General features: G+C 44.1%; 4 protein-coding genes across 8 annotated transcripts; 2 read left to right on the forward strand and 2 right to left on the reverse strand.

The window, feature by feature from the left end:
- Positions 1-1,146: 1,146 nt before the first annotated feature.
- Tra2a (transformer 2 alpha homolog) lies at positions 1,147-24,453 on the forward strand. Of its 4 annotated transcripts, none has more exons than XM_048440302.3 (8): positions 1,147-1,349; positions 13,800-13,933; positions 15,885-16,044; positions 18,497-18,685; positions 20,794-20,909; positions 22,768-22,902; positions 23,406-23,473; positions 23,627-24,453. In XM_048440302.3, the coding sequence occupies exons 1-8, from the start codon at positions 1,314-1,316 to the stop codon at positions 23,635-23,637; spliced, it is 849 nt and encodes a 282-aa protein (XP_048296259.1). In that variant the 5' UTR covers positions 1,147-1,313; the 3' UTR covers positions 23,638-24,453. The 4 variants fall into 4 exon arrangements, with proteins under 4 accessions (XP_048296259.1, XP_087763619.1, XP_087763620.1 ...); XM_087907493.1 differs by having other exon boundaries at positions 23,409-23,473; XM_087907494.1 differs by having other exon boundaries at positions 22,768-22,896.
- Positions 24,454-54,231: 29,778 nt separating this feature from the next.
- On the forward strand, positions 54,232-192,697 carry Igf2bp3 (insulin like growth factor 2 mRNA binding protein 3). The gene is made up of 15 exons (XM_085691173.2): positions 54,232-55,047; positions 55,979-56,039; positions 102,710-102,758; positions 145,978-146,029; positions 146,116-146,179; positions 158,518-158,799; positions 164,850-164,984; positions 166,301-166,423; positions 169,051-169,186; positions 170,202-170,327; positions 183,847-183,963; positions 186,890-186,964; positions 189,568-189,699; positions 190,152-190,265; positions 190,636-192,697. Exons 1-15 carry the CDS (start codon positions 54,873-54,875, stop codon positions 190,732-190,734), a joined length of 1,740 nt encoding a protein of 579 aa, XP_085547299.1. The 5' UTR covers positions 54,232-54,872; the 3' UTR covers positions 190,735-192,697.
- On the reverse strand, positions 192,249-202,766 carry Malsu1 (mitochondrial assembly of ribosomal large subunit 1). The gene is made up of 4 exons (XM_048440300.3): positions 202,496-202,766; positions 201,024-201,202; positions 194,627-194,708; positions 192,249-193,422 (listed from the first exon to the last, which is right to left on the reverse strand). Exons 1-4 carry the CDS (start codon positions 202,731-202,733, stop codon positions 193,235-193,237), a joined length of 687 nt encoding a protein of 228 aa, XP_048296257.3. The 5' UTR covers positions 202,734-202,766; the 3' UTR covers positions 192,249-193,234.
- Positions 202,767-215,316: 12,550 nt separating this feature from the next.
- Gpnmb (glycoprotein nmb) lies at positions 215,317-249,998 on the reverse strand. Of its 2 annotated transcripts, XM_048440298.3 has the most exons (11): positions 249,783-249,991; positions 237,397-237,549; positions 235,852-235,995; positions 232,974-233,147; positions 231,168-231,326; positions 230,411-230,902; positions 222,943-223,041; positions 221,543-221,645; positions 220,446-220,654; positions 216,894-216,987; positions 215,317-216,449 (listed from the first exon to the last, which is right to left on the reverse strand). In XM_048440298.3, the coding sequence occupies exons 1-11, from the start codon at positions 249,850-249,852 to the stop codon at positions 216,296-216,298; spliced, it is 1,851 nt and encodes a 616-aa protein (XP_048296255.3). In that variant the 5' UTR covers positions 249,853-249,991; the 3' UTR covers positions 215,317-216,295. The 2 variants fall into 2 exon arrangements, with proteins under 2 accessions (XP_048296255.3, XP_085547298.2); XM_085691172.2 differs by lacking the exon at positions 220,446-220,654 and having other exon boundaries at positions 249,783-249,998.
- Between the last annotated feature and the right edge of the window lie 38,360 nt (positions 249,999-288,358).

Here is a 288,358-nt window from a genome sequence, read left to right on the forward strand (position 1 = left end):
TAAACTTCTTCTTCTTCTTTTTTTTTCCAAGACAGGGTTTCTCTGTAGCTTTGGAGTCTGTCCTGGAACTAGCTCTTGTAGACCAGGCTGGTCTCGAACTCCTGGCTGTGATAAACTTCTTTGAAAATTGTATATGTATGTGTATACATGTATACATGTTTGCATATGTTCAGCTGCGCATGTGTGGAAGTATCACAGGTATCTTCGAGTATCTGCCTTGTCCAGGTGGTGGCTGCATACACCTTTAATCCCAGCATCTCAGAAAGGCAGGTGGGTGGATCTCTGAGTTGAGGCCAGCCTGATCTACAGAGTGAGTTCCAGGACAACCAGAGCTACATAGAGAAACCCTGCATGGAAAAATCGAACAAAAGCATCATCTTTGTTTGAGCTGTATCTTATATATTAAGACAGGGAGAGCTCACCAATTTCGATAAACACCTTGCTATAGGAATCTCCTGTCCCTGTCTCCCCAGTCTGAGATTACAGGCGGGCAGCCGTGCTCATCTGGCATTTATAGGTTCTGGAGATCAAACTCCACTCCTCACACATGTTTCTTTACCCACGGACCCATCTCACCAGGTTCAGTAAATATCATTTTTAATAAGGAGTCCATTCTAAAATAATGTACACAAGAACCGGTGAGGAACTAAGCATTATAAAAAACAAATAACTAGCCGGGCGGTGGTGGCTCCCGCCTGTAATTGCAGCCCTTTGGAGGCAGAGACAGGAAGATCTCAGTGAGTTTGAGGCCAGTCTGGACTACGAAGTGAGTTCCAGAACAGCCAGGACTGTTACAGAGAGAAACCCTGTCTCGAAAAACCAATAAATAAATAAATAATACATAATAAATAAATAAATAAAAGACTAGGAGGGAGACTGGAATCAGGGAAGACCAAGGACCTCCCTGCATTTCCGTATATCCCCAACTGTGTACGTACAGCTATTTCAACGTTAAAAACAGCGAATATTCACGCACGCCTTAATTCCAGCAAGTGGGGTACAAACAGACCAGACTCCCCGAAGCCCGCCAATCTCCCGCGCTAGGACAGGTGGACACAAAGCCTCCCGGGGTGGGAGGCGGAGCTGGTGACGCACGCGTCCCGCCCCCTGACGTCAGACGTCGGGGACACCGGGAGGTTTGTGGCGGTGCCGGCGCCATTTTGCCCGAGCGTGCGAGCTAGTGGGAGTGGAGCGCCCCGGCCGTTGTTGCCGTCGCCTTCCTCCTCCCCACAGTCCAGACAGCGGGTGACTAGGACGTCGGCCCTCGAGCCGAGACTTGTCTCTTGTCTAGTTCTCGGGAGCTCCTGGCCGACATGAGTGATGTAGAGGAGAACAACTTCGAGGGCAGAGTGAGTACAAAGCCGCGGGAGCCGTCTTCGGCGGCGGCCCGATGCTCCGGGGCTCGGGGACGAGCGCGGTCGGTCGGGCGAGGTTCCTTGACCCGCGGGAGCAGCCCGCAGGGCCACCGCGAGCGCGTCCTCACGTCTCAAGATGGCTTCGGGGTCCCCCTGGCTGCCCAGATGCCCCGCTAGCCCGCAGCGCTCGATTCTGGCGGCTGATGGTACCTGGCCTGGTCCTATCCTCTCCTGTCGCTCCCTTTCCTCTCAGCTTCCCATCTCTGCTCCGAGGTGCGGGTCCCCGGCGCGGTGGGGCAGGAGGCGGCGGGGCGCTCCCTCCGGCCGGATAGTGGTAGGTGCTTCCCGCGGTGGCATCTCCGGCCACTCCGGCCATCGCAGCGGGGGCTCGGGGTCGGAAGCGCGCGGGGCTGTTGTCCGGGCGGGGTGGCGCTGCTGGCGCGGGACTAGCTGGGGCCTGTGTCTCCTTGGCTCTCTGTTGCAGTGAGCGGCCGCGTCTCCGGCGGAACCGGCGGCGTGGCGTCTCTAAGGCGAGAGCCTTGAGGTTGGAGGTGGGACGAGTCCAGTGGAGTGGTTAGCCAACGACCGCGGCGACCCTTAGGAGTTCTTAAGACGAGAGCTGTGAAGGGAAAACTACGCCAGGACCTTGTCCCTTAATGTCCTCTTTCCTTTCACCTCGGGATGAGCGTGGCAACGCAGTAACGCCTGGCCTTCTGACTACTCCATGTTGGCTTCCTTGTGTCTCAACTCTTAATGCTTTCTTTCCTTGGCCTTTCTTCTGAAAACTCCTTTACAGGTTCTTAACGATTAAACTTGTCAAGGCATCGTACTTTAGCCTTACGTAACTGAACGAATCTCGTGGCTCAGTTTTGAAAGGGGGGAAATAGCTCATCAGTGTTAAGTCCAGGTTACCTGAGGTTTACAGGCTCTCCCCCATCTCCCAGGAAAGGGTTCGAGGTGTTTTTTTGTTTGTTTGGTTTTTTTTGAAGTCCTGTGACTGTAGCAGCGCAAAGACTACGTTATCCTCAGCTTGAGTGTATTAGAACGTTTATTACCGGCTTTTGGACTTTCTTTCCGAAGTTGCCCTAGTAGAAACTGATGGACGTGAGTCCTGGTGAGACCCTGTAAGAAGAAAAAAGGGAACAAAAAGTCCCAGACTACGAGTTTTCCAGCTGTTGTATTGGTATTTATTTTAGTGAGGAGAGGACGGGTGAGGAAGGAAAAAAACACTGGAGGGCTTTGTTGGAAGGAAAGAATTTGTCCCTTTTAGAAAAAGCTCAAGATACAGACGCCTGTAATCTGTCCTTCAAGTCAGGTTGAGGAAAAGAGGGGTTTTCGATCTTTTGTGGGATTATGCACTAGGACTGCATCAGAATTGTTTATCTTTGAAATATTTGAATGAATTTGTAGACTGAACATGGTTTTTAACTGCCCGGTTTGGTTTCTAGAACTTGCACCAATGCTACTAATTGTTGTGATTCTTTTCTGATTTGTTGTCTAGTGGAAGGAGTAGTAGATAATTATCGCCTTACCCAAAAATATTTAATATTTCCAAATCCAGTTTTCAGTTAAAATTTATTTAGGCCTTAACAGCCAAGTTAACAAAAAAGGTTATTCTAGCTCCCCCTCTTCTGCCATTTGTAAAGACATTTTTAAAATGGTACTCATGGCTCAATAGGTTGACACATCTTATATAAAGAAGTAGAAGACTGGGAGCTGGAGAGATGGCTCATTGACTTCCAGAGGACCTGGATTCAATTCCCAGCACCCGCATGGCAGCTCACAGCTGTTTGTAACTCTATGATCTGACACCCTCACACAAATATACATGTAAGCAAAACACCAGTTATAAATTTTTTACAAAAGAATTAGAAGGCTAGAGGCTTTTCTGAAGGTTCACCTGGATTTGTTGTTTGTTTTGCTGGAGTTTAGCCCAGGGCTTGCAGGTGCTAGGCAACTGCTCTGCTACTCCTTTTTCTTAAAATAATTTGGTATTTAATATGGTAGTTTTTGTTTGCGTTCTGCTGGCCATAAATCAGCAGTGAAGTTTCATATAACACAGCAGTTGTGCCCCCTTCTCATGTATTTGTTGAAGTTATTTATGATAATCACACTTCAAACTTTTCTCAATACAATACAGTATGTTAGGGAAAGCTTTGACAGATCAGTAGCCAGATGTTGGGTTTATCGCTTGTTATTTTTTAAAGATTATTAATCTAGGTTTTTTATTGCTTTAGTTTCTATAGGAATTTTTGAGAAGAGTGTATCTGATAAATAAAGTGAATGATTGTACTTTATCTTCAGGATGTCACAGGGAACATGATAGTTCCATCTCAGGAAAAGTATTTAAAATTAGGTGGAAACCTTTTTGTTGTTGTTGTTTTGTTTGTTTTTGTTTTTCAAGACGGTTTCTCTGTAGCTTTGGAGCCTGTCCTGGAACTAGCTCTTGTAACCCAGACTGGCCTCGACAGGAGACCGCCTGCCTCTGCCTCCCAAGTGCTGGAATTAAAGGTGTGTGCCAGCACTGCCTGGCTAAGTGGAGACTTTCTAAGGTCTACCAAACACTGAAGGCAAAAATATTTACATATAGTAAATATATCTACATTTACAGTATTTTAGAATTCAGACCCCAAAGTTACTTTGAGATGCTTTTATGAATTTATTTTTTGTGATAATCTAGCAATGGCTTAGAGTACTGTCAACATTATAGAAATGAACCACCCAAACCATACTAGGGCATACCTTTAACCCCAATACTCAGGAGGCAAAGGTAGGTAGAGCTCTGAGTTTGAGGCCAACCTAGCTACTGAGAACAGCTGGGGTTACACAGAGAAATACCAAAAGAAAAAGAAAGAACCAAGACCCAGAAGACCATATAAGCTCCAGTTAACTGCTCGTTGTATATCCATAATTTCTTCTCTCCCCCCTCCCTTAATTTTATTGTATGTGTGTGTTTTGCTTGCTTGCATATCTTACAAAACAATAGGTGCAGTACCTGAGGAAGCCAAAAGAGAAAGTTACATCCTCTGAGACTAGGGTTACAGATGATGGCAGGTTACTATGTGGGTACTGGGAATTGAACCAGGGTCCTCTAGAAGAGTAGCCGGTTAGTTCTCTTAACTGTCGCAACATCTCTCCAGCCCATACTTCAGGTTATTAATCTAACAAGGACTTGCAGTCCTAGTTTGACAATCCAAATCTGGGTTTAAAGCTGTTATCAAGTATATGAGGTTAAGTGTTGAAATGTGTCAGATAAGTTTGATTAAATGTGTGGTCGGGGGACTGCAGAGATGATGGCACTGACTGCTCTTGCAAAGGTCCTGAATTCAATTCCCAGCAACCACATGGTGACTCAACCATCTGTGCCCTCTTCTGGCTTGCCAACATATATACAGTCAGAACACTGTATACGTAATAAATAAATAAATCTTTTAATTAAAAAAATGTACAAGTCAGATAATTGAATTCTAGAATCTGGTGGTAGGAAAGAATCCTGAAAGGAAATATAAGACCAAAACGACTGATACAAGAACAACAGAATGCCGCTTGAATTATTTAAGACTAGAAATCCTTTTCAAGGAAGACAGGAGAGTGATTGTGCCATCAGAACACCATTAGTTTCCAGCACTGAAAGGCAGAGGCAGGCAGATACCTCTGAATTCCAAGTCAGCCAGGGTACACAGTAAGGCCCTGTCTTTGGGAGGGGGGGGCAAATAGGTCCATAAGCACTTCATTTAGTGTGTGTGTATATCAATTTAACAAGCACTGGAAAATTGACGGGGGTAGTGTGGGGGGTGTGGATGGATGGCCAGGGAACTGAAGCTCGTGGCTTATTTTAATTCAAGATCCTGTTGCTTCAACTTCTCCTAGGTGCTGAAATTTATAGCCAGGTGCCACCACACCCAGTTTTACCCAGTGTTCTTTTGGAGCTGGGAATGAGGGAAGGTGGCTCAACTTGTCTGGCTGACTTTTTCTCTAAGTTTTCCTGTGTAAGCCTGGCTGACCTCAAACTCAGAGTGCTGTAGTCTATTTGTCCCTTTAATTAATTAATTATAAAACTTATCCAAAGTTAGAGTTTTGATCTTAATTAATATCCTTTGTAGAATTAAGAGGAATGGACACAAAACTTTTTAAGTCTTGCTTCTTTTTCAGTTGCTGTTCTAGTCTCTTGAAAACAGAATTTTTTTTTCCAGGATAGTCTCCAAAGCTACAGAAAAGAAAAGAAAGAATGAAAAAATTAGCAAATTTACCTGTACTAATTGAAATTAAAAGTTTTTTTTAAGTTTTTATTTATTTATTTTTATTTTTTATATTTATTTATTTATTATGTATACAATATTCTGTCTGCATGTATGCCTGCAGGCCAGAAGAGAGCACCAAACCTCATTACAGGTGGTTGTGAGCCACCATGTGGTTGCCGGGAATTGAACTCGGGACCTTTGGAAGAGCAGGCAATGCTCTTAACCACTGAGCCATCTCTCCAGCCCGAAATTAAAAGTTTTTATTATGAACTGTAGAATATGGCTCAGTAGGAAAAGTGCTTGCAGTTTGTGAACCAAATGCTGGCACCTGTTGTAAAAAAACAGGCTTGACAGACCATGTGTCTTACTTATTTCCAGTGCTAGGAGATAGAGGAAGGAGGATCGCCAGCACTCTTTAGGCAGTTCAGCTAACCAATAGATGAGAGCACTGGGTTCAATAAGAAGCCCTATCTCAAACAATAAGGTGTAGGGTAATAGAGCAAGATACTTGACTTCAACCTCTGACCTTCCTTCACAGGTATGTAAGCATGCAGACATACACAAATGCATATGTATTAATATCTTAACCCGTGGAAGAGATAGTCATGCTGGCCTAGGCTTCTAATCCCATCACTCAGGACATGATGTCAAGAGGATAACCACCAGTTTGAAGTCAGCCAGAGATCCACAGCAAAACCCTGTCTCCCAGTGTTGGAAAATTGGCTCAGAGGTTAGGAACACTGATTGCTTTTGAAGAGGACCCAATTTCAATACCCAGCACTCATGGAAGCTCACAATCTGTAACTCTACACACACATACACGTACATGTATAAAGAAATGAGGGGGGCTGTCAGAATAAGGGAAGAGATGAGAAGGGTTTCTTTCCTCTCCCTTCTCTGGAATTGATTTAATGACTAGTTTTTAAAAGTTTTCATTTTGGACTTAAGTTGTTGGTGGTGGATTTTTGTTTTGTTTTTGGACTTAAGTTTCTCTAGCTTTGGAGCCTCCCCTGGCTGGAATTAGACCAGACTGGCCTTGAATTCAAAGAGATCTGTTTGCCTGGGATTAAAGGTGTGTGCCACCTCCTGGCTTGATTTAAGATTTTTATGAGGACTGGAGAGGTGGCACAGTTGTTAAGAGCACTTGTTGATGATGAAAAGGATCCAGGTTTGTTCCTAGCACTGGCATCAAGTACCCACAACACCTTTAATTTGAGTTTCCAAATGATCCAGTGCTCTCTTCTAGCCTCTAGCACCTGGATGCAAGTGGTGCACATCAATATATGCAACACAGAAATTTTTTTAGCTTTATTATGTGTGCAGGGTTCTATCTGCATGTCTGCCTTCAGGCGAGAAGGAGGGCACCAGTTCTCATTACAAGTGGTTGTGAACCATCATATGGTTGCTGGGAATTGAACTCAGGACCTTTGGAAGAGCAGGCAGTGCTCTTAACCACTGAATCATCTCTCCAACTCAGCAACACAGAATTTTAATGAAAATTTGTATGTGTGAAATTTAAAAATGATATGATTTGTCATACCTCTTAGACTAAATTAAGCTTCTGCAACTTAATTTTAATCATTTCCTTAGATTAATTTGCTTAAGGGGGCAGGTAGAGTGGAAGTGAGAGAAACAGTTGAGTTTTCATGATGTCTTCCAGAGGACCTGAGTTGGTCTCTCCCAGCAACCACATTAGGTAGCTCACAACTGTCTGTAACTCCAGCTCCAAGAAACCCCAACACACTCTTCTGGCCTCTGCAGACACTAATACAGACATGTGCACATAAAATCTTTTTTTAAAGCAGGGTATGATGTTGCATGCCTTTAATTCCAGCACTCTGGTGGTAGAGTCAGGCCTGGTCCACATAATGAAATTCGGGATAGCCAGAGCAACACAGAGAGAGATACCATGAATAAAAGAATGAAATCAGCCTTCCTTTATAAGCGTCTACTGAGGTTGTTCAGTGGTTAAAGGCACTTGCCACCAAACCTGACAAACTGATTTCAGTCCCTCCAACATACATGGTGAAGAACAGACTCCTACATGCCTGCCAGTGCACACAAACCACCCTCCCAGTAGATGCATGATTTTTTTTTTTTTTTAAAAAAAAAAAAGGGTAAAGCCGGGCAGTGGTGGCACACACCTTAATCCCAGCACCCAGGAGGCAGAGGCAGGCAGAGGAGGCAGAGTTCGAGGCCAACATGGTCTACAGAGTGAGTTCCAAGGCAGCCAAAGATAACACGGAGAAACTCTGTCTTGAAAAACCATGGGTTAAAGCAACCAGGCATTGTGGAACCTGCCTATAATCAATCCCTCTTGAAAGGGATAGGAGGATCAGGAGTTGGGCTGTGTGGAATTGGGTCAGGCTAACCAAATGTGGTGGCTCAGACCTGTAATCTGCACTTAAGGGGAATTGCTGTAGATCCAGCCCATAGTGAGTTCCAGATAGCCCGAACTACCAGAAAATCAAGTAGAAGGAAAGATAAAGCTGTTACTTTGTAGGAATAGTGCTAACCCTGAATTTAGTGTTGGATTTATTTTGCAGTGTGTTTAAATGCTATCATTAAACCAGGTAGTTGAATGTTTTACTGTTCTTTCTCCACCCTATCCCTACTTTCTTGTAAGAGGCAGACTTTTGAAAAGAAGCGGTGCCTGTAATTCATGTACAATGCATTGCTATAATTTTATAAATGTAAGGCGTTTGCACTATGTACTACTAAAATGGGAATTAAAAAACCATGAAGTGATAACACATGGTAGTACTTTGGAAGTGGTGAGAATTTGCCGCAGCTTCCTGTCCTCACCCCCAGCCTTGAGATCTAAGAGACTTACAGAACAAATATTATAGATGAGTCTTTTTTTTTAAAGCAAATTGTCTTATAAATTAATAGCAAGTTTAACAAGGGAAAAATGGCTTGACTAATTAGCATAGTAGTTTCCTTGAGCCCAGCTGACTAGAAAATGTTTGATATTGTCAGTAGGTGCTCAGGCATCATGATCTTTGTAAAAGGTATATATTTCTGTGCTAAGTGAATTGATGCTGTTATTTCACAAGTCTTAGCAGGTTTTAGGACAGAAGTGGAGGTGAAAAAATAGCAATCACATTGAAGAAGAGATTGTTAAATACTAGGAAATGTAGAAGGCCAGCAGTAAAAGAAAATGTGAGCTGTACATATACTTGTCTATAGTCTTTGTTGTGGTATTCATCAGAGGTATGAGTAGGTAGGCCTAATAAAAGAAAATTTACTTTTGCCCCTTGAAATAAAGACCCTGTTGTGTGATTAATACCTTCTTCATGAAAGATGAAGATGAAACTTTCATCAGAAGATGAAGCTATGAATGAAGAATTTTGTGGTTGGTTTTTACCTTGGTTTTAGTTGTTATTTATTGGCTTTGACATACCCAAGCCAATTCAGCCGCATAAACTTGAGAGAAGCCAGTAGCTCAGGTGACCTTGAACATGAAGTGTCACGAGCTAAGAGTAAGTGCTTGCTACCTACCACACCAAGTCTGGGGCCTCAGCTCAGCTTAGGAGAGCTCTTAAGCAATTGTGCTACATTCCAGCCCTTTGCAGTCATTTTTTATACCAGCTTTTGAACGTGACATTTTATCAAAACACATAAGTTGTCAGGGTTATAGGCAACCTTAAACATTCTTACCAAAAGATTTAAGTTTTGCAGACAACCTGACATCTGTGGCATGAGTTTAAAGATTGGTTATATTGCTAGACACTAAGCCATTTATGATAAAAAGTTTTTTAAATTATACCAAACGTTTAGAATACAAGCATATGTCATGTGAGTTGTCCATGAGCCTTTGTAGTTAGAGACCGCGTTGACTTCATAGTGTATCAGACAAATAGAATGCTAAGAGATAGCTTCACATCCTAATTTCTGTTAAGGAACTACGCTAATGGGGCTGGAGAGATGGCTCAGAGGTTAAAAGCACTGACTGCTCTCCCAGAGGTCCTGAGTTCAATTCCCAGCAACCACATGATGGCTCACAGCCATCTATAATGAGATCTGGTGCCCACATGAAAGGAATGTTGTATTCATAATAAATAAATAAATCTTTTTTTTAAAAAAAAACTACCCTATTGTATCCCAGAGGAAAAAAGCATAAGTGTCTCTACTGTAGACTGATAAGTAGAATAAATATAATATTTGGACAGCCAAAGTGCATTTTCTTCTTGGGGCATTTAAATCCACTAGTTTATTTCTGTGTAAATTCCTACTTTAAATTACTAGGGAAATAACAGGAAGTTTGTTCACGTGATGTACAGTCTTGAATATATTTAAGTTTGTCCCTATAATCTGGTGGCATTGCCTGGACCTAGTATTTAAAAGGGTTATTATAATGTTTATATAAGTTTACTCATATTTACTGAATATTAAGTATTTAAGTTTTATGTTTTGCATCTGCAATACTGAGCTTCTATTGCTTGCTTATGTTCTATAACAGTTTGTCCATATAGCAAACTCCAGAACCTGTTTGGGTGAGTTGTGCTTTGAAAGCCTTATGCCTGGCTTCTTTGTGGTTTGTTGTATCTAAGGTAGATGGAATTCTATTTTGTAAAGGAAACTTAATATCCCTTCAATAAGACAGCTTTAAGAAATGCTTAGTCTCTTGAGACAAGACAGAGAACCACCTTACCTGCATTTTTTTTCTTCCTTGCAATTTGTTTCCAAATTCTAAATAAGCGTATGGATTTCTCTTTTGGAATTTAAAATTAGTCAGATGTGGTCACACATGATTGTATAGTTCCAGTTTCTTAGACTGGGGAGGAGAGAATCATTTGATACAAGTTTGAAATCAGCCTAGGCAACGTAATGAAATCTCAATTCAGAAACAAAAGGGAAAAAAAGTTAAGTTCCAGCAATGGTGATCTTTAATCACAGCACTTGAGAGGCAGAGGCAGACAGATCTCTGAGTAGGAGGCCATTCTTGTCTACAGAGTGAGTTCTAGGACAGCCAGGACTACATAGAAACCCTGTCTCGAAAAAACAAGAGAAAAGGTAAAGTTCACTGAAAAGTTGAAATTGTTTCATTTAAAAAGATGGGTCAGAGGGTTTTTAAAAAAAAATATCTTGCATCTGTCTTCCGTAAGTGACTACTGTAACCTGGTATCTAATGCAGTCTTTAGTGAAAGTGGCATTTATCTAGTTAGTGTTTGAGAAATAAGATTTTTTAAGCGATAAGCATTAGTATGATCTGCTTTCTGTATCACCTACTGTTAGAACAATAGGCCATATTCTGTAACATCTGATTTGTTCTTAGTTTGAGTCTGTGACATTTATGGTAGGTGTTAACAGACAGACAGTTAAGAGGACTACTCTAGAAAGTTGTTTATAGAAGATTCCTGAAGATAAGAGGTCAAATAAAACATCTGTAGATATTGTGACCCCATGGGTGTTTGTTTTTTTGTTTTTTTTTAAATGATGCTTTTGGACAGGGTTTGTAAGTCAGTATTACAGCGCTTGCCTAGCATGCAACAACCTTGGGTTCAATCCCTAGCAGTGCCAGAAAGAAGAGAGAGCACCTTTAAAATGTCTTTTAAAAGATACTCTGGGAAACTGATATTTTGTTGTGACTCTAGATCTGGGATTTAAGTTCATATGTATTGCATACATATAGGTATTTAATATTATATATTATTACTATATTATATATGTGTAAATATAAATAATTGAATTATTAGATTTTCCAGAAGTAATTTTTGGAGCCAGCAAGTTGGCTCAGTGGATAAGACTTGCTACCACATTTCATAACCCAACTTCCGAATAGACTCTTAACAAGTTGCTTTCTGGCCATATGCACACAAAATAAATTTAAAATGTAATCTTTTTTTTTTTTTTAAAGAAGTCATTTTTTGAAAACAGTGTTTATGAGGAGAGACTTGGAAATTAATTTTAGGTTTATCTAGGGTTTTTTTTAATTCATAGTAAAACTAAAGGTTTATAGTATCTCAGCAAAACCTGCTATTTATGTATAAAGAGGCTGTGGTGCATGTGTAAACACTGCTGCCACCACTGTGCTTCCACAGCAGCGAACTTGAATGCTATGCTAGTGGTCTGTCTCAGAGGAAGGAAAGGAAGACATTCTCTTGGTTCAGATTTTGAACCAGCCCCTTGCAGTTTCAATTACAAGCAAATTTAAATTTCTTTAAGCACTAAGTATTTTGCTCCAGGCAGCTGTCTAGAAATTTAGAGTCTAAGATATGAAAGACTAAACACTGGAAAGGTTGGCGAGGTCATGGTGATACATACCTTGAAGCCTAGCATTCCGGAGGTGGGCAGGAAGATTTCTGTGGGTTCAAGGCCAGCCTGATCTACAGAGCAAGTTCCAGGATAGCCAGGACTACACAGAGAAACCCTGTTTCTGGGGAAAGGAAAGGGGGGGAAAACCACTGGAAAGATTATCATTGAATTAAACTTCAAGGAAAGGGTCCAAGGATATAGCCCAGTTGAAGTGCTTACCTACCACCAGGCCCTTTTTAGTCCTCAGCACTACATAGAACCATGTTTGATGTGAGATATCTTACTGTGTAAATGAAAATTGATATGAATACGTGTTTTTGTAAGAGTGGGCTAATTCTTTGCATTAATAACTGAGTCTTAAGTGGATGGAGAAACCAAATTTTGGTTTCTATTTTGGTTGTATGGGTCTCAACATCAATCAAGTAAGTTACTGTGCTTTTTAATCAGTTATAAATTATTTGGTAAGTTTTTATGTAGAACTAACTTCAGAAACCAGTTGGCGTGAAGGAGAGTCCGTTTCTCATCAGGAGTATCACAGATGCCACTGCAAGGAGTGCAGATGTGCATAAATGCAAAACGCAGTGGAATCAAGCAAGGGCAAGCATATTTTGTTTGTGTTTTATGGTATTTAAGTGGTACAAGAGTCAGGGATGTTCAGGAAGTCTGAACCATAGTCCATCCTGAGTTATAAAATGCAAATTTGTGTCTCCTGAAACAACATACATTTCAGGAATTTACAAGCCAAAGTGAAAGACTGTTAGAAACTTTGTGCTCTTTTCCTTTAGTTTTTTATATGCTTGTCTTCAAAACACATCTTTCTGGTTGATCTGAATGGGTGAAAATGGTAGTCAAAATTGGGAGGTATAATTTTACAAATTTGTTATGTTTTTTTATCTCTGGCATGTGTGCCATCATGTGAGTTCAGGTGGTGTGTATGGCCATTTTGGCCTGGGATGCTTTGCTTCAGCTGTACCTGAATTTCTTAGTGTGGCTTATTGAAAGTTAATTCTAAGATCAGTAAGATCCTTCAGCCTGTAAAAGTGGAAAATGAGTATTTAGGTGGGGGGAATTGTAGTTTATGTTTGAATTACATTTATATTAAAATTAGGAACTAGAATGGACTTGGGAGGAGGGTAAAGAGTATGGTTAAAAACTTAGAAATTCAGTAAATTATGTTAGACTACACATTTGAACATTTTTAAATACTATAAAAATTGTTTTTTAATTTATTTTTAAATAAACTAGTTATTTGCACTTTCCTGCTGGCCTTTCCATATGGTAGATAACATTCTGAACTCCAGCAGAGTTTTATAATCCCCACGTGCTTAAATATACTAAATGTTCTTTTTCCATTAAGGTTAATGTTCGTGAAGAAATTGAAGAGTTTTTTCCAAGAATGTGGAAGATAAATCAAGATAAAAGAAGGCTAATGAAAAGTATTAAAGATCAGAAAATTAAAATTGAATGGGGGAAAAAATTGAACAGAAGATTGGTCAGATAGAAGCACTTGAATATTTTTTTAAGGCTATTTTGAATTGTTTGGGGAAGAATACACGAAGTATGAAAAATGAAAAACTCAATGAAGAATGAAGAGAAGTAGAAAGCAAGAGTGAAGTAGAATTAAAAGAATCTGGAAGAATGAATGGGTCCTAGGTTAAGTAAATGTATGGTTTATGTTCCAGTGTCTGTATGATCAAGTTGTAGATGAATTTGCATGATTACTTAGTTAATAGAAAATTGGTGATCTGGTTCAAGTAGGGAATTATTGAGGACAGTTAGCAGTATTAACAATGGGATATTAATGAGCTGAAATTTTTTTCTGGAGGGTGTTGCCTAACCATTTGTTTTCCAGGAGCAATCAATATAAATAATTATGGTACTTTAAATGTTAGGTGGTAGGCATCTACGTGACCAGTGCCATTTGTAATACTGTCTTCTTTGTTAGGAGTCTCGCTCTCAGTCAAAATCTCCAACGGGAACTCCTGCTCGTGTAAAATCAGAGAGCAGGTCAGGATCTCGTAGTCCATCACGGGTTTCCAAACATTCTGAATCCCATTCTCGATCAAGATCAAAATCCAGGTAAGTTTAGAGTGTGTAAACTGCTTTTTCACAGCAAGGGGCTTGTCCTGGGTCTGCTTTTAGCTGCATTTCATACAGAAAGTTCACTGATAGCTCAGACTACAGAATTTAGAATCATTCCTTGGCACATCTGTTAGTTACTGCCCATTGAGTAAGGGCACCTGTCACCACACTTAATTCTCTGAGTTTAATCCTTGGAAGCCAAATAGTGGAACAGACTACTGCAGTTGTCCTCTGACCTACCCATGTGCTCACACAAGTACATTGTACATATACAGTTTAAAACAAAAATGCTAGATACACACATCTTTAATCCACTTTACTGTCTGAAGCAGAAAATTTTGGTCAGTCTAGAGCTTGCCAGTGTGCCTGTTCTAGCCAGACATCTTGTTTTGAGAGTCCCTAGTCTCTCTACCTTCCACAACTGGAGTTACAGGCCAGTAGCCACACCTGGCCAACATACACAGGACTTCTGAAGGGCTGTACTCCTAGTTCTCTGCCTGATGGTGATCTCCCATAAGCTATCTGCCCAAGCCAAAAAAACTGATTCTTTTTATTAGTGGTGATGGATTGCACTAAAATTAGTATTAAGGAGAATAGGAATTTCTTCATTAGTATTCTTCCCACTCAAATGATTTTTCTCTGGTAGTATGCCATTAGATTTATTTCATTCCTCTCTTAGGAGTCTGTTTACTCAAGAACTTAATACCAGGTTACCTCAATACTCTTTGCTCTTCACTAATTCCTTTATCGTTTCCTATTCTCTAAGTGCATCTCTATCACTTTCTATTTTCTTTCTTTTTTTTCAATTTAGACATGGTCTTACTGTCTAGCCCTAGCTGGCCTGGAACACTGAGATCATTATCCCTCTTGGGTAGTAAAGGCATGCACACCATGCCCTGTTGCTGCTTTTCTTTTTCTTTTTTGAAATAATATATGGGGGCTGGAGAGATGGCTTAGAAGTTAAGAGCATTACCTGCTCTTCCAAAGGTCCTGAGTTCAATTCCCAGCAACCACATGGTAGCTCACCACCATCTGTAATGAGGTTTAGTACCCTCTTCTGGCCTGTAGGCATGCACGCAGACATAATTAATTAATTAATTTTTTAAAAAAGGAAAGAAATAAGATCTGACTAGCTCTGGAGATACTCCTGTTTCTGTCTCCTGAGTTACTGAGATTACTGTTCGTATGTCTTTCCTTTAAGTATGCTTTAACTTTTTTAGTGGAAGATGAAATGGGAGTGAAGGGATGAGCTAAATAGAAATTTGAAAAATAATAAGAGCTTGGAAGATGGCATAGTCAGTGGCTAAGAATGTTTGTTGTTCATCCACGGGACCCACATTTGATTCTTGATTCTCAGCACATGGTTAACAGCCTACAACCAACCATCTGCAACATCACCTTCAGGGGGTCTGCAGTCCACTTCTGGCAGGCATCTACAGACACGTATACATACACATAAATAACAATACATGGGCTTGTGTGTGTGTGCACACGCGCATGCACAAGCAGGTGCCAATGGAGTCCAAAAGAGGGCATCAAATCCCTTACAGAAAGTTGTGTTGAAAACCAAAGTCAGGTCCTCTGCAAGTGCAGTCTATATTCTCAACAACCAAGTCATCTTTCAGACGCCGCCACCCCCATCTTTTTTTTAAAAAACAAAACTTTTTCTGAGGTCAAATAAAGGGTTGGTACAAAAAGCAGCACAACAAGAATTAAAAGTTGTTTTTTAATTAAGTATTTTTGCATCTCTGTATTATGTGTACCACATGCATGCAGTTCCCTCAGAGACCTGAAGAGTGAGTCATCCCCTGGAACTGGAGTTACAGGGGGTTAATGAGCCTCTGTAAACTAAACCTGGGTTCTCTTGGAGAGCAACAAATGCTCTTAACCGCTGAGCTGTCTTCAGCCTTGTGATCCAGTATTTTACCTGAGTTTATTTCTTTCAAAGGTCAAGGTCAAGGAGGCATTCTCATAGACGCTACAGTCGGTCCAGGTCCCACTCTCATAGAAGACGATCTCGAAGTAGATCCTATACGCCAGAGTATCGTCGACGAAGAAGCCGGAGTCACTCTCCAATGTCTAATCGCAGAAGACATACAGGCAGCAGGGTGTGTATATAAGAGTTAATGGAAACTTGGTGTTCTCTTTCTCCGGTGTGTAGCCATGGCATAATACCTTTTATGAAAGAAGTGGTGCTCTAGAAAGAATATATATTTTAGTTACATGTGGTGATGCTTTAATCTCAGTACTCAGGAAGCAAAGGTAGGCAGATCCTGAGTCCCAGGCCAACCAGGACTTACATAGTGAAGTGCTATCTCAAAAAATAAAAAAGTGAATTATTTTATGTTGTGCATTTGCTAATAAAGAAAATACTACCATCTGAACAAGTCTACATAATTTCATAAGCTTACTACAAATAAAGTACATTTTCTTGACTTTGTATGAACAGGTTTTTGCCATGTAGATAAGGTTAACTTTGGCAGTCCTGCTTTATCCTTGTAAGTGTTGTGATCACTTCCCAAGGAAGCCAGAAAGGACACTGATTCCTCTGGAGCTAAAGTAATGAACAGTCACTTGGGAACCTAACATGGGTGCTAGAAACATGGTATGAGATCTTAACCATCAAGCCATCTCTCCAGCTCTTTGAGTCTTTAGTCTGTATGTGTGTCTGCATAGACGTGCATGTATAGACAGGAGGTTGTGTCCATTATCTTCCTTAGTTATTTCCCACCTATCTTTTGAGATAGAGCCTCACTGAACCTGGTGCACACCTATGGCTATGCTGGCTGTACAACAAGCGCCAGGAATCCTTATGTCTGTATTTTGCTGAGATTTTGGGTATGCACAATTGCACCCAGCCCTTTTCCATGGGCTTAAAAAAAATGGGATATGTTCACCAATTAAAATGAAATTCATAAACAGATGTGAGACAATCAAGTTTTGTTGTATGTTTCTTTTACAGTCAAGTTTTATTATTACAGGGAAGAAGAAAATACCAAAAATCTGTGTAATAACTTATACTCTTATTGAATGCACGTGATACTCTTTATATGCAGTTTATTTGGATGTGAAACACTGAAGTATTTTGTTTTGGGTTAAGAGTAGCAGAGGGGGGGCTGGAGAGATGGCTTAGAAGTTAAGAGCATTGCCTGCTCTTCCAAAGGTCCTGAGTTCAATTCCCAGCAATCACATGGTGGCTCACAACCATCTGTAATGGGGTCTGGTGCCCTCTTCTGGCCTGCAGGCATACACACAGACAGAATATTGTATACATAATAAATAAATAAATATTTTTAAAAAAGAGTAGCAGAGAGACCAGCAGGATAGCTCAGTGAGTGGATCAGGGCACTTGACTGCAAAGTCTGACCTGTGTTTAAACCTAGGACCCACATTGTAGAAAGAATTGTCCTGGCCTCCATATTTGCTTTATGAAGCATATATGTGTCCAGATGTACATGCCCTAAATAAATGTAGTTTTTGGTTTTGGTGGTGGTGGTTGTTTTAAGTGAGTGACAGTGCCCAGGTTTCCAACAGGTTGGTTTATTCTAAAGTTTTGTAGGTTTTTTTGTTTTGGTTTTGTTTTTTCGAGACTGAGTTTCTTTGTGTAACAGCTCTGGCTGTCCTAGAACTTGCTCTGTAGACCAGGCTGGCCTCAAACTCATAAAGATCATCTGCCTCCTGAGTGCTGGGATTAAAGGTATGTGCCGCCGCCACCCTGTTTACTTCTTTCTTGTCTGCTGTGCTTGCCCTATATGATAGCAGTATTGCTGACAACCATGGTAGACTATGTATCAGTATTTAATAATCTTAAAGTCTGGATCCTGAAAGCATTTGAAGGATGTCCTGCTACAGAATGAAAATGGTGACTGGAGGCCCAGTGACTAAGAATATTGACTACTTTGCCAGAGGACCAGAGTTGGGACCCACTGCCCCTATACTATATGTCCTCTGTGGACATGTGGATAGACATAGGGCTAAGGAATGGTTTATAAAGTTTTTTTAAATATGTTTGTGAGTGCCTGCCTGTCTTTATGTGTATGCACCACATGTTTGCCTGGGGAAGTCAGAAGGTGTTGGATCCCCTGGAAATAAAGTTATTATTATGTTGGTGCTGGGAACTGAACGGGATCCTTTGCAAGAGCAGCAAGTACCCTTAACCACTACTCAGCCCCTAAAATAAAAATAAATAAATAAATCTTTAAAAGAATGAAAATAGAAGGCTGGGAATGTGTCTGAATGGGAAGAATACTTAGCTATTGTGCATGAGGCCCTGGGTTCAGTCTCCAGCACCACATAAAATTGGGTGTGTATAGTGCATGGATAATCACAGCACTGAGGTGACTGGAAAAGTGGAAATGAGTCAGATTAAGTAGTAACAACCAGGCATGCGAAAGGTGAATTCTTTCGGTGCACTCTGAAAATTGTTGAGCTAGACTAAAGAGAGGATGGTTTTGTACGGACTGTAACTATAAAGCCCATTCCAAAAAAGGTCTTTATGTGTTTAGATCTTTTTTTATATTGAAGTTTTAATGAAAACTTATGTCTATCTTTATTTAACAGGCAAATCCAGATCCCAATACTTGCCTGGGAGTGTTTGGCCTCAGTTTGTACACAACAGAAAGAGATCTTCGTGAAGTATTTTCTCGATATGGACCGTTGAGTGGTGTCAATGTAGTTTATGATCAGCGAACTGGCAGGTCACGTGGATTTGCTTTTGTGTATTTTGAGAGGATAGATGACTCTAAGGAGGTAAATCTTGTTTTATAATTTTCATTTGAAAGAATTTTTGGTGTGCATAATAATGATGCAGCATTACTACTAAAAGTCTGTTATTAACATTTCCATAAACATGCCTCCTGACTGTCGGACCTGATTGGAACTCAGTTCACAGTGTTACAATTAAAAAGCCAGTTTTGCTTTTCGGCTCATGCTTTCTGGTATAATTACATGCTAATTGAAATCTGACCTCATAAAGTGAGCTATTGGAATTAATGTTAAAAACCACGGTGTGTAAGGGTTCTTTTAGATTAGATGACCCCAGAGCCCAAGTCTTAATGATGCTGAAGTTAAGAAACTATATGATTCTTAGTTTGTAAGTTATTTATCCTATAGGCATACCAATGTCTTAATTTCTCAATTATCACAACTTTTTTATTGGTGTGGTTTTGTGGCTTGCTTATTCCTGTTTTTTTCTGTGTTAATATTTATGTATTTATGTACTTTGGTTTTTTGTCTGTATGCATGTCTGTGTGAAGGTGCCAGATTCCCTGGAACTTGAGTTACAGACACCTGTGAGCTGCCATGTGCCTGCTGGGAATTGAATTTGGGTTCTCGGGAAAAGCAGCCAGTATTCTTAACCACTGAGCCATCTCTCCAGCTCCTTTGGGTGGGGTTGGTTTTTATTTATTTATTTATTTATTTATTGGGTCAGGGTCTCATTGTGCAGCTCTGACTGTCCTCAGCCTCAAGCTCGCAGAGATCTGCCTGCCTGTACATCGCAAGTGCTGAGATGAAAGGTGTTATTATTCCTGTTTTTGGTTAGGATGAGCCAGGCTTGGTGGTATATGCCTGTAATTTCAGCACTTGGGATGGAGGCGGGCATAGACTAATGATGGCTGGGAGAGTGGCTGGGTGGATGGATCTAAACAAGCAGAATAGGGGAAATAGAAGAAAGTTAACCTATTTTGATGCCAGGCCTTGTTTTCCATACCTGCTGTTAAGTGAGGCTAGGTAGAAATACAATCTGAGACGCTTGTGTCCACACACTTTTTTACATTTACTTGTTTGTCTTAGCTTAATTCTTTCAACAATATTCTTTAAGGCATAAAATGGCAACTTAAATACTTGCCAATTTTTCCATTTACTGAAATAGTTAAACTATCATACATTATTACAGCTTTTTAAAAAAAAAGTGAGTGGAAGCTGGTTCGTGGTGGCGCATGCCTTTAATTGCAGCACTCAGAAAGCAGAAGCAGGTTGATCTCTGTGAGTTTAAGGCTCGCCTGGTCTGCAGAGTGAGTTCCAAGACAGCCAGGGCTACGCAAAGAGTGGGATGATGCATGCAAGCAGGTTGTGTTTTACACTTGGAGATTGCTAGGGCAGTGCTGACTTAAAATTATGTGTAGTTCTCAACAAGCGAGTATAAGCTAGTACAATTGTTGTCGTCATTGTCGTGTGTCCTTCTCCGCCCCTCCACCCCCCATCCCCCGTTTCCCGTTTTTCGAGACAAGGTTTCTCTGGCTTTGGAGCCTGTCCTAGAACTAGCTCTTGTAGACCAGGCTGTCCTCGAACTCAGAGATCCACCTGCCTCTGCCTCCTGAGTGCTGAGACTAAAGGTGTGTGCCACCACCACCCAGCCACAGTTGTTCTCTTGCATCCCTTTAAATCATCACTTCTTGACTACTTAGTGAATTTTACCAACAAATACTGAAGTGAAAAGCATGAATAGAGGTAGGTTAGGGTGTGCATGTTGGTGTATACCTGTATTTCTAGCACTTGTGAGACAAAGACACAACTATAATTTCTAAACCATTCAGAGTGACATTAATATCTAGTCTTAAAGTGGGTGGGGGATTATAAGTTTTAATTAAAATAATTCTTAGCTAGCTCATCTTATATTTTTGGTGTGAGCTATCTATTCTGAATATCTGAGATCTTTATAAGTAAAGCAGATCTTAGTGGCATTATCTGGGCAACTTAAGTATGTTCTGGACAATACTTAGCTCTGGAAATGCTGACAGTCTGCTATGCAAGCTGAATTGCTATGCTATTTTCAAAAGTTCATACTTAATTTAAACTAAAAATGACTTGAAGATCAGTAAATTATGAATAATTTTCTTTTTCTTTTTCTTTTATAGGCTATGGAAAGGGCAAATGGAATGGAGCTGGATGGTAGAAGAATTCGTGTGGATTATTCTATAACCAAGAGAGCTCACACACCTACACCAGGCATTTACATGGGCAGACCAACTCAGTAAGATTTCATGTTTTATAGGGATTGAGGACTTGTTACCATGTTCAGGACTTGGGTATAGGGCCCAGACTGTAAAGCAAATCTAACTTCCAACATATCTAAGATTAAACTGCATTCCAGAAATGTAGAAATATGGGCTGGAGAGATGACTCAGAGGTTAAGAGCACTGGCTGTTCTTCCAGAGGGCCTGAGTTCAATTCCCAGCAACCACATGGTGGCTCAAAACTGGCTGTAGTGAGATCTGGTGCCCTCTTCTGGCTTGGAGGTATATAGGCAGGAGAAACATTGTATACATAATAAGTAAATAAATCTTTTTTTTTAAAAAAGAAATGTAGAAATATATCCCATATATATCCTATCCTTCCTTTATCAATATATATCGTTTAGGGTACTGGAAAGGTAACTGGCTCATCAGTTAAGAATACATGCTCCTTGTAATAGGAGGAGCAGGCTGCTTGTCCCAGCCACCTGGCTATCTTACACCCGAAATAATCACACAGAAACTGTATTAATTTAAACACTGCCTGGCCTGTTAGCTCTAACTTATTGGCTAATTTTCCATCTTAATTTAACCCATTTCTGTTAATCTGTATATATCCTCGTGACTGTGTGGCTTACCGGCAAGATTCTAACCAGCGTCTGTCTCGTGCAGGAGATCCATGGCGTCTTCCACTCTGCCCTTCCTCCCAGCATTTGGTTCTGTCTACTTTGCCTACCTAAGTTCTCTCCTATCAACAAGGCCAAGGCATTTTCTTTATTCATTGTCCAATGAAAGCAACCACAAACAGAAGGAACTCCTATACCAGTTGCTCCTGTAGAAAACCTGAGTTTGAACATACCTAATTTGATCACACTATTTCATGCATTATTTACACAAGTGAATGAAATATCTATGTATGTTCTTTGCTTTTAATGATATACAGATAGAAAAAATAAGTATTGCTGGGTGTGGTGGCTTGCCTCTAATACCACCATTTAGTAGGCTGGCAAAGGAGAATTGCCACTACTTTTGAAGTCAACCATGGCTACATGTATTGTGAGACCCTGTCTTGATAAGATCAAAATAATTATTTCTTGGAGGCCTCTTTGTAGGACAAATTATATTGATTAAACCCTGATGTAGTTTTAGTGGAATCATTCTTATTTTTTGGTGTTCTGGACTTGTTACATTAAGCTAATGTTAGGGAGAAAGTATATAGCTTGCAGGAGTTGGTTCTCGCCATCCATGTAGAGTCTATGGGTAAAGTTGTCGGGCTTAGCAGCAAATGCGTTTGCCCACTGACCCATCTTTCCAGCCTCTACAGTTGCTGTTTCTTAATTTCCTTTCTTTCAGTTCTTAGGTATAGTTTAATAGACTTTGTTCCTATTTCCCATGCTTTGTTTCTTTGTTTGATTGAGATAGGGTCTCTATAGAGTGTTGGCTGTCTGGGAACTCACTTTTGTAGACAGGCTGGCCTCACAGATCCTCCCGTATCTGCCTTCCGAGTGCCAGCATTAAAGACATGTGCCACCACACTGGGTTTAAAAGTTGGTTTTTGTCTTCATGTATTTTGGTAAGGGGTATATGCACATGAGTACAGTGCCCTTAGAGGCCAAAATTGGTTCAGTTCCCCTGCTAGAATGGCAGGCAGGAGTGGCCACACTAAGTGGGTGGTGGGAAGTGAACTGAATCTTGGAAGAGTAGCAAGTATGCTCTTAACTGCTGGGCTGTATCGCCGGAGAGTTCTCTTAGAGCATAAGGGGCCAGAACAGAACACCATGTAAGTCAGCAAGATGAGATGGGAGGGTATTTGCTATGCAAGGGAGGTTTCCTCGTATTAAATAATCCTGGATAATTTTTTTTTTCATTTTTCTATAGTAGTGGTGGTGGAGGTGGTGGTGGTGGAGGAGGAGGTGGTGGAGGTGGCGGCGGCGGTAGACGACGAGATTCTTACTATGATAGAGGATATGATCGAGGCTATGACAGATATGAAGATTACGATTACCGGTACAGGTAATGTTTTAATCTGGGATGTCTAGTCTGTGCTGGATGGTAATCCTATTTAGCACTTTGATATTGGCACATATAAGTAAAAACTGGATGTTTGACTTTGAGTATGGTGGCTGGGGGTCCTTTGTGCTTGGGATCACAAAGATAAGAGGATCACTTGAGCCCAAATCCATCAACACGGCGACTTTACATATTTTGGGGTGGGATGGGTAAGAATGAAGAAAATTTTAGAGCTGAGAGTGTCACTTGGAGGTACTTCTCTAGTATGTGCTAGGTCCTGGGCCCAATCCTCAGTTGCTTGTTTTATTTTTTTGAAGACAAGAGTTTTGAGTTGTAGCCCTGGCTGGCTTGGAACAGCATGTCCTCCATTCACTGAAATCTGTCTTCTCGGTTAGGGAATTAAGTCTGAACTACCACAATGGCTAGGGGTTTTGTTTGTTTTTTCCCTTCATCTGAGTGAGTGAAGTGATTATGTGGTGTATTGATTCATCTCTCATTTCTTACAGAAGAAGGTCGCCTTCTCCTTATTACAGTCGATACAGGTCACGGTCAAGATCTCGTTCCTATAGCCCAAGTACGTAAAATTTGCTGGTTTTTGTAGCATTGAAACCATCTTTCTAACCAGTAATTTATTTTGAGATATTTGGATATGTGGTGGGTGTTAATAGTTGGAAAAATGTTTTAGGCAGGTCAAACTATAATTATAATTGTTTTTGTTCTCTTTCAGGACGCTATTGATAATGGTAATGGAGTGGTTGTGGCTAAGGACTTTTTTTTTCCTCCTTTTTCTTTTTGATTCTGGATTTCCAAGCTTCCAATGCTTCCTAGTCCTAAAAACAAAACAAAACCCTGGTTTATTTAATCTGTACTGTGGCCAGTTGTGTTGCCATTTTCCATCCTTTGTTACTCTCTTAATGGTGTGATTGTCATTTAAGTTGTTCAACATCTGAGTAAAAAAGGAGCCCAGTGTTACACTGTGTGGTTCTTTCTGCATTTATGGAGATCAACTCATTACTACCAAGAAAGAAATGATCTTTGAAAGCTTTTGTAATGGATATTGTAGAATACATCCTATTAGTAAAAATCTGCAGTCATGACAAACTGCTTTTTAACCTTCTTTGGGGGACGATAAATAACACTTTAAGTAGATCCGTCATGTCAAGTTTGTCTGGAGTGGCATGGAACAGTTGATTAGTTGAGTGTAGAAAGTTTGAAGTTGTAGGAGAAAATACGAAGAATGTAACTTTGAACCTAAAAAAATTAAGTCACCTTTTAGGAATTAAAAGCTTGTAGATTCCTATAAAACATGCTATATTTGAAGTTACATGTTAAACCTTATGAACTTAAAGTGTGATTTTTATGTTAAATTTACAGAAACTTAAGTATTCCCTTAATCATTGAAGGAAAACCTTTATTTATTACCTAGAAAATTGTATAACTTGCTGTTAGAAATTTTGGTATTGGGTTATTGGTTTTGTGGGTTATTGTATAGTATAGAATTCTAAAATACATGTGGGAAAGAGTAATTTCAAATAAAAGTTAATTTGAAAATGGGGTTGTCTCTTTATTTGATAATAGAAAATACAACTTGATTGAAAGCTATTCTTTTAGATTTGTTTTTAGTTTATGAATGTCTGCTTGCTTGTCTGTGTAGTATGTGCATGCACTGCCTACCTTGGACTCTAGAAGAGACTGTATTATCCTGGAATTGTTAGAGTTGACTATGTGGGTGCTAGGAATGGAACCGGGCCTCTGGAAGAACATCTCTTCAGCCCTTAGAAGCCAGTTGGGTTTTTGTTTTTCTCACATTCCTGCAATATAATTATACAACATTTTGTCCATCCTGAGTCAATTTAGTATTTCCTCACTTCTTGGGACTTGAGTCAGTTATTACTTTGCGCTTTAAGATCCCTAGTTTGGGACCTGGATCAATTCTGGTTTGTTGTTGTCGTTTTGGTTTTGTGTTTGGGGGTGGTAGCAACATGTTGAAAGAACAGCCAGCTCTTGTCTCAAAGCCTACATTCTGGGGGAAGTTTTTTGGGGTTTTCAAGACAGAAACATAGAAATATGGCCTCGGCTGCTCTGGAACTTACTCTGTAGACCAGGCTGGCCTTGAACTCAACAGAGATCCACCTCCTCTGCTTAAAGGCGTGCAGGGCACATTCTAATTACTTAATATTTTCTTTTTTAAAAAAAGATTTTTATTATGGATACAGTATTCTCAGTATTCTGCCTGCATGCATGGCCAGAAGAGGCACCAGATCTCATTACAGATGGTTGACAGCCACCATGTGGTTGCTGGGAATTGAACTCAGGACCTTTGGAAGAGCAGGCAGTGTTCTTAACCACTGAGCCATCTCTCCAGCCCCCATTGCTTAATATTTTCTTAAAAGGTGCTGGACAGTGGTGGTGCACACCTTTAATGCCAACACTCCAGAGTCAGATACATCTTTGTGAATTTAAGGCCAGCCTAGTCTAGAGCAAGTTTCAAGACAGTTTAAATAATGTAAAAATTTTTTTATTTTATGTGCATTGATGTTTTACCTGCATGTATGTTTATATGAGGGTGTTGTATCCCCTGGAACTGGAGTTACAGTTGTGTGCTGCCATTTGGATGCTGGGGATTGGACCTGGGTCCTTTGGAAGAACTGTTAAGTGCCTTACTGTTAAAGCCTCTCCCCAGACTTCATGACCCACTTAAGATGAACTAGAGTCATCTATGTGACCGTAGGTTTGGGGCAATTCATTGAAGCCTAGGGTACTCTGCAGCGCTTTACACAACGTAAGAGTGATTTTCCCTCTTTCAGCAAGAGCAGCCAAAAATAAAGAACCCCATGAGTCCCCTCTTCCTTGACTATATATCCATGTGGCTGAGCTTAAGCAAATGAGATATATTTGTATAATTGACTTAGACTACAATTCAGGTAGAATAATATGAATTCCATTTGGGTTAAATATAAAGGTAGAGGCTGTGGAGATGGTTCAGTAGAGTGCTTGGCATGCTGGGTGGTGGTGGCACATGGCCTTTAATCCCAGCACTTGCGAGTCAGAAGCAAGTGAATCTGAGATCTAGGCCAGCCTGGTTTCAGAGTGAGTTCCAGGCCTGGCTCCACAGTACACAGAGAAAACATTTTTGGTTTCATAGGTGTATGTATGCACACATCTTTAATACACCACACATAAAGTTATAGCTATGTGCAGTACACGCCTTTAACCCCAGTGGAGGTAGGTAGAGCCTGGGGTAAGGCCAGCCTGGTTTACATGTGGGAGTTTCAGGTCAGCCAGTGTTAAATAGACCCTGTCTCAAACTGCAAAGCTATAAATTATAAATTTTACTGTCCTGAGAGTCAAGGTGAGCAGTGATGATGTACATGCTGAGAATGTCCCACTCAGTATTAACTACAAAGGGAAAAATCTTTAGAATTTTAGACTTAAAAAACCTGGCTTTGGGACGCTTTTTGTTTTATTTTTCAAGATGGTTTCTCTGTAGCTTTGGGGCCTGTCCTGGAACTGGCTCTTGTAGACCAGGCTTGCCTCGAACTCATAGATCCACCTGCCTCTGCCTCCTGAGTGCTGGGATTAAAGGCATGCACCTCCACCTCCCTGCTATGTGTGAAAACCTGTTACACAATTTAGTGGTTAAGTGCTGAGACCAACTTATGAAGTTTGTTTCAGAAACCCTTGGGACAGCATCGCTGGTTCTCCACACCAGAGAATCTTGAAAAGTCAGGTGCACAGTCCTGGAAGCTGTAAACTTCAATTCCATTGGAAGGTGAAGGGAAAATAGAGGGGTATTCTAGCATATAGCATAGTGCCTCCACTCACCTTATGCAGGAAGCTGGGTGGAGTGAGGAAGAAAGCGGCTTGCAGGGCAACAGGACCATTTCATAAAGAAGAATGGGGGGGGGTTGAACAGTCCAAATAAAGGAGACTAAAGGAACATGACAACTGAATGCAAACCATGGTCTCCTAAATGGTTGCAGTTTTCACTGGGGTCTAGCTACATAAATGAATGGAACAAGGAGGATAGTAGTGAGGTAACCCAGACCCAGAAAGACATCACATTTCCTTCACTTGCAGCTTCAAGTCTTCAGATAGGAATATATAACTTGCAGTAAAAAGGAGCCATGGGAGGAGAGGGAAGCAATAGAGGGAAATACCTGAAAGGGGAAAGTGGGAAAATGCAATGGTTTTAATTATGGGGGATAAATACAGAAGAAAGGATTGATTAAAAAGAAAAATACGATTATACATTTAAAAATCCATATGCATGCGAGTATACGCATATATAGTTTAAATGAAATTTCCTACCAAGGCTGTCAGTGCTCCCCCAAGAGCCATAAATTCAACCAAAACCCCACCATGCATGAAAAGCTGATTTGAGTTGATCAGGGTTGTCCAAGGGATTCCCAAAACATACCATGTAATTTGGGCACAGGACCAAGAGGACCTGAGCTGAATCTGACCTGAAAGTCTGCTCTGTGAGGACTGCCTTTCATGGTACCATGCAAGCTTCCAAGGGAGGAAAATAACCAAGTCCTACTAGTTGCAATGCTTATGGGCTACCACAACAGAATATCATGATAACCCTAAGAGTGCAGTAGTGGCATGCATACCTTGGCAGCAATCAGCAGCTCTCTAATTGGTTTTAAGGCCCACTCAACAGGGGAACTATGCCTGGTACCACTACTCCATGATCTTGGAGGTGAAGCTACAACCACCACCTTACTAAGCCAGCATAATTCCTAACTATGATTTTTGTTTCTTTTTCAGGATAGGGTTTTTCTGTGTAGCTTTGGAGCCTGTCCTGGAACTCACTCTGTAGTCCAGGCTGGCCTCGAACTCACAGAGATCCTCCTGCCTCTGCTAGGGCTAGGATTAAGTACTTATTTTTTGTTTTTTGAGACAGGGTTTCCCTGTGTAACAGTCCTAGCTGACCTGGAACCAGCTCTTCTAGACCAGGCTGGCTTTGAGCTCACAGGGATTCACCTGCCTCTGCCTCCCGAGTGCTGGGATTAAAGGCATGCGCCAACACTGACCAAAGATTTATTTATTATATATACAGTGTTCTGCCTGCGTGTATACCTGCAGGCCAGAAGAGGGCACCAGATCTCATTGTAGGTGGTTGTGAGCCACCATGTGAATGCTGGGAATTGAACTCTGGACCTCTGGAAGAGCAGCCAGAGCTCTTAACCTCTCTACAGTCCGTAAGTACTTATTCTTTTTTTAAAAAATATTTATTCATTTATTATGCATTCAATATCTGCCTGCAGGCCAGAGAGGACACCAGATCTCATTACAGATGGTTGTGAGCCACCATATGGTTGCTGGGAATTGAACTCAAGACCTTTGGAAGAGCAGGCAATGCTCTTAACCACTGAGCCATCTCTCCAGCCCCCATAAGTACTTATTCTTATACCTATAGATAAATATAGTTCTTGTCACTCATTGAAGGTGGAAACCATTACAAGGAACCACAACTGATGAAAAAGATGAGATCATGTGGTACCCAGTCAACTGAGAAATCTACAATTCCTGCACCTAAGGCTCAGGAATCATTGTGAAACAGGTGTGCAAGTTTGAGGCCAGCCTGGTCTACAGAACAAATTCCAGGACAGGTTTCAAAGGTACATAGAGGAACCCTGTCTCGAAAAACCAAAAACAAACAAGAAAACCTAGCCAGCATAGATGTCTCTTCCAGAGCACCAGAGTTGATTCCTAGCATCTACATGGTGATTCACAACCATCTGTAACTCTAGTTCCAGGGGATCCTATGACCTTTCTAGCCCTTTCAGGCATCAGATACACAAGTGGTGCACAGACATATATGCAGGCAAAACACCCATCTTTAGAAACTAAACTGTTGGGGCTAATGAGATGACTCAGCAGTTAAGAATACTGACTGCTCTTCCAGAGGTCCTGAGTTCAATTCCCAGTAACCACATGGTGGCTCACAGCCATCTGTAATGAGATCTGGTGCCCTCTTCTGGTGTGCAGGCAGACAGATACTGTATACATAATAAATAAATATTTTAAAAAAATAAAATAAAAAACCGAAATAAATAATAATTAAGTCACCTTTCAGCAAAGGCTCCATGACTCAAGAGTTGGAGAACTGATCTTGTAGAACCATCTGTATTGAAGTAAAATTTATTAATACAAAAGTCACCATTTAGGACCAACATGATGGTTCAGCAGGTAAGGGCACTTGTCACCAAGCCCATGACCTGAGTTCAAGTCCTGGAACACACGTGTTCTGTTACACACATATACACACAGACAAATGGGGAAGGAGCTTCTTGTGAGGTTTTGCTGAAGTTTTCTTTGAGTAGGGTTTTGCTGTGTAGCACAGGAAATCCTGCTTCCCCCACAGAAGTGCTGGGAATACAGATATGCGCCATCACACCCTGACCTCCTTTAAATATTTTGGCGAATTTTGGTGAAATGTTTACAGCTGGGGTTTCCATTGATTTTAGTCTATTCCGGTGTTTGCGTTGGCAGAAATTGTCTCACATTATTCTTAGAACTTCTGTAATACGTACTACATTTGAATTGAATTAATTCTGTGAATTTTTTTTTCCTTAGTTTTTCGAGACAGGGTTTCTTTTACTCTTTAGCTCTGGCTGTCCTGGATCTTCCTTTGTAGACCAGACTGGCCTCGAACTCATAGAGATTCCCCTGCCTCTACCTCCTGAGTGCTGGGCTTAAAGGCTTGAGCCACCACCGCCCGGCTACTTCTGTGAATTTTAAGATCAACTGAATTGGTGGGGAAAAGAATGTTATTCTATTTTAAGTGAAGGTTACTTAAGCTTTGGTAAGGTGAGAGTTCTTATACTTTAGGTGATAGATGAGTCCCAGAGAAAATGAGTTGGAGCTAAGCATGGCGGCTCATACCTGCAAGCCTTGCACTTGGAAGGTAGAATTTGGGTAACTACAGTGTTTTCGAGGCCAGCCTGACCTGAAGAATGAAATGTTGTCTCAAACACAAAGGAAAGGGTCACAGAGAACCAGAGTTTAATTCACAGCCTCACATGGTGCTTCAAAACTGAGGCCACTGGTATGCAGCTGATGCAGGCACACATACATACAGGCAAAGCACTCATAAGATGATCTTTTAGAATTAGCAAACGGGGCAAATGCAAAGTGCATGCTTTTGTTGTTATTGTTTTGTTTTTTGAGACAGCGTTTATATACTTGTGACTGTTTTGGAACTGACTATGTAGACCAAACTAGCCTTGAACTCACAATGATCCAAAGCATAGCACATGCTTTGAATCCCAGCCTTAATCTGGTGTCTGAAACAGGCCACAGAGTTCTAGGGAGTTCTAGGGCAACCAAGGTTACCTAGTGAGAGAGACCCCGTCTAGAAAAAGAAAAAGGGAAAAGAGAAAGAAAAAAAGAAAAGGAAGAAAAGAAAAAAGAAAAAGGCTAATAAGGGGGAGAAGGGCCAGAAAGAGTAGCTGGGGTGCCTTCCAGACCTGGAGACCTAGCACCCATCTACCTGGGGACTTTCACTGTGCATGTGACTGAGCTGATCCAAAAGAAGCTGCAGGGAGACATGGAGAGTAAACAGAGCAGGACTTGACCAAATTCTTGTCCGGCGGCAGAAGCCTGAGGTACAGCTAATAGAAAATATCATAAAGGAGGAACGGGTGTTCAAACTTGTGAGTCCTGTGCTTGTCAAACAGGAGTTGAGGGAGCCTCGGGCCACCTTAGGGAAGAGGCTAGATTGTATCACAGCTTAAACTGGCTGAATCTCAGCTTCCGGACCTTGAGCCTAAGTCAGAGCAACCAACAGAGGGAGTTAAAAACCCTTGCTCAGCGGCAACAGGAGTTCCAGAGACACGCAGCAAGGCGAGGGGTGCTACGAAGGCTTGACCACACCATAGGAGGAGGGGAGCGAGGGCTGGGAAGTTGGTTCAGCAAATAGTGAGAGTACTTGCCTTTCAAACCTTATAATCAGAGTTCCATCCCCCAACCCAAGTAAAAGCCGGGTTCCGTGGTGCGTTTCCGCAATCCCGGCGTTGCTGTGTCGGAGATCTGAGTGTGGATACAGCGGCACAGCAACAGAAGGAAGAGAGACCCTGTGTCAACAAGGTGAAAAGCGAGATCCGCCGCCTGGGAAAGTTGTTCTCTGATCTCCACAAGTGCGCTATGGCGCTCATGAGCCTGCACACACACACAATCTTAAAAATTAAAAGAATTAGCGAGCAAGGTGATTAACAATATTATTTAGAGAAGTTTTATTCTATGACCTTTAGCCTGCAAAAATTGACTAAGGTTCAGCAATTTCCGAAGTAAAATACAATTAGGCTGATTTTAAGGTGTGTGGAGTTTATTAAAATGTTTGATTTTTTTATTTAAAAAGTTAAATTATAATAAAAATAGTTTTGTTACCATGCTTATATCATTGTAACTTGTTCATGTGTGCCTCTCTCCCACTGTCCTTTCCCCATCCACCCACATCCGTCTGTCTCTTTGCTACACTTAGTGCCTCTTCTGCTTTCCTGTCACGTGTGTGTAAGATATATGTATGTATAGATTCAGATATTTTCAAGTGTGGATATTTGCCTTGCCTTCTTTGCTTATTCACTACTTGGTGAACAGCTGGACAAGTTCTTTATCTTGGCCATAAACACAGATGTGCAGGTATCTCTGGTATGCTTACTCAGAGTTCTTTGGGCATATACTCAGAAGTCACATATCAGGATCACATGGTAGTTCTAGTTTAGATTTTTTGAGGAACCTCCATGCTGATTTCCACAGTGGTGCACCAGTTTACACCCCACCAGCAATGTAGGTTGTTTCCTCTTTCTTTGAATTCTCGGATTTTTTTTTTTTTTCCCTTATGATAGTCATTCTGACCGGGGCAAGACAGAATCTCAATGCAGTTTGTTGTTATCCTTTAAGACAGCCTTTGCTTAAATGTATTTATTTATCTATGTATTTGGTTTTTTGAGACAGGTTTTCTCTGTGTCACCCTGGCTGTCCTGGAACTGGATCTGTAGACCTGACTAGGCTCTGCCTCCCACGTGCTGGAATTAAACCCTCCTGGCCTTAAATTTATTTATTTTTATTCCATATGTCTGGGTGTTTTGCCTGGGTTTATGCCTGTGCATTTGTATGCAGTACTGGCAGAGGACAGACAAGGCTGTCTGGCCCCTTGGAACTGGAGTACAGAGGGTTGTAAGCTACCATGTAGGTCCTGGGACTCAAACCTGGGAAGCCAGATCTCTTAACCACTGAGCCATCTCTCCAGCTCCCCTCAATGCCATTTTAATTTACATTTACCTGATGGCTAAGGATGATGAACAAGTTTTCAAGTATTTATTGGCATTTCTTCTTTTGAGAACTTTTGAGTATCTTAGCTCATTTATTATTGATTATAAGTTTTTGTTTCCTTATTTATTTTTCTTTTTTAAGCAGGCTTTCTCAATCCGTAGCCCTGCCTGTCTGGAACTTGCTATGTAGACCAGGCTAGCCTTCAACTCAGAGATCCCCCTGCTGCTGCTTCCTGAGCGCTGGTATTAAAGGCATCACACTCAGTGTATAAAAAATGCTTTAATTTCAGGTAACTCTGCTTGTTAATTCGTGGGATTATTTACTGTGCTTTTTGGAAAGTCTTTATCTCTACCTGTATTTTTGGTTTCGATGCTTTGAGACATGGTCTTATAATGTAGTTCTGGCTGGCCTAGAATTCTCTATGTAGACCAGGCTGGCTTCAAACTCATAGAGATCTGCCTGCCTCTGTCTGTAATTAAAGGCATGTGTCACCCTGTTCAGCTTACCTGTGTCTTAGATGTTTTCCTCTGAGAGTTTTGGGTCTTACACTAAGGTCTTTGATCCATTTTGAATTGACTTTTGTGTAGGCTGACACATATGAACCCCATTTTATTCTACATGTTGGAATCCAGGTTTTCTCTGTTCATTTGTTAAGGAGGGTTGTCTTGTCTCCAATGTATGCTTCTGGATCTTCTCTTCCGTTACACCAGTCTATAAGTCTTACTTGTTTGTTTGAGACAGAGCCTCACTATGTAGCCCTGACTGTCCTAGAACTAACTATGTAGACCTGGCTGCCCTCTACAGTCTGCCTGCCCCTGTACCCAGAGTGCTGGGATTAAAGGTGTATGCCATTGTGCCTGCCCTACATGTCTATTTTGTGCCAGTGCCACACTGGTTTTATTTTTATAGCTCTATAATGTAACTTGAGAATCAAATACTGTGCAGCCACCCCGACTCAACACTCCCCAGCATTGCTATCTGCTTAGAATGCTTTTGCCTATTTGGTGACATTAATTCTTTCCTGTGAAATTTTTTTATGAAAGATTTATTTATTAAAGATTTATTTATTAAAGATTTATTTATTTATTATGTATACAGTGTTCTGCCTGCATGTATACCTGCACACCAGAAGAGGGCACCAGATTTCATTATAGATGGTTGTGAGCCACCATGTGGTTGGTGGTAACTAAATTTAGGACCTCTGGAAGAAAAATCAATGTTCTTAACTTCTGAGCCATCTCTTCAGCCCCACTTTCCGGTGAACTTTAGGATTTTTTTTCTAACATTGAAAAGAATGTCATTGGAATTTTTATAAGGATTGCACGAATCTATAGATTGTTGTCAGAAATATAGCCATTTTCACAGTGTTTTGCCAGTCTGTGAGCATGGAACATCTTTCTTCTACTTTTTATTGTCTTCTCAACTTTTCAGATGAATGTGATCCCAGCACTGGAGGTTGAGGCTGGAGACTCATTCTTAGCTACTTGGCAAACTTGAGATCAGTTTGGGGCTACATTATGAGCCCATGTCTCAACAAAACAAAACAACTAAAGAAACAATTTCTTCTTTCAATGTGAAACTTTTTAAGCTGAGTTTAGTAGCTCATGACTAATATCAGCCCTCAACTGTGATTGCCTTGTGTTGCTCACCAAGACTCCCATCTCAGTCCTGCAAGGTAGTATCTGGGGAATGCCAACTATGAGATACTAAATTTACTTCCCACCCAGGATTCTCCAGGATGCGAGTCACCTTCCTCTACGAGACTTGATTTCACAGAAGGCTGTCACTACCTTGCCGTAGGTTTGCAGACAGATCAACAAGGAGAGAGAAATTGTAATAGCCCACATGGGCTACAGAGCAAGACTTAGTCCCAAAATAGCCAAAAAATCTGACCAGTGGCATAGACCTATAATCAGAGATACTTGGGAGACTGGGGTAGAATAATTGAAAGTTCAAAGCCTGCCTGGGTTACATACAGGGTTCAAGACTAGTATATGGCTGCTCTTCCAGAAGACCAGGGTTCAATTCCCAGTACCCACAAGGTTCTGTAACTGCAGTTCTAGGGGATCTGAGTCCCTCTTCTGGCCTCCAAGGGTACTTCATGCATGGTGTGCACAGACACACATAAGCAAAACACCTATGGACATAGGATCAAAATTGAAAAAAATTAAACATATAAAAGCAATTCTGGTTGCAGGAATGGAAAGATGACTCAGTGGTTAAGAACACTGGTTACTCTTCCAGAGGAATTAGTTTTGGCTCCCAAAGCCTACATGCTATCTCAGAAACATCTGTGACTCTAGTTCTAGGGGATCTGATACCCTCTTCTGGCCCTGTCTTAGTTACTGTTCTATTGCTATAAAGAAACACCATGACCAAGTCAACTTTTACAAGAAAACATTTAATTAAGGGCTTACTTACAGTTTCAGTAGGTTAGTCCATGATCATCGTGGCAGAGAACAGTGACAGGCAGGCCAGCATGGTGCTGGAATAGTAGCTGAGTGCTTACATCCTGATCCACAGGCAGGAGGTAGAGAGTAGGAGAGAGGCAGAGAGACTGGGCCTAACTTGGGCTTTTGAAATCTCAAAGGCCACCCCCAGTGACATACCTCCTCCAACAACACCACACCTTCTAATCCTTCCTAAACAGTCTACCAACTGGGGATTAAGCATTCAAATATATGAGCCTATGGGGGTCATTCTCATCCAAACCACCACAGACTCTTAGGGACACCAGGCACACACATGGTACACAGATATACATGTAGTCAAAACATTCACACACATAAATTAATCTAAAAAGAATTGTTTTAAATCATTGTCAGTTGGTTTGGAGACTCAGCTCAGTGCTAGAGGTTAGAAGAGGGCATTGATTCTCATGGGACTGAAGTTACAGACATGTTGGTGGCTGGGAATTGAACCTAGGTCAAGACATGCTTTCTCTGTGCTGTGGGACAATGGTCTGTACCCTTCACTTGTATTTTAAATAAATGATAATTGGCCAGTAGCCCAGGCAGGAAGTAGAGGCGGAACAATGAGAACAGGAGAATTCTGGGAAGAGAGAGAGTCAGTCTGCAGCTATCACCCAGACACAGAGCAAGCAAGATGTGACTGCTTCACCGAAAAATGTACCAAGCCACGTGGCTAACACAAACAAGCATTATGGGCTAATATAAGTTATAAGAGTTAATTAGAAGCCTGAACTATTAGGCCAATGAGTTTATAATTAATGTAGATCTCTGTGTGTTTCTTTGGGGCTAAATCACTGCGGAACCAGGCAGGACAGAAAACTCAGTCAACATCTCTGTGTAGCCCTAGCTGTCCTGGAACTCACTTGGTAGACCAGACTGGCCTCAAACTCAGATTCACCTGCCTCTGCCTTTCAAGTGCTGGGATTACAGGCATGCATGTGCCACCACAGTAATGGATTAATTTGACACCAATGTAATGGATTAATTAAAAATGCTGCGGGATCCACGGCAGCTGCAGCAGAAATGCTGCAGGTCCCTAAGTGGTGGCAGTGGGTAGCAGGTCCTGAGAGCAGCCAGTTCTAGGCAGGGACTGCGCAGGAGACCATGCTGCAGGTCTCCGTAGGTGGCTAGTCTGTAGGTGGAAACCACACGGCTGGCGAGAGACAGAAATATGGATAGGCACGCCATGCCGTAGGCACGCCATGCCGGGTGAGGTTGGACATTTAGTAGGTTATGGAAGGGAAGCGGAAAAGAGAGAAGAGCAGAGAGAAGGATAGAGAGAGGGGGGGGTGGGAGAGAAGGGAGAGACGACGGGAATCCCTCAAGAGGAGAGGGAAGCTGAAGATCAGCTTGCCTCAGTGGAGGGGGATGGGGCGTAGCTTGTCTCTTAAATAGATAGGACAAACCATTGCAACCACCATCTATCATCTTTTCTTTTTTTTTTTGAGTCAGGGTTTGTAGTCCTGGCTGCCCTGAAACTCCCTATGTAGACTAGGTTGGCCTCAAACTCAGAGATCAGCCTGCTTCTGCCTCCCGGGTAATGGGATGCTAGGATTAAAGGTATAAACTGGTATACTCAATGTAGCAAGTGCTCTTAACTCTCCAGTCTATGAGGCAAATTTTTTAATCCTGTTGTGATTAAAAAATCTAAATGAAAATTTAATTCTTTAACATTCTTTTCTTTTCCCAGCAGAATCTCTCTCTCTCTCTCTCTCTCTCTCTCTCTCTCTCTCTCTCTCTCTCTCTCACACACACACACACACACACACACACACACACACGTTGACTCTGACAGTAATTTCTTGAAATTTGACTATTCTCTGGCAAAAACAAACAAAATTAATCCTTTCAAGAAAGTCATTCTTGGGTCAGTAAGAAGATGGCTCAGCAGTTAAAATCATTTGCCATTAAGCCTGATGATTGAGTTGACTACCCATGACCCACATGAGCTAGAGGGACAAGCATAAGATAAGGCCAAGCATTCATAATCAATAAGTCTCCATGTCATGATTTGAGAGCTGGCTGGTGGTCCAAAAGAAAGCTTGCAACAACACACACACACACACACACACACACACACACAGTGTTCTTAACCATTGAGTCATCTCTCCAGTCCCAAAGAATTTTTTTTTTCTGAGACAGGTTTTCTTTATAGAACAGCTCTGGCTGTCCTGGGACTCACTTTGTAGACCAGGCTGGTCTCAAACCTACACAGAGATCTACCTGCTTCTGACTCCTGAGTGCTGGAATTAAAGAGGATTTTTTTTTAAGATTTACTTATTTATTATGTATACAGCATTCTGTCTGGATATGTGCCTGCAGGTCAGAAGAGGGAGCCCGATCTCATTATAGATGATTGTGAGCCATCATGTGGTTGCTGGGAATTGAACTCAGGACCTCTGGAAGAGCAGCCAGTGCTCTTAACCTCTGAGTCATCTCTCCAGCCCCGAGGATCTGTTTTTATATGTACAAATATCTCGCTTCATGTATGTTTGTGCACTGTATGTATACCACTGTATGTATACCTACTGTGTGAGAAGGTCAAAGAAAGTGGAGTCCCTGGAAGTAGAGTTACTGGCCACTGTTAGCCTCCATGTGGGCACTGGGAACCAGACACAGGGTATTTGCAAGGGCAGTAAGTGCTGAACCATCTCTCCAGCCCCAGGAGACTCATTAAATATGTATGAAAGGAGATGGGCTGGAGAGATTACTCAGTGTTTAGGGGTCATATTGATCTTGCTGAGGACCCAAGTTCAGTTCCCAAAACCCACATGGAACTATTAACAACCAAATTCCAACTCTAGAGGCACAAAGGGCAACTTCCAACACATACACACAGACACACACACACACCTGTTTTAAAAAAAGAGCATTAGATATAGGGGCTGGGAAATGGCTCAGTGGGTGAAGTGCTTGATGTACAAGCATGAGGACCTGAGTTCAGATCCCAGCCCCCACCTAAAAAAATGCAGTGCAAGTCAAAGTGCATGCCTGTCATTCCAACACTGACTGGAGGAATCTGGAGGATCCCAGGTGTAATGGTTGTTCTGTCTCTTTAAGAGACAAGCCACGCCCACTCCGCTCACTCTCTTTTCTGTCTTCCTCTCAGAGAGGCAGCTTCTCTTCTGCCTCTCTCTCCACTTCTCCGCTTCCCCCCTTCTCTGTCTCTTTCTCCTCTCTCTCTCTCTCTCTCTCTCTCTCTCTCTCTCTCTCTCTCCCTGCCTCCCTCTTCCTTTCCCCTCCATAACCCCCTGAATAAATATTCAACCTCACTCTGCATGTCATGTCTATCCATGTCTCTGTCTCCTGCCTGCCCGCCATGTGTCTCTTTGCCTGGGACCAGCCACTGCTCAGGGACCAGCAGCTGTCTCTGCCTGGGACTGGCTGCTCCCAGGGCCTGTTGTCTGCCACCACACAGCCCGCTACCACCATTTGGGACCTAGAGCATTTCTGCTGCCTACTGCCGCCAGGGATCTTGCAGCATTTTTTAAAAGATCATAAAACCAGGGTCTTGCTGGTCAGACAGTCTAGTTAATCATTAAGCTCCAGGTTCACTGAGAGTCTCTGTCTCAAATGATTAGGTAGAGAGAGATAGAAGAGAATACTGGGTGCCCATCCCTGGTTTGTTCCCCATTCCCTCTCCCCGCTGAGGTCAGACAGACACAGTGGTTCATGCTTATAATCTTAACTGGGAAGTTGAGAAAGGAAGATTGAGACTCTGAGGCCAGCCAGGGCAACACAACTAGCTAGATCCTGTTTAAATATTTCAAAGGCAGCAGCTGGATCATGGTAACACATGCTTGCAGGCCCAGGACTTGGGAGGTAGAGGTAGAAGGATCAGAAATACAAGGCTACCCCAGGCTCCACGAAATCCTATCTCAAAATAAAATGAAAACCTAGGGCTGTGGAGATGACTCGGCAGGTAAAGGGCCTGCTGTGCGAGACTGAGGATGGGCGGCGTTCGGATCCCCAGCTCCTGTTTAACCACTGGGATGTGACAGGCTACCTACAACTCCTGCACTCAGAAGACAGAGATGGGACTTCTAGAACAAGCTAGCCAGCTACGTTAATCATATTGGTCTACAGGTTAACTGAGATACCTTACTTCAATGAATAAGACAGAGACTGACCAAGAAAGAGTCTCAAAGTCAGCCTTTGACCCTCCACAGGCACCTACCCACATACATACGTGCACACACTCCACAAAAGAGTATCTCCTAGGTAACAAATTCAGAAGAAGTATCCAAATTTTCAAGCTGGAAAGAGTTTTTTTTTTTTTGTTTTGTTTTGTTTTTTAGATAAAAGAAAAGAAAGACACTCAGTGGGTACACCCCACAGGGCAGCTGGCAGGACAGTGACTATCGTGTGTTAGCAGTGCTTTCCTATCATTTCTGCATGAGTGTGGTGGCATATGCTATCACCCCAGTGCTCGGGAAGTCAAGGCAGGAAGACTGTGAGTTTGAGGCCAAGATGACCCTTCATAAACGGTCACTCCACATCAGATTAAATGTCCACTGCTAGCCAAGTGTGGTGGCACTAGACTGTTTTAGTTCCAGCCCTCAGAGGCAGGTGGGTCTCTGTGAATTTGAGGTCAGCCTGGTCTACAAATCAAGTTCCAGGATAGCCAGGGCTATATAGAGGAACATCCTTTTAAAACTTATGATAAATAACAAATAATAAACAAGCAAACAAATATCCATTGCCATATTTGTATGTTACATTTCCTGAGTCTAGTGTATCATCTATCAGTAGATAAGAATATTCTAGCAACTGGAGAGGTATTCAGTAGTAGAACAAACAAGGACAAGGCTTACTTTTTTTTTAAAATTTAAGCTCTGCTAAAAGGAAAATAATTCTATTGGTGGAAACAGGACTGGGTTAACTGGGCGCAATGGCATATACTTGTATTCTCAGGGCTTGGGAGGTAACAGCAGGAGGGTTCACTACAAGCTCAAGGCCAGTCAGGGCTCTCTGTAGTGAACCTTGTCTAAACAACAAACCAAAACAAAAACTAAGAACAAGAAAAATAACAGTGGCCGGGCGGTGGTGGCACACGCTTTTAATCCCAGCACTCAGGAGGCAGAGGCAGGCGGATCTCTGTGAGTTCGAGGCCAGTCTGATCTACAAGAGCTAGTTCCAGGACAGGCTCCAAAGCCACAGAGAAACCCTGTCTTGAAAAACCAAACCAAACCAAACCAAAACAATACAATAATTTCTATTTATTGCTTTAATACACTTGCTGCCAGCGTATATTGATGTTCCCAAGAAAATAACAAATGCAAAACAAATTTAAAGTTAGGAAGTGTGCCGGGCGGTGGTGGCGGCGCACGCCTTTAATCCCAGCACTCGGGAGACAGAGGCAGGCGAATCCTTGTGAGTTCGAGGCCAGCCTGGTCTACAAGAGCTAGTTCCAGGACAGGCACCAAAAACAACAGAGAAACCCTGTCTCGAAAAAATCAAAAACAAACAAACAAACAAACAAACAAACAAAAAATAAAGTTAGGAAGTGAAGATGGAAAAAAAGGGGGAAGGTTCTACTCTGAGCCATTCAATCCCCTGGAGAGACTGCCTGGTATGGGGGTGCCCACCTTTAATTCCAGCCTTTAAGTCCAACAGGAGGCAGAAGGGGGCAGATCTCTGTGAATTGGAGGCCAGCTGGGTGTATAAAACAAATTCCAGGACAGCAGCGAGGGCAACACACCCCTGAAAAAAGCCAGGTGCTGACACAGCACCCTTTACTGACCTCCATGTGCAAACTGGCATGCACCTGCCCCACAAATTTGGGGAGGGGAGGAGGATTTAGATAAATTGCCCCAAACAAAAGCTTTAAAATGGGCCATTAGAGAAAGCTAAGGGCCTCTTGGGTACATCACTGATGTCTTTAAAGGTAGTGTGCAAGGTGGAGTGCTTCCTTGTATGAGCATTGGGCTCCTACCAAACCTACCCATTCCTTACCCCCAAAGTTCTGCACTTTGGGGACACAAATATTTGTTGAACAAGTAAGTAAACACTATATCATTTTTTATTACATCAGAGAGAGAGAGAGAGAGAGAGAGAGAGAGAGAGAGCTGTAAACTTGAAATACAGTCTGAATTACACCCAATACATAAAAAAAAAAAAAGTATTTCTGCATTCTCTAAGTGTGGTGAGGTCTTCTACATTGTCCCGTCCTTCAGATCAGTTCTGACTTCAGTCCTCAGAAGGTGCTTGACTCAGGAAACGCTGAAATTCCGTGATGCTCTGGGTGCCACTATTAGGACTAAGGTTTTCAGGAACTTTGAGAGGGAAGAAAAAACTTAAGGATATTTCAAGTTGGAAAAAAAGTTGGTGTGTTCTCAATCCTAAAGGGGAAAAAGCTCCCCCCGCCCCCCAATCAGGGTTTGTCTGTGCGGCTCAGTATCTGGTGCACAAGCGCCTCCTCTTTCAGTCTCCTGAGTAGCTGGGCTGTAGATAGGCGCCACTCCGTGGCTTGCATTTTAAAAGGCACCATACAGCGTTTAGAGGGCGGGGATATGCTGTTACTATACTCCAACACACAGCAGCATTAGAAGTTCAACCGCTTTTAATGAAAAGCTATACACCGAAGGGCGACACCACACATCATCCAACAAACATTTGTTAGGCATGTACTTTTCGTAAAGCACCATTTCAAATGCTAGGTATGTAGGAGTTAACATAGACGGGAAAACATCTCTCATGGAGTTTACTTTCATATGAAATAAATGAGGCAGTGTAGGCTCGAGAAGAATGCCTCAGGTGAGACGCTCCTACAAACGGAGGCTGAGCAGTACTGGGGCTTACCGGCTTCACAGTCCTTTGCTACAAAATAAAAATAGCAAAGAAAGAACGGTGAGTTTAAAACTGCAGTGCGCCATCTGTCTGTGTCAGGGATTTGAGAGATTTTCAGTTTGAAATATCTAGCAAGTCAAAAGTTAACAACTCTAAAAAATAAGAAGTAAATACAAGTTTGTTTGTTGTCTTTTTCTTAATTAGTTCTGATTTTTGATGATAATGACTCTTACGAATTGTATGTAAAGGGCTACATAGCAAGATCCAGTCTCAAAATAAAAAAAAAAAAAAAGCAGCCAAGTCTTTAAGTTTTTGAAGTGAATAAAAGTTTTATATAATAATTTTATTTTGCTGTTTGTTACCAATAACTCCAAGAAAGCAGAGCTAGGTGTCTCATTTTTACTTGGCATTTGGAGTTATAAACTACTTAAGCTTTTCTACTAATTTACCGTTTTTGTTGTCATTTGCATAATAAAATTTGCGTTAACGAAATCTCTTCCCAGCCTGCCTAAACTCTGCAAATTTTAGTGCCTCTAAAAATGTTAAATAGCCTAGGTGGAACCAGCAGTTAAATCACTTCCGGTAAATTCCAACAGCTGCTCCCCCCCACCCCCCTTTTAGTTTTAGGTGAGAAAGAAGAGTTGGCTCCTAAGCCGTCCGATTTACTTCATCAAGCCGGGCTGTCATCCTGAGAACGAATTACCTGGGCCCTGCGCCCGGGACGCCTCCAACAGAGCGCTGAGAATTGCCCACACCGGGAGTCTGAGGCCCCCTGCAGGACCTCCTCCCTCACCGCGCCCTTCTAGTTCCGATGCTTTCGCAATTCTCAAGAGCCCCATTGACGAAACTCATTCAGAAGCAGCGACTATGTCGAAATTCTTTAATTCTATGAAAAATGTCTTGACTCTTAAATGCTGCCCACTTGAATGTTTCAGTTTTATGGGGGGGTGTGGTGTGGTGGGGAGGGTAAGCCAGAACTGATTCACAGGTGAACCCTTTTGTTTGTTTGTTTGAAGACAATGTTTCCCTGGGCTGGAGAGAAGGCTCAGTAGTTAAAGGTTAGGGTCACAATCAAAAACATAAAACAATGTTTCTCTTTGTAACAGTCCTGGTTGCCCTGGAACTCGATTTGTAGACCAGGCTGGTCTCAAACTGGCTGCCTCTGCCTACTGAGTACTGGGATTAAAACAAGAACTTTCTATATCTGTTTTTCTTAGCAAGTTGTGCTTAAGAAAAGAGCAATAATAGAAGTGAACACAGGTATCTCTCCTGAGCACTGTAATGTTTTAATACCTACAGTCTAAATCTAATGACACAAAAACCAACAACAAAATAAAGTGTACAATGAGACTTGTTTTGGCTAGAATATCTTTCAACTGGTTTCAACAGGTTACATTTTTTTTCAATGATCTATAGTTTCTACAGAATCAAGATATAAAAAGAGGTATGTCTTTTACAACCTAATGGAAAATAGGGTTTGGTGGCATACTCGGGAGGCAGAAGCAGGCAGATCTCTGAGTTTGAGGGCAACCCGATCCATAGAGTGAGTTTCAGGACAGTAAGGGCTAAATAGAGAAATCCTGTCTCAAAACGAACAAACAACAAAACAAACAAATAAAAAATACCCTAACGGAAACAGAAAAGCAACTTTAAACATAGCAGGCACTAAACGCTCAAGCTTTGGCCACCTAGTCATTTGCCATTTGACTCATTATTATTGTTTTTGTGTGGTTTTATCTCCGTTCACAATTGTTCTACGGCAGTAACTTACTTTCTCGGTGTGAATGAAACACAGAGGGAGTTCTGTGAAGACGACTTGTAGGTCTGGGAGAGCGAAGATGTTTTTACAGCTTTCTCTCGGGACAGTGACCTGTGACAGGCTGGCACCAGAGAAGGTGCTTCAGAGGGGACTGCTTCTGTTTCTTTGCTTCCCTCACAAACCCTTACTTCTCTTTCCTCTATATCTACCCAGCACGGTCTTCCAGTGTCAACCCATAGCAATCCCTCCCTCTTGCATTTTTTTTTAGGACATTCTATAAAATGTCTTGATTGCAAAAAGTGAGTGATATGAGAACCAATTTCTCATTTATTTAAAATGAGGGGAAAAAATTCTATTCACTGTCCCCTCCTCCAACTGGGGGTGCACCTAGCCTTGCTGCAGAGCTGGGCAAGCTCTGGGATTCACTGGAGGAAACGTGGCTGCTGTTTCCACCTGTGATATTCGCAGGTTTTACAGAGACTAGTATTTCCAGATCCTGCGCTGTGCAGCGTCCATAAACCTTCCTTAAAGTGCAGTGGTCCATAATCGTAGTCCCCATCTTAGCTTCCTCGCTGAAAACTGAATCCCGCAAATATTTGCTGACGGTTATTCTGGCCTCGTGCTGTAAAAAAGGCAGAGGGCTGTAGAAATCGTTGAACTCTTTTTACAGCCGTGGAAACAAAGGCCTAGGAGATGGGGAAAATATAGACCTGGGGTCACAGCAGGGTCAGTGTTGACAGCTGAGGACGGCCGTATGATTTATAGGTAGATGAAGTTATGGAAGAATCTTCCCAACAGGGGCACAGCCAAGCCCTTGAGTCATCAGCCTGGGTCACTTCATGCTTCTAGTCGGGGTGAAAGCCAAGAGTGCTTGTGACCAGGGCCACCATCTCCCAAGGTTTCTGCCAATTGCCCTCCAACTAATTCTCCAGGAGATGAGACCAGAGGGGACTCTCTGAATCACACACTGGACACACACACTCACGCGTTCACATGCGCGCACACACGAGTAAATAGTAATGTATACCCACTCCCTCTCACTCCCTGAAAGAACACTAAACCAAGAGTGAAGACTCAAGGAAGTGAGGTAGGAGCAAATATAAACATTACATTTTTTTCCAGTTTGATGTGGGGAGGACTGGTTTAGCTCACCATCATAAGCGTGCAAGGCAGCTGTTTGTAAAGCCCTGTTTCTTGGTCCATGAGACTGACACAGCTGTGCACAGAAGCAAGCTTTTCGAGAGATGAGTGAGATCATAGGACCTTCTTACCCCAGCTCTTCACATCTGATGTCACCAGTCGGGCAGAGTCTGGGGGTCAAAGCAAGGGCTAGCACATTAGGCAGGCATCCCACCTCTGGGCGGCACTTCCAGAGCCCCAGAGTTTAGATCAGATCCCGACTGAAATTCCTGAGGCGAAGCAGATGATTTTGTTTTCAAGAACCCATTGCGTTTTCAGCAGTATCTGTCAACGACGGCCAAGACCTCTGTCCAAGAAATATGAAGGTGCCGGGCGGTGGTGGTGCATGCCCTTAATCCCAGCACTTGGGAGGCAGAGACAGGTGGCTCTCTGTGAATTTGAGGCCAGTTTGGTCTAGAGAGTGAGATCCAGAACAGCCAGGGTTGTTACACAGGGAAACTCTGTCTGGAAACAAAACAAAACAAAACAAAACAAAAAAAAAAAAAAAAAAAGAAAGGAAGGAAGGAAAGAAGAAAAATATGCAGGTATTTTAAAAAGGGTAATGATACTGGGTTTGGACAAATCTTGCTCTTGACTATCTTTCCCTGATAATATAAATGGAAAAAAAAAAGACAGCACCATGATCTGAGTTAGGTTGTCAGATGACGCCAATGATGCCATCTTGGTCACCTCGTGGTCATCACCCAGTATGTCTGCCTGCCTGCACTGACCTTACTTCGTCTTAGTTTCCCCAACTGGAAGAGGATCACTAATCTTGCAGCCCCTGAAACTCCCTTATGAAATAGGTTCAATCTTGAGTCATAAGTCATGTAAGAGACAAGCTCTGTGTAACTCACCAGCTACTCAACAGTTTCTTTACATAGAACGTTTGACAAATACATGTAGACATTTGTTTTCCCATTTGGAAGCTTCTAGTACTAGGACCTAAGACATACTAGTCTTATTTCTTGGTTTTTCATTCACTCTAGCTTGGATTATTAAATATAAAGTTATAAAAAGAAAATGTTGTTATACACACCAGGATTCAAAGCGTGGAATTTACAATTTCATATTATACTGCAGCATATTTTTTATTTTTACTTTTGAAACAGGGTTTCTGTGTAGTTCTAGCTGTCCTGGAACTTGCTCTGTTGACCAGGCAGACCTCAAACTCAGAGATCAACCTGCCTCTGACTCCTGAATGCTGGGATTAAAGGCGTGCACCATCACTGCCTGGCTTTGGTATAATATTGTGTTGTGTGACAACTGTGTACTATGTGCCTCAAAAATCTAGAAGAAAGGACTTTGGGTGTTTTCATCACAAAGAAATGATACATGCTTTAGGAGCTAAGTAAATTAAATCTGATTTAAACAGATATTAAGTATGTTAATATTATGTATTGAAATTATATAGAATAATCATTATATTTGTAATTTTTGTTATTTATAACAGCTAAAATTAAAAAAAACAACAAAATCAGTCTTAGGAGTTGGTAAGTGCTGTTAAATCTGGCTTTTAGGTTATATATCACAAATTAATCCTCAGATGATAGATTTTTATAATAATTCCAAGTCTAGATAACCTTCAGTAAACAAGCAATTGTTTTTGATTTCACACATAAAGTTACATGAACTGGAAAGTCAAAACCAAAACAAGAAGCTGAAACCACAAACCATTATACGATTGATTCTTCCTGAAATTAGCAATAATTGTGTATTAACTGCACACCCAAATTTTTATTCTTACCAATTTGTAAATAGTACACTAAAGTTGACTAGTGGATTTTTAAGACATTTAAGAGTTAAAAGAATTCCATAAATCAGATTTTGATCTTTTTTTTCCCTTGTTATCTTTTTGCTTGACTATAGCAAATTTATTTCTGTTGATTGTCCACACTAAGAGAGTGCTTTAGGCTCATACTGAATTAGTAGCCCAAGGTTGTGTGTAAAGAGAAGGAATTCGTAGCTGGGTGTGGTGGAACGCACCCTTGGTGGAACGCACCCTTCATCACAGCACTCTGATCTCTGAACTCGAGGACAGCCTGGTCTACAGAGTGAATTCTAGGACAGCCAGGGATACACAGAAGAGCATTGTCTCAAAAAGCCAAAAAGAAAAGAAAAAAAAAAGAAAGAAAGAAAAACAAATTTACTTACTAAAACAAAAGCAGTTTGGTTTGCTTAAAAGCAGTGGTCATTTATCTGCTTACACGCTCCTTGTGCAGAATGCTTGTTATCCTCGTGGCGTGGACTGTCCCCCCACACTTTTAATGAAGTAATATAGGAATCCCTAGTAACTAAAGGAGCTTTATAACAATACTCGGAGGGGCTATCACTGGATTGAAACATCAATCTTCATTCCTAACTGCTCAAAACTTTATTACTCATCTTCCTGGAAACAACATTAAAGTTTATTCCCAACTCCCTCAACACAGTAAAATCATAACAAACCAAGACAAAAATAAATTACAGGACGCAGATTTTACTTAAAACGTTTTCTCTATTATTTCAAAAATTGTTTTCACAAAAGTAGATAAATATCTTTGGCTCTTTTTTCATAAGGGTATTTTCTATAATTCTATGTACTTTATTAGACTGTTCACACGTGGATTATGTACACATAGCCAAGAGAACAGAATTATGATGACTGTGGTTAAACTTAACATTTATCAAAAAATGTAGTCAGGATTGCTTTTATTGGTCTTAAAGTTAATTATATTTATGCTTTAATATTATTGGCTATTTTACACATATAAACTAATATTTAAACAAAACAGGTCTAGGAAGCTACAAACTTGAAAAGATGTTTGCATTACTTTAGTGGTTATACATTGGATGTACTAACAGCCTCTAATTCCAGTTCAGTCTGCCCTGGTAGCCTTATCCCCCCAGCTTTCAAAACATCCCCAAGAATTCTGATGACTGAGGAAAAATCCTTTGAAAATGGTGCCTAGCCACCTGTTTTAACCTGCAGTCTCACTTGAACACAAGTTCCAGCTTGCTTTACCCCACACCTTCTCAGACCTCTCCAGAGGGCTTCTCAGCAGATGTGCAGAGGAATCTCAGTGTTCAGTGCAATACTGACTGCAGCCCATCCCCAGATAAAACTGCCTCCAGCAGGAAGATTTGTTCCTGAGGGAACAGAGACACGCTGCCTTTAGCTTGGATGTCTCTGTCACTGGAAGCTCAGCTTGTCTTTATGTTTTATTAGTATTTAAAACAAAACTCAGTTTAATTAGAAAGTTTCAACATTGGCTCTGGCTTAAGCTAAAATTTGAATGTATTTTTATGGTTGCTGGAGATAAGCACCTTTAGTTTACCTATTGATATTTGATTTTTAAAAATTTATTTTCTCTTTGTCTTTTTAATACATGGCCATGCATTTCAGTGAAAAACAAAGATCAATTTGAATTGTGGCAGTACATAATTATAAAAACAAAGAAACTGAGCCAAGGCACAAAATTCTAAGTAGCTTTCAAAAAAACAAAAGCTGTGACATCTCTCTGACTTAGTCCATCATCAATGTGAAAACAGTATGACAGAAACCATGCCTGTTTCTGGTGTTTGTCCTGACTTTGATGTCTGGTATTTGTTCCTGTCCCTTCTATGAATGAGGCTTAGTGACTGGGCTAGAATTAGGGTGCTCGGAAGAGAAGTCAGAGTTACTTTAGGAAATGGGGGATTTTCAACAGTAACATGTTTTATTTTTGTTTATATCAGATACACATTTTAAAAAATCCTCATGAGTTTTATAGAATAAGATCTAGTTGCTTCTAAATTTATGAAAAAAATATTTTTCAAGTCTATGGAAATTCTAGGAAAAACATTTCAGATTTTAAGTAGATAAGAAATCTACCTTACTATGGAAAAATAATTTTTTTGAGAAAAATGATTGACACTAGACCTCCAAAAATTAAACTAAATAAAACTTCCATAAAACAGTTCCAGTTATTGATATTAAATAAAACCTCCATACAGACACAATTTTCTCTTTAGGAAGACTGGGGTATACTTTAACTGCTTACTCGTATATGCCTGTAAACTCAGCACTGGGGAGGCTGAGGCAGGAGAATCACGAGTCAAAATCAGCCTGGGCTACAAAACAAAACAAAAATCACTAAACTTAGTTAATAAAAACCAAACAAAAAAAAACCACTTTTATATTATTAAACAATATTAGAAAATAGTGTTTTACCAGTGTCCTAGGTCAATTTTGATAAAGATCCCAGATTAGTTTGTCTTTAATGATATCTGATGGTGCCAGGATCTTTATGAGCTTCAGCTGTAAAGTTCTGACATCAACTCACAGGCTCAAATTTGCACGTAGCATGGGCTTGCCCTTTAAACCTGGGGTCATCAGGCAGAAGCTCAGTTGCAAAACACGACTGAGCTTAAGAAGGAGTGAATTTCACTGAGCAAAGTGGACATGGTAATGAGACACCATTATTTTGGCAAGCAAGGACTTAGAAAACGTCTGCTTTATTAAATCTAAAAATGACCTCTTTGTGTACTGAGAGATTCATCTACTGGCCTCAAGGGCTATCTAGGAGGGTCTCTGTGTTGTTTCATTAAGGAAACTTTAATTCCTAAGGTTTGGGGACTTTGTTTCTGGGATGGGACAGTCCAACTGTGAACACAGTGACTCAAGATGTGTCTTTGAATTGCAGAAGTCAGGAAATGCTGAGCAGTGGTGAGAGCCCCACTTGCCCCAGCTCTCCCGTATTTAGTGAGGAAGCCTAGGTTTGGACTGGTTTGGACTGCAGTAGATTTTTCACGTTGGTTTCTGGCTCATTTCACCTTGTAGTTAATACATTCTTCTCAACCCTTCCTTGCACTTTTGTTGTGCAAGGGAACATGCACAATAAATGAATTGCAACCGATCAATAAGCTTAAATACCAGACCCTCTCCAGCCTTTTCAGGCCCCTCCCCCTACAAACAAATGCCTAGCTCTTTTGTTTTCTATGGTTGGTCTGGAAATACGTACGAACTCGGCAGTCCCCACCGAGTCTTTTCATGAAAGGTCTCATTCTCCCGTTGCACAGAAGAATGAGCACTCTACAGTTTTCACCATGGGAAGCAGTATAGAACAAGATACAGTTGCAGAAAATGGAATTTGCTATCTACTATACTTAGCATAAAGTTTACAGGCAGATGAAATTTCAATTTCTGACTTAAAGGTGAAAAGTTAAAACAGTAAATTTCTCAATCAGATTAAAGAAAAGTACTGTTTGTATAAACCTTTGTTTTTGAGAAAACATTTGAAAATAATCTCAGGTTTTGGAGTTTTGGCTTGTCTAGATTAATCTTGGAATTTATTTTACAAATGCAACTTTCTCTTTAAAATTCTTAATTTTTTTTGTATATTGCATTCTTTTAAAGTTTCTCAGATATGGGCTTTTTAAGATTTTTACCAAGGTTTTTTTTAAGCTTTGTACTTTAAATTCAGTCTCTAAGTTTTAATCAGTTTGTTCATCTCAAACCATTTGTGACTTTCTGAGTGACTTTACATAAAAAACACCATTATTAGCCACATTAGTGACATGTAGCTGAATTAAACAAAATCTGAAATAATTACTTCTAAGTTCTTGACCAACTCAATTATTTCAAATTTCTTTTTAAAAGCTGCTTAAATAACTGCTACAAGACCATGGCACATGGTAGTTTGTTAGTCTGTTATTTTAATTCGGTTTTAGATTCTAGATCTAAACAGTAAAGAACTAAACAGTTTTCTCAAAAGCACATGAAGATAATGTGACCCACACAGCAACTGAAAGCTCACAATACACAGAAAATTCTTTGATCGTTCTGATTTAAACCGATTTCTTCAAAGTCTTGAATATTTGCTGAAGAATAATCTTTTACCGGTTTCTAACTAAACCGAGCCACCCCCCTTGCCAAGACCATAAAATAATTAAAATTATCTGCGGATAAATTTGTTATTTTTACAATTGGTTCGCTTTTTTTTCCCAGATAAAGGTTGGTAAGGTACTTTATGAATGTAGACACATCAAGCAAAATTATACTTCCTTCTTTTTTGTCACAACCAGAGTTTTGATCGTTGTATTTTTTGAGAAAAAAAATAGAAATTTATAAACACAAACCCACCAGCACCTAACTCACACATTGTGTATGTTTACCTTCTCGGCTACTGAAGTTATTTATGATTATTTCGTTTGTTTCGTATTTTTCCAAGCCAATTTCGTTTTTATTTTTTCTCACCGTCTCCACCAAACGTCAGTGAAATTAGTACATTTCAGCTACAGAAATCGTTACTCTTTCAAGGTCGTTCTCAACTTCCCCGGTCTTAGGGCAGCTTCAACGTGGTCCTGGCAGAGCTGATGATTTTACCCGGAATTTTTCGTTTGCTTTTTTCCCCTTTTTGCAGGTTGTTTGGTTTTGCTTAAAACAACCCTGCGGACCACAATGGGAGTTGGGCAGGGAGGGGGCTGGACGAGGTCTCTAGATTAGTTAAGTTCAGGCACCTGGGAACGTTTGGTTGCGGTTCTTTGAAATGAGAAAAAAAGGGAGGCGGTGGGGGGGACACGGCTACATTCGAAGACCTAAAGGAAGAGTCCAGCGGCACTGCACGTGCGGACCTAGGCCCTCCAGGTTAGCCCGCGCACCACGCGCTGCGGGGCCCGGGCGAGCAGTTAAAGAGCAGGGCGCTGCGAGCGGAAGCCCACCCCTCACCCACAGCACAACCAACAAGGGAGCAAAGGGTTATTTTCGCGCCACAAAATATGCAAATACAGGGGCGGCCCGAGGGCCAATGGGTGGAGACCAGCGAAGACTTCGGAGGCGGCCGCTATCGACGATAGGCTCGCTGCCTCCACCAATGGGCGAGCGGCCCCGGCAAGGGCGGGGCCTCCCTCGGCGGTGGGTGCGGGTCTGGCTTCTGCGGGGCGGCGGGTCAGTCTGCTCCCTGCGGAGCAGTCGTTGCGTTCGTTCCCCCTCGGTGGGGACCGAGCATCCTCGAGCGCGCGCCTTCCTGGCGCGTCACTCGCAGGCCCCACGGGTGGATGCGGCCGGATGGACAGGGTTTCAGGGCGGGCAGCGGCCGACGAGGACCTTCCCCAGTGTGCGATTCGAGGGGCTCGCCCGCTCTGCGCGGAGCTGGAGAAAGGAAACAAACCATCCCATCTTTTCTGTTCCCGGACACCATGTTTAATACAAGATAGGAGTGACAGATTCTGGAGCGAGAGCAGGCAGGTCCCTGATCTCGCCGCTGGTTTCAACAGAGTGAGTTCAGGGGAGCGGTTCTCGTGAAGAGTGAAATGTGCCCACCGGCGAGAATATCAGGCCGGGGCCAGGGAGCCCCAGGGCCGCCCTCTGCCTTGCCTCCCCAGCTCAGCTCACAACCTGTGGATACAGCAACCATAGCGAACCTTCTAGGCATATCAACCATTTTTCCTTTTCCAGACCAGTAGAAGAGATGCAGCTGTTGAATGAGTAAACAGATGGGTGGGAATCCTTCCTCCGTGGAATTGATATTAATTAGGGACTTACAACTGCTGAAGAGTCTGGAATAGTCTACACACAAGCAATGTGAGAAAATTCTTTAAAGCATCTACATAATTTACGAATTTAAAGTCACACTGACTGACTTCATATTACTTCATAAAGTAATCAAAGATGTTTTTTGGTTGTTTTTTTTGTTTTATTTTGGTTTCTTTTTTGCGCTCGAAAAGCTAACAATTAGCCAGTTTTTGTTTTTTTTTTTTTTTTAAATTTTGCCACGGAGTATATACTTACCCCTCAAATGCTTAGAGAATTGAAATTGGGCTGTATCCACCTCTTTTTGATGCTTGAACTCTATTACTGGAGTGTTAAGGTCCTAGGCAGAGTATATCCAGTTTGTTACAATAGTGACATTAAATTCACAGGAGCCAGGGAACATATTCTTTAAAACACCACACACTTGGTTTAAATTCCAGCTATTAGGATTTGTTTGACAGTGACAGTCAACCTTGGGCTAATATTTATAGAAAAATAATTTATCCCATGCTTTTAAAGCAGTTATTTCGTTAGGTCTCATTTTTAAAAAAATAAGACCAAACACAGTTAATCCAGAAAAAGCCAGTACAATTTGATAGCAAGCTGATCAATTTGTTGTTAAGAAAGATTACTAAGCTATGCGATCAGACTCTTAAAGTGATTTCAGAAAAGCTAACATTACGAATAAAAACATTTCTCCAACTAGGCTTTGGACACAGGATGAAGTACTACAAAAATAAATTCACAAATTTTATACTGATACTTTTGAATGCCACAGAAGCTAAAAGGAATACATATTTTCCTTGAGATCCGTTTTTCTTTCAAAAAATATGAAGGCAAAGAATAACTCTTTAGGTAACTAAAGTTAGCCATAAAAAATTTCACCTCCAAAGGGTTCTTTCCAGATTTCCAATAATTTTAAACACCATGTCAAAGTACACGTTTGCCCCATCTCACAAAGCCCATTTTACTGAATTAAGCTTAGGTGAAAATACTGATTAAGTGTGTTTACATTTATACAGTTGGGTTGGGTTTACTTGGCAGGAAAGAAAAACCTGTTAGAAAGAACAGTTGCATTTAAAATGGATGATCTGACATCTTCCGGTTACTTGACACAAAATTGTAAGTTCCTTTTAAAAGACAAAATGCAAATAATCTAGCTCGTACAATAATCCCACGTTTGAAAATAAACTGCTACTCGTGCTATCTTTGAGAGGAACACTTTAAAGTGTTCATAAGGTTTTTGACAGAGAAGCACACCATATCAAGTAATCAATTGCTGAAGACGTTTAAAGTATGAAGCACACATTTTCTCTATTCACATGTTTCTACCAGTAAGAGTAGCAAAACATTAGATTTTTGTCTATTTCCAGGCTACACAGAACTTAATTTTGGTCATCAAAATCCATCAATTTATCTTTTCCATAAAATACCTGCTGAAAATATATCACAAGTTTTCTTGTGAAAATCTTTGAGTAGAGCACACAACCATTAAACCACAGTCGAAGGTGCCCACAAGGACAGGGACACTGCCTTTTTTCCTCATTCTTGTTCTCCGGCGCACATTTTCTAGGCTCAGGAAGGCTCCACCGGGCCCAGACACCCCCCCACCCCAACCACCATTGTGCTCATTACCTACAGGGAAAATAATGAATGGCTCGCACGGTCAAAGGAAGGCAGAAAGAGCCGAGGAACAGTTCCCTAGCGCGGCCACCATCGAGGGCTGACGCTGAGCGGGGTTCCATGAGAGTCCCAAGTTCTCAAACTAAAATTATTTAAATAAAAGTAGCAATACTCCCCGACCCTCCCCCTTCAAAAAACCACAGGAAGCGAGGGTTTCCCTTTAAGTACCGACTTTTCCCACTCGGCCACCCCTAGCCCCGCAGCCTCCGCCCCGCGCCCCTCCCCCACGCGGCCAGCCCGCCCCCGGCCTCATTTATCCAGAGCCTTCTCGCAGCCGAGCAGCCAATGAACGGCGAGGCGGAGAGCCACCCGGAGCGCAGGCGGAGGAGGTGTCGCGCAGACACCCGCCCAGGACGCCGGCTCCCCTCCCCCACGCCGGCCCGGGCCGCCCCGTTCGCTCGGTGCCCGGGGCCCGCGAGGGGAGCGGCGCACGGCCCCGGGGTTCCACTTTCCCTCGTCACCAAAGCCACCGCTTGAGAGTTCGAGATTGTCATTCAGGTTTCGTTGTTAAGTGACCCATTTTTCAAAAATCGGATGGTTAAAACTACGGTAACTGCAACGGCGGGACCCCTTAACCGTTTCCTCGTCTTAAGAAAAACGAATCGACCGCCTGGCCCGCCCGAGACTCGGACCCTTTCGAAACTCGCCGTGCCAACCGCGACCTGCGCCGGCTGCTGCGGCTCGCTGCTCTCCGCCCCCTCCCCAGCTCGGGGTCCCTGGGCCAAGCTCGAGTCCCCTCCCCCTCTCGTTCTCTCGCTTTTTTTTCCCTTTCCTCCGAAACCCACTCTAATTGAGGCGCTGGGATTCCTCACGTGAGACGTTGATTTGTAGTTTGAACACGTGGCTCATTCAAAAAGCCGGACACTCGGAGCGGCTGCCCCCGCCCCACTCCCTCCGCCGCTGCCAGTCACCCCTCGGGGTTTTTTACGGGGAGGCGGCGCCTGCCCCACGTAGTGTGATATTTTCACAGCCCGCTGGCCGCTGCCGAAGGGGTTGGGGAGGAAGAGACAAAAAGTAGTTTCCCCCCCGCGCCTCCTCCTTTCTCTCCCTAATCCCGCCTCCTCCCCAGAGTTAGGAAGACTCGACGCTGGGCTCGTCGCTAGGCTTTTTTCTTTCTCTCTCTCTCTCTTTTTTTAATACCCAGAAGAGGAAAAAAGGACCCTGGGATCTGGTTTTCGCCCGCCGCTCCGGTGCCCGGGTCACTGTGTGTGGGTTTGAAAGGCCAGACGAGAGGAACAAAACCCACCGACTCCATCCACCGCCGTGGGTGCTTTTAATTTAGCATTTTCCTCGGTTTTTAAAACAACCTCTCTTCACAATGAACAAATTGTACATCGGGAATCTAAGCGACCACGCCGGACCCGCGGACCTGGAAAGTGTCTTCAAGGACGCCAAGATCCCAGTGGCTGGCCCCTTCCTGGTGAAGACGGGTTACGCGTTCGTGGACTGCCCGGACGAGGGCTGGGCCCTCAAGGCCATCGAGGCGCTTTCAGGTGGGGCCCGAGCGCGTGGTCTGGGCGTCCTCGTCGCCGCAGCTGCCATCCCGGGCCGGGATTGCTGGTGTGTGTGTGGGGGGGGGGAGGTAGACGCGCTGTCAGCCTTCCGGGCGCGGCGCGTGCTGCAGGCCGGGCCAGGCGGGCCTCGGGGCCCAGCGTGGACGCCCGCTGGGCCCTCTCTCTACCCGCTGTCCCCCGGCGGTGGAGAACAGAAAGTGGCCTCAGCCCCACGTCCGAGGGAGGCCGCGTCCAGGCGGTCCCGCTCCACCCCGCCTAGTCCACCTCGCGGGGTCGGTGGAGCGAAAGGGGCAGGTGGGCGGCGGCGGCCGGCTGTCGCCAGAACTGCAGCCCTGCCACGCGCGGCGCCGCGGTCCGGGCCCGGGCGCGCTCTGCCGGGATGCCCGAGGGGAGAGCCGCTGCGGGTGCCTTTCGGTTTCCCAGCTGGACTCGAGGCCGGCGCCTTGCCTGGCCAGCGCGTATTGACCGGCACCCCGGCCGCCCCAGCTCCTCCTGGCACCCTGGCTTCTCAATCCCACCGCCCAGTGTTCCAGGCCAGCCTGGACGTGGACCAGGAAGAAGGCCGCGCGCCCCCATCGCAGGCTGTCTGTTGGGGGTGTCTCTTTTGCAGACCGTGGGTTGCTGGGTGGCCCTCTGAGGGGGTCAGGAAGCGAAAATGCAACCCAAGTGGTGAGAGTCTGACTATTGGTCTCCCTCCTTAGCCTTCTGCAAGTTAAAAAGCCACACCCACCCGAGGGGTCAGCTCCGCACCCTTGCGGTGCCCCGAGCCTCCCTTGTCCTTGAGCCTGGTGGGAATCTTGGAGCCCTCCGGAGGTCCCCGAAGCGGGCTGTGTTTTCTCTTAAAAGACTGCAAGTTTCAAGGCGGAGAGAGCCGCTAAATTCCTTCGTCTCGCCTCTTGTGTGTCCACAGGTAAAATGGAACTGCACGGGAAACCGATGGAAGTTGAGCACTCGGTGCCCAAACGGCAGAGGTGAGCCGAGTTACCCTTTTCTCACCGATTTGTAGGGAGAAAGCGCTGAATACAGATGAAAACTAGGTTACACTCTAGCTTACACGCTGGGGGCCGCGGTTCTGCTTGCTGGTTTCCCTCTTGCATTTAAGTTTATGGCAGGTGTGTGTGTGCGCGTTGATAATTCTGGGAAGTAATCGAGGGCTTGTCAGCGGCCCCTGCTTCTGGGTTATTGTTGTTCTTATAAAAGCCTGTCAGGACGCTCTCGCAGCTCACATTTTCTTGTCAGAGCAGGTCTAGTCGCTTCAACTGGAAACCCGCCTTTCAAAGGGCTAAACAGTCTTTGGGAACCGAGGGGATTTAGACTGGGCCTGGACGGATGTGGGGGGCTGGTTCGCGGGTGGTGGGCGCTTCTGAGAGGGGAGGAACACAGTTGCCTTTGCCCTGATTCACTGGCCAGCCAGCGGCCATTGGAGTACAGAGAGTGAATGCCGGGGTCCTGCAGCCTTTCAAACACTTCTAAGTTTTTGCAAACAGTACCTTTGTTCAGCTCCTCCTGCCTTTGGTGTGTTTTTGCTTACAAATAACCGCCATGGTAAAGGCTAGGAGATCTGTGCTACTCCAGTGGGATTTCTGTGAGAGCGTCTGTAGCTGTCACTTTACAAAATATTTGCAGGCTGTTTTAACTGCTGAAGCTTTTTGGAGAAGTGGCTCTTTTTTTTTTTTTTCCCCTGGCACAGGCCGTGGATTCTAACTCTTAACTGGAAAGACCGAGGCATTATGGCCTTCTGGGTTTTGCAAGGTGGGGTTAGGGTTTCTGTCTTGCCCTTCTGCCCTCCACCCCCTCTTTCCTAACCTGGGCCAAACAATAAGCTTGAAGTTAATTCAAACCAGGGCTGTGTGTATCTGATGAAGTATTTGTTAGCGTGTGCTCTGGGGGACAGAAGGGAATTGCCGGTAGAGACAGGGCAGGAAGAATGCTATATGCTACAATCAGATGCCTTATGTGCTATGTTTTGAATGAAGTTCTCTTCCCTGGATCATTTCACATTTCTGGTTTTCGGAATAAACTGGTGTGGATATTTGTAGATTATATAAGCACTTGCTTAATTTTCCTTAAGATAATTAGAAAGATAGTTGAGAAACCTGATTTAGTTCCAGTTAAGGAATTTCGGTAGGGGTCAAGTTATTTCATATAGTAGAATGTAATCAAGTTTTTTTTTTATCTTCTAAAATAGATGTGGATAAAAAGTATTAAGTTGATCTTGGTTTTGTAGAAATGTAAACAGTTGAGGGACAAAGCATGTGCCCTTCGGAAGTTTAGAGACCTAGTTTGTGCTTTGAAAAATGAAATGTAGTGTACACATGCTAGTCGGTTTAATGCTTAGTCCGTGTATCTTGGTTCTTAATTGATTTTTCTCTGCCTTGTGCTTGGGATCAATCCAGGCCTTCATTTTTGCAGGCAGGAACTCTACACTTGGGCTACATCCCCAATTCTTGGTTTTTATCAATTGTTGAATTAAAAGTAAGCAAAAAAAAAAAAAAAAAGAAAGAAAGAAAAAGAAAAGAAAAAAGAAAGAACGAACGAAAGAAAGAAAAATTGGTGTAGCTTGGTGCTTGCTTAGCATATCAGAGGCCTTGGATTTCAGTGCCAGGAAGGGCAAATGATTATAATCAAAGAAACCTTTTGGAACTTAAAATATTAGATGTTTCGAGTTTTTCCAGGTACAGTTAATAGATTGACCTCCGTTTACTGTGCCTTCCGCTTTTTCTTTTAGGAATTAATGTCTCCCCAGGTGTGGAGAATTAATTTAGGGACTTTGGTAACAACTGCTAGTCTTCTAAAAGTTTTGCTTAGCTTGAAAACAGTTACTTGTTACTTTTGGATGGACAGGCTTCCTCTTTTGGAAAGCTAGCAGACAGATGTAGCAAGTGGAAGCAAATGTTTACTGGAAGCTTCTTCAGTTTATTAACAATGTAATAATAATAAGCTTTTCCAGCTTTTTTTTGTTTTCACTACTAAAATGCTTAGGATTTTAAATGCTGTCTTGCTAGCAGAACAAAGTAAACTGAGTACATTTTGTTTCTGACTTGAGAGCAGTTGAGTGCTGGAAATCCTTTACTGAAATGTCTTTTAAGTAGAGCCTTCTTTAGCTGCCTGGGAAATTTACTGTTCATCTATATGACGATTCAGTTTTAACTGGGCCTTTAAGTTGTGCCGTTTTCCTTATCTGGATTCTTCCATCATTTCCATGGGCTCTGGAAGAAGGCCAAGAGTTGACCTGGCAACCATATACTCACATACCTATGGCTAGGTTAAGAGGTAACTCTGGGGTGGATTACTTCGATAGGAGCTGATTGCACAACTCAGTCAGATCAATAGATTGCCAAGATAGTCTGCTGAACTTTGAGACAGAGTTTGTTTTGCTTAGCAGTCATTTTTCCACCATGATGTGGGCATCTGAGGCAGGCACGCCCACTTGTAAGGTACTGACCTTTATACCTGTTTGCAAGGCATGCTGGGAAGCGGGTGCTGGGGAATGCTTCTGGCAGAACTCTGAGCTGGACGACCAGGGAAGCAGGAACAGAGGTGATTGGATGGTTTGCAGGCTAGCCTAGCTGCTCTCACTGCAAGCTGAGCTGGGCGGGACCCTTTCAGGAAGGGGTATTGTTGAGTTTGGTTCAAACCAAGCTTAGTTCCCCATTACTGAAGTCTCAAGGGAATGTGGAAGGAATGTGGCTTTTCTGCATTCAGATGCCCCTCTGTTGTAGATTACAGCAGTGTGCACAGGGCCTGAGGATGCCTGTGTCCCTCAGTCCCAAATTCAAAGGATACAGCATAAGAAGGCTTGATAGCTTCCAGATCAGGGCTAATTTTTTTTCCTCTTGGACATAAGGTGAGTGAGGAAATAGTTTCACCTAGGAAGGACTGTAGAAGAGAGTGGTTGGAAGAGCCACTGGTGTCTGTAGGGCTTCTGGACGCCCTGTGTGCTTATGTAAACGGTACCGCTGCCCTGTTTTTGTTATGTTGTGGGCTCTTGGGCATGGGAGAGGGAATGGCAAAGTTGCTGACACTGCAGAACTGAGACATGGTGGTTTCAGTTAAATTTCCATGCCTTACAGATTCTTGATTTTTTTTTCATATTTTCAGTTTTTCACAATCTACTCATATTTGATCAAACTTGTGATTTAGTTCTTAACCTTTGTTATGAATATTTGAATAAAGGAGAGAAATTATAGGATGTTATAGTTAATGTGTACAAAGAAGGATCCTTGAAAATAGTTTGTGGTCCTAAAACTCAAGTACTTCATGTTCTTAATAAGAAGATAAAGGGAACAACTTGCTTTGATACTGGAATCTTGTCTCATGATGTCAGTTGAGTAGAACATTACAGAAATGACTGGGGTTTCATCCATTGTAAGTGGCCATTTAAAAGCTAGCGTGTTGCTTCAGTGGCTGTTTAGTGTGGAACAATGAAGCCAGGGGAATGGTAGCTACAGACTGTGGGCCAGCTTCAGAGTCTTAGGATGGCAAAGCTGTTTTCAATGCTGGCCATTTAGACACAGATATAGTTCTTCCTTAGTGCTGTGGGGCAGATGAAGCTCACGTCTGAATTGTGGAATTTCTCACACATGCAGATGGTTGAGGTTTAAGGTTAGGGAACTTGGTTGGGAAAGAACTTGGAGCAAAGTTACCTTTGAGTGCATAACTTAGGATCGTCTGTGTGACTGTCAGTCAAAGTGGTTGTGGCTGGGGGATTTTTTTTTCTTTTTTAATTTCCTATTTGCTTGATACAGTTCGAATTTGTGAGATTTCTTACTTTAGCCTTAATAGACTTTTTAGAAAGGAAATGCTAAGTAGCTTTTACCATGTTAGCTTCTACCATGTTTTGCTCATAGCAACCCGAGGAAAATATTACTGAAATATGATATCTCTGCGGAGCCAGTGGGAATTGGGAACCTGGCTTCTGATTTTGGCTCTTGCTTTTGACCTGTGTGGTTGCTGAGAGTCTGCTCAGGCCAGATGCCGTTGTGACAACTCCACAGAGCGTAATTTGTTCTGAGGTTTTGCCACTTTCCTGGAAGCAAATGGGTTCTTGGAGAGGCTAAAATTTAAAAGTATCTTAGGGATTATAGAGATCTGATGCTTTTTCTCTAAGGACCCTGGCTTGAAATCTTCTGTAGTTCAGTAGTTCAGTAGCTTTCCCCGCCTTTTTCCTGTGTACCACTTTCAGGCAGTCAGTGAGTGGAATATTATCTTTGCTATGCTTTGAAAGCCTTTGTGAGCCCTGCTGCCGTGATCTTGTTGTCTCAGGACTGGGATCTTGAATTAAGTGACGCTGCTGAACCACCTCCATCTTTGTGAGAGACTCTTTTGCAATTGTCCTTAGCAGCATCCAAGCAACAGCTTTCCTAAAACTAACTAATTTTTGAAAGGTATGAATTATCCATTCACTAACTCTGGCAGTTAGTTGGTTTGGTCTGGGAGGAAGGAGAGGCGGAAAGATGGTTTAGCTGTGCTATTCTTAGCTGTTTCCTTTATCGACTGTTGCCTCTGATTCAAGCTTCCAAAGTCACAAGACAGGAGGTGGCACTGTGGTAGCAGTGACCAAAGGGTTGGCATTCTTAGTTAGGATTTCTGCCCCACACATCTGATGTTTACAAATGGCTTGTACTGCCAGGATTTGCTTGAAGGCTGGGCTGATGGTCGGCATACTTTGGAGAGCTCTGTTAAAATTGAGGGTGTAATTTATCATGACCTGAAGTCCTGTCTGGTAACTGCTTGGTACTGGTAAATAAATAGTAGCAAACATTAACATGGTGTGTGAATTTTGTTGTCACGAAGGGGGGGAGGGAGACGATGACTCATACTGCAACAACTCTACACGTTTTAGAGAATTATCCAGAGACCATTTAACTTAAGAAATACTTTAAACTTATCAAGAAAAGTGTAGTAGCTAAGATGATAAAGGACCAAGTGTCGTGTTTTTCTTTTGAAGCTAGAGCTTGCTATATAACCCAGGCTGGCCGCAAACTCTTAGTTCTCCTACCTTGGGTTCCTGGGGGCTGTGATTACTGAGGTATTACCACACACCAGGCTCAAAGTTCTTAGAATATCCGGCATCATTATCACTGAAAAGTTGTCTAAGGAGTAGAGTATGTTGCAGTCATGGTATTACATATTCTGCCCAGCAAACTATAGGCAACTTAACTGGTTCAAATAACTTTTTTTTTTTTTTTTTTTTTTTTTTTTTGGAGACAGGGTCTGTTTCTCAGGCTGGACCCAGATTTACTGTGTAAATCCCGAATTTCTGATCCTGAGTGCTGGGTGTAGGCATCTGCCACCATGCCCTGTGTGTGTTGAGGGCTGAACCCACGGCTTTGTGCGTGCTTGGCAGGCAGTGCTCTAATGGGTGTCACATCCCCAGCCTTTCTTAGTTTCTTACCTTTGAGGGAGGATCTCACCATATAATGCAGGCTGACTAGGAGAGCCTTCTGCCTCAGGTCTCGGCATAGCTCGCTCTTCCTCCTGTTTCTACAGATCTGTTAGGTGGTTGGTTCTCTCCCACATGATGTCATTTTGGGTGATTTATTAAAGCTGGATTAAAGAGTCCTAGAGGAGTCACTCCCACAACTGGCCCCTGGGTGCTTATCCCTGTAAGATCTTTGTCCAGGCGTATCTCTGTATCTCGTGCAGTTAGTAGCCAAAGTGTGCCCCCCACCCAGTGATTGGCACATTGTTATCTTTGTCCCAATCCATTAATTAAGGCAGTTCACCTGGTCAGACTAGATGCATGAAAGATAAGGCTACCTCTCTGTCAGCAGACTGTAGAATTGTGTGCACGCTCATCAAGGGAGGAGTTGATGGGCGTGGCAGTCTTTACATTATTGTTCTGCTGTTGGGGATTACAGTCAGTCTAGGGAGCTCTCTATCTACCTCAGGGCTACATCTCAGGCCTTTGTTTTTTGGATAGGGTCTCTCCATGAAGCCCAAGGCTGGCTTTGAAATTGCTGTGTAATCCAGGATTTTCTTGGGTCTTAATTTATATTTGGGAAATTGTTTGAATTTGATGCTATTTCTACTAAAGGGGGTTGTTGGCCTCAAATGTTTGGCGCATAGAATACTGGACCAAAGGTGTACCTAGTAATAGCTTTTCTGTCATATAAAAGGCCAGGGTTCAGTTTCCAGCACTGAGAATGTTTTTTATTGCTCTTATCAATAGGAATGGAGAGTCTTTCTCTACTTTTATTTTCTTGAAAGAGATGCATTGGTGTTAGTAGAGGCTCTCTCTGTAAATTTCTAAGAAGCAGCCCCAGTAACTGCTGATGAATTAGAGAATTGAGAACCAAGGATGACCGAGCAACGGGGTGTAAAATGGTGACATTCACCAGAAGGGGGCATTATTAGTGAAGGGGCAGATTCTGGGGTGGGAGGTAGGAACTTTCCTTTTGTCAAGTTTTTTTTTTCTTTTTTTTTTCTTTTTACAAAGAAACCCAGTTTTGAAACATTCCCCCAAAGTCTTTTTTTTTAAAAAACAGTTTATTTATTATGTATACAATATTCTGTGTGTATGCCTGTAGGCCAGACCTCATTACAGATGGTTGTGAGCCACCATGTGGTTGCCGGGAATTGAACTCAGGACCTTTGGAAGAGCAGGCAATGCTCTTAATCACTGAGCCATCTTTCCAGCCCCAAGTTTTTTTTTTCTTTTAAAAAATTTTTATTTCGGGGCTGGAGAGATGGCTCAGTGGTAAAGAGCACTGACTCCTCTTCCAGAGGACCAGGGTTCAATTACCAGCACCCACATGGCAGCTCACAATTTTCTGAAGATCCAGTTCCAGGGGATCTGACACCTTCATACCAATGCACATAAAATAAAAGTTAAATAAACTATAAGAAATGTTAAAAAAAATTATTTAAACATTTTTTTTTCATTTTACTAAAGATTTATTTTTTTATTATATATAGTGTTCTGGCTGCATATATATATGCATATATGCACCAGAAGAGGGCATCAGACCTCATTACAAATGGTTGTGTGGTTGCTGGGAATTGAACTCAGGACCTCTGGAAGAGCAGCCAGAAGCCAGTGCTCTTAACCTCTGAGCCATCTCTCCAGCTCATTGTCAAGTTTTAGTGCTTAGAAATACAAAAGAAGTGGAGAAGATGGTTGTGTGCTTTAGTCTGGAGCTCAAGGGAAGGTAGGCGGTAGAGAAGAAAATTAGACTCCTTCGATGTGTTCACCATCAGAGTGGAAGTAAGTTGGTAAAGTAGTTTCTTTGTGTAAAAAGTGTGTGCCAGAGGGGCTGGAGAGACACGCTAGTGTTTACTAGCACTGGCTGCTCTTCCAGAGGATCCAGTTCTATTTCTAGCACCCATGTGGCAGCACACAACTGTCTGTAACTCCAGTCCCAGTGGCCATGCCTCTTTAGCACCCATATGTGCCCATACATATAGACAGGTTGTGTGTCTCTGTGTCTCGGTCTAGACCAGGCTGGCCTCGAACTCTGAGATCTGCCTGCCTCTGCCTCCTGAGTGCTGGGATTAAGGGCATGTGCCATCATGCCCAGCTTTCAGAGGTTCTTATTAGACTTAGTATCTTTGATAGAGGTACTGAGGCTGGAGAATAGCTCTGAGGTTAAGAGCACTGACTGCTTTTCCAAAGCAGTCAATTCCCAGCAACCACATGGTGGCTCACAACCATCTATAATGAGATCCAATGACCTTTTCTAACATTGTATACGTAATAAATAAATAAATGTTAAAAAAAAGAAAAATACCCCTTTCTTCACAATGGTCAGGTAGAGGGAGTGTTTTGAGGAAAAGTAAGCTAGACTGTGGCAAAGGCGGTGTAGTCACCTGTGTTGGGTGCTGCAGAAGAGTTTGTGACGTAAATGAACACATGAGTAGAGGTGGGGGTAAATCCCAGCCTTTGGGGCCGAAGAGATGGCTCTCCAGCTAAGCACATTTGCTGCTCTTACAGAAGACCTGGGTTTTCTCAGCACATGACTCCATCACCCCATTCTGACCAATAGGCACAATTACGCACATGATGCACATAGACACATGTGGGCAAAACACTCATGCATAAAATAAAACTAAAAACAAAATTTTAAAAGCTTTGTGTAAGATGGTTGTGAGCCACCATATGAACCATTTCTTTGGCCCAAAACAAATCTTTTTTCCCTTATCTCCAAGACAGGGTCTTTCTGGGTAGCTCTGACCGTCCTGGAACTCACTTTGTTGACCAGTTTAGAGATCCACCAGCCTTTGCCTTCAGAGTGCTGGGATTAAAGACATTAATACCATGCCCAGTTAACCAAAATAAATAAATCTTAAAGAAAAACAACTAACTGAACCTTCTAGCACTGCTGTAAGTGGATGGATTTATGACAGTGACCTGGAATATTGCCTTTCTTCCAGATTTCATTTATTGGCTCTTGGATTGTCTTCTAATTTCTAGAAACATTTATGAGTTTGTTGTTTCTAATCTTTTAGAGCTGGAGGAGTCCCCTAATTCTAGTAGATCATCTTGTTCAACATTCAAGACCTGTCTGTAACTTCTGGTCAAGACCTGTTGCCTGGTGTATTTCATCATTTCTGGTGACTGTGAGCTCAGTTCCTTAAACAAATCGTATGCTTTTTATTAACATAAATTTGGGAAATCCTCCAGAAACTATCTTAAGTTGCAAAAGAGTGAGGTCCAGTTCAGATCTTCTGTAGAGCTTACCTGACAAGCGGGGGTTGAAACTGTTGGTCAGTTCATTATGGCTAGCATAGGCTGCTCAGGCTGGCCTAGACCTCTAAATTCTCTAGTCACAGCCTCCCCTTCTGCTGGGCTTACTTTAATCATTTGATTATTTTGGATGCTGGGAGAGGTTAAGCATTCTTTTCATTTTACTCATAAAACTTATGCCACAAGAAATATGGTCTTTTGAAAGTGCCTAAATTCCTCCTTAGTTTTGCTTCCTTGAAAATCTCTTCCTAGATAAGAGCAGGCTCCTCAGTTGTGAATTCCGCCTTTAATGGCCTCCTTACCTGCTGGCATGAAGTGCTTCTTTCGCTCAGCTGATCTTGAGGGACTTGGCTTTCTGTCAAGACTTGTGTTTTTCTTCTGTACGTTCTTTCGTCAGTAGTGTGTTGTTTGGGGCTGAAGAGCAGTCTTGGGAGTTAAAAGGTTAAGAGCAGGCATCGCTCTTCCAAAGGACCAGAGTTCGATTCTACTCTCTCATAACTGCTGCCCTCATGACTCCAGTCCTCCGGGGGATCTGACTCCTCCTGCCTCCACGGACACTTGTATACATGCTACTCACACACACACACACACACACACACACACACACAATTAAAAGAAAGATCTTTTTTAAAAAGTTGCTACTTTCTTGGTGTATTAGACACTGTTTTTAGGAAGGAAATTTAAAGAGACACAACAGTAAATTCTGTGATATTAGTTGCTTTACTAAGAGATTCTCCATAGAGCCTTGGGTGAGGAGACCAGCCAACCGCACCACTGCTGGCTCCATTGCCCTGTCTAGCCTGACTTCACTCTCCCCATTAAGTTGCTCAAATCCTCAAGTGGCTTACTTGAGAATCTACGGCAGCCCTGTTGTATTTGCGGGGACAAGTCAGGGCAGAGACAGCTGCTGTCTTGCTGTCTCTGAAGTTTGGAAGTCTTTGAAGGGTTGACTTATTACAGTCTTCCTTTACAAAAGAGCCCAAAGGACAGCCCAAAGTGGTGGGCAGTCACGGTTTATTACAGAGTGAAACCGGTCAGGGAGTCTAGTTTTGTTTGGTTTTGGAGACCGGTCTCCTGGAGTGGAGGCTGGCCTTGAGTGCCTGGCGCTGCTGCGTCACTCCGGTGCGAGTGCTGTCATGCCCAGCTCGGACATCAGTTTGAAGAAGGAAACCAAAGCCTGGTGTGATGGCTCATGCCTTTAATTCCAGCAGAAGCAGGTGGATCCCTGAGTTCTAGGGAAGCCTGATCTAGAAAGCAAGTTCCAGGACAGCCAGGGATATACAGAGAAATCCTGTCTCCAAAACCCCCAAACAAGAAACCAAGACCTTTAACTGATACATTTTTAGCAGCTTCACCTAACTATGAATGAATTGTGGGGTGGGGTGGGGTGGGCCTGGTGGCAGCAGAGAGAGTGTGAGAGGTAAATAGAGAAGCCCCAGCCTTTTCTCTTGAGTGTGACTACGGGAATACGTCCTTATAGCCTATAAAATGATCTGTTTGTCCTGGCTTGTTTGTAAGGGCCCTGCCTTGCAGAGGGAAGTCTCTTTAATTACTACTATTGTTGAAGATTGGGAGGCTTGGAGGTAAGGACTCCTTCTGTGTCCTTACTGTGTGTTCTGCCTGCACCTGTCCATGCAGGCCAGAGGAGGGCACCAAATCTCATTACAGATGGTTGTGAGCTATCATCTGGTTGCTGGGAATTGAACTCAGGACCTCTGGAAGACCAGCCAGTGCTCTTAACCTCTGAACCATTTCTCTAGCCCTCTTTTTTTTTTTTTTAAATAAAGATCTATTATTTGTGTGTGTGTGCATGTAAATGTTTTGCTTGCATATATGCATGTGTACCATGTGTGTGCCTTGTGCCCCTAGAGGCCAGAAAAGGGCATTGGACTCCCTGAAACTAAAGTTACAGGCAATTGTGAAGGTGGGCACTGAACCCAGGTTGTGCTCTGAGCCTAACTCTGTAGCTAACGTGCTAGCTCTGCCATGCTGATGTTTTAGGGTAGGGAGGTGATGGCAAATGTTGAAGAGCTTTGTGTTGTGTCCTGACATCTGCTCATTTAAGTAGAAATCTGTGCATCTGGGTGTGTGGTCCTGGCACTCTGGAGGTGTGGCCAGCCTGGGATACATGATGATATCCTATCAGAAAAATAAACCCAAAGTCTTGTTGCTCTCCTCTCTTTCTCTCTTATCCTCCTCCTCTCTTCTCTTTTTGTTTTTTGTTTTGTTTGTGGTAGAGTCTCTAAAGTACTCCAGGCTAGCCGTGAACCTGTTTCTGACCTCCCTCTGACCTTGTGAATGTTCAGCACTGGGGGTACAGACTTTCTGGGTGTGTTGTTTATATGTGTTAATTTTTTTTCTCACAGTTTGACATATAATAGACTATCAGTAAACAGTGTAAGTATTGAACATGTGAACTTTACTTTTTTTCGGTGTACATTTAAATCAACTTAAAACATAAGGGTGAGGACAGAGAGATGACCAAATAGTTCAGAACACTTCCTGCTCTTCCTGAAGGCCTGGCTTCTATTCTCAGCACCCACATAGCAGCTAACAATCATTTTGTAATTCCAACTTCATGGGCTCAGTGTCCTCTCCTGGCTTCCAAGGGCACCAGGCATGCATATAGCAAATAGACCTACGTGAAAGACAAAATACTCACCATAAAATAAAGATAAAAGTAGAAACATCTTCATTTGAAACTAATAGCAATACATAAGAGCATATGAACTGCCTCAGTGGATAAAGAGTCACAAAGGCTGCCACCAAGCCTTGTGACCCAAGTTTGATCAGGAACCGTATGATGGAAGGAGAGAACTGTTTTCCGTAAGTGTTCTCTGACCTCCATGTGTGTGCTACTCAAGGGAATGAATAAATGATTAAAAAGCAGCCACAAGGTAAAATAAATCTCAATCTCTCTCTCTTTGGATTTATTTTCAAAGAGACATGGTGGAAATTCATTTATTCCAGCACTTAAGTAGAGACCACTGGATCTCTGAATTTGAGGCCATTTTGGTCTACATAGTGCGTTCTGGGCCATTCAGGGCTTCACAGTGAGATTTTGTGTAAAAAAATGTTCTTACATTTAATTGTGTGTGTGTGCGCACGCATGTGTGCATTCTGGAGGGGACATGTGTATACGAATATGTGAGTGCCGGTCCTCCCTAGTCAAGAAGTCGCAGCATCTCTGGAGTTGGAGTTATAGGTGGCTATGAAGCATCCAGTATGAGCTGGAGCAGTGTTTTGGCTCCCAGCTTGCTTCAGGAATGCCTTGTCTTCATCCCTTGTGTATGGGGATTATAGGCAGGTGGCCATGCCCACCGACACTTTATGTAGGTTCTGGGTTTCCATGCTTGTGTAGTCACTTCAGCCACAGGTCTTAGCCCTGTCCCTTCACAAATGTTTAATGTGTGTTATATATTTACATATATATTATGTTTTAAGTATTTTTTCCAAAACGGGGTGTCTCTGTGTATCTCTGTTTTAGAACTCACTTTGGAGACCAGACTGGCCTTGAACTCAAGAGATCTGCCTATCTTTGTGTCCTGAGTGCTGGGAATAATGAAATGCACCACCACTACCTAGCTATAAAAAGCTGTTTATAATATGATCTTATCTAGTGCTTTTACTATATGTTTTGAAGGATTTTAAGTGTGTAGTATGGGTAGATTTAATCATTAGCTTGCTGTGCTGTGAAGTATATTATGCAATAATTTAATTTTTTATTATAACATGTCAAATATTCTTACATATGTACTCCCCAGAAAAATTTCAAGGTGTATTGTTGTGCTGGGGGCTCAAACTCAGGACTTCCTTTGTGCCAGGCAACCACTAATGTACCTATGACTCAGGAATTTTTTTTTTTTAAAGATTATATCTTACTGTGTAGCTCAGTCTGGTCTCCAACATTCTAACCCCCAGCCTTAGTCTCTGAGAGCTGGGGTATGGGTATGTACCACCATGTCCGTTTGTAGTCTAGAAAACTGTATAACCCAAATTCTTAGATTGGAAATTGTTGTACCAAACATATATATTTAGCTGGGTGTGGTGATGTATGCCTGAAATCTGGTACTTGGGAGCCTGAGGCAGGCAAATTTCTGTGGGTTTCAGACCAGTCAGGGTTATACAGTGAGACCCTGTCTCAAAATAAAATAACAAAAATTAAATTTGTAAATGCAGTGGAGGGGGAACTATGAAATTTCTGTTATTGACAGGATTCACCATGGGCTGACAGCAAAGGAGGGCCTCTTGTGGCCGTGTGCAGTGAGACTCTGGGGTCAGGAGCTGCGGGGACCGAGGGTCACCCTGGAGGCAGTGCTGGATGTGAGCCCGAGGCTGAGGGTCAGGAGCTGCGGGGACGCTAGGGTCACCCTGGAGGCAGTGCAGGATGTGAGCCTGAAGCTGACCTATGTTTCCTAGTGAGGTCCTCTCTGCAACCAAACACAATACAAATAAAAACCAAACTTGTATTTTCAAGTCTCTGTGATTTTAGAAATGTTTTCCTTCTCATTCAGAGATGATGGCCTCACTCTAATAAGCTTGCATTCTCTTCATTTTTGTCGTGTGTGTGTGTGTGTGTGTGTGTGTGTGTATCCCGATAGTGGGAGCTGTATTAAATCATCTCCCAAGGGGGAGACAGTGCTGCTTGTGTTCTGCTGCCTTTTTTATGTTACTCTTTGGTGGTACAAGTGTCTCAATAGCCACTTCTCAGCTAACCCAACTTTGGACCTCGAAGTGCATCTTTTCTGCTGGATATTTAGCTTGTGAAGTTCTATTTGTAGTATATTTGTGTATTTTAAGAAGCAGTCTCACAATGTTAAAGTAAAACCCAGGGATTTCTTGGACCAACAGAAAAGAAGGTAGTATCCAAGTGGGTGGATAATGGACAAGAAGCTGAGTTACAAGAGCCCGTGACATTAAATCTGAGAAGTTATTGAGTTCCCCCTAGAGACTCCCAAATGTTTATTTTAATTTAACTTAATTAACTTAGCAAGAGTTCTCCATCTCAAAAATTAACTATGTTGCCCAGGCTGGCCTCAGGTTGTCGGGTTTGGGGGATCGGCAGAGCTCAGCCTCCTGCGTAGCTGGGACTATAGGTTTGCGCCGTTGCGCTCCACTGCAGTTTTAAAGAAGTCTAACTTTTATTTGTAATAATAATTATTTTTTATAAATAGTATGAATGTTTTGCCTGTGTGTGTCTCTACGTCATGTGATGCCTGGTGCCCAAGGAGGTCAGAAGAGGGCATCAGGTTCTTGGGACTGGAGTTACAGATGGTGTGAGCCACCATGTGTGTGCTGGGATTGAACATGGGTCCTCTGGAAGAACAGTAAGGGCTCTTAATCACTGAACTATCTCTAGCCCCTATTTTTATTTCTTAAAATATGTTTTTTAATTTATGTGTAGGTGTGTTTAGTGTCTTCCACCTATGTTCAGGTATCCACAGAGACCAGAAAAGGGTGTTGGATCCCCAGTAACTGCAGTTACAAATGTTTGTGAGCCTCCTAATGTAGGCGCTAGGGATAAAACTGAGGTTCCCTGGAAGAGCAGCCAGTGCTCTTAACTGCTGAGCCATCTAAGAGTCCAAAGTGTGCCACCATGCCTGGCTTATTTCTGTGTTTTTTAATTTCAGAAATGAATTGTTCAGGCCACATACAGATGGAACAACAGCATAACAATTCTGTTTTAGTTTTTCCTTTTTTTTTTTTTTGTTTGTTTGTTTTTCCAGATAGGGTTTTTCTGTAGCTTTGGAGCCTGCCTGATAACAACTCTTGTAGACCAGGCGGGCCTTGAACTCACAGAGATTCGCCTGTCTCTGCCTCCCGAGTGCTGGGATTAAAGTCATGCTCCACCACCACCCGGCTCTGTTTTAGTTTCACGGGTTAGAAAGAGCACACCCGTGTCTGAGGAGAAGTGCTGGCAATACAGCTGCTCTCATTTTCTCGCTAAACTGCTTACGTAATGTTTATACTTTTCAATTTTTTTTTTTTTTTGAGCCAGGCTTTCTTTGTATGGCTCTGGTTGTCCTGGAACTCGCTCTGTAGACCAGGCTGGCCTCCCAAGTGCTAGAATTAAAGGCGTGCGCTGCCACCAGTCAGCTCCAAGATTTATTTTTTTATTATTTCTAGTTACATGAAGATGTGTCTGCATATGGGGTTGTGCAAGTGACTCTAGGTGCCTATGGAGACCAGAGGCATCAGATCTCCTTGACCTGGAGTTAGAAACAGCTGTGAGCTTCCTAACTAGTACTGGTAACCAAACTTAGGTCCCCTGGAAGAGCAGCAGGTGTCCTAACCACTCAGCCATCTCTCCGTTCTTAGTTTTTACTCAGTAACTTTAGTGGTTTGTTGTAACAGTGATCTTGAAAGTTGACTGACATTCTTGTAAGAAGTTGTAATGTGTCAGGTACCTAGGACCCCAAGAGGGATGGGAAGAGCAGCAGAAACTGGTCCACCCATGGATGGAAGAGACAGAGGGGACAGCAGGAGCAAAGGCATTTAAGTGTGCAGTATTCTGGTGTGTGCATGCGTGTGTGTAAGGGAAGGGGGAGACAAACTACAAACTGTTCAGGTGTGAGGAAGATGACCTTGACTCAGACTTGGAAGCAGTAGGTGGAACTGTGTGATGTCTCTCCTAGTGACTTCTCGTGTGACTTCAGGTGCTCTCAGTTTAGCTAATGCTGTTTGGTTGATGGTGATTTGGGATTGTTGTGGAAGACTTGGTGTCTGGTTCTGTTTTGGGATCTGTTCCCCTGAGAGTCTGTTGAACTGCTTTTGCCTCCTTAAAGCTTCATGGGAATGGCTGTGCCCCATAACTTTCTATGGCTTTCATAGCCGTGCTCGGGTAACCTTCTGACAGGGTAATTAGGGTAAGGTATGATTAGGGCTACCAAACCTGTAATAAGGATGACTGTGCTCATGTTATTAACATTGGTTATGGAAAGACAATTGTCAATGGTGATGATTAAAGCTCCTGGTATTATTTGATTTTTATTAAAGACATTACAAATGATGTAATGAGCCTTTAAAGAAAAACATGGCTGGTCCTTTTATGTGCACATACTACTAATAGTGAAGTTAGGGACAGCAGCTCAGCACAGGGAGGAGGACCAGAGTCACCTTGATTGGAGCTGCATGAGCCCTTGCTAGTAGCTCTATGGTTGTCGGCAGACTGATGGGATTCTCTCTCCAGTTTTTACTGGTTTGGTTGTCTATGAAAAGGAGAGATGACACTCATACACAGGGTGTTCAGCAGTCAGTGCTGTCTGCAGAGGACTTCCCGGGTTAGCTGGTGTCTCTATGGAGTCGATACAGTCAAGCTTGTGAGTGTACCACACGGCAATAGAGGAGGACCTGCACAATCCCGTTGTCTAGGTTTGGATGTGTACGGTGACATAGGGTGTTTTAAATTGCTTTGTAGAATATTGATTTTGCATAGGAAAGCATAAGAAACTGTACTCTGTATCCAGATACATAGATTATTGAATCCTCAGATGTATTTAGTCATGAAATTATCCTGACAAAAGGTAAGAAGTAGAGGTTCTGAGGTGCATATCTGGAAGGCCGTCTGTATATCAGACACCCAGTCTTACTAGTTACGGATGCCGGTTATCGTGGCATTTTCTGTTTTACCACCTTGTAGAAGAACGAGGAGGATCAAGTGTCTGGTGCTGGCAGGAGTATGGGGGAAGTGCTGCTCATACAGCCAGTGCCTGCTGACAGACGGCTGGCATGCGCTCCACTTGGCAGTACAGGTTGTATCTGTTACCTAAAATACTTGGGACCAGAAGTATATCAGATTTGGGATTTGTGGGATTTGGGAACATTTATATGAACTTTTTGAGCATTCCTAATCTGAAAATTCCAAAACCAAGTCTTTAAACTATGATCTCAATAGTTAGAACTTACAAAATTTTTGGACAAGGGCAGGAAGCAGCCACATTCTTTGCCAAAATTTGGGAGTGGCCAACTGCTAGTGTTCTTCCGCTCTGACACCTGTTGACATAGACCCACATTGCTTTCAGCACCACTCTCTTCCAAACTCTACTGGGGTGGCCCATTAAACCCAACTTAAAGAGTTTAACTGCTTTTCTAGCCCAGCATCCCGAAGTCTTCCATATTCTGGCAACAAGCATCATGGTCAGGCCTTTCACAGTAATGCCCAGTCCTGGTACCAGCTTTCTTAATTACAGTTCTGTTGCTACAAAGAGGCACCATGACCAAGGCACCTGTGCTGGATAGTTTTATGTCAGCTGGACACAAGCTCAAGCTATGTGAAAGGAGGGAGTCTCGATTGAGAGAATGCCTCCATAGGACCCAGATGTAGGTTTACTTACAGGGCATTTTCTTGATACGGGAGGGCCCAGCCCATTGTGGGTGAAGACACCTGTGGGCTGGTGGTCCTGGGTTCTTTAAGAAAGCAGACAGTTTACTCAGCTGTGGGGAGTGAGCCAGTAATCAGCATCCCTCCATGACCTCTGCTTCAGCTCTGCCTCCAGGTTCCTATGCTGGGCAGTGATGGCCTTCCTTCCATCAATGATGGATTATGATGTAGAAGTGTAAGCCAAATAAATCCCTTCTTTCCCAAATTGCTTTTGGTCATGATGTTTCACTGCAGCAATAGAAACCCAATGAAAACAGCACTTCATGATGAAGACAACATTTAATTGGAGGATTACAGTTTCAGAGGGAGTTATCATGGTCGGGAGTGTGGTGGCACACAGATAGACATGGTGCTGGAGCAGTAACAGAGCTTTATGTCCTGATCCATAGACAGCAGGCAGAGAGAAAGGGAGAAGGAGAGAGAACTGGGCCTAGAGTGGCCCACAGCCATTGCTACACTTTCCCCAATAAGGCCACACCTCCAAATCCTTCTCACACAGTTCCACTAATTTGGACCAAGCATTTAAACATGAGCCTATGGGGGACCATTCTCTTTCAAACCACCCACTTCTCACTTTTTTTTTTTTTTTTGATTTTGTTTTTCAAGATGGGTTTCTTTGTAGCTCTTGTTGTCCTGGAACTCTGTAGACCAAACTGACCTCCAGCTCAGATTGGCTTGTCTCTGTCTCCCGAATACTGGAATTAAAGGTGTATGCCATTATCACCTGTCTTCACATTTTATTTTTTTAAATAAAAATACTTTGTGTATAAATGTTTTGTCTGCATATTTGTATGTATGCTACATGTATACATGGTGCCCATGAAGTTCAGAAGAGGTGTCAGATCCCTTAGATCTAGAGTTACAGATGGTTGTGACTCCATCATGTGGTTGATAGGGCCCAAACCCAGGTCATCGACAAGAGCAATATATGTTCTTAACCACTGAGCCATTTCTCTAGCCCCTTACATCATACTAACAGGCTTTAGATTATTCAGAAAGGCTGCTGGCTGAAATCTGAAATGTCGGTGAACTCTGGACACCATGACATTCAGGCCCCTTGTGTTTTGAGTGGATATTTATTTGTGAATATTGAGGAACTAAGTGAAGTCATGGTAATAGGTAGAAGTTTTTTCAAAAATTCTAGTTTTTACTTAAAGTTCAAATTCAATCATTTGGAAATAAATATGCGAGGAGAAACCATTTTCTAAATAAATGTTTACCTGATTCCTTTTTGAGACTGTCAGGCACTCAAGCATAAATATTTCTCCTGAAGTGTCTTCAGGTAGGCATGGTACTTTCTAAAGAGAGACTGACCCAGGATGGTGTGTGACTGTGGTCCCAACATTCGGAACTGGGAGTTCCAGGCCAGCTCTGGGTCTGAAGACTACTTCACCTGGTACTTGGAGCAGTTACCTGGCCTCTGGATAGAATCAAAAGCCACGGGAGACAGCTGAAGCGTTTGTGTGCACCTCTGTCTCAGTTCAGTTCAGAGATGAACAAAGGGATGTGTGCTCATGAATTGAGGCTGGCTAAAACTTGTTTTCACCACTTTTATATAAGACAAAACACCTAATTTTTTATTGCAGATATCAGGGAGTCACACAGGGACTAGACAGTTGAGAGCCCCTGCATTGCTGCATGCTCGCAGTTAGCAGCACTGTTAACCCTGAAAGGGGTGGAGTGCCATCTTAGAAATGTTGTAATGATAGTTTTGGCTCCTTGGGCCTTTGAAAGCATCTGGGGAACTCCAGGATGCTCAGGCTGTACTTTGGGAATTACTGCTCCACTCTAATGTGTACTTTGTCTACTTGGATCAGGTGTTTTTGGGAATGTGTATTTACACCATAGTGGCAGATGGTCAGAGAAAGTGAGTTTCTATACAACTGCCTGGCAGGGGATTTCATACAAAAAACAGATGTGGAAGACAGAAATGTAAAACAATAAACACAAAAAGGCAAAGTCTAAATGCATAAAAATATTTAGACTAATTAAAAAGAACTTAAAACCAAGTGTGAGAGTTGGAACCATGGCTCTGTGTTAAGAGAATTCACTGCTGCTGCACAGGACCCAGGTTTGGTTCCCAGCACCCACATGGCAGCTCACAGCTGTCTGTAACTCCAGTTCTAGGAGATCCAAAGCCCTCTTCTGACCTCCTTGGACACTAGTGACACACATGGTGTACATTCATACATGTAGACAAAAAAAAAAAAAACCCAAAAAACCAAAGCAAAATGAAGCAACAACAAAAACAAACCCCAAAACACTTGTCCCAATGTGGTGGTTTGAATGAGAATAGTTCCATTGGCTCATATACTGAATGCTTAGTCACCAGGAGTGGAACTGTTTGGGAAGGATTAGAAGGTGTGACCTTGTTGGAGGAGGTGCATCACTGTGGGTGGGCTTTGAGATCTCAAACACTCCCGCCATTCAGTTAGCTCTCTGTCTCCTGCGAATCAGGTGTGAGCTCCTAGCTACTGTTCCAGTCCTGCCTTTCTTTTTCTTCCCTGGCATGATAATGGACTGACCTTCTGAAACTGTAAACGAACCTCCAGTGAAATGCTTTCTTCTCTAAGTTGCCTTGATCATTTCACAGCAATAGAACATGAAGACAGACATAAAAATAAATCTTCAGAAAAACAAAGTGGGGGCTGGAGAGATGGCTCAGTGGTTAAGAGCGTTGCCTGCTCTTCCAAAGGTCCTGAGTTCAATTCCCAACAATCACATGGTGGTTCACAACCATCTGTAATGAGGCATACACACAGACAGAATGTTGTATACATAATAAATAAATATATAAAAAAAAGAAAAACAAAAGTGTGAGCAAAATGTAGGTTTGGGCATTTGGGCACTCAGACGGGCTTCAAGCTCAGTGGACCGAAGCCTCCAGGCCCAGGACAATGAGCAGACCTGTTAGTACTAGTTAGTCTTTCAGGACATAAACAGGTTGACAGTTACAGTGATTTGAAGCTGAAGACTGTGGAGGTGTATCATAAGGAAAGTAAGGTCCAGCTGCTGGTGTACCCCAGCCAGCCTTTCCAGTCCCTGTGTAGCTGTCAGCTAATGTCAGAAAATAACTAGTGTTGCTCCTGCCAGGGAAGATGCTTTCTTAAGTAAAGGGTTTCTTCTTTGGGAATCACAGCAGTGACATTTCTCCAAAGCCCTGCGTGGTGTGTATCTTCCCACCGCAGGACACTGGGTAGCTAGCCAGTAAGTTTGCTTTTCTTTCTCTTTTTCTTTTTCTTTTTTCTCCTATGGCCTCTCTGTGTAGCCCTAACTGTCCTGGAATCTGGTATGTAGACCAGGTTGGGCTTGGCCTCTCTGTGTAGCCCTGGCTGTCTTGGAATCTGGTACATAGACCAGGTTGGCCTCTCTGTGTAGCCGTGGCTGTCCTGGAATCTGGTATATAGACCAGGTTGGCCTCTCTGTGTAGCCCTGGCTGTCTTGGAATCTGGTATATAGACCAGGTTGGCCTCTCTGTGTAGCCCTGGCTGTCTTGGAATCTGGTATATAGACCAGGTTGGCCTCTCTGTGTAGCCCTGGCTGTCCTGGAATCTGGTATGTAGACCAGGTTGGCCTCTCTGTGTAGCCCTGGCTGTCCTGGAATCTGGTATGTAGACCAGGGTGGCCTCACTCTAGAGACCTACCTGCTTGGCCTTAAACCTTCTTTTTTTACATAGTTTTATTAGATTCAGCCTCAGCAGATTTTATGTGATTTATTCAACAGGTAGGAAAACAGTACTTTTCTTTAAGTAAAAAGCCTATAAGCAGGTATTTTGAGACAATGTAGAGGGCTAGTTTCTTACAATATTATCACCAACTTTAGCGTGAATTGACAGTTCCTGTCCGAAGCTACATTTCATGACTAGCGCCGCCAGTTGGTGAGTGCAGCTCTGTCTCGGCTCTCCCCTGAGCTGCCTTTGTTTCTGATGTGGTCTGTGGCTGCTTCTCTTCACTTACTGTCCTGACTTTAAGGTGAAGATTTTTGTTTTGTTGGATATACTTATTTTATGTGTTTGAGTGTTTTTCCTGTGTATGTATGTGTGTGTCTGGTGCCCATGAAGGACAGAATAGGAGGTCAGAGCCCCTGGAGCTGGAGTTACAGATGGTAATGAGCTGCCATGCGAGAGCTGGGAATCGAATCTGGGTCCTCTGAAGAGCAGCAGACGAACTGCTGAACCATCTCTGGAGTATTTAAGATCAATTGTTTATTGAAAAAGGGTCTCACTGTGTAGCCTGGACTGATATTTAACTTGTGGTGACCCCACTACCCCCAACTTGGCCTCCAGAGTATCTGTGTAATAGTCCTGGCTGTCCTAGAACTCCCTCTGTAGACCAGGTTGCCCTCAGACTCACTCAATTATGGGGATCAAATTTAGTTGTCAGGTGCCTTTTCCTGCTGAGCCGTTTGGATGACTCTCCTCCTCATCTCTGAACCTGGAGGTCACCAGTTGGCTAGGGAACTGCCAGTCAGGATGCTCCCATCACAGACTGTCCCTGCTCCTGCCAGGACTGGGGTTAGTACCCAGCTGCCTCTCCGTGGTTCTGGGGTGGCAAACTCAGGTCTCCATGCATGGCAAGCACTTACCTATCCAGCCATCTCCCCAAACCCTTCAAAAGAAATTTAAGCCCCCCCTCTAAAGTTATTTGTATTTCATTTTATTATTGTTTTCCTTTGTTTGAGACAAGATCTCACTATGCAGGCCAGCCCAGGCTGGACTGGAACTCAGAGATCTACTCAGAGGCCTCTCCAGTGTTGGGATTCTTCTCTTCTCTTCTCTTCTCTTCTCTTCTCTTCTCTTCTCTTCTCTTCTCTTCTCTTCTCTTCTCTTCTCTTCTCTTCTCTTCCCTTCCCTTCCCTTCCCTTCCCTTCCCTTCCCTTCCCTTCCCCCTTCTCCCTTCCCCCTTCCCCCTTCCCCCTTCCCCCTTCCCCCTTCCCCCCTCCCCCCTCCCCCCCTCCCCCCTCCCCCCTCCCCCCTCCCCCCTCCCCCTTCCCCCTTCCCCCTTCCCCCCCTCCCCCTCCCTCCCCCCCTCCCCTCCCCTCCCCTCCCCTACCCTATGGGTCTCAACCCCTATGGGTCTCTATTATGTAGAGAGAGATCCTGGAACTCCGTTTGTAGCTAGGTTGGCATTGAGCTCACAGAAATCCTATCTGGATTAAAGACATGTGCGAACATTTCCAGATTTTTTTTAATGATTTATTTTATGTGTTTGGATGTTTTGCCTGCATATATGTCTTTGTGAGGGTATTGGATCCCCTGGAACTGGAGTTACAGACAGTTGTGGGCTGCCATGTGAGTGCTGGGAATTGAACCAAGGGCCTTTGGAAGAACACCCAGTGCTCTTAACCTCTGAGCCATCTCTCCAGCTGTTTTTTTAAGTGGTATTTTCAAACTTATTTTTGGGTGCTAAGTCTGCTGTTTAATGCTTAAATTACTAGTTTGTTAGAAAAATTTGTGATTTCTTTTTCGCAGAAAGAGCTAAAATACTAAAATTTGACTTGTAAGCGTAAATGAAGTCATGATTTTTTTTTAATATTTATTTATTTGTTTATTATGTATACAGTATTCTGTCTGTAGGCCAGAAGAGGACACCAGGCTTCATTACAGATGGTTGTGAGCCACCATGTGGTTGCTGGGAATTGAACTCAGGACCTTTGGAAGAGCAGGCAATGCTCTTAACTGCTGAGCCATCTCTCCAGCCCCCTGAAGTCATGATTTTAAAGAAAAATTATGAGTCTTAAAATATTAGTAATGTGCTTTTTTCATTTATGATGTGTGTAAGATGGTGTAATATGTAAAGGTCAGAGGTCAACTTTGAATCTGGGTCTCACCATGGGTTCTGAGGGCTGAACTCAGGTTGTCAGGTTTGCATGGCAAGAGCCTTTGCTTACTGTTCCATCTTGACTGCCTCATGAACTTTATTTTCAAAATGAATGTAAATAACAGATTTTGCAGCAGTGAAGCCATAATGTGTTCAGTCTTAGACGGAGACCAAAACACTCACTCAGTATACATTGGTTTGAGTGATTCTGCATTTATGGACTTGTTTAACAGTGCTAAAATAAAATTTGTAATTAAATGTAATTAGGAACCTCATGATAGAATCCTAGGTAGTAATTTAATGCTTTAGTCTGTCCAAGATTAGTTGTATGTCTTTAACATTAAGCATTGAGTTCATTTTGAGCTCTCAACATTTTATGAGCTGCTTTATAATTTATTCATTATTGTATGTTGGATCTGTGTGCAAATGTGAGGTCAGAAGATGGCTTTATGGAGTCCGTTCCCTTTTCCTAATTTACTTGTGTTTTGGAGTTGAACTCAGGTCACCAGGTTTGTGTGACAAATGTTTTTACCCATGAGTTGAATTACTGGTGACTACTAAGTGCTTAACTATGTAGAACAAAAAAACAGAGGGGGGGGTGAAATAAAGATCCAACTGATGCATTTTACTTTAACTAAGATAACTTTGAGTATTTGTATCAGTATGTAATGTTTTTAAAAACAAGTTTCTAAAACTAATTTATTTAAGGTGTATGGGTGGTTTGCCTGCATGTGTATTGGTATATATATGTTCCAGGTACCATGGAACTGGAGTTACAGGCAATTGTGAGCTGCCATGTGGGTGCTGGGAATTGAACCCGGGTCCTCTGGAAGAACAGCCAACACTCTTAATTTTATGATAATCTAAGTAACAAACAAAGGTGAGTTTTTCCAAATGATTTAGTTAAACACAAAGTTTTAGCTGCCTAAGAACTTTTAGTGAATTTTAATTTGGTTTGCATACTTATTTGCTTTTCTATTGCTGTGATAAAGCATTATGACCAAGGGCAACTTATCAAAGAAAGTATTTAATTTGGGACTTACACTTTCAGAGGGTTAGAGTCTTATGATGAACAAAGGCAGGAAGAGCCGAGAGGTCACACCTTGACCCACAGGCAGGAGCAGATGTGAATCTTCTAAACTGTCAAAGAGTCCAGTGACACACCTCCTCCAATAAGGCCACACCTCCTAATCCTTTCCAAACAGTTCCCCAACTGGGGACTATGGGGCCACTCTCATTCACACCACTGCACGTCCTGTCACCCTAGTTCTCTGAATTCATTAAAAGACTGTTATGGGAATTGTGATAAAGTAGCATCAAAATAGCTAAGCTTAATACGTGAGTTCTTCAATTAAATTTGAAATGCTACAACTTCTTAAAATCTGAAGTATAAATTTGAGTATATTTATGTATTTCTAGTTTAAAAATGAAAGATTATTTTCTTACTGAACTTGAACAAAGCATACATCATCAATACACCATCATCTAGAAAGGGACTGAATTTTAAAGTTACTGATACTGATATTTGCAGTGTGGACCTAATGCTTATTTTCAGTTTTGTGGCTTTTTTGTGGATATATATATATATATATATATATATATATATATATATATATATATTTTGGAGACAGGATTTCTTTGTGTAACCGTCCTAGCTGTTTCTGGAACTAGCTCTTGTAGACCAGTGATCTCAAACTCACAAAGATCCACTTGCCTCTGCCTCTCCAGTGCTGGGATTAAAGGTGTGCGCTACTGCTGCCTGGTTTATATTTATTTTTGAGACAGTCTCATTATGTAGCTTTTGACTGTCTCACTATGTAGCCCAGGTTGTCCTTGCACTCACTTTAATCCTGCCTGGAATTAAACTGTGCACAGCCATGCCTGGCTCATTTTCTTTTAGCTTATCCATTGAGTCCAGCCATTGACGACTACTATGTCCAGATACTAGGGAGAGAGAAAACATGAACTTAAAAACTTTGAAAGAGAAACATTAACATTTTACTAAGTGATTTTGTTCAATTAGGAAGGCAGATCTATGTGGTTGAGAAGAGCAACAACGTATCTGTCACCACTGTTGTAATTGATGGGAACTTTGAATGCATAGTTCTGTTGGGCTCTTCAGACCAAACAGATAATGCGCAGTTTCTGGAAGAGGAGGAAGCTCTCCAGGTTCCATAGACTCTGGTTAGAATCATTAGAATTTTAAGATTGCTTGGTGTAAGTAAATCAGATTTTCCTGCTTGTTTTGTTCAGTTTTATAACAATATCTGAATTCATATGCTCTTGAAGTATATACGAAGCCTTTTTTGTAAAATTCATCGGTGATTTTTTTTAAAAAAAATCTTTATATTAAAAACCATCTCAAGGTTCTATACTTATACGCTAAATGTCAAATGATGTTTAGTCATTAGAGAAGAAATTTAGAATCACAAATGCTTGCTTATCTTGAAGATTGTATTCTTAAATTTAAGATGTATTTGAGTTTTACTTATCAGTAGATTCAATTTAAGTCTGTTTCATATGATGCAGGCTTCTTGGGAAAAGAGATGTATAACTTGTATTCAGGCACTCTTCCAGCTCCCAAAGAGTGTCTGGGAAAACATGAGTGCCCCTGAGGATGACTGGTTAGGAGCAAGCTGGTGTCCTGCTGTACTGCGCCCGCCCCCATGGACAGACTGTTCTGGTAGCTTCCTTTTTGCCCTTGTTTCTTGCAAGCCAATCTTGAGGATGTCATTATACTGCTTGGCCATTTAACACATTCTTAACCGCCTATACCTTTCCGAAACACTTACTTGAACGTTTTACAAGGTGTTAAGGTCTAAAGCCCAGCCTACTAAAGTTTAATGTCCTGTACAGATTGTTAATTACAGATTTAGTTTATGATCCTTTTTCTAATTGTAAAGCTTTAAAAAGGGTTAGAACACTTGGCAATGAGGAAATGATCATTTTAAATGCTTGGTGTCTGTTAGGAGGAAGCCCAAGGGCAGGTGGCTATGGCTGGGTGCCTGAGGGTAAGAGCTGTAAAGGACAGCTAAGTCCTTCTGCCTTTATTCTCAGTCTTGGTAGCCCTCTCCCAGTTCTGAAGTCAGTATTGCAAGGGAGACCAAGAGTTTCTTTGAGAGAATTGTGCCCTTCTGGGTGTGCTAGTTAGGTTTTAAAAATGTGTTTGTTTTCAGCTTGACACACTCTAGGGTTATCTGAGAACGCAGACTAAGACAATGGACTTGAAGGTGTAAGCTCACTTGTAATCATATTGATTGTAAGCATGCTGTGAGGTGGGATTGTTATAAGAGGCATTTTCAAAATGTATCTGTGTGGAAGGTGGTATGCATGCCACAGTAAATGTGGGAGTCAGAGGGTAACTTTCAGGAGTGTGTTCCCTCCTCCAAACTTCCTGAAGGATGGCTGGCCTCCAAATTTGTGGGAGATTTTCCTGTCTCTGCCTCACATCTTGATATAGATAAAATGGGATACACCCTCCTTGCCTCTGGCTTCTGTGTAGGCTCCGGGGCTGTCACAAAGGTTGCCAGGCTTGTGGGACAGCACCATCTCCAAGACTCAAGAGATGGAGTGTTAGTGTGAATTAACATCGTGTGTGTGTGTGTTTGTGTGTGTGTGTGTGTGTGTGTGTGTGTGTTGAGAGCAGTGAGCAAGCAACCTGGGGAAATGCCAACTCTATCTCTAGTTCTCTTTTTACTTTTTGAGAAAAGCTCTTGCTAAATTGCTAAGTGCCTTGATTTGTAATTTCCTCTCCTTAGCCTTCCCATTGGCTAGGATTATAGGCCCACTAGGCTGCTTTCATTGGAAGGGAGGGTTTTTCTGTGTAGTCCTGACTGTCCTGGAACACACTGTGTAGATCAGGCTAACCTCAAATTTAGAACTCCACGTGCCTCTGCCTCCTGGTGCTGGGATTAAAGATGCGTGCCACTGTAACATGAGGGCCGGCTTGTTGGGGTTTCTGTCCCTCCTGGTACCCCAACAGCCAGCAAGCAACAAAGAAAATCACACACAGGACTCCATAAGGTTATAAACTGATTGGCCCATTAGGTCAGGCTACTCATTAGCTCTTATAACTTATGTTACCCCATTATCCTTATCTATGTTAGCACATGGCTCCATACCTTTCTCAGCTGGGCAAGTTACATGCTGTCTCTTCAGTGGTCTGCACAGGAATGGCAGAGGAACTTCTCTGCTTCCCAGAATTCTCCTGTTCTCATTGCTCCACCCCTACTTCCTGTCTGGCTTTCCCGCCTATATTGCCTGCCTGGCCAATCAGCATTTTATTAAAATATGATTGACAGAATACAGATAATTCTCCCGCATCATGCCACTGATGTCCAGCCATTTTATTGTTTTATTTTGTGTTTATCATTTTTGAGACAGGGTTTCCCTTTGTAATATCCTTGAGTGTGCCTGGATTCACTTTGTAAAATAGGCTGACCTCCATCCAATTCACAGAGATCCACCTGCCTCTGCCTCCCAAGTGCTGGGATTAAATGCATGGTTTATTGTGTCTGACCAGTTTTTTAAGACAACACCAACAACTTCCTCTTCCTTTTCTTCCTTCCTTCCTTCCTTCTTCTTTCTTCCTCCTCCTCCTCTCCTCCTCCTCTTCTTCTTCTCCTTCTCCTCTCCTTCTCTTTTTCTTCTTCCTCCTTTTTTCTTCCTTCTTCTTCTCCTCCTCCTTCCTTCTCCTCCTTCTCTTCTCCTCCTTCTTCCCTCCTCCTCCTTCTCCTTCTCCCTTCTCCTTCTCCTCCTCCTTCTCCTTCTCCTCCTTCTTCACTTTAGATAATAACTTTAGATAAGGTCTTACTATGTATCCAAGGCTGGCCTGGAACTGGATTCTTTTTCTGCCTCAGCCTCACAACACACACTATTGTTACCTTTTAAATTGAATGGTATGGTCTAGCCCTGATGCATGCTTTTTATCGCAGCAGCAGAAACTGACATAGAGGGAATCCAAGTTCAGGGCCAGAGTGGCCTACTAGTGAGACCCTGTCTCTAAATAACAATACATTAACTAGAGCAATAGGTAACTTGTTTTTGGATACAATGTAGGACCTCCAGTGGTAGGAGGAGCTATGGAGCCACAGCTTCATTCTTCAACAGTGTCTACTTCCTGTGTGACTCTTTTCTGAAGGTAAATTGGAAAGGTAAAAGACATCCTGGGATAGACAGCTGAAAGACAAATGATACATTTATGTATGTATGTATGTATGTATGTTTTGTGTGGTCCTGGTTGGCAGAACTCAGCACCTCTTGTGCCTTGGTCCTGATTGTGTCATGGAATACAACCTGTGTCCGCCGATGCTGTGTTTTAAGATGAAACATGAAATGGTTGAAGATGTAAGTGAAATGGATTAGTGGTCGAGGCGCTCATTGTTTAGCTGGATGACCTGAACAACATGGTGGAGGGAAAGAACCAGCCCTTGTGCCTTGTCTTGTGATTTTCACAGATGTGCAAACACACAATAAATACATATAATAAAAATCAAAAAGAAGGGATTGGTGAGATGGCTTAGCAAATGTGTTAGTTTTTGTTAGTTTGACTCAAACTACAGTCGGTCACCTATTAGTTTTTGTCAATTTGACTCAAACTACGGTCACCTAGGAAGAAAGTCAATAGAGGACTTTTCCTCCATCAGATTGGCCTGTAGGCATGTCTGAGGGCTATCCTGGAATGCACAATGTATGTAGACCAGGCTGGCCTCAAACTCACAGAGATCCACCTGCATCTGCCTCTTAAGTGCAGGAACTAAAGACATTTGCCAGCACTGCCTGGCTGAGGGGGACTTTCTTAATTGCTAGTTGATTTGAGAGGGTCCAGCTTACTGTGGGCTGTGCCATCCCTAGGCAGGTGGGCTTGGACTGTACAAGAAAGGGTAAAACAATTGAAAACAATGTTTTCAATCTGTGAAGTGAGAGTCTTTGTGTTTGCCTGCAAAGTAAAATGCTTGGCACAGCTATCACCATTAAGAGTCCTTGAGTAAATGCTAACTTATTACAGGATTTTTTATTCCATGTATTGATGAAACTTTAAAGTTTATTCTTATTTTTATCTTTTTATTTTAATTTTCTCAGAGCTCAGGCTGAATGTCCTAAATAACGTAGACTGGCTTTACGCTTGTGGTCTTCCTGCCTCAGTATCTTTGAGTACTGGGATTAAAATTTATTCTTCTTAAATATTCTATTACATTTATTATTTGTGTGGATGAGGACAGCTTTTAAAATCTGGCAGCAAATACCTTGACCTGCTGAACTATCTCATTAGCCCACAATTTATTCTTTTTTAAAATTATTTATTATGTGAATGAATGTTTTGCCTGCGTGTATGTATGTATTTGTACCACCTGTGTGTCTGGTGTCCTTGGAGGCCGGAAGAGGGCATCAGATCCTTAACACTGGAGTTAGACAGTTGTGAGCTGCCAAGCAGTCGCCAAGAATCGAAACCTGGTCCTTTGGAGGAACATCTAGTACTTTTAAGCACTGAGCTGTCTCTCCAGCTCCTCACACTTTATTGAGAAGTGGGTGCATGGGACTGGGGAGGTGGCTCAGTGGTTAAGAGCTCTGGTTGCTCTTCCAGAGGTCCTGAGTTCAATTCCCAACACCCACATGGTGGCTCATGACCATCTACAACGGGATCTGATGCCCCCTTCCAGCATGCAGGTGTACATGCCGGGAGCACTCATACATAAAATTAAATAAAAAAAAGTTAAAAAAAAAAGTGGGTGCTAAGATCAGATGGTCTGGAGGTGGCCGGTCTTCTGCTGATTTTGGGGGTTGGGGGGAGGCAGCAGCTCGCTCACAGGACCTCCTGTAATCGTAAGTCCTGCAGAACTGTCCGAATACCCAAATTCTGTTGAAGTGAATGGTGCAGATGATACTTGTATATCATTATAGAACATTTTTGTTTTGGATACAGGGTGTCACTATTAGCCCTGACTGGCCTGAACTCGATGTGTAGGCCAGTAGACCAGGCTGGCCCGGAACTCACAAGTTCCTCCTGAGTGCTGAGATTACAAGCACATGTCACCACATCCACTTGGGATAATATTTTTTGTGACTATGCTGTTTGAAGTTCTGAGCAAGAGAAGGAGCTGGGATTGGTCATCTCAGGAGTAGCTAATGTCTTTTACAGAATGGGAAATGATACCTGGATTGCAGTTTTGTGATGAACAGCTTCAGGACTCTTTCCAGATAGTGACAGAAATTGTATTTTCTTCTGAAACTTTCTTTACTTGTGCCACCAACAAGCTTAGAACATTTTTTCTTTTTTTTTTTGCATGGGGGAGGGATAGGAGACTTACTGTGCCTAGATTGGCCAAAAATTCACAATACTTTTTCCCTCAGCTTCTGGGCTCCAGGATTACAGCACACACCACCACAGTCAGCTGAGAAGTTGGTTTTGACTGATTTTATTGTTTGTGAAATAATGGTTTGTACTACTTTTCTCACTTAGCCCAACCTGGCTGAGAACTTGCTATGTAGCCAAGACTGGTCTTGAACTCCCGAGCCTATTTCCTCTACCTCCCAAGTATTGGGGTTACAGCCATGTGCTGCCAAAGTCTCATCAGCTTGTATGTAGGTATTTTTGTGGGTCTTTTGTTTGTTTTTCAAGACAGGGTTTCTTTGTGTATCCCTGGTTGTTCTAGAACTGGCTTTGTAGATCAGCCTAGCCTTGAACTCAGAACTCCATCAAGTGCTGGGGTTAAAGGCATGCGACACTGTCACCTATCGAGAACGTTTCCGTTGTTTAAGTCTTTAAGTTCAGTGTGTTTTATACTTCCATAGTCTTGTTTGTACTAGCTATATTTCGTTGCTAATACCCACACAGTAGAAGAGATAGCCTTTGAAAGAGAAAAGTTTAGTACTATTTCTTTTTAGTTTGTGTATACAGGCACGCACATGTCAGAGTCCAGCCTGCGGGACTCTCCACCACTGTAGGTTCTGGTGGACTTAGGCTCGCAGCAAGTGTCTGTATCCCTTCAGCCACCTCCCCAGCCCCTGCAGTGTTATTTGAAAGGTGAATGTTAACTACAGAAGACTAAGGAACATTTTTTTTATTAAATAAAAAATATGTATGATGTCTAAACATGCTTACTCTCAGGGGCTGGATGTTTAGCCGCGAGGTATGCGTGAGGCCCTGGAGGAAGCTGTGCGATTCGCTGTGTTGTGTTGGTACTGTACTTCTGAAGGAGCTTGTTTTGGATTCACATAGACGGCAAAGTGTTAAATAGTAGTGTTGGTGTTCGACTGAGCATCTGTGGTTCCTTGACATACTGGTGGCCACTCATTTAGAGCCACATCCTGAGCTCTGTCAGTAGACAGCTGCAGAGTTTTTGGTTATGAAGGTATCAAGGGTCATTTGTACCCTCTTCAACTATTGTCTTCTAAATTAACTTTTAGTTGCTTGGTTTTGTTTTTGAGACAGGTCTCACTGTGGCTGGTCTGGCCAGGAGCTGACTCTAGCTCTGGTTGACTTGGACATTGCAAGCTGCCATCCTTAGCCCCCCCCCCCCCCCCCGCAAGTTGTTGGAATTGTTGCTGTATTCATTTGCCAGCTACAAACCCTTACTGGATTAATCTCTTTCTGAAATCATTCATTTATGTGTTCATATGGTGTGTGTGTGTGTGTGTGTGATTGTGCATTCAGATCAGCAGGACGACAGGTTTCTTGCTCCTTCACATTCTGCATTATTCCTTTGAGACAGGCCCTGTCACTGAGCCTGCACCTAGGCTGGTGTCCCTAAGCCCCAGTGTCTTCCTGGTTCCAGCTCCCCACACCTTGGGGTTATGAGGTACTACAGCTACACTTGGCTTTTTATATGGGTGCTGGGATTTGAACTTGGGTCCTCAGCAAACATACCTACCAACTTTTTTTGGTGGTTCTGGGAATTAAACCCAGGGTTAAATTAAACCTACATCTTTAGTGCCTCAAACTCATTTAAACTGATAACATAAAAACTTAAAAATTGCGGGCTGGAGAGATGGCTCAGTGGTTAAGAGCATTGCCTGCTCTTCCAAAGGTCCTGAGTTCAATTCCCGGCAACCACATGGTGGCTCACAACCATCTGTAATGAGGTCTTGTGCCCTCTTCTGGCCTGCAGACATACACACAGACAGAATATTGTATACATAATAAATAAATAAATAAATATTTAAAAAAACTTAAAAATCGCATGAATAAGATGTTCATTCCAGGCATATGTATCTATTGTGCGTAGCATGAGGGACCGGCTTGTTGGTGTATCTGTCCTGCCTGGCACCCCACAACCAGCATACCCCAAAGAAAATCATACAGAGGACTCCCATAAGATTATAAAACAGATTGGCCCATTAGCTCAATCTTCTTATTATCTCTTGTAGCTTATATTAACCCATTATTCTTATCTATGTTAGCCATGTGGCTCAGTACCTTTTCCGGCGGGGCAGGTTACATCTTGCTTCTCTGTGGTCTGGGCAGGAATGCGGAGGGAGCTTCCTGCTTCCCAGAATACTCCCGTTCTTTTTGCTCCACCTCTACTTCCTGTCTGGTTTTCCCTCCTATACTTTCTACCTGGCCAATCAGCATTTATTTAAAACATGGTTGACAGAATACAGACAATTCTCCCACACCAATCGTGTGATGGTCATATCAGCTTAATCTATTATCTTCTCAAACATTTGTCATTTCTATGTAGTACTTGTAATATCCTTCTTGGAGCTGTTTGAATGCAGGGTGTGTTACCTCTGATCGTCCTGCTGTTCCCGAGTAACTTTCTGAGTCCCACTTTGCATGTATCAGAAGGAAGAATGAGCACGTACTCTGCCCCTACTTTGAGAGAACATTTAGTCTGACCAAAGAAAGGCATGATAATTAAGAATGTAGATCATTTCAGGAGTGTGGACCTGATGCGTTCAAGGCTCTGGGTTTGATTTCCAGCACCATCTTTTTTGTTTTATTTTGTTTTTAATGTGTGGGTTCTAGAGGCCAAACTTTGGTCCTCATGCTTGCCAGGCAAGTGCTTTCCTGACTGAGGTTTTCTTTCACCTCGGATGTGCAGTGTTCAGACAGGTGGGAGGTGGGTTTTAGGGGGAGGTGAGGGTGACATTGGTCTTTTGCTAAGTCTTTCGATTAGCTTTCCCCTCCCATCTCCTCCTTCCCTTCTTTCCCCCTCTCTCCTTCCCTTCTTTCCCCCTCTCTCCTTCCCTTCCCTCCCCTCCCACCCAAGACTAAGTCTCGTGAAATCTCGACTGACACTACTGTTCACTACTTGAACTCTTGCTCCTCCTGTCTTCTGCTAGGTTCATAGGCAAGTGTCACCAGGCCTGGATTATTCTATGTGGTACTAGGGATCAAATTTAGGGCCTCGTGTATGCTGGGCAAGCAATCTGCCAACTGAGCTATATCCCCAGCTAAGTACCCTTTTCTCCTAGGTGCCCGTGTTGCCCTGTCAATCCAGTGGATGATGCTTTTCCAGCCTGGGCTGTTCTTCCCCTCCTTGCTCTCAAGGGGGCGCTGTCCTTTGCATTTTACTGGCCTTCTTTAAGACTGTCGTAAGAAGCCTGGTTTTTTCTGCTAGGTTTAAAATTGTGGGGCTGATGTTATAATGCTAGTTTGAACTCTCATCTGGTTTTTTTCTGGGTTCCTGCTAATGTCTCGTTGCTGGCTGGACAAGGCTTATTTTCCTCCTACCAATTAGAAGCTTTTACTGTAAATTGCAAGTAAGTTGAAAATTGCCCATGATTATAGTAGCCAGGACTTTCTGTGGTTAGTGTTTGTGTTAAAACTGTCTTCCTCGTCTCTAGTAGTGTCCGTGTGTCATCTGTTTGCTCTTGGAGAAGTTTTTATTGGTAAGTGCATACTTTGTTTTTATAATGTGCTTTCTTCATGAGTTTGATTTGTTGTTTTGAGACAGAGTCTCTCTATGTAGCCCTGGCTGTCCTAGAACTCACTCTGTAGCCTAGGCTTCCTGCCTCAGCCTCTTGAATGCTGGTATTGCAGGCACTGGATTGTGTTTGCCGCCTTGTTTGGCATATGGTGTGATTTGTTTAGTGAATCTCTTGTCTGGACCTCTGGGCCCTTCCTAAAAGTTCAGCTAAGTCTTTGATCATATCTTAACTTTCCCCAAGGAAGTGATGTAAAACTGAAGTCTTGTGGGGGAGACCACACCTTTGTGAGAGGAGAGGGCAAAGAACCGTCCTGGCAGCCGTACGGTGGCTGTGCTGGTCATTTCCCCAGGTTTTTACCTATGTGCAGAACTAGTACCTTTTTTTTTTAAATATTTATTCATTTATTATGCATTCAATATCTGTCTGCAGGCCAGAGAGGGCACCAGATCTCATTACAGATGGTTGTGAGCCACCATATGGTTGCTGGGAATTGAACTCAAGACCTTTGGAAGAGCAGGCAATGCTCTTAACCACTGAGCCATCTCTCCAGCCTCCAGAACTAGTACCTTTAAAAGCTGAGGATTGCCTCTTAAAAGATCTGGATAACTTAATGAAAGATGTAAATAAAAAAAGCTCATCTTTCAATAGACTCTCAAAAAATACACGGCAAAGCATGTACTACTTAGCACCATCTTGTCCTTGTGCACTCCTGCATGCAGATGTGAACACCTTTGCATGCAGGGGAGAGAAGGACTTTGGGTGTCCTACTGTGTCATCTGCTTTATTTGCATGGGGCTGGATAGGCTGACTTGCCAGTGATTTTCCATGATCCATCTGAGTCCACCCCTAATGCTAAGGTAGGAGACAGTTGTGGCCATAATTAGCTTTTATGTGGGTGTTAGGGATTCGAACTCGGGTCCTCTGGGATTGGCTGGACTGGCTCTCTGATGAGGGAGCTGCAGCACCTTGAAAGCTCAGCATACATTTATTATGTACAGTTGAGCAGGGAGGCAGGGTGATCACATGCAGCTGAAACACGAAGTGGAGCATACACAAGATAACAGGAGGCAGGATAGTGTATACAACGGACAAGGAGACAGGGTTAGCTGATCTTGGTAGGCGCGGTCTTTGTGGAGGAGCAGTGCAATCTTCAGGCCTTAAATACAGGGTGTGTGGGAGCTATGCTATGATCCTGGGCGTGGCTGTAGCCATGTCACTGTGTCAACAGCACATTTGCTCAGGACTGACACACGTATCTCAGGCTCATACGTTTTACCCGCTGAGCTCTCTCCCCAGCACAGGCAGCAATGTGTTCTCTCTTGGTTTTGCTTCCTTCCCTCCTTTCCCCTTACTGTTCTAAAACTCATTTATAGACTAGGCTGACCTCGAACTTGCAGAGATCTGCCTCTGCCTCCCATGTGCTGGGATTAAAGGTGTACCACCATACCTGATAGTCTTGCCTCTTAATGATAAGTATTTTGGAAAAACTCCCCCGATTTGGAGATTTCTCTGCCAATGCAACAAACCAAATCAAGCTGAATTAATAAATCAAGGTTTAATAAACAGAGCAAAGCAATTAGTGAGTGTTTTTTTGGAAAGGCAGGAGAGAAATCACATGGCAAGACTAGCAATTGGGTCTTAAATACCCTGTAGGTGTGGTCTTGAGCAACTCTGGAGGAGGAGGTGACCTTTGGGCTTTCTGAGAGGCAGTACAGTAAAAGCACAAATTCAGGTCAAAATATTGTATTTTGTGACTTCACAATCTTTTCCAGACAGTGTTTCTCCGTGTAGCCCTGGCTGTCCTTGAACCCACTCTGTAGACCAGGCTGGTCTCAAACCAGAGATCCACCTGCCTCTGCATCCTGAATACTGGGATTAAAGGTGTGTACTACTACTGCCTGCTTACTTACTGAATAAAGAGAGAAGAGGAGATAGTAATTAATGATTTAATGACTAAATATCACAGCAGTGGAATCTTGCCTGTTTTGGGGACAGTGAACTGTTTGGCTGTGATTTCCCATTTAAAGATGAAACAATATTCAGATGGTTAAGCATGAACATTTACACCAAGTTTGATCAAAGACAAACTAAACATTGATAGGAGTATTCATATTTTAAATTAACATGCTTGCTCTACCTAACAATGCCTGTAGACTCTCAAAATAAATTGCTTCAGTACCATTGTTAACTGTTACAGAAATTTAAAGAGCCAATTCTTTTTTAAAATTTTTTTTAATTGTTCTTATTGAGCCATACATTTTTCCCACTCTCCTTTCTTCCTTCCCTGCCCCCTACACTTCCATTTTACTCAGGAGATCTTGTCTTTTTCTCCTACCTAACAGGATCCATGTATGTCTCTTAGGGTCCTCTTTGCTGCCTAGGTTCTCTGGGGCTGTGGACTGTAGGCTGGTATCCTTTGCTTTGTGTCTAATACCCATTTATAAGTGAGTACATAGTATATTTGTCTTTCTGAGTCTGGGTTACCTTACTCAGTATGTTTTTTTTTTCTGGTTCTGTCCCATTTGCATGCAAATTTCAAGATGTCATTTTTTTACCACTGAGTAGTACTCCATTGTGTAAATGTACCATATTTACTTTGTCCATTCTTCGGTTGAGGGGCATCTAGGTTGTTTCCAGGTTCTGGCTGTTACAAATGTTGCTGCTATGAACATAGTTGAGCAAATGTCCTGGTGCTATGATTGAATGGTATTGCTGGGTCATGAAGTAGATTGATTCCCAATTTTCTGAGAAATCACCATGCTGATTTCTAGAGCGGCTGTACAAGTTTGCACTCCCACCAGCAATAGAGGAATATTTTGGAGTTGTAATGATAATTGTGTGCAGCTGGAAGAACAGGTCCTCTTTGGGTAGGAATTGTCTTTGGCACAGCTGGAGGGACAGCTTGTAGCCTACACAGAGATCCACTAGGTGGTGAACTGAGGAGGCCATACTGCAGGACCCTGAGTGCATGGTTTGACATATTTGAAGTGGGGACAGACTTTCCTGTGGGAGACTGGGGCAGGAGGATGGTCGGGCTTTTTCCACCTCAGACTTGGTTATATTTAGGCCGCCACTGAAGGGCCTGCACACATCTGGGGTGGCTCTTCCCATCTCAGTTAACCAAAAAGCAAAAAAACTCACAAGTGTGGCCCTGTGTGTGATTTCTTGTCTCATAGGTGATTTTAGATCCTGTTATGTTGACAGTCACTGTGTTGTGACCATGAACCCAGCACGTGGAGTGAAGTGTGAGAATGTCCTCCTGGGCATTGTTGTTGCTCAGAGAATTCCCCATCTTGAACAGTTTGCATTTTTGGACTTAAGGCATTGGAAATCTATAACTTGCCCACATATTATTACTGGGATGTGGTTATTGGTCTTAAGGGAGAAGACTGGCTCCAGAATGCCCAGAGGCGGTCCCACCCTGTTGCTCATGTGCTGTGTATTTAGCATGAAACTACTCTTTCTTTGTTCCTAACTTAAGAAATGGTGACTGTGAGGGTTAAATGAGGTACCATTTGTGTGTGTGCATTTCTTACACCTGCTGTCAGCTTATCCCTAGATGTAACTGTCAAAGGCTTCTGCAAAATGCTTGCAGCCTAAAATTTGAATTAGAAATTATCAGTATGTTTCTGTTCGTTCTCCCCCACCCCCCTGTGCTCTTGCGCTCTCTAAGCTGGGATCAACTGAGTGAGGACGACCCCTTCAGTGGTCAGATTGTAGACGCTGTGAGGATGACCCTTCAGTGGTCAGATTGTAGACGCTGTGAGGATGACGCCTTCAGTGGTCAGATTGTAGACGCTGCACTGTTGATGACCTAAAGAGAGGCAGATGGGGGCAAGAAACACACATAGTACCTGAAAGATTATACACGAAGGCAGGAGGGAGAGTGCTTGCCTAGTGCAAGGCCCCAGTCTGACTCCAGTACTTGCCCCCCTCCCACCAAAATCAGAGAGCAAAACTGCTCTCAAAATGGAATTTTATCCAAAAGTTGTAGGAATCAACAGGGAGATGCAGTTTCACTGAGCAAATGTGGGATAAAATGATCATCAGAAAGAATTACTGAGATCAAATAATATACAGAATGCTTGAGTCTGACTTAGTACTGAAAGCATTTGGTCTGTTTAGAAAACAGCAGAGCACAGCTCACCCTGAAAGGGAGACGGATGTCTGTGGACTCCTGAAGGTCAAGGTGGAGATGTGTTTACTTGAGGTGGTTTGTCTTGGAGGTGATTTCAGGAAGCCATGGATGAGTGAACTGGACTAGCGAAGTGTGTTGGGAAGGCTGTTCCAGGGCGCTGCATTGTGCCTGCTGTAGGAAACGGGAGTGGGTTATACAGATGCTTTCTGTTTCATCTGGGGCCGGCAGTGTCAAACCACAGGTGACCTTTCCCATTCCTTGCCTGTGAAAATTGCAGAATAATCTCTTTTTAAAAAGAATTTTGAGATTGAATTTAGGGTCTCTGCATGCTAGGGAAGCAGATTGATTTAAAAACAAATTAAAAAAAAACAGGGTCTCTCTATGTAGCCACGGCTGATACTAAATTTGCCTGCCTCTGCCTCTGCCTCCTGAATGCTGCAATTAAAGATGTTTACTATCACACCTAGTTACTACAGATTAGTCTTTAAAGAGTTTCAATTTTCCCAATATTTCTGAGCTCTTTAGAAAGCACTGAGCTTTAAAAATCAACAGAAAAGGTCTATGTTAACCTCTGGAACGAGGCTGGGTCCCTCAGTGTGAGCAGCTGCAGTAATCTCAGGTGAGAGGAAGTAAGAGGCTTCATTGACTGTGGCAAGGAAAGGGTTAACCTTTACCCTGATTTTTCTGAACTTACTGCTCTTCAGATATTCAAGCATTTTTTAAGGGTAAGGGCTTGATAATGTAGCTGGTTTAGAACTCACTATATAGCCCAGGCTGGCCTCTCCTTTTTTTTTTTTTAAAAAAAGATTTATTATGTGCATAGTATTCTGCCTACATGCCAGAAAAGGGCACCAGATCTTGTTACAGCCAATTGTGAGCCACCATGTGGGTTCTGGGTATCAAACTTAACCTCTGAGCATCTCTCCAGCCCCAGGCTAACCACTTAACTTGTGGTGATCCTCCTATCTCTTCATCCTGAAATTATAGGTGTGTGTTACCATTTCTAGCAATTTGTTTGTTTGCTGAATGAGGTGAGCGCTCACTGTGCAGCCCAGGTTGGCCTCTAACGTGGAATCCTCCCACTTCAGCCTCCCAAGTTTCTGGGATTACAATGGCCACTGTGGCCCTGCTGTAATTCTTTATAGAAGAAGTCTGATTCGGTCTTATGAGAGGCTTGGCAGAGCAAGAAAGTCATGGATTCAACTTGAATAAAATATGACCACAATATAAAAAGACAGCCAGAGAGCCAGGCATGCAGAGGCACACCTGAAATCCCAGCAGTTAGGAAACTGAGGTGGGGTCAAGACTTCCAGGCCAGGCGGGATGTGGTGACTCATGCCTTTAATCCCAGCACTTAGGAGGCAGAAGTAGGAGGATCTTAGTTGACATAGCGAGTTTCAGGACTACATAGAGAGACCCTGTCTTACAAAAACTAAAAAGAAGGGCTGGAGAGATGGCTCAGAGGTTAACAGCACAGACTGCTTTTCCAGAGGTTCTGAGTTCAATTCCTAGCAACCACATCGTGGCTCACAGTCATCTGTAATGAGATCTGGTGCGCTCTTATGGCCAGCAAGCATACAGACAGACAGACACTGTATACATAAGAAATAAATAAATCTTAAAAAAAAACTGAAAAGAAAAAGTGAGGGTGTATGAGTGAGTTCACATTTATTAGTGTGTGTGCTCAGGTGTTCCTTTATCATGTTTATTAGTGTGTGCGCAGAAGTGTGCCTCTATCACATTTATTAGTGTGTGTGCTCAGGTGTTCTTTATCATGTTTAGTGTGTGCGCTCAGGTGTACCATGGAGCACATGAAGGTCAGAGGACATCTTGTGAGAGTTTGTTCTCTCCTGCTGATGGGACTCGGGCATCAAATTCAAGTTACCAGACTTGACACAAATGTCAGTTTCCCACCGAGGAGAGGCTGGGAATCCCGGCCGGTCTGTGAATGAGTTCCATGTAGCCCAGGTCGGCTTTGAACTTTGCGTGTAGCTGAGAGTGATGTTGAACACTTCTGCCTTCTGGGTATTGGAATTACAGGCCTGAGCCCTCTGCATTCAGCTATTTAAAGTCACTTGTTGGCTTGTTTTGTTTTTTTTTTTTTCCTCCCCTTTACCCGCCCCACCCCATGAGGTTTTGAGACCAAGTTTTACTCTGTAATCCAGGTTGATCTGGAATTCACTGTGGTTTGGGTAGATTGATCTTGAACTGTGCTGAATCTCCTTCCTTAGCTGAGGTAGCAAGCAGAAACCACTATGCTTGATAGTCTGATGCCTTTATTTATTTAGTTTTTTAAGATTTATTCATTTTATGCATCAGATCCTGCTATAGATGGTTGTGAGCCAACACATGGTTGCTGGAAATTGAACTCAGGACCTCTATAAAGAATAACCAGTGCTCTTAAACCAGTGAGCCATCTCTCGAGCCCTTATTTGGTCTCTCTGTGTAGCTTTAGCTGACTTAGATAGTATTCCTATCGTTGACCAAGCTGGCTTTGAACTCAGAGATCTGCTTGCTTCTGTGTCCCGAGTACTGGGACAAGAGGCGTGTTCCACCACACCCAGTCCAAACCATTTTTAGAGACACATGTATTTATAAATAAATAAGTCGTGAGACTGATAACATTTTCAGCTGCAGATGACGCTCAGGGAGGAAGCATAGAAATTGGTGTGGGGCAGCTTCAGTTGTTTTGTCTTCTTTGGAGGGGAGGGGAGGGGAAGATTGGAGGCGGGTCTTGCTGAGTAGAGTAGACTGGCTGAACTCCCATCTTTCCGCCTTTTCTCCCCAGTGCTGGGATTCCAGGAGTGCCCCCACTATGTCCCCTGAGTTGTTTTGTTTTTTGGTAATTTGGGGAGTTTATGGGTGTTTCATGCTATCCTTGTATATGACATTCAGTTTAGTAAATGATTATTGATGTTGGGCAGAAGGGGAGCCATAGGTAAACTCTAGAATCAGAGAGGATTTATGACCTGGGACTGCCAAGTAAATGTAAACATATTATTAAGACCTTGATGTGCACAAATCAACTGGAGATGAGAGTTATGAGCAACCTGGGTATCTACTGACTGAGTCTTGGCTAGTCCATCTTGTGCGGGGCTGGAGTTGTGGTCATGTTGAATGCGGCCCTTGTCTTGCTTACACTGTTGCAGCATGATCTACCTGAGGGCAGGGGGCAGGTGTAGAATTAACATGATCCAGATCAAACTTGATTGCCTGAGCTGGGAATGGGAATATGGAGGCTCAGCTTACTAGTTTTTCTACTTTAGTGTCTATTTCTGTTTTTGTTTGTTTTAGATTTAAGGTCTGATTATTTGTTAGTTTTAAAGACTTGATTTTGACTGAACTTAGATTTAGAAGCTCCAACAATCTGTTTTTCTTTGGCTTTCTTCATTCTCTTGGCTAAAAGTTGAGCATATTCTGCAGCCTCTTCCTTGTTTTTCTTAGTGTGCTTCTTCAGAGCACTACCTTGGCTGTGTTTGGGTTGCAGGACAGGTGGAGTAACAAGACACTGAATCTTGGGTGTTTGGCTTCTAGACTTCTTTGCTTGGATCTTTCCAACAACACTGGCAGACATCATAACCTTTAGAGATTGAAAACTTTTCTGCTTGCTCTTCTTGGCCTTGACCACCAAGGCACAGTAGTATTTGTCAGTTCAGAAATGCATTCCTCTTCCTTTTCCTCTTTATTTTTAATTTTGTTTTTATCTAGACAGGGTTTCTCTGTATAGCTCGGGCTGTCCTAGTACTGGCTCTGTAGACCAGACTGGCCTCAAACTCACAGAGATCCACCTGCTTCTGTCTCCAGAGTGCTGGGATTAAAGGTGTGTATCACCGAACCCTGCCTCTGTTCCTCCCCAACCCCCTTAAACAATAACCAAGTTGAGAACACTCAGATTGGCATCCACAATGCATCCCCAAGTAGACTTGCTCCTCCTCCTCTCCAGCTCTCCTTGCTCTGTGACAGGAATCCCCTTCTTCAACAGTAGGCTCACTCCTGCTTCATGGGAAAACCTTATTTGTCGTTCCCACCACAGAGCCTGCCCACTGTTCACCCAGGGCACCGGCTGCTACTTCATGGCTGCGTGCTTCTCACAGAATGTGTGGAGCTACATCATCGTCCACTTCAGTGAGCTACTAACAAACTGGTATCTTGACACAGCCAGCGGCCTGGGAGTCACCATGAAAAAGAACTTGGTATCAATTTGAAGATTTACATAAAATTACAACAGTTGACTAAATACCTTGAAAGTGCAGTTGAGAATTTTGGAGTCTCCTTATCCTGTGATTAAACTTGTTTTTTATAAAATACATTGCTTATCGAATTTTCATGATGAATGTGTCAGTATATGACTATTCTCCCCAGTATGAGGGTGGAGCCAGGGCCCTGTATATACAAGGTACTGAGTCACGTCCTCCCCAGTTCCCGATAAGAAGGAGATCTTAGAATTCATTTACCTCTTGGGAAAAATTTATTAAACTTATAAATAGGTTATATTGAAAGTTGATTTTTGTTTTTTTAATGATTTGTATACTTAAACAATTGAGTGATTTTCTAGTTTTCATTCTTGTACTAAGTGTGGCGATTTTCTTTTACCTTCTGTATAAGATTTAAGAAACTCAGCAGAAATGCCAATTCCTGTTAATCTTGTGCTTTCCTTCTATTTTGGAGTTTCTGGGTTGGATATTTGAAATACATAGCCCAGGCTAGTCTGGAAAGTGTCCTGTGTGTAGTCCAGGCTAGCCTCAAATTTTCGAGACCTACTTTTGTCCCCTGCCTGGATTTCAGTCACATAGGCTTTCCTTTCCCTTCCATTAACTAAACATATAACAAATTTAAACCTGTTGAGTACTTGCCTGGGGCTAAGCACTGTTGTATACTCCCAAGATAAGCCTGTTATCCTGTATCTTATGTATGATGTGTGTGTGTGTGTGTGTGTGTGTGTGTGTGTGTGTGTGTGTGTGGGTGGGTGGTGGTGGTGGTGGTGGTGGTGGTGGTGGTGGTGGTGGTGGTTTGAAAAAGGCCCCCAAAGGGAGTGGCACTATTAGGAAGTGTGGCCTTGTTGGAAGAAGTGTGTCACTGTGGGGCTGGCTTTGAGGTCTCTTGTTCAAGCTCCCCTCAGTATGGCAGCCAACACTCAACTCCAGCACCACACCTGCTTGCATGCCTCCGTGCCACTGCCATGATGATGGACTGATCCTCTGAGACTAAGCAAGCCATCCCAATTAAACGTTTTCTTTATAAGAGTTGCTGTAGTCATGGTGACTCTTCAGAGCAATAAAAACCTTAACTAAGACAATATGTGATATTAGAGGGAATGAAACACTATTTAGCTTATATTGGAATTGAACTGTTATAAGCATGCATGTATATAAGTGTATATATATTCTGGCTTCCAGATCCACAGGTAGGCAAGACTGACCTTGAGCTTAGTTCTCCAGGGTGTTTGGATTACAGGCATGTACCACCACACTCAGCAGAAACCATCTGTAAATATCAATATTTACTTGACTCTTAAACATTTAGAATCAACCTAGATAGGATGTCATTCTAGTTGACTGAGATGGACGCCAGAGGTGAGCAGTGTAGGTTGGGTTGCCTTTCTCAAGTGCTCTCTTGGCAGAGATGGTATTTCTCTGCCATCTGAGTATGGTTGGCACCTTTGGTTGATTAGGAAACTGAACGATCATTTAGGCAATGATTATTCCAAAGGACGTTTAATTGGTAAATGAGAGGTGTGTGCCTTCTTAAGCGTCTCGGGAACAAGGCTGTTTCTCAAAGGTCAGCACCCTAAAGAATTTCTTGGACATTTGGTTTTATGATGCAAGTATATGCACATTAACACATTGACTTTAGGGAAATTTTTATGGAGATATCCACTCCCACAAGGAATTCAGAGTGGGTAGAGTCTCAATGTCTTCCCTCTGCTTCCAAGCCTGTCAAATGCTTGAGTCAGATAGGTTCCATCTGCATATTCTTTTAGTTACGCAGGGTGGATGCTCACAGTGTGAGTGAAGCAGTGGAGAGCATATCCAAGACATGGCGTAAAGAACTTAGCAGGGTGCGCGTGCGCGGTTGAGGACAAGTTTGAACGTTTGTTTCTGCCTTCCATCTTGTTAGCCTGCCGAGTGCTGGAACTGCATGCCTTCTCTCCTCATATGCCTGACTTGGCGGTTATTCTTGAACAAAGCAACATTTTCTCTGTATATTCTAATTAGATGGTGCTCAGATTTTTTTTCCTTAACTGACATTATATCTACTATTTTGGTCTGCTTTCCCTGGTGATTTGCTGTTTTACTGTGTCATGAAAATTACTGAATGCAATTCCCTTCTGCTCCATGTAGATTGTGAGCAGGGAGTCTCTGAATTTTTATACTTGATATTTGTTCTTATTGTATATAGTTTTGTATTGGGTTTTGAACTCTCTTATTTAGATAAAAGGGGGAGGTGCTATGGGAGCTCCTTCAGCCAATGGCCTTTGAGATGCTGAACCACTTTGGGTGTGGCCTTGGGTACTATAAAAACATGTAAAAAAAAAACGTGAGCAGTCTCTCTCTCTCTCTCTCTCTCTCTCTCTCTCTCAGCTGTTGAATTCATTTCCTGTTCCCTGCTCATGCAGAGGACTGTTGATCTGTGAATCTACCCTTAAATAAAGAACCCTTTATTATACTCTATTCTGAGCTACTGTGGGACTACTTTATCACAATCCACTACAGATGAAGATTCCTCATGTTTTCTCTATTGTGGATTTCTTATCCTGAAACCTACTAACTTATTTTTGATTCATATTTTACATTGAATCTAGGCTGGCTTCAATCACAGCAATCCTCCTGTCTCACCCTCCCAAGTACCAGTATTATCATCATCATTATTAGTGTGCATATGTTCATGTGATTGAATGTGAGGTCAAAGTTAAGTGTTTTTCTCAATCTTTTTGTTTGCTTGCTTGTTTGAGACAAGATCTCACTATGAAGCCCTGGTTAGTCTAGAAATCTCTGTGTAGGCTGACTGGTCTAGCACTCACTGTGTAGGCTGGCTTTGAACTCACAGAGTCTTCTTTGCCTCCTTAATACTGACATTAAAAGCGTGCACCACTGTGTCCAGCTTCTTTAAAGGGTGGTCGAGATGGAGGTCAAACCTTCATGTTTGTGCACAGGTACTTTACCGACTAAGCCATTTCCCAAGTCCTAGGATGATGTGAGATTCCCTTCTGTATGCTGTGAATATGTTTTATTACCATTGGTTAATAAGAATAAGCTGTTTCAGCCAATGACTTAGCAGAGTAAAGCCAGGCAGGAAATCTGAACAGAGATAGAGAGAGTAGGCGGAGTCAGAAAAGACGCCATGTAGCTGCTGAAGATGCCAGAATCTTACCAATAAGTAGGCCACAGCCTTGTGGTGATACATAGATTAATAGAATGGGTTAATTTAAGATGTAAGAATCAGTTAATAAGAAGACTGAGCTAGGGGCTGGAGAGATGGCTCAACGGTTAAGAGCATTGCCTGCTCTTCCAAAGGTCCTGAGTTCGATTCCCAGCAACCGCATGGTGGCTCACAACCATCAGCAATGAGGTCTGGTGCCCTCTTCTGGCCTTCAGGCATACACTCAGAAAGAATATTGCATACATAATAAATAAATATTTTTTTTTAAAAAAAGAAGACTGAGCTAATAGACCAAAGAATGTTGTAATTAATATAGTTTTTGTGTGATTATTAAGGTCTGGGTAGTCGGGAAACAAATGAGCAGTCTCTGCTTACACTAGAATGTCTTTAAATGCATAGGATTGCTAAAGACTCTATTTTAAAATGCAGTTAGCAAACCCTGGTGTACTAGTTTAAGCCTGCTCAGGCAAGAGGATTGCTGCAGGTTCCAGGCCAGCCTGGGATACAGTGCAAGAGACCCTGTCTCCAGAAAAGAAAGCTGAGCCCATACAGTTAGCAAATGATATAGTAATATATACTTTTCAATATAATCGTGGGGAGCTGGGAATGGCTCTCATGTATGAGGCCTTGGGTTCAGTGCCCAGCACTGCATGGATAAGGTTTGATGGCCCATAGCTGTAAGCCCAGTGCTCAAAAGGTAAAGGCGGTGACCTCAGGAGTTCAAGGTCATTCTTGGTTAGTCTGCATAAGACCACATGTGTTTGGGTGTGTGCATGCATGCATGCATGTTTGTGTGTGTATGTACAAGTTTGGCAACATAGTAAATTTCTTGGCACTAAATGCGTCTTTTGTGGCATGAGAGCACCTGATTTTTATTGATTTGAGAATTGCAGGTACTATGGCTTATATCCAGCACTCATGACAAAAGAATGCGTTGAATGTTACAGTCAGGAAGTAGTGAAAACATGTGAGTTTCCTTCCATCGCACGTTCCCTAAAAGCTATCGCGAGCCCTTTGGCTGTGATCTCAGAACAAAAATATCTGGACTAAAGCTTTATTTGTGCCCTGGGAGGCTTAAGCTGAGGAAAGGGGTTTCGGGAGCTAAACATAGTCATCAGAACAAATGAATTTATCTGTCTGTTTTTGTGGTTTAGAAAATTTTAGTCATTTAAGAATGCCAAGTCCATGTGTCTTGGGCATCCCTGGGGGTTGGCGACTTTGTCCATGGGCTGCATTTTCTCATTACATCTTGTGAAGTTAAATTAAAATTCATATTTTAATTATTTCTTAAATTCTGTGTTGGCTACTGGTGTGTTTTTCTTTTGTAAGTTTTGTTTCTTAAAACATTTTAATTCTTCTGCAGGATTCGGAAACTTCAGATACGAAATATCCCGCCACACTTACAATGGGAGGTAAGACCTTCTATATTTTAAGCTAAGATCTTAGTTCCAGAGTCTAGTATTTTGTTTTTCCAAAGATTTTTCTCCTTCCTTCAGCTCTCAGGTGTGCTAGAACCTAATTCTTCTCTCTTATGGTGGTGGTATGGACTTTTCTTTGTAGAATTAAACTCCTTAAAACTATTCTTTGAAATGTTTTTAAAAATGCTTAATAGTTGAGAGTAGTTGTTACCTTTCTCATTCAACTCCATCCAGACCGTGTCCTGTTATTTGAGTTGCCCATTGGAATTAAATAAGACATTCTTTCCTTGGTAGAATTTTTAAAAGACATACACTTGCTACCTAATACTTTATTTTAAAATGCAATTCTGTTTTTTGCTTAGAGAGTGGATCTGCAGTGATTGTGAATCAACAAAAACTATGTAGCACAGTTAGCTAGTCTGTGTCAGCAATTTCCACAGCGTCAAGATGGTGTCGTGGTGAGAATTTGAGACACCAGGAGTTGAAGAGGTCAAAGTAAATGATTGTTAACTCTTCTAGACCATGAACTCTAGAAATTAAAAGAAAAGGAATCTTATATGTTTACTGCGTGGGTCTGTGCACTTCCTTGTGGAGGCCAGCGGACTTTTCAGGAGTTGATTCTCTTCCACCCTGGGGACCCAGGGATTGAACTCAGGTCTTCAGGCTTGACTGCAACAGCACCTTTATGGGTTGAGCCATCTTGCTGGCTTCTCAGAAAGGTTTCAAAACTTGCCTTGAAGCTTTGCAAGGGAACTGCTCAGTGTCTGTATAGTTAGAACACCAAGAATGACTTGTTTTGTGGTTTGAGATTAGGATTCTAAATGAATGTGCTGCGTCATTAAACCAAAGCTCTTATTAAAATGCAAAGTATGATTTCAAGGTTTCCGTGGCAGTGAGCTGAGGGAAATTGTTGAGTTTTGACTCCCAAGCTCCTGAGTAGTATCAGATCATTTGTGCTTAGGATACGCAGTGCTGTCCTGTGACCCAGCTGTTGCCTCCTGGAAAGGATGGCTAGTTCCTTAGTCTATTCTAAATGTTTCTGTTTCACAGTAAACAACTTTGTGGGTTGAGTGGTGATTTCAGAGATTAAAGGACACGCATTTCCCTGTTTTAGAGTAATTTTTGTTTAGGAAATTAGCTTGAGGAGTAGGCCTCAAACTGCTTGTGGTAGCATCAAGATCAATTTGAGCTTGGGCCATATTAAATATGGCTTAATCAGATACTGTGCTCAGGAATCACATCTAGTGTGATATGGCTGTCAGGGAGAGAGTCAAATACAGCGGCCAAAAATAGGGTCTATCTGTTGAGCTAGCGGCAGAGTATTCTTTGAGACTATATGGCTTGTCATGACGTTTTTCTTTCTTGTATTTTCCCCTTGTTCTGAGTAAAATATAATCAGGCAATCTGTTATTTGCCCTAATTTTTTCTTCATAGTTAATTTTCTCTACTCTCCTTCCACTCCTGCCTCCATCCTTCTATCTGCTTCTCTGTTCTTTTTTTTTTTAAATTTTATGATTTATTTGTCTTTTATTTTATATGCATTGGTGTGAAGGTGTCAGGTCCCCTGGATCTGGATTTTTAGACAGTTATGAGCTGCCATCTGGGTGCTGGGAATTGAACCCGGGTCCTCTGGAAGAGCAGTCAGTGCTCTTAAACGCTGAGTCATTTCTCCAGCCCTCCTTCTCCGTTCTTTCGCAAGGTCTCGGCTGTGCAGTTTCTGACTGACTCTAAACTCAGGACCCTCAGCCTTAGCCTTCAGAGTCCTGGGATTACAGGCACTGCCTCTGCTGTAGACCCATGTTCTCTTTTAAAAGGGGCAAATGAAATTAAAGTAATTACATGTAGAAGAACCTTGGATCTAGAATTTAGAGTCTCTTCAGCTTTGGTTCCCTCTTAAACTTTTTTAAATGTTTATGATTTATTTATCTTTATTTTATGTGCATTGGTGTGAAGGTGTCAGATCCCCTGGAACTGGATTTTCAGACAGTTGTGAGCTGCCATGTGGGTGCTGGGAATTGAACTCGGGTCCTCTGGAAGAGCAGTCAGTGCTCTTAACCGCTGAGCCATTTCTCCAGCCCCAACTTTCTTTTTTTTTTTTTTTTTAACATTAATTAACACCTTTTTTTTTGTAAGGGTGGGCAGGGTCTTGTTGTATAACTTTGACTGACCTCAGACTTTCACAGTCCTCCTGCCTCAGTCTCCCAAGTGACTGAGCGTGTACCAGCAGGTGTGATTGAAAACCAAATTGATCAGGCTTGTTAAGAGTAGAGGGAGTGTGCAGTTCCTTTCCCTGAAGGCTTGTGTTGCACGTTTATTCCTGGCGTCAGGGAAAGGTCACGTTGTGTATCTTTTGTCTCTGCACCCTGGGTGTGCTAATAGTCTTGTGCCAAAGCCTTACTGCAGACAGTGATAATTGTGCACTTACCGTTCAGACTCCATTATAATGGGAGGATTAGACTTTGAGTCCACTGATTAATCTTAGGGTCACAGAGAGTGGAACAGCCAGACATTATGTGACTCATGATTGGATGAAGGAAATTCATTACACAGACGAAATATTCCTGTGTAAAAAAGAGATTTGACTACATACATTCTGTTTTAATTAAATTTTACAAGAAATATGGATGATGGGGTATAGATTAAATGATAACCAAGCCTGTGGTATGAGGCGTTTCGCAACGTAAACAATGCTATTTTGTTAGACAGTCAATGGCCTGACAAAAGGAAGGAGATTTCTAGAACACGACTTGTGCACATGCCTGTAGTGAGCTGTGAGCTGTGTACAAGCTCAGTGCACCAGTGTACAGGAAACATGGCAGCTTGTAGGGGGACTAAATTGTAGCCTAGCATCATGACTTTATTTCTGAACACACACACACAGACACGCACACACAGACACACAGACACACACACACACACAGACACACACACACACACACACACCATACACACACACAGACACACACACACCATACACACACACAGACACACACACACAGACACACACACACACAGACACACACACACACACACACACCATACACACACACACACCATACACACACACACACACACACACACACACACACACACACACCATACACCATGGCACACATGTGGCAGTTGGAGCTGGTTCTTTCCTTCTACCATGTGGTCCCAGGGACTTGACTCAGGTTGTCAGCTTGGCAGCAAGTGTCTTTACCCACTGAGCCATCTCTCGTCAGCCTTAAACACACTTAAAAAACATCTGAGACTTGCTGGGCGGTGGTTGCGCACGCCTTTAACCCCAACACCTGGGAGACAGAGCCAGGTGGATCTCTGTAAATTTGAGGCCAGCCTGGTCTAAATAGTGAGTTCTAGGGCAGCCAGTGCTACATGGTGTGACCCTGCTTCAGAAGGAAAGAAAAATTACATCTACTGTGACCCTAGAAACAGTGATTGGTCTTTGTGAGCAACCTATCATTATGTGTGTGATAAAACAAGCTCATCACTTCTCAGCCTTAATTAAGGTCTCATGGCCGTCAGGTCTAGCTGGTCCCACAGCGCGCACACTAGGCCTTCACCAGAAAGGACATTTGAATGTGGAGAATCACGTGGGATCTTGAGGTTATAGAGCAAAAGGGATAGGAATAGTGACTGAGGGGAGCAGACGTTTAGATCCGAGGAACTTGGAGGGAGAGCCAGAGTAGCTGGGACTGGGCTCTTTGAGCTGTGCAAACTCATGGCTGGAGGCCCATAGCCATCAAAGGCTCAAGCCAACTGTTGGAATGGAGATAGGACCAGAAGGAGCTCATCTTACAGCCTTGCTCTTCCCTACCCCCAGCCCCCCTCTAACCCGACTCCAGCGCCTACCCCCCATCCCCACGGGGCTGCCCTCTCTGTGGCTAGAAGCTCACAGGGAGCAGGTTGGGAAAAGGATGGTTGAAGTTCTCAGAGTCCCAAAGAGAAGCAGATATGGGGTTGAGAGCTTTCTTATCCTGCTGATGCTCTAACCTGGAAACCAAAGGTAGCAGTCTCATCCCGCCACTTCCCTGGTCAGCCGGGTCTGACGGCCACACTGGGAGCCGTGTGCTGGTCTCTTGTCACCTCACTCCTCTTCCAGGTGAGCGATGAGAAGCGGTTCCTCTCGGGTCCTTTGGGTAGCACCCTTCCAGACTGTGTTGTCAGCAGGGCTTTAATGGTTTCTAGCGATTTCCTTTTTGATGATGTAAAGCATTCTGAACACCAGGGTGGGAGAAGATTTCACAGCATTTGTGTCTGTGATAAAGATATAACTTTTGGAGGGCCTGATTCTGGAGCGCTAGGAAAGCTTTTCCCCATATGTAGGATAGACACAGGAAACAATCCTCTGTCATCCTTCACCTCGGCAACGCCGAGGGAGGGCGTGGCCACCTGGGGCTGACCGGAAACACCATACTTTCTGATCTTTCCTTTCACTCTACTCTTTCTTGCGGTGGCTCCACTTATGTTTAAGGAAGGTTCACATGTGAGATTAATTTCCAGTGTCTTAGGAAAGAACGTCTCTGAGAATTTCCTGATAGTTGCTCTCTGATCAGAGAAATCAGAATCCCTTGTAGCATTCATAAACGAAAAGACGAGAACCATAATCCGCTGGCCATGGGGGTGAAGTGGTCCTAGAATAAAGGGCAAATTAGGGCCTTCTGTGGGGAAGTGGAGGGTGGTGTTTCCAGAGTGGGTTAGAGACAGCTGAGCCTCGGATAGTCGTCTGTATCCGAAGGCTCCCTGTGCTGGTGTGCCTGGTGCTGTCCGTGGCTGGGATGACTAAGATTTCCCAAGGCAAAGGGTAGAATTTGTAGTCTGATAAATACTCAAAGGGATGTGTACTTCATTCATTACATTTGTCTACTTAAATCACTTACTTTTATTTGTGTGTGTGTATGTTGCGTGTTCACGTGCATGTCACTGCTCATAATTGGATGTTGGAAGATGCCTTGAATGAGTCTGTTCTCTTTGGCCACGCCAGACTCAGCAGCAAATGCCTCCACCTGCTGAGCTAGCTTACTGGATTGAGATTGCATGCTTTAAAATCACAGTCTTGCTATTAAAACAAAACAGATGTCAGACGGTGGAGGTGCACGCCTTTAATCCCAGCACTCAGGAGGCAGAAGCAGGCAGATCTCTGTGAGTTCAAGGACAGCCTGGTCTACAAAGTGAGTTCCAGAATAGACAGACAACTGTAATATAGAGAAAGCCTGTCTCAAAAAAGCCAACCAATCAGCCAACCAACCAACCAAACAAACCACCAGCAACAAAAAATACCAAAAAACCCACAGTGTCTTTAGCTTCACTTCAAAAACCAAGCCCTGACTTCCCTATCCCCCCAATCTGGGAAGATGAGCGTCTTAGGAAGAAGTTTCCATATTATAGTCCGCTTTCCCCTCCAGTTCACTGTCCAGTCTGGTGGGCTAAGTGGAAACTGTTTCCTGACTGAGCAGTGGTGACTCTGTCGTATCCAGGCCGGCGGCACAAGAAATCAGGTCCCCAGTGCACTAAGCTAAGAAACATGTAGGGGGGGGGGGCAGGTGGAAATCAAAGCATAAGATGCTGTTGTAACTCCTCTCCTAGCCCCAAGCTGGTTATCTTAATTTTTTTTCCTTATGAGCTTGAATAATTTTAGGAACAATATTGCAGAAATCTTTAGTGGGAACCCCCTAATTGTGCTAACAGAATGTTTTATCTAGCGTTCTGCTGGGCTTGTCTCTGGAACCAGTCACCTGGGAACCAGTTCAGAGAAAGCCATATTAGAACTGTTAGAACACACGGACTTCCGTCTGGGTTGCCACGGTTTATTCTCGCACATTTTGGACCCAGCTCTCACCAGTAGGAAGCTTTGCTGGAGAAGCAGCAGAGCCTCCCCCATTACTCTTTAGACAGTCTTTCCTACTTCTGGTTGGAAGGACTGACACAGAAAGATGAAGATAACCAGGGGAAAGAACTTGAGTGTCATGGCTAACAGCAGAAACCCCAGCCCTCGACAGCTCCTGAACCAAGAAAACAAATTTCCTAAGCTGCAGGAAATGGCCATTTTCATATGCAGTAAGGCAAGTGATCCATATTAAATTTAGGTTACTTTATGAGGAGGGGTTGTAGAAACCAGAAATGTACATGAGATCAGTAAGGGCTTCTTAAATTGGGCAGTATCAATGGAGTCTGGTATTTCCTTTCTGTATGGACCCCAAGGAAGACTAAGAATAGGAGGCTTCCCTTCCAAGGAAGTTTGGGTGTGCTGTTAGCAAGATCGCATCACCAGTAAGCCAGGCTCTGACAGGAGAAGGGAAATTAAAGGGATCGAGGAAACAGTGATTACCTTGTTATTTAGCAGTGTTGTGGGAGCAAAGCCTTCTGTAGTCTCAGTATAAAAGGTCTTGCTGTCAGCCTTGGGCAGATGTGTGCTGAGACCAGGAAGACTGTGTTGGGGATCAGCAGGAGGCGAGGTGACAAGTGTAGAGACTCACAGGGCCAGGGAGAATGCTCAGATGGTGATGTCCTTGAAGACAGGAGCTACCATGCTTTCATCTAAGTAATGACTGCATTTTGGCATTGTGGTCACGTGTTTTTTGTCTGTGATGGATTTAGAAATGAATGCTAAGGGACTGGAGAGAGGACTCAGTGGTTAAGAGCACTTACTAATCTTTCAAAGGACCCAGGTTCGGTCCCAGTCACTTATACAGTGGTTCATGATCAAGTTCTATGGTATTTGATGCCTTTTCTGGCTCCTGCATTCGCATGGTGCATATATGTACACTAAGGCAAGTACACATAAAATGAATATTTTTTAAAGAACATTAATGCTGAATGGAAATTGAGTAAGACAGATGCATTTATTTATTTGCTTATTTAGGTGTGGTTGCTTGTTTTTGGAGACAGGGTTCCTCTGTGTAGCCCTGGTTGTCTTGGAACTCGCTCTGTAGACCGCTCCGACCTCAAACTCACAAAGATCTACCTGTATCTGCCTCCTCAGTGCTGGGATTAGAGCCCCCCCCCCCCGTAAGGTATACAGTGGATAGATAACAATAGTAAACTCTCTAGCTCAATCAGATGGAAGCAATGTTTTGAAAGTGGAACTGATACTGATCGTGAGTGAGCAAGAGGTTACAGGAGTCATTGATGTCAGGTGCCATACAGGGAAGTGAACCACTCGAAGAGTAAGAATGAAAACCGGGTGCAGATTGGCTTCGTCAACCTGGATCAGACTTCTGGGAGTCTAATGCCAGGCGATTCATTGTCAGCATATTTATTTATTTATTTATTTAGTTAGTTATTTTTTTAAAAAAATATTTATTTATTATGTATACAATATTCTGTCTGTGTGTATGCCCACAAGCCAGAAGAGGGCACCAGACCCCATTACAGATGGTTGTGAGCCACCATGTGGTTGCTGGGAATTGAACTCAGGACCTTCGGAAGAGCAGGCAATGCTCTTAACCTCTGAGCCATCTCTCCAGCCCTCATTGTCAGCATATTTAAAACAGTACGATTTGGGGAAAGGTTTCCAGGCAGCTGTCAGTCCAGTTCCAGGTGCACATTAAAGCTTAAGGTGACTACGTAGAGACTCTTTTACAGAGTACATGTGGCCACGAGGGTGGGCTCTATAGTTAAAAGGGCCTAGTGTGGTCTCTGACCCATAGCACAGCGGTCAGCAGGACATAGAGTACTTGTGACCTGTCGCCTAAGGATGGGTCATGGTCTACAGAGGCAAGAGTCCAGGATAATCATTCTGGGGAATTCGGGCAAGGTCTCTCTCTGTAGCAAAAGGTGGGTGAGGCCTGCCTACACAGATAGCAGAAAAGTCACCTGGTCCTTAACAAAGTCCACGCTCAGCTTTTTGGATGAAAGCAAGTATTTGATTTTATCTCCCCCCATTGAGGAGACTCCCCTGTGTGATTAGCACCCGTAGTTCTTAGTAGTGCTTCTCTGAGTACAAGGACCTCTGTGCACCAGCAAAGCATCACCAGCCACAGTTAAAGATTTCCTTCTCCAGGATTCAGGTTAGAAATCTAAGTGAAACAGACGCAGATAAGCTGGGTTCCTGTGGGACTGGTTTTCTTTCACAGTGCTCTGTCTTTGACACCTCATGTGTGCTTGCTACCAGATGAACCACTGTATTTTCATAGCAACCCAGTGTCCCCACTTAGGAAGAGGCATCTGAGGTGCAGGAGGTGGAGCTAACGGCTTTTCTAGGTTCCCGAGCTGGAGAAGGCGAGGGTCTCTGCTGGTAGAAACCAAGTTCTTTTTTCCTTTAGTGGCTCTTCACCCACTTTGTTGTTTCATCTGAAGCTGGGCATGGTGGCTTACATCTGTAATTTCAGCACAGGGAGGCTGAGGCAAGAGGAGTTCTGTGAGTTTGAGGCCAGCCTGGGCTACTTCCTGAGTTCCAGACTAGCTTGGGTTGTATAGTAAAGCCTTGTTTTAAAAAACAAATAGGGCCTGGAGAGATGGCTCATACTGTTTAACTCTGGCTCCAGGGGGATCTGATGCCCTCTTTTGACTTCTGTAGGCACTAGGCATGCACGTGGAGCAAAGATATACATGTAGGCAAAACACCCCTACACATAAAATAAAAGTTCAAAATCAACAACAAAAGGCATGCCCTTGAAAGTTGGGTAGGGATCCTGACAGCAACTGCATCCTCCAAGGTTCGTGGGAAATCTGCCATTCTGAGTGACAAACTATCTTAGATTATTTGGGGCTGTTATTGTGAAATTCTTACGTTTAGAAAACTGTGGGGGTTGTTTCCCTCCTTCCTTCTCTCCCTCCCTCCCTCTCTCCTTCCCTTCTTTCTTACCTCTGTCTTTGATTTTTTAAGACAGGATTTCTATGTAAGAACTCTGGCTGTCCTGGAACTTGCTCTGTAGACCAGGCTGTCCTTGAATTCAGAGATCCACCTGCCTCTGCCTCCCGAGTGCTAGACTTAAAGGCATGTGCCACCACCACCTGGCTTGGTTTGTGGCATGTTTTTCTGGGATGGTCAGTCTCACATCATTAGAACTGCTCTGGTGGCTGGCGCCCGTGTGGGGTGGATTCCAGTCCCTCTGGCTGGGGCCTGTTACCTTCAGGAGTTTATGATGCCATTTTCCCATTGCCCTATGATGCCTGGTGGTGGTTCTGTGGTGGCAGTGGTGGCTGCTGCTTTTAAAATCGTCATAACTTGGGGCTGGAGAGATGGCTCAGCGGTTAAGAGTACTGACTGTTCTTCTAGAGGACCCGGGTTCAGTTCCCAGCACCCATATGGCAGCTTACAACTGTCTGTAACTCCAGGATCCAGCACCCTCACACATTTATACATGTAGGCTAAAACACCAATAAAATAAATATTTAAAAAAATCTTCATAACTTACTTATTTTATTATGAAAATTATCAAATGTAAAAGTAGATTGGTACAATGAAACTGAATTTCACCATATTGATACATGGCTGGCTGGTTTTGTTCTGTGTGTGCATGTGAACTCGTTCCTCTCTCTAGGTTATTTTGAAGCAGGTTCTGTATATTGTACCATCATTTGACATTTCAGTTCATGTCTCCCAAAGATACCGTCTCTTCCAGAGTAAAAAACTAAACAAGAACTTCCTGCCTCAGCCTGCCTTGTCCTTCTAGAGGCTGGTGCCTGCAGGTTTGTCATTTCCTGGGACTGTGGGGGAAGGAGTCCTCACTCTGCTGGTTCTCAGCCTGTGGACCATAACTCCCTTACACGGTGTTCCCGCTGTGTTCAAGCTCCAGACCCCACCTTTAGAAAGAGGTAATTGCTCTGGTTTAAGAAATCCATACAAGCCTGTTGAACTGTACCGCCTCTGTAAAGTAAGGCCACATTCTGAGAAGCTGGGAATTAGGTCTTAATCGTAGACACTTTTGTTGGGGAGAAGGCATCATTGAATCCAAAAAGGGCTCTTTCTTTAAATTTAAATTTTCACGATAAGGAAGGGCTAGCGATATGACTCAGCAGGTAAAGGCACTTGCTGCCAAGCCTAACAACCTAAGTTCAGTCCCCGTTTCCCACACCTGCCTTGTCTGCGTGCTTCATGGCATATGAGAGCCCATATGACACACGGACAGCAAATACACACATGAGCAAATGCGTGAGTGAATGACTGGGAACTTCATGTTAAACATCAGAAGCATCTGTGGTTCCTAGATTGTTTCTTAAAAAGTTGACCATTTCAGTGAATCCACTCCTCCTCTGAGGGCTGCGTTTTCCTTACCAGTGTATTTGTGGACGTTAGTGTGTGCTGTGGAGTTCGCATTCGTACTTTGCTGAATGTGTCCGTGTGTGGTTACTTAACATATTCCTGTGACCCTTGTGGAACTCAGATTAGATGCAGGTTTGCTTTTTGCTAATTTGGACAGGACATGGTATGTTTCATTAAGGTGGTTGGTGTCTGTTTCTGATGTGAATGGCATTGGTCTTTCCTAACATTCTTATGGTGTGGTTCTGAGATGGTAGGCTTCGGGTTCTGCCATGGCTTCATTCCCTGGTTGCCATTGGATAAAGAGGATCCTGTCTTTAGCAGTTATTTGATTATTCAGTTATTGAGATAGTGTGTTTACAAAACACAGACTTGAAGCTCATCCCGTCCCCATTTATTTAGTACCCTTTATCAGAGCCAGCATGTTTTTGTGTGCTGAGCTACAAACTCGGCTTCAGATTGGAGTCACTCTTCAGCATTTATACCCTACAATGAGTGTGGTGACTTCTTCCGGCCAGCGTTGTTTTTAAGCCACCTCAGCACTCACTACCTTACCTCGTTTTGTGGCATAAACCTCAGATTTATCATGTATGTTTTCTCTTCCTGATTTCTTGGGAAATGATACCTGTGATTGTGAAGTCATTGCCCTATGGAACCAAGCCGCCAGCCTTCCCAGGGCTATTGTTCTGTGGACCACTTCTTAGTTGTGTTTTATTTTCCCTTCTGTGTCATATTATGCTTTACCTTGTCTAGGAGTTTGATATTGCAAGCCCACTGCACTGGTCTTGGCTCCCTGGGTTGTGGGGATGCTCTCAGGTCCTCCAGCTTGGCAGGCAAGCACTCTGCCACTAGGATACACCTTAAGTTTTTTCCTTTTCTTTTCCTTTTTTAAATTTTTAAATTTTTTTTTTTTTTGAGACAGGGTTTCTTTGTCTAGCTCTGGCTGTCCTGGAAATTGCTCTGTAGACCAGGCTGGCCTCCAGTTCACAGAAATCCACCTGCCTCTGCCTTTTGAGCACTGGATTAAAGGCAGGAGCCACACCACCCAGTCTCTACCCTGATTTTTAAATTAATTTTAAAAAGCTGTCTTTTCTCATTTTGCACACCAATTTCAGTTCCCTCTCCCTCCCCTATACCCTGATTTTTTAATGAAAAACTTTTTATTAGATTGATTTGTATGTATGTGTGTTGGGAGGGTTGGAGCTGTACACCTACCTGTGCAGGCCAGAGGCCAGTCTATATGATTCATTTTTCTTCTTCCACGTGGGTACCATGACTCAAACTTAAGTTATATCTAACAAATTATTTCACCAGCCTCAATTTTAAAAACAAGCAAATAAGCAATACCTGGACAGTATCTCATGCATCACAGACAGATGGGGGCAGTCTCTGGTCCTCTGTCTGCCTCCTGAGTGCTAGGATTACAGGCATGTGCTTCCATGCCTAGTTTGTTTTGGGGAATCAAACTCAGGGTTTCAGGAGTGCCGAGCTGCAGCCCCTCCCCGGTCTTAACATTTCGAAGAACTGTCTGTCCATCAGAGCTGCTCCACTTTCCCTTACTGCAGTGATGGGCAGTGTTCTCATTTCTCTATAGTTTTACCAGCAGTTCTTTTCTGGGTTTTGGTTTTATTTTGTTTTCCTTTTTAAAATAATCACCACCTGAATAGACAAATGTTCTTGCTTTTAAATTTTGGATTTTAGTTGTGTACATGTTAAGACATGATCTCACAGTGTAGCCTAGTCTGATTCCAATGTCTGAGTCCTCCTGTCTCAGCCTCGAAGTACTAGGATAGTAAAGTGATCAGCCACACCCAGCTCTTCCGTGCCTCTTTTTTTTCCGCATGCATTTTCTGGGACTCCAGTGAAGTGAAACATTCTTGAGTCTTTGTAGCCTTTATGCAGAAATGGTGAGTCTTTCTCTGTTAAATCAGCTGTCAGCTGTAGAGTCTCCTCATCAGGTTGAAGATCCCGTTTCCTCTTCTGGTTTGCTGACAGTCTACATAAAGAGGGAATATGACACTATTTCTGCATTGCAAAGTTCTTGTGACTGTACAGTATTTTTTTTTTTTAGGACACTTTGATAAACGGTATTGTTTTTTCTTCTTCCTCCTTTCCTTCCTCCCTTTCTTTCTGTCTCCCCTCCCCTTCCATTCCTTCCTCTCACCTCCCTTCCCCTCCCCTCTTCTTTTCTTTTTTCCAGGCAAGTTCTTTCTATGTTGCACTGGCTAGTCTAGAACTCGGAGTTCTGTCTGTTGCCCAAGTGCTGGGAGTAAAGATGTGACATGCCCATCTTACTGCTGTTCTTTTGTGGGAAAGGTTCCACTCTGTAGCTCAGGCGCCTAGAACTCACTGGCCTGGATTCTGTGCTGAACTTGCTTCCTCTGCTGCTAAATTGCTGAGGTCATAGTTATACAGCGTCACTGCTGTTTTCCTTTTTCTCTTCCTCTTCCTCCTTTTTTTGTCTTGTTTTGTTTTTCCCCTCAATCTAGAAATTAAACCTAGAACCTCATAGGTGCTAGGCAGGTACTCTACCACTGAGCTGCAAGCCCGGCCCTCCAGGTTGTTTTTCAAATATTAAACCCACTTGCATTCCTATCATAAATCTATTTCATTATAGTATTTTACTTCTTTAATATATTGTCCCATTTAATTTGGTGACTATTTGTGTTGAAGACTTACTGTGTCTCTGTTCATAACAAACCAATATTGGCCTATGGTTTTGTATTTTCTCTTGTCTGGTTTTGTTGGGTAACATGGCCTCAATATGTTAGTGTTATGCTATTGTTTTCTCAAAGAGATTGTATCGAGTTGGTGTTATCTTTTTCTTCTGGGGAGTTGTTTAATTGGTTTTTGTTTGCTTGTTTTGTATATGTCTTTGAATGTTTTATAGAAACCACCCATGATTGTTAAAATGACAGGATTTATAATCACCATGGATTCAAACCTGGAGGGAGTTTTAAGGTTGAGTTAATTGCAGTGGTGTCTTAATTATTGTTCTATTGCTGTAAAGAGTCACCATGACTGACGCAACATATGAAAAAGAAAGCATTTAATTGGGGGCTTCCTTACAAAGGAAGGTAAGGACACTATCAGGTTAGTACACTATCAGGCATGGCAAGGACTGCGGCTGCAGACAGGCATGGTGCTGGAGAACATCCTGATTGCAGGCAGAGAGAGGGGAGTGAGACTAGGTCTGGTGTAGGCTTTTGAAACCTCCAAGCCCAGCCGCTGTGACCCAGTGACAAACCTTCTCCAACCTCCCAATTCTTCCCAAACAGCTCCACCAACTGGGAGCCATACACGCCCATGGGGACCATTCTCCTTCAAATCACCACAGATGGGAAAACCCACCCAAAATGTGAATGGTGCCTTTCTGTGGGAGGGGTGGGTCCCAGGCTGAATGAGAACAAGAAAGGTAGCTGAGCAGTAGCATTCGCCTCCCTCTGCGTCCTGCTGTGGGCACAGGTGGGCAATTGCTTCACAGTTCTGCTGCCTTGCCTTCCCGGCCATGGTGGGCAGAACTCAAACTCTGAGCCAAAATGAGTTGTGTTTGTCATAGCAATGACTAAATTAACGACTGTGCCATGTAAACAGAGCTCAGCCTTTCGTAGCTGCAAGACTCCCCCAGATATTTCTTTCACCTTGTGGGTGGTAGTGGTAAGACTTCTTTGCCTTTTCCTTTCTCTTTCTTTTCCTGCTATGACATTGGGAATTGGCCTAGGCCCTTTGTGTTGTGTCGCCGAGCTAGATACCCAGCTCTGGTGACAGTTTCTGAAAAACTGGTTCATTTTACCAAGTTAATCAATAGAGATGCATAATATTTTGTAGCATTCCTTTATTGGCTTTTAAAAATCTGTAGACTCTCTCCAAAATATACAAAGAACTCAAGAAATTGGTCTTCAAAAGAACAAATAATCCAATAAAAAATAGAGGTCTGACCTAAACAGAGAACTCTCAACAGAGGAATCTAAAATTTCTGAAAGATACTTAAGAAAAAATGCTCAACATCCTTAGTCATCAGAGAAATGCAAATCAAACTAACTCTGAGATTCCATCTTATACCTTAAAGAATAGCCAAGATCAAAAACACTAATGACAACTTATGCTGGAGAGGATGTGGGGTAAAGGGAACACTCCTGCATTGCTGGTGGGAGTACAAGCTGGTACAGCCCCTTTGAATATCAGTGTGGTGATTTCTCAGAATATTAGGAAACAACCTTCCTCAAGATCCAATAATACCACTTTTGGGTATATATCCAAAGGATGCTCAATAATGCCACAAGGACATGTGCTTAACTATGTTCATAGCAGCACTGTTTGTCATAGCCAGAACCTGGAAACAACCTAAATGCCCTTCGACTGAAGAATGAATAAGAAAAATGTGATACATTTACACAATGGAGTACTACACAACAGAAAAAAATAATGACATCTTGAATTTTACAGGAAAGTGAATGGAGCTAGAAAACATCATTCTGAGTGAGGTAACCCAGACCCAGAAAGACAAATATCATATGTACTCACTTATAAGTTTTTAAAATAAAGCAAAAAAAAAAACCAGCCTACAAATTACAATCCCAGAAAACCTAGACAACAATGAGGACCCTAAGAGAGACATGCATAGATCTAATATACATAGGAAATAGAAAAAGACAAGATCTCCTGAGTAAACTGGGAGCATGAGGACCATGGGAGAGGGCTGAAGGGGAGGAGAGAGGCAGGGAGGGGAGCAGAGAAAAATGTAGAGCTCACTAATAATCAATAATAAAAAGGGAAAAAAATCTGTGGACTCTGTAGTGGTACGTCCTTTAATCCTGCTCATTTCAGTGTGTTTCTCCTAAATTTCTGTCAGTCTTGCTAAGTGTTTTTTAGATTTGATTTGTCTTATGTTTATGTGTTTTGCATATGTAAATGTATATATGTATATGTACACATGTGGGAGTCTATATGTGACTTAGTTTTTATTTGGTGTCATTTTTGACTTAAAAATGAAGTCATTTGAGCTTAAGCTTGTCTGCTCCTTTTTTTTTTTTTTTAAATAACCTTGAGGGCTATGAGAGACTTTTGATTTAGCCCGTGAAGAAAGAACACTTTATCTAGTAGAGAATATACTGCTGATGTAAACCCCAAAAACATCAAGATGGAGAGAAGCTGCTCATCCAAGGACAGGGATGTTCTTGTGGTTAGACACCGACTGGCCGTCTGTGCTGCGCTTTGTTCTGCTTTTGTAAGCAAGTTCTGAAGTAAACTCTGGGCTGTTTGGTTTCTTCGGCATGAGTAGCTAGACCTCCCGATTCTATCCTGTCTTCTGTTTCTTTCATCTAACTTTTCTTTGACCTCAAGGATCCCCTATCCTGGAACCCTAGCTGACTTTGTAGGAGCAAGCTCCTACACACACACATGCATGATGTGGGAGTTCCCTCTGTGTGCTGTGATTACCATTAATGAATAAAGAGACTGCCTTGACCTGTTGATAGGGCAGAACTTAGGTAGGCAGGGAAGATGGAGCTGAATGCTGGGAGAAGGAAGGTGGAGAGAGAGATGCCATGGATCCATAGCTGGAGGTAGATGTGCTGAAACCTTGTTGGTAGGCCACGACCTCGTAGTGATACACAGATTAATAGAAATGGGTTAAATTAAGATATAAGAGTTAGCTAATAAGAAGCTAGAGCTAATGGGTCAAGCAGTGATTTAATGAATACAGTTTCTGTGTGATTGTTTTGGTTCTGGGCGGCCTGAACGAACAAGTGGCCCCTCCCCCAACACACACACACACACACACACACACACACACACACACACACACACAATGTGCATTCTTAATGCCCAACAGAAATCAACAGAATGTGTTGAATTCTTGGGATGGTTTTCAGTTGCCTTAGTGGGTGCTGGGAACCAAACTCAGGTCCTCTGCAAGAGCAACCAGTGCTCTATCCCTGTTTGACCCCCTCCCGCTCTCTTGCTAAAAAAAGAAGTACTTGGTTTCACTGACTTTGTATTTTTTAACACAATTAATTACACTTTAATATGTTTTGTGTACGTAGGGGTGGTGGCAATCTCATGCCATGGCAAACCTATGGAGGCCAGAGGACATATTTCAGAAGTCAGTTCTCTTCTGCCATGTGGGTCCCAGGGACTGGATGCAGGTCCTCAGATCTAGTGGCAGCTTCACTGACCTGCTGCGCCATCTTGACAGCCTAATTTTACTTTTTTGTTTTTTTTTTTTTTGTCTTGTGGAAGAGTCTTTCTACATAGCCTGGGCTGTCCACTATGTGGACAGGTTGCCTTGAGCTCACAGAGATCCTCCTGCTTCTGCCTTCAGAGTGCTGGAATTAAAGGCGTGCACCACTGTGCTTGGCTTGAGTTTACTCTTTAAAAAAGGATTTGTTTTATTTTCGTGTGCATGTGTGTATGTGTATGTGGGTGCCTGTGTAGGCCAGAAGAGGATGTTGGGCTCTCTTGGACCTGGAGTTAAAGGGAATTTCAAGCTACCTAGCATGGGTGCTGGGAACTGAACCTGGGTTCTCTGTCAGAGCATCGGTGCTCTTAACCACTGAGCCGTCTCTCTAGCTTCTGGTTTTACCCTTCAAAGAATATATTATGTTTACTTTTAAATGATTGGGGATATTCTTGTTATCGCCTATTGATACTTGAAGTTTTATTCTGTTATGGGGAATCAACATCCTTGTATGTTTATAATTCTTTATATCTGTTCATATTTGTTTTATATCTGTGCTCTCAAATATGTCTTGATGGTCTCATGTTGCTGAGTAGTTTTATATATGACTGCTGTGAGGGTTAATGGTACTCAGTTCTGAATACCTTTACCTGTTCTTGAGAATGAAATTGACTCTCGCACTGTAGTGACAGACTTACCTACCTTTCTCTCCAGTTCTGTCCATCTGCTTTATGTATTTTTCAGGTTGGCTGTTAGGTTCGAATACATCCAGAATTGCTGCCTTCTAGGGTGAACTGACTTTTCTGAGCTGTTAGTTTTGTCCCTCATTATCCTGGTAGCTTTCTTTGTTTTGAAGTCTGTTGTTGTAAGGCTCACTCCAACTTCCTGTTGAATAGTATGTTTTATGGCCCCTTTACTTTGGGAGAGCCTGCACTGTAGTTGTTGAAATGAGTTGCTTAAAGACAGAACATGGTGGTATTGTGGACTCATTATGGGCACCCTTACTCTCTAGCTGGTAGATTCAGACAATCTCTCCTCAAGTCCTGACCATTAGAAATGCCCAAAGACATCGCCAAATAGACTTTTAGGAGCAGTTTAACTTCTAGTTGAGAGCCTCTCACTGCTCTATAAGTAATGACATTTTTCTGAGTCTCTTTTTGAGTTTTTCCTTTGTCTTTTAATAATTAGTTATGATGTATTCAGAGACAGATTTGGGGAATGCCTTGTGTTTGGGGGTTCACTGTATGTTTTATGTTTTGGGGCTGCTGCTTTTGCTAAACTCCCAACCATCACTACCACACATTTTTGGGTTTTTAAATTTTTAATTTTTTTGATATATATATATATATATATATATATATATATATATTCTGCAAATACCTCCTTTTTCTTGTTTGGATACTGGTGGCATGGCATTGACCACAGGCCTTTGAGTCTCCCTTCATTTGGTTCCATCTTCTTCTCTGTGAGTTGTTCAGAGTAATTGCACTTGATCTGTGTTCAACGAAAACGACAGCCTCCTGTCACCTGCAGTCTCCTAGGTGACATTCAGTATGTCTGTTAATATCTCCTGTTCTCTGGATTTTCAAGACAGGGTTTCTCTGTAGCTTTGGAGCTTGTTCTGGAACTAGCTCTTGTAGAGCAGGCTGGCCTCAAACTAACAGAGATCGTCTGCCTCTGCCTCCTGACTGCTGGGATTAAAGGCGTGTGCCACCACCATCTGGCAAATATCTCCAATTTCTTTGACACTGTCTTGTCATCCTTTTGGAGAATGCTTACTCTTTATGGAACAATTTTGTGATAAACATCTCTAAAATCTGTCAAGTAATTTTACATCTGTCATTCTTGTTATTTGTATTATCTTTCTGTATGAGTTAATTTCCCTGGCTTTAATTTGTTACATAATTTTGGATTGTATCTTAGATATCTTGACTATTTTAAGACTCTGTATGTGTCCTCTTAAGTCCTGTGAAGAAGGCTGGTAATTTTGTTGTGGGATGCCCTCCTCTTAGCTGGGTTCATATTCCAAGTTGGAACCAGCCTTGGTTGATTTAGGGTTCCAGTGTCTGTTCTTTCTGTTTTCAGAGTTTAGGGGTCTGTCTGATTTGTGCACTACCCAGAGGGGTCAGTCTGGGACCTAGGCAATGCCTAACCCATGATTAAGTGCTCAAAGTCATGAGCGTGCTATTTAGTTCAGATTGAGCAGGGACTGGCTGGCTTCTGAGTAACCTCGGGAGTCTGTAGTAATTTTGAGCTCCTTTGTCTTCCTCGTCTTGTTAGTATTTTGTTGTGCCCTGAGTCTTCTTTTCTGGTTCTAGCCAGAAAAGCTTATATCTGAGTCACTTTCCTTGGTCACACGCTTCCTATGCTGACTTGGAGGGTTTAAGTGACAGGACATAGGAAAGAGCACAGATATTCAGCCATCCTTTGGAACTGTAGCTCCTGCCCTCCATGGGGGGTTTGGGTGACACATCCTGCTAACAAGCTAGGGACTGCAGGGCCTCTCTCTCCTAAGCTCCATGGCCACTCACACTTTCTAGGGTTTGAATTGCTCTGAGTCTAGATAAGGGTGGGTCAGAGGGCAAAGATCAAATGAGGCACCTTAGACTAATAGTGCGTCTGTCCCTGGTGAGGCCACACCAGCTGCTTCGAGTGTGGTTTGATTTTGTAGCTGCTTTCAGTGAGAGAAACAGTGGAGTGCACGTGTTCAGTTATGTCTGAATGCAGAACCTGGTACAAAAGTTCAGTTTCCTTGACTGTGTGTAGTTTTAATTTCTTCTAAATTTCAAAAGGGATGGGCTGACTCCTTTATTTCCTAGGACTACAATACTGTCTATCAGTAAGAGCTCTAAAGTTTATCTGTTACAGATAACCGTTGGTTAAAATAAGACCCAGTAGGTCTTTAACTATCTTTAAGATCTGAGTTAGGAATGTCCATGTGATTGATTGAGCATGAGAGCTGTGTATGTCACGTGTGCTGTTTGGATGTGTAAACCCCCTTGTTTCCTGCTCTCATTTTTATTGTTTCTGCCTCTCATTTGATAAATAAAATAAAGTTAACACGGGAGAAGGAGATGGTCCTCTGGTGGAGGTTTCCCGGCATTACTGCCTCTTCTTGCTGAAGGACCTGCTTTATATCATGTAAAATATGGTTTTGTTGTTTAGAGTTCTCCTGTGTGGGGATCAAAGACTTTAATTTTCTGTGGTCTTCACTGATATCAGAACATGTGCTCTGGTGACTTCTCAGGCTTCTTCCTCCGCTTTGGCTCCTGTCTGATAGACGGAGGTTTAGTTTAGTGTTGGTTCAATTGAGGACGTGTTATGGCCTTCCAAATTCCATGATATCTGAGATCGAGGTTTCTGTATTCATCTTGTTAGATTGGTTCTTGGCCTCGTGTTATTTTATTATGGAGTGTCAGTTTTGTGGGATGCAAGAGTTCTGAGGATGGAAGTAGTGGTTATAACAGGTGAATGTGTAGCCTCTAAGCGGTACAAAAGTCTGTTAGTGAAAGTACACCTCAGTATCATGCAAAATAAAACATAGTACAGACAAAAACCATTTGGACATGACCAGAGAGAATAATGAAGAATGGTAGAATACACATAAAATAACCCACAGTGTATCAGGACTGGTGCTGACAGAGGGATGGCTTGTGGCCAACTCGGATCTCACTTAACTGATTCTTTTTGCTCATATAAGTACTCAAGTGTACGCATGCTTGTGGAAGCCAGAGATAATCTCTGCTGCCATTCTTAAGGAACTGTCCAAAATTTACTTATTTTAGAGACGTGGCCTCTTACTGTCCTGAGACTTACCGAGCCCAGCTGGCCGGTGAGTCCCAATTATCTCTGTCAATCTCTGCCTCCCTAACACTGGGATTATAAACACAGGCCATTGAGTTCAAATTATTCTATAGTGATTTGGGGGTCTTGAATCTCCAAGTCTCTAGGTGTACTGTTTTTTTTTAAATTATGTATACAGCATTCTGTCTGCATGGTTGTCTGCATGGCAGAAGGCACCAGATCTCATTATAGATGGCTGTGAGCCACCATGTGGTTGCTGGGAATTGAACTCAGGACCTTTGGAAGAGCAGCCAGTGCTCTTAACCTCTGAGACATCTCTCCAGCCCTAGGTGTACTGTTTTGAATGAGATGACCCTTACAGTTTTGGGCTTTGGAATACTTGATCCCCATACTGTTCTGTTTGGGAGGTTTACGAGGTGTGGCTGTGTTGGAGGAAGTGTGTCACTGGAGCTGGGTTTTGAGAGTTCATCAACTTGAGGCTTTTTGAGTTGGCTCTCTCTGCTTTCTGCTTGTATTTTGAAATGTGAGCCCTCCGGTCTCAGCTTCCAGCTCTAACTGCCATGTCTGTGGCATGAGGCCATGCCACCATCTCTACTAGTATGGATCTTAACTCTCTGCAACCATAGATCCAGAAGAAACAAACAACCGCTTCCTTATATAAATTGCCTTGGTTACAGGTTTTATCTCAGCAATAGGAAATTAACTAATCCTTGATACCCAGGAGTGGATGCTGTAACCACAGCCTAGTGAGCCTGCAGGCAGTAGTGTTGGGAGTAGCACAGATTGTAGAGGCCCAGCTCAAGAGATTTCAATGGGAAGCAAGGACTTTAACAGTACTGATTGTTTTTTTGACAATGTCACTGTTTTCAGCCTATGTCCTGAGGCTAAATTTAACACCCCCCTAACAGACTAATTTCTTTGGTGGAGGAAAGTTCAAGACATCATAAGGTTGAGTCTGTGACTAATAACTTGTGTAGCCCTATAATGAAAAAAGAGCAAATGGAGCAGAAAGAAATACAAAATATACAGTTTGGAAAGGAAATGAACACTGGCAAAGCTTAATGTTACAGCCAGAATTTGTGCTGGAGGAGAGACGGTCTGTAGTTGTTAGAGATTCACAAGAGGAGTCTGATCTGCACTGGAGCAATGGGACGGGTACCTTCTGGAAAGACCACCCCTTCCCCAGCTAAGCCTAAGGGGCTGCTTCAACATACAAAAGTCGCTGCTAATGTGATCAAAACAGGCAAGGGTCCACCCCAAGCCGGCAGTCAAGCTTGACAGCAGCATCCATGTGGTCCTGGCTTTAGAGGCATAAAAGATGAGAAGGGTGGGGTTGTGTGTTCTTCCTCCTGGGTTTCAGAGCCACCGATGCCAGGCAGCATGTGGCAGGGAGTCCCTGTGTGAAGGCCCTGAGAGGACAGGAGGTGGCTTCCTGCTTTCAGTTTGAGATGTGGAGCCCTTAGCTCTTGGCCATTAATGGACCCTAACCCCCTGAAGAGCTGTAAGCTCAAATAAACACATCTTTCTGTGAGTTGCCTTGGTCATGATGATATCACAGCAACGAGAAAGTAACTAATTCACCATGTGAAAAGCCTGAGTGGGAAACGAATGAAGAAGTGGCTCAGTATCTGCCTCTGACTTACACACCTATGTAAAAGCATATCCGCATACATGTGCGCACACACAAACATGGATACAGAAAAAAAGCAGAAATGTGCTTAAAGCCATTTGGGAAATTGTTGGAAATCCTGGTCTAATCTCAAGTCAAAATTCACTTAAAGATATTTTTTAAAAATGAAATTCAAGTCACTGATCTAAGTCACATATTTTTTGGGGGGATGGTGGGGGTGTTGGACACACTGAGCAGCTCTGCCACTGAGTTAAGTGCCTGGCCCTCAAACAGTAGTTTTTAGAATCAAACATTCTAACACAGTACCATTCAAGGATATCCAAGTTTGATACTTACATGGTGAAAAATGACAATCTGAAAAAGTAGATTTTGTTTTCCATAATAGAGCCATTATGTTTCTGTAAGAATTGTAAACTCTGTGTGTCCAGTAAAAACATTACAGGTCATAGCACAGAATAGTCTCGAACCCGAGCCAGGGTGTTCTAGGTGCCATTCACCCGTGTCGGGTGGTGTAGTGCTATGCACAGTGCACACACATTATGTGTCCAGTGGAGTCACACCGGAGATCCCCCACCATTCCACATTTGAGTTTGGGTTTTGCTGTGCCTTCAGAAACCTTCACTGTTGACATGTTTTGATGCAGCCCATACCTTCCAGTTGTTCTATGACCCTATGGTGTTCTAAAACACCCACAGTTTTAGAAGTTCAGCTATACAGCGACTAAGCACTTGGTGCTTTTCTAGAGTGCCTGAGTTTAGTTTCCAGCACCCACATTGGGCTGCAGGGAGTCTGAAGACCTCTTTTGGTTTCTGCAGGTAAATACACATGTGCGTGCGCACACACACACACACACACACACACACATACACACACAGCATATTTGCTTGCTTGCTCATTCATTCATTCATTCATTCTCACCTCCTGTGCTAGAGCCTCTTTCCCAGCAGTGTTGAAGGATGTTAGTGATTTCCAAGCAGCCACTGACTTTAAAGAACTGCGATGAGCTATTAGAAGAGGAAAACTAAAACTTAGTGGAGAATCCCTGTGTGTGTGTGTGTGTGTGTGTCTGCATGCACTCACGTGCTTGTGGACGCAAGAGAAGATGTTAGTATCCCGCTCTGTCACTCTTTGCCTTGTTCCTCTGAGACAGGATCTCACAGAACCTCAGCCTCAGCTGGCAGCCAGCTCTGGTGTCAGTCCTGCCCGGTACTGGGGACTTGGACTTGGGTCCTCCCATTTGAGAGTGACAGCTTCTGAACACTTGTTCTCTTTTGTTCGGAAAGTTTCTGTTTCCGGCTCCTTCAAGTCCTCATGGTTTATTCTCGGTGTTTCCTGTTTGAGAACGGGTCTTGCTTTGTTGTTCGGTCTAACCCCGGACTTGCAGGCCTCAATAATTCTTCTGCCTCAAATTTCTCAGTAGCTAGGAGTGCAGGTGTGGGCCACAGCACCTGGCTTACTTCTTGTTTCCATAAATAACCCAGTCATTTTTAGAACTTCTGATGATGGACATGAACTTAACTGCCTTTGCCTTCAGCGATCCCTTCTGATTCATGACTGAATTGGCAACGTAGTTTCCAGGCATAAGTCATTGGTTTTATTTCTTCTTAGATTTACGTGCTTAAAATCTGTGTTCCTTCATGCCAGTACACAGGGAAACAAGAACTTTTCAGGCCTGGATTTTAGAAGGCTTCTTGCTGTATGTTTTTCCTACATTCTTGATCAAAACATTCCAGTAGCAAGATAGGAAGGTGTGGTAGTTTAGATGTAATTGGCTAGGAAGTCTTATGTTGACGGCTCCTGCGGGTCAAGTCCAGCCAGGGCTAATCTGGGTGCCTTTTTATCAGTACCAATCCCACCACTGTGTTCATGACCTAACCACTCCCAGGGTCTATCACCACCTGCACCACATAGGAGCAGATAACAACACAAGAAGTTTAAGGCATCTAAACCTTCAGGTTACTGAGTGTTTCTTAATGTTTTTGATAACTAAAGATTTAAAATGTTTTGTTTTTGTGTGCTAATATAAAAGAATAGGAAGTTTGGTGCCTCCTATGGACACCGGAACAGATTCCCACATGCTGTGGTTTAAAGCAACAGAAATCCATTCTTGGGTAGTTGCCGCAGCCCAGAGTAAGACTGGGTGTCAGCAGGCCTGCATGGCCGAAGGAGATAGTCTTACTTTTCTAGGTTCTCATGGCTGCCTGTCTTCTTTAGCCTGTGATCTCTTCCTCATCTTCAGAGTGCGATTCCCCACCTACTTCTGCGCCAGAGCCTTCTTATTTTTAACAGCGTTCCTTCTCACATGAATGAGAACGCCCATGGCCACACTGAGCCCTTTGATTCCCTGAACACGAGGGCCTTGATTACACCTACAGAGCTCCTTACCATGGGAGAGACAGTCGCTGGTTTCAGGGAGTAGTAGGTGATTGTGTGAGGACCGTTACTTTGGGAACATGGCAGGACTGTAGTGTAGAAATGTCAAATAAAACCCAGGTTAGAAATCAGGGAATGGCTTGGAGAGGATGTTTTTCAGAACCTGGAGTTCTCTATGCAGAATAAATACATTGTGTAGAGGATGTGCATTCCCACAGATGGTCAGGTGCTTGCAGCATGTAGAGGCCTGTCGGCAGCTGGTGCCTTTTGAGACATGGGAGACAGTTACAGTGACTAGTGCTGAGACAGTGTTGGAAGCCTTTGATCTGGTGCTTGACTGGGGCCAGCTGAGTGCATGGTGCTCTCTCGGGGCTAACACCCTCTTGTCTCTCCCTCCAGAGCACTTGAGTCCAGCTCCTTTTTGTCCTTTCTGTCCTGTCTCTCCCTCCCTCCCCTCTGCACGCCCCCCTCCCTCAACTGGGTGTGCATGCCTTTAATCTGCCTCTGGAGGCAGAGGCAGGCAGAGCTGGGAGTCCAACCTGGTCTACAGAGTGAGTTCAGGCAAACCAGAGTGATGCATTGAGATCCTGCATCAACAAACAAACGCCCAGATTAAAAAAGAACAATTTCTATATGGTCCATTCTGGCTTCAGACTAGCCTTAGTCCTTCTGCCTCTGCCTTCCAAATGCTGGAGTTACAGGAATGCAGCGTTCAGCCTCTTTATCCAATTTATAATATTGTTTATTTATTTGTGTTTGCATGCATGCAGGCGTCTTACAACTGTGCCACAGTGGGAATGTGGAAGTCAGAGAAGAACTTGCAAGAATCAGTCCTCTCCTTCCCTTGTGACCTTTGAACTGAGGTCATCAGGCTTGGTGGCAGACGCCTTTATGTAAGGCAGCTTTGATATCTTACCCAAGGCAGTGCCTCTGGACCGCACAAAATGAACCAGCCAATCCAGACCCAGATCCCTGCTCAGTTTTCACAATTCTTAAGACCTGGTATATTCTCCATGTGAATCTGAAAAGAAGTTTCATAATATGTAAGCCAGAGGTGGCAGGGTTTCAGAGTCAGACACTGGCAAGCCCCAGGATGGTGCAGTGGAGCCTGCAGTATTGACTATGACATTTTGAGCAACGAAGAACCTTTTTCCTGTCTGTGCAAAAGGCTATTCACCAGGACAGTCCCTACAGGGCCTCCATGAGGACAAGCAAACGACACAGGTGTGGGGTGGATATTCTGAGTCCATCGGCCTCTGCAGGCTGAAGTCCGTGGGTCTTGCTGTGCACAGCTTTACTTCCCCGGTCCCATCTCTGTTTTCCGTTGGGAGCTTTCAGCACCATCTGAACGCTTCCCTCCGTCCGTCTCAGTTCCCACTAATGGTTTTGCCCCCACCTTAGCTGTTACTTTTCCACAAAGCTTTCATTTATCTTCCATCCCTGCCTGGTCAGTTGTCCCCGAATTTGTGCCCAACAGCACTGTGACAGCACTCACTGTCTCTGTTTGTATTGACTTCTGGCCTTTGTCTCTCCCTCACAGACTCCGAGTTTTGGGGACGTGGGTTATATTTCCCTGTTGTTGTTGCCAAAGACCCTAAAGGGTGCCAGATGGAGGCCAGTTGGTCAGTACTACTCACAGAACACATCCTGGTCAGAAACTTTTTCAGCTCTATCATAGGCTGTTTTTATTTATTATTTTTGTATGTGTAAGTATGTATATATGTTTGTGTGTTTGTTCATGTGTGTTTGTGAGTGTGGGTGTCTTGCCTCAGGAGCCTATCTACTGTGTTTTTTAAGCAGGGTCTTTCCCTGGCCTGTGGCTTGCTAATTAGGACAGGCTGTTGACCGATGAGAAGGGACAGGAGGACCTCTTTCTTCCAAGTGCTGAGAGAACTAGCATGGTTTATAGCAAGAGTGCAGGGGATTGAACTTGGGTCCTCACTTGCATGGACAGTCTCCCCAGCCTAGTGTCATCTCCACACTTTGTTTTGTCCTTTTTAACCCCTGGATTTTTATATGCAGGGATGGTAGGGAAAGTAAATATAAGAAAATAGAATGAGAATTTGTTGTATCAAGTTTTATTGGTATAGAAATCAATTACTAAGGGTTCTTTTTAGATAATTTTGGTTTGGTTTGGGGGGCAGACTTGATTCATGGTGTAAGCTATGTTAACCCTTTACTGTCCTGGAACAAGCTATCTTGTACATTTTTTTCCATCTTATTTGGTTAGTGCTTTTAGTATTTTATGTAGTTCCGTTCTGGTTAGTCTTCCTTTTTTGTCTGTGGAGGTCAGAGGGCAGCTTTTCTCAATGTTTTCTTCTTTCACTGTAGATCCTAGGACTTGAACTTTAGTCGGCAGGCTTGTGTGGCAAGCGCTTTTACCCACTGAGTCATCGTGTGCGTCCTGGTTAGACGTTGTAGTGGCTTATCTTCATACTAAGTTTTGTCTTTGAAGGCAGCTCAGTTTCTTTTTTAAGGAAAACTTCTGACTCTAGTGTGAAGTGAGTCACAAAGAGTTGGAAGCGTCCCCGAGCTTATGTCCCTGTTACTGACTCGGGTGGACTCTTGTTAAACCCTCCCAAGCTTACATTCATCGTTGCTCCATGCTCTCCCTTCTGAGCAGATCGGGTGCTCTCGACTCCAGGTGCACTCTGGGTACTTTCAGGATTCCAGAGTGGTTGATCAAGCATCACTTTAAGTGGCTCAGCTGAGCAGATGGTTGTGATTTGTAATGATCTTCAGTATTTCTTTCTCTTAAAGATGTGACTTTGTTGTGTTGGGTTCTTCCTGACGTAACAAAACACAGCGAGTCTTTCATCAGTCACAGCTTTGTTTCTCTGTCTAGGAATTTCATCTTGACTTGCTGTTTAACCAGTGTTTGTTTAGAAAGAGGACCTTTGCTCAAGCCGCCACTTTGCTAATGGAGAAAGCTTTGCCGTGCATGGCAGAGTCTGCAGTTCTTGCCGAGCAGGTTTAGGGTGGGGCTGTTTGCTGCTGAACTTAAGGGGTACCTCTCCCTACTGTATATTTTTAGAGTATTATCACTGACTTCTTATTAATTTTTAACTTTTAATTTCCCTGGCCTTTTTTTTTGGTTATGGAGATTAAAAAATGTAGTGATTCTAAGTTGTTTCATTCTTTTGAGGAATAGTTTTTTTGCATCTGTGGTTTTGCTTTTTTTTTTTTTGTAAATAATGTTTAATCTAAAAGACCTTGGCATGTGAATTAGATTGGTGGTCCCACCCTTAAAACCTTACACCTGTAATTTGTGTGTGTGTGTGTGTGTTCATGCTGGGTTTGTGTTTGAGAAGACCTATGTGTTGGACTTCACCCTCCACGAAGACTCAATGTGGGTGGCAAGCCCTAGCCGCCTGAGAACTGAGGCATCTTCTGTTTCTTCACTCTATCTTGCCACCCGACGTCATGGGTCCTAGGCATGGGAGCTCAGGCTCTCACATTTGAATGGCAGCGCTCTGCAGGTATGTGCCACTACCCTGCTTACTCCAACATTCTTGGTGCCCAACAGCTGGCTGTAATCCATCAAAATCTCATGTCCAAGGGAGCAGGCCTATAATTCCAGCACTTGGGAGGCTGAGAAAAATCTTTTTTTCCTCTACCTGCATAGGTATAATGATTAAGGGTTTGTAGATTGAACTAATAGACAGGTACACAAGGATACAAATGCTTATACCCATGTGGGTAGTGACACCCCCAGCTGAAGCAGCACTTAGTGATCCTTAGGATGTCTGCTGAGGTGTGTGGTGGAGCGCCACTGTTTAGCTTCAGGATGTTTCATTACCCCAAGAGCAGCCCTTACCAGTAAGTACTCACTTCCTGCTTCCTGCTTCTCACTTCCTATAGTTTTCTCTCATAGATCTAGACATTCCGTAGACTGCACGTGGAGTTGTAATGTATGGTATTTGGCAGCCATGTCTTTTCACTTGGATTTTCTGCAGGGTTCATGCATGTTGCATCATGTACTGGTGCTTCATTTCCTGTTTGAAATGAACTTGAAATTTCAGAATAGTTGGATATTTACAGAAAAACTGAAAAGCAAGTGGGGAAACTTCCCATGCACACCAGACCTGATCCTCTGTTATTAACAGGGTGACTTAGTAGTGTACATTCAACACACAGTGAACCAATGTTAGTTATACTTGTTTCTTTGTTTATTTTTCAAGACTGGGTTTCTCTATGTAGCCTTGGCTGTCCTGGAACTTGCTTTGAAGACCAGGCTGCCCTCGATCTCAAAGAGATCCGCCTGCCTCTGCGTTCTAATTGCTGGGATGGTGGTGCTGAATGCATTTAATCCCAGCACTCGGGAGACAGAGGCAGGCAGCTCTCTGTGAGTTCAAGGCCAGCCTGGTCTGCAGAGTGAGTTCCAGGACAGGCTCCATAGCTACTGAGAAACTTGTTTCAAAAAACCAAAAGAGAAAAAGGAGGTTATTTATACTTTACACTAAACTAAAGCACATGCTTTATTTAGCGGTCTTTCATTCCTCCCAGCACCTGTCTAGAACCCGTACTGTACGCAATCATGATTTCTCCTTTGGTTCTGATGTTGTAGCGGTTTCTTGCCTCTCACTGTTTTTGATGACCTGGGCAACTTTTAGCAGTAGTGAATATTTCGTAGACTGTGTTAGCTCGGGTTTAGCTGAGGTTTCTCTCCTGGTTAGACTGAACTTATAAATTTGAGAGAAAATGCCACAGTCATTATTAACATCAAGCGGACACTGCCGTCAGCACTTGCCACCTCCTAGCAACCCTGCTCTCAAAGTGAAGCTCCTCTCCTTGTCTTCCCTGCGGGTGGGGCTGGAGATGTAGCTCAGCAGTCGAGATTGCCTGCTTCCCTTGCAGAGCTCCCTCATCGCTGTCCCTGAGCAGGAGCCCAGGATCTCGAGAGTTACAGGTCACGAAGATGCCTGCACTGCCTTGTTCAGTCATTTGGACTTGAGGCTATATATTTTGTATCTTAGGGTATACTTCCAATCTCTCTCGTTTCCTCGTTTCCCTCCACCTCTCCTCTTTGATTCTTTATTTCTTTTCTTTTTATGTGTGTGGGTGTTTTGCCTTCAGGTATGTCTGTGATCCGCTTGTGTGCAATGCCCCAGGAGGCCAGAAGAGGAAGCTGGAGCCCGTAGAATGGAAGTTCCATACAGTTGTGAGCCACTGTTGGGTGCTGAGAATGGAGTCCAAAGCTTCTGAAAGAGCAGCCAATACTCTAAACCTCTGAACATCTCTCCAGCCCCTATAATCTCTTTTAAAGCTTTATTTTCATCTGTGAATAGGATGTATCTGTGTGAGGTGTGCACATGAGAGTGCAGGTGGCGCTGAATCCAGAAGACGGCTTCGGATCTCTTGGAGCTAGAGTTCGAAGTGACCCTGGGCTGCCCATCATGGGTGCTGGGCATCACATGTCCTCTGCCAGGACAGCATGCTCTTAACCGCTGAGCCTTCCCTCCGGCCTCCCTAGGATATCCGTTAGAGGATGTAATTTAGCACCACTTCATTTTGCTGTCCATCATAGAGAATACAGCAGTTGTTTAAAATGTGTTAGTGGCAGGTGACACCAGTGTACTCAGATTTGTATGTAGCTAAACATTTGGTCAGGATCTAACAGATAAAGTTCTTGAACTTTTTCATTTTTTGCTCTTATTCATTTGTTCATCTAATCTATCTGTCACGGTTCATGTCTAGAAAATGAGAGCTCCCCTCCCCTTATTGTTCAATTGAAATCCTGAAAATTTTTAATTTGGAAAAGTAAGTCTGATGATCAGATTTTATTTTACTCAGAAAGTCTAGGTTCACTGAAAGAAGAGGAAGTCAGGGCTGGCAAGATGGCCCATCAGGTGAAGGCGCTTGGTGCTACACCTGACATGTGAGTTCTGTCCCACATGGTAGGAGACAACCAGCTCCTGCAAGTTGTCCTCTGACCTCTACATACATACCATGACAAATAGGGGAAGTAGATTTTCTGGGAACCTGTGTTTAGTGTATTCAGAGAGGATGGCATGGGGAGTATCTGCAGTATGCTACCCAGTGAGGTTCTGATGAACAGGGCAAGGGTTAAATATTTGCCCATGAGTTATTGCTAATTTTAATTTGCAACTTTGGCTTCTGAAGCAGGATTCAGAAACCAGCATTTACTGGAAGGAGTCTCAGCGCCAGTTTTAGATGACTTTTGCTTGTGTATGGTAAAATGAGCTCACATGCGCCGCTGACCAGCTTCAGCATTTTGCTAAGTTTTTGCCTTGAAGAGCTTTGGGGAACTCGTTCCTTACAAGGTGGCGACTTTCTGAAAAATGGAACACTGTGGCCGAGAGAGCTGTGACTTTAGAGTTACTCTGTGGGTCCAAACCCCATGCCTGCTGTCAGACTGGAAAAGTAGCCGGTCCTCTTTGAAGCGCATGGTGCGTCTTGAATATGGGACGGGTGCCTACGTCAGCAGATAGTTGAATGGCTAAATAGGATCACGTTTGTAGAGGTGAGGTAAGAGACTTGCTCCTGTCTTTATTCACCTGCAGGTGTGAGCATCTGAGCAAGGGCCTGTTCTGGATAGATGTGGAAGCAAGGACTCCTACCCAGACAGGGACCAGTGAATGACCTGTTGAGCTGTGCTCAGACAAGCCCCTGGGTTAGGTGCAAGGTAGTTGCTATGCAGATTGTGGGGGTAAATTTTCTATGACTGTGCCCACAAAGCAAGAGGCTTAAGCCACATATTCTCTCAGAATTCTGGAGATTAGCAACCACGAATGATGGTGCAGGCGAGCCTGAAGTTGCCAACAGCCTTAGAGTTTCATGGCTGTTGCTGCCACTCCAGTCTGGCTTTGCAGTCTGTGCCTCTGCCCAAATTTCCCTCTTTTAAAAGGTACCTGTCAGGGTTAGAGTACATCTCCAGGTGCCAGTGACATCAGTACGGATGACACAGTAGAGCGCTGAACCAACATGAGGTGACTGGGCCGCATCCCAGAGGTAACTAGCCATAGAGTGTGTTCTAGTTGAACGATAGTTAGGGGGATTCAGTCAAGGGTGGATGAGGGATGTGGCTGCAGTGTTTGATAGTAGCTTTGAACCTCATTAAATTCTGTGGATTTCTCTTCCCCTCCCACAACAAGCCACAGAGAAGCTAAAGGTTTTAAACCAGAACCAGATGAGTGCCCAAGATCGTTAGCAACACCAGCTAGCAGCCAGGTCGCCCTGTGCTCTGGTTTCAGACCTGGAATCTCAGAGACTTCTAGTCTGTGATAGGATGAATTTCTGTTAAAACGTCTTGTTTTGTGGGAAACAGATCTGGGAAGTTAAATACTCCTTCATTCTTCGTAGTAAGTATTTGAACCTAAACCTGGAGTTGTCATACCCAAAGTTCTTTTGTTACTGTTTTTTAAAATTTTGTGTGTGAGTGTTCATTCACTATATTATGTAAATTTCAAGTTGTAATCATTATGATAAAGTCAGGCATGGTGGTACAGGTCTAAACCCAGGACTTGGGAGGCTGAGGCAGGAGAATCATGAGTCCCAGGCAAGTCTGAACCTATACCTGAGACTCAAAAAACAAAAAACAAAAAACTAACAGGAAAAAGAAACAAGAGCACTGGCTGCTCTCCCAGAGGACCCGGGTTTAATTCCCAGCACGCGCATCTACAGGTTAAAAAGGACCCCAGGTTAAAAAGGACCCCAGTTTCTTAGGAAGGTGGGTAGGCCTTGTGGAAACAAATACTGCAAGGGGAGGGGTTCTGGCCAGTCTCAGCAGCATGCCAGCGCTCCAGCAGCAGGGTGGGGAAGCAAGTGGCGTTCTCTCTTCTACCAGCTGTGCTTCTATGACCTGTGTGCTCCAGGGCCTGGACTGGGTGCTTCCAGGTTCCTGCCCCTTACTCAGGGAATTGAGCTAGAAGCTCACATTATTCCAAACTGCAGCAGTAGTGCAATGAAAAAGAAACACACTTTGAGGAGTGACGGTAGGGCCACCCAACGTTTCGAATGACAAGTTTGGATTATGTAATCCTTTGTACACTGCATGCCTCCTACCTTCTGTATCAGGAATCTTCAGAAATACATTTGGATAGGAACTATGCACAGAAAAGGGGCAAGTATTGTTTTGATGGTGAGCGTGGGAAACTCATTCCACTGTCCAGAGTGTTCTATGCAGCTGGTGCAGGTGTTTTCTTGGAGGGGTGTGTACAGTCCAAGCCATGTGGAGTCCTACATTGCTAAACTGTCCTCTGTGCTTGTCTGTGTCACTTCTTCAGGGAGAACCTTAAAAATAAGAAAGATACACCTGTTTCTTTAACATTCCTTATTTCTTAAAACAATTTCTGAAAGTCACTATAACGAATATAATTCATGTTGTGTTTTCTTTGTTGTTGTTTCACTTTGTCCTGGCTAGAAAGGTACTTGTTCATGGTAGAATATGGGGAGTGATGAGAGTAGAAGGCAGGTTTTTTCCTCCTGGAGTAATACTGTTATGGGATGCAGAGATACATCTGCCTCTGCCTCCTGAGTGCTGGGATTAAAGGTGTGCACCACCACTGCCTGATCAGGTACTCAGTTTGATGTGCAATTTCCCTCTGTATGCAATGAATATGTTTTATTATTAATGGTTAATAAAGACACTGCTTTGGCCTATGGCAGGGCAGAATAGAGATAGGCAAGAAATCTAAACTGTATGCTGGGAGAAAGAAGGTGGAGTCAGGCAGATCTGCAGAGCTGCCAAAGGAGAAAAAAACCGGAACCTTATCAGTAGGCCACAGCCTCTTATTGATATATACATTAATAGAAATGGGTTAATTTAAGATGTAAGAGCTAGCTAGGAATATGCCTAAGTCATTGGCCAAACAGTGTTCTAATTAATAGAATTTCTGTGTGATTACTCAAGTCTGGGAGGCTGGGAATGAATGAGCAGTCTCTGTTTACATCAGTTTTTTAGCATGGCCATGTTGTGCTTTATGCTTTGTTATGTTTTAAAAATTGAACCATAATTCATAAGACTATAAAATTCACCCTGTAGAGTGGCTCCTTCCCACCCCCCACCGCCCAAGATAGGGTTTCTCTGTGTAAGAGTCCTAGTTGTCCTGGAACTTGCTTTGTAGACCAGGCCGACCTTGAACTCACAGAGATCCTATTGCCTCTGTCTCCCAAATCCTGGGATTAAAGGCACGTGCCACCACAGCCTAGCTGATACAGTGGCTTTTTTTTTTTTTTTACAGTGTCCTCAGGGTTAGAAACATCACCATTAATTTCAGAATATTTTCATTATCCCCTGAAACCACCTGTGTCTGTTACCATTGCCTCCTTGCTTGCTAGTCACCCTCTTCCTCGAGCTTAGAAACACTAGCCTCTCTGTGTCTTTGTAGATTGCCTATTCTGGATATTTAATGGAAATAGAGTTATTCCATGTGTGGCCTTGAATGCCTGGCTTTATTGCTGTTTGGTTTGCTTTCTTAGACAAGGCCCCCCTAAGTACGCAGAGTAGCTTGGTGTTTGTAGTCCTCCTGCCTCAGCCTCTGGAGTCCTGGACTTACAGGACACCATCCACATGCTCACGCTGGCATCTCCCAGTATAGCATTTCCAAGGTGCCGTATTTTAACACGTACTTCACTTATGTGAATGTGCTGAGTACAGTCTGTGCATTGGTCATAGCAGCGATACAGCTAACGTGAGTGCTTCTGGGAAGGTCGTGTGTATGTTTGCGTGGGTAGAGATCTTCAGAGTTCTGAGGGGAATGTACCTAAGGAGAGGGCTGGTGAGGCATGTGGTAGCTTTTCAAGAAACTATCAGACTGATTTCCAATATGACTGTACTATTTTGTTTTCCTACTGGCAGTGTTTGAATGACACAGGAAAATCTGGAGCGTCTGAGATTTTAAACTCTCTATCTACACATCCCTCATACACGGTTCAGAAATACCCTGTCTGTGGCCGCCTTTGTTTTCTTGAACTCCGAGGCCTCGGGGGTCAGTACTTGGGGTTGATTAAGGCCTTCAACTTGCTAGACAGATGCTCTTGTTTTATTTTCATTTTGTGACAGGATCTCTCTTAAGTTCTTTGGGTTAGCCAAGTTTGTGTCACTGGTCCCAGCTGAAGCACAAAAGTTTTAACATTTTAAAAATGTTCTTTGCCTCGTAAGTGTTTGTAATGATTGTTAATTACCCTGTTTTCTGTGTAGTTGGTAATTATTGCTGTCTATGAGAACGATTTTCAGTCTCATCCCAGCAGTTGACCTGTCAATGAACATGTCTGTGCATAGATTTTCACTCACATTCCAGATGATTTCTTTAACATTGACTAAACAGAAACAAAGTTAGTGCGTCAGAGATAAATAGCTTCTCTCCATTTGCCCAGGCTGACTTCGAACCCTCAATTCTGCTGCCTCAGCCTTCTAAAAGCTGGACTCAGCTGGAATCCCAGATGGGCTCTCCCCCCCCCCCGTGTGTGTGTGTGTGTGTGTGTCTGTCTGTCTGTCTGTCTTTGAAACATTCTCATTCTGTAGTCCAGTCTAACCGCTGAACTCACAGCAATCCTCCTGCATGAACCACTGGACCCAGCTTGAAGTATTTTTTGCGGCCTCTTTCAGTGCCCTCCTGTGTATTAGCTCTGACATGTATTAGCTGAGATCATTTAGGCTCGTTAGCTTTCCTTGTTTTTTTATAATTGGAGCCACTGTGATTTTTCCTGACTACTGGTGGATCAAACTGTGCCTTTGGTGGTCTGGTGCCCTTAACTCCACTTGTTAGATGCAACAGTGAGACTTTCTTATGTTCAGCCCTAACATGAGGGGGAAACAGTCTTCTTTTCCTTTCACTTAGTATTCCAGAAGTTTGATCACAAGGTGCTCACCTGTGGGTAGCATTCTTAACAGCACTGACTTTGGAGGGCGCCTCTTCATCTTTCCATGTTTGGCTAAGGCCCTAAAGAGGGCTGCAGAAGATTCAGTGCTTGCCTCTGAAGTGTGGAGACTGAGTGTAAAATGCCCACATTGGCGCAGGCATGTATTCCCAGCACTGGGAAGATGAGAGACTGGAGGGTCCTTGGAGATTCCTGCCAGCCCAGCCTAAATTATGAGCTCCTGGCCAGTGAGAGACCCTGCCTCACAAGAGCCTGCACAGGTCTGGACCTGATGGGGTACCAGTGCTGAAAGTGGACATAGTTAAGAGCCCTATCTCCAACCCAGACGCTATCTACAATTGATAATAACCATTCACAGATTAAAACTCAGTCTCCTCCAAATAGAGTCTCAGTAGCCACTGCAAACCAGTGAGTTCACTTAGAATTATGTGAGCATTGTCACCGAGCCTCTTTCTCCTCGGCAGTTCTAGGACTGAGCTAGGCCCTCACACACCAGGCCGGTGTGTGACCACTGAGCCGCCCATCCTGTGACTGGACTTTGACTCTGCATCCTGCCACTCCATCTCCTGGGGCAGTGGGTCCACTTCACTGTTTGTTACGGAGTAAGTTAGTGGGTTCTGTTTGATTTTTAGGATCTTTTTTTGTTTTTTTGAAACAATGTCTTACCGCATATTCCAGTTGGCCCCTAATTCACAGCCCTCCAGACCCAGCATGTCAAATTCATGTTACAAGTTTGTGCCACCATGCTGGCTGGATCTAGGTTTCTCCAGCCTTTCATCCTTGGCTTTAGGGGCTGAGGCCTGGAAGGACCAGGCTGTCATTGTCCTGTCTCCTGTTGGGAGACGATGACTCAAGGGAGTGAAGAAAAAGGTCATAGAAACAGCTGGTTTGGAAGATGCTCTGTGGCACTTGAAAAGAATAATTGCTCTGTATTTGTTAGCATTGCTGGGGAGTGAGGTGAGGAAGACCACACTTCAGCCAGTTACTTAAAACCCACCCACCTCAACCACTGCAATCGAGACATCAGCCACATTTGGAGGAAAGAGTACTGAGGGGGCTGTAGAGATGACTCAACAGTTAAGAGCACTGGCTGCTCTTCCAGAGGACCTGGGTTCAATTCCCAGCACCCACATGGCAGCTCACACAGGAACTTCAGTTCCAGGGGACCCGACACTCTCACACAGACATACACGCAGGCAAAACACCAATGCACATAAACTAAAAATAAATTTTAAAAAAGTGTATGTGCAGGAGGCAGAATGGAACTGATACACACGTGTGAACAGGAGAGAAATGCTCCTGCTGAATGTGTGTGCAGATACGGAAACACAAACACTTGGGAATATTTCTTAAGGAAATAGGGTAAAATTCACACCTTATAAAATTAACCACCATGCACGACCAGGTGTTCGTGTATTGCGTGACCACAGCTAATTTTGGAATCATTCTGTCACCCCTGAGAGAAGCCCTGATAACCTTCCAATTGCTTGCCATTCGCCTCCTCTTAACCCCACATATCCTGGTGCTCTTTCTATGGGCTCAATTATTGGTGTTTATGTGCTAGTTTAGACGGACTTGGAATTGAAGCAACTTAGTAGACTGGGAGGTTAAAGAGCCTGGCCCCGCCCCGACAGTTGTGGGGGGAGGTTGTCGATCAGTCAGTGACTAACACTCCCTACCAGTCTATCTAGCTGCAAAGTGAGAGCTGTTACTTCATGGGAGTATGTGGAGGGAATGATGGGCAGGGCTGCTTCCAGCCAGCTGGGCACTGGAGAGAATGGTATATGCAAAACAGGATGAGCAGGCCGCCCAGGGACTTCCCACACTTGCCGGGGATGTAGTCAGGGGTGTGACAGCCAGCGTGGCTCAGCTCTGCCCAGTGGAAACACAGAGCTCCGGATGCCCTTTCTCATGACCTTAGGGGCTTGGGGGAAGTGACTCTCCTTCTGCTTCTAATCACATGACTGAATGCAAAAGTGCCACCTCCTCACCTGGTTAAAGGGTCTAACTAGAGAGAGTTACGCTTTCCAGAAGGCATGCCTTTGCTCTAATGACGCCACACTGGGCCGTCTGTGGGAACCCAGGAGGGCTTTCCTGGTGAGAGGGACTGCTGTGCCGCTGGTGGTCTGTGAGTATAAGCCCTCTTGACCCAGAAGCTGTCCTTAGATGTGCTGCAAGGACATCTTATCCAAAGTGTTGTGTTGGTGACGATGTAGAGAATTGATGAGGCAATACCTTTAGTTTGTTTGATGTGGATCAGTGTTTACTAGAAATGGTTCCTGGAAGATGCATTGTATGACTTCTGTCATAGAGCTAGCCTTTTCACAGAGATGCGTGTCTTAGGTAGGGTTCCTATTGCTTCAACAAAATACCATGGACAAAAGGCAAGTTGGGCAGGGAAGGGTTTGTTTGGATTGCATTTTAGCATTGCTGTTCGTCATTGGAGGAAGTCAGGACAGGAACTCAAACAGGGTATGATCCTGGATATAGGAGCTGATGCACAGGTGTGCTGCTTACTGGCTTGCCTCCCATGGCTTGCTCAGTCCACCTTCTTATAGAATCCAGGACCAACAGCCCAGAGATGGCACCACCCACCGTGGGTTGGACCCTCCCCCATCCATCACTAAATAAGAGAATGCCTTACAGCTGAATCAAGGAGACAGTTCTTCAACTGAGGCTCCTCTCTCTGATGACTCTATACCTTGTGTCAAGTTGACACACAACCACCCAGTACAGGGTTGGAGGGGAGTGGGGAGGGAGCAAGAATAAAGTTCCTGGGTCTCTTCCTAAGAAAGTGTTGGTACATCTGAAGTGAAGCACGATTATTAAAGACTCAGAGAAATTGCGGTTCAACTTGAAGATCTGAAAAGCAAAGCAGGCAGCCATTGGCTCTTACTTCAACCTCAGTTCGAAATGGCGATCCTGCCTCCAGAAATCTCAGAATGAGACTGGGACTGGGGGCTGTCTCCTCCCGTTTTATAATCCTCTCTAGTGCTGGGATTAAAGGCGTGCACTGCCCGATTTCTGTGACAACTAGTGTGGCTACTGGGATTAAAGGTGTATGTCACCACTGCCTGGTCTGTAAGGCTGACCAGGGGGCTGTTTTACTCTCCGATCTTCAAGCAAGCGTATTCATTAATATACAAATGGAATGCCACTACACTGAAGAAAGTTCCTTCCCTTGTTTCCACATCCCTAGCTCTGCAAAGTGACTTCTATCAACATGAGGAATACTCCATGTCTGTGTTGAGCCTTCCCTAGCATCTAAAAACTGGTTTCAATGTTGGAAGGTTGCCAGGTGGATAGGTGTATTTGGGTGCCTATCTTTTGGGTTTTACTTGAGTTTCATAGCAGTGTGTGTACTGAGACTGACCTCATGCTGTGCTTTTGTGTGAGTCTGCAGCAAGTGTACCTGTTAGCCCAGATTACCATGGACTTTTAATGGAACTGAGATAAGCTTTCTTTGCACTCAGGACAAAAACTTATTTTTTAAAGACAGTTTTCTTTTGTGTGGTTTTTTTTTTAACATAGTGTTGTTTTGTCCTTGGCAGTTCTCTTGCTTCAGCCTCCTGAGCACTGGGATTATAGCTGTGTACCACTGCAGCAGACACAAACACTATTTCGTGTCTTCCTTTTAATCCATTTCAGTCTTTCTCACTTAGCTAGGCATGAACTAAGCAAACGTAAGCCACGAGCTGGTCTCACAGCACTAGAGTCAGTACACCTTTGTGTGGAGAAGGGATGAAGGAGAGCTGCCAGGTATGGGTTGGCATGGAGACTGTCTTGCCCAGTGTTGTCCATCACATGTGAAAAGCTAAAGACAGTTGTAGCATGGAAAGCATACAGAGGCCAAACGTGTGTATTAGGGGTACTTCCCACTCTAATAGCAAGTGTGACGTGATGAGCAGATACTGTCACACGACTGATGTCAGCATCACCAAGGGGAACAATTGCTAGTACAGTGTGTGAGTAAAGATCAGGAAAGAGATGATAAAATGGTACTCTTTCACTACCAGGATCAATTGTTGGGGATGAGAAACAGACAGACAGAGAAATAGACACACACAGAGAAAAACACTTTACCACTCAGTCATGAAAATATGGCTGGAGCATAGGTGTTGGGATTTAAAAAAAAATTAAAAATTAAAAAAATGGTTGTGTGTGTGCGTGCGTGTAACCATGCTGAAGTATGGACAGCCCACTATCCACTATTTGAAACCCCTTCAGGTTATGTAGCTTCTGGAAGCAAGTACAGTGGGCTCGTGGCTCAGTGTGAGAAACTGGTATGAAAGCAGAAGGAACACAGGAGAAGGTTTCAGTAGGGCTGAGCTTGGGACTGCAGAGGAAGCCAGAGCTACCTGGCTATTTTCAGATGTCTATTGAATAATTGTGGATGGATAAGATACTAAGTTGAAGATACACACGAGGAAACTGCTTTTTCATGATTGTGGTGGTTTCATGAGTATTGGCATGTTGTGTGACAAAAGTTTTCCTGGAGAGACACTAACACACCTCTAGTGACCTCAGGAAATCCACAACAGACCAAAGTACAGATACTGCCAAAGTCCAACTTGGTGAACCAGTGAGTTTTATTGAGGCAGCTTACAGGAATATGGGTTGGTTACAGGAGCAGAAATGACTCAAAGATAGCCGTATCACCAAAGCCCACCCTCGAATGGGTGACAGCTCACAAAGCTGGGGACCTGGAGCTCACTGCACAGCTTGCAAGCAGCTCAGCTTGGAGAGTCGTGTTTGGTGCCTCAGTCTAAGCTCTTGAGGCAGCTTGGCTGGTAATCGGCTTCTTCCAGGCCTGTGGCCTGATCTCAAGGTGTTCTTTCCAGTTCAGCTCTCTTGCATCTGAGACTTTTATTGTTTACTCAGGTGGGGAGGGGCCTAATGAATCGGTCAGTTTCAGGGACTTCCTCAAGGTATTTTGAGTTGTTTTCCTTCCTATTCTTAACGAGTTTCCTCCATGATGAAATGTTTTGGACACAGAGGAAACTGTTACACAACAATACAGAATATCAAAATGTTTCAAATTTTGGGTCATTTGCTGAACTTCAGTAATACTCACCAGCTTTGTTGAGTTTGAGTTCAAGTTCTTTGCAGTTCAGGTAGGTTATGCACAGTCAAGGGTTTTTAGTGTGTCTCAGTTTATTTGCTGCCACCGCTGTGACTTTGGAAAATTTTCCTAACCCCAGAAGGAACCTCCAGCTGTACTGACCACTTCCCTTCATCTGTCTTCTGCCCTTATGGAATTTGGTATTCTAGCCTTTCAAACGGTGGAATCAGGCAGTGTGCGGGGCTTAGTCATCTGACATAGTAGTTTGAAGGTTCATCTGTGCTCTAGTGTGTTTTAATGCTTCCTTTTATGACCAAAGATAGTTTTGTTTGTTTGTTTGTTTTTTGTTTTTTGAGACAGGGTTTCTCTGTAGCTTTGGAGACTGTCCTGGAACTAGCTCTTGTAAACTAGGCTGGCCTCGAACTCACAAAGATCCGCCTGCCTCTGCCTCCCGAGTGCTGGGATTAAAGGCATGCGCCACCACCACCTGACTCCAAGGATAGCTCTTTATAGGGGAATACTGTGCTCTCTTTACTCGTAAGTTGATCAGTGTTGAGGTGGTTTCTATTCTATGAGTTGTGAACGACCTTGGTTCTTTACCATCCTTTCAGGACGCCAGTACCCTTTGCATTTCTCACCTAGCTCTTTCTTTGCTGCTTGTGCTTTTGGATGAACACTGTGAAGCAGAGTTCCTCCATGTGCGGGTGGTTTTAGTCCCAAGAGGAAGAATTTCCACGGAGGCATTGCCTTGATTCATTCTTTTCCCTTCAGTTGGGTTTAAATTTCACTAAGCATGGAGAAATGGTTATAATCCACCTTGAGTGAAATAAATTCATTTAAGTATGGATTCTGATTTGTGAGAGATTTGTGGAAAGTTTAGAAGTAGGTAAGGGATTTGAGGGGAGGGGAGGGAGCATTCAACAGTATTGAATGAAAATGAACAAAAAAGCAGCAAGAACCAGGGGCTAGGCAGTAGATGTGACTGGTCATAGGAACCAGCGTATCTTCTACTTAATGTAGGATGAGTCAAGAGGTCAGACTCAGTAGGAGATCCTTGTGCTCTGGGAGGGTGATAGTTGGCCTGAAAAACCATAATCACACATGGCCCCATTTCATTTTTTGAGGATTTTATTAATTTACTTAATTTTTATATTTAGCTGTTGGTTTATTTTTCGAGACAGGTTTCTCTGTGTAACAGTCTGGCTGTCCTGGAACTCGCTTTGTAGGCCAGGATCTCAAAGATCCACCTCCCAAGTGCTGGGATTAAAGGTGTGCGCCACCACTGCCCAACTATTTACTTAATTTTTGAAATAAGATCTTACTGTGTAGGCATGGATGGCCTGGAACTCCTTAAGTAGATTGGTCTGGCCTCAGACTCACTTGTTTCTACCTCCTGAGTGCTGGGATTTAAGGTACCATGGTACCTGCCCAGACTGGAGGATAATTAGACCATTGGTGGTCTATCTGTCCCCCCGTACCCCAATTATCTGAGTCACAGTTATCTCTAGATTTGTGTCTAAAATTTCTGGGGCACAGAGGACCACTGAAATCCCCTTGCAGCCTGGATGTAAGCTGCTCACACATGGTGCCAGGGTGTGGTGTTAATTTGTTCAACATCTAGATACCAAGCCTAATGCTGGACCTGTAATCTTTTAAGGATTACAGTTTTATTGGTTTGGTTGATCTTAAAGTTAGGTTTATTTGAGTATTATTTATATTCTATGAAGTTTACCATTTTGAGTGTAGTAGATGGCAGATTTTATACAGTGTACTCCATATCCAGTAGCATCTACTTATTCTTGGCCATAAGATGTTTAAATGAGCCAGGTGATGGTGGTGCACACTCAGGAGGCAGAGGAAGGCGGATCTCTGAGTTCCAGGCCAGCCTGGTCTACAGAGCAAACTCCAGGACAGCTAGGGCTACACAGAGAAACCCTGTCTTGAAAAAACAAAACAAAACAAAACAAAACAACAAATAGTTTAATTGTACAAGAAGTTCTGTTTTGAATATGTTAAACCCGATTAAATAATAGGCATATGATATATTTTCTAAACTTCAAGTTTTACTTGTGCACGCACATGTATATGCATTTGTGTGTATACATTCTGTATGCACACATGTACACATGTGAGCATTGTATACCGTGCAGATGGACCCCTTTGCCAGTGGAGCTTTTGGAAAGCATTGGCTCCCCTGGCTTATTTATCAGGTAGTGTTTCCCTCACTGTCTATAGGCCATGGGACTTAGCTTGGTCTCTGGAGCAATAAAGTTGAGGTGGCAGCAATGAAACTGAAAGCTACTTAATTACCGAGCAAATTGCTTTTGGAAGAACTAAGAATGATTAAGTAAACATATTAAATAGGTAATTACCCCTTATTGCCTGCTACCCTCCTCCACAGCCACCCTTGTACTTCAGCTCTCAACATGACAAGTCACAGCTAAATAGTGAGTTAGAGGCCAGCCTGAGTTATGGAAGACCTTGTCTGAAAAGAAGAAAACAAAAACGGGCGTTCTGTTAACAAGTTAGGACCAACCTTCCTTGAGGAAAGTATGAACCTATACTTACTGCTTTCATAGTGTCTCTGTCAGAACAGCTTACAGCTCAGGAGAGAGAGACAGACAGCTTTGTATTTACGTTTTCCACTCCTGTTCCGATCTGGAGATGTTCGCTCTGCCCGTGCTTACCTTGTCCTGCTAGAGTCAGTGGCGAGCACTAAAAGGGGAAGCTTTTTTTTTTTTTTTTTTTGGAAAGGATCATCTTACAGATAAAACTCTTTAATGTAGGCCTTGTCTTATGGCTTTGAATTCATGGAGGCAGTAAGATGCATTTGTGTATAAGAAATACCGTGCAATTTTCTTTCTACCTTGACAGTGGGCTGCGTGGGAGAGCAGCAGGTATCCACCAGCAAAGAGCTGAAAGCTGGGGAACAGGCATGGGCGAGCACAGGCAACAGAGAGGTGCACTGAGTGTATGCCTTGTGGTTCTGTAGTGCAAAGTTCCAGATAATTCTTTGACTCTTTTCCATCATGATTACTTGTGATCTGAGAACATATATTCCTGCCCTGGTTAATAACTTGGGAAACTGAAAACTTACAATTTTCTCTCCCGTCCTGCTAGGTGTTGGATAGTTTACTAGTCCAGTATGGAGTGGTGGAGAGCTGCGAGCAAGGTACCTGTCTTCTGAATTGCTTTCAAATTTATAAAAGGAAGGAAGCAGAAAGAAAACTAACCAATTCTCTTTCTCTCTTCCCCTAGTGAACACGGACTCCGAAACTGCAGTTGTAAATGTAACCTACTCCAGTAAGGACCAAGCTAGACAGTAAGCAGTCTGAAACTTCTTGTCTGTCTGTAATAACTAGGTTGAGTACAGTCACTTATATTTTGTGGTCTTTTAAATTGAAGAAGGGCTGGTGGGTCACAAAAGGAAACTTTATTTTGTATGTTTGACTCTGCAATTATGCCTTTTACATCTGCATGTCTGGTGGGAATCTGCATGGATTTAAGGTTTGCTCCATGTTTATCTTTAATGCCATTTGCAGAGTGATGTATGGAACTAAACTACACCCTATTTTCAAAAAGCCTTGGGCCTGAGTATTTCTTTCCAAACTGTGTCATTTGCCTCCCTAACTCTCCTTTGGTGCTGTGGAGCTCCTTTTTCTGCAGCTGGTAAGTTGACTGTAAAACTGACAGCAGTTCAATCTTGGCATTTTCCTCCTGAAGTCAGTCATGGCTGCCCATCTCACTACGAGTGAGCAGATCCTGAACCAATGCACCTTGCGACTAACAGCTTTTCAAATCAGCCCATGATAATTTTGGAGGTACTGGGAGAGAAAATAAGGGACCCAAGGGACCCGCAGAAACTGCCTTTGCTAGCTCTGCCCAGAACCTGATGCAGTGATACAGAGTCAATCCACAGCAGCCAGCGCTGGGCCTGGAAGTCTCGCCTACCTCCAGACAGAAGGGAAGAATGGACTGCTCTTATCTGTGGGAGCCTTGGGAGGACCATTTTGGCTAACCCTAAGTCCTAAAGGGGAAATGGAAAATGATCTTCAACAGTAAAAATTCAGGTTGAACTTGAGTGACAACCTCTTCATGGAGGGGAGGAGTCCCGTCCAGATCTTAAACGTACCTATACTGGGTGTGCCTGTCTTCCTATGCTAGGAGACTTCTGGAAGCCCGTGGGGGCCCTGTTGCTGGCACAGTCTAGCCAGTTGGTCCTCAGCCAGAAAAAGATTTTTTTTTTAAAGACCCCTGCCAAGTGGGCGGCTTGATGACTCAGAGAAAGTTTCCCAGGACTGATTATACCCTGAAACTTAGCCAGCAGATTGCCTCTAGACTTAAGGGGATGAACTTTGTACCAGACTAAGAATTGTTCAGCCAGGGGGAAGCTGATCAGAGCCAGAGTCTGCAGGGTCACAGACTCAGGTTCCAGAATGTCTACCAGCTGTCGAGAAGGACTTGAGTTCGCTGATGAAAGACTTGCACCTGCAGCATGGCCATCCAGGTGGACGACTGGGTCTTTGGAGATGACTGCCCAGGGTGAGGGCTAGCATTTGTCTCTGAGCCTTACCCAGGATGACAGGACAAGACTCTTGCCAAGAATGCATTCACAGCCCACCCCTCCCTGAAGGGCTTGCCCAGAGCTGTGATTTGACTGATGGAGTACCACCCGTGATGATAACAGCATCCGTGACCTGAGCTTGCAAAGATCTGCCCAGAAGTGTTAAAGGCATCTGGGAGCTAGGGAGGAGAGCAGAGACACTGGAATGGCAAAGAAGACTGCACTGAGATGCGCGCCCCATCACTCTCTCCCCCTGACGCTTTTGCTCTTTGCTAACACTCCTGTTGGCTTAGCTCGCCGGTGCTGCCCTGCTCTCCTACACTCTCTGCTCTTTCCTTTTCCATTCTCCTTATCCTCCTCCTTTTTCTCTAGTCTTTTCTTTTTCATTTTCCTTTTGACAGCCATTTCCAAAGCAGGCAGGCAGTGTGGTTTCTAGGGGCTCTGTGTCTCAGTGTCTCGAGAGCTGGGGCTTTTCCAGGTTGTCTGATAGATTGTATTTCTTTATGTTGTTCTTTTCATTATAACTTTAGCTAAAACTGCCCTCTCCCCAAGTCTTCCTTTCTATTTCCTTTTCCTACAGCCCCCATCAGATAGAAAGAAATAATTAAGATTAGGGCAGAAAGAAAATGAAATGGACTGAAGAGATAATATATAAAGTATCAAAGCAGACTCGGTTCTTTGTAAAGATAACAAAGTTGACAGATGCTTAGCCAAACTAAGGGAAAGAGAGAAAACCCAAATCAAGATTTCATTGAAAAGACAGGCTGTTTGTGATGGCTCACACCTGCAGGATTTGCTGAAGGTTGGAGAGACAGGAAGATCACGAGGTCGAGGCCAGCCTTGTCTATACATTTTTAAAACAATAATAAAAAGGCCTAGCAGCGATGATACGTGCCTTTAATCCCAGCACTCGGGAGGCAGAGGCAGGCAGATCTCTGTGAGTTCGAAGCCATCCTGGTCTACAGAGCTAGTTCCAGGACAGCTAGGGCTGTTACAAAGAGAAACCCTGTCCCAAAAAAACTTAAAAAAAAAAAAGGAAAGAAAGAAAAGACAGTATCACAACAGATACCATTGAAATTTAGAAAATCATTAGAATTAACCTTAAAAACAAATAACAAACATGTATTCCACTGAATTAGAAAATCTAAAAGAAATGGATAATGTCTAGTTGCTTATGACCTAACAAAATTAAACTAAGAGAGCATAAAATTTTTAAGTAGATCTGCAATAAACAGTGAGATTTAAACACTAATAAGAAAGTCCCGCAGCTAAAAATGTTCAGGCCCAGATGGAACCACTGCTAAAATTCTACCAGCTATTTGAGGACACCAGTGCTCCTCAAACCAGTCCATAAATTAGAAAATGTAAAGAAACTGCCAAACTCTTTATCAAGCTGGTGCTGACCATGTACCAGAACTAGATAAAGAGACAACAGAAGAGAAAGCTGTAGGCAACTCCTTCTGGTGGACATAGATGTAGAATTTCTCAATAAGGTACGTGGAAAATGAATTAAGTGGTGCACCAGAAATCCTGCACCATGAGCATTGGCTTAATTCCAGATGTTTCGATGCTTCAACATGTTCAGGTTAGTAATTCTATACATGAATAGCCTCAAAGACAGAAATCAGTAAAGAGTTTCCATACATGCAGAAAAGGCTTTTTCGCAGGGGTCCAGCCTCAGTTTGGGTTCAGGACCTGAGAGGGGCGGGGCTCGTGCAAGGAAGACTGACCACCAGGTGGATTGCATTCAAGTGGCCCCGAAATGCTTGAGCCATTTTTATTTATACTTTAACGGAGTTTTTGTTTTGTTTTGTTTAATAAGGCTTACATAGACATTTTTTATTACTGACTTCTAGTTTTGAGTTTTAAGAACTACATCATATTTTAAGAAATACATTATTTCTAAATTATTATAAAAGCCACCATTGTTCCCCCTTTATTTCCCCCAATACACTTTTCCACCCTCTACATAACCTTATTCTAGATGTAGAGTTCAGCATTTCTGCAGGATTAACTATGTATCTAGCCTGACACAGTCTGCTCCCACAGTGCTTGTGTCATCTGGCACTTACCTGTGGTTACAAAGTTAAAAAGTAATAGACTTGGGTACATTGCTTTAAGGACAATATTTAAACCGGACAATTCTTTCATGTCTGTGAGACATGCTTTTATACAGCTCCCTTCTCAACAAGAGGGTCCCATGTCTCCGACTCTGTAGAAGGCAGCTTTGATAAGACACTCTTCCCATCCCACCACACCATGCTTCTCTCACCAGGAGAAGTTCCTGTGTGTGTTGAAGATGGATCTGGCCATCCCACATTTTGCATTACATGTTTCCTCTTGGAACATACCACATCCTACCATTGATTCTGTATGCTTGATGTCCAGGAACTTACTCTCAACGTTGGCACTGTGTATTCCTGAGGCCTTTTCCCTATTCTGTGTATGCATGCCCTACTCTCCTCTCCAGAATTGTGAGACGTGGTTAATGTTCCAAGTGTTGTTTTTCTCATGTACCTAGCAGTCTCTGTTGAGTCAGAAACGTTTCCAGAATTAGGTGTTGTAGTTAGTAATTCCAGATAAGAAATTTGAGAAATATTAGCCCCCTGCTGATTCTAAGGGGAAAATATTCAAGAAAGGACAGAATTTCAAGGGAAAATTGCTGCTGTTGCATGTGTGATTGACAAGGTGAGACTAAAAACTACCAAAGGAATCTACAATATAATGAAAAAAAGAAGAGCCTGTGGGCTGCATGGATTGAGCAAAGTCCTGCATTGCCTTGTGGTCCACTGGTCCGTGCCAAGTGAAAGTTGATCTCTACCGGCCTTTGCCTTGCAGTGATCCACTGGACAGGCATTCATATGCTGATCTGAGACTAAGCTACACAGCTCCTGACACTCTGGCTGTCCTGGAACTCGCTTTGTAGACCTGGCTGGCTCCATTCTTACAGATCAGCCTGCTGCTACCTCCCAAACGCTGGTTTAAAGGCGTGTGCCAGGCTCAGAGAAGGCTTTTAACAAATACCCAACATCCTCTTCATGAGAAAAGCCCTAAAGACAGTAGGACTAGAAGGAATGTATCTCAGCCTAATAAAGAATAGTATGACAAACCTGTAGCCATGCAATGACTGGACCACTCTCAAAAGATAACCAATAAACATAAAAAATAAAAACATAAAATGAAGTTCATCCTTACTAGTAATGTAAGATAAAACTACTACATTGGAATTCTGTCTCTCCAATCTGAATAGTACTCATTGAAACAAAACAAAAACCAAATAACAAATGTTGGTGAAGATGTGGGCATCCTTACATAAGGCAGAAGGAAGCCTTATGTGATGCTTGGTGGAAGTAGAAAACCAGGTCAGCTACTACGGTGATCAGTGTGGAAGTCTCTACTACTCATGGGTTAGCTACTGAAGGACTCCAGGTGAGCACATTACTCACACATAATGTTTACTCCAGTGTTATTTACATATCTAGAATGTGGAGCCCATACTGAGGTGTCTTAATGACAGAGCAATGCATGAGAAAGAAGGGTGTATTTACACTGGATGTTTTCACAGACATAAAATAGTGACATCACATGATTTACAGGAAAATGGGTGCAGCTAGAGGTCATCCTAAGAGAATTAAGCTGTCTGAGAAAGATGAATGCTGCCTTTCATTTACAGTTCCTAGATTTTAAGATTGCGTGTGCATACTTGATGTCAAAGCTTCAGTGTAGCCGTGGACCAGAGGAGTGGCAGAGGCTGAGGGACGGTGGTCTCGGGAGAGCAGGCTGGGATGGAGAGCTCCTTAGGAACTCTCCAGGCTTGAGATGATTCAGCAGCATACCGAGGCTGGAGTTCAGTTCCCAGCACCACGTCGGGTAGCTCCCACCTTTCTTTAATTCTGGTTGTAGGCGGACCCAACATTTCTGGAAACTTGGAACATGCAGCTACATGTAATAATAACTCATAACAGCTTTTGAAAGGTTAGATTAACACATTCCAAGTTTTGTGTGTGTGTGTGTTACTGGGAAGGAAGGAGAGTCAGGGAGGAAGGTGGGAATTCGTGTGACACAAGTGGGACTCTTCTAAATTTGATGCTCATCTCTGGCTCTGGGTGTCAAAGGTTTGTAAAGATGTGTGGTGTTGATTCCCTTCCAGCAGTGGTGCCAGTGAACTTGACCTCTAAGACAGCCACAAGGAGGACAGGTTTAGATCTAAATGTGCCCTCTGAATGGATTTCTCTAGATGCACAGAATGTGAGGGATTGTGGGCATGTGTAATGACTTAGTTGACTAATTCCAAACTGGGTACTTACAGTTAGTTATGAACTGTTAGAAAATCAATTTTGTAGATAGTATTTTTGTATGTACGTATGAGTGTATCCCCAGGATAAACATTTATAAGCGTGTGAACTTAGGTCATCAGACTTGCACAGTAAACACCTTTACCCACTGAGCCTCCTGCCAGCCCCAAGTATTACATTTTCAATTGTGTGATCTTCACAGAGCTTCGACTCACTTGTTTGTGTGTCTGCTTGACCATATTCTTCCAGGATAAGGCTTTGTGAAACCTTGCCTATCTAGCTAGGGAAAGTACTTGTGGTAGTTTTACCTATACTCACAAATAAGACTGAAGGCTTTTAATGTGCTTAAACTTCTTAGTTTTCCTTGTTTGTATCCTTTATATTTTTAAAAAATGACAGCATTTTGTATGAGAGCTTGGGCATTATGTTGTAGGACTGTAAAGCCAATGTTTTACAAACTGCATTCTTCAACTAGGTCATGTAAGAAGAACAGGAAAATACCCCTCTTTAGGCTACGGGTGTCCAGCCTTTTACAACTGAGGATAGAAGCATGTGACAACAAGGGGGACATGGCCTTAACCCTCAGTAAACCAGGAGGTCAGTGAGGGGAGTGTCCCATGTTTATAGTGATCTGTAGGAGTAGCTGGTAGAGTCAGGTTCCTGTGGGAAGGAGAATACAAGATAAACATGAGGGTTTTGGGAGTTTGCTGGATGCCCATCCTGGTGACCTTATTTCTTTGATTTCCCCCGCTTTTAAACATTCTACCATTTGAAAGATGGGTGTCATGGCACATGCCTTTAATCCCAGCACTCAGGAGGCAGAGGCAGGCAGATCTCTGAGTTCCAGGCCAGTTTCAGGACAGCCAGGGTTATTATACAGAGAAACCCTGTCGGGGGTGGGGGAGGGCAAGACACACAACAACAAAACCTTCTACTCTCTGAGCTCTGTCCCCAGTCCACCCTCATCTCTAGGTGGGAATCACTGTCACCCTAGCTCACGAGGCTGCTGCAACTGAACTCTTCCTCCCGAAGCACTTCCTGGAAAACTAGAAGGCGGTGAGAGTTCAGCGAGCAGCCGCTGTGTACTCCCCACGTGTTCACTGTGCTGGATGTGCCAGACGCTCTTCAGTGTGCTGTGCTGCTTGGCATTGGTTCTAGACCTCGGCCGTGTTTGAGAGGATCCCTCTGATACAGCCGTGTCTAAGGCAGAATCCACCCTGGAAGTTCCCGCCACCTTGTGGCTATCCGAAGTCAGTCCGTAGCAGATGTCTCAGAATACATGTTTATTTTAAGCTTAGATCTTGAGTTAATTCATGAGACAAAGCTTGGAAACTGTGAAAGGGAAGTTTGGTTAAGGAGCTGCTCCATACTGGAGACACCGAGGTCTCTGGCTCTCCTCGCTTTCCTTTCTGAGGAAGCTTGCTCACTTGCTGCTATCTGAGGGTGGATGTGTGAAGAAGAACCGACTAGATGTGTGGGGGCATTTGAACTTGACACACAGCTTTGCCTAGATTCTTATTTCTGTTTTTATCAGAAAGCACAGCTCAGGCAAGGGAAGCAGCTCAGTTGGTAGAGCACTTGGGGTTTGAGTCCCGGCATTGTGTGTATTGGTGTGGTGTGCATACATGTAATCCTGAGTCCCGGCACTGTGTACATTGGTGTGGTGTGCATACATGTAATCCTGAGTCCTGGCACCGTATACATTGGTGTGGTGTGCATACATGTAATCCTGAGTCCTGGCACTGTATACATTGGTGTGGTGTATGTACATGTAACCCCAGCAGGTCAGCCTTTCAACAAAGCAAATGGGAAACCAGTCTACATGAGACCCTGTCTCAAAGTAAAACAAAACCCCAGAATTATCAGAACTTGGAGCCCACCCTTGCAGATTGCTTTGTAGCTCTTGAAGTTACCATGACAAGTGTTTGTTTGAAGTAACTTGGCTGAAAGCTATGAGGAAAATCCTTTTCAGATTTTAAAAATTATGTAAGTAAAAATTATAAGAAAAGAAGGACAGAAGATGATGCAAGAGGATTGTTAGTTCCAGGTTAGCAGAGCTATGTAGCAAGACTCTGCCTCGGGGCTGGAGAGTTGGCTCAGCGGTTAAGAGCATTAACTGCTTGCCCTTCCAGAGGTCATGAGTTCAATTCCCAGCAACCACATGGTGGCTCACAGCCATCTGTAATGAGATCTGGTGCCCTCTTCTGGCCAGCAAGGAGACAGACAGAACACTGTATACATAATAAATAAATAAATCTAAAAAAAAAGACCCTGCCTCAATAAAAAGAAATAGGTCAAGCAACAAGATCCACAACTTTCACGTCATTCAGAAACGAGCACTCAGATTTTCCACCTTTGCGGCCTTCATCCTGCACACCACAGCTTTCACAGCTACTTTCAGTGCACTGCTCTGTGCGTTTTTTTTTTTAAAGTTATGTTTATTTATTTGTATGTACACATGCTTGCACATGGTATGGTGTATGTGTGGAAGTAAGGGCAACTTCCGAGAGTCTATTTGTCTTTGCATCCTCTGGGTCCTGGGTCTGGGTCTGGGATCATCAGCCTTGGTGGCAGGTACCTTTACTAGCTGACCGTCTCATTGGCCCCCACCTGGGCTGAGACTGCCAGTATGTGCTACTGTTCATGAGCCTTTTGTGGGTGCTGGGCGTCAGCCAGTCCTTGTGACTTCCATGTAAGCACTTTACTAACTTCTGAGCCCTCGGTGTTTGTTTTTTATTTTTCTTTTAGAAACACTTAAATCTTGAAGTCCTTTATGGGTAAGTGATTGTGCTTTGTCCGTAATTAAGATGCAGTGGTGTTTCTAGGATTTTGGTGGTCTGTGCTTAATTATCAGCCTTTAATTAATTCTTGGTATGCCTCCCTGTTTCCTGAGCTGCCACTGAGTGCCACAGCAGGCATAAAGGCTTATATGATCCGGAGGCATCAGGCTAGGAAGTCCAGGATTCAGTGGCTGTATCTGATGAGGGTTTTCTTGCTAGTGGGGACTGTAGTGTACCAAGGCTATGCAGAACCTCACATGGGAAAGCTGACCATCCTAGCTCAGGTCTTGCTTCTTCTAATGATCCACAGTTCTATTGGATTCTATTTATCTGTATGGATCTCCCAAAGGTTCTGTCTCCAAATACCATGAGTTTTGTTGAAAACATTGAAACTGTATCATAGTCCAAGGAGAGGACTGCATTCATCTTGTTAATTTCATCTTGTTAGTACACACCTCAGATAGCAGTGACACAGGGGCGTAAGAAAAGGAAACTATGGTGGTGGCATCTTCTGTGGAAGAACATGTACTTAGCAGGCACAAGACACTGGGTCAATTGCTAGAAAGACACTGAAAGAACCCATCAGTCTAATCTTTAGTTTATATGTGGGGCAGCAAATACCAAACTGAAAAATGGTCTCTCTGGATAGCATGATCACTAGCCAAGGTGGATGAGAATGCTAGTTACAAGTCATCCACTTTTCTTTATCATTCAGATCACTATATGGGGGTAGATTTAATGTCTGGTTATCATTTCTTTATTCTTCTTCCTCCCATTGGTCTTCAGGCTGAACTTTCTATTCTAGCAAGGCTAGACTATTATTGTTACCTAATAAACTTAATAAGTTAATTATTTAAACCAGAAATTCTCCAACACACTTGTATTATTTTAAAGATAAATGTATTTATTATTGACTGTGCACACGCATATGGGCTATGTCCATGTATGTGTGCAGATGAGTGGGCACAGGTAAGCCTATGCATGTGGGGAAGTCAGGAAAATTTCTAGGGTCGATTCTGTCTTCCACTGGAATCAAACCCAGGTCTTCAGTCTTGTACCAGTAAGTCACAAACACCTTTACCCATCTCACCAGCCCCTTCACCATCTTCTGAATGATGTAAAATAGCATCAGAGCAAGTGGAGTGCTGATTAAAAGCAGGATCTAAGCGCTACATACATTGGCTTGGATTCCTGAGTTCTGTCAAATGGTTATAACAGCTCCTCCCAGATCTTACAGGAGGAAAACTGAAAACAGCAGTTTTTTCTCCTGCCCTTAGCAGACCTCTGCCACCACCTGCCAACGCTGAATATCAGGTGGGTGCATGGGAAGTTTTAGCTGTTGATTTAAAACTCTAAACTAAGGAGCTTTAGCCATTGCTCTGCAGCTAGCCGACCCCTGTCCTCTCAGTCTGGCGTGGACTGGACTGCTGTGGTCTGAGGGGGACTCAGCTTGTGCTGAGCTTCACACACCACTGTCTTCTCACATCCTGGAGGGGCCTGAACTGGAACGTGGGTCCCTGACTGCACTGGGTAACATGACTTTACACTTTCTTGCTTCCTCCCTAGGAGAATCTCTTCCTTCAGAGGAACACATTTAAAGCAGGGCAGTAGAATGTTAAAGTCCTAATTTCTGCCAAGTTGACAGTTGTTTCTTGGGACATGTGTTCCTTTGTTTAGATTGTTCTAGAATACACAGAAGCATCTGGCAACATAGACTTTCCTCTGTTTGTCCACATGAAGGAGGATGTCTGTGTGTCTGTCTCACCCTTTTGTAACATTCCTGGCTTCATTCCATGGTAAGAGTCTCCTGACCGCTGAAGCCAGCAGTGCCTAATTTTATAACGAAGGGTAGATAGTGAACAGCCTCTTTATGTCTGCAGAAGGAGTTGTGATTCCTTTATCTAGGTGAGATTTTTGGGAAAAAAACCTTTTATGATTTCTGACATTCAAAATGGCTTAAAATACTTCAAGTCTTTAAGACTATTGAAACTTCAATTTTGTCTAATAAATATACATCTATGTATTAATAAAACTTCTCCATTTTCTCCCTTTAGAAATGGCAATATATTTAATAGACTTTAATCTACATTTGCTTAAGAGGAAGAGAAGAGAAGAAGGAACAGTGTGTGAGGGTTGTGTCACCAAGGCATTGGTAATTAGTCGGTCTCTGGTGCTTGTGTGAAGAATGCCCTCCAACATAAAATCATGTGGAAATATCGCAGGATACTATATCTGGGCAGAAATCAGCCACAGATTGTTGCACGTCACAACCACAGAGTGTTGCACGTCACAACCACAGCCTAAGGAGGAGCTGCTGACCATGCCCACGTGTTTGAAATAAACAGGGCTGACCCATTCTCAGAGATGCCATACTTAGCCACTCTGGGAAAGGTGGCAGCACACCTTGTTCCTGCTGTATTTTGGAGCTGCAGATGTTGGACAAGGACTCATTCGTGTCCTGGGAAATATAGGACAAGATAGAAGTGAGAGAAAAGCACAGAATTTTGTCCAAAGATTCTGTGATCCCTCATGGCTGTTCCCCTGTGCCTTCTGCCCGGTCTTCTCAGAGACCTGTGTGCTGTTAAGTCTCCTCTGTCCTTCCCTTTCCATCTAAGAATCAGAAAGTAGATGTTCAAGTAAGGAAATGAACTAAGACGCCAGAGAGAACTCCATGGAACCATGGGAGAGAGAATGCTTTATGCTTTTATCTTTACCTGCATGAGCTGAGCTCAGAGTCCGCTCACATAGAATCTGACAAGAGCTTGAGTTGTCTAGGAAAAGTGAGAGCCCCCACCCCCAATCCATTCACTGTGCTCTGAGGAGTTACAAAGGTGTAAGTTAAGAGTATGTGAATGCTTGAAATCTTGGCTCTATATACTGCACCAATGTATTGTTCGGCTTCCTGTCTGAAGTATGCAAGGTGAATGGACTATAATAGGACGGAGCTTATGTTACATAGAAACGGGCTGACCTGAGAGGGTCATGTGCCCACATGTCCTTATATAGACTTTCTTGAAAGGCAAAATCAGTCTGTGTTCAGGGTCTGAGAAAGTGAGGGGCTACTGAAGCAGGGCCCTGACAGGACTTCTGGGACCCTGGTAATGTCCTGGTTCTTAGTCTGGAGGGACTGTGGGCCGACTCGGGAGGTAAAGCGCCTTGTGTTCCTACAGTCCAGCCTGACAACCTGGGTTTGGGTTTGGTCCTTGGAACCTCTGTAAAGGTGGAGGCAGAGAGCTGAGTCCACAGAGTCCTCTGACCTCCATGTATGCTCTGCGCAGCCCCATCGATAATAAATTTAATTTTAAAACTCTAAATGTGTGCCAGAATTGTGTACCATGTCATATAAATGTTACAGTAAAGTTGAAAACGTGGGCAAAGGCTCAAACTCTCACCAGCAGATACAAAGTGCAGTCGTGGGTGAAGAGAAGAGCAGTTTCCCTTCCTCCCTCCCTGTCTTCCTTCTTCCTCCTCCTCATCTCTTCCCCTCCCTTCTCCTCATCTCCCTCCTCCCTCCTTGTCTCCCTCCTAGTCTCTCTCCTTCCTCCTCATCTCCCTCTCTCTCTTTCCTCCTTGTCTCCATCCTGTTCATTCCCTTCCTGAGATCAGATCAAAACTCCACCAAGATGAGCAAACTGTTATTTCCTTGGCAAGACTTATCACGAAATCTTACTAAGTATCCGACCAGTGTCTAGTTTTTAGGGATGTTTGCCCTTTGGGCAGCTGAGTTACCTTGGAGCTGTGAGCTCCTTCCTTGATGTATTTCCAAGCTGTCACTAACCTCTTGGTTGAACTGAATCAAGAATTTAACTTGAATTTTGTTTCTTTTTCTCACTAGTAGATGGAAATTATGTGCCTTTGGGACCCACTGGCTGTCCCTAGGTGCAGACTTCAAAGAAGAGTATGGTGGTGGCAGGGTTTATCCCATAGGGTGGTTTTCTTCCTGAGAGCCGGGTGGCTGCTGTGTACAGGGCTGTCATACCACTGCTTCCCTTCACATCCTCTGTCCCTTGTGAATTTTCAGAGCCTTAGACAAACTGAATGGATTCCAGTTAGAGAACTTCACCTTGAAGGTCGCCTACATCCCCGATGAAACAGCCGCCCAGCAAAATCCCTCGCTGCAGCTCCGAGGGCGCCGGGGGCCAGGGCAGCGGGGTTCATCCAGGCAGGCATCTCCAGGATCAGTATCCAAGCCGAAACCCTGTGACCTGCCTCTGCGCCTGCTGGTTCCCACCCAGTTTGTTGGAGCCATTATAGGAAAAGAAGGTGCCACCATTCGGAACATCACCAAGCAGACCCAGTCTAAGTGAGTACGTGGGAGTGGGTGGCCATCTTTTCTTCTTCCTCGTTGTGTCTAGTATTAGGGTGTGGTGTGCAGGAACTTGGTGTCCTTCCGAACAGAGTTGGGGCTCTCTTTTACAGTACTGGGGAATGTGGCAGGGAAACCCTTGTGATCTGATCATGCATGATTGCTTGTATAAAACCTCAAAGGAAATCTCATTTTCTCACATGAATGGGAAACAAATGGTATTGATGCCACTGTGATGGACAAGGCCCCGGCAGACCAGAGGGCAGTGGACATGTCACCTCCTCGCCCGCCGGCCTGCAGTGTCCCACCTGTTTGATCTTTAGCTTCAGGATAGAACTCCAGGTACACACCTGTCTCTGGAAGGAGAGGCAGGAGTTCCTGGACATAGCTATGTAGTGAGTGAAGACAGCTGGGGCTGTGTGAAAAAAATAGAAAAAAGGGCTGGCAAGGTAGCTTAGCTCTAAACCACTTGACATGAAGGCACTCCCCGTGCAGGACTGCTGCCTGCATTCCATTCCTGCATCCGTGATGGGAGGGGAGAGAATGGGCTCCTCAGAGTTGTCCTCTGATTGCTCAAGAACTGTTTTAAATTAAATTACATTTATTAGTGTGTGTGTGTGTGTGTTTGTATACATTGCGTGCGTGCTTGTGTGTGTGCATATACATGCGTGTGTGTACTCAGTGCTCTTAACTGCTGAGCCGTCTTTCCTGCCCCTCCACTGACTTCTTTCCATGTGCACTAAAGCATGCACATGTCCATACTCACACAATCACTCACTTACATAGCAATTAATAGTAAGTAAAATTAAAAAAAAATCATCCTCTGGTTTAAATTTGTTCTATGGTTAAATCTGAAGTTAGAATGACTTTTCTTGAGGCTGTTTGGCTGTTGGAGTCAGGCAGGACCTGTTGGCACTTATCACCACAGCCCGTTGTGTGGGGCCACCGCCTGATACACAGAAGCCCGTCATCGCCTCTGTCTGAGACTCCGTCTCAGATTGCAGGCTCTTCTGTTGCATTGCAGGTTACTTGTTTTGCCCTGTAAACTGTGACCTTGTGCAGTGTGTGGATGCTCTAATTCAAAGAAGCTTGCTGAAAACTCACCCTCCACTCCTACCTCTGCACAGCTACATGCTGCTGGCCCTGTGCAACCAACCATGCTTCCTGAAGACTCGGAGAATTCCTAGGAAGGAAGTGATTGGGGAGGAGGTTGTGTGTAAATAGCATCTCTGCAGCCTGACCCAGCTACAGAAAGGGCTGGATGATTTTACTGTTTACATTTAGTAAGAAGGAGAATTTCATGTGATTAGAGAAATTGAGCTTGTTCCTTTTCTGGAAACAGTGCCGTGCTGCTGTGTGTTCTTTGTGCCTGAGTGTGTTTCATGGGCCTCAGAGGTATCCATAGTCAAAACAGGCAACCTGCCTACGGTGAACTGGGAGGCACATTCCATGAAGAACCTAAAGGAATTTATCTGGCGTCAGTTGTAAGTTCACCCAGCCCTGCTGGGATATCCTATCCTTCTCAGCTCCTGCTTTGAAGGAGAGACACTGAGTGCTGGGTACCTGTGTGCTCCATTCATGATTCTAAACTCATTATTAGTGAATGGAGAAAACAACTGAACCATTATCTAGGTAAGAACTTCTTAAATTTTACTTGTGACCCCTTTTTCCCTGAGAAAATTTATGTATCTTTCAGAAAATAGTCTGTAAGATTCAAGTCAAGCATAGTAAATCCTTAAAAAAAATTAAAATAATTCTTTAGTATTCATGTAATTTTATAATTGATTAAAAATGAAAACTGATTTGCATAGTAATGAGAGAGATGCCTTCTTTGTTGCCACATAAAGAATTAAATCTTGGCCAGATAGTTGACCCTGTAGAACATGGAGCATCTTCAAGGTTTTCAGGGCAGATCAGGGCTTTGATTCTGGCCTCGGGGTTGAGTACGCTGCTTCACATAAACGTGTAGTGCAAAACAGCTCAAGTCTAGTTAGGCCCTTCTATACGTTGTTGGAAATTATGTCCGAATCTCAAGCCAAAAATTATTTAATGATTTTTTTTAATTGAAACTCAAATTAGTGACTCAAACACCAATTTCTAAAATCAAGTATTCCTACACGGTCCAATTCAAGGGTCTGCCAGTTGGATGTGTGTCGAGGGATGGCAGCAGGAATATGTTAAAAGTCTTTTTCTCAACTAGACTATTAGTTTCCACTAAGAACACAAAACTTTGAGTGTGTGCTTACAATGCTGGTTCTTCACGCAGTCTCGAGTGTGAGGTGTGCAGTGTTCCTTGGTGTAAGGGCACACGTGGTGCAGTGCAAAGTGCACATGTCTGTTCAGAACCAAGACTTCAGTGAAATTATGTGATCCATGTCCGAGTGTTTCCAGAAACACATCAGACTCATTCATTCCCCTTGAGGTTTGGAAATAAATTTTGGCCACCACATGTTTCAAATTAAAAAAAAAAAGGAAAAGAAAGGAAACATGACTGCTCCTAGGTGTGGTGTAGGAGGTTTAGTGTAGAGATGTAGGTGAGATGTAGAGATGTAGCCAGAGGCAGGGATCTGTGGGGGAGGACAGAGTAGACACGGGCAGACTGAGAGGGGACAGAGTTCGAGAACCAGGTGCAGCAGCTAGGAGGGCCAAGGGTACAAAGATAGTGGGTAACCAAAATGATTGGATTATATAGAGAAGGGAAACCCAGCCCTCTGGGTTAGAAGTTTTGGGTAGGGTGTGGGGCGTGCCAGCCATACCCTGTAACAGGGACTTGGCAACCAGCATCTGCTTTATACGTTAAACAGACACCTCAGCCTTTTGTCCTGGGTTTGAAACCTAACAGCAGTGTTCAGTAACCTTTTCTATTGCAGAAATTTTCACAGCCCTCACATTAAGTAATGGGACCCATATGAGGTTGTAACCCGTATAGCTTAAGAAGCTAGGACGTGGATCAATTTACCTACCTTTCATCTGAAAGTGTGGAGTGTCTCACCTCCTTCCATCCCTTACCTCCGGGAACTTAGTAAGAGGGTGCTCTTTGCATTAGCAGCTTAGTTCCTTTGCAAGCTGCTGATGAGAGCTGTCAGATAAAGGAGCTGTGGCTTCAGCTGCACTGTTTACTTAGGGTAGGCAGATGGGGGCAAAGCAGAGGGAGTGTTTTTGTCTGGCTGATGATCCGGCTGTAGAGCCCTACCGGTGGATTTAATTAATTCTTGCCATTGTAACTAATCATTACCAGAAACCCCTGTTTCAGGAATAGTCCCAGGGGAGGGTGCTGATCACCAGAGCAACATTCCCTTCTCAGGATCAGAGTTTTATAGCCCTCAGCCCAGTAAAAGGGTGGGAACACACTGAAGGAGGGGCTGTGACCATGTTAGTGGAAGACCACATGACTCAGTGACTGGGTTTTAGAGTGGGTTGGGAAGATAGTGTCAGGGATTGGAGCTATTATCTAGACACATGCCTTCTATGTTCATAGTTCTTATTTGTTTCATTTCTACATTACCTTAAGTTACAGGTTTTAATTGTGGTGCAAATTCTAATAAAGTGAAATGCAAGCCTTAGTTTTATTGGCTTGTTGAGTGGCTGTTCTCATAGCGGTGTGTCCTTAAGAGATGAAGAAACTCCAAAGGACCACCCAGTAGTTGCTTAGATTTCCCTAAAACACATGCTCAGAGGTAGTTAATATTCTTACAGCAGCAAACTTAATTTGTGGTTAATTAAAAATGTACGAATGCACATATTTTTAAAAAAATTAATTAGATTCTTGTCATCCCAGGGTTGTTAAATTTTGAACTATTGTATCTTTTTATAGGACTTTTTATTTGCAACTATTAACTTGTAACTTTAGAAAATAACACATGGCATGTATTGCTTATTTTCACTTAAGACCAAGGATGCTTACTGTGTTACCACATTTGGTGAAAAGTAACTGCAGATGTAGCTTAATGGTGCTTGCTCCTTGCACCCAGTGTCCTGGACTATCACAGGTGCATACGGACTGTCACTTAACCATCACATTCTATCCAGCACAGTAAAAGTTCCAGGTTTTTTTTTTTTTTTTCCTTAGTAGGAATAGCGCTACAAGGAACATCACCACACCAGTGGTCTCTGAGTTAACATCTGCAGTTTCTGGAAATGTTTTTGACTGTCGTACCAGAGTGAAGGGTGCTGCTGTCTCTCGTAGGCAGAGGCCACAGCTGCTTCTGGAGCCACAGAAAGAATGACTTTGACCTTAAATGTATGAATGCTGGGGGTGAGCAGTGCCACGTCAGCCCACCTGTTAAACTGTGAGGTCAGAGTGCCGACAAGCTCGTGCAGCGGTTCAGCTGTGAACATGCTAGCTGTCTGAGCCTAGAACCTGAGTTTGATCCTGAGAGAACAAAACATTTGGACTCAACTGGTGCCCATCTGTAAGCCCCAGCACTCCTACTGGGAGGTGGGATGTGGAGCCAGGAGACTCCAGTCTGGCTGGCCTGCAGCTCTCCGGGGAGTACAAAGCATGAGAGACAAGGGGGACCTTGCCTCAAAAAGTGGGAGGAGGGAACCAGCTCCTCCAATCTCTGTACAGTATTGTGGCATGTGTGTGCCCATACTCATAAACATCACCTACAGCGATAATTTTTTAGTTAATCAGCATTTTACCTTCAATTGGTCCTGCCAGTTTGCCACCAAAATTGTGGATCAGCCTCATATCCCTTCACTTCACCGATATTTAATTTTATGCATCTTAAAATATTTACAGGTCAGGGGACCAGCTCTTAATGGCTCAACCGTTAAGAGCTCTGGCTGCTCTTCCAGAGGTCCTGAAATCAATTCCCAGCAACCACATGGTGGCTCACAACCATCTGTAATGCTATCTGGTGCCCTCTTTTGGTATGCAAGCATACATCCAGACAGAACACTATATACATAATAAATAAATAAATCTTTTAAAAAACATTTGCTGGTCTAGAACAAAAAACCCATAATATATTTATGTCCTGGCTGTCCTATCCTGACTCACTCTGTAGACCAGGCTGGCTTCTGTCTTGAAAGTGCATGTGCCACCACTGCCTGGCTTTTTTTCTTTTTCTTTTTTTTTTTTTTTAAGCCAATTGGTCACCGTTCTATTCCCATCACTGTTTGTTGCTGACTTTATCAATGATACAGAACCTTGTAAACAAAAAATTGGATGAGTAAAACCTGCCATAGGGCGATAGGTGAACGAACATTCTGGATCTGACTAGGGGACCAACTTGGCTGTGGGATCCCAACTCTGGGTGTCTTGACGGCACAAGTCTCTGTATCTCATTACAGATTGCTCTGGGCTTTAACACAAACAACTTAGAAGAATGAAAGATGTCTATGTTTGGATTGAGAAGAGAGAGCACCTGGGATTGGAATTTGTGGGCTGAGGCTGTAGCCCAATGTTTGCTTAGTGTATTAGTTGTGTGTGTCTCGTTGCTGCAAACCAAACAGGTGGAGGAAGGGAAGGCTTAGGTTGGCTCACTGTTATAGGGAAGACAGCCCATTATGGTGGTGACCGTGGCTGGAGCAGGAGGCGGCTGGTCACATAGCATCCATAGTCAGGAAGCAGAGAGGGATGGAAGCTCCCATGTTCCACTTGCTAGGATCCCAAATCCATGAGACTGCACCACCCCGTTTAGAATGTGCTTCCCAATCTATAAACTCTTAGACATGTTTGGAGATTTGGCTCCATGGTGATTTAAAACCCCGTCAGGATGACAGTCAAGATTGCCCATCATAAAAAAATGCATCCCAGGTTTGCATGAGCTAGGCATGGAGGTAAATGTCTGTGGTCTCCGCGCTCTGAAGGCAGAGGCAGGAGAACCAAAAGTCAAGGACCTTTCCCACTTCGTAGCAAATTTAAGGCCAGTCTATATATGGAGCCCTTGCTCTGTTGGCGCTGATTACAAGTTTCCTTTTAATAAAGTGAATCTCCTTGTTCCACCCGAAGTCCTGGGGCTTATAGCTGGTGACTCAAGACTCCTTGTGGTGAGTATGCACTGACTGTCCTATCTTCTTCCCCTTGTGCCTGCCATCAGAATTGATGTCCATCGTAAGGAGAATACGGGGGCCGCCGAGAAGCCCATTACTATCCTCTCTACCCCTGAAGGTGCCTCTGCAGCTTGTAAGTCGATTCTGGAGATTATGCATAAGGAAGCTCAAGACACCAAACTGTGAGTAACGAGGACTAGCTTGCCAAATCGTAGATCTCTGACACTTTCTTGGGGATTAATGCTATCCTGACGAGGTAGTGTTTGCCACTGTTGACGCGGTGTGAAACACTAAGTCTTTTACATACCTAAAACCACTTTCATTCATATGGAACAAGCAGCAATAGTGGGAAGGAAAATGTAACTAGAAGAAGGCAGCCTGGGGGGACACAGCCAACTGAGGGCCAAGAAGTAATTTGGGATTTACCTCAGACCTTTACTGGCAGGCCTTGGGCGTTCTGTTTCTGTCTACTCCTAGCCCCTCCATGTACAACAGGGCATGGAGTGTGAAAGCCCCTAATTCTGTGCTCAGGGCAACTGGAGATTGATGTGGGTGTTGAAGGTTGGAACTCTGAATGTCTGTACTGTCAGAAATTAGGTTGGCTTCGATGCCAACTGATGCATTGAACACAGCCCAGAGCAAGGCTCAAGGAGGTGCCCTAGGACCACACTGCCTTTATTTACTCTGTAAATATGTAAGTATGTTTCAGTGATAGGTGTCTTATATGCGTGCAGTAGTTTTTTAGTATAGAGAAAGTAAAGGGAAAGTCCACCATCATGGAGCCCCCAGTGACGTTAGAAAAGCGCGATGTGTAAATCAGAGATTCTGGAAGGGGCACAGGAAGCAGCTCAGTGGCACAGTGCCTGCTGTGAGAAGCTTGAGGCCCTGAGCTTGGTCCCCTAGGCTCTCATCAGCTGGGCATGCGTCTAGCTTTGAGGAGACAGCAGATCCTGGGGGTTCTCAGTGAGCCCCAGGCTCAGGGAGAGACCCTGTCTCAGGAGACTGTGGAGTATGATAGAGACAGATACTTGACACCTCTACTTCTGGCCAGCATGTGTGCACTCAGGAGCGAATGTGCCTCCATATATATGTATAGACTCACATACAACCTGAACATAGAGAGAAAGCCAACAAGGCACAGGATGCGGAGTGAAAGCTCCGTTTCTGCTGGCCGTCTCTTCAGGTGTGACCTCTGTTGGTGTGCTTTCAGAGGTATCCTAAGATTGTACTGTTTTGATTTGTACATTGTGTTCTGCTCTGACTGAGATTCCCTGATGTGAGTAGAAGATGAAAGGCCTTTGTAAATATCTGCTGTTGTTTACCTACTGATTACTGCATGAGTTGCTGGCATTTGGGTTCATTGCCAGCTCACTGTAAACAGGGGGGCAGCATGCCTTTCTCGCTCAGTAGTTAAGGAGCGAATGTTTAACAAAGAACAGCGTCTTTTTGTCCAAGAGGAGTTACTTTCCCTGACTTATGACCATTTTTCTGCTTATAGCACAGAGGAGATCCCCCTGAAGATATTAGCTCACAATAATTTTGTGGGCCGTCTTATTGGTAAAGAAGGAAGAAACCTTAAAAAAATTGAACAAGACACAGACACTAAAATCACAATATCTCCGTAAGTGCCATCTTGTTTTTGAATTTGGGGGCTTTCGGACCTTGTTTTTAAGCTGTGTGTTTGGTACACGGTTCCCTGCTTACAACTGTTCCGCTCTGCTATTGGGCCGAGAGCGAGCCTGTTCTCAGCCTGCCCTGTTTCCAACATCTTCAAGTGTTGCTTCTTCTCAAAAGGTGGCAAGACAAGCTTAACACTTGACATTCATATTTCCTAACCAGAGTCTTCATGGTATTGTTTGACATTTATTTCCCACTGTGTTATGAATTATCCCACCATTTGCCAGTTTAAGACAATAATCAACCTGTATTGCATGACTTGTTTTTGTTTGTTTTCTTTTTTTTAAATTTTTATTGAGCTCTACATTTTTTTCTGCTCCCCTCCCTGCCTGTCCTCTCCCAAGGTCTCCATGCTCCCAGTTTACTCAGGAGATCTTGCCTTTTTCTACTTCCCATGTAGATTAGATCTATGTATGTCTCTCTTAGGGTTTTCACTGTTGTCTAGGTTCTCTAGGATTGTGATTTGTAAGCTGGTTTTCTTTATTTTATGTTTAAAAACCACTTATGAGTGAGTACATGTGATAATTGTCTTTTTGGGTCTGGGTTACCTCACTCAAAATGATATTTTCTAGCTCCATCCATTTGCCCCCATATTTCAAGATATCATTATTTTTTTCTGCTGTGTAGTACTCCATTGTGTAAATGTACCACATTTTCCTTATCCATTCTTCGGTCGGAGGGCGTTTAGGTTGTTTCTAGTTTCTAGCTATGACAAACAATGCTGCTATAAACATAGTTGAGCACATGTCCTTGTGGCACGATTGAGCATTCTTTAGATATATACCCAAAAGTGGTATTGCTAGGTCTTGAGGAAGGTTGTTTTCTAATTTTCTGAGTAATTGCCACACTGACAACCAAAGGGGCTGCACCAGCTTGCACTCCCACTAGCAATTGCATGGCTTGTTTATATGGGTTAGGGATCCACAGACAGCTCAGGACTGGGACCTGTCTACAGTCTGTTCTTGAATGTCCATAGAGGACTGCCCTCTCCCAGAGGGAGTGAACCAAGAAAAAGAAGGTGCTGGAAGCTATAATGTCTTTTATGATAAAATCTCAGAATTTACACACTTAACTGTTCCTGTGTGGTCTGCACAAGTCAGCCCTATTCCATATGGGTACAGACTTCAGATTTCTTTACAAGGGGCCTAATCTTAGAGGTGGCCTATCACACCAGGGGTATATGTGTGTTCTGATAATAAGAGAAAGGTTTCCTTTTTCTGGAGTGACGATCCTAGGTTTCTGTCATAGGACCCCAGAAGTAGCTGGTGGGCTGAAAATGAATGATAAAATTACAATGCAAAGTGCTTGACAGGGACGGCTTGGGAGTGGAGGTTCAGTGTGCTTGTGCTTACATAGTCTAAGGGAATGTAGGCTCCACTGTAGGACTCACTTCTTCATTATATGATTTACATTTTATTCACATGTGAGGAAAAGGAATAATGTCCTGTCCGTCTCCACAAGGTTAGTCTCCACCATGTTCCTAGCAGTGAAGATGGATGTTTAACTCTTGACAGTCACGCACCCTCCTCCTCTGGGTCTATGTACATAGCCCTCCTTCTGTGGTGAATGTTGCTTTTCCTCTCAAGGCTGCTGACTGCTGTAGGCTTAGGTGCACTCAGACAGAATTTCTCATGGCTTTGAAGCATCAGCAGGGCCAGAGCTAAGCAAGGAGTTTCTTAATGTTGTCTGTTTAGGAATATAAATAGAGTCAATGTGGACCATTTAAAAATTTTAGTTGGCTAGACAGCAGTGCCGCATGCCTTTAATCTCAGCACTTGGGAGGCAGAGTCGGGCAGAGTTCCTAGTTAAGGCCGTTCTAGCCAGTGTACAGGGCGAGTTCCTGAACAGCCATGGATACACAGAAAAACCCTATCTTGAAAAACCGCAAATAAATTAATTAATTAAAAGTAAAAAATTTAGTTAAGATGGATTGACTTGTGCTACTTCCTTCAGACTACTTTAAATTCTGAAAATGTTGGAGAAAACAAAGTTCCGTCATACAAATGCTGGTTTGCTTTTGAGAAGTGTTTTCCTTGCTTACTCCAGAAAATGTAGTTGCACAAGATAGCTGGCTCTGCTTAGAATTGGCCAGTACAGTAGGAGCATCCTGGCCACACTGTCTGCCCCCCCCACCCCTCCAGTTCACTGTCAGAGGGTGAGATAAGGGGGTCAAGAAGTAAGTCCTGGGGACTGGACAGATAGCTCAGCGGTTAAGAGCACTGGCTGTTCTTCCAGAGGTCTCGAATTCAATTCCTAGCACCCACTTGGCAGCTTAGAACTCTGTAACTCCAGTCCCAGGGGATCTGACACACAAAATTAAATAAATTTTTAAAGATGCCTTAAAAAATGGAGTACGCAGTGTTTAAAGCATGGATGTAATGAAACCTTGTGCCCAGTCATTGTCCCTGAAGGAATAGAAAGAAACTGTCACAGCTCTTGAACTTGGGCCGCGATCTGTCACTTTCTCATGATCCAAGCCCTGCCAGCTGGTTTCAGTTACCATCTGGGGCCGAATGACACTCACCCATCTTCCTCCTGTCATTCTTGTTCTTTCTCCTCTTCCACCCTCAGGTTGCAGGAACTGACGCTGTACAACCTGGAGCGCACCATTACAGTCAAAGGCAATGTTGAGACGTGCGCCAAGGCCGAGGAGGAGATAATGAAGAAAATCAGGGAGTCTTATGAAAATGACATTGCCTCCATGAATGTTAGTTCTGGTGGAGAGCTGACAGACGGCTCCCACCGCCTGATCTGAACTTTCCCTTTGTAGTGAGAAGTGGTTTAGATGAGTTGTCCGCACCACCCCAAGTACCCTGGGGTAACACAGAAGCCTGGGCGTTGGGCTTTGCTTTCTCTGTGATTTCTAATGAATCAGATAGCTTTGGAGCCTTGGCTTGCTGATACATGAGGGATGATTAATACCTGCCTACCAAAGGGTGTTTATTACCTCCTTTCCTGTGTTAATTGAGGGACTCTAGTGCAGGAAGGATGTGCGGATTAGAGGCAGGTGAATTAAGTCCGATTCCCTGATGCCTGTTTGTGCGCAGCAGCTTTCTCTCTATCAGACACTGCTGTCTCCTGGGATTACAAGTGCCATGCATGTAAAAGGTGCTGTTAGAAACAGTCTTAAGAGCCAGGCAGAGTGAAGCAAGTCCAACAACTTGGAAGGCTGAGGTGGGTGGATTGCAAGGTCAAGGCTACCCTGAACAATTTAGAAGGGCCGTGCTGTACGTCGTACAGGTCTTGGGCTGTGAGTGTGGCGTCTGCTGGAATGCATGCCTAGCATGTCTCGGCTCCTACTCTGGAGAATCATAGAGCAAAGCAGAAACACAGGTTTGAATTTTTCTGTGTTGCCCATATAAGCCTGGGAGATGGGGAATTTCCTGTGACAAATGTAGCAAAAGCTATGAAAGCAAATTCCTGCCCGTGTGTGCCTGCTATGGTCCCCAAGCACACCTCAGGTATTTACCTTTCAGCCAATGGAAGAAGGCCCCCCGCAGGCAGAGTACCATTCTGTCTGAAGTGCTCTGAGCTGCTGCTCTTGGCCTTGAGACTCCTCAGTGCAGGGCAAACCAGCCCTCAAATATGCCAAGAGGTGTGAACAGCACCTGTAGTTCTGTGGAAACACCTGTTGTATTCAAAAATTGCTTTCTTAGTGTGGCTCACCCCCTCGATTCTTCTGATTGAAAATTAAGAGACTTTTTTTCTTTTTACCATTGCAGCTTCAAGCACATTTAATCCCTGGATTAAATCTGAATGCCTTGGGTCTGTTCCCACCCACTTCAGGGATGCCACCTCCCACCTCAGGGCCCCCTTCAACCATGACTCCTCCTTACCCACAATTTGAGGTAAGCTCTCTGACCCTTGCCATCAGACTATGCCACAGTACTGCTACAGTCGGAGCTAAATGGGATAGTGTTCATGCCAGACTGTGTGCTGCATGATCTGTCACCTGTGTCGAGCTCATGTGTGCTTTGTATGTAGCACTTGCCAATAGAAACTTTTAATTTGACCCCAAAATAATAAACATGAGTTGTTTTGAAGTTTTGGGGATTGGTAGAATTGTGCAAATGTGCCAATTTAAATAAAAAGTTTTGGTGGATTTTTTTTGTTGTTGTTTTGTCTTTTGGTTCAGTACTGGGATCAAGGCTGGTTTTCTTAGAAGAGTAGTTCTCAATGGTCCTGATGCTGAGGCCCTTTTATACAGTTCCTCATATTGGTCCTGATGCTGCGGCCTTTTAATACAATTTCTCGTGTTGTGGTTAAAAGGACCAGTGTTGGTGCAAAAAACCCCAAGACCGAGTTCTCAGCACAAAGATTTATTTGCCCCAGAGGGACAAAGGGCAGAGAATAAGACAAAGACAGGAAAGAAGAGAAAAGGAGCAAGGGGAAAGGGATATTTGCCTCAAGGGACAAGGACTGCCTCTGGACGGAGAAGAGACAGACTGTAGCCCATAGGCAAATGGCAGTTTATGAAGGAATAAAGGGGAAGCCTTTGTTAGAATGAGTTGGTTTGTTTTGATTGAGCATCTTAATTAGGGCAGTCAAAAGGGGGCTTTTGATTGCTGGACTTCAATACTTTGATAGTTGGACCTTGGTAGTCAGCTTCAGGAGGAGGAAGTGGCCGAATAAGGGAATAGACCTTGGTGGCTAGACCTTGGTGGCTAGACCTTGGTGGCTAGCTTTCTGAAGTTGATCAGTTTAGCAAAACAGAGGGAATGGTGAGGGCAATGCCTGACAGAGCCGTGCTTGCTACTTCATAACAAATATAAATATCTATGTTTTCCAGTATTCCTAGCGGACTGCTGTAAAAGGGTCATTCCTCCTCCATAGGAGCTGCGATATCCAGGTTGAGAACTGCTGTTTTAGAGTGTTGAAGCAGAGAGGTTTTAGGAGACGTCCATGCTGGACACAGTGTGCACACCTTTAAGCCCAGCCCTTCTGCTGAAGCAGGAGGTTTGTGAGGTTAAGGTCAATCTGGATTCCACAGCAAGACATTGTCTCACAAAAAATTTTTTTCTCTCATCTTTACCACCTAGAAGGTAACTGCCTTAGAAGGCCTACATAGGCCGAGGTTGCTTGTCATTGAGTGTTGCTTTCCTGATCAGTGCACCAAGATAGTTTCCCTCACAGTTCTGTGTTCATGGACAGAACATTGAATAGCTTGTGTTGTATAGAGATCATATAACAGATGCATTTACTTTTTGAGATGGGGTTTTTTAAATTTATTTTATGTGTATGAGTATTTTGCTCACATGTATATCTGTGCACATGTGTGCTGGTACCCATGCATGTCAGAAGAGAGGTGTCAGGTCCCCTAGAACTGGAGTTATGAAGGGTTGGGAGCTGCCCTGTGGGTGCTGGGAATTGAACCCAGGTCCTCAGGAAGAGCAAATGTTCTTAACTACCGAGCTTTCTCTCCAGCCCTGAGACAGGGATTTGTTTGCCATGTAGCCCAGGCTGACCTCCCACTCTGCTTCCCCAGTGTTGTGAGCCATCAGGCTTTTATAGGTCTTACTTTGAAATCTGGGTTTTGAGACTAGCTTTGCAGCCCAGAAGACGTCTGTCCAGGAAAGTGGAGCATCATCCGGTTTGCAGTAATTTGTATACAACGTTCTAGGGTCGTCCATGATGAATTTATCTCTCCGTTTGTTTGACTCTCTTAAAACACATGAAATATGTGAACGGTAACTCTATGCACACCCAGAGATGTTGTTCAAATGGTACGGGTCAAGGATTTAATTGTGTTACTACTCCAAGTAAACACACAAGTAAATTGATATTGGCATTCTTCAGGCAACGCCAATTACTAGACTGCCAATGCTCTACCAGTTCAGAAATAAGAATTTCCTTTCTATCCTTGAGCCTATTAGGGTGATAGGTATTGTGGGCTATCTCCCTCTGGTGTTCATTTCTGCTTTTACATGAGTAAGCCATGGGGAGCAAGCCAGCAAACAGTATTCCTCCATGACCTCTGCTCTGCTTCAGTCCCTGCCTCTAATCTTTGTCTTTGTCTGCAGCTCACCTGCATATGTAGTTGTTTACACCTAGGAATCATGTAACAAGTCTGAGGATAGCTTTCACAATGGTAATTAAACCCCTGGATGTGGTAGCATGCACCTATATTCTCAGCTACTTGGGAAGCTGAAGAAGGCAGGATCACCCTGGGAAACCTGGAGAGCCTGTATCTCCAAAACAGTGGACAGAATGACAACCAACTATCAAGTGTGCATAAATTCATTACATGGCACCTGAAGACTTCAGTTCAGATACAGGTGCTGTGTGAAGTAGATGACAGGTTTGTGCCCTGAGAGATGTCTTGGTGAAAGAAGTTTGGGGTCACCCCAGATATAGCCTAGCTCTGCAGTGAATTGTGCCACTGACGGTCAGGTTCTGCACTGCCCTTGGTCTGTTTTCCCAGTGAAAAATCTGAGCCAACCAGGGTGACACTTGTAATCTCAGCCTCCAGTGGCTGGGGCAGGAGGATTGCTGGGAGTTCTAGGTCAGCTTGGGCTGCTTGGTGGGACCAGGCAAGCCCTGGCTACAGAATAAGCCCTCAATTTGAAAGCAGATGTTGTAGGGGTTGGAGACCAGTGTTGGATGAATGATCTCTGAAGGCTTTCAGGTCAAATATTTCTTTTCTCTACAGAATTGTATATTGATAGTAGGGTGAAGGGCCTAAAATAGAAATTCAAGAGTGCATTTAAATCAGTAATTGTTGTGGTTAGAGTTTTGTTTATTTTTTGTCAACCTGACACAAGCTAGGGTCTTTCTGGAAAGAAAGAACTCAATTGAGAAAACGCTTCTATAAGATTCACCTGTAAGCGAATCTGTGGGGCATTCTCTTGATTAATGATTGAGGTAGGGCCCAGCCCGCCATGAATGGTGCCCTCCAGCCCCCACAGGTGGTTCTGAGTTGTATTAAAAAACCAAGCTGAATATGGGGTCTTCCTCTTCCTTGTGGTTTGTTGGCGCCACCAGGTCACAAGGACAAAGGGAGCAGCAGCAGTGCAGGGCTTTGTACGGCCTGTGAATATGGCAGAAACAGCTTTCAGAGAGGCAGCTCGACCTTGTTCCAGGTGAGGAGGTGGAAAGGCTGGAATATCACCTCATTTGCATTTGGTGGCCTGCGCCTATCACAAGGCTGGAGCACATGTCTGTTACATGTGGCAGCACAGCCCTGTCCTGTATATGATAGAACATCTAATTACTGTGTGTGGCAGCAGAGGGAAGCATTTGCAGGGAACTGTGTCAGAGGTCTGGACTAAGGTAAGTCAGGCACCCAGGCATGGGGACCATCTCCAAATAAGGTCAGGCAGAGAGTAGGAAGCCGTGCTGGGGGAAGGGCGTCCTCCCGTCTTGTGTTGAGCTCTGAGAGAGCTGTCCAGACATGTTGGACTGCAACCTTAGTCCAGCAGGGCTCCCCAACAGCTGAGCAAGTCATTGGGAACAAGACAATAAACACTGTTCCTCCATGGTTTCCACTTCCTGCCTCTAGGTTCCTGCCTTGACTGCCTGTCCTGACTTCCCTTCGTGATACACTATGATCAGGATTTATAAGCCAAATATGCTTTTTCTTTCTTGTGCTTTTTGGATGGTATTTGTTACTGCACTAGAAAGCAACCTAAGACAGTTGTTTAAATTCTGATGTGTCCAAATATTATTAATGGACACATTTGTGCTACATTTATAGCTGATGTATTCCTGATATTTACTTAAACTTACAGTGTACCAATTATACAAAGTAATTGTGCCATATAAGGCCTTAACTAATAGATTAGGTGCTGATCACCATCCTAAACCAGCTTTCTCTTTGGGTAGGTCTTGATCTCTGTTCTGTTGCTCAGGCTCCTGGTTTGTAAACTGAGGTGTGCTGTAAATTAAAGTGTGTCTTTAACTCTTTTGTTGTTGTCTTGTAGGAGGAGGGCGCTTGTTCGTCTTGGCTTCCCAGAACTAAAATAACCACACAGAAACTATATTAATTAAAGCACTGCTTGGTCCATTAACTCAAGCTTCTTGCTTGGTCCATTAGCTCGAGCTTCTTATTGGCTAACTCTTATATTAATTTAATCCATTTCTATTAATCTGTATATCGCCACATAGCAGTGGCTTACCAGCAAAGATTCGGCATATCTTACTCTGGCGGCTCTATGGTATCTCTCTGACTCTGGCTTCTTCCTCCCAGCATTCAGTTCCATCTTCCCCGCCTACCTAAATTCTGCCCTGCTATAGGTCCAAAGCAGTTTCTTTATTCATTAACCAATAAAAGCAACACATAGACAGAAGGACCTCCCACACCATTGTCTCTGTAGAGCAACCTCTCCCATTACAGATGGTGAACTGGTGAGCATTCTCATCATCTGTCTCTTACACGTATTCAGATCCTTCCATAGCAAAACGTCCTAAAGTGAATGCTTGCTGATTACTTTTTAAATATAGACATGAGACTGGAGAGGTGGCTCAGCAGTAAAGAGCACTGGCTTCTTTTCCAGGGGACCCAAGTTTGGTTTCCAGCCTCACAAGGTGGTTCATATCGATCCATAATTCCAGTTCCAGGGGAGCGGCACTCCCCTCATCTCCATGGGCTCCGGCACTCATGCAGTGTATATACATACATCCAGGCAAACACTCATACACATAAGGGAAAGAAAAACTTTAAATCTTCTAAAATTTACAAGTTAGAAGATTGTAACTGCCCTCTATATTTAATCATTTTTTTCTGATTTAATATTGTGGTTTAAGCATCATATCTGGCTTAACAGACCAATGTTTTAGTCATATGAGATCATATTAACAATCTTCATTCTGAAACCCATTGTTAGTATCTAGAGTACAAGCTCACTAGAACCCAGCAAAAAACACAGCAGCTGAGATGTCTGTGATTGGTCCCCATGGGAACAAGGGCTTCCTTTGCCTGTCATAAGCCACATTAAATCTTTTTTTTTAAAGATTTATTTATTTATTATATAGAAGAGGGCACCAGATCTCATTACAGATGGTTGTGAGCCACCATGTGGTTGCTGGGAATTGAACTCAGGACCTTTGGAAGAGCAAGCAGCACTCTTAACCACTGAGCCATCTCTCCAGCCCGCCACATTAAATCTTAAAGGTGGCTTGCACAATTAGTTTTAAGAATGGGAGGCTGAAGATGCTCACTTACTCTGCTAAGCGTGAGCCAAGTGCACAGATGACCACAGAATGAAGACCTTTGCTTCTACTGAGAGACATGCACTCAGTCGGATTAGATGAGGGTTACAGCTCAGAGGCTGGGTACCCAGAAACTGCTCAAGTAAGGCAGATATTGCCACAGGGTAAGAACTGAGGACACCCAAGGGCCAGCTACAAGGACAGGCAGAGGAAGCACTCGTTCCCAAGGGACCAAACATGGACACGTCGCTGCTCATGTACTTTGCAGGATGCTGGTGAGCTTTTCCTCTGTGTGCACTGATGAGATGGAGTCTCAGTGGATGGGGACATTTCTACATGTTGTAGGAGATACTGCTAAAATGTTAAAGGTGAAAGAGCAAAAGCTGCTGTGGTCTGTGGTCTGGCAGATCTGCTTGCTGAGTCAGTCCGTCTGTGTCGCCGAGAGACGTCTCTGTAGCACGAGCCACTTGAACTTCATCTTTCTGTTGGTACCAGTCCCCTGAGAGTGTCAGGAGTTAGCCATTGGCCTGAGAAGCAGAAAGGAGGCATATTATTTCCTCTCTATCTTTTCTCTCCAAAATGAGAAAAAGCTTTTATGGGTTGCAAATGTGTGCTTAAAATTACCCTTTCAAGCTAGATATGGTGGCACACACCTTTAATCCTAACACTGGGAAACAGAGGCAGGTGGATCTCTTGAGTTCAAGGCCATTTTAGTCTGTGTGTGAGTTTCAAGACAGCCAGAGCCACATATAGACCCTGCCTTTAAAGGGGGAAAAAGGGCAGAGTAAAAACATGTGATTTACTTATTTTTCTTAAAATTCCTTTAGGCACTGGACTCACAAGGTAGCTTCATAGGTGTTTAGATTGGGAGATAGCATAACACAGTAAAGTGAGGTCATAACACTCAGACTCAAGGAAGGGAGTGTAGCTTAGTTTTTGCTTTGATTATTCTCATTGGAGATATATTTTCAAAACACTGGTTTTAGGGGGCTGGAGAGATTACTCAGTGGTTAAGGGTACTCTTCCAGAGGACCCAGGTTCAATTCCCAGGTTATGATTGCCTATGACTCCAGTTCCAGGGTTTCTGACACCCTTCTTCTGGCTTCCATGGGCACCAGGCATGCATATGGTCCACAAATATACATACAAGCAAAAAAAACACACACACACACACCTAAAATAAAATTGTCAAAAAGAAATAATAAACCTTTGTTTTATCAGTCGTGTTGTAGTCTGCAGGAAATATAAACTGAAGCCCAGGGTGAGGGTCATCTCCTTTTGTGTTCCCTTCATTTCTCTAGTCTTCCCTTCTGAGCTGCCTCATGCTCTCCTCTGTCCTGGTTTCTCCTCACTCATCCATTGTGTTCTTCTGTGGAGTTCAGCACTGGTATCTCCCTGTCTGAGGAGAAGCTAGTTTTCCTGTGGCTACACTATAATTCCCCAGGGAAGGGCTCTGCACCATTTTGCCAGCTCCTCAGGTGACTTCAGCTGTGGTGGCACTGGCGACAGCGCGCTGGGTTGTAACCAGGTGGAGACCTGTGCCCCACTTTAATGAATTGAATCTCAGTGGGAAAGGGTAGAGCTTGCAGGCCGGGCTTTGTAAAAGCGGATGGGAGCTTGCTCGCTGCTCATTCATTGTCGAGAGCTGTTTCACAGGAATGTTTACTAGGCAGTAGAGGGAGTGTACTTGCTGGTAGAAAGTATTTTCTCTTCACTCCAGTGCATGTGAGAAAAGAGCATGACACCCCCACCCCCAATGTGTTCCCCTTTCTAGCCCCTTCTGTGTTTTATTTTAGGGAATAGTTTAAAAACCAACAAAAGATACCCTAGCCCTTTTATCTTTAGAGCATCTGTCATTCAAACTCTAGGCAGCAGTCAAGCCAAAGCCCGCCTGGGATGCCTGGGATGCTGCCACGCCTGCTCTCGCTCTTCTATATCTATTTTGGTGTGCTGCGTAGATCAGGGTTGTGCCTGCCTGTGTGTTACGGGGTGCAGGGGAGCTGACATGTTTTCCTTCTTTATGAGAAGAAACCAAAGTCCAGCCAAAAATGCTGACAATACCTCGAAGGGCAGCGCCTGAAACACAAGTTGAGTATTTAACCCTTGACTGGCACCATATTAGCTGGAAAATAACAGCCAGCCTTGTCTAGCTGCGAGGGAGGCTGGGAGACAAGCTCTCTGGAGCAGAAGTGTATCCATTCAACATGGATAGGAAAATGGATGTTGGAGCAGCCATTCATGGACTTCGCCTTTTTACATCTTAACGAAAGAAAGCTCCAGAGCCCAGAGGAAGAAAGCCAGCTTTTTTTTTTTTTTTTTCAGAGAGAAGGGAAGTTTCATGTTGCGGTCTCTGTGCCTGTGGATATTTTTATTGACACACAGCACACACAGGTGTTGAGAACTCTTGTGTGTCTGTAGAAACCACTTAGAACAAACTACCCTTTCATGTAGCTGTCTGTGATGCTCACTCTGATTTCTCCATCTACATCACTGACGTGTTAACCCCAGTCACAGTTTTAATTATCCCACATTGAGGAGAGCGAGAAAGAGACTTCTTGTGTTCTTGTTCTAGTCTATTAATTACTCTCTAGCTTATCAGAAAGGTTTCTATAGAAAAATCTTGAAGGCCGGGAGTGGTATATGTAACTGTACTTTCTATTATTTGTATCTGGTTGGTGGACAGTACTTTGAGAAATATATTTTTAGTTTAATTCTTAAAATTATTTCATGATTTTATGTGTATGGGAGTTTGGCCTGTACCCCACATGTGTACAGTGTCTGGGAAGGCATGGAAGCCCCTGGAAGTGTAGTGACAGACAATCACGAGACATGTGGACTGGGACTCAGTGCTCTCCACTGCTAAGCCATCTCTACAACCTTGAAAATATCTTTTTTTGGGAGGTGGGGGTTTTGAGACTGGGTTTCTATGTAGCTTTGGAGCCTGTCCTGGAACTAGCTCTTGTAGACCAGGCTGTCCTCAAACTCACAGAGATCTGCCTTCCTCTGCGTCCCGAGTGCTGGGATTAAAGGCATGCACCACCACTGCCCGGCTGAAAATATCATTTTTAAAGAGCAATAGGGCAATTTACCAACGCCTTACCAGTTTCTTTGCCTTTTTTTTTTTTGAGTCAAGGTAGAACTAATGTTGTTGCCAAGGATGACCATGAATTCCTGATCCCCAGTGTCTCCTCTGAAGCAAGGGTCACAGGTGTGCAGCACCGTGTCTAGTTATCTGGACTCAGATCTGTGCACATGCTAAGCAGGTATTCTACCCACTGAGCCACACTTCCAACCCTCCACATTCTCTTGTCCGATTCTTTGTTTTTTTCAAATTTTATTTATTTATATTTTACGTATGAGTGCTCTGTGTGTGTGCCAGCCAGAAGAGGAGGCATCAGGTCCTATTATAGAGCTTGTAAAGTGGTGAGCCACTATGTGGGTGCTGGGAATTGAACTCAGGTCCTCTGGATGAGCAACCAGTGCTCTTAACCACTGAGCCATCTCTCCAGCCCCTGTTCCTTTTGTTTTTTACCTTGCTGAAGAGTGTGCTATTGTGGGCCTTTGGTGTTATTTTTAAAAACTGGGTGTGAGCTGAGGGTTCTCAGGTATGTGTTCTGGGAATGGTTACATTATGCCACATTCAGGTGACCACCCTTGTGATGAGAAGCTTTCTGTCCCTGGCTGGGGAGGTCACTCAGTGGGACAGCTCTTTACTGTGTAGAGCTCCGGGTTTGATGTCCAGTCCCAAAAGAACAAATCTTGCTATTAGCAGCTATCTCAGAAAATTCCAATTACTTATTAAAGTCATCTTAATCTTTGATATCCTGTGGGGTAAGAGTGAATCTATGCTTTCACTTAAAATGCACTCACTAAGAGGGGGAGTTTCAGTGTGTTTGTGTATACACACATACATGTTGGTGTGCGTGTGTTCATGTGTGTTTGAGTTGTGTACATGCATTAATGTGCATGTGGAAGCCAGAGATCGATCTCTGATTCCTCTGTTGCTGTCTGCCTTATCTTTAGCTGCTACCTTTTTCTGAGTCTGTGTGCAGTGTGTTTGTGTTTATATCTTTTTGTGTGTGTCTTTGAGTATGTGTGTAGTGAGTGTTTATTTTTATATCTTTTTGTATGTTGTGTGAGTCTGTGTATGCTGTGTTTGTGAGTCTGGTGTGTGTGTACACATACAGGCATGCACATGTGCATAGCATGTACACCACAGCATCTGGGGTCAGTCTTAGGCTTCCACCTTTTCTGAGACAGCTGCCTTGTATGGGTAGCACTTTGAGCCATCTCTCCAGCCTTTCACCTTGTTATCTGAGTAAACTTCCCTCACTGAGTCTGGTGCTCATTGACTTGGCTGGGCTGGTGGCCAGTGAGCTCCAGGGATCCACTTGTGTAGAGGCATGCCATTGTGCTGGGTGTTTCCGTAAGCGCAAGGGATCCAAACTTAAGTTTGTAACTTTACTGACTTAACTTTAACTTAACTTCACACATCTCCCCAGCCCCGAGAAGGTTTTTAGCTGCCGCCACCACCACGAAGACATTTTATGGACTTTTAGAATTGACTTCTTTATGCACATTTATTCATTTCTGCTTTGTAACATGAGGAAAATGCTGTGTACTGTCTGTCGATAACCTTCTTTCCTCTTTCCATTCCAGAACTCTGCCCACTCATCCCCCCTCACTCATTCCCCCACTCACCTGTCCCCCACTCACCTGTCCCCCACTCACCTGTCCCCCACTCACTCATCCCCCCCACTCACCCTTCCGAAGTAGCCTCTCTCCTAGAACCTGTGAGGTTGACTTCTCCAAATAGCCAAAGTGCTGTATCTTCCAACAGATTTCAGAAAGTCTCTAGTTCCTGCCTGGCAGCTGGCTCACTCAGTACTTAATTTGCAAGTCTCTCATTTATAAATGACAGGAAATGCTCCTTTCAGAAATGCCCAAACAGTAGGGAAGGGAGAGGTGGCAGCCAGTGAGCAGGGCATGAGCTGGAGCTGGCGAAGTGTGTGTACTCTTTCTTAGCTGGCTGTGTTGGCTGCATGCGGGTGGGTTGGCAGGAATAAACCTGTGGGCTCTTGTCTTTACACTTCTGATAGCTTCTTTACACTCTTCTCTGAAGCTGCCAAGATGACCATGAATGAAGTGGCTAGCATCCTGGTATGATGGTGGCGAGGAAGATGGTCCAGCAGAGACACCCTCCATACAACTGAGTTGCTGGCCTGGGCTCGGTCAGATAGTTCCAGCACGGGTGCAGCAAGCATTCCTAGGAAAATAAACTCTGCGCCATGTGGAGCCTTGGTTTACTTCCTTTAAAAAAAAAAAAAAAAAAAAAAGCTTCAGTATTTTGTTCAGGTCATGGAGTTGAGTAAACTTGGTTCCAGTTCCAGACCCAAATCTACTTAAAAACAACCCCTCCCTCCCCCAAGCACCTATCCTTCACGCCAAAGGAAAACACTGGCATGCTGCCAGGTTCCTGGAGGCTGCTCTCTAGGCTGCCAGGCGTCTCCACGCCTTTGTGATGCTGAGATTCTGTTCCCTGCAAAGTAAATACACTTAACCTCACTGTTTGCTGTTGCTTGTATCTTCTCGATAGCGGGTGATTAGGAATTATTCGCTGGCAGACTTGGCCAGTTACGCAAGCTTTCGGCCTCGCAGCTTTGTTCTTGTTATTTCAAGACACAGCACAGTGCTTGCCAAGAGTCCGAAGGAAGCTTTGCCATAGGCATCTGGCAGCAGTCCACTGGGAAGCAGCTTGCGTCCTGTTACTAGCCTTCACCCTCAAAGAGTGTGTTCAGGAAAGGGTCTCCTACGTGTTTAGGACCGTGAACTGAAACCCAAGGAATTTGTCAGAAGGAAGCGTGGTGCTGAACGGGGTCTCTTCAAATCTCAGTGGCTAATTAAAGCTGTGGGTAGAACCTATCTGCTTAGGTCTGCTATTCAAAATGAAACTGTGCTTATCTGGGACAGATCCTGAGAACATGGCTTCTCATGCTGAATTCCATACAAGAACACGCTGTACCAGACAGTCAAGTGGACAGATGTTTCCATGAGCTGCCTGTGTCTTCAGAGGAAAATTCCCTTGTGAAATAATTTATGGTCAGCAAGATGGCTGGTGAGAATGGAACTGGAGCCAGGGAGCTGGGTGGTGTTCAGAAACACCCTAACCCAGCTTCAGATGGCCGACGGGCCACTTCAGCTGCTGTCGCCAGCAGTGCATGCCGACCACTGGGCCGTCCCCAGGCTGCTGCTTTCATCTCCTCACAGGACGTTGAGACCATCACAGACCCCTCACGGGTCACTCGCTGCTGTCGTACTGTGGGGTCACGGTAATTTCAGCTGTTTCCTGCTAACAGTTCCTTTTCCAGAGCTGAGCTGGGGACTTCAGGAGACAGCTCTGTGAGATCTTCTTACCAAGTCATCTAGGTTTAAATTTCCTTCTGCAGATAGCTTCTTCCACCTGTAGAGATGTGACCCAATAGCATTTTCTTGAAAACTCAAATGCATACTCTGCTTTAGTGATGTATATTTTCCTTTAGAATTTGTTGTTGTTGTGGGGGGAGGGTGTCTGTGTGCCACATGTGTATGGTGCTCACAAAGGTCAATGAAGAGAGTGGATCTCTTGGAACTGGAGTTACAGTTGTGGGCTGCCATGTGGGTGCTGGGACTTGAACCTGGGTCCTGTGGAAGAGCAGCCAGTGCGCTTAATGGTTGAGCTGTGGCTCTAGCCCCCACTATATGTTTTTTTAAAAAAAACACATTTCCTAAGTGCAACAAGCTCCAGAACAGTATTTTATCCTAATTACAGGTGGCAGAGGTGTTAGGCAGGGAATTGAGATGTTTAAGTAGGAATAGGAATGTGTCACATAATCTCAGCCCCAAGCAGCAGCTTCCTCCTCATGGCAGCTTCTTGGACTCTTTCTGACATCTTCATGGCCCAACATAGCACCTGTGGCCCTTTCCCCAAGACGCTTTCGATGGCTGTCCTACTTAGGGTTTTAGTTGCTGTGAAGAGATACCATGACCACAGAAACTCTTACAGAGGAAAACATTTAATTGGGACTGGTTTACAGGTTCAGAGGTTCAGTTCATTATCATCATGTTGGGAAGCATGGTGGCGAGCAGGCGGACGTGGTGCTTGAGAGGTAGCTGAGAGTTCTACATTTGGATTGGCAGGCAGCAGGAAGAGAAAGTGCTTGGCTTGGGCTTCTGAAACCTCAGAACCTACCCATAATGACACACTTTGTCCCACAAAGCCACACCTTCTAATAGTGTTGCTCTCTGTGAGCCTTTGGGGGGCCATTTTCATTCAAACCACCACATTGGCTAATGTTAAAATCTTCCTGAACACACTTCCTGTTGTTAAAAGGTGAGCAGAGAATAAGGTACGTGAGCAGGATGCAGCTCCATTAGAACTCCCACTCCATGCTGGTACCGCCCCTTGGAGCAGCCTTGTGAGGAGGAACTCGGTCGCTGAGCTATCTGAGTGACCATGTCTTTCAGCCCTGCTGTCGTGACTGAGGAAGGAGCCTGGAGAGGGCACAGTGACCAGTGTAAGGCAGGGAGAGTGAGGGTGCAGATGAGTCCATTTGTGCATAACCTTTCAGAACTTAGCTTTCATAGTGGGTTCTGATTGTAAGATGCCAAGGGAGAGCATGGGAGGAAGTAGCTTACTTGCAGTGTAGAAAGATAATGGTATTTGGTATGGTTTGTACATATAGATAAGTTTTTTCCTTAGAGTTCTTTACTTTCCGTGTTTAAGAAATGAAAACCTGGGGCTGGGGATTTAGCTCAGAAGAATACTTGCCTAGCAGGCACAAGGCCTTGGATTTGGTCCTCATCTCTGGAAAGGCGGGCGGGCGGGCGGGTCTGCCTAAAGTCTGGAGCTTGTATCCATTGCTGCTGTCTAGTTTGTGATGTGTAGTCTGAAGCCACCTTGGATCTAGACTCTATGGTCTAAATATATAATAGAAAGAAGGCAAAGCATCTATAATTTGGTGAGGTTTTGAAATTTAGGAAACCTAAACAAAAGTCAAAAGTGAGATTTTTAGACCAGTATGACTTGGTAGGTGAACCCTGGTTGACTCATTGTGGATTCCCTATGACCTTCCTAGTATTTCTACTGGGACAAGAAGGTGCTCATCCCAAAGGTGAGGGTGCCACCTTTTGCTTTATTTTATAGCAGATAAGCATTCATGCCATGACTTTCTTCTCTTACAGCAGTCGGAAACGGAGACTGTGCACCTGTTTATTCCCGCTCTGTCAGTTGGCGCCATCATTGGCAAGCAGGGCCAACACATCAAACAGCTTTCTCGTTTTGCAGGAGCTTCGATTAAGGTACTGTTCTGAAACCATGGCTCTTCTGATTATATAAGAAAGTGAAAGTGGCAGGCTGAATTCAGGTTAGATAACCATAGGACAGGAACACTACAACTGTGGTTTAACTGTGGTTAGATAGTCTCTCTCCAGAAAAATCAGTCTGTGGAGAAGCAAAATTGCACAATACCTCCATGCCTCTGAGATCTTGACTTACAATTTCCTCTGGCTCTTCTCCACAGTAGTGCTCTTAAAAGCCACATCTGTTACCCGGCCTTTGAGGACAGGAGGACGTAGTGAAGTCTTTCTATAAGGGAGTTGCCTATTGGTTGCTATGGGATATTTTTGCCTATATTACATTCTCAGAACTTGGCCAGGCAAAGCTGAAGGGGCAGCAAGGAAATGGAGTTTTATGTTGTCAGCTAAGCATTTATTATGTAGATGTGGGACCACTAGTGTCTATCATGAGAAATCATTGTGTGCTCTACAGGTTCTGTATTTCTCGGTGCTGAAGCAATTCAGAATTAGACAAGGGGTGTTTGTTGTGTGTGTGTGTACGCACACATACACATCTGTGCATGAGTACATGTATATACGTGCAGGCCACAGGTTAATGTCTACGGTCTCCTCAGTCACACCTACCTTATTTTCTGGGTAGGGTGCCACTGACCAGCTTGCTAACTCAGTGGGCTGCCTGGCCAGTGAGTTTTCAGGAATCCTCCTGTCCCTGCCTTTCCAGCTTGGGATTGTTTTTATGGGTGCTGGGGTTTATCCAAACGTCCTTTCATCTGAATTGTGTCCCCAACCTTGGGTTGTTGCTTTAAGATGAAGGCCGCCATATTGTAGAAAGTCTGCTTGTTCAATTCCCAGCTGCCCAGACTCCCAACATAATCACACAGAAACTGTAATAATTAAATCACTTCTTGGTCTATTAGCTCTAGCTTCCTATTGGCTAGCTCTTACATATTAATTTAACCCATATTTACTAATCTGTGTATTGCCACATGGCAGTGGCTTTTGGACAGAGTTTTGGCATGTTTGTCTCTGGTGGTGGCTCCATGACTTCTCTGTCTCCGCCTTCTATTATAGGCTCAAAGTAGTTTCTTTATTAACCGATAGTATTCACAGCATATAGAGGGGAATCCCACATCACCTCCCCTTTCCTGTTTAAATAAAAAGGAAGATTTTAACTTTAACATAGTAAATTTACATATAACAAAAACAGGTATCAAGTAAGAATTACAGTTAGAATATTTGTATCTACTTTATTTTTTATCATAACTAAGGAAAACTATAACTATATTATTTTTCAACTCCATCAAAGACTCCAGAAGGATATAATATTACCTAAGTAAACAGGAAGTGCATTGTAAGCAACTATCAAAACTCTAGAATTGACAGAAACCACTCACTGCCTGGACAATCACCCAGTGTTCTTCTGTACTGTTGGAGCATCCATCTTCAGCCTTCAGGCACTTAGTATCTGGCAGGACTTTTCCATGAAGTAGGAAATTTCAAAGACAGTTCTGCCTATATTGGCAGTTTGTCAGTCACTTTCATCTATGTCCTGCATAATGACTGGCAGAATCTTTCATGAAGCAGGAACCCTGAAGGATCATCTCGCCTTTAGGCAAGTTCATCAGTCATTTCTCTGTGGGTCCTGCATGTCCAGTTCACACAGCATACTATCAAGCAGTTCGAGCAAGAGCAGTTTCCTGCTCAAATGGCTAGCAAACTCCATGAGGAGCCTCTTCAATGCCCATTCTCCTCTTGAAGTAGATTGGCGCTGCCAGGAGCAAATGTGTCATGGAAAGTCTTAAGTTTAAAACATTTTAATAAATGCCATATTCTGAAGGGCTCTGAAAGATTTGAAGAACACCTATCTAACTGAAATGTCTCTATATATCTAGAAAACCTAACAAACATGACTATTATGAATGACTATCTATTAACCTATATTTCTTAATTATACATGATATTTTTAAATGAACTGCACAATCACAATACCTTAATCAAGAGCAGAAATATACATCAATAGACCAAGATCCACACCAAATATGTAGCAATTGTCAGGGTCTCTCAGTTGAATCCGAAATTTATTAATAAGGCTATTTTGCTCCCTGGTTTGATCTGGGGAACCCATCATTGACTCCATCCTAGAATTACAGGTGGAGATCCACACCACAGTCCTTACCACTATGCAACATGAGCATCTCCTCAGCCCAGATTTCTTTAAACTCCTTGTGGGGACACTAAATCCGTCCTTGGGCTCTGGGCATGCTGGCTCTTTCCCCTAACATTTTCACTGTTTCCCCAGCCTGAGCTTTGTGATTTCATACACTCCATGAAAACAGAAGTCTGAGTTTACCAGGATCCTGTTCAGTTAATATTAAAACAGGATACCTTAAGCAATCTCTACCCCCCACACATTTAAGTCTGAGAGGCACAGCTGCCTAAGCAGATTACCCTTTCCTTTGAAAGCTAAGGAGATGCCATGGATGTAGTGGCCTCACAACTTAGGAGTCCAGAGCTCTTTAACATGTTACCACACTTCAGGTACCAGTGTAGTTAATACCGAAAGCCAAACAGTGGGCACAGCCAGCTCTCTCAAGGCTGTTAACTCTACAGTTATGGGTCAGGTTCCTTCATGCCCTCAGCCTTCAGTGCTCCCTCTGAAAAGTGATCATTCTTCAGCTAGATGTGGTGTGGGTTGGCTCAGTGATGGTCCATGCAGTTTACATTAGAGTCAGGCACCTTGTAAGTACTCAGTAAATAGTGTGCTCTATCTGACTGGCCCATATTAATCACAGCCTCTCCATAATTCCTTTCCAGAAGGCATTTAATTCCACAGCTCAGTCAGTCATGTGCAGATGTCAAGCTGGTTGGCCTAAGGTTTGTCAGTGACACCAGAAAGTATCATAACTGGCTGGTGATGGGTCTGTTACAGATCGCTCCAGCCGAAGCACCGGATGCTAAAGTGAGGATGGTGATTATCACTGGACCACCAGAAGCTCAGTTCAAGGTATGTGCAGTGGAGGGTACAGGTAACCAGAGGGAGCAAGATGCCTGCTGCTTCAGTGGAAATTCTAAAGATCAGAGTGGAGCCATGCCAGAATTAGTCATAAGCATAAGCCAAGAGCCTTTAGTTCTGTGTGGTGTTGGTTTCCTATCACCATTGACATGATGAAATTTTAACACTGACACACACCTGCCTGCTAATGACCCTTGTAAACCTGTTCTCAATGTCTCCTTCTGTCTTGGAGATGCTCTAACCTTTACAGTGGCCCCTTTTCTCTTACCCTTCACTATTCTAGGATTTTAGTTAGAAAGCCTGGGCCTAGAATGGCACGTGACCTGGCTTGAACTGCCACACATTTATTGGTACCTGGGGTCTTTGGAGCTGAAAAATCTCCATGTGTTTCTGAGGTGGTGGAGACAGTGTGACAGCTAGACCCTCATTTTCAAATCCTAGTTTAGCCTTTTACCATGTGTGACCTTAAACAAGTTATGGTTCTCCCCAGTTCCTCCATAGAATGAACAGAAGTACCCCTATCCTAGCTGTAAGGTATAAGCAACATATACAGTGCTTAGAAAAGTGTCTGAAATACTAGCACACTCTCACATGTGTGCTCTCAGACTCTGCACCTGGTGATGGCCAACTCTGAGCCAGTCAGTGAAGCCACTGCAGCTACAGGTGCCTTCATTCCAGTGAATGGTTAGTGTGGGACATCTTTTCTCAGGCAACTGCTGAATTCTCTTCATAAATTCAACACCTACATCCTTTTTTTTTTTAAAGTTATGTTTGTTTGTTTATGGGAGGAGCATATACATCATGGCATGCATGTAAAGGTCAGAGGACAACTTGTATGGGTCCCGGGGATTGAACTAGGCTATTGAGCTCATTGGCAAGCCACCTCAGCAGCCCAACCCGTGTCTTGGTCCTATGTACACTGACAGCAATCACTGTCAGCCTCAGTCTCTGCTATCTGTGCACACACCGTTACACTGCCGAGGCTCTCTTCACCGTCCCTAGCTGGGAAGGAAAGGACTAACCCAGAGTCTTGCTATGCAAGCGCTCTGCCTTGACCTATGCCCCAGACCCTCTTTCTTGTTTTGTTTTAGCCATCAATTAAAGAATTGAGTCATTGAAAATCCAGAGCTGCTTTCACATCTTTTGCAGAGAGACTAGCACACGCAGATGCTTTGATATGTTGAATAGCCACTTAGGCACCAAGGTGAAGTCTGCCCCTCCCAGCAGCCTCATGGTCCATCAGTTCATGTCATACATTCGAAATGTTAAAAACTGGGCCATGAGTGTGAAAGTACATGTGAGAAACCACAGATCCGATACTCATTACATATGCATACACATATGGTACAAACATGCAGACAAACCACTCATACACATAAAATAAATTTAAATTTTTTATATTGATTTTTATGTATGCAGGTGTTTTACCTGAAAGTTTGTCTGTACATCAGGTACATGTCCATAGAGACCAGGAAAGGGCATCAGATCCCTGGAACTGTAGTTACAGAGGTTGTTAGTTATCATGTAGGTGCTGGGAATTGAACCTGAGTCCTCTGGAAGAGTACCCAGTTCCCTTAACTGCTGAGCTATCTCTCTAGCCCCAAAAATTAAAAAAAAAAAAAAAAGAATGGAGAGGAGGTGAATTTTGTATTTTCTCTAATCCCCTCAAATGAGCCTAGCGTCTCAGTATCCATGAACACATGCTATTTGGGCTGTTATGGTGTTCTTAGCAACTTGGCCTAACTTCCCAACTTAGACTTCTTTCTCCTTTGAAATGTATGAAAACAAATTAATGGTTACACAAGAGGTTCCTTACATACAGCACCTAGTTGTACACAGTACACAGGGCATGTTAGTGGAGTACCAGAAATGTCCATTAACTTGATTTCTGCAGCCTTTTAGGGGGAAGGGAGGAAGAGGAAGATAGGCGCTCACTCTGTAGCCCAGGCTGGCCTCAGATTGCAGCCATCTCTTCAGCCTCTCAAGTGCTGGGGCCACACACCAAACCTGTCATGCCCAGCCTTTTAGCCTCCATAAAACTGAAGTCACCTGAATAAGAGCTGTTTTGGCTGGTGTCTGTCCTATTTAGACAGGTCTTGGCCCTTTTGGGCCTGGTGTCCGTTGACTGTGTAGCTCTTTCCTAGTTTCTTTTGCTCAAGAAAAATGCAAGCTGTTTCTTACTGCCAGAGGAGAGGCTTTAGGAGTGGGAATGGCCATTTCCCATAAAGTCATTTTTAATTAGTCCTACTACTAATTGCCTTTATTGTCAGCAGAATATGGCTTATTCTTTGTGTTGGTGTGCAGAGTGGGTCTAACGATGACACTGGTATTTGGGCTGTTATGGTGATCATTGTACCTTGCTCCCTGGTCCATCCTCCTCCTGTCAGTAACTCATTTGCCTTGCCTGTGAAGCACAGATACTGTCAACCCTCTCTGGGGCTCCTTGCTACTGTCTCTTATACTGTTGTCAGTCTTCATCCCAGAAGTACCACTGCAATGGTGTATATTCCGGGCTGATTTAGGCTGTCTTCAAAGTTAACTGACCTTTTGTTTCAAGTATGAACGACACTGATAGACTGTATTGTCATCTGTAGGCTCAGGGAAGAATTTACGGAAAAATTAAAGAAGAAAACTTCGTTAGTCCTAAAGAAGAGGTGAAACTTGAAGCTCACATCAGAGTGCCATCCTTTGCTGCTGGCAGAGTCATTGGGAAAGGAGGCAAAACGGCAAGTACCTCCGCAGGAGCTTTACCATTCTGGAGGAGCTGCAGGGACCTAGCTCCCCCCTGGAGCTTAGGCTACTTTATACAAAGTAGGGCCATGTTGGCCTTGTGACTATGATCTGCTAGTGAGACTTCTGCATATTTCAGACTAGGGACTTGTAAGGGGCATCCAGCATTATCTGACATATATAACCTGGACTTTTTGTTTTATAAACCAAAGGAGACAGCTGAAATTTTACAGTTCTCATACTGCAAAAAGTAGTTTGCAGTCATTCTCAGTGAAGTCATTTCCAGATTTCTAACTTTGAAATAACAGAACAAAGCTGAGCAGAACTGGAGTTAAAGTGGGAGCTGCAGCTCAGAGAACTATTAGGGATGAAATGAACTCTGTAGTTGGCAAAAATTGCTTGGAAATAGGCTTTGAATGCTTAGTAATGTGACTTTTATCTGTTTTAGGTGAACGAACTCCAGAATTTATCAAGTGCTGAAGTTGTTGTCCCCCGTGACCAGACACCTGACGAGAATAACCAAGTTGTTGTCAAAATAACTGGCCACTTCTATGCTTGCCAGGCAAGTTGCTTCTAAAATGGCAGGTTCTTAAGCTGTCATAGGGCCTCCCATTCCGTGTATGTATGTATGTATGTATGTATGTATGTATGTATGTATGTATGTATGTGGACCTCTTGGATGCTTAGGGTTCAAGGTATTGGGTGGGGGTGTCAAAGTATGCTATTCCTGCTGTTACCCACGCAGCTTTGAACTCCTAGGCTTCAGAGGTGCCCACACCTCAGCTTCTGCCCCCATGCACCCCTGGTGCCTGGCTGTGCTTGGCAGATCTAGTTGTTCTTTCAGCCAGCACGCTAATAAGTATTTCAACTTGATGCTTTGAACTAGGGTAACTCTGGACTCTGCAGGTTCTATGACGTCTGTCTCTTTGTAGGTTGCCCAGAGGAAAATTCAGGAAATTCTGAACCAGGTGAAGCAGCAGCAGCAGCAGAAGGCCCTACAGAGTGGACCCCCTCAGTCAAGGCGGAAGTAAGGGCTCAGGAGACAGCCACCACAGAGGCAGATGTCAAACCAAAGACAGATTTGCTTAACCAACAGACGGGTCTGACCCATCCAGAATCACATGCACGAGTATTTCCCTAGCCCGTTGTTTCTGAGGACCAGGCGACTTGAACTCCTGTCTCTGTGAGAATGTGTATTTTATGCTCTCTGAAATACATGACACCCAGCTTTACAAAAAAGAAAAGAAAAAAAAAGGTGGGGGTAGGGAAAGAACTCCGCACTTCCCTTGTGATATCAAAGTATAACAGATGTGCTAATTTTAACATCCTCCATAATGCCAGAAATTGGCATAAATGGTACACTCACTAAATTCATCAAATAAATTAGAAAAAATAGATCGTTCTTAAGTCCAATTGTTGAAATTGGACCGCAGTAGAATTACCACAGGAACACACTGTTAAGCCACTAGAGTAGAAGTGTGTTTCCTGTCTCTCTAACACTAACGTGGAGAACCGAAGGGAAGTGCCAACCGCTCTTGCGGGATATTAGACGTGCATTTTTACTCAACTACCTCAGGTATTCAGTAATGCAGTTAAAAGCAAAATTAATCCTTTTTTGAAAATTTTATATACTTTATAAAGAAACTCCAACCATTTTTTAAAAAAATAAAAATTTAACAGTTATCAGGTGATAGGCCAATAATTGAGAAAGGAATTTATGTCTGGCTGATGACAATAAAGGTGAAAAATTAATTTTGCATTTTTTGAGCCTTTTGACAGTAGTTGGAAAGACAAGGAGCAGTGCCTACTCTCGGAGCAGCAGTACCATGTATCCCTTGTTTGTAGTTGGGAGGGTCGATGGCACTCGGCAGAGCGGTGGCGGATTTCGGGACGGCTAGTGTAAAGAGCTTCAGAAGACTTGGTTTGTTTTGGCTGTGTGCGTGAATGCCTAGTGCTTTGTCACTGTGCTACTGATGAAGCATATCACTGCAGAAGTGCAGAATTTAAACACAATCAACTTGTGAACACACTTGAGATCAAGCGATACTGTGAGCAGACACCAAAAGAATGGCTTTGTGGAGACCAGGGGGAGTCAGAGGCGTGGCAGTGAAGGCAACAGAAAGCGATCTCCCTGTGCCTGCCGCTGTCGTGAGCCTAGACTATTTGGAAGTAAGTTCAACGAAACTATTACACAGGATGTGGCAGGGTCTGTCTGCCCTGCTCGCCTGGCAGCAAACGGTTCTGGGAGAAGGACTGCCGAAACACCTGACTGTTGAAGCAAGCCCTTTGCCCTCCCCCCCACTTTCTGGCGAAGCCCTGTGTGAGGAGACTTGTGTGCGGCCTCAAGGCCATGCTGCTCTCTGAACGCTTCTGTTACTTTGCTTATGAGATGGTTACAGCCACACCACATTGGCCTTGAGGGCGTTATGTGACCCTTCAAAAAATCATTTTGCCTCATTTGTATTTTAGATTAACTTCTACATGCTTTCAAGTTTCTCTGAACTTCAGCATTATTTAGACATTATGAAAATGAGTTGAAATGTCCAACATTTTCATAAAACCAGTTTATTTTGTAGTTTTAACCAAAAAGTGCCCCCCTTTTACAATTGAATTCATATGGCATTCATATTTTTTTCATACAATGGATTTAAACTGCTTTAAAAAAAAGTGACCTGTTCCCCTGCTTGGATTTCAGGGGAGATGTGTTTAAGGCCAGAACTCTTCCTCAATATTTGGTTTTCCCAGTATTTGTTTAACTGACAGGTGCTGCATTTATATCTGCTGGTTTCAATTCTGCCATGTCTCACGTCTGGCCTTTCACTGTGGCAAACCATGCTTTACTTTCACTTAGGCATTGGTAGTCTGGAGTACCTGGTGCTGAGAGGAATCTATAACTGAGTTTTGTATTCACCATTTATGGATCATTTCTCATCTATAATGTGCCCCAGCTTCGTTTTCCAGGTACCTTGATGCAGAATAAAGTTTTCATCATAAGCCACAGCTTTTTGTAGTCTGTTTTCAGTTGAGTGCTCCTGAATTTATTCCCACAATATGCATCTTACACTACGCAATAACCTACTGGTAAGTTGTTTTTTTTTCAGCCTCTGGTACATTAAGGTGAACTTTGATTATCCTATTTCATATGAACTAAAGATTTGTATAATTTTTCCTAATAATCTAAATATTCTGCTTTCTTCTGGAAGGGTTGTACAGATGCTCTTTCCAAGCTCTGGCCATTCCACAGTAAGATTGACAGTTAAACAAATTTAATAATCTGAGCAGAGAACTTGAGTTAATATTGGGGATCAGTGCTAGTAATTCTGATATGATCTCAAAAGTAAAGGCAGTATGCTGAAAAACTGGGACTGAATTCCTGGTTCTTGGTCTGTGAGCTAATTTATCTACAGTCTCTGCATGGCCGCCATCAGCATGAGTGTCCAAGAGGTAGACATAACTTGTAGTGACCAAGCAGATAGGGCTAGGACCTGCACTTGCAGATGGCTCACGTCTAAGGGATGAGAGGCATTCCTTTTATTCACATTTGAACTCCACTGGAGTCAGGGATGAGGCGGCATCTTCTAGTCCAAGAATGAAGTCTTCAGGTAACGTCTCAGCTTCTATCTGAGCTAACTGGTCATCAAAAGAACGTAGAGTCCATAATTTCTCTAATTCATAGGTTTCTCTGGTTTCTGGAAGCATCAAATGGATCACCATACTGCCTATCAGGAACAGATAAAAATTCCATTGAAAAAGATTCATCTGCTTATGTTTTTATCACTGCATCCGTCCCTCACCTCAGACTTCTGGGCGAATGGTAGACCCCTTCCTGTAAAGTGATGCTGTGCCTTTGTTAGCAATCTGCCATTTAGCATGGAAATGAGGTCAACACAGAGCGTCAATGACCGTTGTTAACCTTACCCAAGAGAACGTAAGTTGGTCTGTCAGTTTCCTCTGGTCATACCCTCAACAACTTGTCAACTTGTGAGCTGGCTAGTTTATGTCAACTTGACCCAAGCTATAGTCATCTGGGAAAAGGGAACCTCGAATGAGAAAAAGCCTCAAAAAGATTGGGCTATACGCAGGCAAGCTGATAGGGCATTTAATTAGTGATTGATGTGGGGGTGCCACCTCTGGGCTGGTGGTCCTGGATTCTGTAAGAAAGCAGGGTAGCTGGGCAGTGGTGTGGTGGTGCTTGCCTTTAATCCCAGCACTTACGAGGCAGAGGCAAGCAGATCTTTGTGAGGGAGGCCAGCCTTATCTACAGAGCTAGTTCCAGATCAGGCTCCAAAGCTACATAGAGAAACCCTGTCTTGAAAAACAAAAACAAAAAAGAAGAAAGAAGGAGGGAGGAAGAGGGAGGAAGAGGGAGGAAGAAAGAAAAGACTCAGCAAGCAGTACTCCTCCATGGCCCCTGCATAAGTTCCTGCCTCTAGGTTCCTTCTTGCCCTAATGGCTTTTCAATTACCAACTTCAATGGAAGTGTGAGATAAATCCTGTTCTCCCCTAGTTGCTTTTGGTCATGGTTCACCACAGCACTAGTGACCCTAACTATGACAGCTTGCAAGTAGGCTAAAATCTCAGAAGCCTTTCTCCTGGCCCTGAGTGAGCATACAGCTATTGTTCTCCTTTAGTAGTACACATCTGGCTGGGAGGTGTTTTGAAACTGGCATATTAATATAACTGTTACTCATCTCTGTAGCTCTTGCATATAAGGCATATAGTATATCCAGAGTACTTTAGTTAGGCAAAGCTTTCACGTGTGAATAACACCACCTGAGCTACAATTAAATCAAATTTTTATTACTTGAAACATTTCAAAAATCTTAAATAATGCACATACCAATTTTATTTCTATCCTTCTGCAGTTGAAAATGAGGTTTAAATAATGGGTATTTATCTGTAAGCTGCACAACAGTGACTTACCAAAATCCACACACAGCCAGTCATCCGTGTCCTTCCCTTCAATTTTGACATACGGGTCACTTCTACATTTCAGGTGTTTATACTGAAAGACAAAAGCAGGCCATACATTTAGGGGAGAGTCCTCTGTGTCTACTTAGGACCCAGTGAATTTTCTTAGACTTAATTTGGGGATCAGCTAATTCACTTCTCACAGCTATCACAGACAATTATGATTGCCCCATGATTCATAATTCAGAAAAAATTATTTTCTCCTTAAACCCTCTCCTTGGCTATATGTCTCTGTACTCAAATTGCCCAGGTTCTTCCAAGAAGGCCACCTCACTCAATCTCAAAGTGCCTGTGCACTCCAGTTCACACCGCATGTGCCCACACCTCCCCTGGGAAGCAGACACCACTCTCCTGTTTAAGGATAGGTCTCAGTGCTGACTTCACCCAATCTCAGGGTACACTACAAAGCATCTAGTGTACGGTAGTCCCCAAAGAACTACTACAGACCGTCAGTGCTTGCCTGTAGGTAATACCAACAGAAGTATTACAGGAGACACAGGGACATTCTAAGGACAAAGGCTGCTGAGTGTGACTACACATGTCCTTAACTCAGGACAAGGGAGCTGTCTTACAGCAAACCCTTTTCCTAAGCCAAGCCATCTTCCCGATCCTCTCTACTTTATACAGGGTCTGGCTTTGTAGCCCCAGCTGGCTCAGAATCAGAATCCACAGCTCCCACATAGAAGGCAGAGTATAGCAGGGTGGTGGTGGCGCACACCTTTAGTCTAGGCATTGCTTAGAGGGAACTTGGAGAAGTGGACACATGCACTGAAATCCTGACTGCAGCTCAACAGCCAAATGGATATTGTAAAGAACAAGGAAATGAAAATGGATACCACCCAAACACATGACAAGAATGTCCACTTAGACTGGAAGTTCTAGCCAGAACAATTAAATGAAAAAAGGCATTCAAATTGGGGGTAAAATAATTTCAAAATTAACAAAATAGGAATAAGCTTGGCAATGGAGGAAAAGAGGCTTGTGCACTGCAAACCATAAAGCGCTGCTAAAATGTGCTAATAAATGGAGAGATGCCCATGTCCGTGGATTGGTAAGATTCTGTTGCTATGGTAAAACACCATGACCAGTGCAACTTAGAGAAAGAGCTTATTTTGGCTTCTAGTTCCTCAGCCGGAATAGTTGGGGAGGAATGGCGGCAGGTGGCTGGGGTGGGAAATGAGGGTGAACTGGAAGTGGGATGGGGCTGTGAACTCCACACTCCAGTGGCATACTTTGTCCAGCAGAACTGCACCTCCCATGCCCTTCCCAAGTGGTACCACCATCTGGGGACCAGGTGTTCAACTATCTGAGTAAGAGACATTTTTCATTCAAATCCTTACATATGCCAATACTTCTCAAAGCAACCTCCAGACTCAATGTGATCCCCTTCAAAATCCAAGAATGTATTTTAAAGAGAAGAATCCACCATCACATGGAGATGGGATCTCTGGGAACACTAAACAGTTAATACAGTAGTCGTGGTCTTACACTCAGATTTTAAAACTTCCTACCTTCCTACTAGGGCTAGAGGTGAGACAGAAAGAGTGGTAAGGTGACTAAAGCCCCGAATTCATCCCCAGAATAAAAAACACTACCCCAAAATTTAGTACAAAACTAACTGGTCAGGATAGTATAGTAGTACTGGCATATAGTTAGAAACACAGACCAAACACAGAAATAAACCCTTATATAATATCATGGTCAAATGATATTCAAGTGCTGAGACCATTCAGTGGGAAAATGGGGACAGTCTTTGAAAAAACAATGCTGAGGAAATCTGATATCTATGTAGAAAACTTTATAAAAACTCACTCAAAATGGGTTAAAATACCTAAGCATAAAACTTGAAACTAAAACTCTGGAAAGAAAAGGGAATAACTGTTAGTGGGAATTAAATCTTTCTAAACTAGGGGTATAGTTCAGTGGTAGGATGTTTGCCTGCAGTGCTCAGGACCCTGGGTTTCACCTGAGCAGCACAACACATCAGATGACACTACCTACACAGTCAAGTGACCACCACAGAGTGACAGAGTGTGCAGGTCATGTATTTGACAAGGAATTTATATGCAGAAAACAGGTTTTTTAACAACAACTATCTCAATCTGCAGAAAAAAGCTGGATATGACAGCACGGGTCTTTAATCCCAGCACTCAGGAGGCAGAAGGAGATGGATCTCTGAGTTCCAGGCCAGCTAGTGTTTCACAGTCGAGACCTTGGCAGACCAACCACTATTAGTAAATGACATGATTCTACATAAAAGACCCCATCTAATAGAGAACTCTTGAGCCCAACAAGAACTTCAAGCTGCAGAACAGTCAATCTGGATACATATATCTTTAGTTACCTTCATGGACACCAATAATGTACTTTCAGAGAAAGCAATTCTGTGTATATATAAATACTTATATATCTTTAATTACCTTCATATATACCAACAATATACTTTCAGAAAAAGCAATTGGGAAAAATACCCCATTAAAAATAACTAAGCCCGGGGCTGGAGAGATGGCTCAGAGGTTAAGAGCACTGACTGCTCTTCCAGAGGTCCTGAGTTCAATTCCCAGCAACCACATGGTGGTTCACAACCATCTGTAATGGGGTCTGGTGCCCTCTTCTGGCCTGCAGGCATACGTGGAGGCTGAACAATGTGTACATAATAAATAAATAAATCTAAAAAAAAAATAACTAAGCCCGATGCCTGTAATCCCAGCTCTCAGGAGGCAGAGACAGGTGGATCTCTAAATTTGAGGATAGCCTGGTTTACAGAGCAAGTGCCAGGATAGCCAGGAGTACAGAGAAACCCTGTCTCAAAAACAAAACAAAACTTCAAAAATTAAATATTTAGGGATTTATTCAGCCAAAGAAGAGAAAGAGCTCTACAACAGAAGCTTCAGGACACTGGAAAAATCACAGAGGATACAAAGAAAAGACATTTCCTGCTCTTGAAATTGACAGATAGAGTGAAAACAGCTTTACTGCCTGAATTAATTTACTGACTGAATGCAATCCCTACCAAAATTCCAGTGTAATATTTCACAGGATTTTTTGTTTTGTTTTACTTTGCTTTGTTTTGTTTGGTTTGGGTTTTCAAAACAGGGTTTCTCTGTAGCTTTAGAGCCCGTCCTGGAACTTACTCTGTAGACTCACAGAGATCCACCTGCCTCTGCCTCCTGAGTGCTGGGATTAAAGGTGTGCGCCATCACTGCCTGGCTTATATTTCACAGGTTTAAGGGGAAAAAATTATGTGGGACAAAAAACAATGAACAGCCAAAACAATCTTAAGGAGTAAGAGCAATGCTGACCTCAGATTATGGCACAGTTATTGTGATAAAGACAGCTGTCAGAGGTATAAAAAGAGACACATAGGGCTTAGAGAGTTGGCCCTAGAGTTAAGAGTATGTCCTGCTTTTGAAGGGACCTGGGTTCAGTTCCCAGCACCCACACGGTAGCTCACAACCATCACTAACTCCAGTTACAGGGGCTCAAACACCATCTTCTGACCTCTAAGGGTATACCAGACACACAAGTGGTGTGCATACATACATAGAAACAAGCAAACTCATACACATAAACATTTACAAGTCTAGGAAAATTATATTAAATAGATTTGTAGACCAACAGGATGGTAGAGGACCCAGAAATAAAACTGTGTGGTGCCTACTTAATTTTAAAGGAGATTAAGAACAGAATGGGGGAGAGGAAAGCTGATTCAACAAATGGTACTGGTGAAACCAGACATCTACCTGTGGAAGAATTAGATTAGATATTTTCTACCTTCTACAAGATTCAGCTGAACTCATGGCCTTCATTTAAAACATGAAACACTGGAACTTTTAAAAGAAAACAGAAAATACTCTCAAGACAATGGGACAGGCAAGAATTTCATAATGGAGCATCAATATAGCACACGAACATGCCCCAAGTATTAACAGATTGGGGTACATGAAAATAAAAGACTGAGTCAGATTAATTTCATTATGTGATGTTTATATTCACAAGATCTTGATAATCAGTTTTAATTTTAAAGACGTTAAAAACAGAATGATCCAAATATTACACCTCTAGGTACACATCCAAAATAATTAAAACCAAGGACGTGACTAGACAGGTTCTATGCCCACATTTAAAGTAGTAGTCACAACATTCGAAAGCTGAGCACAACCTAAGTGTCTACCACTGCATGAATGGATAACCAAGAAGGCGTGTATGTGTGAACACACACACACACACAGAGAGAGACAGACACACAGATACACAGAGACAGACAGACAGACAGAGAAAGCAAAACTTACTTTTACCTGTTGAGGCAGTTTCTTGTGTAGCACAGCTGGTCTCCAAAGACCTTACACAGATTTTCTTGGCTCCACTTCTCAAGTACTAAACAAAACTTTCTTGACCTTACATTTCTTGCCCTTCTCATATAAACATTTTGGGTTTTTTTTTAATTTTTATGATTTATTTATCTTTTATTTTATGTGCATTGGTGTGAAGGTGTCAAATCCCCTGGAACTGAATTTTCAGACAGTTGTGAGCTGCCATGTGGGTGCTGGGAATTGAACCCGGGTCCTCTGGAAGAGCAGTCAGTGCTCTTAACCACTAAGCCATTTTTCCAGCCCCATCATATAAACATTTTGTAAAAGTAATTTGCATGTTTTTACTCTTCTGCAGCTTCTCTGAAGAACCTCATTTTTTTAAACCCACAAACCTTACAGTCTTGGTAACTTCTCATCCCTCCCCCCACTGCATCTGAAAGACTCTGCCTTACAACTCTCTCCATTTACTTCCTAAGAATCTTCCTCCATTTGATGGCTGGTGGTAGCACACACCCACTGTGGAACAATCTTTTTGTACACTATGAATATGTATTCCGCTCACTGACTAATGAAGAGCTGACTGACCTATAGATGGGAAGGAGGAGATCAGGTGGAAAAGCCAGACTAAGGATGCTGGGAGGAAGAAGGATGGAGTCTGGCGTCTCCAGGAAGAGGCAGAGGAAATAGGAAATGAATGTGCCATGCTACTAAAGGTACTGCCACATGGCAGAGCATAATAAGGAATATGAGATAATTTAAATTGTAAGAGCTAGTTAGTAATAAGCTTGAGCTATTGGCCAAGAATTTATAATTAACATAAGCCTCAATGTGTTTTATTTGAGAGAAGCCAGGACAAGAAAAATCCACCAATACACAACTTTAATCCCAGCACTCGGGAAGCAGAGGCAGGCAGATCTCTGTGAGTTCGAGGTCAGCCTGGTCTACAAAAGCTAGTTCCAGGACAGGCTCCAAAATTACAGAGAAACCCTATCTCAAAAAACCAAAAGATAAGAATTTAAAAATTTAAAAAAAAAAATTAAAAGCAGTTGCTGCTCTAGCAGAGGATCTGTTTGGCAGCCACATTTGGTGGCCCATGCATATACTCACACAGAGGCATACACATCCATAATTTAAAGTATTTGTTTGTTGGTTTTTGGAGACAGGGTTTCTCTGTGTAGTCCTGACTGTCCTGGAACTCACTCCTGGAACCTGGCTGGCCTCAAACTCTGAGATCCATTTGTCTCTGCCTCCCGAGTGCTGGGATTAAAGATGTAGGGTTTACTACACCTGGTTAATTTAAAATGATTGTAAGGAGAGTCAGCTCAGAGGCTGACAGCACTTGGGCTCAATCTGAACAACTACATGGCAACTTACGACTTCCTTAGCTCCAGTTCTAGCAGGTCACACTTTCCTCTGACCTCTGTGGGCATTATGCATACACATAAAAATATTTAAACCTTTTAAATAATTTTAAAAATCTTGGGGGCTGGAGAGATGGCTCAGAGGTTAAGAGCACTGACTGTTCTTCCAGAGGTCCTGAGTTCAATTCCCAGCAACCACATGGTGGCTCACAGCCATCTATAATGAGATCTGGCACCCTCTTCTAGCATGCAAACATACATGGAAGGAATGTTGTATACATATTAAATAAATAAATCTTTAAAAAAAATAATTTTAAAAATCTTTCAATGGCCACTTGTAGCTCAAGGCTATCATACTGGCACTGTTATAGACCACTCTGACATAATACTGTCTTCTGGCTTGTATTAGGAGATTAATTTTTCTCATCACAAAAGACAAAAGTTAGAAATACCTGGTCTCAAAAGAGCTAAATACTTGTTCCCAAGCCTTTCACTATGAAAAACCATAAAATGACTCTTGAAAATTCTGAGATCTGGGCTCTGGGCTTTCGGAGAAAATTCTGAGATCTGGGCTCTCTGTAGCCTCTCATAGTGGTTTATCCCAAGTGTTATCCAACCCTAATGTACTAACGATTTTCTCTAGGTAAAGGTTCAAAACAAAAGACAGCATCCTACCATCTTCACAATGTAGTAGGCCATAGCGTGTAAGTGCCGGCTGGAAGTCCCACTACCAATTACAAAGTAGTCTGTGTATTTCATTTCTGGAGGAACCTTGATCACACAAATGTCTCTTGCATTTTCTTGCCTCAGAAGTGAAACCAGCATATCGATATCAAACTTGGAGCCAATGTGATCTGAAAAGCAGAAGTACTTGTGTCAGATAGCCAAGGAAAAGACAGACCTACAGGTATCCAGAGAAGCAGACGGACACAGAAGCCTCCTGGAGGGTGGCACTGCTCCTCCAAGAGTGTATTTATATCCAAAATGCTTTGGTAAGCACCAGGCAGGAGGATTCCAAGTTTAAGACTAGCCTGAGCAACTCAGTGAGACAATGTCTAAAAAAAAAATAAATAAATAAAAAGCAAAAACAAATACACAAAGTAAAAAGCCTGAGCTGAGAATGTGGTTCGGGAATGCCTGCCCAGCATGAACAAGGCCCTGGGTCCAATCCCCAATACCATCTGCACTCAAAACCCAATCAACCAACCGAAACTCAGCTCAAAACTGAACCTGGGTCGCAGTTTCATAAAGCACAGCTCGGCTTTTCTGGGCAGACACTGAATACGCCCATTGCTGTTAACCAACTGCAAGCAGTAGCAAATGCCCTTCTATCCCTAGTACTGAAATGAGCAGCGTCCAGCAAACGCCGCCAAGCAGCAGCGCGCCCTGTGGGATGAGCAAATCCCGGGGCACGATAGGTCGAATCACAGCTACAAAAGGTTACTGAACTGTAATTGTGAGGGAGGTGGGTTCTCAAACAGTATCTGGTCCACAGCCTTCACAGAAGATGAAGGAACATATGCTGCCGAGACCAATAACAGTATAAGAGGGTCTCGTTTTGAAACATCATGTTTTTCTTACTAAGCAATCTGGGTTAACAACTGTTAACCTGGTGGGTTTTTTTTTTCTTTTTGTTAGAGACTTAGACACTTTGTTCTAAAAACGAGTACTGGAGTGTATAAATCTGTAATATTCCTAAATTCATAGCTGACTCCAAGGGACCCGAAAGTTCATCAAAGGCTCACTCTCATATTCTAGCATCTCTCAGGAGTTCTACTGCTGTTATTGACCTTCTCTCGTGCTTCTTCTGGGCTCCCAACTCCTCTTAGCTCTTACACTGGCCGGAGCTCCAGGCTGCTTAGACTGTTTACGTCCAACTCTCTCAAAAATCCATTTCCTACAACGCTGGGTAGATCCCGAGGCGGTGTGAGGACCCTGGGGCTGTGATGCCAAGGGCCGGGTGTGAGCAGCTGGGGTTTTGAAGACCGCAAGTCTCCTGGCCTCCCAGGCTCTTCGTTACGCTAGAGGAAAGTTGGCGCGAGCCACCTCTCAGTCCCTTCTAGCTCTGCCTAAGTTCTGCGACTCAGCCCCGAAGCGCACAGAAAAGCCCAGGACAGGCCGGGCCACTAGCTGTCCTGCCCGCGTACCTGCGGCTCCCGGCTGCAGCCTCGCCTCGCCATCGGGCCGCTCCTGCGGCTGAGGTTCACGGTGCAGGCCGCGCGCCGGGCTCGGGGTCGGGCCGGCCGCCAGCCCTGCCGAAAGCCATCGCTCTGCCAGCCGAGGAAGCCGGGGAACCGAAGACACCGCGGGGCCCGCTGGCTGCGAGACCACCCTGCGCCACAGCAGCGGCCACAGCCGCCGTGTAGGCGACCAGCCGGGACCCATGGCTGTCGCGGCTGCTTCTCTGGGGGCAGGGCCCTCAGCGCGGCTCCGGGATTCTACGTCATGGCTGGGGCGGAGCCACAGCCGAACGCGGAGACTAGGACGGAACGGCCGAGTAGTAGTTCATTAAGGGGTGAAAGGGAGCTGCCTGCTGTGGTGCGCCTGGAGTTCAAGACCAGGCTGGTCTAAAGAGGTCCAGTACAACCAGGGTTACATAAAGAAAATCCTTGTCTCGAAAAAGGCCAAGAAAAAAAGAGTGAGTTCAAATAATCTTTATGGGGCATGAATTTGCTACTTCTTGCCACGTTTGCCATCTGTTCTGTGTTCCCACAATAGCAGCCCAGATGTGTATCATCAGCTGTATTTGTTGTCAAGGATTATCTGCATATGCTACAGAACTTTATGTGACCACAAGGAATCAGTGCATTAGACATTAGCAGCCATGGTGACATGCTCTGAACAATTAAGCAATGTCATTGTGCAAACGTTATACTTAAACTAAACTAAAACATTACCAGGCATAATCTTCCGAGGCCAAAATATAGACCACCCCTTTAGCCCCATATTCTCATAGAGGGCATTTACAGTCTCCATGGCAGCTTGAGCTTTACATGAATTTGGGACAGGAGAGATGATTCACCCGTTAAGAGCACTCTGGTTGCTCTTCCAGAAGACCCAGTTCCAGGGATCCAGTGCCCTCTCCTGGCCTCTGAAGGCACTAAAAACACAGGTGATGCACTGATAGACATGCAAGCAAAACACCCATACATGTAAAATAAAATTGTCTTGTAATAAAAGAAAAAACTGAAAAAGCAATAAATATAAATTTGTGAAATATATTTCTATTAAAAATACTTTGCTTCTGGGGCTGGAGAGATGGTTCAGTGGTTAAGAGCACTGACTGCTCTTCCAGAGGACCCAGGTTCAATTCCCAGCATCCACATGGCAGCTAACAACTGTCTGTAACTCCAAGATCTGACACCCACACACAGACATACATGCAGGCAAAACATCAATGCACATAAAATAAAATAAATAATTAAAAAATAGTTTGCTACGCATCTTGTACAAGTCCCACTTGAAAGTGGGGTGTGGTAGTTACCTTTCTTTTTGCTGTTACCCAACACCCAACAGAAAGCAACCCAAGGAGGAGAGTGTCTATTTGTGCTGACAGCTGGAGAGAACACAGTCCGCACTAGCGGGCTAGCAGAAGGCCCGGTACTCGCTCTCTATCCATAGTCACGAAACAGAAACAAATCCCGGTGCTCGGTGTACAGTCTCCTTTTCACTCAGTCTGGGATCAGTGAGCTAGCCCTTCCTCTCCAGTTAAACCTTCCTAGAAACACTCCATAGCCATACCCAGAGGTGTGTTTCCATGGTAACTCTAAATATACTCAAATTGATAAAAAGAGATTTGCAGTCACAAGGGACAAATTCTTTTTAAAGAGGAGATAATGGGGTGGAATGGTGACTTAGTGGTGCTGGCCTTCCAGGGCCTTCAGGGCTGCTCACAGCTATGTGTAACTCCAGTTCCAGAGAATCCATGTCCCCTTCTGAACTCTTCTGGAACCACGCACGCAAGTGGTGTACAGACACATGCAAGCTAAGCACTGATACAGATAAGAAAATAAACTTTAAAAAAAATTATAAGAGAGATGAGCAGGGGATAGCACAGAGGCAGAGCACTCACCCCGGACGTCTGAGGTCTTGGGTTCCATACCCAGCACCACAAGAGAGAGATGAGTGACAGGAATCATTACATTGTAAATGTAGGGGTACAGTAGTGTCTCTGAACCCCAAGGCATGTGGGGTCTGGGTGTCTGCCTGCTCAGATGTTTTATGTTGGAGCTGGAGGCATGTCCAGCGAGCTCGAGGCCAGGGACTGGGCTTGGAGGTCTGATGTAGAAGGGATGTTAGGAAGCACAGAGCTGGTGGATTGAGGGCACCCCTAGAACCTGTCACACAGAAGTTCTCACTGGGGGAGACACCTCTTCTACCATTTCTTCATCACCTCTTTCTTAGTGCAAGATCTGTCCCCCACACTTGCCTCAGCAGCGGGTTCTCTGAGCTTTCAGGGCCATCATTTGCTCTGAGTTCAGGCTTCTACACACCTACATTGTCTCTGGATTGCTGGGTCCTGTCCCCGAAGCCAAGCTACTGCTTCCTCCATAGCCTGCAGGTACTGGCTAAAGACCTATTTGTCTCAAGTGCCTGTCTTTGGAGAACGACTGCACTCTCTTCACACTAATAGAGGCAGGAAAAGTTTACATCTTTGATCACACTCTGAGTGTGTGATTCACTCTTCCTTGAGGATCTCCCCCCTACCCCCAGCCTCAGTTTCAAGCAGCAAACATTCACGTACGGTTCAGGCAGGGCAGGGACAGGAACAGAGGAGGGAAGGTGATGGAGCTCAGCTCAGTTGGTGCCAGGGCAGTTCCCAGGCTGTCCAGAGGCCAGGTTGCAGCAACACCTCTGCACTCTGTTTCATAGAGGGACTAAGCTGCTGCCAGGGCTGGAGAGGCCACTACAGGGAGGAACAGGGCTGGGAGCTGAGACAGAAGAAAGGTGTGGGGGGGGGGTTAGCAGGACCCCATGTCATGCACCTCCAGGGGTTTTGCTCACACTGTGCTCTACTGGATGGTAACCTTAAAGGGAGGTAAGTTGGAGGGACCAGTATGGGACACACTGGGCCAGCACCAGCATACAATGGGGAGGGAACCACCCGTCTGAGCAGTCGGGACTTTAGAGATAGGATTTTCTTCCATACAATCCTGACCTAGAAAATATTTTGTTCCTAGAGTCAAAATGCAGTAGCATTAAAGAATGATTGGGTGTGGGGGGTTGGGAGGTGGAGAGATGGCTCAGTGGTTAAGAGCGCTTTGTGCTCCTGCAGAGGATCCGGGTTTGTTTCCTAGAACTTTTGGTGGCTTATAACCTTTTTGTTTGTTTGTTTTTGTTTTTTTATTTCCAGACAAGTTTTCTCTTTGTAGCCTTGGCTGTCCTCAAACTTGCTCTGTAGACCAGGCTGGCCTTGAATTCACAGGATCTGTCTGCCTCTGCCTCCCAAGTGCTGGGATTAAAGGTGTGCGCCACCATCTTCTGGTGGTTTCACAACCATTTGTAACTCCAGTGCCAGGGAATCCTACGCCCTCTTCTGGCCTCCTTGGGCACCCTGAACGCATGTGGTGCACATGCACACATGCAGGCAAAAACATCCTAGTATCTTGTTTTCTAGTGCTGTGATAAAACACTATGACCAAAAACAAGTTGGGGAAGAAAGAGTTTATTTCATCTTTTATCTTGTAGTCTATCGTTAAGAGAAGTCAGGGCAGGAACACAAGGAAGGAACCTCGAGGTGGGACTTGAAGCAAAAGTCATAGAGGAACACGGCTTACTGGCTTATCCTTCATAGCTTTCTCAGCGTGAACTACATCTCAGTACAACTATTAGAAATGAGGAGTAAGAAGGCCGAGATGAAAAGTATAAGCGAATGTGGGCTGGGGAGATAGGGCTCAATCTAGAGGTAGTCTGCCTTCAAACATGAGGATGTGAATCCCTTTCCTAGAACCCAGGTGAAAATCTGGGTGCGGTGGTCCACACCTGTAATCTCAGCACTGGGAAGGCAGAGGTGGATTCCTGGGGCTCACTGTCCAGTCAGTCGAACCTACTTGGCTACTCAGGTCAATTAGAGACTCTCCCTCAAAAAAATAAGTGGATGGCATCTAAGATACCCAAAAAATGATACCCAAGCACACACATGAACACACAGAGATGCCTGCACACACACACACACACACACACACACACACACACACACTGTAAGAAAATTTTAAGTAAAAAAAGAGTCCAGGCAACTATTTCAAGAAGTTGCACTGGCTATGTAGGAAGAACCTGATTATTTGATGTTATAGTCAATAATAAGAGGGTACCTGAAAAAATGCAGTCTAGGCATGAGGACAAAAGTACAGCGTCATTCTGCGTAGGGAAGGGACAGTTGACAAACTTTCACTGACAGGGGCTTTGCCCCGTACAAATACAGATAAGGGCTGAGGCGATGACAAGATGATGGGGCCAGCTGAGAACTCTGAGCTTCTTTTTCCACATCACACCACTCTGCCAACTGTCCCCTGGTCCTCAGAAGGCGGCTGGCTCTGTGAAGGCTTCTTCTCTCCTCTCTGGGCTGCCCTGCTCACTTTCCTCAGCAAGGGCGGTTCATGCTGCCCACTGACCAACATCTGGAAGCAGCTGCTCCACAGGTTTCCAGCTGCTATTCCTGAGGCAATATTCTTCATCCTCATGATTAACAATGCCGACAGCTTGCTCCCTTTCTTTCGTTCCTTCCCTTCTCCCTCCTCCCCAAGACAATGTTTCCCATAGCCAAGGCTGACCTTCCACTCCCGATGTAGCGGAGGTGGACTCTCCACTAACCCTGATCCTCCTGCCTCAGTCTCCCAAGTGCTGGGGTTTCAGGTGTGGGCCACACCACCTGAGACTTACTCTCTGCGTGTACTGTGTATTAATCAGCTACCATTGCTGTAATACAATACCAAGACCCATGGCTTACAAGACACAACTAACATACTCCCAGTTCCGGAGCCTGGAAACCTAAGATCAAGGCGGCAGCAAGTTGGCTTCTGGTGGGGTCTTCTCCTTCACTTGCAAAGGGCCACCTTCTCACTGTGTCCTCGCACGGCCCCTTCCTCTGTGCTCTCTTCCCCCTGGGAATACTTCCTCTTCTTGTAAGGACAATGGCCGCCAGGCTCTGCTCTGATGAGACTTCATTTAATATAAATTAGCTCTTTAAACAGCTTCACCATTTAAATTAGTGGTGGGTTGGGACACATAATTCAGAGATAACAGCTGTCTGTCAGATTCTCCCTTGGTTTATGATGAAGTATATCCCAAATATACTAAATTAAAATAAAATTATAAATCGTAAATTGAACATATGGTAAGTAAAAATGGGATGATTCAGTGCTCCTTACCTACCCAACGTCCTAACTAGACAACATCCTAGCTAAACCATAGAGGGCTGCCGTCTTTCTCCATGATTGTGCGGTCGACTGGGAAAGTCTATGGCCACTACCCAGAACCAGGGAAATATTATATACTACACATTGCTATCCTGATGGGAAAAAAAATCAAAATTCAAAGCCCCCAATAGCTCCCAACACTCTATTCCTTTGTCACTGCCACACAGTCTGGAAAATTCCTTGTAAGTATTTTCCGGTTCATTGGTTCTCTCTCTAACTATGTTTAGTATGCTGTTAAGCCCTTTTGTAAGACTAAAACAAATTATGAAAAAGATAATTAACACACAAAATCTGAGCACTAACCGGATGTTTTGGTAGGAAAAAAGACTGCTAATTACTTTATATGTGTGTATTACTTTAATTGTGTGACATATTTTTTTAAAGGTCTTATTTTTGTAGAAAAATATACCGAAATATTTTTGGGTAAAATGATATAATTTCTGGGATTTTCTTTAGAAATTAGAATGATTAGGGCCATCATTGGCTTAGTAGGTAAATGTATTCTTCATTTAAGCCTGGTGACCTAGGGTTGATCCCTGGAGCTAAAGGTAGAAGGATAGAACCAATTCCATGATGTTGTCTTTGACCTCAACACATATACCACATTGCACATGTGCCCCCAGTCACTCGCTTTCTCCCCCCCCCACAGAGATAATAAATAAATTTAATGAAACAAATTAAAAGGACTGAAGAGATCAATTAGATAAAGTTGACCATGAATTGAACAATGATTTGAGCCTACACTGTGTTAACATTGTGAGTTATTTGTTTGTTTATTTGTTTTTGGTTTGTATTTGAAATCTTCCAGTCTAAAACTAAAAAATCAAACACAAATTAAAATAAAGTCAAAACAGAAAAATGATTACTGTTTCTAACTTTTAGTATCATGATTTTGGTTTCAAAAAGCTTTTAAGTGGAAGGCCCATCAAGATAAAGTTTGTTCTTTTTTTTTTAAGATTTACTTATTTATTATGGAAAGTGTTCTGTCTTCATGTACGACTACACGCCAGAAGAGGGCACTAGATCTCATTACAGATGGTTGTGAGTCACTATGTGGTTGTTAAAAATTGAACTCAGGACCTCTGGAAGAGCGGCCAGTGCTCTTAACCTCTGAGCCATCTCTCCAGCCCAATTGGTTCTCTGGTATTGCTTTAGAAATCTGTCAGTTTCAACTTCCTCTTCCTAAATATATGAAATAGGCTCAATTTTATTTTGAAATTCTAATGCTTGCTATATTACCCAGGCTGGTCCTGAACTCCTGGGCTCAAGGGATCCTCCTGCCTCAGCTCCTTGGGCTGAGTCCATGCCACCATGCCCAGATGAGAGACATTTACTTTATGTTCGGTATCTGCAGTGGTTGCCAATATGTTTCTGTTGGCTCATTCATAGAGGATTGTTTGTACATGTGTTCAGGGAGCTGCTTTCAATTGCGGCTTCATGTTCTTGAGGTTTTATCTGTGGCTTGGCATTCCTGCAGAGAAAGTTCACATGATTTCTGCCAGGCAGACAGAAGCATCCAGAAACACTTTAAACATGATGTTTAGCTTTTACTTTTTGTGTTGAGTTCTTTTTAATAAGATTTATTTGTATTTGCATGTCTGTATAAATGTCTGTCACGTGTGTGTGGATCCCCTGGAGCTAGAGTTACAGGCGGTTGTGAGCTGCCTGATGTGGGAACTGAACTTGGGTCCCCTGGAGAGATGACAGTCAGCACTCTTACTGCCTGCACCACTCTCTAGGCCCTGTAAATTCTTGTGGAGCTCACATGCACGGAGGCCTCTGGTTAGGAATTCTGTTCTCTTCAGCTTCCAGACACAGCACACGACGCCTCCCCCATTCCCTTCCAAGTAGGTCTTTGCCATGCCTCTGTGTGGGTGTTCATTCTCTGTTTCACTCCATGCTGTGACTAAGGATCCTGGCTTTATGCAGGAGAGTCGTGCGTGGCAGTGGTGGGATGGAGGGTATGTCTCCATTCTGTTCCAGCTCCCTCGTTTGCTGATCTTCAACCCAAAGATTGTCTTTTTTTTTTTTTAGAGAGAGAGATTTTATTTATTTTTATATGTGTGTTTGTTTTGCCTGAATGTGCATCTGTGCACCATGTGTGCCATTCCCGCAGAGGCCAGAAAGGGGCATTGGACCCCCTGGACTGGACTTACAGACAGTTGTGAGCTACCATATGGGTGCTGGGAATTGAACCCAGTTCCTCTGGAAGAGCAGCCAGTGAGTGCTCTTAACCACTGTGCTGTCTCTGCAGCCCCAAAGACTGAGTCTTGATGGTCCCCAGGTTTTCTCTTTGCCTTAGAAAACTCTGCCTCCCTGCCGGTTTTCTTCTCTTGGGTAGAGTTGTCTTTTAGGGGTGGGGTTTTTCTGTCAGCTCAAACATGTGTTAAAAGGCACTGTGACTCCCTGTTCCAATCTTCTGACAGATCCTCAGGTGCTGCTTCTTGTCGAAGGCCTGGCTTGACATTCCCCCCATCTCACACACACACACACACACACACACACACACACACACACACACCCCAATTTCCCGGCAATGGCAATGTCCTCTAACTTCCCCAACACAGCACAGTATGTCATCATTCAGGTTCAAGTGACAGATTCCTCAAGGACTAAGGATTAAGAAAATGGCATTTTTGGGGCCTGGAGTTCAGTGTGGTTCCCAGCACTCATGTCAGGCAGCTGACAGCTGCCTACAACTCCAGCTCCAGAGGGATCTGTTGCCCTCTTCTGGCCTCTGAGGGTTCCCCTCTAACATAAGTATAAATAAAAATAAATTTAAAAAAAGAGAGAAAAAAAAGAGAGAGAAAGTGACATCCTTGAAGTTTCCTGCATAATTCTTGTTTTCCTAATACAGTTCAGATCCGAGACCCACCCTAGGTCACAGATGGGTGAACTTTCTGTAAAGGGTCAGGCAGGAAATATTCTTAGGTGTTGAAGGCCCTCTCAGCCGCCCTCAGAACCACACAGCTGTGCCACTGTAGGGTGAGCAGCAGCGGATAAGCACCGAGCACGCCTGCTTGGAGGTGCAGGGAGGCAGAGAGGAAAACCTCTCAGATTAGCTGAGCCCCGGAGTTTCAGGCGAGCCCAGGTAACAGATCTGATCTGGAGGAGGAGGGAGAAAAAAAAAGGAGAGAGAAGTGGGGAAGGAAGGGGAGAAGGAAGGAGGAAGCAAAGAGGAAAGCGGAAGATGAGGAGGTGGAGGAGGAAGAAAAGAAGGATGGGGAGGCAGAGGGAGAATAGCAAATCTTTACTCATGGATGCTGAACTCTGCATTTGACCCAATTGTTTCGTGTCACCAGGAATGCACTGCTTTCCCTCCCACTTCCTTGGCCTCCTTTTTCTTTCTGTGCTGGGATGGAAGCACATAGCCTGCCTTGACTCTTCATTTTTCCCCCTAACCATTTACAAGTATAAAAACTATGCTTTGCTTATGGGCAGGAGGGTGGTTTTGGCAGGGAAACTGGAATCTGCCTGACACAGACTGTCAGCCTCCTGGAATCTCTGGAGAAAGTTAACTGTCTTCATTTTCCACAGCAGAGCATCAGAACCGAAGACTCAGAAGTGGCCTTCCCCTCCTCCCCTCTGTTTGATAGATGAGGGGCAGAGAGGGAGGGACAGGTTTCTGGGTCCCTTGCTAGTGAGAATGTATCAGGCCGGAGCCCAGGCCTCTCCACTCCAGCCCTATCTACTGGCCGGCACTCATTCAATTCCAAGGCAGATTTTACAGTCACCTCCACAACCCAAACCCTCCTGCCACGAGCTCATTAATGGCGCTTTTCTTTTCAGGAAAGCAGACTGTGTTTCACGCCTTCAAAGGAAGAATTCATCCCACTCAAGTCTTGACGCTTGTGCTGTGCAGCTGTAATGAACACACACTTGCACTGGGAGTGTAAGGGGCGTTCTGATTGGTACAGAGACACTGTGAGATGCCGGTGAAGTTAGGCACAGACCAAGAACTGGCTAAGTACTAAGATCATGTAAGAGGCAACAGGCCTGTCTTATACTGTTCTACTGCTGTGAAGAGACACCATGACCATGGCAACTCTTATAAAAGGAAGCATTTAATTGGAGCCTTGCTTACAGAGAATTAGTCCCTGTTTGACTTGAAACTGGGGACCACGCATTGAGATACGTGAGCCTATGAGGACTATTTTCGCTCGAACCAGCACACAGCCGATTCGAACTCACCTCAGAGAGAGCTCTAAGGCAGTGTTCACTCTAGATCTTGAGAACAAAGGGCCGGCTACTTTTATATAAACAGAAATTGCCCTTGCAGGGGAAGCGAAGGCCAGTGAGCCTGGGCAGTCTCTGCAGAGACCCCATGCCCAGGACACACAATGCTGGTCTGGATCGAAGCCCCCGCACACTCAGTCCTTGTATCTCTTATCATCTTTGTTCTCTCCTAGACCCAAACCATCCCAGCATTAAATAAAAGATGATTACGTGATCAAAATCAGTCTTCAAGGGGTGTTCTTTGATAGTGGACCTTTGGAATAGGTGCCTTTGCAGGGTATCAGCCACATGGAAAGCACTCTTCAACAGCAGCAGCAGCAGCAACAACAACAACAACAACAGCAGCAGCAGCAACAACAACAACAACAACAACAGCAGCAACAGCAACAACAGCCGCAACAACAACAGCAACAACCACCTTCGAAGGATTGTCATTCCCTCCCCCCAACCAGGGTCTAACCAAAGGAGGCCACCTTCATCTGCTCTTTGTCACCTGAGCTTAAGAGTTGAGTGCATTCTGTGTGAGCACTCTGAAAAGCACCGCACCCCCAAACTTTTACATCATGGAAATTCAACTCCAGGAAACCAATATTTATGAATGACTCAGAGGTGCCCAGGATGTAGACATTTATAAAAACCCTAGAAATAAGAAATTCCTGAGCCACTGGGCAGTGGTGACACACGCCTTTAATCCCAGCACTCAGGAGGCAGAAGCTGGTGGAACTCTGTGAGTTCAAGGCCAGCCTGGTCTATAAGAGCTAGTTCCAGGACAGGTTCCAAAGCTAGGAAGGAAGGAAAAAAATTAATTTAATCCCTGGAATCATTTATTACCTACACTCACTTCCTTGGGAAGTTCCAATTCTCAGCCATCAATCAAGCCATCCCTCTAGCTCTTAGGCTGTTTTCTCCATTTTGCAGATAATGTCCTTAGAAGTTAAATGACTTCTTGTTCGGATCACTTGGAAAATATAAATGGACACGATTTATTATTTCAGACCTCTTTCCTGCTATTTGTTAGATTAAAATTTGGTTAGATGCAGCTAGATAAAGGCATGGACCTGTGGCCTTGGTGTCTTTCGAATTTGCTGTTCTCTGCTGCCCCCTGTTGATGGGAGAAAGGAAGAGTGGGTCCCAAGCCCATCTTGCTCAGGTCCTAGACCCAACCCCTCTGCTGACCTTTTAGAAATCCAAATCCTGGGATCCTACCCCCACGAGATTGCCTTAGAAGCCATGGGGGTGTGGCTCAGCAGTCCGTCGATTCTGCCGCAACCTGAAATTGCTGTTCTGTTTTAGATATCAATGATCTGGCTCTTTAGGCATTATTAAACAAACAAACAAACAAAAACTGCTTCTGTCCTCAGGCTCAGCGAAGCACTAGGCCATATCAAGAGCACCTTTACTTTCATTTTTTTTCATTACTGGGAGTCGTCTAGCCCCCCCCCCCCATGCTAGGCAACTGCCCCACAACTGCCATCTCTCGCCCCTGCTCTAGCTGCATTCATTCTTGCAGATGGCTCTGTTGAAGCCCTGAGAAGTATGCTAGAGGGGACAACATACCCTCTAAGTTGAGACAGAAATGGGAAAGGCTCCAAAAATGTCACGGTACTAGGTCACCTGACTTTAAGCATCAGGGTTGGGTCCAGAGTCAAGGCTTCTGTTTGGATATCCATGCCCAGGACTTCAGTTGCTGCAGCAGGGTTCCTTTGCTGTGGGGTGGTCCTGCAGATTTCAGGGTGTTCAGCAGCATCTCTGGGCTCTCCCCACTAGATGCCAGCAGATTCCACCCTGGTTGTGACAACCACAAATCTCTCCAAACATTGCCAAGCACCCCTGGCTTAGAGCCCTTGCCCCACCGCCGTCATATAAATAAATAGTTGGCCAGCAATGTTTGCATTCTTTGGAGGCCCTTTCCATACAAAAAGCTTCTTTCTGCTTCTAGGCCATCTAGGGTCAAAAATGCCACACTGAATGTGGTCCCCAGCAATGCCTCAAGGAACAGTTGTTCCGTAATACCAGCTCGTGTTTGGGGGTGTAGCCAGGTTTATCCAGTTGTCCCTAAACTATTGTTCATGGCCGTTTTCTACTCCTTCAAGGTATATTCAATCTGGACTCTTGGATTGCACTTGGTCACCGTTAACTCTGCTGGTGTAGAGTAGACAATGTCTTGTGGGTCAAACGTGGCCCCGCACACTTTTTCCCCCCTTTGGTTTTTTTCTTTCTTTTTTTTTCCTCTTATTTTATTTATTTATTTATATATTTATTTATTTATTTGTGGTTTTTCGAGACAGGGTTTCTTTGTAGCTTTGGAGTCTGTCCTGGAACTAGCTCTTGTAGATCAGGCTGACCTCGAACTCACAAAGATCTGCCTGCCTCTGCCTCCCAAGTGCTGGATTAAAGGCGTGCGCCACCACGGCCCAGCTCCCCACACGCCTTTGAGATAGGTTTCTGCTGGAAGGTAGCCGTGCTCATTCAGTGATGCATCTCTGGTTCTCAGGCTACTGAGTTACTTTGAAAGAAACTCCACGAAAGCTAAGATGTTTGCAAACTTCATAGAAAATGTTCACTAACTTGTCAACTAACCCCTTCTTATTTGTAACGTGATGTTGGCTGCTCAGAATCAAAGACAAAAGGCCTCTTCTCTATTTAAAAATAAAACTCCCTTACCTAATTAAATTTCTTTTTCTTTGCTGGAAATAGAAGGAAGGGCCTTTGTGCACGCTGGGCAAGCACTCTGCTGCTGCACTGCATTCTGGCCCCAAACTCTCCTTTTATATTTTGATTATAAACACTTACACACTAAATTTTTAAATTAAAACTTAATGACGCATGTGCGCACACACACACATCTTTCTGAGACAGGGTTCCACATAGTTCTAGCTGGCCTCAAACTTTCTATGCAGGTGACACTGGCCTTGAACTCCTGGTTCTCCTGTACTTCTCAAGTGTTGGGATTAAGGGCATGAGTCATGATACCCAGCTCTTAAATTAGAAACTATTGGGGCTGAAAAGATGACTCAGAGGTTCTGAACACTGCCTGTCCTTGCAGAGGACCTAGGATCAGATCCCAGCACCCACATGGTTGCTCACAGCCATCCTCAACTCCAGTTCCATGTCATCCTCCTCTGACTTACACGGACACCAGGCACACATGTACATGTACATACATGAAGACAAACATTCATACACACAGAATAAATCTAAAAAATTATGAGATTATTATTGCTTTTTGGGTGGCATTAAAAGACTTTATTACTAAAATCATAAATGTAACTGAAAAGCAAACAGTACATTAGAAAAATAATAACACCACCAAGGGCTCATCGCATCCTACATTTTATTTTTCCAGGAAGTAGAAAAGAGAATGTCATGGCACAGGATGTGAGCTACAAACAGAAGTGAGCGCCTTGATTATTTCCTGTATGAGTTTTCACACAGAAACTGGTAGGAAAAGAAGTGGCCTCCCTTAGAAAACCATAGCACATGACTCTACATGCACACACCAGCACACACCAAGAACCAGATGTGTACAAAAGAGCATCAGCTCTGGGGACAAGATCAAGTCCCACATCATGGTTGGTATTCAGAAAGCACTAAATAAATGTTCATGTCAACTAGACAGGAAAAGTTTCCCCCCTGATAGAATAATCACACCAGCTTATTAGGCTGTCTTTTTAATGAGCATAATATGTACACACATACACCATACAAAAAGCTTGTATTGTCATTCTGCCAGGAGCTCAGGCATGTTCAGTGAGCTGAAATACAGTTAGATGGACCTGGTCTTCAGGTCAGGACTAACTGGTTTGTGCACATGGTTATGTGGAAAGCTAGAAGCATGTGATCTCCTCTCACAGTTAACCTAGGACCTTTCGGAGCAGTGACTTCTCCCTCAGTCCTCAGACACAGAAAGTCCATCCGGCTAACAGTGTAAAAGCCACAACACAAGCCAGGCGGTGGTGGCACATGCCTTTAATCCCAGCACTCGGGAGGCAGAAGCAGGTGGATCTCTGTGAGTTCGAGGCCAGCCTGGTCTACAGAGCTAGTTCCAGGACAGGCTCCAAAGCTACAGAGAAAGCCTGTCTCAAAAAACAAAAAAAAAAAAAAAAATCCACAACATAAATGGGACAAAACACTAGGTCATTTCGTCCCTTCTCCAAGTGCCATTTAACTAGCCTTCCTAAGCCTGATTTATATTTTACAATAATCCTTTAGAAATGAGAGTTACCAGTCACGTGCTTCTGCGCAGCTCATGAAACACACTGGAGCAGGATCCTGGTCAGAAATAAGGCTTAAGACTTAGGGCATTCCTGGCTTGCTCTGCAGCAGTGGATCCTTCTCCTGGTTTCCTCGGAAGAACGGGGCTTTTGCATGGCTGAGGAAAACACTCAGGCTTCTGCCTTTGGCCATCTTCCCAGGGCAGTTTCCTATAGGTTTGTACGCCTTGTGTTTTCTGAAAACGATGTGTTGGACAGGATTTTAAAAAATGCCTTTAGCTGAACTAAATTCCTTTCTACAGTGATTTTCATGCCAGGTGCAAAGGAGCTGACCATTCCAGCCAGTCTGTTGCTGGCGACGCCCCAGCATCTTAGGGGAGTGCAGCTATTTTCTCTTCAAGTAAGAAGTACCCACTTTAAAATTTTGTTAAACATTATATAGACAAAATTTTGCCAAGTTACTGACGCCTGGCAGCACTTTCGGGATTAAAACAAACAAATCCAAAACCGCAGTAAAATTCATAGGTCCCAGTTTGGTATTCACGGTTCAATGGATGAGTTTCTTCTCATACGCAAAATATTTAAATGGAAAAAAATTGGTATGTTCATACACAAGAATGCTACTCGTTTTTGACTATCTGCTATAGAGATACAATACAGTGTTAAAATCAGAAACTTACTTGTATAGCAAGATGGTAACCATGGTGACAAACACGGCCAGGCAGCCAATGGAGATCAAGGCACCATTCGCCATTCTCAGCGGGGAGACTGGGTCTTAAGGCAGAAGGAAAACCCTGTAAGTTGTGTTCCATTGAAGGACACCTGCTTGTGACGCTGTTGAATGGGGACGGGAGCTGCTGCAGAGGATACTACCCCACTCTGGCCATTAGGCGACCTTTCCCATCAAGCAATGTATAGACTCTGGGTTGAGAATAAGTGGGCAGGCATGGATAAATGCCACAGTCTGGTGACACCCTCTCAGGACACTGCTGAGCTGTTGGCACCTGTGTGCTAAAAAGCTCTTATGCTCCACGGTGCTGGCCTCTGGCCCCATCTCATGCTATATGCCTGCCCCTGTGCTAAAAACCTGGAATTCTGGGAAACCTCCATGGCCCCTGCTGGGACCTCCCTTCCCTGGCTCATCTCAGTTTCCTCAATTCTGGTGCCTTCCTAGCGCTCCTGAAGGCACCACTCAGTCCTTCTCACTTCCCTGCCTGCCTCTTCCTAGACCTGGATCACAGGCTGTCATTATTACTTTCCATAGCTCTCCTGTACTGCGAGGGCCACAGAGGCAGGGATTTCATCTTCTCACTCCTCTTTAACCAACCAGTTCTGTCTCTACCCCAGGCATACTTAGTTACCCAAGCCGCCTCCATCTGCTCTGCCTCTGACCCCATCCTATCCACCAGGCCCCTCCTGGGAGGTCCTCCGTTGATTGAGCCTCCTCTTAAAATCATCTCTCCACTGTATGCATGCGTTATGGAATATGACTTTAACTAGGCAAAGATGTGCTACATTTGTTTATGTTGCAAAATATGACTTTAACTGGATAAAGGTGTGTCACATTTGCTTATGCTGCATGTCTTTAACAATGTAAGGATGTGTTACATTTGTTTATACCACATTTGTTTAATATGAAAAGATGTGCTGCTGTTTTGCCTTGCCTGCCTAAGGCACCTGATTGGTCTAACAAAAAGCTGAGTGGCCAGTAGCTAGGCAGGAGAGGGATAGGCAGGGCTGGTTGGCAGAGGGAATAAGTAGGAGGAGAAATCTAGGCTGGAGAGGAGAGAGAGAGAGGAAGGAAAAGAGAACAAGGGAGAAAGAGAGGGACACCCCCGGGGCCAGAAACCAGGTCAGGCAGACTCTGGAGGAAGCAGTAAGTAAGACATACAGAAAGAAAGGTAAAAAGGTCCTGAGGCAAAAGGTAGATGAGGAAAAACAGGTTAGTTTAAGTTAAAGAAAAAAGCTAACCCTAAGTGAGCCTAAGCGAGGCTGAGCAGCCGTAACCAATAAGAAGCCTCCATGTCATGGTTTAGAGCTGATCAGCCGCCCCAAGAAAAACCTAGTACATGCACGTGAGCTCTCGCCTGCCAAGGCCTCACTCTGGCCGACAGAATGAAGCTTCGGTGAACCTAACAGTGGCCTACATGTGCTCTCTAAATGTGTTTAAATCCTTAGTCAAGGAGGTCCTTTACCAAGATGGCACTACTGAACAGCAAGACTTGTCTCCACACCCAGTCTAGGGTGCTAACCACTGCCCTCACCTCCCACTCCAAGCCCACTCCTCTGACCTGGTTTGTTTTCCTAATTTGTTTACTGCCTGTGTTCGTTTAAGGCTGACTAGGTATTCTGAGTTCTGACCTAACTGACAGGTTCATAGGAGAGCAAATGGCAACCTCCTATGAGAATCCTTTGTAGACAAAGACAGAAACAAGGGGCCTGGAGAGATAGATGGCTCAGGGCTTAAGAGCACTAACTGCTCTTCCAGAGGACCTGGGTTTGATCCCCAGCACCCACAAGGCCACCAAGAGTTACTTCAGTTCCAAGAGGCTCTCCTGCCCTCTTCTGGACTCTGCAGGCACTGTACCCATGTGGTACCCAGAGGCAGGCATATATAGGAAACACACACACACACACACACACACACACACACGATAAATCTTTAAAACAAAAACGGTTGAATTTCAGCCAATGACAAGAAACCGCTTAGTTGACTGACTGCAGGCCTCAATGAGGAAGCAATCTTCAAAGGCTGTCCCTGGGGTCCTGATAGCCTGTGCAGGGTACAGGGTGCTGCTCAATGGGGGCCTCCTTTGGGTCTCTTCTGACTCCAGTGTTGTCAGTTTGTGAAACTAAATTGGTGTAAACATTTTCCTATAACATCTGTGACTGCTCAGGAAAGCAGGAGTCTTCCTCGGTTTGTTCTTTAGCCGGGGTAGACTTCTATCCTGTGCGGAGATCTGTGCTGGGCATTGAAGTGGACAGCTGAGTGACTGCCAATTAAAAGAAGTCTAGCTAAACAGCAGTGGGGTCTCTTTTGAACTATGACTATTTCTGAAATTCTGATTTTGAAATTCAAGTTACCAAGTTTCTGTGTGTGTGTGTGTGTGCGTGTGTGTGTGCACCTGCATGTGTGTGCACGTTGTATGTTACGGGTGTACTTGTGTACAGGTGGAGATAAACGACACCTGCAGAAGTCTCTCCTCTTTTTGTTTGAGACTGGCTTTCTCTTTGGCTTGGGATTTGACCAAGTATGTTAGACAAGATGGCCTGTGAGCGCCCAGGAGTCTGCCTGTCTCCACCCTGACTGTCCCGTTGTTGGGAGTGCAGGTGTACAGGACCACGCCTAGCTTTTTTACTCACTATATAGATTTGCCCGTCTCTGCCTCCCAGTGCTGAGATTATGGGTGTGTGCCACCACGCTGCATTGAGGCTTTCCAAAGCTCTCACCCTCTAGCCCAGACTGGCCTTGAAGCTCATGGTTCTCTTGCCGTGGGTGCCTGAATCCCAGGATCAGAGGGAAGAAATAACAAGCCTGGCTCAAGGAGCAGTCTTCTGGATGAGTGGGCAAATTGGCTGGTACTGTCTCAGGCAGCTCTTAGGAGACTTGAGGAAGACTTTATAAAAAGGTCACATGGGAATCAGAGGAAGCAAGATTTCAACTCAGTTTCTTATTGCTTTTGGCTTTGCCCTGGTGGCTTCTCCTGAAACCCTGGTTTTGGCCTCTCCTTTATGATTGTCATTTTGTTTGTTTGTTTTAATGTTGGGTGTTCAGTTCCCTCTGGAAATACAAACCTCTTGGCCAGTGCCGTGATGACATCATCTTATCACGTCTCACTATTGCTGGCCTGTGGTCTCGATGGTACCCTTCACTGATGGGCTTTTCTCTGCCATTATCTCACCAAGTCTCTCTCTTCACCGTGCTAAGTAGATCTGTGATTGGGTTAATGCTAGTTTTTTACGTTTGATACATGGTTTCACTGTGTAGCCCTGGATGTCCTTGGAACTAGACTAGAACTCACAGAGATGCACCTGCCTCTGCTTCTGCGTGCTGGAATTAAAAGGCGTGTGCCACCACATCTAGCTTAATGCCAGTTCTTAAATCCTTATTAACAAGAGTTCAAAGAATCTTGCTGCGAGACAAACACTGCTAGTGAAGCCCTTGGGGGCTTTAATTTGGGTGTACACTTCTGCAGTAGGAAATGTTCATAAAATTATAAGCCATACCTCACCTTTGTCAGGGATAGAGATCAGGGCGCTGGTGAGGGCCAGGCTTGTGTCATCACCCAGAGTGAAGTTCACACAGTACGTTCCAGACCCATTGAAGGCTCTTCTCACAGAGAGCGGGCACAGCTCGTCCAGAGCTATGGAGCTGCAGACCCTGTTCTGGGCCACCTGGCAGGTGGGATCGGAGATGATGGTACAAACTTCTGTGGGAGTGCTGTGACGTGGGAGCAGGGCGAGCACCCAGATCACATGAGGGAGGAAAGAGAGCAATGTCAGGGCTTCTGGTGGTGGTGGTGGTGGTGGTGGTGGTAAGGGGTTTTGCTGTTTTTGAAACAGGGTTTCACACTGTTGGCCTGGAACTCATGGTGAACCTCCTGCCTCAGTTTCTTAAGTTCTAGGATTATAGGCACAAGACACTGTGCATGCCTCTGTAATGACAGCTTTAAACAGCAACTTCTTGCTTTTCTGCCCCACTCCCTGCCCGCTTCTTTATTTCTTTATTTCTTTATTTATTTTTAAGACAGGGGTTCATGTAGCCAGATTGGCCTTAGACTCACTATGTAGTTAAAGATAGTCTTAAACATCTTTTTTTTTTTCAGATTTTCAAGATAGGGTTTCTCTGTAGCTTTGAGGCCTGTTCCGGAACTAGCTCTTGTAGACCAGAGTGGCCTCAAACTCACAGAGGTTCGCCTGCCTCTGCCTCCCGAGTACTGGGATTAAAAGCGTGTGCCACTACCGCTTGGCTCAGTCTTAAACTTCTGATAGTCCAGCCTCCACCTTTAGAGTACTGTGATTACAGGCATTACCCTGTGTCCCATTTTGTGCAGTGATGGGGATCGAACCCAGGGCTTTGTGTATGTTAGGATGCACTTTACCCTGTCCCCTCTTTATTCTTTATTTTGAGAGAAAGGTTCCCTATACAGCCCATGATCTTCTGCCTTACTTAGCTTCTTGACTGCTGGGGTTACAGGCACACACCCCTTCTCCTATCCCAGCTCGTCTGGGGTTTCTAACATGTAGAATTTTGAATCTACTTCAAAGGGATGACTAGTAGCCAAGCCCTTTACTCAGGGCCTTTCCCCTGGCATGACGCTGTACTTACGCCCCTTTGCAGGTCACAATGAAGTCCTTCAGGGAGTTGTCAGGCTGTGGCATGGGCATTGGGACGTCTGCTATCTGGATGATGCTGACTTCTACGATCCCCTCTAGCGAAACAGCCACCAAAGAGAAATGTTAAAATACAGCAGAGACCAATGGAAACCATTCTGCTACAGGCTCTTTTTCCTGGGCTGAAATCCCAGCTAAGTTATGGCGTGAGGGGGCAAAGCCTTTGTTGGAGATGTGATCAGTGCCCTTATGGAGAAACCTCAGAAAGCCCCCTTGTCCCCTCTGCCATGTGAGGATACAGCGAGGGGATGGTCTTCCATGAACCAGGACATGCTCCTCACCAGACACTGGATCTGACATCCAGCCTTAAGAACAGCAAGCAACAAACCCCCACTCTTTGTAAGTCCCCAAACCTACCTATTACAGAAACTTAGATGCATTAAGAGATGCCCCTTAACAATCAAGAAGGAAAAGCAAATAGAAACAGCCTTCTTGCTGAACAGAAATCTAGCAAACATGGGAATTTATCCCCAGAGTTTTGCATTCATGTCCATGCAATGTTTTCATAGTCACACGAATGGTTCTGCCTACTGAGACTCTTTTCTGTAGAGCCTGGTCCACGTTAGAAAGTAACACTCCCTTTCTGGGAGATGGTTAAGGAAAAGGTGACTTGGGCAGATGCTAACCCCATGGATCACAGGTGGCTGACCCATCCTGTCCTCAGAGAGCCTCTAGACATTCCATGTCTTCAGAACCATGGATGCCCCAGCTGGCGGTGGTGCCATCTGTTTTCTCTGCTGGGACCTCGGGGCAGTACCCGAAGCGTGCAGCCCTGTGTGGTAGCTTGCTTATCCCCCACTTTACAGGTAGAAAAGAGTGACTTGGTAAAAGTCACACTGGAAGCAGAAGGAAGCAGTGAGCACTCCTTGCTGGCTTTCTTTTCCCCCATCCATTGAGATTCCAGGAGGCTCACAGGGGATGCAAGCCCAGGTTCTTTAGCATTTGGGCACCCAAGGGATAAATTTCTACCAGAAAGCATAAGGCAGGCAGGTGAACAAATGGAACATGCGAACTACAAGATGCTGCTCCCTGCCAGGCGGTGGTGGCAGATGCCTTTAAACCCAGCACTAGAGAGGCAGAGACAGGAGGATCTCTGTGAGTTCGAGGCCAGCCTGGTCTACAAGAGCTAGTTCCAGGACAGGCTCCAAAGCCACAGAGAAACCCTGTCTCGGAAAACAAAGCAAAACAAAAAACCAAACAAGATGCTGTTTCCTACGTTTGCATCTCCTTGGACCAGACAGGTGACCCTGCTCCTTTCCCTCTACCCTTCTAGTGTTAGCAACACATGGGTGGCCTTGTAGATCTGGTATCTTCTCCACAGGTCTTTAACCTTACCTACAATTGTCAGGGTGGCTCTGAAGTAACCGTATCTGTTTATCTGGCAGTTTTCGCTGGAAATATCACTCAGCTTCATGGAGTTGTAACCTGTAGGCACTAGAAAGTTCGAGTAATAAAAGTTTAAAATAAGAATGTAGTGAAGGTAACATGATATAAAAAAAATAAAGACTTGTCCATCTGTTCTTTATTATTTTTGTTTTGGTGGGTTTTGGTGTTAATCTTTCTCCAGATAGGGACTCATGTAGCACAGGCTGGTCTAAACTCACTATATAGCTTAGGCTGGCCTTAACTCCAGGCCATATTCTTCCTACTGCTCATGTTCTGGGATTGTAAGTGTGAACTTTTATACCTAATGCACCATCTACTCCCAGCTCCATCTTCCCTTTCGAAGAAGCCAGGCATGGTGGCACACGCCTCTAATCTCAACACTTGAGATTGTGAATTCAAGGCCAGCCTGGTCTACATCCCAAGTTCCAGGACAGTCATGACTAAGAACCAAAACCAAAAATCAAAACCAAACCAAACCAAGCATCAAGAACTCTACAATTTTTGAATTAAGGCAGAAACTTGAGGTAAATTTGCATAGATTCCTATAGGTGTAGGCATTATGGCCATTTAATTCCATAAATAAACTGTAGGGAGGGTAGGGAGGAGAGTAAGCCCCGAGTGAGTGAAATCCTAATGGGTATGGCCATATCAAGGACCCCAAGGGCTTAGCTCCACGATAAACGCAGAGCCCGCCTCAGGGGTCCAAGTGTGAGTGTTGGCAGTGTGTGCAGACAATGGCCACCACAGCTTCCTCTGCCCAGCCTGAAGACTGTTCTCATGGAGCTAGACCGTGCCCCTTGACCCAGCTGTGTGCAGTAACTCTGCCTCTACCTGTATATGATAAACATGCTAAGCTTCTGGGGTGCTGAGGCTTCTCCATCCGAGAGCCCAGACCATCAGACCCCGACCTTCTGTCTGAGTATGCATCTGTCTGTCTACCTTGTCTTCATTCCCTGGCCATCTAATCAGGTCAAGCCCTCAGCGGTGGAGGGAGGACTCAGCAGTAAACATCCTCTCCTGTTCAGGCGGAGCTGGAGATGGGAACCGATTGCCCACACCAGGCAAGCAGTGTGCTGCTGAGCCACACCCAGTTCAAAGTACAACCCCAGATGTTTTTTAAAATAAGGAAGCAAATGAAAAGTGGAAGCCCCGTTAGAATGCACGATAGGCCGCAGTAGAGAAGCCCCCTTCTCATGGGGAGGCAGCTGTCCTGGCCTTCGTTCTAGCAGCCCGTTTGCTCACACACCGTTGAACTCATGCTCGCCCCATTCGCTCATCCGCAACAGAGAGCTCACCTGACCGTCCTCCTGGCTTGAGCCATTTAAAGCAAAGTGAGCTAAAGCAGGTGCTGCCTGCTTCTCTGCCAGGTGTGGTGTTCACGCCCGTGATCCCAGCACTCAGGAGGCCGAGGCAGAGGGATTGCTGTGAGTTTGAGGCCAACCTGAGCTATATAGTTAAGTTAGGTTACCATGCGAGGCTTTGTCTTAAAGCAAACCCCAAAATCTACTGAGGTGTTGAAGGAGATGACTCCCATAAGTCATAAATCACAAGGCATTTGAATCCGTGGTCCCTGTAGCTGCCTGGGAAGGACTGAGAGGTGTGATCTGAATCTAGTAGAGGTGCTTATGGTGTGAGGTGCTTATGGTGTGAGCTGGCAAGTGAGCTCTCAGCTGCTGCTCAGTGCCATGCCTCCTTGCCAGCCTGCCAGGCTGCCCGTCACCATAGTGATGGGCTCCTAGCCCTCTGACACTATAATTCCAAATAAACCCCTTCCTCTCTAAGTTGCCTTGGTCATGATGTTTTATCACAGCACTAGAAAAGTAACTAAGATACCAACCAACCAACCTACCTACAAACAAGAACCCAAACATATTCCAAAGCAGTCACACAGAACTCGGCTCCTCGTAAGGCTGTCGCATACGAAGTACTTATCAGCTACTTGCTCAGCAGTGCAGGAGAAGGGAATTCTTTCCCTATTCGGATTGGCAGATGTGTGAGGAGAATGAGGTTTTAACGTAAGACATGAATAGGAGGTCAGGGAGAAACCACATTTGATAAAGTGTCGGTCATGCAAGTGTGCAGACCTGGGCTCGGATCCCCAACTCCCACATAAAGCTGGCCGCAAGCCTGTAGTTCCAGTGCTGGGGAGGCAGAGACAGGAGGACCTCTGGGGTTTGCTAGTCAGCAAGTCTAGCTGAATTGGAAAGCTGTAGGTTAAGGGGAAAATCTTGTCTCAGAACAAGGTGGCAGACGATTGAGGAAGACTGACCGCTGTGTACACGGACATGACCAAATCAGTTGTGAATATAATTGAGCAAAGAATCTAATGCCTTACTCGTTACAATTTAAAACTTGTTGGGCAGGGTGGTGGTGGCCTTTAATCCTAGCACTTAGAGTCAGAGACAGGCAGAGTTTGAGGCCAGCCTGGTCTACAGAGCAAGTTCCAGGACAGGCTCCAAAGCTACAGAGAAACCCTGTCTCAAAAAAACAAAAACAAACAGACAAACAAACAAAAAACCCCAACTTGTTGGTGTAGCTTTAAAGTCTAAAAGGAAAATATGATAATGCTCATCTTTATTGTCTCTTTAATTCCACAAGGAATTGAGAAAGATAAGAAAGAAAATTAAAGTTTCAAAAGATCCTCATCTTGAAAAAATAAATAGAACTGAAGAGTGGCTCAATGGATAAGAGCACTGGCTGCTCTTCCAGAGGACCCAGGTTCATTTCCAGCACCCACATGGTGGTTTACATCTACGTGTAACTCCAGTTCCAGAGGATTTGCAGCCCTCCCTCTTCTAGCTTATTTGGGAACCAGGCATGTCTGTGGTGCGCTGACACACATGCAGACAAAGTGACCATACACACCAAATAAACAAATTCATTTTTAAAAAGTTCAGAGGCTAAAAATGAATAGGAATGGTGCACACTTGTAATCCAGAGGCTGAGGCAGAAGGATTGCAAGTTCCTGGGGCTACATAGTTAGACCCTCTCAACAACAGAAGAAAGAAAGAGAGGATCCTGTCTCACAACTTTGTAAAATACTCCTGTTCTACTGGAGACTACGCCAGTACTAGGAGACCCAAGGGTGGATATCCCAGAGTCCTAGGACAGAACCAAACACGACTGGCAAACAAACAAACAAACAAAAAAAAAAGAGGAAAAAAAGAAAGTCAATGACACGATTCCTAATGTTATTCTGCTATCCTCAAAGATTGGTGCTTAGTCCAACTATCATCAGAGAAGCTTCACCCAGGAACTGATGGAAACAGATGCAGTGACCACAGCCAAACATTAGGCAGAGCTCAGGGAATCCTGTGGAAGAGAGGGGAAAGGATTGTAGGAGCCAGAGGAGTCAAAGACACCACAAGAAAAATCCACAGAATGAACTAACCTGGGCTCATCGGGGGTCACAGAAACTGAACTGACAACCAGGGAGCCTGCATGGGGCTGACCTAGGCCTTCTGCATATATGTTACAGTTGTGTAGCTTGGTGTTCCTCTGGGACTCCTAATAGTAGGAGCAGGAGCTGTCTCAAATTAACACGAAGGGAGGTGCCTAGTCTCACTGCAACTTGTTTGGTGGATATCCACGGGGTACCTGCCTTTTTCTGGAGAGAAACAGAGGAGTGGATGGGGGGGAGGGGCTGGAAGGAGAGGAGGGAGGGGAAACCGCAGTCAGGATGTTAAAAAAATGAGAGAAAGAAGATAAAGAGGAAGAAGAAAGGAAGAAAGGAATGAGGATGAAAGGAAGGAGAGAAGGAAGAGAGAAAGGGAAGGCCTGAGGAAGTAAGGGTGCAGGGAGGAAAGGGGCCTGTGTTAAGTTCATGACTTGTAGGGAGGAAGCCTGCTGGGAGATCTCGATGGCTTCTCAGAGCCCCCTGAGGGTGACAGGCCCATGGCTGTGAACTTCTCAGAATCTTCCTGTGACACTCTGGAAAACGCTATTCCATGAAGCCCAGGGACATCCTGACACGGCTGGATTCTCACGCAGTCATTCATCAGCAGGATGACCACAGACATCCACTCAGGCTTCCCCGGTGGACTCTAGAGCAGGAGAGTCTACGCAAGGCTTTTAAGAATCCTAGTTCTTCCCCTGAGAGCTGTAGAACCCCTTCGTTTAAAGCTCAGGGTGAGCAGAATTTAGCTGTCAGTTTGAGAACAGAACCATGACTCTGTTTTTTTTTTTTACAGTAGAAAATCTCTTCAGGAAGAAAACAGTGAAGGGCAGCGGGCCTGCCTTAGGTAGCACGCTGCTTATACAGATGCATGCGGAACTCTGCAGAGGTTGGATCTGTAGTCAAGTTTGTTCTTTAACAAATTTCTCTCCATTAAAGGGCAGGTGAGAAAAACTCAGTACTTAGTTCCCGCTCACCCAGAGATTGATGGGAGAGGTGTTGGCTATGAATGCAGGAAAGTTGTACACAGTATAAAAGCACATGACACAACAGGGTGTGAGTGAGTGTGTATGTGTGAGTGTGAGCATCTGTGTGTGAGTGAGTGTGTGTGTCTGACTGTGAGCATCTGTGTGTGTATGAGTGTGTGTATGTTTGCGTCTGTGAGAGTGTCTGAGTGTGTGTGTGTGGAGTGTGTGTATGTCTGAGTGTGAGTGTCTGTGTGTATGAGTATGTGTGTTTGTGGAGTGTGCGTGTTTGTGAGTGTCTGTGTGAGTGTATGAGTGTGTGTAAATGCACGGTGATAGTTAATGTAATACACATGACATTACACTGACCAGCATCTATCTGTCTTACAAAGGTTGTTCTGTTGCTCAGATTTATTCACAAAAGCCTGGAAAATGAACAAGAGCAGCCAGAGAAAGAAAATATTCTTAATAGGAAAGCTGGACAGGCACCCCACTCTCATGATTCAGTCAGCTGCCCAGTGCCCTCTTCAACTTGGCTATGATTTTCAGGGCTGGGTTGCACTTGGCCACTTACTTATTTATTTCAGAGACAGGTTGCTGCTTGTTTATTTATTGCAGTGCTGGGAATGGAGCCCAGACCTGCATGCTGCTTCCCAGCTACATTCCTAGAGTCCTTGACTTCTGGGGTTAGCCGAATTTTTCCTGAAGCTACTCAGCAAAACACAGGGCACACACTTAATTGCCAAATAATGAGGCTCACTGACGCAAGGGCAGTGAGATGGCTCAGCGGGTAACGAAGGTTGTTTGTGAACCTGATGAACTGAGTCTGACCCCTGGATCCCATGCCTTTCATCTGCACACACACACACACACACACACACACACACACCACTACCACCATGGCCAATGACAATGATAATAATAATAATAATAATAGATAAGATTTTGTAAAAGGAATACAGACTTATTTATATGGTCTACATAGCTGGAAATGCTCTCTAGGGAGAAAATTCTTTTCAAAGTCATTCTTAGCCCTCTGGCAATGGCTATCTGTAACCCTAGCCCTGGGCTGGGTGGAGACAGGTGGCTCCCTGGCCAGCCAACCCAGCTGACATGCCAAGCCCAGGTTCAACAAGCTATCCTGTCTCAAAAGATAAAGTTCAAAGCCACGGTGGAAGACACCTGGCATTAACCGCTGGCCTACACACAGACTACTGTGTAGTGAGGTGACACAGACATATATGTATACGCCACACATACAGACACCCATACAGACACACACACACACACACAGACACACACACGGCTCAAGTGGAAAAAGTCACAGTTAACTTCTGTAGTCACTTGGGGCCCTGTTTCTTAGCCCGCCCTGACCCCAGCTGCTTTAAAGCATCCTAAATTGATTATGGTTATGGTTGAGTTAGCACCTTTGCATAAAAACAGGCTTCTTCCTTTCTCGGTAAAACTGAGCACATAAGGGGCACTGGCTTTTGCTTGAGAGCACGACATGGGGAAACGACAGCAGCAAATTACAATACCTTTAATACTGGCTCCAGAAATGCATTTGATAACTGTCATGACAGCTCCTAAGAACAAGCTGGTTTATAAAAATGTGACTCTAAAAGCTAAAAGTAAGTGACCTAACCAGACTTTTAGACAGAAAGGCATCTGTAATTTATTTAGTTTTACAGCTGCTCTTTCAGTTTTTAAGGAAGATTATATGCACTTGCAGATAAAGAAATTCTGGAGAGATGGCTCAGAGGTTAACAGCACTGACTGCTCTTCCAAAGGTCCTGAGTTCAATTCCCAGCAACCACATGGTGGCTCACAGCTATCTGTAATGAGATCTGGTGCCCTCTTCTGGCCTTCAGGAGGCATACATGCAGGCAGAACACTGTATACATAATAAATAAATATTGTTTTTAAAAAAGAAATTGGTTCTTGGGATTAGAGATGTAGCTCAGCTGGCAGAGGGCTTGCCTGGCACTCGGAGTGGTGGTGCACGCACACAATCCCAGCAACCGGAAAGTGGACTCAGGAGAAGCAGCAGCTCTGGGTGGGCCAACACCTTTGATGATCTATTGAGTTTGAAGTTAGCCTGGGATATGTGAGACACTGGGGAAGGGTGGAGAAGAAGAGGGGAAGACAGAAGGAGGGACAGAAGGAGAATAAGAAAGAAAGAAGGAAGGAAGTTTCCTGGAGGCATGCTAAGATGAAGCTGTCTGTCTGGGCATGCCCAGTGCGGCTCCATGTGTACCTGGGCTTGGGAATCCTGGAGTCGCTCACCAGCCATCATGCATGCTGTTAGTACATCCTGTGGACACTGTGGTGCTGCCCAGGCAGGTGGGATAGGTTTCTATGCAACAGTAACTGAAAACTGTGTTTATTTAGTGGAGAGAGGCAGACTGCAGAACAAAGCATATGGCATAAATCCATTTACATAATATCCCAAATGACAAAACCTATGCGTCCATGGAGAATGTTTGTAAACAAGTAGAAAATGATCAGGACAGAAACACGGCCAGCCACGTCAGGGGGACTGGGGAAGAGAACACACGGGGACTTTCTTCTTATGCTAGGCTTCTGTGTGGTTTGTTTGACTCTTTACTAAGAAATGTGAATTAATTTTACAATTTAAAACATTCTAAGCCAGACAGTGGTGGTGCATGCCATTAATCCCAGCACTCAGGAGGCAGAGGCGGGCGGATTTCTGTGAGTTTGAGGCCAGCCTGGTCTACAAGAGCTAGTTTCAGGACAGGCTCCAAAGCCACAGAGAAACCCTGTCTCGAAAAACAAAATAAAACAAAACAAAAAAACCAAAAATTCCATAAAAGAATAAAAATGGGAGACAAAAAGTTATCAGCAGCAGGGAAATTGCTACAAGTTTGAGGCCAGCCTAGCTTAAATATCAAGTTCAAGGCCAACAGGACTACAGAATGTCTCAAGCTGATTGACTACGTTATTTAATAAATAACTGACAAAAATTACCACACAACCACCACCACCACCACCACCACTACCACCACCACCACCCTATATTACCCAGAAAACTACTCACTTAAAGAGGGGCTGGGTGTTGGCAGTGTGGGTGAAGCTGGTGAAGTCGGTGGTGAAGCTGGTGAAGTTGGTGGTGAAGTTGGTGAAGTTGGTGAAGAAGTTGGTGAAGTTGGTGATGAAGTTGGTGGTGAAGTTGGTGAAGTTGGTGGTGAAGTTGGTGAAGTTGGAGGTGAAGTTGGTGAAGTTGGGGGTGAAGTTGGTGAAGTTGGAGGTGAAGGTGAAGGGCATGGCCCGGACACTGCAGCTTGCACAGTGAGGTTAAGATTGAAGGTTCCGTTGAGCACATACGTGTGATTCAAACTGTGATTGTTGGAGACAAACAGGCCAGTGTTGTCCCCAAAGTTCCACTTGTAGGAAATGGCAGAGTCGTTGAGGAAGTGGCTGGGATCATGAATGAGGACATCAAACACAATGGGAAGGTCTCTGAGGAAGGTTCCGGCGGACGAGTTCCGGTTGTTCTTCTGGGACATGGTCACAAATATAGGGATCTGATCTAGAAGATGCACCAGGAGAAGGAAGAAAGCACACTGTTTCTCATCTGTGAGGAGAGGGGGCCACAATGATGTGTTCTGGCTCAAGAGTCAAATGAGACCTTCTCATGTGTAAATTTTAGAGTGTCCCCGCTAACAAGCAGGTGGGGTAAAACATAATTCAACATTTTCGCTCTGCTCAGAGCAAAGTCTTACCCTAACCCAGACACTAGATGTCAAAAGGAGCCCATGCCTTGTGCCCCACTGACGTGAGTTCACACCACGCACCTGTTATCACATACACGTCTTTCACCTGAGCGATGGGAATGTATGCCCGGCCGTGTCTTCGAAAGACAGTCACCTCCATGACCTGATGGCCAAGTGTCATATTGACTGTGTTAACCGAAACCCGTGCTGAACACCGACCCAGTTTTTGGAAATACTGACCTGTGGAAGATGGACATTTCCAGTTATTGGTGACATGTCATGATCATTCAACAAAGTTATTTCTGAAAGGCTAAAGGCTGTCTTGAGGGTGCTGGAGAGATGGCTCAGTTCTCAGCACCAACATAGCAGCTTACAACTGTCTGTAACTCAAGTTTCAGGGACCCTCGTGCCAATGCACATAAAATTAAATAAGTTATTATTATTAAAAAAGCTGCCTTGAGGAGAGAACAGTTTGGAAGCTCCAGAAAAGGAGATGGTGCCTGGCTCTATGCCAAACCCGATGAAGCAACTCAGGTAACTGCACACAGCTGGTTACAGTGAAAGAACTCTTTAGTGGGACAATATAATTAGTTCCTAATTTACAGATGAACACTTTATTAAGTTTCAATGAACATCATTTAATGTCAGGGTGAGGTATGTGGGAGAGTTTTAAAAGGTCTTTATTCACAAATCTACCATATTTTTGTTATCATTTAAAAAGCAATTGATGTAGGCTGTTTAGATTTTTCTGGGAGACTGGACCCCCACTCTCTAGAAGTACTTGTACCTAAAACAAGCGAGACACGAGAGAGCGACTGTGGATCACGGATACAAAGGGAGTGTCTTCCACTACCCTCTGCAGCCACAGGAGTGCAGGTCAATGAATGGCGAGCTTGCGGAGCTGACCAGCAGGGCTAGGATGGCATCAGGGAAAGCCAGCTTTGGGCAGGTATGATGCCTGGCCTGCTCTGTTGTTCAAATGGCATGCTCCGCTAAAGCTGAAGGAAAAGGATGCTCTCAGTCAAAGGTCAAAACCTTCGGAAATCTGGGAGATGCTCAATTGGAGCAGATTCCAAATATTCAGCCTCGGTTGGCTCCTGGAGAGCTGTGTGTGCTGCTGACTTTGTAACTCAGGGATCTTCATACATGCTGGGTATGCATTGTACCACCGATCCATAGACTTGGCACTCTAGTGATAGACTGAGAATTCAGTAGCCTTGTTTCTCTTAAAGTAACAGATCACTAATAATGCAGCAAAGTGAATGAATGCCTGTTATGTTTTTGGAAACCAGAGAGTAGACTATGCCAGAGAAAAACAGTGTCTAGATTGTTCTAGGTCTGCACAGTGGTGTACTGTGTTGCCATTAAAACAATGCAAGGAAGTTTAAATAATACAGTCAAATGCTATGACAGCAAAATAAAAATGTGTATCCATTATGACCTTAAACAAGAAATGTCAATATTGAAAACATCATCACTTAATAGCAATAATTTCTGATGCTATTTGTAGATGATTCTTTTGTATTTTGTTTGTGCTCGTCTATGTTTTCAACCTTCCCATGCTTCTATAACTAAGTTCACTAATTCACTTAGAATGTTAACAAATTAACAAATGTGCAACCATGTACTGTTCAAATAGATATTTTCATAGTGCTATAGAAGACTAATCTGCTGTTGTGTAGAGAGCCAAAGTCACTTCCTTCTCCTCACTTCATTCTGTGGTGTCCTGCAGACTTGGCGAGGTTAGCCAGGACTTCATTTCCCCTCCCTGTCCACTCCAGCAAGGAGTCGACGGAGGGGTGAGGGCTACCCTCTCAGAGAATACGGAGGACAACGTTAAAGTCTGACAGGAGTGTAAAGAGCTAAGCGAGTATGTAAAAGCCAAACCAAGTGTGTGAAAGACGTAGACAAAGCTCCACTTCTTCCATCCATGGGGGCGAGGGAAGGGCTTCCCGTCGGGGAACGCCAGGTGCTGGCTCTGGCCGGTGCCGCCTTCCCAGTCACCACCCTCTGCTCCTGCTGTCCAGTTGTAGACAGACCGGTCAGAAGTGAACCCCAAATCTAATGGAGAGACAGACAAGGTCGAGTTAGTTTTCTGGCCTTTAAATGCACGATGCTCAACCCTCAAACACTTCCTTTCCCTAGAAGCCCTGTAGAAGCTGCTGCAGGCTCTACTGTTCAGAAACCACCCATGGCATGCAGATGGCTCGTGCACTTTCCTGTGCATGTGCTGTATTCCAATAAAGTGTTATACTATCAAGTTCCAGGAAACTTCCATCTGGAGATTTTACTTATCTCGGTGCTATTCAAACTAAACTACAGGGGACATCATCTTCTAGTGCACACACTTTCCCTCACTCATTTGTCACCGCAGCTAAGTCCTGGATCACAGTCCCAAGTCTTCAACAGGGGAAGGTCTTAAGGAGTGCGTTCCCTCACAGCCCTGCAGAGCCACACCCACCCCAGCATGCCCTGCCCTCCCGCATAGGAGTCGATGGAAAGAATTCTCCTCCCACGTAACAGCCCGGGAATCTGTCACCCTCTGCTGGCCTCGGAGGACACTCGCACACACAAACGCAGACACACAGCTACATAAAATTAAAACATAAAAATAAATCCTTAAAAGAGAATCTCCTGACTTTGCAGACACCAGGACTGCAAAAATGGTGTTGCTCTTGCCTCTGAAAGAGAGTCTTAATGAAGGTTTAACCTGGAGAGCTGACAAGCTGGATACCCATGAGGAATTTCACCCGCAGCATTACAATGGTATCACAAGCTCCTCAACATGCTGAAAGGCAGCATGGTGGGGCTTAACATGGTGCTGGAGGCCTATGTGGTTTTCAGCTACTGCATTTTTGTTGTTGTGGTGGTGGTGGTGGTGTGATTTCTTTGAGAGAGGGTGTCTCTGTGTACCTCTAGCTGTCCTGGAACTAGCTCTTGTAGACCAGGCTGGCCTCAAACTCACAGAGATCCTCCTGCCTCTGCCTTCCAAGTGCTGGGATAAAGGTGTGCCCCACACCCAGCAGTTACTGCAGTTTGTACAAGGAAGTCAAACGTGAGTGAGCAGGACACGAGTATCACTGAAGAGGGGTCAGTACGGCAGGCACTGCATGCCTGAGCAGAGCCTTTCCAAATGTGTGATCTTTTGCTTCTAAGCAAGACCTGGTCATTGTCTGCCATCTAGAACATCCCTTAGTCTGTGTCCTCGAAGAGTTCCTTTATCCAGCTACTATTCCTTCTTATTCTTAAATGGTCCCCCACCCCCCGCCCAGCCACCCAACCCCCTTAGGCCGGCTCCTGGGTCCTTTGGCATAGCTCCATTGGTTCTTGTGTACTTCCCAGTTTCCCGTTACAGTTACGATGCCTCAAGTCAGGTGTGACGGCGCACAGCTTTAAGCTTAGCACTTAGGAGGCAGAGGCAGGCAGATCTTTGCATTCAAGGCTAGCCTGGTCTACAAAGCAAGTTCCAGCACAGGCAGGGCTACATGGAGAAAATCTGGTCCTTGCTATGTAGTCCAGGCTGGCCTCAAATTTGAGATTCCCCTGTGTCAACCTCCCAAGTGTGGGAATGTGGGAATTACCAGCATGTGTTACCACTCTGGTCAGAATCAGCTTTTTTTTTTTTTAAAGAGGAAGTAGGGTATAGTAACACATACCTGTAATCCCAATCCTCTGGAGACTGAGGCAGGAGGATCATGAGTTTAAGGCTCATTTGGGTTATATAGACATGAGAGAGAGAGAGAGAGAGAGAGAGAGAGAGAGAGGAGAAGAGAAGAGAAGAGAAGAGAAGAGAAGAGGAGTGGGAATGGGAGAGAGAAAATAATAAATACCACTAGATAAATAAGTATACCCCTGTGCATACAGAATTTAGTGTTTGCCTCAAAGGGAGATAAAAAATTAATGAGGGATGAACACATCAACAGATTTATAAAAGCCCCACATGGCACAGGCAGGGGCATCTTCAGCACTGGAGTAATCTCAGTGGTTAACTGAGTTCTCCAGAGTGAGCAACCTCACGAGATAATTTTCCGTGATGTAGTTATGCTCTTTTAACACGAACAGGAAACTCATTTCTTTAAGAGTAAAACAAAGTCAGAGCATGCCCACTCAGCGTCTGCGCTAGCAGACGGTCATTTGTTTCAAAATATTAGTCAGCAGAAATAAACCTGTCAAATGGAGCCCTGGGTGGTATTTCTTTTGTTTAAAATCAGGTGATAAAATGAGACTCTGAGCACAGACAATGCGTTCTCTGTCCAGGGGACATGGAGGACAACCTGGGTGTGACAATGGAGGAAACGGGCGTTTAGAGTTTTGAATGTGTGTGTAGCCCTGGGGCTGGAACCCAGGGCCCTGAACAGTCCAGGCAAGTTCTAATTCACTGAGTTCATCCCAACTCAGTGGTAGAGCTTCAAGCGAGGTATTGGGAAGAGCTGGAACCAGTGAGGGGCAGAGGGAAAGGACAGGGGAATTGGAGGGGGACATGATCAAAGTCCATGACGTACATACAGGAAAAATACTTTGTACAAGAAAGTGACACCTCCCCCCACCCTCCCACCCCGCTGCACTGCACAGGTGCCAAGGAGCAGGAGCCACCAGCCTGCTAAGGAGGCTTGGCTAACACTGGTGTTGATGAAGAAACAACATCTGGACAGTTGCACACATCCCTGCCATCCAGCTTGACAAGAAGGGTGGCAAGGGGTGGTGAGAGCACCCATGAGCGCTAGGATTATGGGTGGGGCTCCAGGAGGAGAGCTGGCCTCCTTACCATTTCTGCAGTTCTTCTCATAAATGATGTTGCCATCGGCATCTTCCTTCTGGCATCTGGGGAACACCAGGTTCACCACAAACGTGATATTGGATCCCACCAGAGCTGGTGAGTCACTGGTCAGGACTGCTTGCACACGGCCTCCTAGGGTAACAAAGAAGGGAGCTTGTTCCCCCAGACAGCCTTTCACCAAATGTGTTTATGATAAAGTAGTATCTGTGGGTAAGGACCATGTGCTCCGTAAGCCTCTTTATGGTGTGTTAAATTTATCTCCTGGACACTAACTTTAGCTTTCACAATATTATAGAAAAATAAGTCAGAACAGTTAATAGATTTTATAATCATGGGGGAAAAAATCACTGAAGATAAAAGGGGCTGGAGAGAGGACTCCGTGTTAAGAGCACTGGCTGCTTTCTCAGGGGACCCTGGTTCAACCCCACTACCCACATTGCAGCTCACAATCATCTGGAGTTCTAGTTCCAAGGGATTTGATGCCCTTTAATGGCTTCCTTGTGCACCAGGCACACATGTGGTGCACAGATACACACAGACAGAACACTGATACTCACACATAACAATAAAAAAAAAAAAGCTGGTTTTTGGATTGAGGAGGCACATGTTGAAAGTTTGTAGACTTTCCGGGAAGTCACACTTCCGGATAATCAGGTCATGTCTCTGCTTTTCTGAGGTTGCCTAAGTCATGGTAGCCAACAGTTTTGAAGCCAAATCTGCTTGCTCTCTAAAATATTCCAAGAGCGACAACCTTAGAAATGTCTAAAAGTCCAGGTGATTTGTGACTTAGAAAATGAAAATGGTGGTGGTGTTGGGGGGGCTAGAGAGATGCTGACTGCCCCTCCAGAGGTCCTGAGTTCAATTCCCAGGAACCACATGGTGGCTCACAACCACCTATAATGAGATCTGGTACCCTCTTCTGGCCTACAGGCAGGATACTGTATAAATAAATAAATAAATCTTTAAAAAAAGAAAGAGAAAATGGGGGCTGGAGGGATGGCTCAGTGGCTCAGAACACCGGCTGTGCTTCCAGAGGTCCTGAGTTCAATTCCCAGAGCACACATAGTAGCTCAAAACCATCTGTAATGAGATATAATTCCCTCTTATGGCCTTCAGACATACATGGAGGCAGAACACTGTATACATAATAAAAATAAAAAGAAAAATAAAATAAAAATGGACTGGGCCGTGGTGGCACATGCCTTTGATCCCAGCACTTGGGAGGCAGAGGCAGGCGGATCTCTGTGAGTTCGAGGTCAGCCTGGTCTACAGAGTGAGTTCCAGGAGTGCTAGGACTATTACACAGAGAAACCCTGTCTCAGAAAAAACAAACAAACAAACAAACAAACAAACAAAAAAGTGAAAATGTTGGGAGAAAGAGAAGCTTGCCAAATCCAGGGGTTGCAGCAGCTAGAGCGCAGTCGTTCAGGGCAGCCTGAGGCCTCCTGTCCAAGGCTCTGGCTGAGGTAGCTCCGCCGCGGCTGTGGGGTAGAGGTAGCTCCGCCGCGGCTGTGGGGTAGAGTTTCTGCTTACCTTCCCAGGAGTTCTTCCATCTGCCATCTCCCCTCTTCCACACTGGGTACAGGTTTTCATTCCACTCCGTTTCATCAGAAGACCAGCCACGTAATTGGTTGTGCTCCCTCACGTGACCTGGAGACTGCTCGTGGCCCAGCACGTCACGAAATCCTAGGTTTGGGAAACAAAAGATCTTGTCTATTCCATTTCTCATTTAGCGCTTCAGTGAGAATGGTCGATGAGGCTTCTCAGCTTAGGTCACTGGGAAGCACATTTACAATAAATCAAATAAACAAAGGTGCTTTAGAAATGGCTGGCTGGGAGCAGTGGCTCACACTAATTCCAGCCAGCAGGAGGAAGGCAGATCTCTGTGAAGCGGAGGCTAGCCTGGTGTACATCATGATTTCTAGGCCAGCCAGAACTGCATAATGAAACTCTGAGTCCAAACCAGCCAGGTAAGGCTGGTGCGATGTCCCAGCTGGTGAGGTCACTGGCCACCAAGACTACGTGCGTTCTGTTCTCTAGAACTCACGTGGTAGAAGCAGCTAGTCAGACTTGTCCACTGACCTCTGCAATGCCCCAACACAAACAAACAAATAAATGTAAAAATACAGTAAGCCGACAGGGACTGTTTATAGAGAACTAAAGAAAGACATGTTGTTTGTTTTTTGAGATAGCATCTCAACACCAGGATAGGCCCTGGCTGTCCTGGAAATCACTATGTATACCAGTCTGGTTTCAAATTCACGTAGATCCACCTGCCTCTGCTTCCTGAGTTGTTGGATTAAAGGCACTGACCACAAAGCCCAGCCTCTAAGAAAAATTTTTGACAGCCAATTTTTCTTAACTGTACTTAGCTTCTCAATATATAGCCTCCGAATATTTAGATGTGGTAATAGTACCTAAAGGGAAACTTGGATGCTGTTTTCTTCATACAGTTTTGCCTCTTGCCCCAGTCTTTTTACTGTCTTGTCTAAATCCCAGAATGCCAAGCTTGGGAATAATCCCAGAATGCCAAGAGATACATATGCGAGTACAGGAGGGCTCATGGTAGAACTCTAAGTATACATCTCGGTGAAAATTCCATACACATTGTAGAGTACCGCAATTGCATCATATCTATGCCCAGGAGGCTGAGACAGGAGGATTGCCATGAACTCAAGGCTAGCCTGGGCTACAAAAAGAGGCTTTGTCTCAAAAACAAACATCCCCCACTCAGATACAGCATAAGCCGGTGTATAGTCTGTATTTGCTAAGTAGTGATTTTTTTTTTTAAAAAAAAATGTTGTTTGGGTTAGAGTTGTACCTTATTTCTTTTTTCCAGTTGCATCTCTTTTTAAATGTATTTTGAAGCTCTCTTGTTAGGTATATATGCATTTAGAATGATTGCTTTTTAGATTGAATTGGATATTTTCTTATTAGTGTTACCCTTCCTATCCATGGTAACATTCCTTGCTCTGAAGACTGCTTGCTGGGTTTACCTTTACCCATTGTTTTTCTTTTCAAAAACGATTTATTTATTTTATTTGATGTGTGTAGGTGTTTTGCCTACATGTTTGTGTACCATGCCCATAGAGTGCCCACTGGATCCCAGAAGAGGTGGCTGGAGCCCTTGGGACGGGAGTTACAGTTGTGAGCTGCCATTTGGTTGCAGGGGAATTGAAACCCAGGCCTTCTGGAAGAGCAGCCAGTGTTTTTAACCTCGGAGCTGTCTCTCCAGCCTCCATTATTTTACTTCTAACTTGCATGTATTCTTATTTAATGTGGGTTTCTTGAAGACGGAATATATTTAATTGTATTTCTATAAATTAAATATGAAAATCTCTTTTGTCTGAAGTACTGAGATAATTTACATATAATATAATAACAGATTGTGGATTTGAATCTACCATCTTGTTTTCTATATATCCATCTTTCTTTCTTTTTCTTACTTGTTTGTTTTTCTTTACAAAACAAAGGGTCCAGTTTGCCCTCAAACTAATTATGCAGCCTAGGATAACCTTGAACTCTTGACCTTTGTGCCTTTATCTCTCAAGAGCTGAGATCATAGGCACACATCAAATCTACCTTCTTTTGTAGTTTAGGGAATTACAACTGAATTCCATTATGTCACAATAATATAAGTGGTATTATTACCACTTAATAGTAATTATATCTTTTTGTTTTGTTTGCCTGCCTACTCCCTTCTCTTAATCCCCTAGGTAAAATAGATCACAGATCACAATCCCCAAAAGACTCATTTTCCCAGCTTTCCTTGCAGTTGAGTGGGGGAAGATGATTATATTCTGGTTTAGAAAAGCTGAGAGGAAGTCTCCTGAGTTTCTGGGAAGTGTTTCTCCTTTACAAAGGAAGATGAAGGAGAAATGGCCTCAGTCTTCTCTCTTCTGAACTGATTTCAGAGGTGCAGTAACTGGCCTGGTGTTTGGCCGTCACAACTATCCTTTACCATGAAGATGCAGATGTGAGGGAGCAGCCAGCACATCAGTGGTGTCAGACTAGAATGCTGACAGAAATAACAACTGCCTAGAAGACCCTGCTGAGTCATTGCTCCTGCGCTGCCTGCCTGTGGTGGTTTGAATAAAAATGGCCCCCATAGGCTCAGTGGGAGAGGTTCTGTTAGGAAGCATGATCTTGTTGGAGAAAGTGTGTCACGGGGGGGGGGGGGGGGGGGGGGTTGTCTTTGAGGTTTTAGATGCTTAAGCCAGGCCCCGGTGTCTTTCTCTCTTCCTGACCTTTGTGGATTCAGATGTAGACCTCTAAGCCTCTAAGCTCCTTCTCCAGAACCGTGTCTGACTGCACGCTGCCATGCTTCCCCATGCTGATAATGGACTGAATCTCTGAACTGTAAGCCAGCTCCAGTTAGTTAAATGCTTTTCTTTACAAGAGTTGCTGTGGTCACGGTGTCTCTTCACAGCAATAGAAACCCTAACTAAAACACTTTCTCTGGGCTGGATGTATGAGATAAGAAGAATCTTAGGCTTTTCTATTCTAGCCCAAAGCTTAACTTCCAGTAACCTAAGTAGCCTCTAACCACAGTGTCTGCAACTGTTCGCTCATCAATTTCTATGGCCCTGCATCTTGCCATGAGCTTTTGTAGGGCAAAAATTGTCTTCATGTCTTAGACACTGGAAGAAATACCATGAGGTGTGGTAGTTAGTGACTATGCGGAGAAGCCATTTTGAATGCATGCACTAATCTGTTTCTTCTCATCAAGGTTTTACCTCTCACATGGAGAGCAGTGGTGGCACAGGATACTTAGAACTCTGGGCCCCGTATATTTTAGATAGATGTTCGCATGTTAGGGAAGCTGGGCTACATCCCCTGCCCAGTTTATTTTTAGTGTGTGTGTGTGTGTGTGTGTGTGTGTGTGTGTGTACAACTTCAGGTGCCATACTCAGAAATGCTGTATACCTCCTTTTGAGATATAGTCTCTCATTGGTCTAGAGCTCACCAATTAGGACAGATTGGCTAGCTAGCCAGTCCCATGGATCCACCTGTCTCTACTTCCTTTGCACTAAGAGACAGGTGTCTGTATGTCCTGTTTTTGTACATGCTCCCCACTTCTGCAGGTGCTGTATATGGAATTCAAGTTTGTGCCTAGGCAATGTATCCAAAGGGCCATCCCTTCTCCCGTTCTTTTCTCAACAGAAAGGCAGGCGCAGTGGGAAACAACAGTGACGTAGGAGTCACGGTGCATGGTCTCTGTCTTAAACAGGCTGTGTGGGCTCTGTTATTCTTTTGTCCTTTTAAGGGGCAAGCCACGCCCACTCCCGGTGACCCCTGACCTCTCCCCGCCATCTTGGATCACACACTTTGACAGTCCCCTCTTGACGTGTGCACACGTGTCTCTCTGTCCCTCTCTCTCTCTCTCCTTTAAGTAATAAATGTTCAGCTTTATATCTGTTTACTGTGTCTTGTAAGAACTCTACCCGCCGCCTGCTCACACCCGCTTGCCCCGCCGCAAGCTGCTCTACTGGGACCCGCAGCGAGCAGCTCGGAACCCACTGGGCTAGTGCCTGCTCTGTGAGCCCGCTGCCTGCTCACATGGCCCCCACAGTCATCTCTGTCTTGGAATTAGAGTCCGCTGCCTGCCTACAGCTGCTGCCTGGGGCCGCCTGGGCCACTCCAACATTTTTTTAAAGTATAAAAGCTTCAGCCTTCAAACCAGCAAACCTCAAGCCAGTCTCAAGACTGTTTGCACCGGGAAAAGACATTGATATTAACCAATGTTTATAACTGGAGGTTCAGTCTGGGGTCATGTGGAAAGACCCACTTTAGAGATGACAACACCTCGGTCAGAGATAGGGTTCCTCAGGGTCCTCTTCAACCTAGTGTAAAAGGAGGCTCACCTCCTTTCATACCCACAAGCTCTTCTCACTGTTTCAGAATCTTTGCCTCAGGTTCTGAGGAAGAGTGTTTTCAGAGATGAAACCAAGGCACAGATCAGGTTGGGGTGTGGGACGGTGCCCTGGCTTTGAACTCCAGCATCACCATAAAAACAAAAGCAAACAAACAAAAAATGAAACAAAACCAACCCTGTCAAAACCACATGGATTGCTCCTCTGCTTGTAAATTTCAGAAGTCAAAGAAAAATACAGCTAGACAATGGTGGCACACGCCATTATTCCCAGCACCTCAGAGGCAGAGGCAGGCAGCCTAGTCTGCAGACTGAGTTCCAGGACTGTCGGGTTGCACAAAGAAACCCTGTCTTAAAAAAAGGAAAAAGGGAAAAAGAAAAAGAAAGAGCCATCACAATCCCTGACTTCAAACTCTACTACAGAGCTACAGTACTGAAAACAGCTTGGTACTGGCATAAAAACAGACTGGAGGACCAATGGAACCTAATACAAGACCCGGATATCAATCCATGCATCTTCAAACACCTGATATTTGATAAAGAAGCAAAAAAATATCAAATGGAAGAAAGAAAGCATATTTGACAAATGGTGCTGGCATAACTGGATATCAACATGTAGAAAAATGAAAATAGGCCCATATCTATCACCATGCACAAAACTCAAGTCCAAATGGATCAAAGACCTCAACATAAAGCCAGTCACACTGAACCTCATAGAAGAGAAAGTGGGAAGTACACTTGAACGCATTGGCACAGGGAACCACTTCCTAAATATAACCTCAGCAGCACAGACACTGAGAGAAACAATTAATAAATGGGACCTCCTGAAACTGAAAAGCTTCTGTAAAGCAAAGGACATGGTCAACAAGACCAAACGACAGCCTACAGAATGGGAAAAGATCTTCACTAACCCCACATCAGACAGAGGTCTGATCTCCAAAATATACAAAGAACTCAAGAAATTGGACACCAAAAGATCACATAATCCATTTAAAAAATGGAGTATAGACCTAAACAGAGAACTCTCAACAGAGGAATCTAAAATGGCTGAAAGATACTTAAGGAAATGCTCAAAATCCTTAGTCATCAGAGAAATACAAATCAAAACAACTCTGAGATTCCATCTTACACCTGTAAGAATGGCCAAGATCAAAAACACTGATGACAACTTATGCTGGGGAGGATGTGGGGTAAAGGGAACACTTCTGCATTGCTGGTGGGAATACAAGCTGATACAATCCCTTTGGATGTCAGTGTGGTGATTTCTCAGAAAATTGGGAAACAACCTTCCTCAAGACCCAATAATAGCACTTTTGGGTATATATCCAAAGGATGCTCAATTGTGCCCCAAGGACATGTGCTCAACTATGCTCATAGCAGCTTTGTCTGTCAGAGCCAGAACCTGGAAACAACCTAAATGCCCTTCGACCGAAGAATGGATAAGGAAAATGTGGTACATTTACACAATGCAGTACTACACAGCAGAAAAAAAATAACGACAGCTTGAATTTTGCAGGAAAATGGATGGAACTAGAAAACATTATTTTGATTGAGGTAACCCAGACAGAGAAAGACAATTATCACATGTACTCACTCATAGGTGGTTTTTAAACATAAAGCAAAGAAAGCCAGCCTACAAACCACAATCCCAGAGAACTTAGACAACAATATGGACACTAAGAGAGACTTACATAGATCTAATCTACATGGGAAGTAGAAAGTATAAAAAGACAAGATCTCCTGAGTAACTTGGGAGCATGGGGACCTTGGGGGAGAATTGAAGGAGAGAGGGGATGGTACGGTAGAATTATCTGTATTCTGTCAATCATATTTTAATAAAACGCTGATTGGCCAGGCAGGCAGTATAGGTGGGAAAGCCAGACAGGAAGTAGGGGTGGAGCAAAGAGACTGGGAGTATTCTGGAAGCAGAAGCTCTCTCTCAGCCATTCCTGTACAGACCACCGAAGAGACAGCATGTAACTTGCCCAGCAGAGAAAGGTACGGAGCCATTATGGCTAACATAGATGAGAATAATGGGTTAATATAAGTTATAAGAGTTAACAAGAAGCCTGGCCTAATGGGCCAATCAGCTTTATAACTTATAGAGATCTCTGTGTGATTAATTTTCTTTGGGGCTTGCTCGCTGTGGAGTACCGGGCAGGAACCGATACCCCAACAAGCCGGCCCCCTCATTGCTACAAGGGGAGAGGTAGGGAGGGGGTGAAGCAGAGAAAAATGTAGAGGTCAATAAGTATCAATTTAAAAAAAAGGAAGAAAGAAAAAAGAAAAGAAAAATACAGGGAGCACTGGAGGAGCAGGGAAACCAGGAGCAAACCTGTTGGATCTTGCCCTTCCAGAGTTCAGCCCCGACAGAATCATTCACAGAGGAGCTGGAGGGAGGACCCAGCGGTTAAGGTTGCCAGCTGCACTAGCTCAGGACAGGAGCGGAGATCTTAGCTTAAGTTAGGGAGCTTGCAAAGGTTCCAGAGCCAGGAGATCTGCCGCCCTCTTCTGGCCTCTGCAGGCATCGCCCCCCTAAAATACATTTTTTCCCAAAGGTTTCAAAAAGAAAAATAACACGATAGAGAAAAGACACATTTTAAAAAGCAGCAAACATAGATGGATGTAACATGAGGGCCGGTTTATTGGGGTATCTATCCCGCCCAGCACCCCAACAAGTCAGCAAACCCCAAAGAAAACCAATCACACAAAGATCTCTATAAGTTATAAAGCTGATTGGCCCATTAGGTCAGGCTTCTTGTTAACTCTTATAACTTATGTTACCCCATTATTCTTATCTACGTTAGCCACATGGGCTCAGTACCTTTCTCAGTGTGACAGCTTACATGTTGCCTCTTTGGTGGTCTGGACAGGAGTGCTGAGGGAGCTCTGCTTCCAGAATACTCCCAGTCTCTTTGCTCCACCCCTACTTCCTGTCTGGCTTTCCCGCCTATACTGCCTGCCTGGCCAATCAGCGTTTTATTAAAATGATTGACAGAATACAGACAATTCTCCCGTATCATTTCCCTCTTTTTTTTTTAAACAAAGGAAAATACCCATAGTCCATTTGTTGGGAATGTGGGCGTAGTATTTCAGGCTACTTCCTGCTGGTTGGGGGCGCTGATAATCTTATGGGGACCTAAAGAAAACTTAAGAGTTATAATCAAGTCCTGTCTGGAGTATCCTGTGAGTCTTGATCATCTCAGGCAGCAGTCTTGAACCTGTTCTGGATGAAGAACTCAGACATCTGGGCCATCTGTTCCTATCGGAGATTTTTCAGGTGGCCTCCCTTGGTCAAAGGTGATTATTCTTAACTCTGAATAAATCCAGAGTCTCTCGTTTTCTGTGGAAACAAAAGCAAAATCTCTTCTCCAAAGTAACATACCTTTTGACTTCAGTTTTGAAGCCAAGGTATTTTCAAAATTCCTATCTTGGGTTAGTTCAGCAGCATTTATAAACAAAAGTCTTTCAGCAGCTGTTGCTCCTTCCTCAGCATTCAAACAATTCAAAGAGAGCATAATAACATACAGTATCAAGATTCTCTGTGTATTCTCCATCTTTATTTTAACCTCTATTTCTTTATTTTTACTTTTATCTTTTGGCTTTTTGAGTCAGGTTCTCCGTATATATCTTTGTCCTGGAATAACTCTGTAGACCAGGCTGTCCTTGAACTCACAGAGATCCTTCTGTCTCTGCCTCCCCAGTACTGGGCTCAAAGGTGTTTGCTACCACACCTTGAACTCACAGAGATCCACGTGTCTCTGCTTCCCCCGTGCTAGGATTAAAGGTGTGTGCTACCACACCTTGAACTCAGAGATCTGTCTCTTCCTCCCAGGCAATGGGATTAAAGGTGTGTGCTACCACACCTTGAAGTCACAGAGGTCAACTACCTCTGCCCCTTAAAAGTCTCAGAGGTCAATGTGCCTCTGCCTCCCAGGCATTGGGATTAAAAGTGTGTACCACCACACCCTATATCTCCCTTTCTTTCTTTTTTATTTTTAATGACTTTAACCTTTAAGCCTGCATATATTTTTAACACACTGTAAACCATTTAGAGGTTTTCTTCATCTTTGAATCTCTCTTTATTGTATATCCCTCTTTTTTGACCACATGAGCCTTTAATTTACAAAGCAATACTGAAAGCCATGGCTTTGAAGGCTAGATCCTTAGCTTTCCAGCCTCTGCGGAGGTACTGGCTGTAGCCATTTTTGTTGCCACAACTCTATGGCGTTTCAAGGTCCTTGCTAGCAAGCAAGCTGCAGCATTCTGCTCACAGACCACACTCAATCGGACTGCCTGCCTGAAACAGTCAGAGATTGCCCTGGCAGGGCAGCCCAGAAAGACGGCATTTTAAAACAGCACAGCTTTTTTCCTGCTACTGCTGAAAACTGAAAAGCATGTGTTCAGCTTTTCATCAACACCAGTTAAGTGTTTTGCGGCAGGACCTCTTAAAAGAGCTGCAGGGTTTTGCAGCTGAAGCTGAGTCAGGAAGCCTCTCTTAGATGAAAGCCTTGCTTGCCTCTAGCAAGCAGAGCAGACCCGAGAAATTGCTGCTACCAAGAAAACATGCTTTACTCTTTCCCAAGCTTTCCCAAGCTTTCCCAAGCTTTCTGTGGATTCAGTTATCCACGTGGGCGCCATATGTAACATGAGGGCCGGTTTATTGGGGTATCTATCCCGCCCAGCACCCCAACAAGTCAGCAAACCCCAAAGAAAACCAATCACACAAAGATCTCTATAAGTTATAAAGCTGATTGGCCCATTAGGTCAGGCTTCTTGTTAACTCTTATAACTTATGTTACCCCATTATTCTTATCTACGTTAGCCACATGGGCTCAGTACCTTTCTCAGTGTGACAGCTTACATGTTGCCTCTTTGGTGGTCTGGACAGGAGTGCTGAGGGAGCTCTGCTTCCAGAATACTCCCAGTCTCTTTGCTCCACCCCTACTTCCTGTCTGGCTTTCCCGCCTATACTGCCTGCCTGGCCAATCAGCGTTTTATTAAAATGATTGACAGAATACAGACAATTCTCCCGTATCAGATGGAAACATCAGGACTTAGGGCTAGAAAAGAATTATTAGGTTAACCAAAAGCATAATCCATAAAAAACTGATGGATGGAGCCCTTATTCAACTAAGAAATCTCTGTTCTTTGACACCCTGTGGGAAGAAGCAAAGGAGAGCCACAGGCTAGGAGCATACCATGAAAGAGCAATCCAATCTGAAAATGGGAAAAGCCATGAGACTGTGCTACAGAGGATGTGTAGACACCGGACACTAGAGGGTTGCTGATGAACCCTCCCAAACACCATAATCACTACCACCAAAGCCAAAAGCAGTGCCGGTGCCCACCAAGTGATGGGAAGGACCTAGAAAAATTGGGTCACCGCAGACTACTGGCAAGAACTTGAAAAGGTGAAGCCGTCCTTCTAAATTCTAATAAAACTCAATGTGCAGTTAACCACTGTGTAATTTGCCTTTTTCCCCCTTCTTTTTTTTGAGACAGCTCTCACTATGTAGCTCTAGCTGTCCTGGAACTCACTTTGTAGACCAGGCTGGCCTCAAACTCAGAGATCTGACTGCCTCTGCCTGCAGAGTGCTGGGGTTAAAGGTGTGCGCCACCACCTCCTGACATAACTTGTTTTAGTTGTACTCTTTGGTATGAATCCCAGAGAAACAAAAATTTGTAACCACATAAAAATTTGCACATGGAAATTCATAGCCTCTTTATTTGGAAAAGCCCACCTTGGAATAACTCTGATGTCATTTGGTGGTTGAGGGGTTAAAGGGGTGTGCCCTGATGAATGTGGCAATGCCAACAAATCCCCAGTTAACTATACTAAAGAGAAACCTCCGGCCAATGTCTACAGTTACATGCTGTGTAAAATGCCATTGTGCGGCGTTCTGAAAACAATAATAATAAAAAAATGATTTAAAATGGACAGATTCCTAGTGGTCAGGGTCTGGAATTGGGTTGAGAAGGGTATTTGGTGATGAAAGGTCCTGGGATTGTTGCGGTGGCAACGGGCGTGTTCTGTATTTTGACTGCCCCTCCTCCAGGATCTTGCTGTGATACTTGATTTTGTTTTGTCTAAGTTTGCCCTTGGACAAACTGGGTAAAGGTTATACTGGAATTTGTCCGAATTATTTCTTTCAATTTCGCACGAGTGTACAATTGCCCTAAAACATAGAAGTTCAGTTTAAAACCAGATCAGCCTAATAGCGAGCAAACTTTAACAGGGAGGAGGCGGGCAGGGGTAGAGGGGAAGTAAACCTGCCGCTGCAGCAGGTTGAAGGGCTCCCCTCTTCATTAGGACTCCTGATACCTGCTCCGCCAGCACTTCTGCTTCCTCCTCATTCCAGGGCTTTGAAACGTGGTCTGAGACTTCCATTATTCAATTTCTGGCTACTGTTTGGTTGGTTGGGCTTTTTTCGAGGCAGGTCTATGTAGCTCAGGCGATCCTTAAAGCCACTATGTACCCTAGGCTGTCTCACGGAGATCCACCTGCCTCTCCCGAGTGCTGGGATTAAAGGCGTGGGCCACTTAGCCCAGCTTTGGCTGCTGTTTTCAGAGCAGAGCCGTGGAGTTTTGGGGAGAGAACTTAGATAGCTCACTTTTGTGACAGGCTCCCAGTTGTCTGTCTGCGGGAGGTACGGGGGAGGGGGCTCCGGGGCGAGCGGATCGGTCGGGCGGTCCTTAAGAATTACCACTGAATGTATGCTCTGGTCGAGCACCTCTGCTAGCCAGACTCTAAAACACATTTGCAAACGAGGAAAAGGAAAATCGAAGCTAACTTGTAACCCAGACAAGCAGCTGACACGAACCCATCTCTATTCTTCCCCAAACCCTGGGGTAGAAGAACAGCGGGTGAGATGGCGTACGTCCCCTTCCATCTGCTCTCTTAGTGCGACCCAGGGCGAATTCCTGGAGCTCTTAGTGGCGGAGTTCTTTATGTGGGCAAACTGGACAATCACAAAGTCAGGTTCCCCTCGCTCTGTGAAGGCGCCACACCTAGACGCAAGGTGGGACATTCCACCTGGCACCCCGCTGGCTGCTGTTCTGTGTTTGAAGTTTAAACCTGCAATCAGCCTCAGGGGACAAAGGTGGAGTCTCGGGCGGGGCGCCCCAAGTCTAGGGCATCCCAGCTTTTGAGCACACTGAGGTGTCTAGTGGGACTGGGACGCTTGCCAGCTTGCCTGGCCAATCCCCGAGAGCAGGGTCCCCAGCGCTTTCACTATGCTTGGCCTGGGATCCATCCCAGCCAGGACGAATTAAGAGAGGGCCTGGCTTGCATTAGAGGAGGTGACCCTCTTCTCTGGAACTGCCCCAGGCCAAGGTGGAGTTGGGGTTATCTGAGCTAGCTGGCGTTACCAATCAGATGGCAACAGTCGGGCTCAGGGAAGATGCCGGTCCTGACTGGTCCCCGGCCCCTGGAAAACGAGGTTGAGTGGCTCCCCCACCCCCCGCCCCGCCACTCAGTAGCTCTGTTAGGAACGGAACAGCCACACCCGGACGGGGACAAGTGGGAGTGCTGGCGCGCTACTCCATCCCGATTGAACACCAAGGATGCTAGACCAGGGCGCCCAATTCCGGAAGACGCCGCTGTCACTGACTGGCCATCGGCATTGTTAGTAGGACCCGTGCCATAAAGCCCACCCAGGGTGGAGCCAGCTTGTCCCTCAAAATCCTCGCTGGAGCCGCCGCGCCCTGAGGTGTGCAGGGGATGGGGTGGGGAGTTCTGCTAAGTTGACGAGAACCTCATCTAAAAGCTCCACCCTGTGAGCCTGAAGCAGTTGAGGGTGGTTTGGGAGACTTGCTTTATTCTTGGGGTACAAGCTGTTCTCCCGCTTCTAGCTACAACACAGCCAGGGCGGAAAAGGCTTAGGATGGCCGCGTGGCTTTTGCTCTCCATGAACCCCAAGCAAAGAGCGCAGTCCCAGCATTCGGAATATACCCCGCTTCCTGCGGATCCCTAAACTTCTCTCGAGGGCCCGAGGCGCACCCCTTGGACCAGCGAATGCAAACGTCCAGAGAGGACCTGACTCACGCTTGGCCTCCTGGAGCGGCAGTCCTGAAGCCAGCAGCAGAAATCCCAGGACTCCGAGGAGATTCTCCATACTGAGTCCGAGCGCCCGCAATCAGTCAGGGCTTAACTCTCACTGGCCAGTCCCATCCACCAGGAGTCACGGTGTCAGCTTCCTGAGCCCCGCTCTGATTTATGAAATACGGGGCCTGAGGAAGATCATGTGATGTTTTAAGCAGTGTAGCTGGATCTCTCGAATTCCACCTCTTAAGAACTCGTGCTTATGACTCACTTGCCCCTGGCATCTATTTATTGACTTCGGATGTACGGTCTTTTCATTTTGTGATCCCACATTCGCGTCTCTCTTTTCTCTCCCCCCTCCCTTTTTCCTAGTTTAAAGGGAGCTTCCTAAAATCCTATTCCGACATTCTGACATTCTTCGTTGTTGGTGAACTTTCTTCGCTGCTGCTCGTGCGACGCATCTTCCAGAATTTGGACAGCGGCACTAGCTAGCATTCCCACGCCAAACAAAGGGCAGCGACGATCAAGTTTTCACCTTTTGGCAAACATCCTATCACCACCTGAGGTGTTGATGCCCTTTGTGGCTGGCATAGTTCTGTCTTGTATTTTTGGTGAGATGAGCAATTCGTCTTTAAATGAATTGGACATATTAAACTTTTCTGTAACAAATCTTAGTTTTCTCTAGGAAGCTACAACAATCAAATAATCTTTTATTTTTTGCCTTCCCTGACCCATCAAGAGAGGAGGTAGCCTCTAGGGCAGGAGTTAAAGGTTAGCTCCTAGAGATTAAACAAGAAATGGGAACAACCTTCTTCTTCTTCTTCTTCTTCTTCTTCTTCTTCTTCTTCTTCTTCTTCTTCTTCTTCTTCTTCTTCTTCTTCTTCTTCTTCTTCTTCCCCTTCCCCTTCCCCTTCCCCTTCTCCTCCTCTTCCTCTTCCTCTTCCTCCTCCTCCTTCTCCTCCTTCTCCTCCTTCTGTCATCTTTCTCCTCCTCTTTCTCCTCTTCTCCCTTCTCCTCTTTCTTCGTTCTCCTCCTCCAGAGGGTCTGGGTTCAATTCCCAGCACCAACATCGTGACTCACAACCACTTATAATTCCAGTTCAAGGGGTCTTACAGCTTCTTCTGTGGTCTGTAGGCACCTGACATGTTTGTGGTACACAGACATTCATGAAAGTAAATCATTGATACATGTACCAATCTTGGAGGAGGTTTGTGATTCCAAAGAGCTGTAAAAAGGATAAGCCATTTTAGAAACTCAGACAAAGGCAGCACGAGGAACCCAAGGCCAGGGCTGTTGGGGAAAACAGATATTCACACCTCGTTTTATTAAAAGAAAATCATGATGTAAAAAGTTAGGAATAATTTAGTGAAAGAAAGGAAGCATCTGGACTCTTTGGCGTTACAATTACTCTGCTTAAAAATGCTGTTGAGGAAGGTGAGCTGTGGTTATCTTTAGAGAAGCAGCCCCGAGAGCCTCTCACCTTGGATGCTGGCCCTCCTCCAGGTGACCACTGTCTTGGCTTTCACTGTGCCTAGGATGTGATGACTGAAGCAGCCACCCAGAAGGACACACAAAGTGGCTGCAGCCGAGCCTAGGGTCACAGCTGAACCTCAGGTAGCCCGGTCTGGTCTCTAACTCACTGTGCAGTTGAAGATGATCCTGAATTCTGAACTTCTTGCTTCCACCCCCTAGATGCAGAGGTAACAGGCGTGTGTTACCACACCTGTATGGTTCTGGGGAGCTAACCAGCTAACCAGGTATGTGCTCTAGGCAAACACCTTACCAACTCAACTTCATCCCAGTGCTCCCTCAATTAACATTCTGTACTCTAAGAAATTGCTCAGTTCAAACTGGAGTTTTTAAACGAGATCACAAAATCTACTTAAGATCTAGTCCATGACCCTTAATTTTTTTCTTTTTATGTGTATGGGTGTTTTGACTACTTATATGTGTTTACACCACATGTGTGCCTGGTGCCTGTGGAGGCCAGAAGTGGGCATCAGATTCCCTAGAACTGGAGTTATAGATGCTTGTGAACTACCATGTGGCAAGTACTCTAACTGCTGAGCCATCTCTTTAGCCTACAGACCCCTAACTCATAAATAGCTACTCTATAGTTCCCTTTAACAAATTGTCAAAACTTAGAAGCTTAAAACAACTAAAATGTATTAACTTGCTGCCCCGGAAGTCAGAAGTCTGAAGTGGGTCTCAACTAGGCACAAACCAAAGTGTCAGCGTGACTTCAGTGAAGAACCCCTTCTTTGCCTCTTCTCTAGTCTCTGGCTTCTCACGCTTCCTGGTTTGTGGCCTCCTCCCTCTCAACATCCATCCGTGGTAATGGAATCTTTTTTACACTTCAGTATAGCACAGATTCTCCTGATCCTCTGTTGGATTTGTAGGTTCCTTGTTATTTCATGGGACCCACCAGGACGTTCCAGAACCTTTTCCGGTCTCAAGGCCAGTGGTCAGCCACTTTTGATGTAACTTTTATCTTGGTATTTGCCATGTCACAGATTCATAGGTCCTGTGGGTTAGGATTAAACACCTCCGGGCATTATCCTTCCTCACAGTTATCCAGAAGGTGGCTGGCAAAAAAAAAAAAAAAAAAAAAAAAAGAAAAAAAAAAGAAAAAAAAATCCTAAGATGGGTGGTGAGAATGGTGTTGGACAATAACCCACAAATTTCACATACCTCTTGAAACTTGTGCCAGGGTAGGAAGGTAAGAGTAAACTCCAAGAGAGAGGCAGCCCATGTGACTGCCAGGCCATAATGCGGGCTTTTGCATGTGTCATGAGCAGAGTCACGGTTTTCAGATTTAATCATTAACAGATGACTAAGAGACTTCTGCTGTGTCCAGTTCTTGGCTCTCTCCTGCCCAGTGGCTCTCTGCACGAATGAGTAATTAAAGCCCTTGGTTCTAAGGCTCGTTGAACTATGAGCCTATTCTTTCTCCAGAATATTTTTTCTGTAGCTTTAGAAAAGAAGAGGAAAAAACCACACGGTTTAAAATGTTCTTTCAAGAGGTTTCCTCCATCCCCAACTTGTCTTCTATTATTATTATTATTATTATTATTATTATTATTATTATTAATGGGTTTTTCGAGACAGGGTTTGTCTGTGTTGCTTTGGAGCTGGTCCTGTAACTTGCTCTGTAGACCAGGCTGGCCTCGAACTCACAGAGATCCGCCTGCCTCTGCCTCCCGAGTGCTGGGATTAAAGGCGTGTGCCACCACCGCCCAGCTCTGACTTGTCTTCTATTATTACATTTTATTTATGCAATGTGCATGTATGTGCGTGCATGCCTGTGTGCCACAGTGCACATGTGGAGGTTGATTCTTCTGCCTTGTGAGTCCCAGGGACCGTCTCAGGTTGTCAGGTTTGGTGGAAGCACTTTTACCTGCTGGGCAATCTGGAACCTGTGTCTTTTGTTGAGACTAATATTTCTCTCCCTCCCTCCCTTCCTCCCTCGACAGGGTCGTTTATGTAGTTTAGGCTGGCCTGAAACTCCATCTCTTTTCTTCAGCCTGCCAACCGCTGAGATTACAGGCATAGTACAACTGCCTGCTGGATTATGTCTACGGCAGTCCTAACCGTCGCCCGTGTGTGGACTTAGAGTCATGTAAGAAGAACGCTAGGAGTTTGAGAGGCTGGAAGAAAGACATGAGCTGCTTCTGACATCGTAAGTTGAGCTAACTAAAGTCTAAACACACTTGGAAAGAGAGAAGCCAGGTTGAGGGGCCACAGGAACAGAAGAGAGACTTTATTCTTCTGAGTCTGGGTCTCATGCAGCCACGGCTGGCCTGGAACCTGATCTGTAGCTGAGGATGACCTGGGACCTCTGATCCCCCTGTCTCTATTTTCCAAATACAGGAACTCCAGGTTGTGTCACCACATCCAGGTTTCTGTGGAGCTGGGGATTGGACTTAGGGTGCACTAGGTGTGCACTCCACCAACTGAGTGTCAATCCCAACCCCAAGAAAAATAATTGTAAAAAATAAAATATTAATGACACGCTATAGAGTGATGAACCTCAAAAACATTGGGCCAGGTGAGGTAAATCATACATAAAGGGCACAGAATTCCATTTGTATCAATACCCAAAATAGACAAATCCATAGGGACAGAAGGAGGAACAGCTGCTGTGGGGAGGAGGGGACAGAGTGACCAAGGGGTGGCACTGTTGGGAACAGTCTGAGGTGCTGGCTGGACAATGTCGGGAATGTATGAGAAGCTATCTGCTTGTTCAGTTTAATCAATTAATATTTTGTTTTGAGAGAAGGCCTCATGTAGCTCAGGGTAGTATTGAACTTGCTATGTAGTTGGTAGATGAGACTTGAGATTCCCCACTTCTCCATTTCCCAAGTGTTAGACCTACAAGCTTACCTGGACTTGAGCTGTTTATTTCAAAATGGCTAATTAAGGAGGCTGTGGAGATGGCTCGGTGGGTGACATTGCTTGTTGCACAAACAAGGACCTGAGTTTAATCCCCAGGATGCACACAGAAAGCTGGGTATGAACACATACCTGTACCTTGAGAGCTGTGGTGGTGGTGGAGGTGGTGTAGGTGTAGGTGTAGGTGGTATAGGTGTAGGTGGTATAGGTGTAGGTGGTGTAGGTGTAGGTGGTGTATGTGTAGGTGGTGTAGGTGGAGGTGGTGTAGGTGTAGGTGGTGTAGGTGGAGGTGGAGGTGGTGTAGGTGGAGGTGGTGTAGGTGTAGGTGGAGGTGGTGGAGGTGGAGGTGGTGTAGGTGGAGGTGGAAGTGTAGGTGGAGGTGTAGGTGTAGGTGTAGGTGTAGGTGGAGGTGGTGGAGGTGGAGGCGGTGGAGGTGGAGGTGGAGGCGGTGGAGGTGGAGGTGGTGGAGGTGGAGGTGGTGGAGGTGAAGATGTGGAGGCAGATGGATCTCCTTGCTAGCCAGTCAGTCTAGCCAAGATGGCAAGCCCTAGGTTCAGTGAGAGACTTTGTTTCAAGAGTTAAGGGAGTAATAGAGAAGGACAGCTAGTATCCTCCTCTGGTCCAAGTGTAGGCATGTGTGCGCGTGTGCGCGCGCGCACACACACACACACACACAAAGTTAAAATAGTTAATATTGTCATGGGAATCTCACATCGATAAAATTAATAAATTTTATAGGCCGAGGAGATGGCTCAGTCAGGAAAGTACTTGCCTCGTAAACAGAAGGACCCAGCTTTGATCCCCAGACCTGTGTTAATAAGGCAGGGGGTGACAGTGTGCTTGGAACTCCCACTGGGATGTCAGCGACAGGTGGATCTACAGCCAACCAGACTAGTCTACATAACAAACCCCACGTCAGTGAGAGAGCCTGTCCCCAAAAGAAGTGGATGTCAGCTGAGGAATGGTACCCAAGAGGGTCCATTGTACATGTGCACAAACACATACAACCCCACACATGCACCTACACACACATGTGCACATACGCACGCACATGTACACAAACGAGTGAACATGGATAATTACTTCAATAACAGCCTTGACCAGCAAGGGTTTTGCTAGATTGAGGAAACTCAGGAGGGTCAGGCTCCTGTTGGTCAGGAGGCATCAGCCAGGTGGAGAAGTGTGTTGGATGTTCTGATTGAACTTGTGAGGGTTCACAGGGCAGCATGGGAAGGGGAGCTACAGCTCTATCTGGGAGGCACTGTTTGGCACAGATACAGTAAAAGCCACAGAAATTAAAACTCCTGCAGCTACATTTTAAAATGAAGCTGTTGGGGCTGGAGAGATGGCTGCCCTTCCAGAGGACCCAGGTTCAATTCCCAGCACCTGCCTGGCAGCTCACACCTGTCTGTAACTCCAGTTCCAGGGGATGTGACACCCTCACACAGACATACATGCAGGCAAAATGCCAGTGCACATGAAAACAAACTTAAACAAAGGTGAAGCTGTTCCAATGGCTTCATTAATGAGATATTTCTTTAGTCCATGCAAAGTCTTTGCTAACCAGTGTGTGTTTTACGGCACACATCAGTTTAGACCTGCACACTGTAGGTACTCAAAAACCATGTGTTTCAGGGACCATTCTCTTGGACAGCGGTTCTGGAGGGACACAGGGGGCTTCCTGTGGCGCAGAGAAAATTGTGGGAAGCTGAGCCCAGAGGAGTGGTGGGGACAGAGGGAGTGCAGTGAGTGTGACCTGCTCACAGGAGAATCCAGCTAGCTTCCTGTGGAAAGGGGGTGACCCAGCTGATGTTTTCATGCACATCTGGTGGGGTTTCCCCTCTGATTTCTCAGGAGTGGATATTTAAAGAGAGGTAACAGAGGCCAAGTTCCCATCACACGTAATTGATTTAATGACCACTCCCACACTCGACTGCCTGTCTCCAGCGCTCTTCAAAGTGGAAATGAATCTTGCAAAACTCAGTTGTAAGGCTTTTGATCTTAGCTAGTCATTAGTGTCTTGCTCAAGATAATGTTTCCAGGTCACTTGGTAAGTAACAGTCTCTCAGGCAAGGGGCTTTGGGGGTGCAGAGCCCTGCCTACAACTTCAACAACAATTTTAAACTTTGTTCTGAAATAACCTCAAACACACATGGGAGTTACAAAGCCATTGCAACAACTCACACATCCTTTGCTTAGACTTACCAAGTTTAATATTTCACCATACTTGTACACCTAATTTACATGCATGAATGCATGTGTGTGAAAACACACACACACACACACACACACACACACACACCACACCATTTTCTAAGGAACTGTAAGTTGCAGACATTGCGCTCTTTGCTCTCATCTTCAGCTGGTGTTCCTGGGGTGGAGGATGTTCTTGATGTTAGCACAGCTCAATTGACAAAATTGGGGAACATAACATCAATGTAACCCAATATTGCCAACCCTCTTAATAACATACTGAGCAACTTTGCCCTACCCTATCCCAGTCAGGATTGTAACCAGGGTCATGGATTGGATTTAATTATGTCATGTCTATCCCTTTAATCTGGAATACTGTTACTGCAGCCGTTGTATTTCACGACATCACCCTTGGTAAAGACTTAGCTTCTGCAGCATGCTCCTCACTTCGGAGAGGCCTGATGCCAATATTTAGGTACATTTGGGGACAGGAATACCACACATGATCTCCTCCCTTTGTAGTGTGTTGACTATCTCAGTAGCCTTTGTATTATTTTTGTTCAATAAATTAAAGATGATAGGATTTATTTATTTATTTAATGCAGGGTCTCATGTATCCCAGGCTGTTCTTGAACTTGCTGTGTAGCTCGTAGTGAAGTGTTTGCTACTTGTGCCAGGTTTTATTCAGTGCTGAAGATGACACCCAGGGCTTCCTGCACGCGAGGCACACACTCTACCAACTGAAAAAATAAATATGGCACAGGGCAAGACATAGAACCTAGAACAGATTGTTGACTGATTAAATCTGGGAGACTAATTGTCAAGGAAGGACATTTTACTTCTTGTTTACACAGTATATTCATGCTTTGTGGCCATACAAATTAGCAAGCTGTTCTGATTTCAGTATATATAGGGGACTCTGAAAAATGTTTGCAGTGTGATTTCACGAGGTGAGGTTTACACAGTGCAATGAAATATCCTTGGGTTCCCATGCAGAATAGCACGCCTTCTGGTTACAGCAGGTTCGTTTCTATAAAAGGCTTCCTTCTGCAAGTGTTCCACCCTACCCTCTACTTTCCACATTTTTTAGTTCACTAGGTTGGGACAATAACTGCCTTGTATATATATTTACCTTCTTGTTAATAGTCTTGTGCACATAAAGCCGACAGACCTTTAGAGCTAACTGGCATTTTCCAGCAATCCTTCACAGGATGGAAATAGGATGGGAGTTCGCTCAAGGCTTTTCAGTTTCGCCTAAATATGGACACGGAGGGTAAAGAAATCCACTTGGCTGGAGTGTGCTCAGCTGCGTGGACCGAATCCAGGTGCTGCAGAGCAGACTTCTAAGCAGCGTAGAAAACTGGGCTTGGCATTGCCCCTCAGATCCTGCAGGGTTTTGCCTGAGACCTGGCCGTGCTACCTCACTTCTTCTTCCCACCCCTTCTCCATGGACAGAAATTCTAGTTAGACCTGCATGTGGCCGTGTGTGTGTGTGTGTGTGTGTGTGTGTGTGTGTGTGTGCATGTGAGCTAGCACATGCAAATGAGTGTGAGTGCATGAGTGTGTTTGTACATGTGTATGTGTATATGTGCATGCACGCAGGGTCGAGGGTGTAGGTGTGTGTATATGTGTATAGCATCTTTTCCCCTGACAAGTTCACCAACACTTAGTGAATTCTGAGAACGACCACAAATGTCTTGGCTGAAGGAGAGAGGACTGTCAGCAGCAGAATCTCTGGCCCACAAAGAGCCTCGGTGGTTCTCTCCGGCAGTTAGTTCCCTCCGGGAGCCGTTACACGGGTAATGATCACCACTCACGCATGGCTAAGTTCTTAAAGGTCGACCCACTGTTTCTTGGAGAAAAAACAAACAGAAAACCTTCACACCCCACAGCTCTAGGACTTCCTATGACAACATTTATACTTAACCTTTAATATACTCTTAAAATAGTAATGTATTTCTTTTTAACTTTGTAAGGTTTGATCAGGGTCTAATAGGATGCAAATATGGTTTATAACAAAATAAGGGATTTATAAATTGAAAAATAAATGACTCCGGAATGAAAGGAAAGATTCTGAAAGCCACAGCAAAGGGTTTTCAGATTACACTGAGGCCAGAATCAGCAAGAAGCTTGAGCAGCCTGCACAGTATTGGCTCAAATACACTTAACTTTTAGTCTGAGACTCTTAGAAAAAGACACTGCAGTTGGTCAGTTGATACACGGCAGACTGTGATATCTCAAGCCTGGAAAACGAGCACACAGGCCTGTCTACCTGGCTATTAAACCCTTGGTTTCAAACCCATAAGATTCCTACTGTGGTATTCCTCAAGCCTGTTTTTATGTTCCTAGCCAGACCATCTCTTGCCGTGTCTGTAACTCGGATACTTCTGCACAGTCAGCATGGACTTCGCACACCTGGCAGAAATCCGTCCCTTCATCATCATCCAGATGTGGTGGGAAACAGGGACCGAGACGCTTTATCTTCCTATTTGCTGTTCATTTTAAGATGTAGCCAGTCCATTGGACAAGAGTTTACATCCTGTCCCCAGGAGGATGGCAAGCGCTCTTCTGAAGTTGAAGAATTTAGATAGCGCTCAGAAGGCGTGACTATTGAGGCTCATCCTCCAAGCCAGCCTGGCTGAGCTAAGTGAGGGCTCAGGTGAGCTGAGAGAGGCAGACACATAGTGACAGGGCACACTCTGTGGGAGGACAGCTTTACCCGCATCCTGCGTCTCTCTCTCTCTCATCGACACTGTGATACCGGGCAAAATAGAAACTTCTGCGAGATGGGGAGAACATGCACACATAGGCATCAGTATTGTAGTAGTTTGAATGTAATTGGCCCCCATAATTGTAGGCAGAGACGACTCATTCATTCCCGGCAATTCAGACTCAAAATAATCACATATTATATTAATTATCATATTGAAAACTATATTAATTACAACACTGCTTGGCCAATAGGTTGGCTTCTTATTAAGTAACTCTTACATCTTAAATTAACCCATTTCTACTAATCTGTGTGTTGCCACATGACTGTGGTAAGGTTCCGACCACCATCTGTCTCCTTCCGCAGCTACATGGTATCGCCTTGATTCTGCCTTTTCTCTCTGTATCTCTTCCAGTCTGGCTAGATTCTGCCCTGCCACAGGCCAAAGCAGTGTCTTTATTAACCAATGGTAATAAAGCATATTCATAGCATTCAGAGGGGAATCCCATATCACATAATCTCATAGGGGGTGGCACTATTAAGAAGTGTGGCTCTGTTGCAGTAGGTATACCCTTGTTGGAGGAAATAAGTCACTATGGGGACAGGTCTTGAGGTTTCCTATGCTTGGGACATTGTCAAGTGTCTCGGTTGACTTCCTGTTGCCTGCCTATCAAGATGTAAGGACTCTCAGCTCCAGCACCATGCTGCCTGCATGTCAGCATGCTCCCCACCAGCGATAATGGACTGAACCTCTGAAACTATTAGTAAGATTCCTCAATTAAATGTTTTCTTTATAAGAGTTGCCAAGGTAATGGTGTCTGTTTACAGCAATTAAAAACTCTATCTAAGATAGAAATTGTTGTCAGAGACTGGAATATTATGGCGATAGGCCTGACCATGTGGAGTTTGGAGGAATTTGGAGTTTGATGCCTTGGGTTTGGAAAGCAGTGGGTTGTTTTAAGCACTGCTTAGTAGGCCGTACTAGGAGAATCATGGAAGGCAGTGCTAAGAGTTCTTTGAACTATGACTCACTCAAGATGTTTCAGAGGAGAACTTTAGTATGTTGTCTAGAGAGTGTTCTTGTGATATTTTGGTGAATATTATTTTTGCCCTTGACCAAAGAATCTACCTGCAGCTAAAGTAGAGAATTTTGGATTAATTCTGTTGGCAGGGGAAATCTCATAACAGCCTAGTATAGACTCTGTCATGTGGTTTTTAGTGATACTCTAATGAAGATCTATAATGAAAAAGAGCAAACTGAGCAGGGTAAATCACAAAATGAAAATTTTGGGAAAATGAGGGAGTGCAATGAAGCTAAATCCTGAGTTCAAGGAAATAAAGGGTTAAGAAATAGAATAAAGGGAGTGGTGACCTCAAGGCAAGATCCCACCCCAGCTATGTTTCCAGCTTGTAGAAAGAAACTAAGAAAAGCGTAGATTCAGGTGTGGTAGGGCACACCTCTAATCCCAGCACAGGGAAGGCAGAGCTGGAGGAACTCTGAGTTTGAGGCCAACCTGGTCTACAGGGCAAGTTTCAAGACAGCCAAGCTTAGGCAGTGAAGGACAGAAAGCTGGTGAAGATGTAACTGAACGAGGGGCCATGTTCTAGCCCCAGAAAGCCGCAGAAATTGGTAGTTTTGACCACATAATTCTGGGCTTAGAGTTAAGGATAGAAGAAAGGAGGGCTGTTAACAGGGGATAGAACCAGCCCAAGAGAAAGAAGTGTGTTGCAGTCAACAAGGCTAAAGAGCATTTTGACATCAGACATGGAGATGCAGAGTTTGAAGCTTGCCTAGCTGGTTTTCAGTCTTGCTTTGGTCCAGTATTTCCTCCCTGCGTTTTGGAATGGTAATGTATATCTTGTGCTATTATATGTTGGAAGGATGTGATATGTATTTTGATTTTAGTTTTTACAGCGGATTACAGTTAAGAGGTTGCAGGAATCTCAGAAGACATTTTGAATTTTAGACTTTAAAACATTTTGAGACTGTCATAGACTATGGGGACTCTTGAAGTTGAACTATAAGCAATTTGCATTATGATACTGCTCCATGCTTATGGGGGCCAGGGAGTGGAATCTGGTAGATTGGATGTAATTGGCCCCCATAATCTCATAGGGAGGGGCACTATTAGGAGCTACAGCTCTTTTGGAGTGGGCATGCTCTTGTTGGAGGAAGTGTTTCACTGCGGTGGCAGCCTTGAGGTTTCCGAAGTTTGGGATACTTCCAAATGTCTCAGTCGACTTCTTGTTGCTTGCCTATCAAGATGTAAGGACTCTCAGCTGCAGCATCGTGCCCGCCTGCATGTTGCTCTGCCTCCCGCCATCATGACAATGGATTGAATCTCTGAAACTGTAAGCAAGCCTCCTCAATCAAATATTTTCCTTACAAGAGTTGCCATGGTCATAGTGTCTCTTCTCATCTTCACAGAGATAAAAACCCTAACTGAGACAAGCATGTGCAGTTTTATCCTGGTAACTGAGTTCATCTGTGAAAATAACCCAGGTGGTTGTTAATGAGAAGGTCCACGTTCTTGGAGCTGCTACTATAAGCATTTTGAAAGCTATTCCTATTTGTCGTAAGGTTTAATGCAGTAGATTTTGGGAATTAGCTCTTGATGAACAGTTCAATACATGTGAAATGGGGTTGCAGAATTGTTGGGGCATATTCCCCTCCCTTATGTTTACCAAATATGAGATTTAGCACACCGTTAGCAGGCAGGTCTTCAGTACTTGTTGTCTGTTTGAAGAGAGGCCTTTGTGAAGGCCTGGTGGAAGCGGCTAGGGAGAACACAAGCCTGGGCGGCATTGTGCTAACCACATCATGTGACTCTTTGTTTCTGTGCAGTCTACTCATACTTTTCTGTCATAAATGTGACTTGTGTCACTGGCAAAAAGTTCACCGTGTAATGGAAGCAGAACATGCGCAGTCCAGTATCTGAACGTCTGGGAGAAGTTTGTATAAACTGAAAGCTAATGGCTGGAACCAAGCTTAAATGTAAACAATTTGGATATATTTTGGTCACCCTTTTCTGATCAGGGAGCGTGTTCAAAGCCAGGGTTATATATGTGACTGGACAAGACAGTTTGCCTTTCTGAAGACTAAAGTTTGATTGGCTTTTTCAGTGTGCATCACTGCGCACAGTGGCCTCCACTGCATCCAGGTTTGTGTGCGGGGGGGAGGCTGTATGGGTTGCATGTTCACATCTGGGGGTGGGGGTGGTGCATTGAGGGGATATAGTCCATCAAAGTCACGGATAGAAATGTACTTAGCAAGAGCCCAAGAAATACACATTTTGAGGGGTGTAGAAAACACATCAAATCAAAACCCTATCTCTATTAAGTGAGGGTTCCAAAATTTCTAACGTTAGCAGTCACACTGCTTGTCTTGCTAGTCTGTATCTGAGCCTTCCTGGCTCATCTACTGCGTAGGCTGGCCTACGCAGGTTCATAAACAGGCCACGGGGCATGTGAAGGAGGGACTATCAAAGGGGCTGTGTGCTGCGCATCTCAGGGGCTCTGACTCATGGAGGCCAGGGTCACAGCCCAGCTCTGGCTCTGGGACTTGCTGGAACTTGTGTGTTCACACCCAAGCCTTTTCTGTTCTCTGTGTACTTCGGCTATAAATCATTATGATACTTCAGTTTGATTGCTTGTGTAATTCTGATGGTCCTGACAAGCCCATGTTTGTAGGAGCTTTGACCGTGCAAGGTCCGTACCATGCTGTCTAATATGACCTTGTATGACCTGAGCCTGTCCAGCTGGAGTCCTGATCACGGAACACTAGCTGTCATCAGCAAAAGCCAAGCAAGGTTAACAGAAGGCCCCTCTGCTCTCCACAGCCGACTTGTGTGCTTCGGGGTTTGAAAAGCACCTGAAATTATTTGGAAAAGTTGCTTTATTTTCTTTTAAACCAAATTACTTACCTTAGGAAAAGTTAGAATTAATCTGTTGATTGCTTTTATCTACAAAGGCAATACAAACTGCTGGATTTCCTTTCTTCTTCAAAATTATTTGTTTTGTGTTTTCAAAGTCAAGATCTTGTTGTGTGCCTGGAACTCATATGAGGTCCAGGCTGGACTTGAACTCATGGCAATCCACCTGCCTCAACCTCTTGGTATTGCAATTAAACTATCAGGCCCAGTTTGAAGGTGCTTTTTCTTTTCTTTTCTCTTGTTTTTCTCCTCCTCCTCCTTCTCTCTCTTTCATTTTCCTCTCTCTCTCTCTCTCTCTCTCTCTCTCTCTCTCTCTCTCTCTTTGATAAAGGGTCTTGGGAGCTGAAGAGAAGGCTCAGAGGTTAAGAGCAATGGCTGTTCTTCCAGAGGTCCTAAGTTCAATTCCCAGCAACCACATGGTAGCTCACAACCATCTGTAATGAGAACTGGGGTCCTCTTTTGTCCTGCAGACATATATGCGGGCAGAACACTGTATACATAATAAATAAATAAATAAGTTTTTTTGTTGTTGTTGTTTGTTTTTTTGAGACAGGGTTTCTCTGTAGCTTTGGAGCCTATCCTGGAACTAGCTCTTGTAAACCAAGCTGGCCTCGAACTCACAGAGAGATCCACCTGCCTCTGCTTCCCAAGTGCTGGGACAAAAGGCATGTGCCACCACCGCCCGGCAATAAGTGAATATTTTTAAGAGAGAGAGGGAGAGTCTCAACCCATAGCCGAATCTGGACTTGAACTCACAGTGATCCATAGGCCTTAGCTTCCTGAGTGTTAGGATTACAGGCCTCAAAGATTCCTTTCTGAGATCAAAACTTGGTCCACATGGTGAGCTCCAGGCCAGCCAGGGCGAATTGTAAGACTGCCTTAAATCAACAACAACAAAAATGTGGGGAGCCAATGAAGTTCTGAGTGAACGTGTATTGTTCACATGGACACAGCTATGCCAAGGACCCCATTGCCTCAGCCATGAGAGTGGCAAAGCCTTCTCTGGGTGAGGCCCAGGAAGATGGGAAAGCCTTCCTCTGGTCTAAGTACAAATGCTGACGATGGATGGACCTTTAGCTAAAACCAGTGTATGCAGAAGCTGTCAACCCCAGCTTCCTCTCCTCTACCCTACAGAGCCCTCCCTAAGACTAGCAACCCCTTCTTGTTCTGAACATAACTTGCTGAATTTCCTGGTGTCCTTCATCATAGTCAGCACAGCCTACCCAACCCCAGCTTCTCTGTATGCGTGTCTGTTGTTCCTTCAGTGTCCGTCAGTTTTCCTCACTCCTGCATTGCTCCAGACGGGACACGTCAAGCAATACACGGTATAGCTCTGTAAATGTATCACTTATTACGTACTGCACAGCCGACAGTGCAGCTGGCACGTCCAGAATCAGGAGCATGCGGCACTGTGATATCACGACAGCCATCAAATCATTTTTAATTCCGTTATAATATGTTTTTAAATTACGCCTTGCACAGGCTAGCTCTTCTTGGCTATATCCTCAGCTCAGCTCCATCAGAACCCAATAGAATTACCTTATGTGTGTCTGTCATCGACCCAAATGTCACCATGCAGCACGTGCCTGCGTACTATGCCAAGTTCCATCCCCATGCTGCAGGCAGCTTTCTGTCTTTGAAGGTACACACACACAAAGAAAAGATTTGAGGAGCTGTGGCTGCCATCTTGAAGCCATGGGGACACGGGCAGTGCTGAGGTTGCTGTTAGGGGAGGAGCGCTTGCCTAGAATGCTTGTGGCCCTGGCTTCAGTCACCTGGACTGAAAAAGGAAAGGAAAAGAAAAGTAATGATGGGGGGAGGGGGCTTGTCTGACATCACTGACTAAAATCAATGCCCAGACTTTCCTGTGAGCACTCAAAATTCTTCCCACAGGCATCCTATTGCTTGAGACCCCAAAGTGTAAATAAGTAATATGGGCAGCATTGATTACATGAAAGACAGGTAACTATGCCACACAGACATGGAATTTAGTTTGGGGATTGTAGGGGACTTTCTTCTGCACAAGTCAGATGGTAACTATGCTGGCCTTGTGGACAGTGTGGTCTCCATCATGGCCACTCCCAGCACAGCACAGCTGTAGTGGTGAGCTACCACCAAGGGCGTGGAGATGAGCGAGTGTGCCTGGGTCCGGGACAACTCTATGTGAAGACACCGAAGCTGTACTTTATAAAATGTTCCCGTGTCTCAGAGTACTTTTAATTGTTCGGGTGTTGCTCAATCAGTTAATTAAGCAAAAGCCTTTCTTAGCAGGCTGTGGTAAAATGTGCAACAGGCTGGATGGACTTAGCCCATGACAAGTCTGCTGACTTGTCCTGGGTGAAGGAGGAACCTAGAAAGCAAGACAAAGCTAAACAAAACGCCCTCTCGCACACACAGGAAGGGAAAATTAAGTAGAGAACACATGAGTTATAACGTTGTTTTTCTCTCATTCATGCCGTTATGAAAGATGCTTGAGGCAGCTGAGAAGGGCTGACTGAGAGGAGAGGCCTGGGAAGGCAGTTTGAGTGGGAGAAAGACGAGTGCTGGAAATTTTATGCTCCTCAGGTTCCCCCTAGGAGCTTCTTTCCCTGGTCACGCAGGAGCTGAGGCTGGCCTTGAACCCTTGACTGCCTGCTTCCCCTTCCCAAGTACTGGGACAACAGGAAGGCAGTGCTAAGCATGTTCAGTTTGGCCTTTAGCTGACCAAGACTTCCTTTTGTACGCAGCGTTAGGTGGGAGTTTCACTTTCTGTGAGGGTGTGTCCATCCCTGGGGTGGGGGGGCGGGGGGGGGGTGGGGGGTGGGGGGGTGGGGGATCATGGCACCTACAGCTGCACACACCACAGGGTTCCAGGCAGAAATTAAAGATTGATGTAGGTGGATTTTCAGTCCTTCCTGCTAGTTCCCAAATCAGGCCATGGAGTTTTATTCTCAGCTCGTAGCTTAGGCTTGTTTTTAACTGGCTCTCATAACTTAAATTAACCCATTTCTATGAATGTATTTTTGCCTTGTGGCTTTATTCCCTTACTCTGTTCTGTTCATGCTGCTTTCCTGATCCCTTGGTCTCTGGCTGGTGAGTCTCTGTGTCTCCACCCTTCTTCTTCCCAGTGTTCTCTCTGCCCTGAAAATCCTGCCTAGCTATTGGTCATTTAGTTTTTTATTAAACCAATTATTGTGAAATATCTTCACACCGTGTAAAGAAATATTCCACAATTGATAGATGTCCTCAGAAAGACTAGGCTGGAACTGAACTGGAAGCATTTTTCACACCGGCTAGCCAAAGTCGCTGTGCAGACTCCTGGGGGAGAAAGGTCACCAGTGGTCTCCCAACTGCAGATCAGGTATATGGACCCCTGGTGCAATAGTGGCAAGAGCGTTTGTGGGGTAACCAAGTGCATTCCAGTTGATTTGAGGTCCACCTCACAGGAGGAAATATATCCTGATGCTCTGAACCTAACCCAAAAACCTATGGCTGGGGAGGTCCCAGGGCCTAGGGGGGAAGGTACTACTGATGTTCTGCTAAATGAACAAATAGCAGAGCCCTTTCAAAACCTTTACGTTTCTCTCCGCAGACTAGTGCTGCTCTGAGCGTGGGCCAGAGAAGCTTTCGTGAGGGCAGCGGATAACGCAGTGTCATACAGCAGTTAATGCTGGCCCAAGTGCTGCCACCATGGGACTGTTCAGTCCTTAGCCCTAAGCAGGACATCAATGCCACCCCCGCCAAGGCCCAGGGAACACTACAGGAAGGGGGGTAGAAGAGTGTAAGAGCAGAGGGTGGAGAGGGGTGCTGTAAAACTCTGGCGTGGCCATCACAAAAGCAAGCTCCCAGCAGCTATGGCTACCTGAGCTGTCTGCCTCCAGAGCCTACTCTGAACCCTGAGTATGCAGAGGGTTTGGGGAGGAATTAGCTGTTCCTGCTGAAACTATGCCACCTCTTTTACTTTATGACATTTGTATTTCAAATCGGAGCAAAAGTTCAGTCTCTTTTTGTTAAATATTCAATTCTACTGGGGACAAAATAGAGGTTTTGGCCTTAAATTCTTTAATATCAGTGTGGTCTCATGCACACTAGGCAGGGCTAGCTCCAACTCTAGACCTTGAGTCTTTTAAAGGGATATTATCCCTGCGGGCTAACCACACCAGTGACTATTTTTAGTCAAATGGAGAGGCCATGTCCCTTGCTGGTGGCACTGAATCAACTCTGAGTGGCTCCACAAACAACCAGCAAGAGTAACAAGAACAAACCACAAAACACAGTGACAGGGGTCCATTTTGACAAAGGCATGGGCACAAGTTAAGGTTCCTGGGACTTTTCATCTCTAATTACACAATTTGTAGTTCAGTCCGTGGAAACGATCCTGGCACGTCTTTCTGTGTCTTAAAAAGATTTGCACCAAGCTGACCCAACGATGCCAGAGAGCAGACGAAAAGAAAGAGCAAAGAAAACAATTAGAACAGCGTCAATGGACTGTTTCAAAAGGAAAGTTAAAGATTTTTCCGTTCAGTCTCTCCAGTGTTAAGCTGATCCTTCAGGCCAGCATTTTGGAGTCTGTTCAAGCTAAGGAAAAAGGGCCACATTCTTTATTAGCTAGCGGTAACAAGCTCATTCTTAGTAGGGCTAATGCTGGCTGGAGACCATAGCAAGCGTCGGAATCATGAACAGGGCTGCACCCATTCAACTGATTCGTGCTGTTTACTGATGTTCAAAAATAAAGACTTCATTGATCCAAGTTCTCAGCCCCTGAGTCCTTTCATCAAGTGTGTAAGTCATTGGCATGGGACACAATCGTAAAGGAAGTGGACTTGGCTGGCAGGAGCACACCGGAGCCTCTGAAAGGAACACTGGGTGTCTGTGGGGTTGGGCTGGGGCCCCAGCTGTCAGATGGGGCCTTACTGAACACGTGGTGTGTGGCCAAAGAGCAGAGTTTCTGGGAAGGAATTAAGGGCCGACCAATGCGGCAAAGGAGGGCTGAAATGGTGGCGAGCCAGCTGGGCCTGGCACCAGGAGGGTGCAGCAGGCACCTGGAAGGCATTCCTGCTCAAATGAGGGCCATTGTGCCACAACACATCACCCTGCAGTCTCTGGGGGCTCCGCCAGAGCTACTGAGAGGAGACTGCTGCTCGACTTTCCCGTGCTCATTACCCAACACAGACCTGCCAGTCAAAGGCCTACTCTGGCTCTGAAGAGATTATAAAAATGTGCTTAGCAGGGACGTCCTGCAGAAGGATGGCTGCCCGGAGAGACACTTGTAGTAAGATGGAGCAACAACCAGGAAGCCGCACAGAGGATGGGAAAAAACAAGTTTAAAGACTGAGTTCTCTCCCTGCCTGCCACACAGATACAGACACAGAAACACCGCCCATGTGCACACACACATATAGATACACACTCAGACACACTCACACACAAACACAGAGACAGAGACACCACACACACACACAGACACACAGAGAGATACCACAGAGAGAGAGAGAGACACCACATACACACACACACACACACACACACAGAGTTACAGACACATACACAGACAGACATATACTCACATAGTTACAGACAGACAGACACACAATTTAATAATTACTAACATCCTTTCTCCTCTTCTCCCAATCCCACTGACACTGCATATTCTCACAGAGTGCCAGATGAGCCCTTGAGCCCTGATGGTGAAGGTCAGAGTGAATGGGTGTGGTCCTATTGGGTAGTTTGTCAACAAGACTACTTTTAATTCTGACATTGTTGCAACCCTTGAGTTGCAACTGGTGTTACATTTCAATGAAGATATTCTAAAGAGACCCTTGAATTTCTCAATAAATCGCACTATTTAAATAGACCCCCAAAGAAATGGGAGCTTCCTCAGGAACTGGAGAAGGAAGACACCAGCCAATAGGGGTGTGTGTGTGTGTATGTGTGTGTGTGTGTGTGTGTGTGTGTGCATGCACACACACTTGTCTCCCAAAAAGAAATTTTACACAGTTCTAACAACTTATTAAAACACCTTACTGAAGCCCAGATAATGGTGGGCATAACCGCACTGTGACCAGGACTGCTCAATTGTGGACATTCTAGGTCTTCTAGTTAAACTCTAGTCTCACTTCAGGACCCAAGAGGAACCTGAGGGGCTTGCTGGATCTCTTTGTACCTCTTCCCTGTTGAAGTAGGAGCAGGCCTGCTTTTCCTCCTGGCCACCCTGCTGGCTTGCACCCAAAATAATCACACAGAAATTGTATTCATTTAAACACTGCTTGGCCCATTAGTTCTAGCCTCTTATTGGCTAATTCTTACATCTTGATTCAACCCATTTCTAATAAGTTGTATGTTACCACAAGGTCATGGCTTACCGGGAAAGATTCAGCATGTCTGACCTGGCAGCTCCATGGTGGCTCTCTGTCTGCCCTTCTTCCCGGAAAAGTTTGTCCTAGGGTTTAGGGACATCATTTAGGGGTTGATTATAATTGGTATGCGGTTGAGGGTTGGGAGAGGAATTTTATAAACTCAGGGATCTTTTTTAAAAAAAAGAGGGAAAATTGGATGATGGGATAATAGATTGGTATTTGTGAGTTATTGTTTATAAACAATTACATTGGCATAGATTCTTGTATATGGATACAAACTTAAAAAATTATATTGAATATTGTATGCATGCAAGCTTATACCTGTGTTTAAAACATTTTTTGTGTATTGATATATATATATTTACTATATTACAGTGCATATTTCTATCTCTTGATTAACATACTTATATATTGTTTATATATTGATAAATTTATTTACCATATTGCAGTGTACATTTCTACCTCTGATCAAGATATTTGTACATTGTTTATATTTGGAGGTCATATTGTCCTCATTTATTGCACAGTTGTTTATTGTCTTAGTTGTTAAGTTAGATAGGCATTAAGAATTATAGATCATCAGTCATATGCTTGTCATATTTATCGTTAGACTAATTGGGTTTTTTAGATACATAAAGATTATATTCTGTATAAATAGATAATCTTCAACCTCTTCAAAGAGCTGTAGAAAATGGCATTTAATCTAACTTAGAGTTCTGTGGTAGTGAGACACAATCACTCCTTCTACAGATTGGCCACCCAAAGTGGTAAACTGACTCCACATAAAATCTGAGAGAGTTTCATAAACAATACAGAGTTTAACACAGCTTCTTGCTGTTTGCTGATGGCTTGCCACAGCTGCTTTAAGAGAGATTTTCCTGATTCAGCTGTAGTAGAATAAAAACCGCGCAGTTTTAAAATGCTGGCTTTCTGGGCTGTGTTCCTAGCACGACCTCTATCTCTTGCGGGAGACAGAGCATTTAGATGGGATTTGTGAGTAAAGTGCTACAGTGTGCCTGGAAGGGGGACATTGTGTGCCACAGCTCAGAGGCACAAGTGGCTACGCCATGTTGGACTGGGTGAGGCAAGCAGGCAGTACCTGTATTTGACCTGGGATTTCACAGTTTAGATTCTTAAGAGCTTAGCCTTTTAAAAGCTCTTCAAGACAGTAAAAAACTAAAGACAATGTGATAGGACAGATTCAGACATAAAAGACCTCTAAATGGGTCATAGTGTTAGATAAAGTATGCAGGCTTGGGAGAGAGAAAAAAAGAGTATACAAAGTCATAAAATAAAGTTAATGCTTTAAAAAAATGGATTAAGCCTTTAAAGAGACAGAGTATAGATAGTCATAAATTAAAAAAAATAAAAAATAAGCCACATAAAAATGAAAAATTCACAGAGAGTCTGGATTATGTATTTTATTGTGTTTTCTTTAAATTTTTTGTCTGTAAAGGAGCTAAGTACAAAGAGACATTTCATTGTATGGGCTAAGCTAAACCAGCATGTATATTATAAAGGTATTATGACTTAAAAAGCTGGGTCTAAGGATATGATGCTTTGGAAAAAAGTTATTCTTTTGTTTTCACAGAAGATGAGACCCTGTGGATTGCTTCTAGACCAATATGGTATGATAGACCATACCCTCCTGAAAGGTTGCTATGAACACCCTCAAAAAATTACTTTGCTCAACTGCCAACTAAGATGAACCTAGCACACAGGATACGCCATGAAAGATCTGATTAACAGTGCCCCCGTACAGCATGAAGCAGTTTGGAGAGAAAAAACTATGCCTATATTCCCAAATATTATTTATAAATGTTCTTTTTCATTTAAATGGGAATATGATATAGATATAAATAATTTACATTGGCATAAATCTTGGTTTATTGATATAAATTTAAGGTCAATCTTGTTATATGTATATGTATTTCTGCTCTTGATTAAGGTATTGTGATTGTGTAGTTCATTGAAAAATATAATGTATAATTAGAAAATATAGGTTGTTAATGGATAATCATCAATAATAGTCAAGCTTGTAGTCATGTTAGTTAGATTTTCTAGATGTGCATAGATATATTTCAGATAGGCATTCTTCATATCTTTCAAAGACTACAGAATATGGCATTTAAGATGTTTTAATAACTTAGGGCTTTTCATGACAATGAGACACATCTGCTCCTGGCAGCACCAATCTACTTCAAGAGGAAGATGTGCATGGAAGAGGCTCATTATGGAGTTGGTTAGCCATTTGGGCAAGAAACTGCTCTTGCCTAAACTGTTGCATAAACTGGACACAATGAACCCACAGAGAGAGGACTGATGAACTTGCCAAAAGATGAGACGATCCTTTGGGGTTCCTGATTCATGAAAGAGTCTGCGAGACATTCTGCAGGACACAGAAGAAAGTGACTAACTGTCTTTAAAATTTCTTGCTTATGGGGCTAGAGAGATGGTTCAATGTTTCAATGGTTAAGAGCACTGGCTGCTCTTTCAGAGGTTCTGAGTTCAATTCCCAGCAACCACATGGTAGCTCACAACCATCTGTAATGAGATCTGGTGATCTCTTCTGGCGTGCAAGCATATTTGCAGGCAGAATGGTATACATAACTAACTAACTAACTAAATCTTTAAAAAATTTCCTGCATCATGAAAATGTCTGCTGGATACTATGGGCCTGTAGGCTGAAGATGGATGCCCCAAGGGTACAAAAGAACTTCAGGTGACTGTCCAGAAAGCGAGATGTCTCTGTCATTTCTAGAGTTTGGAACTTACTTATTTCTTTTTTACTTAGGTAATATTATATCCTTCTGGAGTCTTTGATGGAGTTGAAGAATAGATAGTCATAATTATAGTTTTCCTTTGTTATGATAAAAGATAAAATAGATATAAATATTGTAATTGTAATTGTAATTCTTGCTTGATAACTGTTTTGTTATATATAATTTTACTATGTTAAAGTTAAAGCCTTCCTTTTTGTTTAAACAGAAAAAGGAGAAATGGTGTAGGAGGTTCTTCTGCCTATGTGTTGCTTTCATTGGTTGAATAAAGAAATTGCTTTGGTCTTTTGATAGGGCAGCACTTAGGTAGGTGGAGTTGACAAAACTGAATGCTGGAAAGAAGGGAGAGAGAGAGAGCTACCATGGAGCTGCCAGGTCAGACATGCTGAATCTGTTGTGAGGTAAGCCACAACCTCGTGGTAACATACAGATTATTAGAAATGGGTTGAATCAAGATGTAAGAATGAGCCAATAAGAGGCTAGAACTAATGGGCCAGGCAGTGTTTAAATGAATACAGTTTCTGTGTGATTATATTGGGTGTAAGCTAGCAGAGCGGCCTGGACAAAAAGCAGGCCTGCTTCTCCTTCAACACTTCCTAGTGTGACCACATTGAATAATTCTCTGCATTATTTTTCTGTTTTCTGCTTTTAAGTATGCTTTTTTGATTGGCTTACTGAAGATAGCTGGCTGGACCTGTCTTGGGGCACTGGTTGTGATAACATATTAACCTTTGTTTGTGTTCAGTCCTCTGTGTCTATTGTGGGTCTGACCTGGGTAAAGTTGCCAGTTATGACATCAAGAAGGTATTAAAAAGTTGGGTGGTGCTGGGCGGTGGTGGTGCACGCCTTTAATCTCAGCACTCAGGAGGCAGAGGGAGGCAGATCTCTGTGAGTTTGAGGCCAGCCTGGTCTACAAGAGCTAGTTCCAGGACAGACTCCAAAGCTACAGAGAAATCTTATCTAAAAAAGAAAGAAACAAAGAAAGAAAGAAAGAAAAGAAAAGGAAAGAAAAGAAAGAAAAGAAAAGAAAGGAAAAGGAAAAGAAAGAAAGAAATGAAAAAGAACAGCTGGGTGGTGGTAATGAATGTCTTTAATCCCAGCACTAGGCAGAGGCAAGTGGATCTCTATGAGTTTGAGGACAGCATGGTCCAGAGTGAGTTCCAGGACAGGCTCCAAAGCTAGAGAAACCCTGTCTCAACTCCCCCCCCCCAAAAAAAAAAAGAAAGAAAGAGAAAAAGGTAGTAGATCAGGCACAGAAGAGCTATAAAAGATCATCCTGGTCTTCACTGAAGACCAGACTGTCTCCTGTGACTTTAGCAGTGACTCTAGGGATGTCATTGTCCTCAACAGCTACTTTGTTAGGCTCACGTCCTGATATGACAGTGAATTTTGTTAAAGAAGCAGGAATTGGTGGGGGAGGGTCATGGTCCACAGGACTCCAGGGAATAAGAAGTTCTGGACCATTCTGCTCAATAAAAGCACAAGAGGAAGACAGGTCCTTGATTGCTGGAGAGTCCTTGTTTAACTTAGTCCCCAGCCCCAGGCTCTCCCTTCCTCTCAGTTCAACCCCAGATCCCTAGGGCACACTATCTATAAAGTTTGCTTCACTCTGAAACAAACTAGTTACTAACTTTTGGCCATAGTTTTTCAAGCTCAAAAATAAAATCTAATAATTTCTTTACTATTATTTTAAACAAACCCCTGATGCTTCTTGAATGCTTTGGTGTGCATCACTAAGGAACACTTACAATTCTAATCTGGAAGTTAAGTCATTTCATGCTCAGTCCACAGCTCGGTATCATGATCTCCATGAATTTATTTATTAATCTTGTATAGCTGTCCCCTGAATACTTGAAGCAACCCAGGGGATGAATGGTTTATTTTGCTCACAGCTCTGGAGATGTCAGCCCACAGGCCTTGGTTTCATTGATTCTGGGTGCATCATGACTGGAGGAGCATGTGGAAGAGGCTGTTTACTTCATGGCAGATGGGAAGCAAAAGAGTAGGTAGGGACCACACATAGACTTCAAAATAGCACTTCCCATGACCCCCTTCCTCCAGCAAGGCCTCATCTGAGGATTCCAGCATCGCCTGAGATAACACCATCATCTCCTGAGATAACACCATCATCTCCTGAGATAATACCATCATCTCCTGAGATAACACCATCATCTCCTGAGATAACACCATCAGCTGGAAACCAAGCATTCACCACATGACCCATGTTCAAACCATAGTAGTGAGTGTGGGGTCAGCACAGCCTGGGTTAACATAGGCTGTGGTAGGATGTCAGCCGGGCAGCATTTCTTTCTAGATTCCAGGCTTGTCTTCCAAGCTCATGTGGCTGTTAGTAGAACTCGGTTTCTTGCAGTCATGTGACAGGTTCCCCATTTCTTGTTGGCCAGTCATTTTGCAATCTCAGGCCTAGAATATGCACGCTTGCTATATCCTCTTCCCCATTTGCCTGGGAAAGCATTCTCATGAGGGTTTCTGTCTCACCATTCCACATGATACTTCTTGTCAAAGTCACCATGACCTCCGTGGTTTTGAACCTCACAGACCATTCTCAGCTTTTGCACTGTTTCATGCGACAGGTTAAAGCAGTAGAAATGTGTTGCCTGTCATCCTACCGCAGTCTTGGAGGACAGAGGTCTGAGGTCAGGGCTCTGGCAGAGCTTCCGTTTCCAAGGGCTATGGGAAGAACTCTTCACTGTCTCTTCCAGCTCCCAGTGGCTCCTGGCACTCTTCAGTGTTCCTTGACTTGGAGTCCTCTAATCTCTGCCTTTGTCTTCACGGGGCCACCCTTCCTGTGTGTCCAAATTTCCATATTCTTAAAATGACCAAATTTCCATATTCTTAAAATGCATGGCCCCTGTACATTCTCTGTACAGAGAATGATCAATGATAGCTGTACTTTTGGTTTCAAATGAATGAGTGGTTATGCATATAACAAGCAAAAGTACAAGAAGAAATAGCAAGCAACAGAGTCATCAAGTCAGGCACTTAGAGCTGAATGAACAAAGGAAATAAGGAGGACAGGAAAGAACAGGGCATGGCTGCTCTTAGGTATGGTGGAGGAGAAAGCTTATTGTAGACAAAAGGGAGAGCACAGCCAGAGGCAGAGACATCTGGGAGGGCCCAGAGTGGGAGCTGAGCAGACGGAGCTGGGTCATGTGAGGAGAGGGGGCGGAGAAGGGAGAGTGGAGAACAGGGAAACCAGGTGGAACAGCTAGGAGGCCAAAGGTATAAAAGGCGTAGTTGCTGTGGAATAATCCTTTTGGACACTGTGAAAATGTATTACTCTCGTTGCTAATAAAAAGCTGATTGGCCAATAGCTAGGCAGGATTTTCTGGGCAGAGAGAATGTTGGGAAGAAGAGCCAAGTCTGAGGAGTCTCAAGAAACATAGAGAGAAGCAAAATGAGCATGCCATGTTGAAAGAAGGTACAGACAAGTGGCAGAGGGTAGATAAGAAATATGGACTAATTTAAAGTGTAAGAGTTAGCTAGTAACCAACCCGAGCTATTGGCTGAGCATTTATAATTAATTTTAAGTCTCTTGGACTTAAATTGGGAGCAACTGCTGAGACACAGAGAAACTCTTCTGACAGGTAGGTAACCAAAAAGTCTGGATTATTTAGGGAAGAGCCTCTGGGGGAAGGGCAGCCCAGCCCTAGGCTGGGGAATTCAGGATAGAGGGTGGGGTGTGCCAGCTATACGCTATAACAGGCAAGGACTGAGGAATTCTGGGAGAACCTAGTGGCCAGGTCCACTTTGATAGTTAAATAGGCACTTCAGCCGTTTGTTTGAAGCTTAACAACAACCACATCCTTAGGAACAACCGGAGTGGCCTGACTGAGAGAGTAAGCAGAAGCAAACTAAAAGTAGTGAGCGGCAGGTAGATGACATCATCAGGCCGTGCACTTACAAGTTCAGCAGAAAGGAGCAGGGAGGTCCCACTGAAACAGCCTCGCTGGAGTTCTTGGTGGGAAGCACTCATGGCATCCTCCCCAGACGAGCTTCTGCCTGCTCATTCTCACCACAGGCTTTTATACCATGGGATAAAAAGTGACCTCTGTTAGAAATGGTTCACCTTCTAACTGTTCCAAGAGCTAGTGCTTTTTGATACCATTAGCTGCTCATTGTTTTTCCTTTTCTCTTACAGAGCCAGGGGGCCACCCTCCACCAGGACAAGGCGTCTTGGGCAAACCCTTGAAAAATACATTCTAGCATCTGAGACAAGAGAGTTTACTTGGTTCCAGAATCCATTCTGAATAAGTACAAATAGCACACAGCAATTTACCAATATAATTTACATTACAACCCAAGTTATTAGATTTAAGGCCATACTAGTCCAATGTGATGACTTCTCCACCTCCTCCTCTTCTCTTTGAGACAAGGTCTCACTAGCAGACCAAACTAGCCTGACATTTTCTGTGTGCCTGGAACTTGAGGCACTCCCACCTAAGCATCCTGAGTTCTGAGGTAATAGGTATAGGCTACTATGCCCAGCACAAAAATCACATTCTCTTGACTCAATTATGTCTGTACAGACCACATGACCAAAAAAGTCAAAGCTGCAAACTTCTGGTATGTCAGGGACCAGCCTTTACAAAATTACCTCTTGCCAGGGTAGGGGCATGGGGATTTAGAAATATGAATAAAGAATACAAAGATGTGAAAAATAATAAAACAGAAACCAGAATAGTACTGGGAGGGCATTCCAGTGATTACTGAAATCATCCACGTTTAATTTTCCGTATGCTTTTATACCCCACTACAAAATGGGGGAGGAGGTAACAAAAGACTTTATTAACATGATACAAAGGACAACTGAACAGTTAATTGCTTTAACACTTGAGACATCAAGTCATTAGCATTCTGTTATTTCGGCAGTGAAACTACCCTAGACCCAGTATCCTGAAGGCAGCCACTCCCTAGGTCAAACCTCATATTACAGAAGAAGGAGCAGAAGTATGCTTGCACATCCTGACCATCTGTCAGGATGAAATGGCTCTACTTGTATGAGCCATCTTAATATCAAAAGAACCAAGTAATGACATCCTGAGTCAGGATGTGTAGCTACACTTGTTAACAATTGAGCAACTTCAAATTCTCTGATCATCAGACAAGGTGGAAACAGGCTCACAGTTTTGGGCCTCCACACGGGTAAGCACATGTTTCTTGGGTCATCATTAAATCCAGTAGAGCTCGTGTGTTAACCATGTTTTTTTGTCACTATAAAATCCATTTGAAAACAGGTTTTATTTCAGCTCATAGTTTTAAAAGTTTTAGTTGCTGGTCATCTGGCTCCTTGCTTTAAGGTGTATGGCGTGGCAAAAACATTGTGGTGGAAGAACAGTGCTGACAAAGACTGCTCTCACAGAGAGGAGAGAGAGAGAGAGAGAGAGAGAGAGAGAGAGAGAGAGAGAGAGAGAGAGAGAGAGAGAGGAGAGAGAGAGACAGACAGGTAGCCAGGGCAAGACTGATTCTTCAAAGATCAATTTACTCCTACCTGGTCCTACCATCCAAGTCTCCTTCACTTCTCAATAAGTTATGATTTCACTGATAGAGTCAGAGTCATTATGACTTAATCACCTCTACATGACCAAATCTATAAGCTGGGGACAAAGCCTTTTGAGCAATATTTCATATTCAAACAGATACCTATTTCAGCCAGTCTTGTTTGGCTCGGGAATGTTTGGGTACAACAGTGATATTTCCCACCTTCCCAGGCCCTACAACATCTTTCCAAGCTACAGACATCAAACTCTACCCTCTCCTCTGGTTGATACATGCTTCTCTCCCTCTCAGTCCAATCTGTCACAGGGAAGAGTACCGGAGCTCTCACTGGTCAAAAGCCCAGGCGAAGAATCAGCCACCACCATAGACCAACAGCCTGTGTGTGCAACCAGTGACCAGGAGCGCTAGTCTGCTTACCTGGGCTGCTGAGACACCCTTTTCTGGTGTGAGGGGTTGAGGAGCTCATGTTCCTTGAGAATTTTATGACAGAGATGAAAAGGGGGCACCCCCTCCCCAACACACACAACAGATTATTTCAAAGGCCAGCATTTCCTAAGGGCCCTGAGATGTTCTGAGGCAGGAGCAAACCCTGGACCTACTTGTGAGTTGCGGCCTGCTTTAAGAAAGCCTTTCTTGGACTCACTCCTTTCCTTCCCTGGCTCACCGCTCCTGCTGCTCCTACTTCCCCTGGACTGTCCCTCTTGAGAAGATTAGCATGTGTAAGTTTTTGCCTCAAGCTGTTGCTAAACAGGATGCAGCTCCTCAGGTTGTGTAACAGAATGTGTCACCCAAAATCAGGCACTTGAGAAGCATTGCCCAGCTTAAAAACAACCCTCTGGACCCTAAAACAATACTGTTACCCGTGGGTCATTTGTCCACGAAAAAGAAGGGTTCCTGAGCTATACAGACAGACTTTCCTTCCACAGAAAGCTTGTCTGAATAGCTCAGAGACTGATCCTTGTTTCTCTCACCAACTTCACTGAAGACTCTTTTACATACAATAAATATGACACGCGTTAAATCCATCGGAAGTATGCAAGTGATTGAATTCTGACAACTGCATACACTCACGAAACTATAATCACAACAAAGAGTATTTTCATCCACTGAGAAATTCCCATGTCCCTTTGCAGAGTCCCAGGACCACTGATCTTTTGGCGTCTGTATTAGTTTGTAGCTATACAAATGATCTCATGACGCTGGGCAGTGGGGGTGCATGCCTTTAATCCCAGCACTTGGGAGTCAGAGGTAGGCTGATCTCTGTGAGTCAAGGCCAGCTTGGTCTACATAGCGAGTTCCAGGATAAGCCCCAAAGCTACAGAGAAACCCTGCCTCAAAAAACCAAAATAAACCCCAAAACCAAACCAAACAAACAAATGATCTCATAGCATGTGAACACGGCTGCATCTGTGCAAAGAACCCATACTGGCTGTACATGTTTGTGTCTGCCTTCTCTCATCCAGTATGATGACTCAAGATCCATCGTTCTAGCTGCAAGTATTACTAGTTTGCTCTTCCATGTTAAAGGCACCAATAGAATGTTTATTTGCATACCGGTCTTCCAACTTTGGCTATTACAATTAAACCTGTAGCAAAGCCTTTTGTTTTTCTTAACACGCAGGACTGGAATGGCTGGGTCTCATATTAAGTGACATGCCACTTTTTAAGAAAGCAGCAAATTCAGCTGGGTGGTGGTGCTGCCGCTCGGAATCCCATCACTAGGGAGGCAGAAGCAGGTGAATCTCTGTGAGTTTGAGGCCAGACTGGTCTACATAGCCAGTTCCAGGACAGCTAGGGCTGTTACATGGAGAAACCCTGTCTTGAAAAACAGGTTGAAAGAGAGAGAGAGAGAGAGAGAGAGAGAGAGAGAGAGAGAGAAGAAATTCAGCAGCAAATTGTTTTACAAAATGTTTGCACTTCAGAAAGTAGCACAGAGGCTGCTAATTATTTTACAACTCTGGATACTCAGTATTGTCAAGCTTAAAATTTTAACGATTCTCATGGGTGTAGAAATGATATAGCACTGTGGTTTTAAGTTTCATTTCCTGATAGGAGAGTGATATTAGAATATTTTCATGTACTTTCTGGACAATTTTACATATCCTTTTGTGTCTGTTTAGAACACTTGATCTTACACAGTTTATTGTGAGGAGTTAAGAACAAGCTATACTGGAAGTTCCCAACTAAGATATCAGCATCCCTTATAGTGGTGGGCTTTCTTTTTCCTTTTTCTTGAGACAGGGTCTTATGTATCCCAGACTGATTTTGAACTCCTGTGTAGCAGAGGATGCCTTTGAACTCTGATCTACCTGCCTGGAGCATTGGGATCACAGCTGTCTCCACTAACTCCGTTTCTATTTGGTGCTGAGGACGGAACTCAGAACTTTGTGCAAGCTGAGAGGGCACTCTAAGATTGAGTTATATCCCCAGCCTTGGCCTATTTTAAAAACTGGGTTATTTGGGGGCTTCTGAGATGGCACAGAGGGTAAAGGTGGTTGCCTTGGAAGCCTGGAGACATGAGCTTGATCTCTGGAGCCCACATAGAGGTGGGAGGAGAGAAGCAGCTCTGTAAAGCTGTCTCCACCTTCACGTGTGTGTCATGGCATGGGCACACAAGAGGGTTCACACGCACACACACACACACACACACACACACACAAACATGTACACATATAGATGCTCACACGAGCACACACATACACACTTATATTTAATCTTTTAAAAGTTATTTGGTCTATTATTGACTTGCAAGGGTATTTTATGTATTGTGACTATTTTACTTCATTCGATGACTTGACTTTTTGTTTTTTTAAAAATATATTTCAAAGAATAAATGTTTTAAATGTTGACCAAGTAAAGATGATCACTTTACTATAAAAACTCCGTGCTTTTTTTCCCTGTTGTTTTACCTTGGAAATCTTTACCACTATCAAGTCAGAAAGATTTTCACCTATGTTTTCTCTTAGGAATTTTAACAGCAGTTTTAGCTTTCTATCTGGGTCTGTAAAGGTCTATGGTTCATTTAAAGGCAACTTCTACATAAGGTATAAGGAAATGATTAGTTACTCTGTACATATGGATGAAATACCCCAGTAGATATATAACAATCATCTCAAACACAAATGCCCCAAATGACATTGTCATTCCAGTTCTCCCCTGACTTCGACGAGCCTCACAATCCCCTGCAGAGTGCTATTCCATGCACCACACCACTAACATTATCCAAAATGGGGGTGCCACAGCATGGATGGATCCATGATTCAATGCATGCGAAGTGCCCAGAATACACAGAGCCACACAGACAGAAGTAGGATCCTGGTTGAGGAGGTTGGGGTAATCGCTAACGGGTGCAGGATTTCTCTTGATGTTAACAATGACATTCTAAAGCTGATTGTCGAAGTGGCTGCATAACCGACAATGCAATTAAGAAAAACAAAACTGAACAAGTCAGTGATTGTACTTCCCATCATTCTATACTAATAAAGCTCTAAGAGAATCTACCACAGCCTTCTGTCACTCAGAGGCAAGTGCCCTCCTCCAGTTTCCATGAACACTGTAGGTTGTGGGGACAGCTGACCCTTTCCCTGAAGGAAATTTCTGTGGGAGTTCATCCAGAAAAAGTTAAATAATCAAACTGTCTCTCTCCAGTCCTCAGGAAGGACCACACTTGGAGGGCATTCAAAGACCTGTTTATTCACCCATTGTTCTTCTGACATGAGGCCTGGAGGAAAACAGTAACGTGTGAGGAGCAAGCTGTGAGTTGGTGTCCACCACTCACGTCTTCTGTAGAGGGTAGGCATTCTCTCTGTTTCCAACGTCAGGGTCAGCATGAGCGGGTAGAAGTGGCTTTTTCAGCTGGTGTCCTCCCAGGCTCTTAGTTTTTGTTTTTGTTTTTGTTTTTTTTTGCTTTCATGACAGTATCAGTTCTAACAAGGATGAGAGCATCCTCTGGAATGAGTGACTTGGGGTCCCACTGTTAGAAAGGATCGATGGTTGGCTTATGTTGCAGAGGAGGGGCCCGCTTGTTCATCCTGGTCGCCTGGCTAGCTTAGCCATGAAATAACCACACAGAAACTGTATTAATTAAAACACTGCTTGGCCCATTAGCTCTAGCTTCTTATTGGCTAACTCTTACATATTAATTTAACCCACTTCTATTAATCTGTATATCGCCATGTGGCAGTGGCTTACCGGCAAAGGTTCAGCATGTCTGACCTGGTGGCTCTATGGCGTCTCTCCCTGACTCTGCCTTCTTTCTCTCGGCATGCCATTTAGTTTTCCCGGCTTACCTAAGTTCTGTCCTATCAACAGGCCAAGGCAGTTTCTTTATTCATTAACCAATGAAAGCAACACATAGACAGAAGGACCTCTCACACCAGGCTTGATGTTTGGATGTGCCCATCTGAGAATCCTCGGGTCTTGCACACAGGAGCTGCATTTTACAACGACAGGTGAAGCAGCCAGTCCTGTTCACGATTGCAGCTCAGAGCCTTAAAGCAAAGGACTGTGGGGAGGGAACACCAATTCCCCCGACCTCCACTGCTGAGGATGGCAGAGCTGCTGACTGGTTACATCTATGGGGTGTGGCTAACAGTGAGATCCAGCAGAAGCCACCGGAGTAAAGTTAAACAGCTGGCATGTGTCCGTGATGGGCAGAATCTTAGTTTCCTACAGACATGATCACTGTTGTATGCTGGGGCCTGGCGTCTCCACCTCTGGTAGAGGACACTGTATGGCACAGGCCTTGAAGCCACTGTTACACCACAGGGACATCACTGAGGACGTCCTTGAAAGTGTTAGTTACATGTCCAAGAGAAGCCTCTCCGCTGGACTTGGTGGCATGTGCCTGTAATCACAGCACTTGGGGGGCTGGAGGGTTGTGTGTTCAAGGCCAGCCTGAGATACACCTTGTCTCAAGACCTTGTTTCAAATAAGATAAAATAAAAGAAACAAGGGACTTGGAGAGAAGGTTTGGTGGTTAAGAACACAAACTGTTTTTTCCCAGAGAACCTGAGTTCGGGTCCAGCATTCCCACTGGGCAGCTCCCCACACCTTGTATTTCCGGCTCCATGAGATTATCTGCACTCGTAAATTCATACACCCCTCCCCCACTTGTACACTTAATTAAAAATGAAAATAAACAGAAACCTGAGGGCCAACTCTGCTACCACCAGCAACAAGTGTAAAGCCACACAGAGCACATCTTGGGGTACAGTTCCCAGCTTCAGCTCCTGAAATGCTTCCTGTTTTCACAGCCTTTGGTCGAAATCCACAGCCCTGGCTGTTACGGAACTTACTCTGTAGACCAGGCTGGCCTTGAACTCAGAGATCTGTCTGCCTCTACCTCCAAAGAGCTGAGATTAACGGTGTGTGCTGCAACACCCAGCCATAGTGCAGTTTTGTGAGTCACTTTACACCCTTTTTAGAAACTAATTATGTTAATAAATTATAATGACTAAATCAATCCCTGCAAGATTAAGCATGCTCTTCCAATAAAATAGAAAGCTGGTTCAGAATCCACTCCCTTAATTAGCATTGCTGACACAGAGCGATAGTGAAGTTCCGTGGAGTCATGGGACTGCTCTGCCTGTGCATGAGCCTGGTGTTGCAATGCCTCCGGCCAAACAGCCCTGTGACACAAGTCAGCTACCCATGGCTCTGCACAAGACCTCACTGCTGTGCTCCTCCCCTCCACAAGAGCATCTCAAATCCAAATCAGTTCACTCGCCCAGTGACCTTTTCTGATATCCTAATGTGCAAAATGAGTCCCTCGGCTAAGTTCCTCCTTGTTGCCCTAGCCTAGCCTCAGCTCAGCAAGAAATAGGAGAGTCCAGAGAGCCAGCCGCTAAGCTGTGCCATGGCTAATGCTTTAACCCAGAGCAGAAGAAAGGATGGATGAGGGACAGGGCAGCATGGCACTTCACATGGATGAAGCGCGCGGTGTGGAGGCGGCACGGGAGAGCAGGGCCTTTCCGAGTTCAGATATTTTAAACCACCAGTTTCACCACATCTGTACCATTTATTATATTCTTTTACTCAATATTTATCTCTGTACCTACTAGCCATACTTAAAAAACCATTTATTCATTAGTGTGTGTGTGTGTGTGTGTGTGTGTGTGTGTGTGTGTGCCACACAAGACTGTGGAGGTCAGAGGACAACTTTCAGCAATCAGTTCATTCTTTCCACCCTATGGGTCTTGTGGGTCTTGAGGATCAAACTCAGATTGTGGGATTTGACATCAAAAGTCTTTACTTACTGAACCATCCCACCAAATATATATTGGCTATATATATTTAAATTTTTATTACTATTTTATATATGTGGCTGTTTCGCCTGCATGTATGTTTGTGCACCATGTATGTGCACTGTCCGAAAAGGTTAGGAAAGGAAATCAGACCCCTTAGAACTGGACTCATAAGTAGCTGTAAACTGTCATGGGTGCTGATAATTGAACTTCTGGAAGAGAAGACAGTGCCTCTAACTACTGAGCCATCTCTTCAGGCCCCCACTAGCTATACTTTAATTGCACCCTAAGCAACATTATCCATGAAATCACAAATTCGATATGCTAGTTACAATTTTTCTAATCTATCACAAAATATCATGTCTACTAGTATAATAATGGATCCCCAGACTTCCGAGGTCTCCTCATGCATGGCCTGTGGTAGACAGACATGCTCACTCCAGACCCCTGGGAAGGAGCAGAGCCCTGGATCTTCAGCACTTCTCAGAGGGCTGTTGGCTAGAGCAGGATTCTGGGAGCTGGAGAAGCTGTTCTTTGAAAAGTCTATAGACCAAAACATAACTGAATGCTATAAGTGTTAAACGACAAAACATGTAAGTCAAATCTGCAGACACACGTGTGCCAACACCCTCTTCCTGACCAAGCAATGATAGTGGGCCAGGTTGGTTTGCCTTCTGCTTCAAACATTAACAACTTACTTAGAAATTTTGTATTAAAGATTTTAAAAAAGATTTATTTTAAATGCGTGCATGCATGCACGTGTGTGCATGCGTCCGTGTGTGTATGCATGTGTGTGCGTGTGTGTGTGTATGTGTGTGTGTGTGTGTTGGGGGAGTATGTGAACATGAGTGTAGGAGCCCTAGGCAGCCAGAGGCATTGGATTGGAACAAGAGTTACAAGTGTTTCTGAGGCCCTTGATGTTTGTGCTGGGTTCTCTGGGGGAGGGTGGGCTCTTAATGATGGAGCCATTTCTCCAGGCTCAACAGTTTGTTTTTAAGTTGAAGTTTTTCCTTTAGAGCACCTCTCTTCTAAAGGTCATGAGCAAATGGGAATCATATTTATACTGGGGTAATGGTGCAGGAGAATTGTCTGTATTCTGTCAATCTCAATCATGTTTTAAATAAATGCTGATTGGCCAGGCAGGAAGTATAGGTGGGACAACCAGACAGGAAGTAAAGGTGGGGCAATGAGAACAGGAGAATGCAGGGAAGGAGGAGCCCATTCCTCCCCAGTCCTGACCAGACCACCAAAGAAGCAGGATGTGATCTGCCCTGCTGAAAAAGGTACTGAGCCATGTGGCTAACATAGGTAAGAATAATAGGTTAAAATAAGCTACAAGAGCTAATAAGAAGCCTGAGCTAATGGGTCAATCAATTTATAATCTTATGGAGATCTCTGTGTGATTTTCTTTATGACTTGCCGGTTGTGGGAACAGGGCAGGACAGAAACCCCAAAAAGCCTGGCCCTCATGTTACAGGGAAAAGCACTCATTTCAGGACAAAATCAATGAACATTAATCACAGAGGTGGGGCTTTGACACCATTTCCATTTCCCATGGTCCTTCTCTCCAGATAAAACTGAGCCTTCCGAGCAAATGTCTGAGATTGCCAGCAGAGCAGCGCTTGCAGAGCCCACCGGAAACAACGCTGCCGCTACACTTGCTTCTGAAGGGCATCTGTTCACTCAGTTTGCACTGGGACAGCAAAAGAAAAGTGTTCAACCCGAAACCCAGCAAATGTGGCCAAGGGAAGCTGCTTCCACGCTACCCTGGAACTTACTCTGGAAACCCAGGAGTTAAAAGTGCGGTGGGTGAGTGCGGAAGGGGTGGGGAGAAGATGGAAGGGAACTTGTATTGTAGGAAATGGAGTTGGGAAGTGGACTTGATGGAATTGAGCAGGGCACAACTGGAGATATAAAGGCAAGAAAGACAAATTTGGAAACAGTTTGTGAACCCTTCCCCCAACCCCTGGCCAACTCCCGGCTAAAGAAGCTTTTAGCGCCAACTAAGCAGGGATGGGAAGTACAGCCAAGCTTGAACTTGCTGTTTGATGGTAAAGGTCAGTAAGGAATTGGCCTAGAGAGTTTTGTAAGATGATGATGAAGAGGAGCAGGAGGAGAAAAGCAGCAGCAATCAGTATCTGAAGCAGAAAGGACACCCAGCATTTTCCTAAGACATATTCTAGTCGGCTTTGGTGGTGGCTACCGATCGGAATGCAGGTGCAGGGCACTATGGGACAATCAGGACCTTCATCAGAAAGGAAGGCGCCAGGACAAAGCTGAGAAGCCAGGCTCTGGACTCGGGGCTAGATCGTGGCTCTCTGGGAATAGAAGGTGCAGGTGGAAGGTTACCAAAGCCCTCCTGCACCACCCTCAAAAGGAGAGGCTAAATTATGGCAGCTTTATACAGTGGGGTGGGTCACTCTGTGGTCATCAAAAAGACCAAAGTAAACCATTACATGGGATTTAGTCAAATCAGCAGAAAAGCCCCGACCTGCACCAAGTGTGAGGGCTTCACCGAAGGGCTTTTTGCAAGGCCTGAGGTGGGGAAATGCTGAGGGAAGGCCATTCTAGCTTGGGCCACAGGCAGCCAGTAGGCAATAAGAAAAAAAGAAAATCCGAAATTTCAAGCTTTCTTTTTTTCTTTTTCTCTCTTCTTTTCTTTCTTTCTTTTTGTCTTCCTTCCTTCCTTCTTTTTTCTTTACTTCCTTTTTTTTTTGCCACAATATTTTGTGAAAGACTGAGTGTAGTGGCCCAAGCATAAGGTTTCAGTGCTTTGGAAACTGAGGCAGGAAACTCCAAGTTCCAGATCACTTAGCGGGCACATGGTCATGTGATGAGACCTTGCCTCACAAAATAAAAACCCATGAGCACCACCAATGACAAGCTTTGTGAACGGCTACAGTGGAACCGAGGCTGGAGCAGAACTGACTGGGAGACGAAACCCTACTTCAGGTGACCACAAGGTAAATGGAGCTTTCTGAGACATGCCGAGTTTTGTGTTTTAATTTGGAGAACACATCAAGCTGCCCCACCTTAACATGGGGTTCCATCTGAGGAGTGGAAGGCAGCAAAGAGAAAGTCAGTCCAGATTCGACAGCCTCTGGCTCTCGCCTCTTCTGCACAGTGGTCCAGATTCGACAGCCTCTGGCTCTCGCCTCTTCTGCACAGCGGTCCAGAGGCTGCAGACCCTGGCTCTCGCCTCTTCTGCACAGCGGTCCAGAGGCTGCAGACCCTGGCTCTCACCTCTTCTGCGCAGTGGTCACAGGAACCCAACAGTGTGACATGATGGTGGCATGACGCAAAGTTCCTAAAAATGCAAACCCCACATCTCAGCAGTCATGTGCTCGATGAGGCTGATGAAGAAGAGTGTGTGTGTCTGAGTGTGTGGTCTTAAACATGTACTCTGAATCAACTCTGTAAATTGCTACAAAATCTTGTCCATCAAAAAAGAAGAGGTTAAATTATGACAGGTTCATACAGTGGGATGGGACACTCTGCAGCCATTCAAAAGACCCGGGTAGATCATTACATTGGATTTATTTGAGTCAGCAGAAAGGCTGCGCCAAGTGTGAGGGCTTCATTGAAGGACTTCTTGCAAGGCCCGGAGTAGAGAAATGGTGAGAGAAGCCACTACCGATGCCATCCACTGGAAGAACAAGAGTGGGTCCTACGAGGGTGTAATGGGCCTCTTTCAGAATCTCCCAACTTCTACTGAACCACCTCCCATCTTTGGCCAGGTTTTTGTCTGCCCTCTCTCCAAGAGTGAAGTGAGGATGCAATGAAAGGGAACCAAGGGGGATTTTTTTTTTTTTTTGCCATGGGGAAATAACCAATTAAATAGTTAGGACTCAGACTCCCTGTGGCGACAGGATACCAACTGAGAGGGCTTGGTTGTGTTCCCAGCTGAGAGCAGTCCTTTGCAGAGTCATGTCCAGTTAGATGGTGTCTGTTTGGGCCTGTAGCTGCCCAGGGGCTGGGTTCTCATGACAGTACCTCACCCTGCTCTCGCCTCTCTCCTGCAACATATCCAGTCTGAGACGCTGTCCACTCCCAAGACCCTGCTATGGTTCCCCATTACCTACCCAACAGAACCCTACACGCCATGCTGGGTCAGGCTTCCTCACCTGCCAGTCTGCTGGGGCCACAGCAGCGCTGCTCCTTGTGTGGGCAGGCTGCCTTCTCACTAACCCAAGCACGTCCTCCGCTCTCCTGTCTCCCGTTTTGGCTCTTGACATTGTCTGTGTGGAAAGAAAACCTTCTGGTTTCTCTGAGTTCCTTCTTGCCCAACGGTTGGTTCAAGTCTTACATGTGCCCCAAGGTAGTCCTGTTACACCTCAGGCTCCACATGATCTGTCAGTTTCAAAGCATTCCAGAGATGACTGCCATTGCTTTTGGTCTTTAATGACATGCCTGTGATATCCTTCAAGATTCTCACTGAAAAGGCAGATTCTTAAAAAGTAGGGATGAGATTT

This window comes from Myodes glareolus, chromosome 6, assembly GCF_982192425.1.
Source record: "Myodes glareolus chromosome 6, mMyoGla1.1, whole genome shotgun sequence".
NCBI lineage: Eukaryota > Metazoa > Chordata > Mammalia > Rodentia > Cricetidae > Myodes > Myodes glareolus.

Bases quoted from the DNA above. Each gene is read 5' to 3' on its own strand.
- Tra2a (XM_048440302.3), top strand. From the start codon at position 1,314: ATGAGTGATGTAGAGGAGAACAACTTCGAGGGCAGA. The intron at 18,686-20,793 runs GTAAATCTTGTT...TTTCTTTTATAG, and splicing joins GGATAGATGACTCTAAGGAG to GCTATGGAAAGGGCAAATGG. The intron at 22,903-23,405 runs GTAATGTTTTAA...CATTTCTTACAG, and splicing joins GATTACGATTACCGGTACAG to AAGAAGGTCGCCTTCTCCTT.
- Igf2bp3 (XM_085691173.2), top strand. From the start codon at position 54,873: ATGAACAAATTGTACATCGGGAATCTAAGCGACCACGCCGGACCCGCG. The intron at 186,965-189,567 runs GTATGTGCAGTG...TGTCATCTGTAG, and splicing joins CACCAGAAGCTCAGTTCAAG to GCTCAGGGAAGAATTTACGG. The intron at 190,266-190,635 runs GCAAGTTGCTTC...GTCTCTTTGTAG, and splicing joins GCCACTTCTATGCTTGCCAG to GTTGCCCAGAGGAAAATTCA.
- Gpnmb (XM_048440298.3), bottom strand. From the start codon at position 249,852: ATGGAGAATCTCCTCGGAGTCCTGGGATTTCTGCTGCTGGCTTCAGGA. The intron at 223,042-230,410 runs GTGAGTAGTTTT...CGAACTTTCTAG, and splicing joins AACACCCAGCCCCTCTTTAA to TGCCTACAGGTTACAACTCC. The intron at 216,450-216,893 runs GTAAGTTTCTGA...CATCGTTTTCAG, and splicing joins GTTACCATCTTGCTATACAA to AAAACACAAGGCGTACAAAC.
- Malsu1 (XM_048440300.3), bottom strand. From the start codon at position 202,733: ATGGGTCCCGGCTGGTCGCCTACACGGCGGCTGTGGCCGCTGCTGTGG. The intron at 194,709-201,023 runs GTAGGATGCTGT...TTTGTCTTTCAG, and splicing joins CCTACTACATTGTGAAGATG to TATAAACACCTGAAATGTAG. The intron at 193,423-194,626 runs GTAAGTCACTGT...TGTTCCTGATAG, and splicing joins CTGGCTGTGTGTGGATTTTG to GCAGTATGGTGATCCATTTG.